Source organism: Patella vulgata, chromosome 5 (assembly GCF_932274485.2).
Source record: "Patella vulgata chromosome 5, xgPatVulg1.2, whole genome shotgun sequence".
In the NCBI taxonomy this organism is placed as follows: domain Eukaryota; kingdom Metazoa; phylum Mollusca; class Gastropoda; family Patellidae; genus Patella; species Patella vulgata.
The window spans coordinates 56,681,010-56,896,084 of record NC_065883.2 but is presented as its reverse complement, the minus strand read 5'-3'; the positions used below and the strand labels follow the sequence as shown (position 1 = coordinate 56,896,084).

At 34.4% G+C, this 215,075-nt stretch overlaps 11 protein-coding genes across 16 annotated transcripts; 8 read left to right on the top strand and 3 right to left on the bottom strand.

Annotated features, from left to right (window-relative positions):
- Positions 1–7,654: 7,654 nt before the first annotated feature.
- Positions 7,655–33,661, top strand: LOC126821799 (bromodomain adjacent to zinc finger domain protein 1A). Its single transcript, XM_050550297.2, has 25 exons — positions 7,655–8,120; positions 10,902–11,177; positions 11,503–11,604; positions 12,036–12,143; positions 13,685–13,772; positions 14,098–14,296; positions 14,546–14,730; positions 15,768–15,863; positions 16,044–16,182; positions 16,378–16,518; positions 16,855–16,947; positions 17,898–18,122; positions 18,759–18,924; positions 19,709–19,798; positions 19,989–20,233; positions 21,661–22,313; positions 22,857–22,945; positions 23,136–23,233; positions 24,075–24,167; positions 27,508–27,752; positions 27,981–28,201; positions 29,938–30,164; positions 30,813–30,968; positions 32,697–32,839; positions 33,259–33,661. Exons 1-25 carry the CDS (start codon positions 8,008–8,010, stop codon positions 33,526–33,528), a joined length of 4,461 nt encoding a protein of 1,486 aa, XP_050406254.1. The 5' UTR covers positions 7,655–8,007; the 3' UTR covers positions 33,529–33,661.
- Positions 33,662–35,709: 2,048 nt separating this feature from the next.
- Positions 35,710–52,064, bottom strand: LOC126821802 (beclin 1-associated autophagy-related key regulator). The gene is made up of 9 exons (XM_050550300.2): positions 51,642–52,064; positions 48,601–48,678; positions 48,184–48,226; positions 47,541–47,622; positions 46,559–46,790; positions 46,126–46,286; positions 45,316–45,472; positions 39,160–39,330; positions 35,710–38,728 (listed from the first exon to the last, which is right to left on the bottom strand). The coding sequence occupies exons 1-9, from the start codon at positions 51,824–51,826 to the stop codon at positions 38,431–38,433; spliced, it is 1,407 nt and encodes a 468-aa protein (XP_050406257.1). The 5' UTR covers positions 51,827–52,064; the 3' UTR covers positions 35,710–38,430.
- A 2,406-nt stretch (positions 52,065–54,470) lies between these two features.
- Positions 54,471–76,743, top strand: LOC126821801 (fibropellin-1). Its single transcript, XM_050550299.2, has 22 exons — positions 54,471–54,952; positions 55,688–55,895; positions 59,309–59,367; positions 60,849–61,037; positions 61,956–62,097; positions 62,717–62,827; positions 63,159–63,269; positions 63,669–63,779; positions 64,468–64,686; positions 65,516–65,950; positions 66,420–66,746; positions 67,152–67,286; positions 67,965–68,131; positions 68,442–68,688; positions 68,942–69,064; positions 69,574–69,690; positions 70,494–70,537; positions 71,306–71,459; positions 71,566–71,700; positions 72,792–72,902; positions 73,184–73,318; positions 73,950–76,743. Exons 1-22 carry the CDS (start codon positions 54,908–54,910, stop codon positions 74,201–74,203), a joined length of 3,579 nt encoding a protein of 1,192 aa, XP_050406256.2. The 5' UTR covers positions 54,471–54,907; the 3' UTR covers positions 74,204–76,743.
- Positions 76,744–76,805: 62 nt separating this feature from the next.
- Positions 76,806–81,892, top strand: LOC126821804 (trans-L-3-hydroxyproline dehydratase). Its single transcript, XM_050550303.2, has 4 exons — positions 76,806–77,962; positions 80,382–80,534; positions 80,694–80,833; positions 81,617–81,892. The coding sequence occupies exons 1-4, from the start codon at positions 77,479–77,481 to the stop codon at positions 81,878–81,880; spliced, it is 1,041 nt and encodes a 346-aa protein (XP_050406260.1). The 5' UTR covers positions 76,806–77,478; the 3' UTR covers positions 81,881–81,892.
- A 1,146-nt stretch (positions 81,893–83,038) lies between these two features.
- On the top strand, positions 83,039–88,122 carry LOC130010457 (trans-L-3-hydroxyproline dehydratase-like). Its single transcript, XM_056100779.1, has 4 exons — positions 83,039–84,192; positions 86,612–86,764; positions 86,924–87,063; positions 87,847–88,122. The coding sequence occupies exons 1-4, from the start codon at positions 83,709–83,711 to the stop codon at positions 88,108–88,110; spliced, it is 1,041 nt and encodes a 346-aa protein (XP_055956754.1). The 5' UTR covers positions 83,039–83,708; the 3' UTR covers positions 88,111–88,122.
- A 1,186-nt stretch (positions 88,123–89,308) lies between these two features.
- On the bottom strand, positions 89,309–93,480 carry LOC130012820 (mitochondrial import inner membrane translocase subunit Tim9-like). Of its 4 annotated transcripts, none has more exons than XM_056100783.1 (4): positions 93,435–93,480; positions 92,694–92,789; positions 90,905–91,000; positions 89,309–89,805 (listed from the first exon to the last, which is right to left on the bottom strand). In XM_056100783.1, the coding sequence occupies exons 2-4, from the start codon at positions 92,745–92,747 to the stop codon at positions 89,683–89,685; spliced, it is 273 nt and encodes a 90-aa protein (XP_055956758.1). In that variant the 5' UTR covers positions 92,748–92,789; positions 93,435–93,480; the 3' UTR covers positions 89,309–89,682. The 4 variants fall into 4 exon arrangements, with proteins under 4 accessions (XP_055956758.1, XP_055956755.1, XP_055956756.1 ...); XM_056100780.1 differs by having other exon boundaries at positions 93,431–93,465; XM_056100781.1 differs by having other exon boundaries at positions 93,324–93,446.
- Positions 93,481–93,543: 63 nt separating this feature from the next.
- Positions 93,544–133,271, top strand: LOC126821808 (TALPID3 protein). The gene is made up of 25 exons (XM_050550309.2): positions 93,544–93,690; positions 95,444–95,863; positions 96,518–96,660; positions 98,126–98,268; positions 98,567–98,750; positions 99,048–99,221; positions 99,520–100,048; positions 100,166–100,262; positions 117,265–117,358; positions 117,781–117,834; positions 118,478–118,677; positions 119,219–119,291; positions 119,475–119,666; positions 120,022–120,157; positions 120,426–120,619; positions 123,272–123,522; positions 124,007–124,206; positions 124,489–124,721; positions 124,880–125,153; positions 125,757–126,066; positions 126,331–126,575; positions 128,827–128,906; positions 129,355–129,661; positions 130,500–130,604; positions 131,793–133,271. The coding sequence occupies exons 2-25, from the start codon at positions 95,467–95,469 to the stop codon at positions 132,044–132,046; spliced, it is 4,869 nt and encodes a 1,622-aa protein (XP_050406266.2). The 5' UTR covers positions 93,544–93,690; positions 95,444–95,466; the 3' UTR covers positions 132,047–133,271.
- Positions 101,373–108,249, top strand: LOC126821809 (probable E3 ubiquitin-protein ligase IRF2BPL). Its single transcript, XM_050550311.2, has one exon. The coding sequence runs from the start codon at positions 101,672–101,674 to the stop codon at positions 103,556–103,558; it is 1,887 nt and encodes a 628-aa protein (XP_050406268.2). The 5' UTR covers positions 101,373–101,671; the 3' UTR covers positions 103,559–108,249.
- A 5,669-nt stretch (positions 133,272–138,940) lies between the features above and the next one.
- LOC126822618 (calmodulin) lies at positions 138,941–146,348 on the top strand. The gene is made up of 5 exons (XM_050551586.2): positions 138,941–139,237; positions 141,242–141,272; positions 141,684–141,827; positions 143,575–143,817; positions 145,030–146,348. The coding sequence occupies exons 1-5, from the start codon at positions 139,235–139,237 to the stop codon at positions 145,056–145,058; spliced, it is 450 nt and encodes a 149-aa protein (XP_050407543.1). The 5' UTR covers positions 138,941–139,234; the 3' UTR covers positions 145,059–146,348.
- Positions 146,349–149,895: 3,547 nt separating this feature from the next.
- Positions 149,896–153,861, bottom strand: LOC126822619 (calmodulin). The gene is made up of 4 exons (XM_056101018.1): positions 153,825–153,861; positions 152,564–152,806; positions 150,188–150,255; positions 149,896–149,910 (listed from the first exon to the last, which is right to left on the bottom strand). The coding sequence occupies exons 1-4, from the start codon at positions 153,859–153,861 to the stop codon at positions 149,896–149,898; spliced, it is 363 nt and encodes a 120-aa protein (XP_055956993.1).
- Positions 153,862–159,417: 5,556 nt separating this feature from the next.
- On the top strand, positions 159,418–180,202 carry LOC126822032 (uncharacterized). Of its 3 annotated transcripts, none has more exons than XM_050550755.2 (10): positions 159,427–159,511; positions 160,036–160,095; positions 162,296–162,424; positions 165,215–165,352; positions 167,267–167,422; positions 171,530–171,720; positions 172,107–172,156; positions 172,330–172,407; positions 173,923–175,615; positions 176,335–180,202. In XM_050550755.2, the coding sequence occupies exons 1-9, from the start codon at positions 159,491–159,493 to the stop codon at positions 175,602–175,604; spliced, it is 2,505 nt and encodes an 834-aa protein (XP_050406712.2). In that variant the 5' UTR covers positions 159,427–159,490; the 3' UTR covers positions 175,605–175,615; positions 176,335–180,202. The 3 variants fall into 3 exon arrangements, with proteins under 3 accessions (XP_050406713.2, XP_050406712.2, XP_055956752.1); XM_056100777.1 differs by having other exon boundaries at positions 172,107–172,158; positions 172,335–172,407; XM_050550756.2 differs by lacking the exon at positions 160,036–160,095 and having other exon boundaries at positions 159,418–159,511.
- Positions 180,203–215,075: the final 34,873 nt, after the last annotated feature.

Here is a 215,075-nt window from a genome sequence, read left to right as displayed (position 1 = left end):
CAGGGTGTAACGGTGATATATTTAAAATCGGATAAAAATTGTGACTTATGGGTCCACAATCAAGGGCTATATAATATTATCCAGGAAGTTGCGATCAGATATGCGCGAATATCGAAAGACCCCAAGATCTTTGGGTTATAAACATACATTTCAAGTTTCAAATAAATCGAATAAAAATTGTGATCTGATACATGCCAATATCTAAAGGAACCAAAACCTTTTGAAGATAAACCTATTATTTCAAGTTTCGTCAAAATCGGATAAGAATTGTGACCATATAGAGTGTCAACCCAGTAGAGTGTCCACAAGCAAATTGTGGGCAGATGGAAAGGGGCGACGGCAATGTGGACGTATAAAAAAATATTTTAAGCTAGAACTAAATGCTGAACCTGTAAAACGAAGGTCAGAAGCAGAAACAGACAAAGACAAAGTGATCTCCAAAATGCTTGAAGAAAGACGGGAAGAACCATAACTAAAAGGATTGGAAGAAACAGAACTGGGCGGACGGGAAGAACCAGAACAGGGAGAACCAGAACAAGGAGAGCAAGAAACAGAACTAGGACAGCAAGAAGCAGAATTAGAAGGACGGGAAGAACCAGACTTAGAATGATGGGAAGAACCAGAATTAGAATTGTGGAAAGAATCAGAACTAGGACAGGAAGGGCTAGAATTAGAAGTATGAGTTAAGAATTTCTGTTCAGTTTGAGTGGGGATTATTAATACACATTGTGTATTATAAAAAAATGAAGGAAATACACAAACGTCAGTAGGTCTATATCTGTAAAATGGATACATGTGTATATTGATTAAAACAAAATGTTTTAAAGCAGGGGCGGATCGCTCCGAAGGGTCCCAGTTTGAGGGTTCTCCCTAACAACATTTTGAAAATAACATCGCCGTAGATGAGATTTAGAGTACTTTGCTGTCGATTTAGATATAAAATGGAACCGATGATTCGTTGCCCAAATCTGCTGAAAAATAAATGATATTGGGTTTAACGTTCTGCTCTTTTGCACCAATTTAATAAGACGGGCATACGTCATACAACGTGCCAAGACGAGTCCTTTTGCCCGGACATCAACGGTTATACTCTTCTTCGAAATCCCGGGGGGGGGGGGGGGATCTGACAAAGAGAAAAGTTATTTCAATTGTAAATGCTGAATTAGAGCATTTAGAGAAATTTTTTCGAAACAACATTCTTAACGGAAATGTTTGAATTTTAATTGTTGTTCACCTGGTAAAAATAAACATTATAGAAAATATTTCCTGTAGCCAGGAGGCCGTCAAAATCTTAGTTCGGATCTGATAGTGGAATGCATTGAATGAATGAAATGGGGTTTATTAGCGTACTGTTCCTCTCCAACTGGGTTAATGAATACAGTATGGGATGGGGGGAAGTCTCTTAGAGAGCGATATTTATATTGGACACTTTCTAACTGGATCTTTTTCTTGGTCTTGGGGTCCCTTTTCTTGTATTTTTTTTATTATTATTTTGTTATTATGCAATTATATAGCGCTACTTCCACAGTACTGTGCTGTAGAGACAAAAGCAAATATGAAAATAGAAAAATAAAAACACAGAAAAAAAATATAAAAGTACGACACAGCATAAAATAGGAAGGTATGTACATTTAAAACACCTAAAAGATCACCGACATAAACAGGTGTGTAAAATAAATAAAATTATTAAAACATGAGTAAGATAAATTATTATAACACAAGACAAAAAGAGAATATTAGATAAATATCTCAGCTATATATAAGTTATATTGTAAAATCGTTTGGTGTATATAAAATAAAATTATTGAAATGCTTCGATAAAAGGGTGCATTTTAGGCGTGTATTAAATGGCTTATGGGTTCTGCCTCAGGGGGTTCATATCAAATTCAGTGTTTTGTTTCAGTTTGATTTTTGGGGATTTTCACATTCTTTTCGGGTCGGAGATTGGCGCCTTCGCTATAATCCGCCACTGTGTTAAAGCCGCTGATCGCCATTTGCCATTTATCACCCGATGGTTTAGAGAGTTGGTTATAGGCTTATCATGTGAATAAATATCTAAATAATAATTTATTTAACATTTGAAGCCAAAATAAAAACGCGCAATAGGAAGATTTAGCTCTTATATAATGTATCTTTAACTACTAATCCAATAAATAATCCGATATCAGACAGAATAACCAATACATATATGTTTTATATAAACACTTTTGCTTGTTACTGCATCCTATTCACTTTTATTTTTCAAAATGATCAATTGTAAATACTAATCGTTTTATTTTAAAAATAAAGTACTTTTTAAATAAATGTAATACTATAGGGTTTATTTTAGTTATAAGAAAGATGTTCTGTTTAATATAAAAATTCTTTACCTACTTGAAGATGTGTGACCAAAACTAGGGTAATCAAGTAGCTTGCATTATTCTATACTACTATCTGAGACTAACTCACCGACAGTTATGTCAGTATCCATTGCTGGAAGTAGGGTACCATAGTCCAGTCATCTCGTGCACGGATTAGTACAATTAACTACAATAGTGTTGACGTAAAACGGTGCCTATACGAAACACCAAAGGTGCCCAAAAATGGTAATTATCCCGCCCTAATAGATGACGCATTGTATTCTATGTATAGGAGAGAGCTTGTTTGATTTACCCTCAGATATCATGATGAGACCGTAGGGAAGATTACCATTTAGAGCTGAGGGGAACATACCCATAGCCTCCTCGGCTTAGAGGCTAGGGTGAACACATCATCCTAGCGCGAACCTTATGTAGAACTAACAAGAAGTATGTGGCTCTTGCCACGTTTAGGCCGGTAGGTCTGAGATAGAAAGGGTATTAAACTCAGACCGTGGATAATTTAATAACTCGAAAAGTACTATCATAACTTTGTAGTTTGCTGTATTTGTTAAATTATATAAACTTAGTAACAACATAAATGGTGTTCCAGAGTTAGTTAATTGATGATTGAAATAATTGATCCCACAACGTGAAGTCGAAAAAAGTCATAGACGATACTGTCACAGCCTATCTCTTATTTGGAGTCCGTGACCGGGAAAGTCACATCTACCCCGTAGTGTCACACAAATACATAGGCTAGAGGCCTATTCATGGATGACAATACCTGGCTAAGAAAATTGATGAGAATCATAACCGTAAGATTTGGGTAAATTTTATTTTTTGGACATGTTTATTTTGTGAACAATACAAGCCTTATATTTGAATTGATTTATTCAGATTATTATTTTTTTTCGTGATAAAAGCTCATAGTCTAGATCAAACCCTTTACGAAGTTACACATCTAAAATCTGTTTCTATTATTACACTTAAATGGTTAAAAATTGGTAAAAACATAAAAAAGGTAACATTTTAAAAAACAGAGAGAGTTTAAAGTCCACTCGACACAAACTAGGTCATTTCGGGACTAACATATGGTTTAATTTTATTTCTATAATTCGCTTGTGCGTAGGGGTCTTTAGCAGTGGGAGGAAACCGGGGGCCCGGAGAAAACCCACGAAGTTGGACAGGCGACCCTACTCCTTGTCACGTACAACCGGGGATTCGAAACCACGCCAGTAGACTCAATGACAGGCCGTATAATACAGCACGCACGTGCTAACCATTCGGCCACCCAACCCCCCTCTTTATGATAATAAAAATAAGTTAATGCATGAGGTCCAGCTGATTGATGTTTGGCGTAATGAGGGCGGATAGAAAAACTCCACGGGGAAAAAGAATCTGCTTGCTATATGTGGAAAAGCCAAGTTCTCGCAGTAAAAACCACATAGCTGGACTCGTAGATTATTTACATATTAAAAACTGTTCGTCCAAAAAGGTTCCATATAGTTAAAAGTTAGTAAAAAGTCCTCTAAAATGGTTCACAACAGCAGCGTTTAAAATTTATAGTTTGCAGTTCATTCGGGTTTTTCTTGCGTATGACCCTTCCCAGATAAAAGTTACCACACTGATCAGCAGTGAATTTTCGCTAGGCCGCTACAATCACTGATAAGGATGACATCGATGCAACTTAATGAGTCCCAAATATTAACTTTTTTCTTCCGTCAAATTAAATTCTAAAACATTTTTTTCATTTATTCGAAAAATAAATAAAGACGTTTGAATTATTTGTAGGTAAAAATCATTTCCTATTTAGTGTAAATGGGTATTAAAATAAGTAAAATTCACCATTTAGCCCGAATCAGTAACGTCTTATGTAAACAATGCACGCTCTATTGAGCCACTGATTGACGCCGCGTGATGTGACGTCACGTGTCGAAACAGTCATCTGTTACAGAGATATTAGAAGATCTATGTGAAATAGATTGAAAAGTTAGCTGAAAAGAAAAAGAAGAGCCAGCAGAAACTCTAAACAGAACAGTTAAAACATTTTATGGAGACGAATATATGGCATTAAATTTTTAAACCCAAATTAAATTATATTGATTAATATGCACTGTCATTGTTAATAATGGTTATGTGGGTCCATATTATTAAATCATACAGTAGACTGAACCGCCATACTGTCCTACAACTTATTGTTCCTTCCTTTGTAACTAGATATGTAGGTCCCTTTCTTAATGTCAGTTTATCCTGATATTATTAAAGCATCCAGCTGGCTTAGCCGCCAATCAGGTCTACACAACCAGTTATCTTTCCGTGACTAGTACTCTTTTTTTCGTAACTAATTTAACAGTTAATTCCCGATTCTGTTATGAATTTTATATGACATATTCCTAGGGGGGGGGGGGGTACATTTTGGGGGTTATATTGAAGAGTGGCATCTTCAATTAAACTTCTTACAGGGAGTCTTTTCTCTTCCAATTTATTGCACGCAATAACGGCATGATACGTTAAAATGTGGCCGCTTTCGCACTTCACTGGTTTATATTTATTGTCGGTAAGTAAATCTATAGTTCTTCTGCGCGATGGGTGATTGACCTCCGTCTTTACAACCAGATCGTTATTTAATTTGAAATATAAAAAGTATTTTGCTCTGGCCAAGTCAGTTTTCCACTCTGATTTAATTTTAGTTTTAACGATGCTATTAAATCCCTGAACGCTGTATTTTAAGTCTTCGGTCTCGCAGAAGCTGAGTCCTTTGCGATCCATTGCCTACTATGCCAATATGGGATGCTATCCATGTAAATTCTACGGTTTTATTTTTGTTTTGGAGGGAATAAACACTTTTCGAATATTCTGAACAATTCCTGGTCTAGGTGTTGTTTTGTCATGTATTATTGCTTTTATGCTGCTAAGGGAGTCTGTCACAATGTCTGCTCTTTGAACGGTGGATGACACAAGCCACTCAAGAGCTGTGGATAGTGCCTTTAATTCTGCTTTAATAGATGGAACATCCGCCAGGTAGCCTTTTTGATGTATTAACATTAAATTCAGGGATGACTACAACTAATGCAATTTGGGTTGTGCTTGGATCGTGAGATCCGTCCGTGTTTATTTTTATTTTTACATGAGATGACCATTTTTCGTTCAATATTATACATAAAATAAACATATATACTAAATGAATTATTAGGCGACAGAATTATAAACTAACTCACCTATAAGAAACATAAGTACTAATTATTTGACGTCGAATTGGGTTTATTAACAAATGAACATAATTGTCCGTATTTCGTCTCTTATATTTATATCCAGACGCTATCGCCAACTTAATATCTTTATAATAATTAAACTAGAAATATTTGAACGTATACATGATAAGAGTGAAACATATAATACAAAATGTGATATAAATTAACATATTTACATTACTGAGACCTAACTCAAATATAGGTACATACTAAATCAATGACTAAGATGCATGTTAAGTAATATTCAATTATTTTAAGATAGATGTTCAGAAAGGGGAAACAGATAAGACAGTGCGATCAGATTAGAACGATCAGGGTTCGGAGTAAAGATTAACTTATCCACTTTAAAGCAATTAGTCAATTTAGATAAGTGAGGGATAAGCCAATGAAACAGCCGCTCGTGTGTAGTGTAGGCCATCGAAAGTATAAAAAAAAATCGAAACGAAATATAGATCTGTATTTTAATTTAACATCTCTTTTGAATTTTTTTCTTGGTGTTTTTGTACACTTAAATGTTGGACAGCTGTCCCCAAGATATTGGATATTGTATCTTAGTCCAGTATCTCAATATTAGTACGTTGCGCCTCAATTCGAAAGACATTTCACCTACTTCTTGCAATTAATAGACGTTCCCTTTTTGTGCTAAATGAAGCTTTCGTTCAATATTTATGAAGTTACATTATATACATTTTGTCTTTGTACACATCAACATATTATCAAAACATGTTCAAAGCGACAAACACCAAAGCATGTTTTTCATGTACGCGTTTTCGTCGTTTACTTGGATAATGATTCCATTACATTTGCATTAGACCGACTATTTCGGTGGGAAAAACTCGCACAGAAATCCTGCGAAATCACGTATCTTGTTGACTGTAAAGGGGTAGGCTAGTGATAATAGATATCATTCTGAACACCCGAGACACGCTACCTGCGGAGAAGTATCTCAGACACAGTCAATAGCTATGATATCCATATCACGTGATCTACGCATCACAGGTCATGACGTTGACATCAATGGGTCATGAGGTCAACAACACGTTACATTGTAAACAATAGGTTTATCTTCAGCATTGTTTCCTTTGCACCCATAAAGACTATATAATTCGTCCAGTCCGAAAATGTTCTCTCTTCTTCCAATGATTTTTCACAAAAATAACATCTACAACTCATAGAATTGACGTCGTCTTCAATGACAGCGTCTGCGAATGGTTGTTCATAGAGGCTGCCATCTCGGCACTATTTTGTGCGTCAGTCGTGTCTATTTCAGATATACACAATCAATTCTGTTGATGTTTTTAGCGTTGGGATTGACTAATAGTTAATTTATTTCAGCTCTAAAACAAATATTTTAAACTTTAACGCAAATTTAGAAAATAGACAAATTCTGGCTGGGATTACTGAGCAAAATGGCCATTCACTGTATACGTGCGGAAAAAAAGCTAGCCACCAATTAATTTTCGTACGTTAGTTACGTACGAATAGATATATCTGGGATGGTTATTTATACATATTCTGGTTTCTGGTGAAGCCAAAGTTACTTGTTAATCACAACTAATCCTATGTATCCATCTCAAGGAGATTATGAAAGAACAATTTAATTTAATTAGATAGGATGATTAGTTATTTTTCTCAGTTGTTAGTTTTAACAATAGTGAGTAATGTTTGATCAAAAATATATTGTTTTTCAATAAATTATTATTGTTTGGTCGTCATCAAATATGATTTACCACACTGCATAGACCCATATCTCGTATAAATACTAAACATTTACAAATGTTTAATTAATTTGCTTGTGGGTCATACATAGTTTACTCGAAATGACTCACATCCAATTTTCAATGTGACGAAACATCTGTTACACACCCTGAGGTCAAAGGTTTTTTTTCCGCGAAAACAAATGACTATTATTCAGTCTGGATGTAAGAGCTACAAGTAAACTTCAACGCTGAAGAGTTTTCCTGTTGTAGGATAAATAAAGCATGATTCCAAAAATAATAAGTTATTTTTAACGGGAAATAAAGAATGTTCATTATTTTTATAAATTAAAATATAACGCTAAATAGAAAACGTAATTCATATACTACCGTTTTATCCAAATTTCATTGTATTCATCTTCTTTCTTTACCACCAAAGAAATTTTTATTTCCATGCTGTCGAAATAGTCTAGCCGAAATTCGTTCATTTCAGAAAAGAGCTGAGGCTAATACATGACCTTTTTGTGTGAACGCCATAGCTGACCGACTGAGAATAGACAAAGAAATATGTTATTCTAATGAAAGATTTCACGGTAAAGAGTTTGCTGAAACAATTTTGTTAAATTTCTGAGAAAGAAAATCGCGTTTTAGGACGCGTAAGTGGTACTTTTGACCAGTCAAAAGACTCTTTGTTTTTCCCTCCAAAATTCAACATTCAACATGCCGCTTCTACGAAGACAGCCTTTCATAAGAGAAAATCCACCACCGGATCTTGAGCCTGATGCCGAAGTATTTTATTGTCGAATTACCAAAGAAGTTTTCACAGATTATGAGTAAGTAAACTGTAAAAAATAATCCGTATAGTCGATGTTACCGCAATACAGGCGCAAATTTATAGTCAGACGCACGCCTGCTTCATATTCATCAATGAAAATTTTCATGTTGTGTAATTTCCGATGTTATGTTGATTTGCTAACCCATTTTCACATTCTATAGTTCAAGTTATGCACAGTATTGTTGATTAATTTTCCCAATTACTCAAGTTTTAGACGAGATAATAATAGTGTGTTAAAAAGTTGGATGATAATATTAATTTTTATTGTTAGATCTAAAAAGCTACCAGTATTATTATGTAGAAGTACTTTTGACTCTGAGGTCTCTGTTTTTGCATAATTTAAATATATAATATAAATGGTAAACGATCTGTTCAGTTTTATTATCTACTTTGCCATTTAACTGAATTGCTTTCATAATTAAAATTAGATAAGAAACCTCATCTCTCGACCCTGCATGTATCGAACTACATGTATTGTTCCATCTGGCAAACTGCAGTGCGGATCACATCGTAATTAAATAAGCAAAACTGTCAATTTTTTCTTCAAAACAACAATTAATTATTACACTTCTGCTACATTCAACTACAACTAAGCGTATAATCTTACCTGATTTGGGTACAAATCACCTTTTAACTTGAAGTTTGAAGCGATAATAGCTGGCTTTTCCCGACATAATAGAACGGAATAGGTTATACGTCTTTACCAAATGAAGGTGTGGCAAAATATGTGAGAAGTAGAGAGAGAGAGAAAAATGTGGTTTAACTCGCACAAACTAGGTCATTTCGGGACTAACACATGGTTCAATTTTATTTCAATAATTTGTTTGCGAGTAGGCCTAGGGGTCTTTAGCAGTGGGAGGACCCGGAGAAAACCCACGAGGTTGGACAGGGGACCCTACTCCTTGTTACGTACAACCGGGGAATCGAAACCCCGCCAGTATGATACAGCGCGCTCGTGCTAACCATTCGGCTGTCCAACCTCCCAAGAAGTAGAGAACCATTACGAGTCACGCATGACTAATGCACCGTAATTATGAATGTCCATATCTATTTTGATAAAAACACAGCTTGATTACCTTTGCTTATAATATTCACTACATTGGGCTGTGTATGTTTAATTAGTCCTAATAGTATAAAATTAACTTATTTTTAAGATGTTACATGCATTAATAAAGAAATAAAGATTGTCAGGTGAAACTAAGGCATCCAATCGTAGCTAAAAACAAACACATCAGTACCGTATTTATCTCAACATTTGTAACTATGTTAAAATCAGATTAGCCATAAGCCTACGGTTACGTGTATAGGCTACTTGGTAACTCACATAAAATGATTAATTTGAAAGATCTAGAAAAACATCTATTGCATGGTAAATTGGTATATAAACTGTGATAAATTAACTCGCCTCTCTTGCTGGGGATTAAAATGTCTGATTCCATAATAGTGATATCACAGACAAGACTAGGACTACTCTAAGAGAAGCTGAAAATTCCTCCTGTATATGATTTTTAGTCTTTAAATTTGCAACCAGTCACTATTGATTTGTTTAGCATTATTATAATCAGTGGTTGGAAGGGCAAAGCTGGGGCAAAGTCCAAGGTTAAGGGGGCAACTTTAGGCACCAGCTTCAACTAGGGGTAGGGAGGTCTCCTCCAGACAATTTTGAAAAACAGGTAGCCGGAAATGCAGCCTGGCAGTATTTCAGGCACTGATCGTTGAGGTAAAGTGTCAAACTAACAGACTTGCGAACTGTGACAAAGCCAAATCACGACCGCCAAATGGGAGACCTTCCTCAGAAAATTTTGAAAAATAGTCTGCGGGAAATGCTGTCTGACAGTATTCAGTCAGGCACCGATCGTCGTGATAAATAGATATGACCAGATACCGTCCGTTGCCTGATCACTAGTTTATCCGACCAGAGAACAAAATGTCAAACGAACGGAATTGGAACCTCAAGGAAGTCCCCTTGTGAGCGCCAAAGTAGCAAGTCCTTGTGGGGGTAGTGGGGACCTCCCCAAGAAAATTTTGAAAAATAGACTGTCGGAAATGCTGTCTGACAGTATTCAGGCACCGATTGTAGAGATAAATAGAGCTGATCATATGCAGTCTGTCGCCTGATCGCTAGTCTATCCGACCCCAGAGAGGAAAGTGTCAAATGAACAGACTTGCGAACCTCAACGAAGCCACTGAAAATTTTGAAAAATTGACTGTCAGAAATGCAGCCTGGCAGTATTTCAGGCATTGATCGTCAAGATAAATAAAGCTTACCAGATACCGCCTGTCGCCAAATCACTAGTTTATCTGACCAGACAGGAAAGTGTCAAACGGACGGAGTGAGTAACTCAAAGTGAATGAATATTTTCGCCACAATATTTTGTGACATAGACTGCCGGAAATGCAACCAGGTGCAAGCATTTCAGACACTGGTCGTCGAGATAAATAGAGCTGACCAGATACTGTTCGTCGCCAAATCACCAGCTAATCCGAATAGAGAGGGTGGTGTCAAACGAACGGAGTGAGTGTATCAAGTGAATAGTTATTCTCGCCGCGTTGACCTGTACCCAAAAACTCTGAAGATCGTAAAAAGCACTTCCCAAGTGATTCACGTGTTATTTTTTATAGTAGTTTACTAGTTTTACAGCAGGAGTTCCCAAGTAGAATTTTGTCTTAAAATTGTCAGTTTCCAGTTATTGGTCAGAGGATGTAACCCCCGACACACTAACATTGACTTGAGAATATGGACAAACTAAAGACAGATTTTTTTATGTCTATTTTTCAGGAATTTTTTTGAAAGAATAATTCTGTGTAACAGTTTGGTATGGTCTTGTTCTATTACTGGACGATCTGGATTAACATACCAGGAAGCGGTTGAGTGTGAAGAGAAGGCCAGAAAAAACTTATCATCGTTTCCTCGTCATCTGCAGAAACCAGTTCTGTTTTTGGCCACTAAAACACATCGCAGTCGACTTAACGATCTAAATGATGACATCTTTATTTTTACTAAAGACAGATATTTTGTTAGTGAAGTGGTTGATGTTGTTATGCAACAAATTAGGTAATCTATCCTTAAAATTAATCTTACTAGTTTTCAGAGTAACTTTCAGATTACTTTAGGACAAAGTGTTATGATTTTCAGTTTTTGAGATTGATACATTTGTCACCATCAGACAATTGTTTATTGCTATTCCTATGAAACACTATCGCAGAGCTTCAGATAGAACAGACATGGGACCAGAATGATAGCTTCAAAGAACCTTCTACACAAAATTAAAAAGTTTTATTCTCTAAAATATAGTTGAGATTCCTCCCTTAATCATTGATTTGATTTAAGTTTCCTTTCAACTGTATATTTATTAACTTATAATTTGTATATATTTCAGACGTACATGTGAAATTATTAAAGTTATTCCACCACCAGTCAATAGTAGAAAGAATGGAGATGTTATTGTCATTGATGGCGAAGATGACGAAAGTAATGACAGGTATGATATTGTCAAAATAAGACAAATAATTTATCGGCTGTTGTTTACACATCTTTAAAATTACAGAAAGAGCAATTAATCTATAATAAAGATCAGATTTAACATCTGACATATTTTCTTTGAAGGGGGGAAGCCACGGTGGCTTAGTCAGTATGTCTTGGGTTCTTTCCTTTGTTGATCAAGTTCCATGGGATTTCCAGCGTGGTTTCCCTTTGTCCGTGGTGCAGGACAGAGGGCCTGGCAGCTAGTGTCTAGTTGTTCTAATGGGATGGAAACCAGAGGTCCTGTGTACAAATTAGCGTGCACATAAAAAGAACCCTCCTCTGTGTTGGTATTGAACTATGTGAATTTAAAATCTTTAGATTACATCATGTTTAACTTAACAATATTTGATTCTGAACACTAAAATATTGATATGTTATTTTGTCTAGTGAGCCAGTCGATAAACCAAATATGGGTCCAAATGCTCAGAGGTTTAAATATGTTGTTAAAGAAAAGACAGGAGGAGCTACTTCAACTGTTAAAGCAGCTCAAGTCAGGTAAGGTTGATCTGAAAAATATCTTTGTTTCACCAAACCCGACCCACAATCATGGAGAACGGTTGGTAGGTCGGTTTTTATTTAAAGATTTTTTTTTCTCTTTAAAATCAAATTCTAAGAGCTAATTTGACAGCTTGATCTTTTTCCGGGTAGAAACATTCTTCTGCTTTACTTGTGGGCACGCCAATCAATAGGTACTGATGACATCAGGAATTTTAGTGAAGCACGACATGAATAGGGGGGTTGGATGGCCGAATGATTAGCGTGTGTGCGCTGTATCATAAGGTCTGTCATTGAGTCAACTTCTCTGGGTCCTCCGGTTTCCTCACTGCTAAAGACCACTATGCGCAAGCGAATTGTTGAAAAACAATTGATTCAAATGTTAGTGCCGAAATGACCTAGTTTGTGTCAAATTTACGTTTAACCCCATTTCTCTCTCTCATTAAAACGATGCTCCACAGGTATTGAGGCAGATCATTTCATGGGAATGGTCATGCTTTCGTCTGCAACCATTTGTTGAGAAGCGACATCTGTGGTGCTTTCGCCTTGATTAACCAGTTTCGATAATGAATCAAACCATAGCCATAGTAAAGGGAAATCACTCTTGTGATATTTCAAGTTGACAAACAAAATAAAATAAAAAGATCACAGAAAAGTGCAATAAAATAATTTAAGTCAGGGGTGGTTTTAGCTGGCCGTTCAGGTTAGGTGAAACAGATATTTTTAAGGCAATCCTAATCCATTTAGACTTCATTATTTTCATTGAACTACAAAAAGGGATGTGGAAAAAAAAAATTGTTCACAGCAATAATTACCCAAATCAGTAAATATGCTTAAAATCTATTATCCACACGATTGATTCTAAATGATTAAATTTGGATTGGGATAGTCATGCTATGCCTTAGCGATAATCGATTATGAAAAGAAAGCTGATTGAAAGTTCTAAGGACAACATCGTTAGCTTGTTCACTGTTTGTTTCAATTCAGCTTCCGTTATATGACTTTCAACCTGGTAAACATAGTAGTCTTGCTAAAACCCAGGCATAGATTTAGTGGACTCTTCTTTTTAAAGATGCATTATGTAGGATTTAGGTAAAGAGCTGACCGTTCTCGCTATAATGGTTTAAAAATGGATGATGAAAGAGGAATATCTTGAAAATTTCAATTAAATTGCTTCATCTGAGTGAAGATTTGACTGAAGAATAGTGAAATCTCAATTTTCATTGCTACCTTTGTTAAAAAATAAAGTCTCTATTACCCATTTTTAAATTGAATTATTAAATTGCTATCATGTTTCAATCACAACCACCCGATGCTTTAGAGAGTTGAATAATGGCTTGTCATGTGAATAAATGTCTATAGTAATAATTTATATAACACTGAGACCAAAGGAAAGATTTCCAATAAGCATAATGCATCTGTAATTCCTTCAAAGGATTACTGCTATTCCACTGAGGTAAATATTGACATATTATTAGCTATGGAATTTAACATTAAATTATGCTAAAATGACATGAAATGGTTTTGTTTTTAATTTTTAGTCGAAAAAGAAGTTTGTATACAAGAGATAAGAACAAGTTGTTTTTAAAACTACACTGTGAACCTGTTGATGGCATGTGGAAAGTCAAGGTAGGTAATAGGGGAGGTAAATCTAGCCTGAAATGTCCTCTTGAGTTATGTATTCACATGATTAACTATAATTATGTTTCATCAAATTCAATGTAGTTTCACATCATTTCTGAATAAGGATTTGAAAATACTGCTCTGTCAAGTAACTTTATTATATATATGGAATTTTTCTTCCATTCGTTATGTTTAAAGAATCCAGTTTCCTTTAAAAGCAAAAGCAGAATTTTAACCTGCCTTTCTAGTTTATATTTACCAGTAGTTTAAATATGCCGTGCAGAGTCAGGCAGTGTATATAATAATATAATAATTGATTGTATTTTAACAGGAGGAAGCTATACAGAAATTTAAATTACAAAGCTATAGTTTTGGGGATTTCTTTGCTGGACCTTTGCCATGCTTTGCTTCAACTGTCCTCAAAAAGAAGGCTGCATTGAAAAGATCTGAATCTAGTAAAAATGAGGGACCAGCACCCAAGAGGTCCAAATCTAAATCAAAAGATATTTCAAAAGATCTTGCACCTAAACGTAAGTTCTAATTTTATCCTGTAAAAGTAAAATAGTTGATTTAGGCCTTCATTTGATTTTTTGGATGCCTATGTTAAAAATGATTTCTAAATTGTCCTTCTCTTTTTAAATTCTATGTAGCTAGTTTATGTTTGCTTCGAGTTAAGAATTTATATTATAAATTTAACTGTATAGTTACATTTGAGATAGAGGTAACTCTTGTACTTGGACAGGCTTCGAGGAAATTAAAACCTTTTTCTTACTATTTAGCAAATCCATTCCTGGCTGAATTTGGAGTAGATCAAGCAACATTTATGAACTTAACCCCAGAAGAGAGAGTTGAGTTAAAAGAAAAGGTTAAAGAAGAGAAGTTGGCTGAGAAGATGGCCAAGAAGGAAGAAATGAGAAAGAAAATGGAAGAAATAAGAAATAAAAGAAAGGAAGAAAAGGCCAAGGTAAACGAATATTAAAATAAAACTGAAAATACAAGTATTCTCCCTTTTCTGGTCAGTTGGCACCTTTTATTTGTCCAGTATTTTTTTAAATAATGGTGAGGTATTTCAGTAGTTTGAGTAGCATAATTGTGTTAATAAAAGTCACACAATGGGAGGTTTAAAGATGCTCTACATGTATGTAACAGCTAAATTTGCCTATTGCAGTTATTGTTTGGGGGGCTTCAAATGTTATATAAATTATTAAGTATGCATTTATTCACATGACAAGCTCATAATCACACAGCTACACCATTGGATGGCAGTGATATTGAATGGATTCAAACACATAATTTAATGTATATTATCGTAGCAAAGGTACTTTTGTCAAAACTTCAAAGAGTCATAACTTCGTTCAGAATAAAGTAATTTGACTGAAATTTTCAGTATATTCATTTCTCATTATCTAAATTTGAACTGTTATAGCAAAAATGTCCACCTCCTTTATCTTAATGTTACACGATGCATCTTTAATGTGCCCCAGGGTTCTTAATCCATTTTGAAATGAACCGGCCACGGTTAGGCCTAGCGAATAGTCGTCTTTTCAACAACAAACATGTTAGTTTATGCATACTCTATTCACATCAGTAATTGCATAATTCACTAATTGCATAATGTATTTGGGATATTAATAGCCGAAACTCTGTATAAACAAGACCTTAGTAATTGCATACTTGCATTCATACATCGCTATAATATCGACATTTATAGTCATATTATTTCAGCAACTTGCATTGCATATTCCTACAAAATGCTATTGAGTAGACTTCTTGCAGTAAGCCTGTGTACATATGATAATGTGCCAGTATTGAATTTTATGTGTTGGGCTCTGTCTATTTAGTATATTACAACAGACACTGCTATTTATCTTAGGATTTTCAGTAACTATCCTACATGTAAGTAACCCGTTAGAGAGATGGACTGATTAGAACTTGTCAAAAGTGAAGCAGCTCCTTAATATTTGGTCTGGTATTAATTAGATTAAAACATTTTGTATGTAGGAAAGAGAAGAACAAAGGAAGGAGAAATTACAGCAATTAGAAATTATGAGAGAATATAACCGAGTTAGAGAAGATCTGGAATGTGATGATCTAAAGGTAAGTTAATTATTTATTAATATATAAAGGCCATGCAGTTTTTATGGACTGCTCAAATGACCGTTTCTGTGAGGGTATATCCAGTCTCCTTTTTTAGTTGCATTGGTATAATTATAGAGTATAGATCTGGATCAATATTATAGTAGTTAGTTCTTGATGTATTTTATTTTATTTTTCTAGCTGATGCCAGAGTTTACACCAATATCAACTAGATTATCAAGTGAACTATTTGGTGAAGCCATACATGTTTTGGAATTTACTCATTGTTTTAAAAGCATGTTTGACTTCAAACAATTCTTTCCTAAAGGTTTTACATATGGTAGGTATACCTCTCTTATTGTATAGTGTTACTTAATTGAAAAATTTTGTGAGCGTGTAACACATATCTGTGTAGAATATGTGTATAATGTATGTAATCAAAATAGCTTCCATGTATACATCACTGTTGTGTGGTTGTTTTATGTGCTCTTTAACCACTATCAGTTACAAGAATATTTTGTTGCTGTTTTTTCAGTAATGTTAGAATCAGCACTGTTAGATAATGATACTGATGGACCGCTATGTGATTTACTACAGATGTTATTAGTAGCTATATTTACTCTACAAGAAGAAGAAGCCGAAGAAGTTTCTGAACTCGAGAATCAACTTAGTTCTAGTAAGAATTCAATATTTATACATAAATTCGAAAATACATATCAGCATGGTAAATAATAGCAAATTTCAACAGCACATCTCTATCAAAAATGACCAATCATATAGCATAAATATTTACTGGCTAATAACTGTCTAAAATATTAATGAATAGAGATATCAAAAGAATTACATCTTGTCTAATATAACAGCCTGCACAAATAAAAATAAAATAAAATTGAAAGCTGTAAGCTCAAAATTTTTTAACAATGTAGTTTTTTGACGTAACACTTTAGTATGTGTAGAAGCTTTGCCAGTGATTATTTCATATAGGTATAATTTTATTGTTTTTGTTTTATAGATGCTAGAGAAGAAGATAGAATAGCTGAATCATTATCTAATCAACTAATAGACCAAGCTACAGTTATAGCTAAAATACCTCAACAAACACATGGTATGTATCTTTAAAATACAACATTTTGTATTATTATAATATAATGACTATTGATCTAAATTATATATTGTTATCCATCTTCTGTAAAGTTTATATAATTATAAGAAACATCAGAATCTATTATTTACAAGTTTCCTTTACAATTTACAAGTAACACCCAAAACCCAGACTAACTGTTTTACCCAACGTTACATTGGTAGAGTTAATTTCCATTTTTGTAACATCCTTAATAATTCAATAATCATTAATAAGCAAATACAAAAGAAATAGTGTCATTAAAATTTGTAAGTTGAACTGTTTGGTTTCCTATAGTAAACATTCTATTTTTATATAGATAGATTGTAATCTGAGTAGGGATGCTCGAATGTCAGTCTTGAACTTTCCAAGTAGACAGAATGACAATCAAGGGAAATGAAATTAGGTTCTGTCACATTTCTGTCTATCCCATCAATTGAGATGATGTTATTAAATTCAATGGATATTTTTTCCGATGTCAGTTAACCCATGCATTGAAATTATCATCCATTTCAAGGGAAGTTACTACACTTCACAAAATTAATCACTACATTACACCATATTCAATAACACATTTTCTGGAGCTCATCATCTTACAGTGTTGATGAAATAGCTTCTCAAGACGTAAATAAAAAGGTATACCTTCAACAAAAACACAACAATTCCATTCTCCACAACACAGAGTACTAAGCAAAATGCCACATGATTATTTATTCTGCCAGATTTTAAATTATTATTTTGAAAAAAATATTCTGGTTATTCTTTTGACTGAAGCTAAAATTGATTATAAACTTTGTTCCTGAAAAAAATTTTTTATTTAAAATCCATCTTTGTATTCTTCAAATTAGGACATGCATGTAAAATGTGTTTAAATAAATCTTTGTTGAGTAGTTTGAATATTAGATATTATTTAATTTCATCAAAATGTTTTCTAGGTATGCCTCTAAAGAAAATGGTGCTGGATCAATTCACTCTATCTGAGATATTACGACTACACTTGATGTCTGCAGGATCAAAAACAACCGTTAAAAATGCTAGATTCCGTTATCAACAACGGGGTGGTTACACATCGCAAGATGATCCTGGGTTAGATCTGAAGATATCAGATTTAGATTTATTAAAATCATTGTCTGTAGAAAATGTCTATGATCTTCTTCCAGGTAGTTGTTTTTTTAATTTGGAAGGATGGATTGATTATATATTACTCTTCTGCCAAAGAATTTTGGTTATATGGAAAAAAAATATGGTGGGATTTAGTACAGTGGTTGTAGCCAGAGAGTTATACTTTCTTGTTATTATTATAATATTATCTGTGACCGTATGGAAGGATAACGTTGCCAATATTAATTCAATGTTCACGGTGCAAACTGCATATATGTCAACAGTTAAAAATATGTAATTTAGTTTTACAATTTTCAATTCCCTTTGCTCCACAATACCAATGTCACAGTGTTGAAATACAGAATACACTTTTCAATAATACAAAATACAGAATAATGTATTCTGTATTTAAACACTGTGACATCGATATTGTGGGGCAATGGAAATTGCAAATTTTAAAACTAAAATACTTTTTTTGAACTGCTGAGATAGTATGCAGTTTGCACCGTGAACATTGAAATAATATTATGACAGTAAATGCATCTGTGACAGCCCACATACTTGTTTAGTATTATTATTTAAAGATATCCTTTGTTTATTGTGGAAACCAGCAGCTAGAGCTGTCAATTAATTTTAAACTTATTGAACTAATTTTTATTATAATAAGTTATTTAAATCTTTCCTATTGTTTTCAGTCCAGAAATTAAAACTGATAAACACATTGCTGCAACAGATATTATCATACGCTGCTATTCGTGATTTAATTGATGAAAGTCAGGAAAAGTTAAGAACAATGAGATATGATTTAAAACAACTACAGTGGGCTGAACAACGAAGAGAGCGAGAAGAAGCTGGTGCCAGGTAAGTTAATATTATACTTTATTTATAACCACCATATTCAACTAATAATTATCCCAAAATTACGAAAATGAATTCCCACCTCCAAAGTTGCATACCTTCTTTTCTTTTTACATCAGACATCATAATAATTTTTTTATACTTCACATTCGTAATGTGGACGTATTATCACTGTAACCCAGGTATCATTTAATCTTGTGTATCTAGCACTAATTTCTTTCACATTTGTTTAATATCCAATCTTTGTTTAAATATTTGTAAAAACTGTTTAAAATCAATATAAATCGTTTAATTTGTACTTCTGTCCAGTTTAAAGCTGACCATTCAATTTTGATGATAATGAGTGTCCAATTTACAAATTTTTATTCCTTATACCGTAAAGACCGCAACTCTTTATTTTGGTGCATGCCCCAACCCATGGGGCAGTGTCACACCCATTTTTTTGTTAATATTTAGTCAGCAAATTTGGCAAAACACCTAGCTTTCTTTGCCTCTTGTCATATTACAGTCGTTGCAGCCTTTTCATATTTCATTCTTTTCATTTTAAAAAATATATCAATCAAAGCAGGAATGTGGACAAATATTTCAGCAGTAGCAATGCTCTTGTTTACTATAAGGTTGATGTTTGTGTACACTGAGAGAAATTTATAGAGAGTCCTTCTTTATATGAAAACAAAGACAAATGATTTTATATACATCATTCCAATGTATTTGCTAAATGTGTTAATATGAGTAGTTTATGATGGGCATATGATACTCAGAGAATTTTTAATAATTTTTCTCCCAGATATAGACAGAAACAAGAAGAAAGAATGAAGGAAAGAGAAAAAAGAATGAAGATGCTTTTGGAGAAAGAACAAAATTTAAAAGCTAAAGGGTAAGAAGAGGAATTTTGACAGTGATAACATATTTTTCTCCATCAGTCATAAAAGAACTTTATTGGTTTTTGTTAATAAATTCCATATTGATGTCCCTTTGTTATGAAGCTTTGTCTGTCGTTCACATTTCAGATCTAACTTCTAGTTCTAATATCTTAATGTTTTAGTTCTACTTTGGTATTTCTCTAGGACCAGTGAAGAAGGAAATATTACCGACCAAAATGAAAACAAAATGGAAGATGAAGTGACTGAGGAAGAAAAAGAGGCTCAAAGAATAAAGGAACAAGAAAAAGAAGCTAAAAAGAAGGCAGAATTTTATAAGAAGGAAGCTGATTTTATGAGTAATTTATTAGAAGTACAACAGATGAATGCTATATATCCATTAGGTAGAGATAGAATGTACAGGCGATATTGGATATTTAGAAGTATGCAAGGTGTGTTCATTTAATGTACTTACATGATGATTTTATACACCCACATTGAAAAGTGGTTGTATATTGATGTCTCCTCCGTCAAACTGGTGTCCACAATTATTCGTGGATGCTCTAGAGGATAATGGTAACATCTGATTGACTTTAAATTTATACACAGTGTTTAAGGTCAGGTGACAAAGAAGCCTATTGATATTCAGCGATTTCTGATAATTACTACCACAGTTTTGACCCTTTAACACTTTGAAAACTCTTGTGGACGCTCTAGAGGCTAAATTTAATATCCGGTTGATTTTAAATTTATACACAGTGTTTATGGTCATAAGACAAAGAAGCCTATTGATTTTCAACTATTTTAGATAATTACCGCTGGAGTTATAGCCCTTGACCTCTTTGAAAAATCTTGTTGGAGCTCTTGAGGCTAAAGTTAATATCTGATTTACTTTAAATTTATACCACTTATAATTACTACCGGAGTTCTGGCCTTTGAACACTTTGAAACATCTTGTGGATTCTCTAGAGGCTAAAGTAGATATCCGATTGACTTTAAATTTATACACAGTGTTTAAAGTTATGAGACAAAGAATCCTATTCATTTTCAACTATTTCTAATAATTACTGTCAGAGTTAAGGCCTTTGATCACTTTGTAAAATCTTGTGGACGCTCTAGAGGCTAAAATTAATATAAATTGTTTAAGGTCATGAGACAAACAAAAGAAACAAATATGCGACAACATTTGTTGACTGCCCGAGCGACTTAGCTGCTATGGGTGTATGTTTCGTAACCTGGCAACCTATATTTTCCGTTAGAGTTGATTGATTTTTACATTCCCACATGGAAATATGGTCGTATATTGATGTTGTTCAATCGTCCACAATTTCTTTTGAACACTTGACAGACTAAATTTATCATCCAATTATCATTTCTGTTAATTACTTCTAGTCTTATCACCCTTGTTTCACTTTGTAGAACCTTGTGAACGATCTAACAACAAAGTAATCATTTGATCTGTATGAAATTCATGTGCATTTTTTATATTAGTAAAATGGAGAAGCCTATTGAATTTTAACGATTTACACTAATTACATCTATAGTTATGTCCTTTGTTTCACTCTGTAGAACCTTTGAAAAGCTTAAACAACAAAGATTGTCATCTTATCTGTATGAAACTGATATCAGTGTCTTGTAAATGCTTCCATTGCCTACAACAGATTAAATATGTGACGATTTCGCTGCTGTGGCAACAAGTCTTTTCACTTTGCCTGCTTAAGTCGTAAAAATTGCGAGATTTGCCTCACTCCCAATAAAATTTAGATAAATTGTTTGTTAATTCTGCAAATTCCAAGACAGTCACCCTCTAATTATGTTATCATATGCAACTGAAACAAATATTTGTTTGCAAATCTAAACAAATCATTTAAATTTTCAGGGATATTTGTAGAAGATAGTGAATTATATCTAGGGGATGCAGAGATCATTCCAGGATATCAGAATCCAAATGGGTTTGACCCAAATATCAGTGACGACAAAATTCCATGTCTGGAACTTGAGGGCGATAAAAATAACACTAGTAGTGATAAAGAAAATGACTTGTGTCCCGAAAACGCAGCCAATGGCAAGGGAGAAAACTGTATTGTTATCAGTGATGATGAAAGTAAATCTAGTGATGCCGTTATTTTAGATGCACCTCCCGTCATAGATAGTGTGGCAGCTAAACAAATCATGGAACGGCCAAAATGTCCCTGGGCATTTGTGGCTCCAGGTAAATTGGACCAACTATTAGACTGCTTAAATTCACGGGGGGTTCGAGAAAGTGGTCTTAAACAAAATATCATGGAATTGAAACCAGTTATAAGTAAATCATTAGACAGTTGTCCCACCGATGAGTTGTGTTTATCCAGTGAAAATGTAGAAGAGGCCAGATTAAAAGCGTTATCATTAACACGTGGTATCGCCAGTAAAAAGGCAGCTCAAGACACAGTCAAAAGAGAAACGGCAGAAATGGAAATTGAACTAAATCTTCGAGATGCCATATTGGACCTAGAAGAGAGAATGTTTTGTGGTAGTTTAGGTTTTGTGAAGGTTTGTATATTGTTGTGAAACTTAGTTGAAGATGGGTTTTTAGCTTTTATTGTACCTACCCAGAGCTAAAAACTGAAATTTGTGAATGATTGCATACTGACAACCCAAGTCACAGTCAGAATGTGATACTATAAAGCGAGCATACAGATTTAATACAAATAACCAATTTCATTTAGAATTTGTTTTGATAATTTGGATCATTTATAACTAAAGTTTGAAATAGTTAATTAATTTTGAATAAAAACAAGAAATATGTATGACTCAGAAGGCCTGTATCTTAGAAATGGATTGTCAGATTTGTCTTAATTTTGCATACCATCAAATTTCTGGTTTATCTGTGTAGTCAATTAATATCAAATTAAAAATTATCAATTTACAGAATATCAAAGATCTCCATGAGATCAAAGATGTAGATCATGTTTAAGATGACAACAAAGGCTTAGATGGGATGGGAAACTGATATTTTAAAATATTGTATTTTAGCACAAATTGATATCAAATAATAACCAACTAACAATACCCACATGTTATTTAAATTATCAGGTTGCTGATAGATTTGCATGGAGAAGTCAGATACAGTCTACTGAATTTAAACACGGGTTAATTAATGGTGATAATACTAATAATGAAGAGTAAGTACATATTGATATAATATTGTATGCTCTGTATCTAAAGAACTATTTCGTCTGGCATCAGTCCAATGAAATATCAATAGATCAAACGGCGTTTTTTTTCTCGTTCAAACCATATATATTTTGAATAAGAATAAATTGGACATAAGTGTAATGACTACACGTATGCTAATAAAATGTATATTTTCAGTTCTGAAACTGTGGAAGGTTGTAAAGTAAAAGAATTACGTAAAGCTTTGTATGATATATCAGAAGGTGTTGATCATAGATATCTATCACAACCTCTTAGTGAGTATAATATTTTACTTAATTGTCCCCCGCCTTTCTATGACCAGTTGTTAGGTAAATTTAAATCTTCATTGAATATAATCCCCTGATCGAACACCGAATACACAGAGAGAGAAAAACAGTGGATGTTTTCCCAACAGAATCTCGAATGCCAAATTCCAATGACACGTGACATATTGGTTGGAATTAGGTCAATAAACCAGTTCTAAATAGCGTTTACGGTTATGATTTTCTAATTTATACACATGCGGACAGAGACTTAATTTTAAAAATATTATTGATGGCTATATCATAGTCGTACACAATTTTATTTTATAGCAACATTAGTTATGGTTGTCACGTGATCATTATGCCGTTTGTCTATCATTGACGAATGAATAAAAACTTTTGCAAGTTACGTGACAAGTTACGTGATCATTGACGAATGAATAAAAACTTTTGCAAGTTACGTGACAAGTTACGTGATGGAAAAAAGACTACTTATTGTGCTATGAAGAAATGCCATGGTGCTGTATCAGCTGATTTTGACTACAGCATTTTCTGGATATTACTTTTAGCACAATTTAAGTGTTTACCAAAAACTCCATCTGATTGTTTTATTTTTATCATTGTTGTTGTATTTTGGTGTTTTAGATTAACACAATAAACAGTAATAAACACAATTTTGTTTTTTTAGACAGTATTATTAATTAAGATTCAGAGGATTCGTGCAGATTCCATATATGAGAATCCTCTTAGATTCTCGCAAAAAATGACTAATTTCTAGTCCTGATATCTGGCTCCATGCTTTAACTATTACTGTACCCCAAAAGTTTATTTTAGTATTGATATTTATTTGCAGAAGAAGGTGACCCTAAAAAGAAAGGATCGGCTAAAGATAGAAAGAAGAAAAAGGTAAAAGAAGAAGAAAAGAATGATGGAGAAGACAGTGATGGTAGGAAATGTATTATTTTGATCTTCCCATATATCATGAGGTAAAGCTAGGCAAGGATTTGTGTAACGTAGTCACTGTTGTAATCCTTATTGAGCACCTATTACCTGTTGAGCACAATAAAAAAAACACAACACAATTGATACTCGTTTGTACACATATAGCACGACTTTTATTTGGACAGGTGTCCTCTTATCGTTATCAAGCACAAATGTTGTAACTGCCTCATCTTCATATTTATGATGTATATTATCATTTGTGTTTAATAATGCTTATATGAACCAGGTTTAATGATGTATAATATGAATAGGTTTCAGAGCTGTTAAGAGCGTGTCCACGAGAAAACCATGCAGAAGGTGCTAAGGCTTCAATCACAGATTTTGACCAAGTTTGGTTTATAAGTTTGGATAATCCCAAAACACATAAATATGCAATATCAGATAAATCTTTCAATTCCTGACTGAGAAAATTGAAAAAAACATTTTTCATGTGGTGAAATTGCCCAAATCCGTCTTTTCTCTAATACCAACTTTGACAAGTCCTCACACCTTTACTATACGTAGCAAAAAGACCAAACTCACACAGTTTGTAGATGACCTAGTGCTGTTAATCCAAAGTTAATTGCAGATAATTCTGGCGAATGAGATCTGTATACAGACTGGATATCAAAGCCTATCTAAATTCCCCATTTTTCGTCAAGCAAAGTTTGCCACCTTATAGCTACTTCTTTCATGGGGTGGGTTTCAAAAATTTATGCTCACGTAAACAAGCAACCTCCCAAGCAACATTTGATACAAAAAATAAAACTGACCGGAATCGACGTGACTAAAACTAGGTAAAACAAACAATAACCCCTTAAATTGACCGTAGTAGATAAAAAAAAAACCTAACAATTTTTTTTTTTTTTCATTCATATGGTGTCCACTACCAGCCCTAATATATATTAGTATCTGTTTTATAAATATACTTTAAAAGGCCTGTAATCGTTCATGATCCATCTGGCGCCAACGGGAATTGGCTTCCGCAGTTGTCCACGAGCTTCCATTGGAGTATCGACGTGCTCAATGAAAAGATCTTAACAAAACATATCCATTACTCTCAAATAGACATTATTTTAAATAAAATAATCCAAACAAAAATGAAAAATTCGAACCACCAACTGCATGATTGCCCTCGACCAACCCCCTCACCGAGTTGCTTATCCCAGGTCCCCAAGGTCTATGGCGCGGGCGCTGTTCAAGGGGATTGCCTAGGGCCTCTCATTCCTTATTCTTAATCCCGCCCTGAAGGTGTAGCTGACGGCGCTCGAGAGCCGTTGCTACCATGCTACACTGTTCAACGTCGCCCACTTCAACACAAGGCTGCGTTGACGTTAAAATTTAAGCTTCCACATTTCTGTATTGTAGAAATCAGTGGATGTGTCCAAAAATGAATAGTGGAAACATGCGCTGAAATAGAACATTTTGTAGCCATTTTCGGTGACCTGTTGGAAAATGAAACCTTAAAGAGACAATAGAACAAATATGTTAAAGTAGGGACAAAACGATAATACAAAATATACAATAAATACAAATATACACTTATATACAGTACCACATGGTACAAATGATGGCTATGGATGTGATGGAAACGTATACAAGTCAAAAATTTTATTCCTCTAATGAAATTTGCAAAAAAATGTATCACAACAGCTTATTTTTAGCACTTTTCAATAAGCTCTATATTTTAAGTATGTTGCATTCCGGTCATTTTTTGTACACCTATTGATACTATGTGCTTAGCACTTCAAAACCATCCAATGAAATTCTGCTTGCGACCCTGAAAGAAAAAGTTACAGTGTATCCTTTTCTGTACTACACGGACAATGTGAACATGGTACCCTGAAAGAAGTCCCAAAACAATTAGTAGGGACTGATTTTTTTTTTTTTTTTCAAATTAGTGCTGGGTTGGAAGTCGACTACCCACTTTATCAGACAGGGTCAAAACTAGAAGGTTGCTATTGCACTATAGAATGCAATCTGTGCTTAAAAATGGCGATAAATACACATGTGAAAACCCAAATTTTACCCAGAAAATGACTATTTCCAGTACAGTCCTTTATAGGGACATCAGGTTGTAACCACTTCAGCATTTCACTTCTTGCCCCTAGGGGGTGTCATACCATAAGTTTAATCAAAAACTTGTGCCCCCCCATCTTAGCACCTTTTGCGATTTTTGCCTGGTCTTCTCGCGGATGGGGATCACGTGGCTAAGTGGGTAAGTCGCTGGCTCGCTAGCCTGGAGGTCGGGTGTTCGATCCCTGCATTGGCCGAGAAAGTTCATCCCGATTTTCTGGTGTGGTTTCCCCTTATTAGTGATGCAGGACGGAGGGCCTGACAAGGACGAAAAACCGAGGTCCCGTGTACACATTGTCATTGGCGTGCACGTAAAAGATCCCTTGGCAGTTGGAATTCGATATAAGAATAGGCCGTAGCGCCGCTGCCCGGGCAAAATTTCCCTCATAGCACACTGTATGGCGTATGCCCGTCTTCATTAGCCCAGGTTAGGAGCAGAACAGTAGGAAGTTAAACCCCATTTCATTTCATTTCATTTACTTCTCGCGGATACACTCTTAATAGATTAGTTACATTGCTGTGTCAATTGAGTGAACACAATATATATACGCTGTCCATATACTAAAAGTTTATATACATGCAGTCTTATAGTACAAACAGTCTGGTTAATTGTGATTTTAAAAGGACCGGAGCAAATATTTGATACCATTCGGCCATAAGGACAAGAAAATCTATGAAATTAGACCGTGTCACAGGCACTTTTTATGTTAAATGAACCCAGGCGATAACTTGTTGTGGCGAACATACAATGATTTTCTGGATGACATGTAACAAGAAAACAAGTCTTTGGCAGTTGGAAATCAGAGAAGAGTAGGTAAAAAGTGCTGATTACACAGTGTAGTCCATGTATAGTGAAAAATAAATTAACTTTATGTAGTCTTCAAATGATCTTACAACAGTTCTGTTGACATAGATTAGAAACCTTTTACAAAATAACCACAAGAATTTTAAAAATTTTTAAGACGATTAACAATATAGACTAAAAAAATTCAGGTTGATGTTTATTGCTGTCATCCCTGTCTTGGCGCTAGAAGTCGAGAGTTTTTGAAATTTTTCTTTTAAAATTGCTTGAAAGTGAAAGTTGTGTATTGATTGTCACCAAAACCCTGTATATACATCACAATATTTGCTGTGATTGGTTAATCTTTTGGAGGGATCCTATCAAAATTCATACTCACCCATAAATTTTATGTGTAGTTACACATTTATGAATAATTCTGTATTTACAGATAGTAAAGAAGAAGATAAGAAGAAAGGTTTATTTGATAAATGGCAGGAATCACTGTTAAATGTAACTAGTTTATCTCAGATCTGTCTACATTTATCTACATTTGAGAAGAGTGTTATGTGGGGTAAATCAGCTCTACATGCTCGATGTCGTATATGTCGACGTAAAGGTAATGAAGAAAGAATGTTATTATGTGATGGATGTGATCGAGGTCATCATATGGATTGCTTAAAACCACCAGTAAAGGTATGTCAAATGTTTTATAACATAAAGGATTATTTGTTACTAAAAGCAATTTTGACATCTAAATGAAGGTTTTGGACTTCAGAACAATTTTTAGTCTTGAGGCTCGATTTGAAAAAAAAAATTTGATAAAAATAAATTGGCTCAAATTTCAAACTGGTTTTGCTAACCCTTTAATTATCATATTTACGGAAATGTTATAAATAATACTAAATATATTGAATGTTACAGAAAGTACCTGTTGGTGATTGGTACTGTCCTAACTGTCGACCTAAAGAAGTTATACGCAGTCCTCGTAAAGGTAGAAGACAGACATTTACAGAAGAGGAAGATGATAAGGAAGAGGAGGAAGAAGAAGAAGAAGAGGAGGAGGAGGAGGAAGACGAAGAAGCAGAGGATGGTGATGAAGAAGAAGAAGAAGAAGAAGAAAGTAGTGACGTTGATGAAGAAAGGTTTGTATTTCATGTGTTACAGATAATTTGGGAAATTAACCACCATTAATCACCAGTGAAGTGGTTTAAATATCTCTGTCATGAGGTGGAACAATCAAGTTACACCATGCATTATTGAGTATGGTAAGATCCAATGCCTATTAAAGTGGAAAAACCTGTCATTTTGCACTCTTTATAAAACCGGAAGTTATACTTCAAAACCAAACTTTTGTTATTAATTGCTAGGAGACATGAGGGTCATCAAATATACAAAGGTCGAGGGTTAGGTCACCAGATAGAAAGTTAAAAGTTAAACAAAATTCAAAGGGCCGAATGGTTAGCACGCACACTGTATCATACGGTCTGTCATTGAGTCAGCTGGCGGGGTTTCGATTCCCCGGTTGTACGTGACAAGGAGTAGGGTCGCCTGTCCAACCTTGTGGGTTTTCTCCAGGTCCTCCGGTTTCCTCCCACTGCTAAAGACCCCTACGCGCAAGCGAATTATTGAAATAAAAAAATAAAAAATAAACCATATGTTAGTCCCGAAATGACCTAGTTTGTGTCGAGTGGATGTTAAACCCCATTTCTCTCTCTCCCTCTTGAAAATCAGAATCAAAATGGCGGCTGAATATTGATTTAAAGGTTTTTAGTAAAATCCAATATGATGGCCAAACAATGTTGTCGAACAAGGTATCGATCGGAAAATGAAAAATAATATCTGGGGCTAACACTACCATGTCATTTTTGGTCAATTTTTAAATGAAGAGAACTATTCATGTTTGGGAAAAATCAGAAGGCCTCGGTAATTTCCAGAAGTTTCCGGAAGCTGTCACAAAAATTTTGAATATGCCATTTTGAAGGCATCGATGTGTTCCTTATTCCTACCAAGTTTCAACTTTGATACCTCAAATTGTGACGGAGATATGCCATCTTGAAAGTCGAATAAATGATGAAGAAAACTTTCGGAAATCTTTGATGCTAAAACTAATGGAGCTAACTTCCAAATTTCGAAAAACTGTCACAACCCCTATGGGATTCATCTAAAGAATCCTCGAATGAAAACCCGACGAAGATCCGTTGATAAATAACCAAGATATAGGGAATCTGAGATTATTTTTTGTACCATCTGTAAAACACTTCCTGTTTGTCAAAAAGGACCCAATTTATATTCAATATTTAGTTCCACAGAGGCCAACAGTATCTACGTTGGCAGAATGTTTGCACCATGCACAAGGGGAGTTGGATGGCCGAATGGTTAGCACGTGCGCACTGTATCATACGGTCTGTCATTAAGTCAGCTAGAGTGGTTTCGATTCCCCGGTTGTACATGACAAGGTGTAGGGTCACCTGTTCAACCTCGTGGGTTTTCTCCGGGTCTTCCGGTTTCCTCCCACTGCTAAAGACCCCAACGCGCAAACGAATTATTGAAATAAAATTGAACCATGTTGGTCCCGAAATGACCTAGTTTGTGTCAAGTGGATGTTAAACCCCATTTCTCTCTTCTCCCTCTCACACCATGCAAAGTTTTGGCTGCAACTTCTAACTAAAATCGGCAAAAAAAAAAATAATAAAAACTGTTACTAAAACAATACATGTTTCGACCAAAGCGTCCAAAACACATAATGAATCTACCATATTATGTTAGTCGGGGACATTAAACTATTAAACCCCATTTCACTTTGATTAATATAATAATAATAAATCTTTTTATATAGCACTAAACTCATGGAAATGTTATTTGTTCATTATTTATACAGTGAAGAAGAAAATGAAGAGGACATGTCAATAGAAGAAGGAGATGATAATGATAATGTTTGTTCTGTCTGTAATAAGCAAGGCATGTTGATATGTTGTGATTGTTGTCCTAAATCTTATCATCTTACATGTGCTCAACCTCCATTAAAGAAAATTCCACGTGGAAAATGGATGTGCCAGAATTGTCTTGGTTTAAATAAAGTTGGAAAAGTTAAAATCGGCAAGAAAGGTTTGTTGAGAATTTTAGAAAATTTAAATATTTTGTGGTTATTTTTGCTAGACCTATTAAAGATACATTATGGGAGATTAGATAAAGAACTGACAGTTCTCACTATAATAGTTAAAAACAAGATAATGTAAAGGTAATTTGCTGAAAATTTCAATCAAATTGATCCGCTATGAACAAAGAATTAAGCGATTGAAATTTCAGCCTAGCCTCGATCATCATTACTAAAGTCAGTACGATTAAAAAAAAATAGTCTTGATTATCCATTACATGATTAAATCATGAATGAAAGTTGAGCAGCAAATCGGATCATAATCCTCTAAATATCGCAGGTTAGCGTTGACATCGAGAATTGATTATGGTCTGGATAAGTTAATTAATGTCTAATTAATAATTTAGATCACAATTCAGGCCTAAAGAAAGACCTGCAATAGGCAGATTTAGCTCTTGCAAAAATGAATGTTTAAGGAAGCTGTGTTTTCATTTTAAATTTACCTGGGAAAAAGAATTTACACGTTTTCACTTTAAGTACAAGACTGTACTTAATCTGAAGAACATGTGACTATGTCAGGAGATATCCTCCAACTTTATTAAATATATTTCCAGATTCCTGAAATGTTGTATTTATATATATTTTTAATATTTTTATAGTCAACTCCAAATCTAGTCTATCTGTACTTTCGAGGGATAGTCCAAGACACAGTCCAGCTTCTACACCAAGATCCTCAACTAAAGGTGATTCAGATGATGAGACACCATCTAGATCCACTAAATCAAAACGTACTACACCTAGATCCCAAACAGAAGGTAATTATAACACCATCTAGATTTATTAAAACAAACCATGCTACACCATCCAGAATAATTAAATTAAAACATGCTGTGTTCTATGCCATCCACATCTACTAAAACAAAACATGCTGGACAAAACAGACTACAAAAAGTAGATCTACTAAAACAAAACCTGCTACACAATATTGATCAACTTATACAAAACACACTACACAAGCTAGATGTACTAAAACAAAATATGCTACACTATATATTCTATTCAAAAAAAGTAGGGGATATTTGATTTTGGGGGCATAATACTAAAATATGCAAATGACTACGAAAAAAGTCACTATAGAACCTAACAGAAGAAACATTTCCAGTTACATGTGACGCCCAAACGCACCAATAGCTACAGCATGGAATGCAGGTGATGCTTGGGATCATCATGGGGGTCCAACCCAAGATTTGCACGACTCTGACTTTGAATGTTACAGTCATTGTGGCATTGAATTCCAGGGTGGAAACATCAGTTTAATTGTTTTAGTGACCAGAAAACAAATTTTGATATGCGTCGGCTTACCCAAAATGAAAGGTTACGTGCCCTTGGCATGCTACAGATCGGCACAACACAGGCGGTTGTTTGCGCGGACGATGAATGTTTCTCAGTCTGTCATAAGCAGGCTATGGTCCAGATACCGTGATACACAATCTGTACAGGACAGACCACGCTCAGGTCGACCAAGGGCGACAACTCAAGCCCAGGATCGATTTATCCGTACCTTGGCCTTGAGAAATCGTGTCATCACAGCAAATCAGATCAGCGCTCGTCTTCAAACAGACACTGGTGTGAGAGTGAGTGGCCAGACGATTCGGAATCGACTGCATAGGGGTCACCTTCGCGCCCGACGTCCTCGCGTGATCCCTTGTTTGAGAGATCATCACATTCAGGCAAGACGTCGTTGGTGTAGGGATCGTCAACACTGGGATAATCGACGCTGGAGCAATGTGATGTTTTCAGATGAGTCAAGGTTCACTGTTGATTTTTTGGACAGACGTAGGAGGGTGTGGCGTCGTCGAAACGAGCGCTTCCAAGACGTTAACGTCATCAGACATGATCGATTTGGGGGTGGTTCTGTTATGGTGTGGGGAGGCATCACTGTTGCTGGAAGAACGGCTTTACATGTTGTTGCAGGGCGTGTTACAGGCCAGTACTACCGGGACAACATCTTGGCAGTCCATGTTGTGCCATTCGCACGACGTCATGGCCGCCGTTACTTAGTCTAACGATCATTTGGAATAAATCGATGAATGTGAACTTCATTTCATTTTGTCATTTGTTTCTTCGTCAGTTTCATTAGGTGACTTTAATAACACTTAAAAATCAAATATCCCCTACTTTTTTTTGAATAGTATATATTGACAAACTAAAAAAACATACTATACAGGCTAGATCTACCAAAACAAAAAAAGACTGTACTACACAATATTGATCAACTTGCGCTATAATGATTAACTTATACAAAACGTGCTACATTAGCTAGATATACATACTACACCAGTTAGATAACTAAAACAAAACAAACTACTACACCAGCTAGATCTACTAAAACAAAACAGTCTACAGTAGATTGATCAAGTTATGCCAAACGTGCTATAACATGCTGTGCTATAACATGCCAAGTGCTACAAGTTTAAAATACCTGAAAATCTTGTTCTGTAGTATAGGTATTAAGAATATAATTTGATATGATTATATTACAGATAGTGGTAAAAAAAGTAAAAGTAGTACCATTAGTCGTGGTAACACTAAAATACAACATATAAAGACAGTAGAAGAACTGGTATCTGATTTAATTAAACATGATGATGCCTGGCCATTCTTAAAACCTGTCAGTAAAAGAGAGGTAATATATAATTTTTTTATTTCAAATATTATAAAGATTGATCAGAATGTTTCATGGATGCCAGTGTCCACAATTGCTTGTACACGTTCTTGACACTAAAGTTAATATACAGTGTTTAAGGTCATGAAACGAAGAAGCCTATAGATGCTCTAGATTCTAAAGTATCACTGTTACACCTTAATGACATTTGAGTTTGAATTTTGTGAAAATAAGACTGAAACTGCTGAACAAAATGGCCGCCCTTCATACGCAAATAGTGTAAAAATATGGTATTTCAAGGTTGTGGATCTGATTTTAATGGTCCCTGATTATACCAAAAATTGCATTTTTATTTAGCTTGTTCTCAGTCCATCTCTTGCAAAATGCGGGTGTTTCTTGCTTGGCAACTGCTGGTTTAAAATTTATTATATGTGTTGCAGGTACCTGATTATTATAAAGTTATAAAGGAACCTATGGATTTCCAGACAATCAGAAACAAAATCCACAAGTTTGAATATACAGAACCTAATCAGATCCTAGATGATATACGACTTATCTTCTTCAACTGTGTGGAATATAATAATCGTAATACTCCCCAGTATAAATCAGGTTCAATACTAAATAAATATTTCCAAAAACGGGTCAAAGAGCTCGTTATTGATGCAGATGATTATACCTCACCGACGGGTAAAAAATCTAAAAGTCATTAATAAAATGTTATTGTAAAGTATATACAATGTGTAAAGATTTTAATTTAAATAGTTTTGAGTTATTTCATTGTTTATTTGCTACATTTAGGCATGTTAATATAACATTAAGAATAAAATGTGTATGTAGAAAAGATTTGGTGTGGTATATATTGCTGATCAGTTTAATACACAAAATTGTTTACCCCTCATGGGGGTTCACGTGGCTAAGTCAGGTGTTCGATCCCTGCATTGGCCGAGAAAGTTCATCCAGATTTTCCGGCGTGGTTCCCCCTTGTCAGTGATGCAGGACGGAGGGCCTGACAAGGACAGCTGTCTAGTCCTTCGGATGATCCGGAAAACCGAGGTCCTGTGTAGATATTGGAATGCACGTAAAGGATCCCCTGGCAGTTGGAATTCAATATAAGAGTAGGCGATAGTGCTGCTGTCCGGGCAAAATTTCCCTCATAGCACACTGTATGGCGTATGCCCGTCTTCATTAGCCCAGGTTAGGAGCAGAACAGTAGGACGTTAAACCCCATTTCATTTCATTTCATTTCATTTACCCCTCATATACTGACATGAGGTCATTTGTGACTAGCCCTGGTTAAATCAGACAGATGTCATTGATATGAGGTCATTTGTGAATAGCTCTGGTTAAAGGAAACACATTACAGGTCAGGCCCCAAGTTCACAAAGCATTTACTCAACTTTCAATCACTATTTATGAGAAATATCTTTGATCCAGAAACACCAAATTTTGCACATAGTTTCTTACCGATGTATTTGATACATTAAAACAACAAAAGTATTATAAAGGACTATATTTTAGTAAAAATAAGGCGAACAATTTTTAGTAAATTCTATACTTAAGTCTGAGAATGCTTTGTGAACTTGGGTCCTGGTCGTTTTATAGAAATGTAAAAAGTTATCAGACAGGGGGATCATGTATGGCATTAGCCTAATATGGGGGGGGGGGGGGGAGGGGTTACAACATTTATGTTCAGGGCAAAGGACTGTGAAACTTTTTTCTCAATTCATCTTCTCCAAAATTATGCTTAATCAGAGTAATATTTATACGCCCACATTGAAATGTGGTGTATATTTTCGTCGCCCCATACGAGTGTTCGATCCCTGCATTGGCCGAGAAAGTTCATCAGGATTTTCCAACTTTTCCAACGTGCTTTCCCAATGTCAGTGGTACAGGATGAAGGGCCTGACAAGGACAGCTGTCTAGTCATTTGGATGGGACGAAAAACCAAGGTCCCTTGTATACATTGGTGTGCATGTAAAAGATACCTTGGCAGTTGGAAATTCGATATGAGAGTAGGCCATATTGTCACTGTCCAGGCAAAATTTCTCTCATAGCACACTGTATGGCGTATGCATGTCTTCATTAGCACAGTTGGAGCAGAACAGTAGGACGTTGAACCCCATTTTATTTCTAAAGTTAATATCCGATTGACTTTAAATATATACATAGTGTTTAAAGGTCATAAGATGAAGAATCCTATTGATTTTCAACAATTTCCGATAATTGCTGCCAGAGTTATGGCCCTTGATCACTTTGAAAAATCTTGCGGATGCTTTAGAGGCTAAAGTTAATATCTGATTGACACAGTGTTTTAGGTCATGAGACGAAGAGTCCTATTGATTTTCAACAATTTCCGATAATTACTGCCATAGTTTTGGCCCTTGATCACTTTGAAAAATCTTGTGGATACTTTAGAGGCTAAAGTTTATATCTGATTGACTTTATATTTATACAGTGTGTAAGGTCATGAGCCAAAGAATATGGCAACTGATATTAAATGTTTTGTATGCTAAATTTTAGAATAGGGCAGAACTAGAAGCCTAATGGGTTATTACTCGTAATCAGATTTTAGTGTGTTGTAAATGTTTTCATTTCTGACAAAAAAAAAAAAAAGGCAACAACCCATGTTGACTTCCTGGACGACTTAGCTGCTTTGGGCGTATGTTTCGTTGTCTGGCAACCTATCTTTAGAGTTTCACTACTGCTTCAACAACACTGGTAACATCAAAATGATTTGAAATGTTTTAACATATTTAAGGATAGGGGTGGGAGATGATGGAACCTGATATCAAATTGAGCTCAAAAAATGTTTTGCTACTCCATTAAAAGGACCTTCACATGCTGCAACTAACTAGAATTGTTTCGGAGTTCTAACAGAAAACAAACAAAATTATTTTTAAAAATTTAACCATGCAATTTATTCATTTTATTGGAATAAAATGAATACATTAATAACATTACAACAACTTTAGACACAATTAAAGATAACTTTGGATTCTTTCATATAAAATTGGTTAGTACACATGGATATCAATAACACAGATGGTTAGAACATAAAATACAGTAAAATTAATTGTTATGGGTTTCGAACACAAACTAGAAGCTACAAAAAAGACATATCAAGTTGTAGTTTCTATATGCCCATGGTTAATGAGAGTGTATATTAGGTGTCCATCCTACAAATTACAGTTCTTGTCAATAGTAGTTTCTAATTTGTAGATAATGTCCATTTGAAGGAAGAACCCTATTGACTATTGAAATTCCAAATCTTTTTAGCTCAAATGTTGTGAGTATTTTCTCCATTTACATTCTCACTTATGAAATCTTAGCAGGGCTGTAACTAGCTCAGAGCAACAATGGGGGTGGGAAGTGTTCTCAGGGTTGCCGTAAAATTGACGGACAATGGATGTCTATTGTTTTTATGGTCGACAATTTTTTCACAGGGGGGTGCAAAACTTTTTGCAGGGGGGCTTTGCTAAATACACAAGATTAATTAATATCCAGGTTACAGTGCAACATTCCTTACATGATGATTGGAGACATTAAAGCATGTGAATGCGATACAGGACAAACTTGGTGAAACTAAAAGGATCCATATCTCAGTTAGAGATGTTTTAATAGCAAATTGTGTAACTATTGCCTACATAATTACATACAAGTTTATAAACATGATACAGAAAAAAGTTTAGAATGGCATTATTAAAAACCTTTTTGGATTGTTCTTGGGGTCATAAATAAGGAGAAACCCTAATGAAATTCAGAATAACTCATGGTATATTTCAGAATAGTCCCCCTTGCTTACAAGACAAAGTTTTCAAAGGAATTTTTTAAAACTTAGTAATAGTGTACAATGGGCCATATTACGAGTTGAACATTTAGGAGAGGAGGCGGGGGGGGGGGGGGGGCAAATAATCTATAAAACCCTACGTGCAAGCAAATTATTGAAATAAAATTGAACCTTGTTATTACCGAAATTACATAGTTTGTGTTGTGTGGGTGTTAAACCCAATTTCTCTCTCTTTCTTTCAAAACGGACAGATCATCAGATCAGAACATACAGGACTTTCCTCAAACATCATAGCAGCAGTATATTAAAGATACATTATGGAAGATAAGATAAAGAGTTGGCAGTTCTCACTATAATAGTTAAAAACTAGATAATGTAAAGGCAATTTGCTGAAAATTTCAGTCAACCAAGAATTAAGCGATTGAAATTTCGTCTTAGCCTCGATCATCATTACTAAAGTCTACAATAAAAAAATATGAATGGAAGTCGAGCAGCAAATGGGATCATAATCCAGTAAATATTGCAGGCTAGTGATGCCATAGAGAGTCGATTATCGTCTGGATAAGTTAATTAATGTCTAATTAATAATTTAGATAACATTTCAAGCCTAAAGAAAGACCTGCAATTGGCAGATTTAGCTCTTGCATTATGTAGGTTTAATGGTGTGAAACATATCTTGCGCATGTATTCTCATAATTTTACGCACAGATATTCAGTAATAAAATGGTTTTGTGTGAATGATAAGCTGCTTTTGTAAATCATCTGTGAAAGCTATTGTTGTCAAGTAGTGTAACATCAAACTGGCAAGATCTAAAGGACTGTCTTATTAACACTAGTTGTAACCAGAAAAAACAATGCAATATCATATGATAGTCAACAATATAATCACAGATATGTACTCTTATAAATATCACAAACAATAAATTTAGTTAATTATCTACATATTAATACACAAAGTCACATTAATTTACAGGTTAATTTATAACAGCTGAATAACAATTTTTTTTTAATAAGATTTCTAAAAAAAAATTCATATTGATTCATCTGAAATTTTTAGTATTTAATCAAATATTTTATGAGCATAAAGAAATTAATTATAATTATGAGTCAATAAATGTTTTATAAAATGAATTGCATAAAATATTAAAATTCACAACTATCTTTGTGAATTATCAAGGATATTAAAAGGTAAGTATATCAATTTTTTGATCTGATAAGGGCCGCGTATGAAGGCTTGTCCTGCCTTGTCATGCCATACATTATTTAATATGGTAACAATCTATAAACATAACATTGTCAGACAATAAAAATACACCCACCAGCAGCTTGGTGAAGGGAGGTAGCAAGGACATCAAAGGACGTTGTTCTGTCAAAGAAGTAATAACGTCATTCCAAAAACATGTGCTATAAAATGAGCAAACAGCTCTGATGATAACTTTGGTTGTTAATTTCAATACATTTCTTCATCTCACTATAAACAACATATATAAATCTTAAAAAGATTGGATGATAATGTAGACTGCTCGACCCTGAATTTTTTTTAGGGTTGTTTCTGACTATCCAAACCATTCCAGCAAATTTGAAAAATAAATCTCAAAACTTCGACCTGTAGCAAGTTCAAAATTTTGTGGGCAATAACTCCACATAAAACCAATGAGTGATTGAAAATAGGGTTCATCCTTTTAATTACTAGTAGTCAAAAATCCTCAAAAACTGCATCGAGCATTTAAAGGAATTGTGACGTGTATAGACGTAAATGGGTGGCAACAATATACTACGACATAAAATGTGGTTGTATAAAAAGTTAATGACAGAATCTACTATGTCATCTCCTTTCAAGTGTACTTCTAGCTGCCTGCCATAATGAAGCTATAGATGTTGTAGCAGAAGCAAGTAAACCACCCCCCTCATTAACACCAGCCTGAGTATAACAGTTAGTGGTATATGTTGAGGTACTAGAAGATCCTCTGGTGGTTACATCAGGAAAGTCACTGGGTAATTCCCAATCCAATCCTATATCTACATCATCTGTTAATGTATCTGGTTCATCTTCACTATCATCTGATACACTACCATCAGTTACAGATTGTATCATCTCTTCACATACTTCAAATGGTATACATCTACAAACATTTATAGGATAATGTCAAATACTTCTGTTTTAAATATGTCTACTAATTTTCTTACATTAATTATAGCGAAGGCTTCTTTTTTTAAATTAAATTTCATAAAAGCAAAAAGTTAATATAGAAATTAAGTTTTTCTTCTTTATTCTGACCAATAGTGATTTGTCTAAAAGTATTAGACAAAAGATTGTGAGCTATCAATGCCCCTAATATAGAACGCAAAAACATGGTATTTGTATGCTTTTCATCCTTATTCTGATCAAGGCCTATTCTCAACAGTGGTTTGGCCAAAAGCATGAGATTCAGTTTCTGGTCAATCAAGGTGACAATTATCTAGGTCATATTCATTTCAAATGCATATTCATTTCAAATGTGGCTGGCGGAATCTATCCATTTGTAAAAATCAACTATGATCTATTTTGACTTACCTTCCTATATTAGAGTTATGTAAGAGAATATACAGATTATGGAGTGTATCTTTAGGTGAGACATCTTCTATACTAATTCCTTGTGAAAAACATACATATAGTATATTATGATTTAACTTGTTAACGGCACTGTTTAACTGTTTCTCTGTTAACTCATCAGAACAAAATTCACTGAAATATCAAAACATGCCAACAGTGAGGCTGATGTCCCCCGCCGAAATCTCGAAATAAATAGATGACACATATTAATTAATTGCACACTGATCTTTTTCAAAAGAAATGCCATCAACTGATTATCAACTATAAACTAAGTTTCATCACTCTCTATCAGATAGAATCAAAGTCAAAGAAATTGCTTAGCTTTGCTTAGCTTTAGCGGAAAATGTTAATCATTGAACTCAGTCAAGACATTCACCTAATGAACATCAACATCAAGTTTAAACATTCTACCTCAATTAAAAGCAGAGTTGTTATGTTCCAAAGTCTTGACCAATCAAATTTCTTATCGTTCTTTAGCCTAAGCAGAAAATTCTCATCATCGAACTTAGTCAAGGTAATGATATAATGAATCTATGCTTGGAGTTTCATCGCTCTTACTTATCATGCCCAAAAGCTTCAACCAATCAAATTGGTTATCTCTGCTTACCGTAACCAGACAATGTTCATTATCGAACTCCATCAATGCATTCACCTAATGAATGCCTACACCAAGGTTGAACATTTTACCTCAATTGGAAGGAGAGTTATTGTGTTCCAAAGCATGGACCAATCAAATTGCTTATCGCTCTGCTTACCCCGAGCAGAAAATGTTCATTATCAAACTTAGTCAAGGTATTGATGTGATGAAACTATACACCAAGTTTCATCACTCTCACTTATTTAGAACTAAATTGATCATGTCCCAAAGCATCAACTAATCCAATTGCTTATCTCTGCTTACCATAGCATAAAATTCTCATCTTCGAACTCCATCAAGGCATTGACCTAATAAACTCCTACACCAAGTTTGAACATAACCCTTTATAAAGCCTTATTAAATAACACCGGAAGATCTGATTAGAATTATTAGAAAATATTAGAATTTGTTTCAATTGTTTGTCTCATGACCTTAAACAATTTATATTAACTTTATCCTCTAGATCCACAAAGTGAACAAGGGCCTTAACTCTAGCAGTAATTATCGGAAATCGTTGAGAATGAATAGGATTCTTTGTCTCTTGACCTTAATCACTGTATATAAGTTTAAAGTCAATCAGATATTAACTTTAGCCTAAAGAACTTCTATAAGATTTTTCAAAAAGATCAAGGGCTATAACTCCAGCAGTAATTGAAGATAATAGTTGAAAATCAATAGGATTCTTCGTCTCATGACCTTAAACAGTGCATAAAAATTTAAAGTCCATTGGATATTAACTGTAGCCTCCAGATCAGCAATTCTCAACCGTGGTGCCGTGAAATTTTGAACAGCACACTAACAAAATGCTTCACTAAAAAAGCCAGATATTTGACTGATGAAATTTTGTAACACTGCAATTGAGTAAGTTCATAGCTGTGTTTTTCTTTATTTAGTTTGAGTCATTCTATATGTGTATGACTAGTCTGTGTCTTCGGTTGTAGGCCGTCTATGACTTGCCATGTTTTTATTTTGCAAAATGCAAATATTTTTCATATATATTTAGCCAGGTGTGGCGCTATTTTTTGTCCCCCGCCTTTCGAAGAAAGCAGGGGACTATTAAAATGGGTTCGTCCGTCTGTCTGTCTGTCCGTCCGTCCGTCTGTCCTTCACACTTTTTGGGACACAATAACTCTCTTCCTAATTGAGCTAGAATGTTCAAACTTGGTGTATGTGTTTATTAGGTCAATGCCTTGATGGAGTTCGAAGATGAGCATTTTCCGCTTAGGGTAAGCAGAGATAAGCAATTTGATTGGTTGATGCTTTGGGACACGATAACTCTCTTCCTAATTGGGCTAGAATGTTCAAACTTGGTGTATGTGTTGATTAGGTCAATGCCTTGATGGAGTTCGAAGATGGGCATTTTCCGCTTAGGGTAAGCAGAGATAAGCAATTTGATTGGTTGATGCTTTGGGACACGATAACTTTTAATTGAGCTAGAATGTTCAAAATTGGTGTATGTGTTTATTAGGTCAATGCCTTGTTAGTAACAACAGTTGGCACTGGAAAGACACGCCGCGTGCGCAATAGTGCATCGATATGAAGGCATACAAATTGTTTACGGCTTTTTATATTACGATATTCAATTATTTCTGATTAAATTATTTTTTATATTTGCGCGAGTACTTAATCACTCACGTAAATTTGGTTTTACGCGAGCGTAGCATGCGCGCGAGTAATTACTCGCGTCTCGTGGCAAGCCCTGAGCTAGAATGTTCAAACTTGGTGTAGGTGTTTATTAGGTCAATGCCTTGATGGAGTGTGAAGATAAGCATTTTCTGCTTAGGGTAAGCAAAGATAAGCAGTTTGATTGGTTGATGCTTTGGGACACGATAACTTTAGTTCTAAAAAAGTGAGAGAGATGAAACTTGGTGTATAGTTTCATTACATCAATACCTTGACTAAGTTCGATAATGAGCATTTTCTGCTCAGGGTAAGCAGAGCGATAAGCAATTTGATTGGCTGAGACTTTGGAACACAATAACCCTCCTTCTAATTGAGCTAGAATGTTCAAACTTGGTGTAGGTGTTGATTAGGTCAATGCCTTGATGGAGTGTGAAGATGAGCATTTTCTGCTTAGGATAAGCAAAGATAAGCAATTTGATTGGTTGATGCTTTGGGACACGATAACTTTAGTTCCAATTAAGTGAGAGTGATGAAACTTGGTGTATAGTTTTATCACATCAATAACTTGACTAAGTTCGATAATGAGCATTTTCTGTTTAAGCTAAGGAGTGATAAGCATTTTGATTGGTCAAACTCTTCTTCTAATTGAGGTGGAATGTTTAAACTTGATGTAGATGTTCGTCTTGACTGAGTTCAACAACTCTTCTTCTAATTGAGGTAGAATGTTTAAACTTGATGTAGATGTTTGTCTTGACTGAGTTCAATGATTAACATATTGAGCTAAAGCTAAGCAGAGATAAGCAATTTCCTGCTTTGGGACAAGATAACTTTGATTCTATCTGATAGAGAGTGATGAAACTTAGTGTATAGTTGATAATCAGTTTGATTGCTCGATACTTTGGAAAAAAATAGATGTGCGATTAATTAATATGTGTCATCTATTTATTTGGGGATTTCGGCGGGGGACATCAGCCTCACTGTTGGCTTGTTTTTTTTGTGTTCCAAGGTGTGCTGTTGGCAAAAAAGGTTGAGAACATCTGCTCTAGAGTGATCAAGGGCCACAACTCTGGCAGTAATTATCGGAAATCGTTGAAAATGACCTAAAACACTGTATACATTTAAAGTCAATTGGATATTAACTTTAGCCTATTTCAAGGAGATTAAGGGCCATAACTCTGGTAGTAACTATCGGAAATCGCTGAAAATCAATTGGCTTCTTCGTCTCATGACCTTAAACAGTGCGTATAAATTTAAAGTCAATTGGGTATTAACTTTAGCCTCTACAGTGTCCACAAGATATTTCAAAGTGATCAAGGGCGGATCGACGTACACTCTGGGGTGACGAAAACATACAACCACATTTCAATGTGAGCGTATGTAAACACAACAGTGTCAATCTTGAATTGTAATCAATTTGATATAACACACATTTGCTTTATGCAACAAATGGTGTCACAGTTATGCAAATCCAATAATAAATTGACTCTTTTACGGGCAAAATTGAGTATTTCTCGGCAACTGCTCATGGATTAATGCTACAAGATTATGAAAGTTACGAAAGAATATTTCAAAATATGAAGAGTCTGAATGGGTTGTAAATAGCTCATTTTAAATCGAAATGGCGCAAATACAAAATCAAAACTAAAAAGATAGGTTGCCAGGCAATGAAACATACGTCCACAACAGCTAAATCGTCTGAGTGGTCGACAAGTGTTGTCACAAATTCATTCTTTTGTAGGTAATTGGGGATAGTTAGACAATTTGATACAGATCAGATTATAATTTTTGTCATTTGAGGGTTCACAAGGCTCTACAAACTGAAACAAGGGCCTTAACTCTGGAAGTAATTTACAGAAATTGTGGAAATTTGACAGGCTTTTTCGTTTTACTAATTAAAAAAATGCATATAAATTTCATACAGATCAGAAAACTTTTGTCATTCAAACGTTCACAAAGTAAAACAAGGGCCATAACTCTAGAAGTAATAACGGAAATAATTGAAATTAAATAGGCTTCTTCATCTCACTAATGTAAACGACATATATCAATTTTAAAAGAATCAGATGATAACTTTCATTTTAGAGCGTTCACAGAAAACTGTGGACGGACAGACGGGTGGGGGCAACGTCCACATTTCAACAATGATTCTCTAGTCGTTATCAAGCGCAATACTGATGGAGAAACAAAATGCAACCCTTTAATAATTATTATAATTATAATACTGAAACAATATGCAGTAATATAAATGTCTAATTGTAAAGTATACATTGATAAAAACCACTTAATTAATTGGGGAGTGTTAAACCCTGGATATTACCCCATTGTACTCACTCTAGAGTCAAGTTGTTGACCAATTTTCACAGGCCCCCTATTATCAAACCTTTTGTACGTTGAGACAAATAACAAGAAAAAATTATGAAATAAAGTGTATTGTTGCAGTGTGGACAACTGAAAATATGATCATTGTTACAACAAATACATTTTTCCACTGTAATTTATATATATTCTCTAAAACTGATGAACATGTAATTAGTATCTCAGATTTCGAAAGAATATTTTTTTGTTTATGTTTAAAGGGAACTGATGTTTCCATAAAGGTAATATTTCCTAAGAGAAAATAAATCTGTCCCAGGGTTCAACTAATGGAATTGTGAAATGTGAATCCTTCATTTACATGAAATATTCATTAATGTTTTTGTTTTTTTAAAATTTCCTTAGATAATTAGGGTTTCACACTATGCAACACTATTGTTTTTGTTCGGATTATTATTATTCTTCTTATTATTTTTCTACTTGAGCATATATCAGAAACTACTTGTTGGATCAATTCGATGTCTTCAGTTGTACTGGAAAAGTGGGTATGATGACTTAAGAGATTAAAGCTATTTCGAACGTACTGCAACAATGCGAATTGTCCGAAATCACCAAAGTTGTTGTTTTCTGAAATATTGCCATAATATTAACAACAAGCCAACAGTGAGGGTGATGTCCTCCTCCGAAATTGCAAAAAAAATAGATGACACATATTAATTAATCGCACATTTATTTTTTACACTAAGTTTCATCACACTCTATCAGATAGAATCAAGATTATCTTCTCACAAACCATCGACAAATGAAATTGCTTAGCTCTGCTTAGCTTTAGCTCGAACTGTTAATCATTGAAATCAGTCAAGCCATTCACCTAATGAACATCTACGTCAAGTTTAAACATTCACCTACGCCAAGTTTGAACATTCTACCTCAATTAGAAGGAGAGCTATTGTGTTCCAAAGTCTCGACCAATCAAATTGCTTATCACTCTGCTTACCCTCAGCAAAAAATGTTCATTATCGAACTTAATCGAACTTAATCAAGGTATTGATATAATAAAGCTATACACCAAGTGTCCTCACTCTCACTTAATTAGAACTAATCGTGTCCCAAAGCATCAAACAATCAAACTGCTTATCTCTGCTTACCCTAAGCAAAAAATTCTCATCTTCAACCTCCATCAAGGCATTCACCTAATGGACACCTATGCCAAGTGTGAACATTCTAACTCAATTAGAATGAGAGTTATTGTGTTCCAAAGTCTCGACCAATCAAATTGCTTATCACTCTGCTTACCCTGAGCAGAAAATTACCGATAAAGATTTCTGTCAGCACCAGAAATGACGTAATTTTGACAAAAACTACTTCCCAAGCAAATATTAATTAACATACATGTAAACACAACAGTTATATGGATAACAATTACTGTATTGTCTTGGGACAATAATACTGGAAGCACTTTTCTTAGGAATCAACTTTAGTCCATACTAACTTATCCTAAAAAAATTGCTAAAAAACAACAATTGGCTAAGAACTTAACTTACCTATAACAAAGTTTTCTAGGGGAATTAATATCAAGAATATGTAATAAAATAGATAATAATTGTGTTGCATAACATAATGCTGCCCTAAAAGTATGACCTGGATTACTGGTACCACATTCAGAATCAGGTGCTGCACCATTTTCTCGTGTTACTGAAACTATAAATATTAACATACTACAATAAGAATACTGACGACAATAAAAAAAAATCCAAAAGGCAGGCTTTGGAGATGGCAGTGGAGGGATATTATAATTATCAGTATTTTGAAATAAGGCAAATATTTTGATTCACATTATATTTGGAAGCAATTTGAATGTATCAGCTGCATTAGGGTCAAGCCTGGTTACACTGCGAATCATCTGCATCTCACATAGTGGTTGGTATGATCCAGTGATTGTTCATGGCATTAGAACTTCATAAATCTTGGCCAGTTGGTAAAAAATAATTTTCGATTTGCTGTGATTTATCTACACAGTTAAATCAGGGATGTTTAAATAAGATTGCATATAAAATTTGGGACAGATCTGTAAGTCCGTCTTTAAAAGATTCTATGTGAGTCTCATGAATTACAGTTTACAGTAGTTTTCAAAACTGCAATTGACCATCATGAACCATGACAAGATCCAGTTATTGGATTTTTAGTACCGGTAATTGGTTTTTTTTTAAAAATATAATATCATTCCATGAAATTAATAACACTTATTTTCTGGTTTTAGAGTTTAAAAGCCCCTGATGAAATGACCTGTGTGGTGAGTGTGTTATATCCTAATTCCATTTTTTTAAAATACATATAAAAATAAGAAAACCTACCCCACAAGTTGTAGGCAGAAAAATTACCATTGCTGGGTAATGTAGGTTCCAGTATTTTATATAGTGTATCACTTCTTAAATCTGTATATTGCCATTTACCTCGTACATATGCTGTTTGACACGCTTCTTTAATTGTATTTATCATCGATGTTTCTACATGGCTACAAAATGGTCAATGAAGATAATATGTATTGTTTGATATGGTGCTTAACGTCAACTACAATAGTGTCAACTACAAGGAATATCAGTCCAAAAATGGTTCAAATCCATTCAGTATTTTCAAAGATATGATGAATTTAAATATCAGTTTTTAGCATTCTCTGCAGACAGTGTCAACTATGGGCCTGTTTTTAGTCCGATTAAATACAAGCTTGTAGATCATCTGCTGCCGATGTTTTGGTGGGTTGTTTATAAAACACGAAAATTTACCAACCTGGGACGTGTTTCAGTTATAGGAAAGATATAGTTAGTCAGTGCCTGTACGTGTGACTGTCTTCCATTCTGTAGAATATCCATGGTTTTGTCAGTTTCATCTCTTTTATTTTCACTTATTAAACCTCCACTAATGATATATTTTTTAATCTTTTGAACTTTATCGTCATGGAGTCGACCTTTAGACCTTCTCTGTGATGTCCGTTCTCTGGACTTGATTAATCGGTTTTCAGCTGTCAAATTGAGACAAAACTGTTTTTATAATATAGCTTATTTATATATTAGTTTACCATATTACATGAGAAATATTTTTACCTTTTTTCCCCCTTGAAACCAGCTTGGTATTACTTTTTCAAGTTACATAGCACTTTGGAGATTTTCGATTTGTTGTTATTTGGCTATACAGTGATTAAACGTGTAATTTATTTGCATGCCAAATTTGAGAATAATTTGAAAAGCTATCGCCACAATATCCACATTCTAACTTTAAATTTACAAGTTACACAAGTTTAGTAGTTTTCATGGAGTAGAATAAATGTTGGACCGTCGGTGATAAATATCTAAGTAGGTCAGTTCTTGTTTTTTCGATAATTAGATAAGTCCTATGTTTATTTTGAAATTGATATTGTTTAAAATTAATTACATTTGTTTTCTTGTTCAGGGTGATTGCGTCTCTTTAAATTCTTTATTTCTTAAATCCAAAGTAATAATAGTTGTCATTTCATAAGAAAATATTATTACAAACATATACAGAACTTAAAAATAAATTTTTTTTTCTAAAAAATACTAAGCATACATGTTATCAGAATGCGGTATGTGACATTCATTAAATACTGTATACAAAAAATGGATTTACAACTTATTGCATTTCAATTTTTGGAGGGTGCACTCCTACCCAAGGTAAATGTCACCAGCAATGATACAGAACATTCATCATACAGAAAATCTGTTATTGTTTCTGGTGTTTTAAAGATAAAAATTACCTTTATCTGTTTCTTTATTTACAGTTTTGATGGCATTTTTCAGTAATAATATTCTTCTTTTACATTCTTCTATTTCATTCAACTATAATTATAATAAAATAGTAATAATATTGTCGAACACAAAAATTTAACATATATAAAAGGTAGATATATAGATAAAGGCTGTGTTGAAATATAACGGATCTTGTGTTCCACTATCGACATCTAGAGAGAGAGAGAGAATAAGGGGTTTAACGTCCACTCGACACAAACTAGGTCATTTCGAGACTAACAAATGGTTCAATATCATTTCAATAATTCTCTTGCACATTGGGGTCTTTTAGCAGTAGGTTTGAGGAATTGGAGGACCCGGAGAAAACCCACAAGGTTGGACAGGTGATCCTACTCCTTGTCACGTACAACCGGGGAATTGGAACCACGCAAGTTGACTCAATGACAGATTTTATGATATCCCATTTCAAAATATTTGATTGACCAGAATTCTACAATCATAAGATTTAGATACTTAGCATATTGAAACTAGCCAGCGAAATATACAAAGTATTAGAACTGATTAATTCTTTGTTAGGTAAGGTAATAACTTTGTGTAAAAACACATGTACATGTACACAGTTTTGAATTTATGGAGTTTTAATTTACGTACCTTTTCATATTTCTTTTCTTTAGCTACAATGGCTGTCTCAACTCTGAAAGACACAAACATATTACTACGATCTAGTATCCAATAATAATTGTACAAATCATCTGTATTCATTCTTGCTAGTATCTCTAGTCGTAGGAAGAAATCAATTAAATAAAGTACAATGTTAATTAAACCTAATTCATGTTTTTTCATTAATTAAATAAGTAATAGAGTTTCATCACACTACTGATATTGGAGTCCACAATTATATAGAGTGAGACCTCTATTACACATTTATAAGAACTTTATTATAATGCTGTGCTGAGCTGATTCCCACCTAAAGGATTCAACATACATGTAGGCAAAATGGAAGAAACCAGGGTTATTATCTGCTTATGGTATGTACATCTTTCTTGATAATAATTTATATTTTCTTACTTATTCAATAATTTGATCCTTTTTTCTTTTTCTTTTTTCCATTTTTGTTGTTTTTGGTGATAAGCATCTTTTGTGAGCCTGGAAATAAAGAAATCAAACAAAAGTTTAAAAAAACAAAAAAATTATTCGAAGAATTTTTTTCAAACTCTGAACGAATGTGCCAATTTAATTCTTGTAATCATTTTCTACGCCCACATGGAAATGTGGTCGTATATTATCATCACAGCTGATTTTACATTAGTGAGATAAAGAAGCCTATTTAATTTCAATAATTTCTGTTAATTTCTTCTGGAGTTATGGCCCTTGTTTCATTTTATTTTACCTTGCAAACGACAAAAATTATTATCCGATCTGTAAGAAATTTATGTGCATCCTTTAAATTAATGAAACGAAGAAGCCTATTGAATTTCAGCAATTTCTGTTAATTACTTCTGGATTTATGGCCCTTGTTTCACTTTGTCGAACCCTGTGAACGCTCTAACAACAAAAGTTATAATCCGATCTGTATCATATTTATATGCATTATTCAGATTAGTGAAGCAAAGCCTATTGAATTTCAGCAATATCCATTAATTGGGTCTAAAGTTATTTCTCTTGTTTCACTTTCACTTTGTTGAACCCTGTGAATGCTCTAATGACAAAAAGTATCATCTGTATGAAATTTGTGTATTATTTGAATTAGTGAAACGAATCCTACTGAATTTCAGTTAATGTCTAGAGTTATGTCCCTTGTTTCACTTTGTAGAACCCTGTGGAAGTTTTAAAAGTTATCATCCGATCTGTATGAATTTTATAAGCATTATTTAAATTTGTGAAACAAAGAAACCTATTGCATTTCAGCAATTACCATTAATTATATCTAGAGTTATAGCCCTTGTTTCACATTGTAGAAATACGTGAAACAAAGAATCCTATTGAATTTCAGCAATTTCCTTTAATTTCTTCTGGAGTTATGACCCTATGATCTGTATGAAATTTATATGAATTATTTAAATTAGTGAAACCAAGATGCCTATTGAATTTCAGCAATTTCAATTAATTATGTCTAGAGTTATGGCCCTTGTTTCACTTTATTGAACTTTGTGAATGCTCAAATGACGAAAGTTATCATCTGATCTGTATGAAATTTTTATGCATTATATAAATTAGTGAAACAAAGAATCCTATTGAATTTCGGCAATTTCCATAATTTTTTCTGGAGTTATGACCTTTGCATCACAGTTGCACTTTGTGAACGCTCGGACGACAACAGTTATCATCTGATCTGTATGAATGAAATTCATACTCATCATGTAAATTAGTAAAACAAAGAAGCCTATTGAATTTCAGCAATTTCCAATAATTACTTTTAGATTTATCCCCCTTGTTTAACGTTGCAGAACCTTGTGAACGCTGGAATGATGAAAGATATCGTCTGATCTGTATGAAATTTATATTCTATGCATCATTTAAATTAGTGAAACAAAGAAGACTGACTTTCAGCAATTTCCAATAATTACTTCTCGGGTTATGAACCTTGTTTTACTTTGTTGAACAATGTGAATGCTCGAATGACAATTCATCATCTGATCTCTATGAAATTTATATTCATTATTTAAATTAGTAAAACGAAAAATGCTGTCGGATTGCAACAGTTTTTGTAAATTACTTCCAGAGTTAAGGCCCTTGTTTCAGTTTGTAGCACTTTGTGAACCCTTAAAGGACGAAAATTATAATCTGATCTGTATGAAATTGTCTTGTAAATGCCCCCCATTATCTACAAAAGATTAAATATGCAACAACCCTTGTTGACCGCTCAGACATTTTAGCTGCTGTGGACGTATGTTTCATTGCCTGGCAACCTATCTTTAATAGTCAGGGTGAGGAGGTTTCGGATGATATACATGTTGGTTTACATATCTGTATTTGTTGAAGTTGAAGCAATTTGAAATCTGTCTACCAAAATTTCCTAATAGCTAAGCCGTACCCTAACCTTGTGCAGAGGAGTGAAATACTGCGGTAGCATTGTCATTCTCAAGTCATTGTCATTAAAAGATAAAGATTTGCATACCATTTTTTTATAATATTATCATGAAACGAAATTGGCATGAAACCACCGTGCAGTGTGCTATGACGAAAATTTTGACAAACAGCTGCATTTCTGACAACCTGTACAGTGTCCACAGAACCTTTTTATTCATCCACATGGAAATGTGTTCATATTATGGCCTTTACCTCCGTTCGTCAACCACACTTTCTTGTGAACACTCTACAGACTACATTTATTATCTGATCTTTTTGAAATTTATATATGTTGTTTATATTAGTGAGACGAAGAAGTTTATTTAATTTCAACAATTTTCATTGACTGGTTCTAGAGTTAGGGTCCTTGTTTCACTTCGTAGAACCTGGTGAATGCAAGTCTGTATTAAATTTATCATTATTCAAATTAGTAAAACGATAAATCCTATTGAATTTCAACAATTTCTGTTTTAACTTTTAGAATTTTGACCTTGTGATCACAAAAGTTATTATTCATATGATCTATTAAATTCATATGCATTATTGTGATTAGTACAATGAAGAAGCCTATAGAATTTCAACAATTTCTGTATAACTTCTAAAGCTATGTAAAGCTATGACCCTTGTTTCACTTTATTGAACCTTGTGAATGCTCTGAAAACAAAAGTTATCATCTGATCTGTATGAAATTGATATCAGTGTCTTGTAATCCCAAGAACTGTCTGGGCCAACATTGATTCTAGAAACTCTTGAATTTCCAGCGCCTTAAACACTGAGCTACCCTTGTTCCCACATTTGAGATGCGCTTGCAGTCAAGTTTACAAATAAAGTTGTCAAAATACATACAATGCACATCATGATACTGTACAATACACATAAAAAAATACCAATGTTTTAGAAACACAATACCCGTAGGACTCTTCTTTTTACATATTAGAGACAGTAGGTCTACTAATAATTATTGATATTATTAGGCGAGGCTAAATTCCATGCCTAAAAATAAACAAATGACGATTGAATGAATGAGTTAAAATATTGACCTTTTATCGTTAATAGAATGCTGAAAACAACCATCAGTAACACAAATGTGACAATAATACGGACGCACTGAACATTTACACAAAGGACATCGTTCAACAGCAACGGTTACACCAGGAGATTCTTCGCCAGAGTACTGTGTGTAAAAATTAACTGGAGCTCCGTTACTTTCTATATTAAAAGCCATGAGCGGTGACGATGTTTATTCGTGCGAGTGTAGGAATTGTTACCCCGAATTAGCGCATCACGATTTCTCCTAATCGTATAAGCCCATAAGACGTTTCAAGCATACTGAATAGCTTCTGTATCATGCCCACTCATTTAGAAATGACACTGTGTATCCAAGTGTTTGCCAATGTCCAGGAAACTGAAAAGGTGCGACTCATAAGATTTCGGTGTCCTATTGTAATAGACCAGCTACAGAAATATCCACATAGACTAAATTATCCAGTGCATTGATAAATCGTTATTAAACTATGGAGTCATGTGCATGGGATGGCCAATAAAACGCGACTCATAATATAAATAGAATTGAAGTATTAAAATGCACAATTTGGGATTTCCCTTTTGCATCTTTTGTCCTTTTATTTTACATCCGTTAAATTTCTTTTATACTTGAATACAGCGAAATTGCACTGATCTGGTTATGGATTTAAACATTTTTCGGACATCGATCATTATTTGTTTCATCAATCTTTCGGAAATTGATCATAATTTAAAAATAATCAGTAGTCACTCTGCTTTATATGCGCGACATTTTTTCTACTTTCATCATTTTTTCGGTTGTCCGGTGAACCTTGATGTAACAGTTTGATTAATTGGAATTCAGTGGTGGGGGTGGGGGATTGTTAGTTGCAAAACCACATAAATAAGGCTATTTTATTGACATTCCAAGCCCATTTATAATCAACTCTCTAGGACATCGGATGCTGTGATATTGATCGGATTTGAACATACGCGCCATTTAATCGATTAACGCTAAAATGCAAAATCGTGACTTCGATTAATACTGTAGCAAGGACAATGAAGACAATGCTATTCTTGTCAAAACTTCAAACATTCATAACTTCGCTCAGAATAAAGTAACTTGACTAAAATTTTCAATATTCATTTGTAATTATCTATTTTAAACTATTATAGCCATGTAGCTCATCAGCTAAATTTTCATCTAATTTTTTTCCGTTCCCCACGCCCTCCCTGAAATTCGAGTGGGCATATAATGGGATTTCGGTTGCAAAACCACATAAATAAGTCTTATAGGACCGCTTTCTAGTTGTTGTACCCCGTGTCGGAATGGCAGGATCCGCAGTGAATTGTACTCAATCGTCACGATAACTGGAAGACATGCCAATATTGATTAATTCGGGAACGGTATGTATATGGATAGTCGTCGGCATTAAATTCCTTTTTTTTGGGGGGGGGGGGGGGGGGGTGGATGGCCGAATGGTTAGCACGTGCGCGCTGCGCGCTGTATCATAAGGCCTGTCATTGAGTTAACTGGCGTGATTTCGAATCCCCGGTTGTACGTGACAAGGAGTAGGGTCGCCTGTCCAACCTCGTGGGTTTTCTCCGGGTCCTCCGGTTTCCCCCCACTGCTAAAGACCCCCACGTGCAAGCGAATTATTGAAATAAAATTAAACCATATGTTAGTCCCGAAATGACCTAGTTTGTGTTGAGTGGACGTTAAACCCCATTTCTCTCTCTCTCTCTATTCCAGTTTTTGATGATAGGAGTCAGTATAACAGAGTGTCAGAAGTTAATAATCAATGACAATATGGAGACGTTTGTTTAACTCCTTGTTCAAATTTGAAAACTGAAACAGAAATAACTGGATATTTTGTGTCGAAATTTTGGAAAAAGTGTTGATCACGTTCACGCTTCGAATAAAAATAAAACAAAAGAAATACATGTCGAAAACTTTGCGGAAACTAGGATAACGAGGACGTTGCTTGACGTTAAGGTTCCTACCTCTAAATTATTTTGTTAACTTACTTAAAGATGAATTATGTAAGATTTAGATAAAAAATCTGGCGTTCCTGCTCTAATAATTCAAAAGTAGATAATGAAAACTTAATATATTGAAGATTTCATTCAAATTACTTTATTCTGGGCGATGTTATGACTTTTTGAAGATGTTGCGCATATTGTTTATTGTCGTATACCAACGGTACTTGACAAGTCTCGATTATCCATTTTATCTCAAAATCTCGCGAGTGTTCATATCCATTTAGATTTCGGCCATCCGACCACAATAATGTAGTTGCGAGTGATTTCCATTCCTTAAAATGGCACATAGGGACATTAATAAATTTTGCGGCCTAAAAAAGGGTGCAGTTTCCTTAGGTTTCTTGTAACTTCAAAACATGCAAATTTTCAAAAGAGATTTATTTTCGCATAAAAAATACCGAAATCGTTTCAATACAAGAAGATGGGATCCCCTTGCTTACCCTAGAAATGAAATGAAGGTTAATAACTCTATTTAATCTAGAATATTGTACACTGTGGTTGTAAAATAAATATGTGATTTTCATCTGAAATCTAATCTTCATATTATATGTTTATACGAATATTTTTTTTTAAAAATGATGGTACAAAGTATAGTTGTAGTACAACTCTGTGAAGAAATTATGGATATTGTCTTATAATGTATTTGTCATGATGAATGTGCTGCAATGCAAGCTTGTTAGATAAAATGTTTAGTTTTGTATAATCTGTTATTACCGATTTAATTCCCACTAACCGTTTATAGACATTAAGGTGATAAACGTTTTCCAAAATACAAACTCGTTACTGTTTACTCGTCAACGGTGAGGAAAACGTTTTTCAAGGTGCGGTGACATGTTTCTTAAAACTTCATTAGTCACGAACTTCGATGCGCTGGCTATTAACGTTTAGAAACTACCAATATACTATTGAAGAAACTTCTACCAATCGTAATAGGACAGACTAGTTCTATGTGCGAAGGAGATCGACTAAAGTATTGAGGTGTCTATGGTTTGGAGTTTGCCCAGATTCGCCATCGTCAGTGTTGACATTTTGGGCGGCTAGAGAGAGACCCAATCCTTAAGCAAGCACACGTTAAATACCTACTAAAATTAACTCAAACTTTCACGACACTTTCAGCAAGAAGTTCAGAGAATTTATCTCGACCAACAATTTGAGACATGGTGTTTTACAAGTAAAATATTCATCTTTTAGGATCTCGTTATAGTGTTTTGTGCAATTTGGATTTTTGTTTTTCGATTTCAGCGTTCAAGAACATTTCAATATGTCTCAATTCGTTTCTTGTTTAATTATTTTTGTTTTCTATCAGGTATGTTGACATTTTCACGTTTTTGATTTTTCTCCTAAATAATGATTTTCGTTTAAAGCCTATTTTCAATTAAAGGGTTTAATTTTCAATTAAAAACATTAAAGTCTTATGATTCACCAAACTAGACATTTTAACAAATTGTGGTCCCAATGGATTTTTTTTTTCAATTTTCTTTTCTTTTTCACCCTCTTTAATATTTTTTATATGATAAACATATATGTTTTCCAAGTGTAGAGGAGAGAGAGAGAGGGGGGAATGGGGTTTAACGTCCACTCGACACAAACTAGGTCATTTCAACAATTCGCTTGCGTTTAGGGGTCTTTAGCAGTGGGAGGAAACCGGAGACTCGGAGAAAACCCTACCCCTTATCAGAAAATAATTGTACACTCTATAATAATATATTATTGAAAAACATTTTAAATTATAGAATTGCGATAAGCTCACGAAGCATATAAAGTATACTAATTTAATGGTTTAAATTAAATAGTTTTTATCAATGAGTTAAGCGTTTGTTTTAGGGATAGGGGCTGGGTGTTTTTGGATTGTGAGCTCATGCTGTATTAGCAATGCGGATTTATTAAGCTTCAAAAATTGACAATAATTTAATATTTGAGAAACAATGTACCCCCGAAAAAGTCAAAATTTCCGACCGGTATATTGGTTTTGAATACATTTTATTACTGTAATTTATTACCAAAATACTGTAAAATATTCCCTCTTTTATTGTTCTAACAGCAATGTATGGTGGGTTTAGCAGATTTTATAGTGTCTATAGACACAACGAATTTCAGACGATCCCGTTTAAATCTGAATCAAACTGTAGCTTGTGAATCTGGCAGATGTTCGGGACTTCTGTATATATGTGTTGATGCTAAAGAAACAGACGATGCACCAAAGACAAAGGAAGTGTGTTCATATGGATCTAAATATTTGTCAACAGAAGGTATGGTTTTAATATTGTGTTCTATGAAGGATTAAAAGGGTTTTGTGTTCTTCTTTGTAAGCATGTCCGTCCGGTTATATATTATTGCTATATGTAGCAATATTTATGTTACAAATATTGCTGTATATATCTCAATATATGAAAATATGATGTGCATTTTGTAGTCTAAAATATATTCAAAAGTGAACAAAATATATATGAAGTAACATCTGGCCTTTGTTTTATCTAATCCCACAAGAAAGTGAATGGGTTATTAATGTGTTGGTTTTAGAAGACTGTCGATTGAATTCGTTGTTTTCTTTAATGTCGAATTCCCATTAAAATAGCAGCGATTGTTTGTTTCAAGGAAGTAACTGAACAGTTATACAGAAATGTTGTACATTCACTGCTGTAATAATGTTTGAAGTCTCCAGAGATCGTTTTTCAAACAACTAACTTAATTGAAAACTGTAGTTTAGCCTAGTTGAAAGACCTTACACAACCATCCTTGTGAATAACAAGGAGGTCACCATACAATCTAACGAAATGTACAGATTAGAATACTTAACGAACCTCGCCTTCAGTTCTCAAATAGTTACATACACATCCGTGTCAAACAGATTAAATAGTAACCCCACCACCCTACCACCGTTAACATGCCTGATTCTAAAAGCGCAATGTTACGTTTGATAGGGAGAAACCTTGCCCTATCTCCATGAATTTTTACATCATAGACAATTATATATATTAACAAACATTAATACTTCATGTTATTTTAGGGGTTTTTTTTGTTTTGTTTTTTTGGGGGGGGGGGGGGTTACTAATATAAAATACTTATGGAAGTTTGAAGGGGCCGAGTCCATAGCTTAAAACGAATCATATCTGCATTCAAACTTGACATAATCTGCCTTAAATCCAGACATTTTGGCACTATTTGTAACTGTAACGGTCTTTTTCATGATTCACTTTGACTCTGCGGATAGTATGTACCATGTTTTGCTGAGTATTGTGCTGCTATTACATGGATTATTTTCCACATTCCATGCAAAATCTAAAGGCATATTTCTCAAATTTCGAAACGTATATATTTTGGCATTGTAGAATAGCGGGTAATTCTAACCAATATTTACTGACTTTACAACAGGAAGAGGTTGTAACTCTAATGCTGAATTTAGGAAAGGGGATGGCAATTTGACCCTTGGCTTATACTGTAGTACTTCATGACTAATTTGGGTCATTTATTACAGGTTTCAAAATTTAGAAAATTAAGGTATATCATAAAAACATTGATTATTTCGACCAACATTAACATGTGTTAGATACAAGAGAGTTAGAATTGAGTAAAATTGAAGATGAGTTTAGGAATGGGGGTGAAATGTTGACTGTAGGCTCAAGGTACGTCTTCAAACATGGTTATAAAACGTGACTTTCAGTCTTAAAAGTCAGTAGATCGAGGGCGTGATGTGGTGGTATTTTGTAACTGGCAGGTGTTAAAATGTGTTAGTTAATTTACACCAATGTTTACCTGTACAATAGTACCATATATACATGTAGACTAGATTACACCAATACTATACTACTAAAATTTACCGGATATAACCATCTTTTCTATAGCATATTTTAAAACGTATAGAAATATCACATTTCCCCGATAATATGACCATTTATGAAAGTCCATCGAATTAAGCGTTAGCTTTTGTTGCTATGGTCCTTCGTAATATGACATAACATAAACTCATATTTTTCAAGACCACTTTCTAAGTGAATTACTAATATGTAATCTGTATGCTAGTATTAAAGATAATCGATATTTGAACGAAAATGCATATCAACAAATTATCATGAACATTATATTATAGCTGTTTGTATGAATGGAACTGGGTTTAATCCCCTACCTTTCTGAACCTACCGGGCTAATGGAGACGGTTACCTGTTTGTGATTTAGTTGACGTAATGTGGTTTTAGATCAATAGGAGTAAACCGTAAAACTAGGGTATCAAGTATTTCAATCTCTTTATTGATTTACAAATACAAACATTTTAATGTTTTAAAAAGGTTAAACCACAGCTATGTCTATAAACATTTAACAGTCTGGCCAAATAACAAACACATTTGACACAAAAAACAGGCTATTTTTATAAATCCATAAAAAAGGGGACAGTGATTCGACTGATTTCTCTTTTCAACATTGTTTTGGCGTTGAAACCGTAAAATCATCAATCTAATTTTTTTTTAAAGCAAAGTCTTTAAAATTCTATAGTAAAGGAGAAATGATTTCAGCTTGCATAACTCAGTGTACACCATAACAATGATGACTCTAAAATCACGTATAATTTGAATTCTAGTACACGTGTATTATGCCATAATCAGAGATTATACCTAAATTAGGAATATTTTTTATATAGATATAAAGAAGTGTTATAGGATAAATCAGTGTTCCAATTTAAGTCTTTAACAATGTGTACTTGTGGTAAACTATCGTACCAACGACACGCGGTGTCTGGTAGCCCAGTGTTAATTACTTCTAGTGTAATTAACCCCAGCAGTAAAGCTTGTTTGTCTTTACGAACTACTGACATTGAGACAGTTACTAAACACCAGATTATCACATAATTCCTTGTCCGACTTATACGTTTTTTCATCAAGAACAAAACGTGATATTAAGACAAGGACCTGTATTTTAAAGCCACTAAATACAATATACAACTACTGTGATTCTTAAAGAGACGATTTTTCAAAAATCTCAGACTTGACGTCATAGTCTACGGTCAGGGACATCAAACTAAAATAAATACAATACGATACATGGTATTATCACAAATGCCAAAAACAAAAACGAAAGAAAAACCCAAGTATATTTAATTTTTTATATCTCTACCATTCACCGAACTATCATCAAAACCCATTTGTCAAAAAACATACAGATTTCTCATTATAATAATCCCAACCAAATTACTCATCATCACAACAACCTTATCTTCAATAATAGTTCAGCCTTCCTATCCATAACTATACCAACCTAATTTTCTTTGCCGTAACTTCAATACTGATACTTTTTATTATTGGCCCAATTTTAACCATAAGACCATGCAAAGTGATACAATCACAACAATACATCATTGTCATTGTCGTCAGCGTCATCATCATCACCATCATTACGATCAGCTGCCAAGTCTCTTAATCATTACCTCCTCATCCAAATTCTCATAAACAATCTTTGTCTCATTTTCATCATCCCTTCCCTCCTCAAGACAAATCGCTATTGCCATCTCGATCCTTGTCGTCTTGACCCCCACCACAATCGTCATTAATATAATGCATTGTTGCCATCTTAATAATGCAAACTGTCTGCATTGAGATATTCCACAGAGACTTTCTTTCACTAAAAAGCATGTCCGCCTAAGATTTATATTTTTGTAATTATAATATTTCAGGAAGGTTACAAGATACACCTACTGGCGGGGGTATTATTGCTATACGTGGTAGATTTAGAGTAAGTATGTATAAACTTAATGCATGTTTAGTTTTAATCAACATAAAATGAGGTTCGGATGTAATGTATGAATCCCATGATGGAATGAACAAAACGCCTGCGCATAAATTCTGACACTTTATTACAAGTTTGACTTTTAGCACAAATATGTTCAAGTTTTAAGTGATATCGCCATGTGCAGGTTTCACTGCTGATTGTTACGGTTGTAGTCCTAGAGACAACATATTACGAAATGCTGATTCCAGTCAATAAATATAATCAATATATTAAGGAGGCCTTTCAATTCTCATACCTGCCAGAGATCATACTTGATTTTGGCTGTTAGGATAATGTATTTCATTTTTTTTCTTAGGTATTCTGTCTTATTTTAAAGAATTTTTAGGTTGGTTCGACAACAAAACAGCTTAATGTTAGTAATTAGACAGTTTTATGACTCTAATGAACTTTCTTTTGTTTTTGAATAGTAGAAACTCATTTCAACATTTGTATACCAAAATGAACATCTGTATCTTAAAATCAACATTATTTTGTATCTTAAAATCAACATTATTTTGTATCTTAAAATCAATATTTGTTTTACAAATCTGACATTTATTATACAAATCTGAAATTTGTTATACAAGTCAGACATTTGTCATACAAATCAGACATTAAGTTATATCAAATTTGTAAATTGTATTTTTGTTTAACTTAATTGTATCTTAATATAATGATAAAATTTATTTTAGAAAATCAAAAAATTACATTTACCTTTCATCAGAAACATATAACTAAAAACTAATTTCAAACAATAGATTTCCAAATACAAATCTCCAAATACCAATTTTGCAAAACATTGTCAAAAACATTTCTACAAATTCATCTAACCTGAATATTATGACGACAGAGGATGCTAGTGGCGGGCTGTATAAAGGGTCAACCAAAGGATAAATCAGTAGCTGTACGATACGGTTCTTTGATAATATAACTCTTCCTTGTAATTTAAAGCTGTATATAATAATTATTAAACTCTTTATATAATTATACTTTTAAACAATGTACTGATAATTTTGTAGATGAAGAAATAAGAATTTAATTAGATGAACAAATGAAGAAATAATGATTGAGAACGCTGAATAAAGAGCTGTTTGGTCTACCATATGATCATAGATAATTTGACGCATTACTGATATATATCACTGAGGCCAAGGCAGAATCTTGTACAAAAACCCAAGTCAACAATGTCCCCTAAATTGGACATAAAAGAACAAAGAATTGGGAGTAAATTATTTCAGTTTTCAGATAACTATAAGTGAAGTTGTGCAGGCAGTTGTGAAACGAGGATGCTTCGGATCAGGACATGTTTGTTATGGCATATGTAAGAAATTTTCTCAAAATAAAAGTTCGCATCTTCGAGATAACATCAAAAGACCAGAAAAAGGCGCCTTTTAGCATTGATAATTTCAGCCACTGACGAGAACATAATATATTTTGCATTTTAGCCCATATCTATCAAAATAGAAGTATTACACCAAGATACCAGCGAAGATCCAATACAGTTGTTAAGTTATATTATAGAATTTGATGAAGAAATGAGTAACTATCAGCACTGGTATCCAGTTAATATTCACGATACTAAAATACAGTCTGAAGTTTCTTTTGAAAGCAGCCTAGCCCCCGTTTATATGAAGGTAAGCTGGAAGAATATAGTAGACAAGGGTTTCCAATATCCCACCTTCATCTCATTTGATACATCAAATATGTACTGTCGATGATGACCAGTTTAATTCAACTATTCGACAAGAATAATATGAATTCTAGACTCTGCCACAAAAGACGTGGTTATTGTGAAACACAGACATATTTTGTATTAATGTATTGATTATCTCCATTACCTGGCGTCCTGTTTTCATTTTGAGTTGAGAGTTTGCCAGAAAAATGAAGAGTTTTTCTGAAGGTAATGGGTCAGTCTAGAAAAGTATGTTATGTCCTAACGCAATAATCATTAATTTCGCGATTAAATAGTGACCAAGTGCCATTAAATTCCTTGTAATAGGTATTATGACGTTATTTTTTTTTAAAATTGTATAAGTACAACCGTTTGTTTCTTTAAGCGAACTCTAGGGGCATGGTGACCCATGATTTTGCATGAGGAACAAAATCCCGCCCGAGCCCCCCAGTGCCGCCGAGTAATATTGGGCTGTGTGGAACATGCTAGAGTCTATTAGTAGCATATCTGACCCACGGTATATGTTTGATACTGGTTTTAACTTAAAAGCATTATGATTATGATTATACTGTTGAAACCGCATTGAAACCGCGTGATTTTTGCCATGTGCGAGGGGGTGCAAAAACTCAAGGAGGGCGCAAAAACTCAAAACCATGACGCACTGCGTTCTCTCACTTAGCCCCTGGCGAACTCACGTACCCACAAACAAACATTATTTTATGTAAGGAAGATACTAATAATCTTAAGGGGTGATATCGAAACGCATTCAAGGTTTGGTAAGCTTATCTAAATGCTACAAAAGCCCATGGTGGCAAGGAAAACGTAATCAGATACATTTAATGCTATTGTTTAATTTGTTATTGTTTTATTTGTAATATAGATTGATTGCAGTGGACGTTATTATGGCCCTGATTGTTCCAAATATTGTTCTACTTTTGGTGACAGAAGAAAACACATCCATTGTGATAAAAATGGAAAGATTGCCTGTAATTCCGGATGGACTGGAAGATATTGTGATATAGGTAGTCATTATTATTATGACTTTCCACTTGACAGTCAATAATTCTTTTTTTTTTTTTTTTGCGTTCGTCACTTCCGATTGTTGAAACCTTTATTACGCATCTATCGTAGCAATGATCTCTGTGTAAAAATTATATTTGGAACGTGTTCTATCACATATGTGATAATGACTGACACCAATATTGTCCTTTAAACATCAACTGAAATCACAAATGGAGGGTTGTATTCAGTCAGTCTAATAAAATAGTAGCTTTGTTTGTTTTCATGGGTATGACTTTCTACATTATAAATGACGTCAATTAATTGCACTTAGTGGTGTCTATGTGAGATTGTAAGAACTGCGTCCCCATTGGCTGTTTTCGACACACAAATAAGAACACGACACATTGATCAAAAATGTTATTATGTTATGTTAAACAGAGTATTGTAACATATAAAATGCGGAATATAAAATGAAAGTAAGCGTGTTTACAAGTATACGATTTTAATCAGATAGGTATTCAGTAAATGTTTGAAGGTATGGGACTACACAGTTCAAATGATACTTTAAGCAGCTAATACTACTCGAAATGAAGAGATTGTGAATTCCTAGTTAAGCCATTTTGAAATATTTGTTTTCAGCCATCCCATTTATGTATAATGAAGTTGACAATGGCAATAGTTCAAGTGTATTTGGAGGTTGGAGAGAAGAAGAAGAAGCACATCACAGACGAAAACGTGCAGAATCTGACAGTAATTATTTTCCTTTCCCCTTTTGTATTTAAGAAACATAATATATTGAATGGGGGGGGGGGGGGTTATTTGGTAAAGTTTTGTCAGATCGTTCAGATACATCAAATATGTACTGTTTAATTGTATAGATAGTTGTAATGTAAGTACGCACACCCGATCAGAAAAGAAAATGAATGAAGAATTAACTGGCGTCAACGAAAAAGACAGTAGATTTACTATTTCTCTGTACAGAAAAAGATGTCGGTGTGAAAGCCAATATAAAATTTAAATCTCCACAACTTACAGTCATGTAAAGTAAAAATAAGTGGTTTTGAAAATGTTTATTTTTCAGATCCTTGCAGAGATGCTCCGTGTAAAAATGGTGCCACGTGTACGTGGATAAAGGATAGTGAATTTACCTGTGATTGTAATCCTTATTATACAGGTGAAACCTGTGACAGAGGTAAATAATATACTACTTTGTAACTCTCTCGCATTTAAAGACTCGACGTCTGAATCTCCGTTGATACTGGTCTTTGCTTTAGTTAATTATGTACATCCAGTATAGACTGACAGACAATTTGGAAGAAGACGTCCCAGGTATATTATATTATCTTAATGAATCAAATGAGTTTATTTTGTGTGGTCGAAATTTTTAACACTTTCCGCAAAAATACGAACTTTCAGGTTGGCGACAGGTCCCCAAATTCCTTCAATATTTTGTGCTGAAATTCTGACTATTCTTCACATTTTGTCGTTTACCTTATATATTTAAGGCCACCGTTATTAACGCGTACCGTATGAAATATTATCAATCTGTAACGACAATAATAATAATGATTTATGCTAATACTATTTTCAGGTATTGATGATTGCGCCAGTTTTCCCTGTCAGAATGGAATTTGTATTGATGATATTGGTTCTTTTACATGTGCCTGTAATTTAGGTTTCACAGGACCATTGTGCGATGTCGGTAAGTGTTTAAAGTATCTACAGTCCGGGAGGGGGGGGGGGGGGTCTAACGTTTGCGCTTGAGACTGTCATTAAATCATGTGGCGTGGATTTTATCCCAAGCTTGAACGTGACAGGAATAGGGTCGCAAGCGAACTATTCAAATAAAGTTGTTCCATGTGTTGGGATAAAATGACCTAGGTTGTATCGAGTGAACATTAAACCCCCTTCTTTCTCTTTCTGAAATCTTTGCATTAGTAATACTTTGTTCCATTTTAATGTTGTTTAGTTTTAATTACTCGGTTAACCACACGGCCGTAATAATCTTAGGATATCGCGCAGTGGTGGGAGTTGCCGTCTAGATTTGGTCGAAATTATGATGTTAATTTGAATTATCTATTACCAACAGAAGGTATCCAGTCGGTGACGCATGGTAGATTTTAATCATAATAGAAAATTCCAAAGAAGATCTTATTTCTGCCTCTTGGTCCAGTTTTTGGAAAAGCGCACACTTGTACATACCATGGGTTTAGCTTCCATTGACTGGAGGTGACATAACGATTTTGATAATGTTGGCCATCGAAATCGTCAATGAATATTGATTTTTGTAGCTTATTTAGATAGAATACACGATTATTCTAACACATTTGCCTTCAAATTATTTAAAACACAATCATCGGAATGGCATTTCTACTCCGTTTGTTTAACAGATATTGAAGAATGTGCCAGTTCGCCGTGTCAGAATAATGCTACCTGTAATGAGAAACGAGCTGGATCTTATAAATGTGATTGTGCAGTGGGTTTTACTGGCAGAAGATGTGAAGTAAATATTGATGAATGTACGTTGTTGAGTCCATGTTGGAATGGTGGAATATGTGCGCAAGGTCCACCAGGAAATTATACCTGTACATGTCCTAAAGGTTTTACAGGTCAGTCTACTTTTCAATCTGGTTAAAACACAAATCCTATTTCGTTTCGTTTTTATAGTTCAAAATTCGCTTTACTTGTCTTTACTACACTTGGATCTGGAAGAGTTGTTATTTAACTCGTTTTCTGAATGGTGTCAGGGATAAGCCAATGAAACGGTCTGTTACGGCGAGCTTTAGGTGTGTTTTTCACGGAACTGTGGGTAATCCACTAGTAACATCAATGTTGATTGGTTAATCAAATGTCTGACGTCATAGGGCCATAAGTCGGTCTTTTGACTCCTGACGTGACCTATCGCTATATCTTGTCAGATCTTCATGTAGTGTAGGCCATCGAAAGTATAAAAAAAACGAAACGAAATATAGATCTGTATTTTAATCAGATTGTCTACTTTTAAAGTATAGTTCTAATCAGTACTGATTACAATATGAATGCACATCGAAGAAGCGACACAAGGGAACAAATACTTTGATTAGACTTTCTTAAACAAGAACTGACGTCGACTTTATGTGTTTTAGTAATGCCACACCTGGTAGGTTTGAATGGGTTTGGTATTTTTAGGTAAAAAAGAAATTGTTTAATTGGGTTAATCTGATGTGCTGTTTTGATTGGGGATGGAACAAAATCTAAACAATTACATTTTCGTTTTGAAATAATAAACGGAAGTCAGATTGTTTACTAATTAAAGTTTCGTTTTTGGTTTAAACGGCGAAAGTGGAACACAAAATCAGCTATATTTCAACATTAGCTCTATGTTAAATCGACACGTATATAGTTTTAGACAGATCAAAGAGGTCTATTTCGTTTACATTAGTATACTTTCCGTTTCAGGAACGGACTGTAGAGAAGATATTAACGAGTGTGATCCAAATCCGTGTTCAAACGGTGGTACGTGTCTGGAGGGAGTACCGGGGGAGTTTATTTGTCGATGCCCCGTGGGATTACAAGGATCGGTTTGTGAATTAGACATTGATGAATGTTTTCCCAACCCTTGCGAAAACGGTGGAGTCTGTTCTGAGAGTGGTAGAGGATTGTATAAATGTGACTGTCCAGAGGGATATGAAGGACTTACTTGTAATAACCAAGTAAACGAATGCAAGTCAGCTCCCTGTATGAACGGCGGTACCTGTAAAAACACGGCACCAGGAAGGTTTGAGTGTAATTGTGCTCGTGGTTTTAGAGGTCAGCGATGTGATGAAGATATTGATGAATGTGCTGAAAATCAACCATGTCGGAATGGCGCCACTTGTAAGGAAGGCCAACCAGGTACATTATTACGTTTTCAAATATTCGCTATGATAAAACTAATCCTATATTTTCAGTATAGTATTCAAACAAATTCACAGAACATTTATATGAACGATAAAGTAGTATCAACAAATTGTTTAAAGAAGAATGTTACCTTCTACAAGAAACCTATCATATTATTCAAAATAACCCTAAATCCCAACTTGTGCCTACTTCAGAGAAATTCATTTTGTATCAGCGTCCGCCGAACTCCTTAAAAGGCTCTAGACCGATATACTGTAATTTGTACGACTCAAATATTAAATCATACGTCTATATCTCAGTAATGAACTGGCAAATGTGCGTTTCAGATTTCGCATTTGAAAATTATCTTTTTTTCTGGCCCGAATATCTCTTATACCCTGATACCCCATTAAATACACCTGGTGGCTTTTGTAAGGAATAGATGTTTGTTTTGCTGACGTGTTTTTTTTCTTATAATGTTTAGGTGAATTTACGTGTAGTTGTGCAGTAGGATTTACTGGTACTACCTGTGATGCTGATATTGACGAATGTGCTACTAACCCATGTAGTAATGGCGGCTCATGTACTGAAGGTAACAGGCCTGGTGAGTTTGTCTGCAGGTGTGTGGCAGGCTTTGATGGAGCAACTTGTGATGGTGAAACTGATTTTTGTGGTAGACGACCTTGTAGGAATGGTGGCCAATGCATACAAAATCAACCAGGAACCTATAACTGTATCTGTCCACAAGGTTTTACAGGAAAAAACTGTGAGGATGATGTCGATGAATGTATGTCATTACCATGCAGAAACGGTAAAAATTTAAACATTCAAATAATTAATCACATATTCGTGTAGGTTACATATTGATCATCTTTCGGGAAACAATTTATGTTTGGTTAAAACCGTGGTTACTCTGTAGCCGAAAGCTGGTGAACTCAATCAGGCGCGGATCCTGGAGGGTACGTCCCCGTCCCCCCACCCCCGATTCTGGCATGGTCTCAATTAATTTAGGGGTTGCAGGTCCCGAACTAGCTGGAAATGCCATCTACAGCTTTCCATTTTTCCAACATCGGCGTTCGCAAATTGTCAGTATAACACTTTTATGTGGTGTCAGTGCTGGTCACATTTTACGGAGAGTTGTTGTCTCTGTTAATGCTGGGTGTATTTTGGTTGTCTTGTAACTCGACGTTAATTATTTGTATTAATATATTTGCAGGTGGAACATGTAAACAACCACGACCAGGTATATTTCAGTGTGAGTGTGCTGTGGGATATAATGGTACTCAATGTGATGAAGACATAAATGAATGTGCTAGTCAACCATGTCAACAAGGTTCAACATGTTCACAAGGTAAAAATGCTTTTACGTGAAAATACGGTAAACGTGTTCAATTTGAGAAATCATCATATTTTTCTCCATGATTAAATTCTCAAGTTGAATCCTTATGCGAAATGAGTGTAAAAATAGAAGCTTATAATTTCAATATTTAAATAGAATTAGATGTTATATTTTTTTCCGTTTATTCTTGTGATCACTCCATTATCTGGGGTGTTGAGTAGCCGAATGGTTAATGTGTGCGCGTTTGATCATAAGGTCTGTCATTCCCCGCTTGTACGTGACAAGGAATAGGGTCGCCTTATCCAACCTCGTTGAAATAAAATTATTGAAATAAAATTGTACCGTATGTTAGTTTGTGTCGAGTGGACAGTAAAACCCATTTCTCCGTCTCTGTCTCCATTAACATCTAAAGACACGGAAATCATGCAATAGTACCACTTTCTTTGATCATTCAGCCATTTCAAAAGATATCTCTGAATTTTACCTATCAAAGGGTTTGATCGGTAGATCTGGAGTCAACCAAACACTAATTAGCGTGAGATGTAGTGAAATGAAAAAAAACCAGTCGAAAATTAAAATGAATAGATGAATAGAATGTGGGTATAATTCGACATTTTGTAGAGATAGATATAAATGGTGGTATTATAAAGGGTGTTTTCCAATCACATGATATTGGTGTTTATTATACAGATATACCAGGATCGTTTAAATGTACATGTAGACCAGGTTATACTGGTGTAGTATGTGAAGCTGATATTGTAGAATGTATGTCACAACCATGTCAAAATGGAGGTACCTGTAGAGAACCACGACCTGGGATGTTCCAATGTCAATGTCCTACAAACTTTAGAGGGCGGGTAAGTTTTAATTACGGCAGATACAATATTCTATTATACGACAGACTTTAAAAACTCCAGTTCATTGATAGAGTATCCACAAAAATTCAATACTCGATACTTGGTGAATACCTTAATACCAGTAATTAAGGCCAGCAAGAAATTAATGCTTAAATGAAATGAAATGGGGTTTAACGTCCTACTGTTCTGCTCGGAACTGGGCTAATGAAGACGGGCATGAAATGTTTCAATAGAATCGCCTTGTCCGTACGTCTATGTGACGCAATAAAGTACAAGAAACACAGATCTCCTGGATTTGTATTTATTTTAGGTTTGTGAGTCCGAGATCGATGCTTGTTCATCTCAACCATGTCGTAATGGTGGTACATGTGACTCATTAGCAGGCGGTAATTACATGTGTACCTGTCCTAGAGGTACAACAGGATCAAGATGTGAAGAAAATATAAATGAATGTAACTCCTCACCGTGTGAAAATGGTGGAACTTGTTCTCAACCAGGACTGGGTGAATTCCTCTGTAGTTGTGCTGATGGTTTCACTGGTGAACGATGTGAGACAGGTTAGTAATCATTATAATTACCTTGTTGATCAATATAAAGTATTGAAGCTAAGTTTTAATTAGGAGATTTAGATGGGTGTTATCGGGCAATAGACATGCCCTGGGTTCATTAGGGCCCAAGACGCGGTATAAATTTATATTATAGTTAAAGACGAATGTGAAGTATTTAAACCATGTTATAATAAATGTTATATTATAAATATAGATGAATGTGAAGTATTTAAACCATGTTATAATAAATGTTATATTATAGATATAGATGAGTGTGAAGTATTTAAACCATGTTATAATAATGGTACATGTAATGAGGGCAATGAACCTAATACCTATATATGTACATGTACAGGTGGTTTTACTGGTCCTATTTGTGCTACAGGTGAGTTCAATTCTGCTGCTAATTAAGTCCCCTTTGGGACACTTTCAATCTACAGTGCCGTTTAACCACGTTGTCGCAGCCTGATGTGCTACCCGGTTTGGCTCGGTTCATTGTGCATGGAACTTGAGTTAAAGGCATTAATTCCGTGCCTATTCTGTTTCCTATATTTGAAGCCGCCAAGAAGTCATTGATCATTTTATTTCACTTTTCTTTTATGTTCGTCATCATACACTCTTCTTGGGATATTTTCAACAAATCAACAATACGTCTTGGATTTGGTGCTTCCGACATGGCTGTATTGAGTACTGTTTTGTTACTTCCAAAAAGGTCATGGCTGACGTCGCGTTTTTCGACGAATAAAAGTATTGCACCGAATATCCTGAACACCGAATCAAACCAAGACACCGAATCAAACAAAGACACTGGGATTCTCGTTATTTTAAAAAGGGATTTAAAATATTTCTTCCAGTTTAAATTCTGCCTTAATTCTGTCTTCATTATTTTTGTAGATGTAAATGAATGTGTACCAAATCCTTGTTTAAACCAAGGTAAATGTAAAGAAGGGGTTCCTGGTGTGTTTAACTGCACATGCGCTGATGGTTACCTTGGTGATAGATGTCAAGAAGGTGGGTATATCATTATTATATCCGTTACGTTGGCTAGAGGGGTGGGGTGAGGTGGTGAGAGGACTAGAAATGAAATTGTACGGTCACCCGCATTTTTCATATGTTTAATCGGACAGTCAGAGCATAAAAGTCACTGGATGACGCAGCAGGGGGGTTGGCGTGGCCAAGTGGTTTAGAATGTCGCTCCTCGAGCTCTAGCTAGTTGGTCAACTCTGGTTTGCGGTCGTGGTTTCGATCCCTGGTATGAGCGTATGTGACTTTGAGATATGGGAGCCTCCTTAACCCCGTGGGTTTACTCTTGGTACACCAGTTTACTCCCACAGAAAAGACAACTACATAATAAAATAATAGGTGGAAGCGGATGTTAAACACTAATAGAAGAAGAACAGCAGCCCCTTTGTCGGCGATGTCATTTCGGTGGAAGCTATACTATTTAAACGGCATTTAATAATTGAGCACATTAAATTAAACAAAAGAGTTCTATGGAAAACAATGACTGTATTTTTAATCGGAGCTAAATTTCTATAATACTTCTCTAGTTGTTTGCAAGTACAATACCGATATAGTAAGAAAGAACGAAATATATACTGTGTATTCAAGCTAAGTCTTACACACTATAACCCAATCTATTTTCAAAACAAATTTAACTGGAGCCCGCCCCCATTAAAATACGTAGCGTTTGTGCCCAGTCCCCATTTCGGACATTTTTGTAGTCTATTTCTACATTGATGTATAATTAGATACACAGCAGTATAACATGCCATGAACCACGGGAAAACAATATCTTATTTTGTATATTTCAGAGAAGCTTTGTCACAATAAATGTCAAAATGGAGGAACATGCGAGGTAAGAATCAAAATAATGTTATCTTTAAAACTGCTTATTGTATCACCTTGCAAGGCTGGCGCAAATGTGGGTGGTGACTATAGTCAGTAAAGATTTTTTCAAAAGTCTGAAAATATTTGATCTATACAAACTCTCCAAAATTGAAAATTTTCAACATGTCGGAATATTACATTTTCGGATGGACAATTTCAATGCAAAAATATTTTGTATTCTTTGGAAATGAAAATTCAAATGTTAGAAGCCTTATAGTTGTTGTTTGTTGGATTCGGTTCACCGGTGTCATGTGCGGCATCGTTGAAAAATTAAATAAAATGGGATTTAACGTCTTACTGTTCTGAATCTGCACCGACTGGGCTAATGAAGACGGGCGCTAAAGGGTTAAAACACACAGGTATAAATAGTGTTATTTTTATACGAATTAAAAGACAGAGATTATTCAGCTTATTATATTTACATGAATTAAGAGAATGATCATATTATATATGTTATAGGAGTTGACAGGGAATGATTATACATCATATCATATTTTATATGAGTTAACGGGGAATGATTATACAGCATGTTATATTTCATATGTGTTAACAGGGAATAATAACATATATATTTTTATATGTGTTAACAGGGAATACTAATATATATATATTTTTATATGTGTTAACAGGGAATGATTATACATCATATATTTTATGTGTTAACAGGGAATGATAACACATGTATATTTTATAGGAGTTAACAGTGAATGATTAAACATCATATTATATTTTATAGGAGTTAACAGAAAGTGATTATATATGTTATTGTGTTCCTGGTTTTACTGGAAGAAATTGTCAGGTTAATATAAATGAGTGTGCAGTGAATCCATGTCAACAAGACGGCATCTGTGTAGATGGTATCAATAACTACGCATGTGCATGCATGAAAGGTCTGTACATATTTTAAGAATCAGGTTATTCCTTTTAGCGGACTTGAATATTTTTGTCAAATATCAATAGTGAAAATGTTTTAAATCGTGTTATTTTTATTTCCAGGTACTGCTGGAGATTTTTGTCAAACGAATTTAGATGAATGTAATCCTAACTTGTGTCAAAATGGAGCAGCGTGTACTGATTGGACAGATGACTTTTACTGCACTTGTCCTAATAACTGGGCTGGTAAAACATGTGGTAAGTTACATCTTGCATAGATTATAGAAACGTCTGTTTCAAAAATAGATTTTTAAACATTGGTATGTTTAAAAGGTAGATTAAGAAATGTATACATGCAGTATATCGATGCTTTAGCATCAGAACAGATTTTAATTGTAGCATATGGCATGTTTTTTTTAATTTTTATTTTTGGTTTCCTCCCACAGCACCCCTGTGCACAATTACGTTATTGAAATGAAGCGAAATGGGGTTTAACGTCCCACGTTTCCTAACCAACCGTCTGGTTGTATGGATGGAACGTAAATGAGGTCCCGTACATGCTGTCTTCATTAACCCGGTTGTTGCTGAAACGCATGTCATGGTTCGTGCATTTCGTCCATTCTGCCTGATCATGTATAATATCAACCTTCCATCCATAACTAATTTCAGAAGATTATCTTGAGTATTAAGCCAAGGTATTTAGTAGTTAGTTTTTGTATACTGAGACGCAGTGAACACGTACTGCTGATTAGACTTGAAGGGATGGTGTGACATGTTGCAGCTGAAATATGATTTTTGACATGACTGTAGACTGGACATTACTGATACCAGGAAAGCAACAACTACCCAAGGGGGGCATAAAAACTATACTCTTTAGTAAAATTTTCCCAAAAGGGGGAAAATTAAAAGTCCACAAAGTCCAAATTCGTCCAAATATAAGGATGTCTGGCACTCAACCCAACCCCTCGCAGTAGAAATGGTAAGATCCGGCATCATGTCATCCTGCAGATGTTGGCAGATAATGTACCGGTCGATGCGTTAACACTCATTGCCTCCAGGGCTTGGCCGATCTCTAATGGACCATGTCTGCTGGAAACAATCGGTCATGGGGTTTTAGGATGGTAGTGTGATGGCACCAAAACTTTAATTGGTCAACAGCTTTGGTACTCTTGAATTAACGCAATGGCGCGTTTCTCGGTGTTCTGGTGTTATCCGTTTCATAGTATTGCGTCTTGTACTGACCATAGATTTTTAAACGCCACATTGTATACCCCAATTTCTGCACATCTTTTTTTTCAACATTTATATTCTGTCGACTTTTTTTCATCCAATACTGTGCTTTGTTTCAGATATATCAGCTCCAGGGACTATTTACATACCATGTAGTAGAAATCAATGCCTAAATGCTGGAATGTGTTGGCAGAATCGCGATGGTACATTCAAATGCGATTGCCCTAAAGGTATGCCTAAATTTACTTTAAATTTAAAGCGACTGTCCGAGAATTCACGGTAGAACAAAGAATAGGTATTATTTTGGTATACAGATCAAACATCAATGTAAATCAATGGCCTTATTACTATGTCTGTTACGTGCTTGATAAAGATGAGGGTACCATCGCTGAAACGTTGTTTATAAAACAGAAACTGTTATTTCATATAATATAGTTTTTTGGTGTACTATTTATGGATTTTATTGTAAATATGATATAATAAAGAATGAACTATATTTTGTTTTTAACAGGTTTTTCTGGGGCTAGATGTGAGATCAATTTAAATGATTGTGCTTCTAGACCATGTAAATCGGGTGCATCATGTACTGACTGGATAGATGACTTTTACTGTCATTGTCCAGCATGGACGTACGGCAAATATTGTGGTAAGCACCAATCCATTTGTTGTAGTTTCCGAGCTTAACGCCCGCTTTCAGAGACTGATGTATTCTAAAAAAAATACTTGCACTCAACCAATCTTATTATATGCTTGCTGTTAAAATTTCCATAATTCACCACAAAACGAAGGAATTTATACCTATACAGAAACTGGTCAGTTAGTTTACGTGACCAGAACAACGATTTCGAGTATGCCAGAAGTTAATGGTGTAAATCTGTTTTTAATCTAATTGGGCTAAACCTTGAGTTATGTGTCAATTTCGTAAAACCTTGAGTTATGTGTCAATTTCGCATTAGTTTATTGTACAGACCCAAACGGTCCTTTATTATCTGTATTAAAGGGCTTGTGTGATCATGAGTTCGAATGAAGTCATAAGTAAAGCTTGATTCCCACATTTTCTTCACGCGTCATTATGTTTATTAAGATATATAGGGCTTGGGGTAAAGAAACTTTATAAACAAAAATGGTATAAGAAGGACACAGAATAATAATCCTTTGGGGCATATTTTGTAACCCTCAAACTAAAATATGTATTACTATAAGGACTATAAAGGGGACGAAACGAACGCCTGGGCAGCGACTCTCTTTTGATTTTATTAAATCATTCTGTATTTCAGATAATATCACAACTATACCAGTAACCAGTGCAGCACCTGTCTATGCGTCTGCCAGATATGGAATTAATCCTTTAACATTGGCCATTTTACTTGGAATTATATTTGGAATCGTTTTCATCTTATTTTTGGCAGGAATTGTCTGGTTCTGTATGGGTCAGCGTGGACCTAAAGATTTCTGTTTTGCCCTACCTTCATCTATGTATAAACAACTATATGATTGGCATGAAAGTACATTTAGTTCTGAAAGATATTAATAGTTATACAATATTATTTTGTTTAATTTTCAAATTTGATCTAATGTCATAATACAACATCAGAAGAATTAATTATTTTTCTAAATGTTAAATAAAGTTAAGTCTAATTGGAATCCATATTTAATGTTCTAAACACCATATTGCTATATATTTGACATTAACATCGTTTACATCATGGTCTATTTTATTTGTTTTACATTTTCGACATCATCATATAAATATTATGGTGTCAATGCCTTACTCACTGAGCTACCGTGGCTCCTTAGGGTGTTGGTTATAGCATCACGTCGTGTAGACTAAAGTCTGTATACAATAATACATCGCTTCAATTCCAAAACTGATAAATGGAATTTTAAGCGCAGAGTTTACGATTAGGCGCATACTACTGCGTCGCAAAAATTGACATTTATCACAAATAGAGTTGCTTGTCCCAATAGTTTATTTAAGCTGCGTCCTCATTATAAGAAATCCAATATAGATATCCAATACATGTATATATAGTTGTTGCACATTTTTTCTCCTGTAAAACTGTGCTGCAGTTGAGTAACTGGCAAAATGCCCGTTTAAAGTAAAAGTCCCGGATTTCTAAGGTGGCCTTTTAGAGCCATACGTTGATTTATACCATTTACTTGTAATGTACCTCGTATGAGAAATCGCAGTGGAAACTATTATAAATAAAAAAAAACATGAAAAATCTTTTCTCTGCAGTGTAAAACTTTTCTCCGCGGTGTATACAGTTTCTCCGAGGTATAAAGTTTTCTCTGCGGTGTAAACCTTTTCCCCGCTGTATAATCTTTTCTCCACGGTGTAAACCTTTTCTCCGTGGTATAAAGTTTTCTCCGCGGTATAAAGTTTTTCTCCGCGGTGGAAACCATTTCTCCGCGGTGGAAACCATTTCTCCGCGGTGTATACCTTTCCTCTACGGTGTAAACCTTTTCTCCACGGTATAAAGTTTTCTCCGTGGCATAAACCTTTTCTCCGCGGTGTAAATCTTTTCTCCGAGGTGTAAACCTTTCCACCGCGGAGAAAAGGTTTACACCTCCGAGAAAAGGTTTATTACGCGAAGAAAACGTTACATCGCGGAAAAAAGGTTTACACCGCGAAGAAAATTTACACCGCGCGGAAAAAGGGTTTACACCGCGGAGAAAACGTTTACACCGCGGTGAAAACTTAAACCGCGGAGAAAACTTTATACCACGGAGAAAAGGTTTACACCGCGGAGAAAACTTTATACTGCGATTTCTGGTATGAGGTAAATTACATGAAAGAGGTATAAATCAGGATTAAATATGTAAATCAGAAGCCAAAATTGTAAAATATATTGCGTATTTGTATTGTCTCAGATCCAGGTCAAACTGCGCGACTTTAAAGACACAAACATGGCATGGTGTTGAGGAAACTTATCACCAACTGGTATTTAGAACCTCAGCCAGTTGCATAAAACTATGATAATAGTTTCTATAAGCCCCCCCACCCCCACCCCCACCCCAACACACACAAATAAAATAAACGTATTATTCTCTAAAGTATATCTGGGACAGCTACTTTCATGTTCATCGAAAAAAAACCTTTCAGGTTGAGTTTGACATATTGAAGACGACGAACAATTTAAACTAAACAAATAAAGTCGTTTTGTAATCCCCAGTGAGTCACGTCACGAAATACGACGAAATAAACAAAGTTAAATGTTTGCCTGAGTTTTCATTTTAACTCTCCCAATAACTGTCTAAATTTGTACATATTGTAAATAAATATAGCTGTTATGTAAATTATTATAATCTATTTTTTTCTTATATTTATACACTATAAACATTTATCTGGTATCTATAGAAAATACAAAAAGAAGAACTTTTCATAGGCATTTTAGAGGGATTCAAATAAACTTCTTACATGATCTTGGCTGGTACCCTAGACAAGATTATGTAAGAAATTTTAATTCCGTTAAGTGTCCGTGGAATGTTTCTAATGAACGATAACAAAACTAATGTTCGACCTCACGTGATTCACACCATGTATATAATGATCGTGGGTACGATTGTCAATATCGTCAAATCTTTCAAAATTAAACTAGATGTTCCTAGTTAAATCCTCGCCACAACAGAGATTTAGAACCTCATAAACATAGAAAAGTTGTTGTATATCTCTTAGAGAATACGGTGTATATCTTGAATTATATATAAAATATCCAATTGTCGCCGTATTTGTTTATTAATATCAGACAAATGCCATATTTAATCAATGCTGTAATCAAATTGTTGAACCTGCATTTTAAATACATGCATGTTAGCCTTGACTTAGGGTATCTTACCGAATACGTACAATATAAAGCAATAATGGCGTAAAGGCTATACTTAATAGCAGTGTGCTAGTCTAGCACTAGTAGTGATCAATTGTTGTATATTTACTTGATGAGAATGAAGAAGTTGGAAGTAAAGAATATCAGTGTTTATAGTTTTAATATTTTAATGCTATATTATTATGTAATGTAATGTAATGTAATGTAATTATCGAATTTTGAAATAAACCTCACATACACGATACTATACATATTATGGTGTTGAACATTACTAGTATATTTTAGTATGGACAGGACGAGGGTGCGCTTTTGATCAACAGGTCTGTCATTCAGTCCAGTACATAGTGTGGTTTCGATGCCAATCATGTGCGTGACTGACAGACTATGATTTGTCTCTGGGTTTTCTCTGGGACTGCAGGTTCCTCTCACCGCAAGCGAATTATTGAAAAATGATTACCACCTGTTGGTCCCGAAATGAACAAGTTAAAGTTTGTATTGTTCTCTCATTCACTCGCTCCTTTAGGCTAGTGTTGTCACCGATAACCACTTTCAAAAGAGGTCATTCAACCAGAATCCCATAGGCTGTGTTTATAATAAGTGTGGACGTTTGTTGTGTATTAGTTGATATAACGAGGAAATAAATCAATGTGTTCAAGGGAACATAACTGAAAATAAGGATATAAAAGAGAATCAAGGCGACAAAGCAGAATGGTTAACTAATCAACTTGATATTCTGTATGTATATGTAACTTAAAACGGTCAAACGACTCGTTTATTTTCTACATACTTTTCGCATTCTTTCAATTATCATTGTGTTTCCGTTAACAAAGGCTAGAGCCAGTTTAACCCCAATCAGCACATTGGATAAACATTAAGGCATAGTAAAGGACTTACTGGACAGTACCAAGCCGCATACTCTCGGCATTAATACGGCCCTGTGCATAACATTTATTGTAACTCTCTATTTCAAATATATACGATGTCTGCTGAAAAGAATACACCCTTTAATGAACAAGTTTGCGTAAAGACTGTCGAAATGCACACAGCTGGAGAACCGCTAAGAATAATAGTTTCTGGATTTCCTAAAATAGAAGGCCGAACCATTCTTGATCAACGACGATATGTTAAAGAACATTTAGACCATTACAGAAAACTTACAGTCAATGAACCGAGGGGACATTTTGATATGTACTGTGCTCTCCTTGTCGAGCCATCCGTACCAGAAGCAGATATTGCCGTTCTGTTTATGCACAATGAAGGTTACAGTACTATGTGTGGCCATGCTGTAATTTCTTTAGGCCGGTATGCCGTGGATGCAGGTTTGATAAAGGAACCAACAATACCAGAAACTAAAGTCAATATCCAATGTCCATGTGGTTTGGTTACTGCCTATGTTCAATATGATGGTAAGAAAACTGGATCTGTAAGATTTCATAGTGTTCCTGCTTTTGTCTACAAAACCGGTAAGTGCTGAAGAGGTTTAAATCTGGTTTTTTAACTATAAAGTAAAATGATTGGACGAAATACAAAAACATCATTTCATTGATAAGTACATGGAATTATTCAAGATAACAAAAGGTATTTTTAAAACACTTTTACTGTTGATTTCAATAATAATTTGATAAACATTGTCAAATCGTTTTGTATCTTTATAGACCGGGAGCCCAGGGGGTCAACCTAGCTGAAAAGTGTACCAATTTTCTCCTATATGGTATCAATGTATGTATATCTGGTATCATCAGAATGTAAGTCTGTCGGGTTTCTGGTGGTGGGTGTGGTATTCCACGCCCTAAATGCCATGACCCCCAAATAGGCTAGATTAGCTCAAAAGTGTACCAAATGAAAATCGTACCGCAGTGTACCGTACATCTTCAGGTATTACAAAATCACTCTGACAGACATTTCTAGTGGTGGGGTACCCCTGACAGAGCTATGTAATTGCCAGACATTTGTAGTGGTGGAGTATCCATGACAAGAGTTATCTAATATTTAGACCAAAGCTAGGCTAGATTATCTCAAATCTGTACCACGTAAAACAGCTTTGGAGTTGTTCAGTACCACCACAGGAGTCATGAATGACCACTGCCAGACAGTTTGTGCGGTGGGTTACCCCTAACAGACACGCCCCAAAATGCCACGCCCCCAACTAGGCTAACTTCGCAAGCACTTTTCCCGTGTTTTAAAAAATTCAATTTTTAGCCAGGATACGTAGAATACTAATACCTAGCACGTATGGAAGACGCGATAAACTGCGGTTGCCAGAAATTGATTTTTGGGAAAAAAACGTTTTATAGGGCTAAAAATGCGTTTTTGAAAAAAAAAATATTCCTGCAACCGCAGTTTATCGCCTCTTCAATACGTGCTAGGTATTAGTAATCTACGCATCCTGGCACAATTTTTTTAATTTTTGGACCACGGGAACAGTGCCGGCTAATCTATCCTAGTTGGAGGGCGTGGCATTTTGGGCGTGTCTATTAGGGGTAACCCACCGCACAAACTGTCTGGCAGTGGTCATTAATGATTCCTCTCGTGGTACTGAACAACTCCAAAGCTGTTTTAGATAGTACAGATTTGAGCTAATCTAGCCTAGCTTTGGTCTGGAAATTAGATAGCTCTTGTCAGGGATACTCCATCACTACAAATGTCTGGCAATTACATAGCTCTTTCAGGGGTACCCCATCACTAGAAATGTCTGTCAGAGTGTTTTTGTAATAACTGAAGATGTACGGTACCTTGCTGTGCGATTTTCATGTGGTACACTTTTGAGCTAATCTAGCCTAGTTGGGGGGCATGGCATTTTGGGCGTGGAATACCACACCCACCACCAAAAACCCGGCAGACTTACATTCTGATGATACCAGATATACATACATTGATTGATACCATAAAGGAGAAAATTGGTACACTTTTCAGCTAGGTTAACCCCCTGGGCTCCCGCTCTATTAAAATATCATGTATGTTTTGAATGGATTATTTTGAGAATAGCTTAAGTTGTCATTACACCATAATAATGTATTATTAATAACATAATTTGTCGTGTTGTACTTTTTTACTTCACAAAAATGTTTACTGCCTAACACAAGATAATACCCATTATTTTCTCAGTGTGTATGTTACTATTCTTATTATTATTTCTATACTTCTTTATATTTTATTTCTATACTTCTTTATTTATTTCTTGATTGATTAACCAATTATGCAAATAAAGTGATATTTGATCGAATTGAGTTTCTCTGGAACCAGGTGGTACGCGGCGACTGTACGGGACCTCCAAGTGGTACTCTATCACAAAAAGGTTGGGAACCACTGGATTAAGGAGAGGAGTGATGCCAAAACGGAGCCCTGGGGTATCCTCGATTTTCAAGATGTTTCATTGCCATTTAGTCTAACACCTGTAATGGCCCGGATTTTAAAGTTGTTTCATTTGATCTAACACCTGTATATATGGCCCGACTTTAAAGATGTTTTATTTGATCTAATACCTCTGGTGGTTTTACCGTCTGTTTCCCATCACTGATATACCTGAATAACCACTCAAGACACTGATCTTCAATGTCGAAGCCATTTAAATTATGAATCCGGCGTGAATAGTGTGGATTCGAGGGGTTCACAAACAGTGCTTAGGAGATAGATGGATCTGTAGTTTGCTCGAACCCATGGGTCACCCTTTTTTGAAGATTAGAATGACATTTGCTATCATCGACTGAGCGGGGTATATTACCTCCGTTTTATTTAATCTAACGCCTCTGATGGTTATCGCCCGTTTGCTATGGAGCTGACAAATTTGGATAATCTCTTGTTACGAATCAATCCTGGGAATATACCCATGGAAATTATTTGAAACCGTGTCCATTAATTGTAGTTATTTTATTTTTCCTTTAGATGTTGAAGTAACTGTAGAACCTTTTGGAAAGATAATCGTAGACATAAGTTATGGTGGAACTTTTTATGCTTTCGTTGCGGCTCATAAACTCTGCTTGAACCTTGATACATCAATGGTCAAAGATCTGAATAAAGCTGCAGACGATATATCAGGTAGGTAATTTTAATGTGATGAAATATCGAAATGGCTCAGAATTAATTAATTAAATGCCATTCACGTTCAATGTGAATTTGTTTTCCAAAGTATCATTGTTAGTGTGAAAAGGATTCTATATTTAATCGTTACATTTCAATGTTCTGTTTATTTCCCAGCGGCTGTTAAAAGGGAAATAAAGATTGAATCTCCAGAGAATAAAGATTTGGGATTTTTGTATGGCACTATTATAACTGATGATAATGACAGCTATAGTCATATACCAACATCTAATATCTGTGTTTTTGCCGATAGACAGGTAAATAGTCTAACTGCTATAAAATTAAATATACCAATATCAGAAGCTTAGCTACCCATATTTACAGCGATAGGTTGTCCAGACAAAATCACTGGACTGTCAAGTGTTCTTTTACGTGCTCGCCAACATGTAAACGGTATCTGGGTTTGTCGTCACATCCTAACAAGATGCTGGTGCTGTAAAATCCTAAAGAACTTTCTTGGCCAACACCCGGATCGAACCCGAAATGTCCTGAAACAGGGTTTGCAGTAATACTTAATTGGAGAAATGAAATGGGGTTTAATGTCCTACTTTTCTGCACCGACTGGACCAGTGATTCTCAACCAGTGTGCCGAGGGACACAGGTGTGCCGCGAGATCTTCCTAAGTGTGCCACGAAATTTTGAACGGCACACTAAGAAAATGCGAAAAACCACGTGATCCCAATTGAGAATTCACTGGCGTCTGCTGGTAAGTTCATGTCTGCGTTTTTCTTTATTTAGTTTCATCATTCTGTGTCTATGACTAGTTTGTGTCAACGGTTGTATGCCGTCTATGACTTGTCATGTTCTTATTGTGCAAAATTCAAATGTTTTTCATACATGTATATATTTAGCCCGGTGTGCCGCTATTTGTTCATGTGTTCCAGGGTGTGCCGTTGGCAGAAAAAGCTTGAGAACCACTGAACTGGACTAATGAAGAGAGGCTGTTTGGGAAGCCAGCCAAGCAACATTCTCAAAGTTTGAAACATTCTGTCTATTGAAAATGGCAGTGTATTATCATTAGCCTTTACCTTTTATTTCAGGTTGACAGATCACCATGTGGATCAGGAGTAACAGCACGTATAGCTTTACAATACCATAAAGGTTTAATAGGTCTGAATCAAACTAGACAGTTTCAAAGTTCTACTACTAAAGCTATATTTACAGGAAAGGCTGTTAGAGAAGTTTGTGTTGGACAATATAAAGGTGTAGAAGTGGAGGTTTCTGGTAAGGGTTTCTATAGTGGAAAGTCAGAGTTTACACTTGAAGAAGATGATTTCATTGGTCACGGATTTATCATTAAATAAAACAAAAATACACACTATATAGTTTTTTGTAGTGGTGGTTCATACTTTCTATAGCTATACATGGATATCAACGTTCTGCTTATTGTAACTTGCCTTTAATTGTATGATTGATGTGGTCCTAAACCTGCTTAGGGTAACAGTCTCAAACATATTCTACTGCTTATGCCCCCCCTGTCAGACCGGGGTGGCGTCCTTACTGCGCTGCTGAGACCGTACGGCGACCAGAATATGCACACGGTCGCCGGCAAATGCAGCGCAAGAAAATGTCCCAAAAAAATTACAAACTTAAAAAAAGCTGCGTTCTCACAGCTTTCCAGATCAGATCGCAGAGAGAGAGAAATGGGGTTTAACGTCCACTCGACACAAACTAGGTCATTTCGGGACTAACATATGGTTTTAATTTTATTTCAATAATTCGCTTGCGCATAGGGGTCTTTAGCAGTGGGAGGAAACCGGAGGACCGGGAGAAAACCCACGAGGTTGGACAGGCGACCCTACTCCTTGCCACGTACAACCGGGGATTCGAAACCACGCCAGTTGACTCAATGACAGACTTTATGGTACAGCGTGCGCACGCTAACCATTCAGCCATCCAACCCCCCCTCAGATAGCAGAAACTTGGCATTTGTTTTGAACTTGCTAAAAACAAACGCTGTGACTCGGCGATCATTTGCGACGACATGGTGCAACAGCACAATATCTGGCGTTTCCACCATGCTTATGGTCCTATTTACGCACTCTGTGACCATTTTCCGTCGCCATAGCGACAAATGCCATATTTAATCAATGCTGTAATCAAATTGTTGAACCTGCATTTTAAATACATGCATGTTAGCCTTGACTTAGGGTATCTTACCGAATACGTACAATATAAAGCAATAATGGCGTAAAGGCTATACTTAATAGCAGTGTGCTAGTCTAGCACTAGTAGTGATCAATTGTTGTATATTTACTTGATGAGAATGAAGAAGTTGGAAGTAAAGAATATCAGTGTTTATAGTTTTAATATTTTAATGCTATATTATTATGTAATGTAATGTAATGTAATGTAATGTAATTATCGAATTTTGAAATAAACCTCACATACACGATACTATACATATTATGGTGTTGAACATTACTAGTATATTTTAGTATGGACAGGACGAGGGTGCGCTTTTGATCAACAGGTCTGTCATTCAGTCCAGTACATAGTGTGGTTTCGATGCCAATCATGTGCGTGACTGACAGACTATGATTTGTCTCTGGGTTTTCTCTGGGACTGCAGGTTCCTCTCACCGCAAGCGAATTATTGAAAAATGATTACCACCTGTTGGTCCCGAAATGAACAAGTTAAAGTTTGTATTGTTCTCTCATTCACTCGCTCCTTTAGGCTAGTGTTGTCACCGATAACCACTTTCAAAAGAGGTCATTCAACCAGAATCCCATAGGCTGTGTTTATAATAAGTGTGGACGTTTGTTGTGTATTAGTTGATATAACGAGGAAATAAATCAATGTGTTCAAGGGAACATAACTGAAAATAAGGATATAAAAGAGAATCAAGGCGACAAAGCAGAATGGTTAACTAATCAACTTGATATTCTGTATGTATATGTAACTTAAAACGGTCAAACGACTCGTTTATTTTCTACATACTTTTCGCATTCTTTCAATTATCATTGTGTTTCCGTTAACAAAGGCTAGAGCCAGTTTAACCCCAATCAGCCCATTGGATAAACATTAAGGCATAGTAAAGGACTTACTGGACAGTACCAAGCCGCATACTCTCGGCATTAATACGGCCCTGTGCATAACATTTATTGTAACTCTCTATTTCAAATATATACGATGTCTGCTGAAAAGAATACACCCTTTAATGAACAAGTTTGCGTAAAGACTGTCGAAATGCACACAGCTGGAGAACCGCTAAGAATAATAGTTTCTGGATTTCCTAAAATAGAAGGCCGAACCATTCTTGATCAACGACGATATGTTAAAGAACATTTAGACCATTACAGAAAACTTACAGTCAATGAACCGAGGGGACATTTTGATATGTACTGTGCTCTCCTTGTCGAGCCATCCGTACCAGAAGCAGATATTGCCGTTCTGTTTATGCACAATGAAGGTTACAGTACTATGTGTGGCCATGCTGTAATTTCTTTAGGCCGGTATGCCGTGGATGCAGGTTTGATAAAGGAACCAACAATACCAGAAACTAAAGTCAATATCCAATGTCCATGTGGTTTGGTTACTGCCTATGTTCAATATGATGGTAAGAAAACTGGATCTGTAAGATTTCATAGTGTTCCTGCTTTTGTCTACAAAACCGGTAAGTGCTGAAGAGGTTTAAATCTGGTTTTTTAACTATAAAGTAAAATGATTGGACGAAATACAAAAACATCATTTCATTGATAAGTACATGGAATTATTCAAGATAACAAAAGGTATTTTTAAAACACTTTTACTGTTGATTTCAATAATAATTTGATAAACATTGTCAAATCGTTTTGTATCTTTATAGACCGGGAGCCCAGGGGGTCAACCTAGCTGAAAAGTGTACCAATTTTCTCCTATATGGTATCAATGTATGTATATCTGGTATCATCAGAATGTAAGTCTGTCGGGTTTCTGGTGGTGGGTGTGGTATTCCACGCCCTAAATGCCATGACCCCCAAATAGGCTAGATTAGCTCAAAAGTGTACCAAATGAAAATCGTACCGCAGTGTACCGTACATCTTCAGGTATTACAAAATCACTCTGACAGACATTTCTAGTGGTGGGGTACCCCTGACAGAGCTATGTAATTGCCAGACATTTGTAGTGGTGGAGTATCCATGACAAGAGTTATCTAATATTTAGACCAAAGCTAGGCTAGATTATCTCAAATCTGTACCACGTAAAACAGCTTTGGAGTTGTTCAGTACCACCACAGGAGTCATGAATGACCACTGCCAGACAGTTTGTGCGGTGGGTTACCCCTAACAGACACGCCCCAAAATGCCACGCCCCCAACTAGGCTAACTTCGCAAGCACTTTTCCCGTGTTTTAAAAAATTCAATTTTTAGCCAGGATACGTAGAATACTAATACCTAGCACGTATGGAAGACGCGATAAACTGCGGTTGCCAGAAATTGATTTTTGGGAAAAAAACGTTTTATAGGGCTAAAAATGCGTTTTTGAAAAAAAAAATATTCCTGCAACCGCAGTTTATCGCCTCTTCAATACGTGCTAGGTATTAGTAATCTACGCATCCTGGCACAATTTTTTTAATTTTTGGACCACGGGAACAGTGCCGGCTAATCTATCCTAGTTGGAGGGCGTGGCATTTTGGGCGTGTCTATTAGGGGTAACCCACCGCACAAACTGTCTGGCAGTGGTCATTAATGATTCCTCTCGTGGTACTGAACAACTCCAAAGCTGTTTTAGATAGTACAGATTTGAGCTAATCTAGCCTAGCTTTGGTCTGGAAATTAGATAGCTCTTGTCAGGGATACTCCATCACTACAAATGTCTGGCAATTACATAGCTCTTTCAGGGGTACCCCATCACTAGAAATGTCTGTCAGAGTGTTTTTGTAATAACTGAAGATGTACGGTACCTTGCTGTGCGATTTTCATGTGGTACACTTTTGAGCTAATCTAGCCTAGTTGGGGGGCATGGCATTTTGGGCGTGGAATACCACACCCACCACCAAAAACCCGGCAGACTTACATTCTGATGATACCAGATATACATACATTGATTGATACCATAAAGGAGAAAATTGGTACACTTTTCAGCTAGGTTAACCCCCTGGGCTCCCGCTCTATTAAAATATCATGTATGTTTTGAATGGATTATTTTGAGAATAGCTTAAGTTGTCATTACACCATAATAATGTATTATTAATAACATAATTTGTCGTGTTGTACTTTTTTACTTCACAAAAATGTTTACTGCCTAACACAAGATAATACCCATTATTTTCTCAGTGTGTATGTTACTATTCTTATTATTATTTCTATACTTCTTTATATTTTATTTCTATACTTCTTTATTTATTTCTTGATTGATTAACCAATTATGCAAATAAAGTGATATTTGATCGAATTGAGTTTCTCTGGAACCAGGTGGTACGCGGCGACTGTACGGGACCTCCAAGTGGTACTCTATCACAAAAAGGTTGGGAACCACTGGATTAAGGAGAGGAGTGATGCCAAAACGGAGCCCTGGGGTATCCTCGATTTTCAAGATGTTTCATTGCCATTTAGTCTAACACCTGTAATGGCCCGGATTTTAAAGTTGTTTCATTTGATCTAACACCTGTATATATGGCCCGACTTTAAAGATGTTTTATTTGATCTAATACCTCTGGTGGTTTTACCGTCTGTTTCCCATCACTGATATACCTGAATAACCACTCAAGACACTGATCTTCAATGTCGAAGCCATTTAAATTATGAATCCGGCGTGAATAGTGTGGATTCGAGGGGTTCACAAACAGTGCTTAGGAGATAGATGGATCTGTAGTTTGCTCGAACCCATGGGTCACCCTTTTTTGAAGATTAGAATGACATTTGCTATCATCGACTGAGCGGGGTATATTACCTCCGTTTTATTTAATCTAACGCCTCTGATGGTTATCGCCCGTTTGCTATGGAGCTGACAAATTTGGATAATCTCTTGTTACGAATCAATCCTGGGAATATACCCATGGAAATTATTTGAAACCGTGTCCATTAATTGTAGTTATTTTATTTTTCCTTTAGATGTTGAAGTAACTGTAGAACCTTTTGGAAAGATAATCGTAGACATAAGTTATGGTGGAACTTTTTATGCTTTCGTTGCGGCTCATAAACTCTGCTTGAACCTTGATACATCAATGGTCAAAGATCTGAATAAAGCTGCAGACGATATATCAGGTAGGTAATTTTAATGTGATGAAATATCGAAATGGCTCAGAATTAATTAATTAAATGCCATTCACGTTCAATGTGAATTTGTTTTCCAAAGTATCATTGTTAGTGTGAAAAGGATTCTATATTTAATCGTTACATTTCAATGTTCTGTTTATTTCCCAGCGGCTGTTAAAAGGGAAATAAAGATTGAATCTCCAGAGAATAAAGATTTGGGATTTTTGTATGGCACTATTATAACTGATGATAATGACAGCTATAGTCATATACCAACATCTAATATCTGTGTTTTTGCCGATAGACAGGTAAATAGTCTAACTGCTATAAAATTAAATATACCAATATCAGAAGCTTAGCTACCCATATTTACAGCGATAGGTTGTCCAGACAAAATCACTGGACTGTCAAGTGTTCTTTTACGTGCTCGCCAACATGTAAACGGTATCTGGGTTTGTCGTCACATCCTAACAAGATGCTGGTGCTGTAAAATCCTAAAGAACTTTCTTGGCCAACACCCGGATCGAACCCGAAATGTCCTGAAACAGGGTTTGCAGTAATACTTAATTGGAGAAATGAAATGGGGTTTAATGTCCTACTTTTCTGCACCGACTGGACCAGTGATTCTCAACCAGTGTGCCGAGGGACACAGGTGTGCCGCGAGATCTTCCTAAGTGTGCCACGAAATTTTGAACGGCACACTAAGAAAATGCGAAAAACCACGTGATCCCAATTGAGAATTCACTGGCGTCTGCTGGTAAGTTCATGTCTGCGTTTTTCTTTATTTAGTTTCATCATTCTGTGTCTATGACTAGTTTGTGTCAACGGTTGTATGCCGTCTATGACTTGTCATGTTCTTATTGTGCAAAATTCAAATGTTTTTCATACATGTATATATTTAGCCCGGTGTGCCGCTATTTGTTCATGTGTTCCAGGGTGTGCCGTTGGCAGAAAAAGCTTGAGAACCACTGAACTGGACTAATGAAGAGAGGCTGTTTGGGAAGCCAGCCAAGCAACATTCTCAAAGTTTGAAACATTCTGTCTATTGAAAATGGCAGTGTATTATCATTAGCCTTTACCTTTTATTTCAGGTTGACAGATCACCATGTGGATCAGGAGTAACAGCACGTATAGCTTTACAATACCATAAAGGTTTAATAGGTCTGAATCAAACTAGACAGTTTCAAAGTTCTACTACTAAAGCTATATTTACAGGAAAGGCTGTTAGAGAAGTTTGTGTTGGACAATATAAAGGTGTAGAAGTGGAGGTTTCTGGTAAGGGTTTCTATAGTGGAAAGTCAGAGTTTACACTTGAAGAAGATGATTTCATTGGTCACGGATTTATCATTAAATAAAACAAAAATACACACTATATAGTTTTTTGTAGTGGTGGTTCATACTTTCTATAGCTATACATGGATATCAACGTTCTGCTTATTGTAACTTGCCTTTAATTGTATGATTGATGTGGTCCTAAACCTGCTTAGGGTAACAGTCTCAAACATATTCTACTGCTTATGCCCCCCCTGTCAGACCGGGGTGGCGTCCTTACTGCGCTGCTGAGACCGTACGGCGACCAGAATATGCACACGGTCGCCGGCAAATGCAGCGCAAGAAAATGTCCCAAAAAAATTACAAACTTAAAAAAAGCTGCGTTCTCACAGCTTTCCAGATCAGATCGCAGAGAGAGAGAAATGGGGTTTAACGTCCACTCGACACAAACTAGGTCATTTCGGGACTAACATATGGTTTTAATTTTATTTCAATAATTCGCTTGCGCATAGGGGTCTTTAGCAGTGGGAGGAAACCGGAGGACCGGGAGAAAACCCACGAGGTTGGACAGGCGACCCTACTCCTTGCCACGTACAACCGGGGATTCGAAACCACGCCAGTTGACTCAATGACAGACTTTATGGTACAGCGTGCGCACGCTAACCATTCAGCCATCCAACCCCCCCTCAGATAGCAGAAACTTGGCATTTGTTTTGAACTTGCTAAAAACAAACGCTGTGACTCGGCGATCATTTGCGACGACATGGTGCAACAGCACAATATCTGGCGTTTCCACCATGCTTATGGTCCTATTTACGCACTCTGTGACCATTTTCCGTCGCCATAGCAGCACCCTAAGGGTTGGACAGGCGACCCTACTCCTTGCCACGTACAACCGGGGATTCGAAACCACGCCAGTTGACTCAATGACAGACTTTATGGTACAGCGCGCGCACGCTAACCATTCAGCCATCCAACCCCCCCTCAGATCGCAGAAACTTGGCATTTGTTTTGAACTTGCTAAAAACAAACGCTGTGACTCGGCGATCATTTGCGACGACATGGTGCAACAGCACAATATCTGGCGTTTCCACCATGCTTATGGTCCTATTTACGCACTCTGTGACCATTTTCCGTCGCCGTAGCAGCACCCTAAGGGCGCCACCCTGGTGTGACGGTGGTATTACACAACAGGAAGCTTCACAATTGTTAATACATATTACTGTACATGAAATAATATAAACAGAAACCAGAAAATATAAATAAAATATATACTCAATGTTATGTGTTTGTGGCAGTTTATTTATTCTTTTCACTAAAATACACACACATTACCCCTTGCATCGCTGTCAATCAAAACCTGTGATGGTAATGGAAACCATATAAACAATGTTCTATTCCTTGCAATCTAGAAGGTGCACATATGTAAATATCTAACAAAACACCATCATGTATCTCAAACAATAGTCTATATGTAGATCATTATTCTATTCTGCTTGGCCTTTTAGTACTGAATAAATCAATGTCCATCTGCTATCATAACTATTATTTTATTAAATGTCAACTGTCTCCACATGCTTGCTTTAATATTATCAGTCATGACTATATAATAGTATATTTACAATATGAAATAGAACACAAAAATATACATGGTATTATTTAGTCATGCCCTGTATATTAATACCACCACTCTGCTGTAATTGGTGTTCTTGGAAGCGCAGTGATATTCTTTGTGTCATCTTAAGAAATTTTTCTAAACAATTTAAGGCACAGGATTCCTGAAATCACAAAATGACAGGTTTGCACTGTGATAAGTTGTCAAAACGTTCTTTAAAACTGAACATTCATTCATTTAAATATCAAGTCAGTCTGAAATATCTAACTTCTTTGCTATGGATGTATAATAACTCCCTGATAACAACGACTAACTTTGAACATACACGATTTAAAGGCAAGTCAAAAATGATCAATTTATAGATAAGGATGCTAATTTGCCTTTAGCCATTAAACTTTAATGGATACTAATTTTAATAAATAGAGTGGATTAAAAATGCTGTTTATGAACAGACAAAAGTGAAAAAGTGAAATGAAATGAAATGAAATGGAGTTTAAGTCCTACTGTTCTGCTCCTAACCTGGGCTAATGAAGAAGGGCATAGGCCATACAGTGTGCTATGAGGGAAATTTTGCCCGGACAGCGGCACAACGGCCTACTCTTATATCGAATTCCAACTGCCAAGGGATCTTTTACGTGCACGCCAATGTGTACACGGGACCTCGGTTTTTCGTCCCATCCGAACGACTAGACAGCTTTTCTTGTCAGGCCCTCCGTCCTGCATCACTGACAAGTGAAAAAGTTATGAACACTCAAGTGCCATAGTCATAGAACAATGTGTGTTGGTTATAGTACTAAGAACAAGTATCATCTGTATAATAAATAAGCTTTCATATTGTGGTTTAGACTAAAGTATTTTAATAGTCACTTCAGTGCATTTACTTAACTAAAGTATGTTACCAACCACCAGATTTCTCAAAAACAACTTTGAAAACTATAATTCTTAAATTAGTAGGCCACGAAAATAAAATAACTTTTTAGTAGCAAAGTGATAAAGAAATGGCATTATTCAAGAATATTGCAAGTAAGGGGGCTTTTACTGTTGAAATTTCTAAATTAATATACATATTCAACAATTGATTAAAGGCTGATTAATTATAATGGCTTGCATAGACTTATAGCCACTGTTCTAATATTAGACGATGTGATTAACTGTTATATCGGTCAAAGACAAACATCACCTATTACAGCAAGAAGTTGATGTTTCAAAGAAAAATTAAAATTTGTGGGCAATTTGGTGGATTATGTGCAATAATATCTCACCTCTGAATCTAAAACTTTTCTTGTTGTAAAATCTGTAACACAATCACCAAAACAATATTCTGATAATTTGTTATATTGTTGTAGAAACTCTTTAAACTGTAAATAATAATAAAAAAAAACATTTATCACCACAAAAAAGGCACATTGTAATTGTATTTAAAATCACCATGGGCATCTTGAATTTTGTGGGGTGGAAAATTAACGGTATTAAGCAAGGACACTGTGTGTGCATTCAAGGTTTTTGAAAATGTGTTGATTTTTAGCTTCAACTGCACATGTCTTAAGACCAAATGAAACAATGGGATATATTGCTACTGATGATTTAGCTACACAGCTTGTATCTCATTCTGAACTAACAGTCTGTTCATCTGCTGTACATGGGGGTAAAGTTGTCACAAATAACCCATGTCTTTGCTTTTTGTTTTTTTCTTCTTGTATTGTTTTAATAAAGTTAGTACTGTGAAACAGAGCTACTTTGAACAATTTTTTTTCAATTATTAATGATTGCTAAGCTATTATACTTTTTTAATTAATTTTTTTAGCTATAATTCATGGGGGAGAAAATGGTTTTCTATCAAAAAGTCAGGTTTATTTTGGTGTAGGAAAATGTGGGTGTTCATTCTTGCCTCACCAGTGGGGTAACTTTGAACGATAAATGAAATTCCATTAAAAATAATTTAAATTCATCAAAATACTTATAGAATTAACATTTCAACCAAATAAGAATATGTTTTGGCTGAAGAATAATATTTTTTAAAATTTTTAAGATAAAAAAAATGTGTATTCAATCTTGCCTTGCAAGTGGGGTTACTTTGAATGGTTCATAAAATTGCATTTGATAAATTAATGGAAATTAAATAAATCTATCAAAATGCAACATTAAATTCATTTGTTATAAATAATTAAATGCAAGAAACATTGTAGATATTCCAATTTGCCCCATATTACTTTAAAAATAATGTAATATTAGTACTTTTGTACTTAAATTTTTATTTTCAGTCAAAACCATAAAATACCTGTTGGAAATTTAACAAATATGTTTTATCTACATATATAAATTAAGTGTTTATGTTAAATGATATATACAGACCTTAATAGACATGCCACAGTTGCATCATGGGAGCAACATTTCATCAAATGCGAATTGTTTTTTTATATCATCTAAGATGTATATTTATTTAAAGTAAGCAATAATATGAACAAATAAATAGAAAATGTAAAATGTTCAAACAATATATTGAAAAATGTTAAAAGTTGCCCCACTGCTCAAAGTAGCTCCAGTTGACGGTACTGTTGTTATTAATTTTTCAGCTCAAGGTTCAATTGAAGGTGTCCATTTTACCTTACTACTTTAGAACATGTCATCTCATTAGATCATTATCAGAGCCCAAGCTAAAATGTTGGTAAATTAACAGACTTAGAATGCCTACTTTATGCAAAACCACAGCAAGGATGATTCATGTTAAAATCTAAAGCTACGATCCATCCATATCTACAGAGAAATGTGTCCAGGTGCATCAATTTAATATCATTTTTGTAAATAATAAATAGGGAGTCACAGTCAAAAAACAGCAAGCCCAGGGTACGATACCTGTGTTGGCTAAGAAATAAAGTATCCCACAAATTTCTAGCAGGGTTTCATTCCCTTGTCTGTAGTGTTAGACGGAGAACCTGAAAAGTAACTACCCTCATAGCAGACTCCATGGCGTATGCCTTCATTGGCTCAATTGGTACAGAACAGTAGAGCGTTACACGTACCCACATTTCATTTCTGTAACTATTGACTTACCTGTCGAACAGTACTCTCAGTGTCTACAGCAGCATTTTGGTTTAGGTTCTCCATTTTAGTAAGTGGACCCTAAGGTAGATTGTAAACTTATCAGGACTGGAAAAAATCAAATTCCATCATATGTATGATAAATTATGTACAAGAATTGTTAGATCCATATGTGTATCGCTCTATAGTCTCAGATGGGATGGTCAGAGAAATGGTGCTGGTTCGTGTGGGTAAAATTACATACTGACCCACATCCAATTTCAGGTGGTACAAGAAATATCTAATCCATCAGAAACACACAAACAGTAATTAGACAATTTCTGGTTAATTAATCACATTCATTGCATTGCACTAGCAGCAAAGAAGCATTTAGGGATCAGGTTTAATTTGTAAAAAAAGGTGGTCATATTGAAAGGTGAACATTAGGGATGTATTAATTATTATGCCTTGCATGGCACAGCAACAATAAATGGCGGTTGTCAGTTTCTGAGAATTGTGCTATGAATTAAAAAAAAAAGACTCTGGATAACTAAGACTAGCCTAGTGAATAAATTGTGTATGAAGAGTAACATTTCTTCTTATAGCACGTGTAGTACTTATTATCCAAAATTATGAAAGTCGATTAATTGTTACACAATTTACCGTAATATACCCATATATATCCAACAAAAACAACAAAGTAAAAATTATTCTTAAAATTGAAGAAATTATATCTATATTATTCTCATCGAGAAGACTTAAAAACACACCTACTAGCAAAAGGTGTACTCCGAATGCAGAATTTACACAAGGGAAATAACTACAAAGGTTAACTTATTGGACCTGTTAATCGAGATTTGTTATTATTTGAGGGAAACTTGTACAAACTTGACAATTTCAAAATGATGAAAATTAAAACATCATCAATAATAGTCTTGAAATTCGTGTAAAGTTTTATTTAACCTTTGTGTGATTAGCCCCGTTTCAGAGAACATAATCCATATCATTATGGCGTCTTTTACCAGTCAGTGTAAGTGGAAATACAGTCATTACAGAATTTAAAGTCTGTTCTGTAACACAGGAACAGTAGTCAGTAGGTAGGCTACATGCATGGAGAGTGACAACCGAATGACGAATGACGAATGACAAGAAATTTCTAAACAATGACTTCTCCCCTTAGGACAACACAATTAAATGAGCTAAATCGCTATTATTTGCGACCAAGAGATTGACATAAATGGGTCGCAACGCATATTATAATGTAATATGAATGTCAATGTACAATTGTACAGTATATGATGAATCATGACCTGATTTTACATTCCATCTTTACTCTAATTTCAAATCAGTTATGTTTGGCAAAATACGCGAGAAATCTCAATCGAATGGCAATCTCTAGCGTCTGGTTATTCCAGTGTACACCAATAGTATTTATTGCGCATATGCTCTCCAGATAAGAATATGGTGTTACCGTTTGACATGACTTGTGGAATATGTCTAGCCTCGTTTTTCGAGTCCCTTGTAACAAATGAGTTGGAGGCTTAGGTACACAGGTTTAATAAATATGGTGTTATCAGTGGCGACCTAGAGGCCCCCCCCCCCCCCCCCCCAATGAAATTTTTATTATTTATGACCAGTCTATCGAGAAGTAGAAACTGAAATGATAAACCGACTTTGTTATTTTCCTGTTTAAATATTAAGTCAAGTATGATAACATAACTTTGTTTAATTATAAGGAACAAATTGTGGATTGGTTAAATTGACAAAGGTTCAGTTGAAGAATGACAAAGACAATGACACAGGATCACCCAATATATGGCAGGTTCACCAGGCTAATGACCAAAAGAATGACATGTTCACCAGACGAATGGCAAAGAGAATGCCACAGGTTCACCATATGAATGACAAATAGAATGATAGAGCCCCAGAAAAGGAATGACAAAGACAATGCCACAGGCTAAATAGATGAATAATAAACATGACAGCAGTTCACATGATAAACCATATATGCCATTATTGGTGTCATTTCTTTTATGAGTCTGTCATTCATCTAATTAACCTTATCATTCTCTTTATTATTCACCTAATGAACCTCTGTCATTCTCTTTATTATTCACCCAATGAACCTGTCATTCTCTTTATTATTCACCTGATTAACCTTGTCATTCTCTTTATTATTCACCTAATGAACCTGTCATTCTCTTTGTTATTCACCTGATTAACCTTGTCATTTTCTTTATTATTCACCTAAGGAACCTTTGTCATTCTCTTTATTATTCACCTGGTGTGATTTTTAGGCCGTTGTCACAGCAGCCTCTCTGAATATGTCAGATCTATATGCAGTGTAAAAAATTAGAATCATTAAAACCAGTAGATTGCAACAGTAGTAACAGTTGTTAATATCAGACCAAAAAGGCTAAAACATGTAAAAGAAAATATCTTGTGCAAAATAATAATTATAAACAAAATTCTTTGAAATTATGTAATCAGTATCTTTCTCTCAAAAAAATTATATGATCATTGCCTCACTGATCACTAACTATAAAAAATGTTTAACAGCAGAGAGAGTCAATTAAAGCATTTACATGCTTTGATTATTATACCATATCTGAAGCACCATAATATAACCTTTTAAAATCATAATTCTATTGTATTTAGATGATGTACTGGGAGTTATGTTTTAGCCAATAAAGCTGTCGTAGTGAATGAATGACTGTATAAAGATTGAATACAGGAGACCTTTGACTTTATTTGTACTTTTTATTTTATTTTTATTTGTTTAGGTTAATCTGCTGACCATAAAAATATGGAGAAACCAAAGAGTGCATTACTGGATATGCTGTCCGTGACAAATACAGCCGTTAACTCTATTGGTAGATCTCCAACTTACAAAGAGTCTGATGTAACAAGCCAATCATCTAGTGTAAGCCAGGACTCTTGCAAGGAATCTGTAGGAAGTACGACAGCTAGCGAGGTTTTAATTTCTTCAACTTACATGCGTAAAACAGAAACTACAAAGAATCATACAACTAAATCAGATCCCCAAGTATCCCATGGATCTAAGCCAGCTAATATGGATGAGAAATTTGAAAGACTTAAAGGAGAAAAGAACAGATTATTAAAGATGTTGAGTTGTAGTGATTATGATATTGAAGAAGAAACCGATGAAGCAGAAAAAAATCGAGGCAGCCAACATGTTGAAAGTAAATAATTACTGCATATTGTTATTTTGTTAAAGGCACATATAATGCCAAAACTCAGTTATGTCATTATTTATAAATTATAACCCTTCCAAAGTCGCATCATCCTAATCATGGGGGGTGGGTGGGGGAAATAGATGTGTGTCCTCTAGCAGATACAAACATCAACAGTGAAAAAGAGGGGAACCTCAGACCTGAACAAATCTTACTTAAACCTAGTTCTAGTAATTTCAAAGGCCATGGCTCAAAACTTGGGCTAAGTATCGTTTAAACCTTGGTTCTCCCAGAAGCTTAATTGCTACTTACTATCAAATTATCTTGCATAACGGGGGGTTCCCTTTTTATAAAAATACAAAATGGATTTATTCCATTTAAATTTTAAAGTTCAGTAGAAATCATGTGTGATACAATTTTAGAGAAATAAACAAAGAAATCAACACTATGTTATGTCTAACAATAATACTCCTGCTACCAATAAAATTTAAAATTAGCTTTCTATTTTATTGGTAGCAGGAGTATTACTGTTAAACATTACATTGATTGCCATCCCTTCAGGACATAATAATATGTTTTTATTATTTGGTAATTTTTACAAAAATATTATGTATAATAGACCTGGACAGTCACAGACACAGATTTTTTATATTTTTATTTCAGATGCCAATGACAGCATCATCACAGTACCAGGTAGAATAACAAATACTAATACTAGAATAACAGATTCACCACAACAATCAGATAATGATCAATATTTTACAACTAATGTACAAAGAACAAAAAATATCAAGAATTCCAAACAGGTTAGACAAATACAAAACTCAACGATTTTATGGTATGACGTGCCACAGAGTTTCGTTCTCGGTCCTTTATTATTTACTACATACACAACATCTTTAGGAAATGTCATTTGTAAACACGGTCTTAACTACCATCTGTATGCAGACGACACTCAAATTTATATAGCTTTCGAGCCCTCTTCCGAACCATCTAAGATATGCAAACTTGAGGCCTGTTTATCAGATATTTGTAAATAGATGAACGCAAATTTATTAAAACTCAGCGATGACAAAACAGAAATAATGAAAGTCGGCAGCAGGCAGCAACTGATAAAATCTAAAACACAAAATTATCAAATTGGCAATATCTCTATTACTCCAACAGATTCTGTAAAAAATCTTGGTGTTTATTTTGACTCTAATCTGGACATGAATAAACAAATTTCGGCCATGTGTAAAAGTATTAATTTTCAGATTTATAAAATTGGAAAAATTAGATCGTTCATTGATTGTGACACGACTATGGTTACATCAAAACTCGACTACTGTAATTCACTTTTGTACAATCTACCTGGAAATAAAATTAAATGACTTCAAAATAAAGTAGATCGTATAATAACCAAGACTAAATCAAATAAACATAATATGACACCAATTCTGAAAGATCTCAACTGGCTTACAGCCCATCAACGTATCAATTTTAAAATACTGTCTATTATGTATTCTGCTCTAATTGACGATTCTTCACCTCAATACCTTAGACACCTTCTCAACACCAATAAAACTTGCAGAACCCTTTGATCACAATCAGACGACCTCTTAATTAAGCCTTTTTCAAAAACCAACTCCAGTGATAGATCTTTCACCGTCGGTGCTCCGAAGTTATGGAAACCAAAAGCGCAAATTCTATTAAAGGTTTTAAAAAGTATCTCAAAACCGAACTTTTTAATCAAATATACAACTGATTGAATACGGTTCTAGCTATGTTTTTGTCAGACTTTTACCATGTCTACTAAATAGTGTTCTCTATTTTTTATTTATGTCTTTTTTATGGATTAATGTGTTGTAATTTTATATTAGTTGTACTTATTTAAAACGCGCGAGAGCAGCTGACTGAGTTGCATTGTCGGCGCTATATAAATTAATTATTATTATTATTAAATATTTCTGGTCTTCAACTTGAAGAGATTCACAGTGGTCATTTGGTTTGAATCACAGTCTGTGACACTGAGAATGGCTGGCTGGGAAAAGTTTAGACAATTGCAATTCATGGAAGTGTAGTCAGTAACTCTGCTGCCCTGGCAGACATATACAGATTGATATATGTAGTGTTGAAAGATGCCTGAGCAGTTGAATTTTGTTAGGAAATCCTAGAGGTAATGCTGCTGCTTTGTGAATTTTGTATAGATCTACATTGACAGTGCATGAATCCAGGTTTTTGAAATTTGTAATCGCATCTAATTTTTAAAATTTGTTTTTCTCTTTTCAGTTATTAGATTTCCATTCAGAATTAGCTTCGGGTGCTTCATCAGAAAGATCAGAAAAATCTTCAAGTGTTCAAGATGATGTGTATATTCAAAAATTTCACCTTTCGGATAAAGAAAAGTCTTTAAAACAGGCTCTTGGAAAGAGGTGTGTATTTTCCTACAGATTAACGACATGTTGATTCATAGTTTCCTAATTTAATTAACTATTGCAAACCAGTAAAATACTTTATAATTTAGCATTAAGTAGATAAGTGAGTAATAACAATAACTGGTGTTAAGTTTTCATTTTGACAGATTATAAATTTCAAAGTGTAGTCTAGGGGAGATTACTCCATCACTGTAGCGACCACATTGTTGGAAAAATTTAAACCATGTACCTGCCCTGTAACAAAAAAATATTTTCATGTTGAGTGTTAAATAATTGAAATATTTGTTATCTAAAGATCAAGTCAGTCTGTACCAGTAAAGAGAGTTATACAACCTAAATATATAGAGAAAACCATTAAAGAAACTGTAACAATACGTAAAGATGAGGTGGATACCAGAAATAATGGTATTACTGATGGTAATCTGGCAGCTACTGTTGCGGCATCAGCTGCTGCTGCTGTGGCTCATCCATTTTTTCAGGTATTTTTACAAAGATGTGCTTTTAATAGAATATATCTACTTCTTTAACAGTAATTAGGTATAAATTATCTGCAGACCAAAATTTTCAACAAAAAAAGTGTCTAGCAACATAAATAGATTCTTCTAGTTAATTAATAAATTGGTTAAGATCACAAAAAAGCTAAACCAGTTTCATCTTCAGAATTCATGGAGATGCTGTGAAAGAATTCCTTCTTGGAATGAATGCTACGTGTATCACAACATTAGAGGGAAAAAAACATTTTTATTTTCTAGACGTTTAATGCGACAAATTTTCAGTTTCAGAAAGAGTTTGAAGAAAAGCTAAGTAAAGCTTATGGGAAGGTAAAAGATATTTCCTCATCTCCTTCAAGTAATGACAGAATTTCTGAATTGGAGAAAAAAGTCAGTGCGCTAAATGAACAAAGACTGGATCATATAGAAAAACTACAAGAATATCAAATGGGAATACAGGTAATTAAAATCTACAACATATGGCCGAATTTCTGGATTATTGCTAACTTATTATAGTTATGGTATGGAATTAATGTCTGTAAGCATAAGTCAGAGTTAAAATCTATGAATTTATTGGTTACTCTCAAAACCAAACTAAAAATATTGTCTATTTCAGGTTTAATGTTCCATAATCTATAATAAGTTTTCTATTTTTAGTAATAGAAGGAAGGCTCATTGCACTTCTACAATTTTATTCATCAATTTAATTACATAACTAACTCTGTAATATTAATTGAAGTCTTTTATTTTTACAAAGGCGCAATTACTGTGCTTACCATGTAAACAAAGACCTTGTGAAAATACCCAGTCGACACAACAAGAACCCTATGAAAACCTCAGGTCAGATTCAACTCAGAATAGACCTTACGAGTTGGCACAAAAAAGACCTTATGGAAAAATGAGTTCACAATTGGAACAAGAAAAATCTGATGAAAATATTATATCTCGATCCACACAAGAAAGACCCTATGGAAATAATTTGGTCGAGTCGAAACCTGTAATCCCAGTTGTAGAACGGAAAAGTTCCCCAGGTAGATGTTCACCAGTCCGAAAATCTCCTCCTAAAGTTAGTGCACCTAAAGTAAATCCTCGAAAAAGGTCCCCACCAAGACAAGAAGTTAAGTATTTTCCAGTAAAAAGAAAAGATCCAAAGAGGAAGCCACAAACTGTTAGATATGAAGAGAAAGATGACACTTTGTTATCCACACCTGCTCATAGAACAAGAATACCCACACCTACCGCTTATATAGATGATCCTAAACATAAACTGGACCCTAGACTCAGAAGTGAGTTATATTTTTCTATAATCTGTGCTAATTTTCATAAATATTAAAACATAATGCTTTTATATTATTTGGTAGAAATATCTGTATTTAAATTTATGCATATTTTTAATTTTAAAGATGGTGGTTTATTGGAAGAAATATTAGATAGAAACATAACTCCTCAAAGAGACTCAACATTTTCTGTACCAGATTATCCCAGAATGGCATATAACAGGTAATATTCATACACAAGTAGAAATTATTTATACATCCATGCACATACTTTAACGAAATGAAATAGGAATTAATGGCCTACTTTTCGGCACCAAACAGGCTTATGAAGGACATACGCCATGCAGTGTGGCATAAGGGAAATTTTGTCGGGACAGTGGTATTTCTGCTTACTCTTGATCGATTTCCAATTTCAAAGGTTCTTTTACATGTACGCAAACAAGTACAGATAGAGATAACAGCCAAAATATATCTTTATCAGAAATAAATCTCAAAAAATATATTTGTTCAGTTTTTGTAATGTTCTGCTCCAATAATATGGGGGCCAATATATTTGATGGCAGGGGTTGCAGAAATACAACACTGACCAAGAAAGTCTATAATATGATATCTTAATTCCAAATAATGCATTAATAGGACGCCTGAAATTCAAAATGATTTTTGATGCTCAGTACACAGACACAGTTACATAAATTAGACAATGTACACTGCCATTTAAATATAAATGTTGGGTACCAAAGATGTGAATTCATGTGTCAGAATCTCGTGTTTGTGTAACCCTTTTAAAAGTAAGATCCTAAGGTTTTCTTTTTAAATTTGTGGTTAAATTTCATTTTTTGGAGTTATTCATAAACCAAATTAAATTAACATATAGACTGAAAATGCCAAGAATTATAGTTGCAAAAAACTTGCAATAGTCGGAATAGCGTACCCATAAAATATCTTGGACATTATGTTACATGTAATTGCCATGCAAAAGTCTTTGCATGTCTTGAAATAAATAATGAAAAATAATTATGATCATCAACTCAATGTTTCATAATTGTTTAAAATGACTGCATATGTAATTTTTCGATGGGATAATTCATCTTCAGAAGAACAATTATTTATTTCAATATACAAAGAATCAATATAATCCATGCATATTAAATACGGAAAAATCAACGGTTAAGATTTTACAGATTTTTTATTTGCTTCTAGAAATTAACATTTTCTTTCAAATTATTTGATTTCCAAATAGCTTCTAGAAATTCACATTTTCTTTCAAATTATTTGATTTCCAAATAGCCTGACTAATAATTGATTTGGGTATTGCGTGATCGCACGGCACATTATAATTTCCTAACGGTACACGAGGGAGAAAAATATGACTCGGTAGACCGATTGCATATTATTGCGCATGCGTATCATCAATAACTAACGCCGGATATTCATGTCAAATTATCATCAGTGCAAGAAATTGTACTTAATGTCATGTCCTGGAATGAATGTGGTCGTACAAAAAAAGAGCACCTTATTTGAAGGTTAATAGCGAAATCACGCATGTATCAACATTAGATGAAACAACAGGACGCGTACCGTTTGTTGCACTGAATTACACTGGACTGGCCACACTGACAGAGTAGTAATAGTATGGCCATGCCTCACCGTTCACAGCGACAACATTGTTACCTGTGCGATCTGCCACGAACTCCATGGGCAATGCTACATGATTTTTCCGAGGCTGTCTGTCGAGGTTGTGTCAACTACGAGGGACCGGACAGAATTGAAATGGTGATTGATGCTGCACGCCAAATGAAACGGTCTCACGGAGTTCAGGAAATGTATCCCAAATATTTGGGTTCAGTGAGTGCAGTGTATGGAACTAGAGTAGGGACAAGTGCTAGTGGCAGTAGTACGAGTGGTACACCAGGCCCTGGAGGACCAATTAATTCTTCTGAGAATAATTATAACATGGATCCTCCTTCACTTAGAATACATCAAGGACATGTACCAACATCACCCGAGAGATATTCAGTACATGATTTAAGACAAGTTAGAAATATGACAGAAATTCCTGGCAGTGCAGTTCGTCTGGCAAATGGCTCCATGAGCCACAACATACATGATCATCATATGTCTGAAATACATCGTGTCAACACAGTGGTGCCCCGTAATACAGGAATGGCCATTCATTCAATAAGAACTGGACAAGTACCATCCCTCCCAGTAAGAGGTATTATGGCATCGCATGCTCTAATGTCAAAAAGAGTTGAATCTGAAGAAGATGAAAGTTCTGGACATTCAAACACAGAAGACGGTGGAGTAGGTAGTTCCAAAAACAGCAGTGGGGAAGATCAGAGCATGGCAAGACCGGTAATAGTGAAAGAAACAATAGGGGTATTAATGTCTTGTGCTCCCTTTAAAGTTCGATTTAAGAAAGAACATACCTTAACCGGAAGAGTTTTTGCATTTGATGCGTGTGCCAAACCTGGCTTTAATCATGAAATGAAAATTTTTATTGAATACCCCCTTGGTTCTAGCAGTATTTACAGCAGTGCATATGGTGTGGTAAAACAGATGTATCAAGACAGTATGAAAGATTTCGGAAAAACTTTGTCATCAGGATTGAAATATTTAGAATATGAGATGAAGCCTGGAGGAGGTGACTGGAGGTTATTGGCCGAATTGTTTACAGAAGGTCTGCGCAACTTTAAAGAAATGCCTAAGAGAGAAATGCTACCGGCACCGTATCACGACAACAGTCTACCACCATTGCCAAGTCTATCAGCTTTGGCTAGAATATCTGTTCCAATGATACAAAGCAGTAAATCTGATGGATTGTCTCGTAAAAGGAAAGCTTCTCCAGGGATGGATGGGGATGGAAGTTCAAAGTTAAAGGATGATCATAAACGCCACATGTGGTTGGCAACATCAAGTGAGGATCAAAAGTATAATGCAACAACTGTTGCATATAGTTCTGGCATTTCGAGTTCCACATCAGTATCACCGAATGGTCACATGCCCACTTCTCCAGATACTGGCATACCTCCTAATGGTTCATCTCCAATGGCAGCCTTAATGACTGTTACAAGGAATTTAACTAAGAGCAATTCTTCTGGTAGTAACAGCGATGGACATAATTCATTACAGTCAGCTCAAAACAGTGGACAATCACATGTGCACTCATTGCCCACAATGGGGCCTGTATCGGATGCAGGCATTGGCAGTACCATGCCTGAGTCTACAGTGTCAAACCTTGATGCATTGCGCTGTACATTATGTGAAGAAAGACTAGAAGATACACATTTTGTTCAGTGTCCATCAGTCATTGAGCACAAATTCTGTTTCCCATGCTCTAAAGACAGTATAAAACGTCAAGGTGCTGGGGCAGAGGTTTATTGTCCTAGCAATAAAAAATGTCCATTGGCAGGCTCCAATGTCCCCTGGGCCTTTATGCCTGGTGAAATTGTTACAATTCTAGGTGAAAATTATGGGGAGGTAAAAGTTAAAAAAGAACATGATGCCATTGATGGTTGAAAATATTCTTTAGAACATGGATGTTAATACAATATGAACAAGTTCATGGTTACCAACCCATAACCAGATACAGTGCATTGTGATATCGGTAAAATACATGTTTAACGTTAGATGGTGATGTACAACACAAGTTATAGTAAACTCTATATGTAAATGTACATGAATACACAGCTAAAATGGTAAAGAATGAAAGGAAATGTATTTTACTTGCTATAAGTTTACATACATATGTATTTCTGTAAATATTTTTTTCAGTTGAATGTTCAATCAACATTCAATGATTTATTATTATAATTTCATACATTGTACTACTATTGTAGAATAACTAAATATTATAAGATTAAGCTTTAAAAGGTCATACACGACATATACTTTTCATAGCAAACTGTAATCCTCCTTTATCCACTCTAAGGTACATGTGTAAACTTTAATCTGCATGTTTACAAGTTACTAATATTCTTTTATTTTAATTTTGATAGAATTTTAGAATTCAATCGTCCTGGGTTTTGGAGGTTTTTTTTCCTTTTCATAACTTGTTTCTAAAATCTAAAAATATTGTGGTGAATGCTACATGATTCAACTTTTAGAAAATTGCTAGGTACAGTACATGTATGTTGAAGCATTACCAAAAAATGTAAGAATGAATGCTTATGGAGTGAATCAATCAAAATTTATTCCATTTGTCATTGTTCATAACTGTAAATTGTGTGCATATAGTTACTCTTTCTGTTCTTGACAGTAGCCCGTCTTCATTAGCCCAGTCAGTGCATAACAAACAGTAGGGTCTTATTCTCCATTTCATTTCTTGACAATGGAGTCCTGAACACATTTGAATTTTTTCTAAAAGTTGATTCAAGTAGCTGTCATGTTTATCATATATTGACCATCTTCTTTACAGCAAAGATGTAGCAGTACACTTTAGTTTGCATCCCATTATGTGTGCCAAATATGCACCCCAACACACACTTGTTGTTTATTTAGGCCTACAATGTTTCTATTAAGCCATTTGAAGGTTTATAACAGAGATTAATCACGCCAGGGCAGATTCTAATAACATCACTACATTGTAGGTCAGCATATATGTAGATTAGACTAGTTAAACATTGGTCAGAAAACATATTTAGCTTGACGGAGTGCAGGTTATGAGAAATCGATCTGTGACAAATAATCCTTGGTGTGTGTTGCCCCTAATGAATTTAAATTTAAAAGAATTTTTCCAAAATCAAATCCAAAATGTGGCACTATACATATTCAATCAATCTCTGGGGTCTTCAGGTGGCCGTCAAATGTCTGCCAATAAGATATGATAAATACAAATGATATTGAATTGTATGAATAAGCTTATAGTTTGTTTGTACATAAATAAATGAGTAATTTTATTTGGTTGTATTTTGCACTATTTTGTAGGCTAGGATGTTACATGTACATGTATAGTACAGTATTATTAGTGCATGTATACATGTATGTACAGGTTAAGTTTAACAAGGTTTCTATTTATTAATTACATTGTTACATTGTACTTTTTAAGAATCTTTATATTTTTTCATGTCAAAGCCTATCTTTGCTTTAAACAATATCTTTAAAGTTTAATAGAAATACCAAATATTTTTTTTTTTAATTTGTATTATGGGTAAATAGAGGTGCATATATATACTGGTAATTTATAAACCAAAGATCAGAAACCTTATAAGATTATTTATTAGGAAACTAAAAATATAACACTCGTTTAAACAGGGGGTCCAATATTAAATTGCAAAAGTGCATATCTTAGTATATTTTCGTTTTAAATTGATAACTAAAGTGTATGTTATATATTGTTAACAATCTTTGTCTTTGAAAGGTAAATATTATTTATCTACTCTGTTAAACTTTGGTGCATGTATTTGATTGACTAAAAAAAGGAAGGTTTAAGTATGCAGAACAAATGCCAAAATGTGATGAAATTTTCAATTCATCAAATCTTTGTAATTATTGAATGGAATTGAGAAATTTTTAGACTGATATTTCTCACTATTTCTAATAACGTTCAGAGACTTTAACGGATAATGTAACTCATAATTTGAGGAATTTCATTGTTATTTGTAGGATATAGTATTTCTTCACAAAAGTAACACAGCTTCAGTCTTCAGATGATTTCACAGGACTAGATTAATGCTTTCTCAGAACGTGACACTGCTCCTTTTATAAATTTTAATGTATTTCTTTGATTTCTTATAGTTTAAGTATGACTAGGAGGCAGAAGGCATACTTTTTTGTTGAGTTTGATTTATATTTGTTTTGTTTTTTTAGCTTGCGCACAATTTACTGTCTGTTCCAGGAGATACATGTACTTGCCATTTCTTCAATTTTTAATTAAAATGTCTAAAACTTAGTTACATAAGTGGAATTATCATCTCTTTGCTTTCTGAATGGGAACTAATTTCAGATCAAGCTATGTAACCTTTCTCCAATGAAAAATCATTGTTTGTTTACATTGTGGTACTGAAGATCAGCCATGTTTGACCTAGTTCTTCCTTATCAGTTATGTGAAACTGTAAGTTAAGATATTATGCAAAATTTACACTTTATCCCAAATGTTACCCTGTCAATAAGTGTTATGTGGGGAACATTTTGGTAGCAATGCATTACTATGAATATCTATGATCCAATGAACTGCGAGGAATATTAAAATGCAGGTAACCCCAAAAGATATTGCTGTTGTAAGAATGCATGTATTTAATGCATGTTAAAAATAGACGCGAAATGACCATTTATCAAGACATATTGACGTGGTACAATGAGCAGTTTCTGCGAAATAAGCAAAGTGGAAACAGAACAAAAAATAATAATATTAATCTGAACAAAAACAATAGTGTTTCACACAAGCTTCACAGTGTGAAACCCTAATAAGTATTTCTGCTGTAAAACAATTGGGTGAATTTTCCTTCATTACATAGTTACAGTGTATAACCGAATGCACCAGATTTATAGATCCCTGCCTACCCTTTATGCGATATGCAAGTGTCCCATTTTACGCAGACGCAGTCGTAATGTTTATGTTCTGAGAATGGGACAATGTTGAAACATGTAAAATTTATAGGAGAATAATGGATTTTGTTGAACTTCTACGTGGTAAGGCTCAACGAAGAAAGCAAGGGGTTGGCAATTCCAGGTGTGTCACTAAGTTTTTGCCATTTAAATTAAAAATTGAAGAAATGACAAGCAATTTTTGAGTCATAGTATCACCTGGAATAGAAAGTAATTATGTTACTGCTGACCTACATTTTCATTATGTGGACGAACTGGATTCGTCTGAATAAGCACAACCCTGTTCCTTAATTTCAGTGAAATTTTCCATTTAAAGGATCCAAGTATCACCCACAATCTTCAACATTGGAAACACAACTTATTGGTCAATTTAAATCATAATTGATGTTGTCTTATCGGAAAAGATGGGCTTTCGAGTGCCATTAGTTATGAAGCGACTCTATGAACGAGGCTAAACTTACCCCACAGGGGAATACTACTAATGTAGACTGGAACAACCAGACGTCCAAAAATGTCATTTAATTTGGACTTTTCGCTTATTTCACTGAACTTAACTGATTAGAAATTACAGTAAAAAACAGAAACGATTAAATGTAAATCAGTTTATATACATTTATAATGCATTATTATATGCGTTTCAAACCATTTGTGTCCATTTCTAGGTGCCAAAGAATTGCGATTTAACTCCTTTAAACATACATTATGCAAGAGCTAAATCTGTCTATTGCAGGTCTTTCTTTAGGCCTGAAATGTTATCTAAATTATTAATTAGACATTAATTAACCTATCCAGACCATAATCAATTCTAGATGGCATTGCTAGCCAGCGATCTTTAGTGGATTGTAAGCCGATTTACTGCATAACCTTCCTTCACGATTTAACAATTAAATGGATAATCGAGACTATGCTGTGATCGTACTGACTTTAGTAATGATCGAGCCTCGGCGGAAATTTCAATCGCTTAGTTCTTGGTTCATAGTGGATCAATTTGAATGAAATTTTCAGAAAATTGCCTTTACATTATCTAGTTTTTAGCTATTATATGAGAACTGCCAACTCGTTATCGAATCTCCCATAATGTATCTTTAAGTAAGATTAAATCTTAGTATTACTATTCTCTGCTTACTGTTTAAAGTACAGTGGCTAAACGACTTCGACTTATTGAATCGGATAGATGGAATGAATTATTTTGATAAGTAATGTGACTCACAAGAATACATATTCCAAAAGCAATGGTAACAAGCAATATCAGCTCATTAATTATTCAAGGTTTATTAGAATAATCCTAATGGCTGATACTGTTTATTGTACCTCAAAGTTGATTTAGAAACCAGGCCATACACAGGAGAAGATAATTGATAATAAACAAACACCATATTACCATTAAAAGTGTAGTAGTGATTAAATGAGCTGATAATGCTTGTAACCATTGCTTCAGAAATATGATAACAACAGCTAATAACCTCTGGTCTATTATTGTTTCAAGTTACCAATTTTCACCATTCAAACAATGGATTGACACAGATAATTTTGTTGAATACAATATATCAATCATTGAGTGTTGTTCATATTTATTATTATATGTAATTGACATTTAAAATTATAGACAACAGTTTGTATGATTAGATCTTGGCAAATAAATTGTTTTGTTGTTATGAATATTGCACTGATCTTTAAGGTTATATGTGAATTCTCAATATGCAAGATGTTGTTATACGCCCACATTTTCATGTAGACGTATTATGCCGTCGCCCCTGTCAGTCCGGACGTCCATAGTTTGTTTGTGGACACTCTACAGGTCACAATTTTTATCTGATTTTTATCTGATATTTGCATGTATCGGACCATAAGGAGGCAGACCACCATTAATTTCCCCATTGACTTCAATGTTAAGTCTGGTCTCTTTGCCCACCTCCAACTTTTCCACAAATTTTCGTTGGGCTGAATGTTTTTCACTACAGACAGAGGAACAAATGGTCATATATCATGTCTTTGCACTAAAATTTTTATGAGGTTGACCACCAAAATTTAGAGATACACAGACTTGAAGAAGCATACTAAAAACATGTAACTAGTTGCTGTACATATCACAGTAGCCAACCTGATAACCCTGTTATCCTTCCGCCTTAAAATCATGAATATTTACCAAAACCTGGCAGAAAATGTTAATTCAAACCCTCTTCGTCCATTCTAGACCAAAAAATCAACAAAAATGGGCATGCAAAAGGGGAGAAAGGAGAGAGAGAGAATTGCTATAAATAGACGAACTACAATTCGTGGGTACCAAGATGGTGAAATTTAATGGTGGTCTGCCTCCTATATGGTTTTATAAGTTTATATATCATCAAAATTCTTTTCTTTATAGCTTCACATTTATTTATTGCAACATTATTATAATACAGAATCAAAAAAAAAATTACTGCAGAAATGGTGACCCTTTAAAGTTATGTACTGTTTTGTATACCGGATTGCAGCTCAGGTCCATGGGCCTTTTGTTTTAGAATTGAGGATTCTTTCTTAATTTTGTCGAAATGTGAGTTCTGCGAAAAGATTTATAGAGTTTCATACAAGTCACATCAAAAATATTCAAAATATTGGAATATTTTTCAAAAATTGACTTTTACCTTTTTCTACAAAATGGTCCATTTTTGACACTTTGTATGCCTCAAAATGCTCAATATTTCCCTATTTCTGGGAAAGTCTGAGATGAAAGGCATTTATTTCTAGAAAACTTGGCCGTATACAGGAAGACAAGCTGCAAATTTGTTACATTGAAGGTAACTGTAAGGAACTATAGTGAAACCTGTAAGCCCAACCCCTAAAAATGGTGGTGTGGTAACAAATCCCACTTGTGTCCAATATGTTGATGGAATATGGCTAAAAGCCATGTTCTTCTATCCCTGGCTTATATACATACATATAAACACAGTTAGTTATAAGAAGTATGAATTATTTATTAAAATATGGATTGATAAATGTAAAATAAATGCTGTATTTAGGTGACAACCAGCCACTCTAATAAAAGTAAAAGGGTCGCAAAGCACTATTTTTTTTTTTAAAATGGGAATATTTCAGTTTTTAAAATACTTTAACAATCAGAGGTATCCTTGAAATTACATAGTGTAAATATTATGTGGAAGCAAGTTGTTTTAATCTTTACATCAATGTCCTGACAAAATGGGATGGAAAAAGGGAGTTCTGACATAATTCATAGCATAAAAGGGGTATGAAAAGGCTATTAATTAATATTTTATTGCCCTGTAAGTGCCACATTTTAAAAGATCACGACAAATAATAGATTTACATCCAAAATGTAAAACATTAAGCTGCAAAAAACACATCTACTACATATCCATTTTGGGGTGTGGACTCATTTGGAAGAAATGTCATAGGATCACATGTTTTGCCATAAACAAAAAGTCTTAGAAATCCTTGAAATCTTGTATGTAACTATTTGTTTGTGTCAAATAAAATGCTTGGTTACAATTCAAGCACATAATCCAATTACTGCTAATTTGGCGTCAACAAATGATCAATTGAATATCCAAATATCATGTTCAAGAAAAGGGGTGGGGTGGGGAGGGTGAGCCAGTCTAAATGAAATGAAGACAGAAATTTTCCTGCAAACACATAGATTTTACTTTCTCGAGAAGGGAAATGCAACAATTTCAGGTTTTGAAAGATTAAAATTGTGTTAAGCCAGAGGAAAACAGCAGCAAAATGCAGTTCACTCATGTTTTGAAAATTCTAACACACCTAAGCAAAACATAATTAGACTAAATTTCTTAATTTTTAAATTTTTGACAAACACATGAATACTTTTTCAATATCTGATAAACACATGGATCCTTTCCAAGTTATTTAACAATGAAAATAAAGACATGCAAGACATTTTGGTTCATTTTACAACAGATGAATAATTAAAATTTTGACAGCAATATTGGGGGTAATCTGAAGAATTTCAGACAATTTATCATGATTTTTAGGCAAAATTGAGTGAAATTATAATACTTTTTTCCCCGTCTAACCTTTATGATGCAGAAAAAGTAAAAATCATACATTAAATTATTTTCCACTAATTTTGAAAAGTAAATAAACACTGAAAATCACAAAATTTTGACTAAAATCAAAATTTCACCTCCCAAATTTGTCAAATATTTTTAAGTTTTACCATTTCACTTTTTTTACTATCAAAATGCCATATATCACATTTTCTGACAATTTGGAGATCATATCAAATTTAGGCCTTTCATCCACTGTCAGGTTGTTTCCATACAGGAGGCAGACCACCATTGATTTCCCCATTGACTTCAATGTTAATTCTGGCCTCTTTGCCCACCTCCAACTTTTCCCCAATATTTCGTTGGGCTGAATGCTTTTCACTACAGACAGAGGAACAAATGGTCATGTCTTTGCACTAAAATTTGTATGAGGTTGACCACCAAAATTTTGAGATACCTCAAAATCATGAATATTTACCAAAACCTGGCAGAAAATATTAATTCAAACCCTCTTCGTCCATTCTAGACCAAAAAATCAATAAAAATTGGCATGCAAAAGGGGAGAAAAGAGAGAGAGAAAGAATTGCTATAAATAGACGAACCCCACAATTCGTGGGTGAGATGGTGAAATTTAATGGTGGTCTGCCTCCATAACTTCATGGATTATGGCCCCAGATTGTACGAAAAAATCATGTTTTTAGTTTGTGGACTCTACAGAGGTCACAATTTCCATCCTATTTTGAGGAAACTTGATATGGATGTTTATAAGCCAAAGATCTTGGTTCCTTTCGGATCGTAACTTCCTGAATTATGCCCCCTGATTGTACGAAAAATCACATTTTCAGCTTGTGGTCCCTCTAGAGGTCAAAATTGTTATCCGATTAAAAAAAAATAACGTTTGAATATCACGGTTATCCGGTTTTAAAAACCATTTTAATATATCACCATTCCACCATAATGAATGTTATGTTCGGGAAAATCGAAATGAAACTGCCCGACAAAATTGCCGCTCTTTGTGCGCAAATTGTGTAAAAGTATGTAATATGTAGGTTGTTGTCCCGCTAGAGGTCACAATTATTATCTGATTTAAAAAAACGTTCGAATATATTGTGCATATCAGACCATAACTTCCTGGATTATGGCCCCTGATTATACGAAAAATCGTGTTTTTTAGCGTGTGGATTCTCTAAAGGTCACAATTTTTATTTGATTTTTAAAAGCTTACAATTTTTATCCGATTTTGATGAAATAAGATACATCTTTATATCCCAGAGATCTCAGTCCCTTTCAATATTTGCGCATTTCAGACCATAACTTTATGGATTATGACCACTTTTGATTTTAGCTTGTTCGCTGTCCATCTCTTGTAAAATTTGGGCATATCTTGCCTGCCAACCGCTGGTTTTTATACACCCACATTTTTATGTTTTAGATATAAGACAAATGCTTATCAGTCTGCCATTCTACAAATGAAAGTTTTTTAGAATTTTGGGTAAAACAGATAATAATGCTAACAAAATAATTTATCATTTTCACTCAAGAAATTGAGTAGCTTTACTCCCACAAGCCACAGTAATTCTTTTTGCCTCTTTGGATTAAGATGAGTGACAGTGGCCCTCTGTCAAATCATATTTTCTTTATCTGAACTACTCTGCCATGATCATTTGACTGTCATTGAATTATTCGTAAGTTTTAAAATTTTATCTTTCTCTCAATAGTGGTTTCCCCTTGTCAGTGCTGCAGGATGGAGGGCCTGAAGAGGACAGCTGTCTAGTCCTTCAGATGGGACGAAAAACCGAGGTCCCGTGTACAAATTGGAGTGCACGTAAAAGATCCCTTGGCAGTTGGAATTTGATATAAGAGTAGGCCGTAGCGCCGCTGCCCGGGCAAAATTTCCTTCATAGCACACTGTATGGCGTATGTCCGTCTTCATTAGCCCAGTTTAGGAGCAAAACAGTAGGACGTTAAACCCCATTTCTTTTCATTTCATTTTCTCTCAATATTGATATAAGGAACAAAGAAATGATTATGTTTTCATAGGTCCACATTCATAAGGTGGAATGCCGTCGCCCCTGTCTGTGTGTGTGTGTCCGTCTGTATTTATGTATGCGAGTCGTCTACAGGCTGCAATTCTTAACTAATTGTCTTGAAACTTTACATACCTATTTCTTATACCTTAAGGATGATCCCTATTGTTTTGGGTGAATGCCTGACCCCCAGGAGTAGAGCCATGTCCATTTTTTGTATTTGTTTGTTTGTCGTCCACAGGCCACATTTCTTAGCAGATTCACTTCACACTTTGCATACTTATTCCTTATACCCTAACGTTTATCACTCGTGTTTTTGGTGCATGCCCAACCCCCAGAGGCAGAGCCACGCTCATTTTCGTTTTGTGTGTCTGTGTGTTGCATGCAGGCGCAATTCTTAATCGTCTGAAAAACTTTTCATACTTATTCCTTATACCTTAGGGATGACCTCACATATTTTTGGTGCATGCCACACCCAATTTTTCTGTGTGTCGCCTACAGGACGCAGTTCTTAACAGATCCTTTTGAAACTTTACCTACTTTTTCCTTATACCCTAAGGATGATCCCTATTGTTTATGGTGAAGTTAAGTATGTTCTGATTGTCATGTCTATATGTTTATAGACTGTGTTCGAGTGAATGGAGTGTACAGCCATTTGCTCTCGACATAGTTCTATGTGATAATGTTCATGTACCGCTGATGTTGAAGTAAGTAGGGTTGTGCTTGTTTTAGACATTTGGTGGTGCAGGATAACAATGTAATTGTTTCGGTTTAAAAAAAGAAAAAAAAAAAAATTGTAAATGATTAGGTCAAAGGGTTAGTTTACTGATGGTTTAAGACATTTGGTGGTGCAGGATAACAATGTAATTGTTTTGGTTTAAAAAAAAAAGGGTTAGATTACTGATGGTGAAAATTAATGTTAAAATAATAATTTAATTGTTTTGGCAGAATTATAAATTTACTCAACTTTCAATCTCTGTTTATGAGAAGTATCTTTGATTCAGAAATACAAAACTTTGCACATAGTTTCTTATTGATGTATTTGATGCATTAAAACATAGATGATCAAAGCAACAAAAGTTCTATAAAGGGCTATATTTTAGTTAAAATAAGGCGAACAATTTTAAATCAATTCTTAACTTCAGTCTGAGAATGCTTTGTGAACTTGGGACCTGGTGATTAACTTGAGAATCCTTACTAATAAGAAAAAGTAAGTTTTCATTATTGAGACTACGGTAGCTGAAACAGACCAATGGAAATCCAAGATGATGAACAGCAGAATTTAAAAGTGAAAACTGAACTTTATAAATTAAAAGTGCTGTGTTATAGTGTTTTGAAATTAGGACACTTGAATCAATGAACATTTAGATTTTAGTTGTGTTTGGCAGTGTCAATCGTTATAGGACTGAACTTTTATCATTATAATTAATTATAATTAAGTATTGTAATGTAATCTATGCTTGTAACGAACTGATGCATTGTTATCCCTGGTAGATAAACGTCTTAGCGGCAGAGATTAATAAGAAAATACACAACGTGAACAGAAGTCCCAAGAAGAGATAAAAAAACAAAAATAACCAGAGACAATACTAGAGGATCGCAAGTCTATTAAAATAGGAAGCAGAGGAGAGAGTATGCGTCACACGTCGGATGTGGGGAGTTTTTCCGTCTCTCCACATCTAACCAGCAACCCATAGCGATGCATATCACCACACATCCCAAAAAGAGTGAAATATAAACTAATTTGAAAGCAAGTATTGATTAACAATTTTTTACTTTAAAAACAAATATGAAGAAAAGGAGAAAATTGACCCGTTATCAAAAGATGTGACCATTTGTTACTTACTACCGTTTGTCAGATTTTTGGTCCCTACCATGTCAAATCAGTTCAGCATTATAAGAATCTTATAATAATTTCTTTCAATGGTTGGAAACTTAAGTTAATGATGCATATTATATATACTACAATAGGGCTTCACTATCTTGCTTGCTTTTGTGGGGAGTCATGCATACAGCCAGTGCTGTAATTTGAAACCTGTATTATGAGAACTTCACTATATGGTGAAGCACATGAGTATTAAATAAATGTATTCTCAAAAGTAAGTTGGCTTTGTATAGATATACATATATACCAGAAAATATTTCTTCCTCTTCTTAAAATAAACATGCAGATGAAGGGATTACTTCTTCACAGTTTGTGTAGGTTTAGGTAACATTGATTTACTTTTAATTACAATTCTTTACTAGTTCATGACCATGCATGAAGTCTCGTAAATAAGGCTAGATAAATATGGTAGTTGGAGAAGCATACACTCTGAATAATAATGGTGTTGTAAATTAAGATTCTGTCTGTGCTACAACATGAGCTTGTACGTGAGATGAAATTTGATAAGTTGGTTGTCTAGGTGTAATAAGATTGAAGTATGTATAAAGGGTACATGTATTGATAAGAACCTAGTTATATATCAACTCATTGATCGGTTGATATTGATTAAGCCTTAAAGTTATTCTGGTCACACTCAAAAGTATATCACATTTAATATGTAAATATACACATGAGCTATTTGTACTATTGGTGTCAATAGCAAGAACACCGGGTCCATATCCCCTTCACTTTATGATAGGGCAAACAATATGACCTTCATGACTTAATGCATTTCTTAACATTTTGAATGTTAAAGTTTGTAAACACAATAAAAGAAATATTTCTCACTTTGTGGGATTGTAAATAGGAGCACAATAAAATGTTAATGGTAGATTTTAGAGTAATCATTTTAGAGTTAATGCATTTCTTAACATTTTGAATGTTAAAGTTTGTTAACACAATAAAAGAAATATTTCTCACTTTGTGGGATTGTAAATAGGAGCACAATAAAATGTTAATGGTAGATTTTAGAGTTATCACTCTATTTGCCTTCAAATTCATGATACCTTTTGAACATCATGCAGGATAAACTTGATGGTGTGGGATTGTTCGTTGCTGTTCACTATGTAATGTGGTCAGATATTGTTGTCATCCTATTTATTCATCACTTTGTTGTCCGAAGTTATCATCTGATCGACTTGAAATTTATACACAGTGTATATGTTCATGACGCAAGGCAGTCAATTATTAGCTGAGAAAGTTCATTGGGATTTTCTGGTATGGTTCCCCCTTGTCAGTGGTGCAGGACGGAGTTCCTGGCAATGTCTAGTCGCAGGGATGGTGTGATAATCTGAAGTCCCGTGTATACATTGGTGTGCACATAAAAGAACCCTTGAAAGTTGGAATTCAAAATAAGAGTAAGTCATTGTGCCACTGTCTGGGCAAAATGTCCCTTAAACTAATAGCACACTGTATGGCATATCCCTGTCTTCATTAGCCCTGTCGGTGCAGAACAGTAGGACGTTAAAGCAATTTCATTTCAAATGGTCCAATTACCTACAAAAGAATAAATTATGACAACTTTTGTGGACTACTTGGATGATTTAGGTTCTTATAAACACTTATTTATTGACGAAAGTAATCAATTGAATGATGCATATTCACCCAAATCCAGTGTGACCTGAAAGATATTTAAAAATGGAAATTGATTCAGAGATATGGAAGGTTTTTTTTTTGCTCTCTCAAGCTTGACTGCATCATTATTGCTGAGCTTAAACCAAGACAATAAAATGTATTTCGAAATCTTGTTTGTTCATGTGAGGTTGAAATTTTGTTTTGTTTGGCATAATGCAATACCATTGTCAAATGTAACATAATCCAATTACATGTATACTCATCCATTGCCAACGCAATGAACTATAGTTCCTTTTAATGCCAGTTTGATTGTTTGTTATTACATCCATAGGCAAATGTATTTGAAGATCTGCCTTAAATTTATTCTTGCTACCAAACTAGAACAACGTACCATTTGTTATAGACATTTATTGTAATTTAGAATATAATTAAACATTCTGAATGCATTTGTTCATGCCAGAAAAATGTATGTATAAATAATACACAAATATTTTCCGGGCTCAAATACTTGGTATGCAATAGTAGAAAGCTTTAAAGAGGCTTCATCTTTCTCATAATTGTCTTAGCTATAAAATTTTGACAGATGTGACGCAAATACGGGGGGCAAGTAGTTCTTGGTGTGGACATATGTATCAGTTTTGAACTGATAGCCTCTCAGTGTCGCATCTTATAACAACTTGTATTTGGCTGAGTATCTGTCACCACTTACTATTACAATAAATAACAATGTTTCACAAAAACCTTTACTGGTATTTTAAAATTACATATTCTATCGCATGTAAAACTAAGGGGGCTGGGTGACTGAATAATTGAACATGTGTGCTTTAGATCAGAAGGTCTAGCATTGAGTCAAGTGGCTTGGTTTTAATTCTTCGCTTGTACGTAACAAGGAATAGGGTTGCTGTCCAACTATGTACAAGTGAATTATTGAAATAAAAAAATTGAACCATGTGTTAGTCCTGAAAAGACCTAGCTTGTGTGGAGTGGACGTTAAACCCCATTTCTCACACTCTCATATATAATTGGTAGATGGCAACTTCAGCAAGTGTTGTATTAATTATGTATTTTTGTACTAATTAGGTTTTTAGGTATCTTGATATATTTTTAAGGTATAATTATATGTAATGTAAGCCTATATTTTATTTTTTAAAGGTATGATTATGATGAAGAAAAACCAGTGGATCAAGCTTCTAGATTATTAGATAAAATGATAGATTTAAAACATCAAGTTGGTCGAGTTGTTGATGTAAGTTATCAAAATACTCTCATTTATTTGAATGAGTTATCAATATGTAGTTAATGCAAATTTATCTACCCTACTGGTATTTTAGCCATAAATCCAATGTCAACATTACATAGTGTCCTGGTGGCAGTATTACATTCATATGTCAAATACCTTGACTATGTTAGCCTACTTTGTTGCCAGAATAAATCAGTTTAATGCCATGCTATTGTAGACAGATCATCTTTTTAAAATTCTAATAAAAGTCTTTTAGTAACTTTTTATCACAATGTAGGAATTTGTGAAGTTCAGATATGAGAGTCTGTTTGATTGCTTGTAATCTACATTGTGCTTAAGATTGGATGAATTAACAGTGTGCATGAATTAACTGATATTGGGTGACACTGAAAATGTTTGCTTTAATGTGATCTGTTTTTCTGTTTCAGACAACACATGATCCACAGTATAAGAATGGACCATACCCTCTAGATCCTTACCTGGTAATATTACATATAAAACCTTACATATTATTAGTGAAATATTAGCATTATTTATTATAGACATACAAAATAAATCCTTGATCTGTAACATTGAAAATAGGTCATCTTTAAAAATCAAAAGTATTACACATAGTCCCAAATTTGAAAGGACATAGTAATTTAAAGTAGGTAAGAATATGTGAGTCAAACACAAAACTATGACAAAATAGTTTAAAATTATAATTATCATCTGAAAAATTCAAATCAAAATAATAACTAGTTTTGTATTAGTAACTTGATAATCATTTAACATTATAAGTATATGTCTATATAATATAGATATGGTTATTGTCAGTGATATCACTTTGGTGGAAGCAGACGTTAAATAAAGCTGTTTCACACACACATGTAGGCATGTACCCAAAGTGGAATTTTAGGACTTGTGGTCAGTCTCAAATTGCCCACAAAGCATTTCAGATAGTTGCACAAGACTATTATGAAGGTTTGCTAGAATTAACCAGTTTTATTGACTAAACAAATCTCAGACTTCTCCTTTTAAAGATAATTTTGACAAATGATAAAGTTAAAGATAGAGGCAGAAAGATATCCTATCTGTTTCTGATAGTGTTTATTTTCATAAAAAATATTTGTTTTTTTTTTTCAGAAAACACCTGTATTAGATATACTAGAACAGCAGACACTGCATGTTAATGCACCAGTGTTTAATAATTATGGTGATGTGAAGAAAGTATTAAATACAGTTAATAAAAAAATTTCACTGTTAGAATCCAACTTAAAACATGTTACAAGAACTAGACAAGAAGATGAAATAACCTGCTTAGCTAAAGTTTTATCACAGGAAGGGTAATTATCATTGTGTTGTCTTTGAACAATGTGAACCATGGTAATAGAGCGGTTAAAATGCTGGAATCTAAACTCGGATCCTGCTCTGGGCCTCGTTCCCACTAGTGCCTGCAGGGTGTACAAGACAAGTTTGCCCGATCTTTCGTAGTGATGGGATGTAAATGTTTATATAAATGAACCCACAACAGTAGGTTTTAGAAAAATGGTAGGTGGAAACTTACCTGTCCAGGCACAATTCTCTACCTAGCTTTGCACATCATAAATAAAAAATAAAAAAAACCAACATATATATTAATTTCGAAATGAAGAAATATTTGTTATTCATTTCCTTTCTCTGATTAAGTTTATCTTTTTATAATGTCTGTGATCTTTAATTCAAAAGGATAAGGCACAAGTGTTAATGGTATATTAGCAGTCTTCTTGCAATATCCAAGATATATTTGTTATTAAATGATATTATTTCCAACACAAATATGGCAACCATGTATGATTTAGCAGATGAATGGGTCACAGCTAAGAGACATTTATTTTTGTTTTAAAGTGATGACATACAAAGATCAAAGATTACATCAATGGTGGATAAATATATTCGATCTCAGAAGAAAGTGATTGAGGTAAATATGATTCACTAATTAAATAATTTATGAAATTTTAAAATATTTATTAAATTGTATTCTTTATAACTTTATTATATGTTTGGATGGAATCGAGTTGGAAATTTTTACAGAACTCGCCTAAAGAACTATATGGTATGGACTCTTTAATACATAAAATGTCTTAAATTTACAATATTGTAGGGAAAAGTACAGGCAGAATTATTGAATGCTGAGCTTCAGAAACAGAAAGCAAATGTAGAAAAAAATAATAAGGATGTTGGGAAAAAACCAACAGTTCGAAGAGTGCCACCAACTGTTTCTAGAAAAAGAGAAAGAACTACTGCAGTTAATGGAAAAGAAAACCAGCTAGCTTCATACAAACCCTGGGAAAAGGTGTATTTTTCAATTCTTTATTCAAGCCTATAGTTTGTTTATCACCATGAGAATTGCACTTAGATTTAAAAACTAAAACACAAAAAATAAGCATTTGAGATACAATATAGATGTTATCAGAAAAGATACTGTGACTTCACATCCGAAAATCTGAGCACTACCAAGGCACAATTTATTATAAGTTTTTTTCAGTGCACAGTCCAATAGAGCAATCTTAGTGTAAGCAAGAGATCCCTGAACAATGTAAATATCAATGTATTGACCTTTATGTACCTTTGAGATCCCCAGATGTTGAGTGCATTGACATCATGGCCATATATTCTGAAATTCGCTTTATTATTTATTTTATTTGCAGAATGTGCTGCCAGGTAGTAAAGTAAGAGTACCACCACAGCCAGGAACTAGAACTACAACACAAACATCTAATATTCAGACACGTATACATAAACAATACTCGACCCATGCTAGACGATCAAGTCCTCCAAGAAGTGGTAATTCAATATTTTTTCTACGTAGCAGCTAAATATATTCCAAAATTTATGTTTAGAAAATTGTTATTATTTTTCTGATGATATTATAATGTAGACAATATAATTGCATAGTAATATTTGTACTTGTTTTAAGAAGTGATATCTACATGTAATTGCTATTTTATCTTGAAATAATATTTTTATTAATGATAAAAGCAATATTCTGTAATATTAGAATTCTGTTTTTGGAGTATATTTCATCTGCCGTATATTTTTTATGTTTTGATAGCTTCTCCTTCAAGTCATGTTATTCCAATGGCAGTTCCACTTTGTAATCCAAGATTTCTACAAGGACGAACCCAGACTGGAGTTTTATCATGTGAACCTCTCGCCAGTAGTTCACCGTCTACTAGAACCATGATGTCACCTGTGGCAAATAGGTCCATTGTTGCCGAAAATACCATGTCAGAGTTCAATCAAAAGGTAAATCTATATAAATAGAACCAAAGATGCCTGTGTGTATGTATGTATGTACGTTTGACATCATGCTTCGTCACCTCCACATATGTGGTAGCAAATTAACCAGCATGACCCTGTGAATGTTTTAGACCAAGAAATTTGGGCCCGGAGCGACAAAGGCTTTGTCGCCGCGCTCCACCCCCACATGTGGTATCAAATCAACCAACATTAGCCGTGAATGTTTTAGGCTATTGAATTTAGGCCCCTGTTAAATTTGGGTCCTGGATGAAGCAGGGTAACCTGCTAGTATGAAATATTCTTTAATGATTCAATTACAATAAACTTATATTAAACTTGGTACTAAATAGGCCCATGGTTTAAACTTATGATTGGGTAACATCTCTGTGCTGTAATGAACAACTACCTAGTCTTAGCTTATTAGTACCCTTAAAGTAGACATATGGTTGTCCAGTCTATTTGCCTGTAATTGATTGGAAGCTTGCAGGATGAGCTAGAGTTGATTAATGTACCAACACTGTACCAGTATGTTTTGTGTCCCAAGACCAGGGTAATACATAGAAAATAGTTATCCATGCCAAAATGTTTGCATAACATATCAGCCTATAAGCTGGGTGTTACCATTTACTCACAAGAAAATCTGGATCCAACATGTTATAATAATAATAATATCTTTATTTAAGAAGGGTAAAGGATTAGGCTGTGGGAGCCTTTCTACCATCCTGCCCTTCATGAAAAATATAATACAATAGATGATTGCATAACAAATAAAGGAGATGGATGAATAGGAGTATAAAATAATCAGAATGAAATTATAATACAAAAGATGACAGCACCAAAGAAGACAGATATAATAACACATACCCCCCCCCCCCCAAAAAAAAAACCCAAAACAAAACAAAACAAAAAAAAACAAAAAAAAACACATATCACTAACAATAGCAAAAGGCATAAAAATACATTATTTTATATATGGGCATACATGTACAGGGTACCAGTATTATTCTTTAACAGTAAAATATTTAAAAAGTTGTTTCTTGAAAGAATTTAGGTTAGTGGTCAGTTTTAAGTATGATGGTAATGAATTCCATAGGTTTGAGCCTTTAAAACGGATGCTGTTTTTTACAATATTAAGCTTTGTTAAAACTTTACTTACGACAATTTATTTATTTCAAACAATTAATGAACTAGGCTGTACAAAACAGTATTTGACATTTGTAGTAATCTGTTGCAGTAGTATGAGATCATCCAAATAAAGCATAGCATATTTACGTTGCCCAGTAATGAATTCATCCATTTAAAACAGACAAGTTATTTATTATATTCCTGACAACCAAAATATGTCCTTAATTCAATCATTATGACAACATGTGAATTATGATTTGAACAAAGTTCATGTTAGCTATTAGTATATTATACTGATAAAATCTCTCTTAGTGATACCTTCTGAAAATCATGACTTGTGTGTGGGGGGTGGGGAGGGGGATCAATCATCATCAATGCCTTTTATTTGCCCAAATTCACTGTGAATGTATATTGTTGTCACCCCTGTCGGATGGTTCATCTGCAATTGCTTGTGAATGGCTTGAAGTCTACATTTTTTTATACAATTTTAATTAAAATTGGTATGTGACTTTATTTCCACAAATTGAAATTTAACAGAGGTTTATCAATTATTTTGGGGGATCACGTGGCTAAGTGGGTAAGACGCTAGCTCGCTAGCCTGGAGGTCGGGTGTTCGATCCCTGCATTGGCCGAGAAAGTTCATCCAGATTTTCCGGCGTGGTTCTCCCTTGTCAGTGATGCAGGACGGAGGGGCTGACAAGGAAAGCTGTCTAGTCGTTCGGATGGGACGAAAAACCGAGGTCCCGTGTACACATTGGCGTGCACTTAAAAGATCCCTTGGCAGTTGGAATTCGATATAAGAGTAGGCCGTAGTGCCGCTGTCCTGGCAAAATTTCCCTCATAGCACACTGTATGGTGTATGCCCGTCTTCATTAGCCCAGGTTAGGAGCAGAACAGTAGGACGTTAAACTCCATTTCATTTCATTTTTATCAATTATTTGCAGAGTTATCATCCATAACATAACAAAATTAGGTCAAAAATTAGCCTACCAAAGTATTGGCATATTATATCTATATTTTTCAATTATTTTAGATAAAACTTGGTAATGTATCTTCCTATCTCGAACAAGATTTGTCAATTAATCACATAATTATATCCATTGAATTAGCAAAATTTGATTAGTAGTTTCATATCCAGATATCTCAGAATAATCTGATTTTGAATGAGATTTGCAAGTTATTCGTGAAGAAATTGATGTTGATTTTAATGAAACCTGCTATGTGGCATCCATGAGATCTTGAATGCTTTGTCTGACATCCTTGTTTCACTGCTGCCATTTGTGAAACCTTCAAATGGTGGCTGACTATAAGATTTGCACATAGGACCTTGATTACCTTCTAAAAAGAAAAAACGTAATTCACTCTTTTTCAACTGAAAAAAACACAATATTTCAAAGATTTTTATTTCAGTTCTATTATGGAAAATACTATACACTGAGGAAATAAGTTTTTTTTTTGAGTGAGACATAATGTTCTGTATAACAATATATTTATATAGAAATATAATAACATATTTTGATTGTTATTTTAAAGGTGTTATCACCAGCTATGAGCCAGGTATCAGCTGATGACTACGATAGCTTCCAGCAAGATGATGATCAGTTTGGTACAGGTATAGCCTTACCAGGTTACCAGAGAGAACCAATACAGAGACCAAAATCACCACCATCGAAAATTGCTTCCAAACCACCAATTTTAGAATCTTACAGTCAAAATCCATCATCAGATGTCATAGCAACAGATATGCACAGACAAAATATTTTAGAAAATAAAGCTTTTGAATGGTAAATATTTCTCATTTAGCTATGTGGACCTATTTGCCTGTGGCTGTAACACATGTGTCGTTCGGTACCAATATGAAGTGTAAGTGTGTGTGCGTGTGTGTGTATGTGGGTAGTGGGGGGGGGGGGTAAAACAAATGCACTTTAGACCATTAGGTCTGTCAATGGGTTAAAGTAGCATGCTTTTGACCCCAAGCCTGTACTGACAGAGTAGAGTCGTTCTTGGGTGTTCTCCAGGTCCTCCGGTTTCCTCCCACTGCTAAAGATCCCTATGCACAAGCAAGTTATTGAAATAAAATTGTATCATGTGTTAGTCCCCTAGAGAACCTAGTTTGGGTTGAGTGGATGTTTTACTCTCTCTCTCTCTCTCACTGCTAAAGACCCCTACGCACAATTGAAATAGAATTGAACCATGTGTTAGTCGCAAAATTACCTAGTTTGTGTTGAGTGGGTGTTAAACCCCATTTCTCTCTCTCTCTCATTATAGGTTACAGAATGAATTGATGGGTATTGTTATGTCTAAAGTATCAACTGATCAAAGTATGAGAAGGGAGGCGTCTTTATGTGAAGATCATCAGTATAAATATACTGATCTAAATATAGAACAGGAAGATGAAGTTCAGGATGAGACTGACGAAGATTCTCAATTGTCAGACAAAAGTAACGCCAGTTCAAGATCACATCAAGGTACGAATAAGTTGTCTTACAAAGGTTTGGAACTCTGATCTTAAAATTTCAGATATTATTGGAAAAAAGCCTTTTGGCTAAATAGATTAGCTGCATAGATGGACAAAAGAAACACAAAGAAATTTATCTTTTGTTCTGGACTAGCCGCACATTTCACGACTGGCTTTTCCAGCAAATTTCCTAGGAGACATTTGTCTGCAATATCACCTATGTGGAAGTGGATGTAAAGTTTGGATAAACTGAACAGTTCTCTTTTTGGAATTTTATCTTGTTTTATTTTAGATGAACATAATGATGAATTAAGGAAAGTTTTTATAGATGCTGGTCAACCTATAAATCAACAATTGATATCAACTTTAGTAAGAGAAGCATTACGAGAGAGAGTTACATCTTTCTTAGGACAGGCACATGATAATAGACCTATTGTAGATCAGATTGATAGAAAAACAGGAATAGAAGACACTGAAGTAAATAAAGATGAATATGATGATGATTTTGAAAGTGATTCACCAGAGGTAGAATAAAGTTATTATTAAATCACCTGACCACCATTCCATAAAAGCACCTGGACTATATTAATTGAACATAATTGCTTTGTAGAATCTTTTAAAAATCATTCGATCAATGGGGTTTGAAATTAATCATCATTTATATTTTTACATATTTTGAACAGTTATCAGTTAAGCAGATACCTACACCAGATCTAACACCAATGTCTAGTCTCAGTGATTCTCCCATCCGTAGACGATCTCCATCACCTGAAGTTGTGAAACAATCAGAAATAAAGAAAGATCTCATGGTAACTAAAGTTTCTGAAGCAGCAAATGATTCAGCTTTATATAATTCCTTCCTACCAGTTGAACCTGTACGACAACCATATCCTGAATCATCAGAGAGTGAACAGTCTGAATCATATGATATATCACAAGAATTACGAAGATTTGCCTGTAAGTTCAAAGCTGAAAAGTGCGATCACAAACATCGTATGTATTGTCTAGTATTTATCGTATATATTGAAATAAAAACTGGTTCAAGTGAACCAAAAACAAAACTTGGATAATTATAAACCAATTATTTTACATTGATTAATATTATGGATCATTTTTTGATGTACATCAGCACAGTACTTGTATTATTAGACTAGAATAAAATTCATGTACGGTGGAGTTGAAAAACAGCTTTGAATGATATATCGATGGAGGTCAGAAAAACAGTAAAATATGACAATTTAACTTATACTCCATGTCGACTTATACCCATTAAAATACAGCATATTTTTGATGGCAATGCATTTGTTCAGTTTCAATAGTAGTAGAGCCGACTGTTCTTTATGATAAAGTGGAGTTAGCCCCCTTGATGCTTTATGTCTGATGACTAACTAATATTTATTATTTTAGTTTTTCCTGAAAATTATAGTAATAACTAATGCCACTTTCTAGCAAATCATATTTTATTACCGTAATGGATAACATTTACAAATTATCTTGTATCATTCTCAGTTGCTAAGATGTTAAATTCCAGACATTTTATTTCTTTGTATATAATTCCAGTTAAACCAGGCGATGAAAGAGATGGATTATTAGCATCATTACATGATATAGAAACTCCTTCTATTACCCCTCCGATATACTCCCCATCCCCAGCAGCATTATATACTTTACCCAACTTTACCTCTTCACCTCCTCCCTTTGATACTCTACCAGAACGTTCACCAGCAGCCACCATGACAGATAGAGATGATTTAGATAGAACACAGCCTAGTCTTGGTGCTACAGGAACATCATTACAGTTTAACAAGACACAGAATTCTATAGATGATTATAGTAATAAAGATATCAAGACTCGCACAACAACTATCATGTAAGTCATTGCATGGGGTCCATAATAAATTCAAATCAGCACTATTTATTGTGCCATGAGTTTGTTATTATGCAACGATTTTAACAGTGATTAACAAGAGATCTTATTTTATTGGCCACAGCCTATGGATAAGAATAAAATCTGGATGGCCGATATACAATAAGCAGCTTATGTTCTGTAGGAAAATATCATTTGTTATTTACTATAAAGGTGTTTTGAAAGTTTTGAGTTATCATTTTTATTTTGCTTTATATATTTTGGTAGAGTACAATCTCGTCCAATTGATGAGAGTTTAGAAGAGACAAAGAAATTTCCGGAACATCCACCTCAACCAGTAAGAAGTATAAAATCGCCAACAAGAACCATGGAGTCGAGTTTAAGTCCTGTTGCTAGTCCAGAACCTAAAACATCGTCAAGTCTAACCGATACTATCAACGAATGTATATCTGAGGGACAATGGTTACTTAATAGAAGTGAAGGTCAGATAGCTGATATACCACTAGATCCTGGTTAGTATTAATACACTGTTAATTGATGATTCTCCAGTTAATAAGAGAAGATGTGCTAATTATACTATTAATGAGAAGTGACAGCCTATTATCATTGTGACATGTTGTGTACTATTATATTATTTCATGATGATGTCATATATTTCATTATTTCATGTATATTCAGCATGCTATTCTAGTATTGCAAGAGTTACGACTCTTCAAAGTGAAGGCAAAAGCAGTTATATCACATGACCAAACAATAGTATTTTTCCAGCAATCATTATTATTCTAGCGATTGCATGGATAGTAAAATCCAATGTAGATTTTGTAATCTATTGATATTTTTCGATTTTTGTTTTTACTTTTAGCTAGTGTGGACTTTCGCTCCATACTTTTAAGTTTTCACTCGTCTTTTACTGATTGAATGCAGTTAAATTCTTACAAATTGCTACCGATATGGATAATGTCCGATCTATTCGCAACCCAGAAGCTGATTCTGAGTTGTTTAGTTTTTTACCACCTACTGAGGTATCAAAGAATATACCTTCTAAATTGTCTTATAGTGTGATTAATACACATAAATCTATGTTGATTCAAACACTCAAATTATTCAATAACTCTTGATGTGCAAACCCCAGGTTTATAGCTAGATTAATGAAGGTTTTTTTTAAATAAATGTTCACCTAAGCAAAATACGATTCTGGTAATTTTACATGGGATGTTTCCGTAGTATTGAAATATTTGTCGGCTTTAATGCTTCTTGAAAGTTTGGGATTAAAATTATTAACTTATAAACTTGTGGCTTTACTAGCTTTATCGAATGCTCCAAGATCACAAACTCTTGTTGCATTGAAACTTTCTAACGTGAATATTCTAAAAGGTAAAGTTGAATTTATGTTTACCAATTTGTTGAAAACTAGTCGAGATATTAAATTTAAGTTGGTTCTGTCTCATTTTGAAGATGAGAGTGTGTGTTATGCACACTTTATTGTTTTATGTAAATAAAACTGAGAATAATCATCTGTCAGATCAGCTTTTGATTTCACACTGTACATATAAGACTGTTACAAATAGCACTGTTGCTAGGTGGTTGAAAGATGTCTTAGCTGTATCTGGTATTGATGATAAATTTAAGGCCCATTCATTTAGATCTGCATCAGTGTCTGCTGCTTTTATGCATGGATGTACTTTGCAGGAAATTCTGAGAACTGCTGATTGGTCATCTGCGAAAAACTTTAAGAAATTTTATTTGAGGGATGATGAACAGAACACATCAGATTACTCCAGAGCTGTGTTTGGCGACAAATAGGTCAACTGTACGATCATAAAATGTTTAGTGGTAGTGGTGTTGTTTTTCTTTAAAGGTGTTGAATATTCATGAAAAGATAAAGGCTTTACGGGAAATAATGACCCCTCATCCAAGCATTATGTGAAGGATGAGGGGCATAATTGAAGTTAAGCTGGAATCTTAGCATGTTTATTCCCACCCACAGTCGATGATCCCTCCCTTTTTTTTAGAAAAAGACAACAAATGGGGTATCTTTAAGTAATGATTGCTTACCGGTCATGTTATATGACTGTTTTTACCTTCACTTTGAAGAACGATAGCTCTTGCAATACTGGAACATACAATAAAACAATCATAAATTTCTGACAGGGTTGTCATGAGAAATATCAAATTTAATTGGAGACTTTTGCAACGCATACTTCAAAGGAACTAAACCTCTTTGATTTCGGTCAAATTAAAGTAATGAGATAAGTTCTATGCAATTACATCATTATACATCCACATTGAAATGTGGTTATATATTGTCTATGCACTGTGCTTATGTTCCTGAGATGAAACATCGTATTGATTTTCAACAGTTTCCTATAATTATATGTACTATAATTATTATGACATTACGTCTCTTTCAATAATTTTTAATGGCAGGAGTTTGAGTGTTCACATGTAAACAATATAGTGCTGGGTTTACAGGGACTAACTTTATATATAGACCCTGACCTATAGGTAGATTGTTATCACACAAAACAAATCAACACACAAAATACAATGAAGTGGACAATTTAGCTTTGACCCAAATCAAAAAAATCTAGTTATTTTAACTTTTTCAATTGATTTTGAGCCAATTATGTAAGGAACTTTGGTCAATAATTTAATTCTTCCTGGTCATTAGAAATATCTTACTTGTGGGTTGAATAGATGACCTAATAAAATCTGGAGGGAATATACCTTTAATCTAAATATGTTTTTTTATTCTATTACCAGGTTTATTACCAAATAGTAATTTTAATCAGATTGATATTAGTACTGCCAGTACACTTAAAGATACTGATGAATTAGATCTTGTAAGTATTTTTATTATAACACCAACAGAGAGTTAATTTTAAAAGGAAAGCAGTTTGTTGCTGATGCTTACCCGGTAATTAAAGGGCTGAGTCTTACTGTACTTTAATTTCAAGTGTATTGATATGCATAATGAACACTTTAAAACTTAATAAGTCGTCTCTGATACACCAGTGCTCACTCAAGTATTCACATTTAAATAGTTTCTCAGATCTGTTGCATCAGATTGTTTTTTGTATCTGATGTCAATGGAATTTGATTCAGTTATTTTCTTCTTAGTCCAATGAGATCAAATATTACAAAATAAGAGAAATTTGATTAAAGCTTGAGATCTGAAAAACTCATCATAAACGATCCCTCAATTGATCATTTGAATTGAATCAAATATGACTCAAAATATTAATATTTGTAAAATCTACCTACTATAGATAATAATATGTTTAATTTCAGGATGATAATGAATTATTAAAAAGTGAAGGTGAATTTTTACATTATTCATCGGTACCAGTAGAGAGAGATATGGCAAGAATTCTAGATATACAAGAACAGTCATATAGACAGAATGTGATGAACTTACCCAATACACACATTATAAATACATATCCTAACCACGATGAGGAAAGACATACAGATTTGAGTATAGGTCAAGTTTCTAATTCTAGAATTATTCAGGTTGGTCAGGATGCACCCAGACCCAGTATTGGTATTACTAAACCAAGCAAAGAATCACCAAGAAAGGTCCAGAATTATCCTCAAGGTAATCAAATTTTGTTTTGATTCTTCTGTAGTCTCTTATAAGGGTTTCTTATCTAATGTCAAAACATAGACATGAGTTTTGCCAGACCCCTAAATGCACCCACCAGCAGCTACTTCTAAAAATCATTGTCAATAAATTCTGCAATGCACTTTCTCAAGCTTAAAAATCTAACATGCTTGGAGAAATAACTTTGCAAATATTTTAATACATTTCATTGAGAATTATGGTGTGTATTGAAATTAGATATATATTGTTTTTCGATATAGTTATACACTTATGACTGTCCCACAAAGTTTTGTAAAGATCTTTAGCCTGTATCAAAATATTGTGATAATTAAAAACTCAGAATTTTGATGATATAAATACTTTCTTTTGACCAAATGAACAATCCCTGCATATTTAAAAAAATCTGTCAAGAACTTGGACTCGTAGACCAAATGAACAATCCCTGCATATTTAAAAAAATCTGTCAAGAACTTGGACTCGTAGAGTGTTCACAAAAAATTGTGGATCAGCAGATATTAAAAATCAAAGATTTATTTGTAATTTGGTCCTGTAATCAAATATTGATGTTATTAATGGACATTGTTATAGTGTAATATCATCTGTATAAAAATATATATCCGTAGATGATTTGCTGGATTACAAAGTGAGTATAAAACATAGTAAAAATGATGCTATTTATTTATTGAGATTAAATGACCAATTGTTCGGGGTATTAATTTAAACTAGATATGTCCCTTTAACTTTTCTAATATTTATAGGGACTGATCATCTTGCTAAACATCTACTCTTACCTTCACTAACATTTACTGCTTTTTCCCCTATAATTCTTTAGAATTTGATGACACTCCTGATTCTACTATGAATTTAGAAGAGCTTGACTTTAGTAAGAGAAATCAGCAATGGAAAGCTCCAATAAAAGTGAAGCCAAGAAGTTCTAGTAAGTATATACCTGGTACCCACATTGAAACATCACATCAAGAGGCTATAGTTATCCAATTGGACTTTATACACAACCATTATGTTCCTGAGACGATGAAGCGTATTAATTTTCAATGATTTAATATAATTACTGTCAGAGTTGTGGTCCTTGATTAATTTGACAAATATTGTGGATTTTCCAAAGTTAAAGTTTTCATCTGATTTACTTGAAATTGATACTAAGAGACGGAGAAGCCAATAGTAACTTTCAGACCTTTTGCCCTTGATCAGTTTTTGCCACTAAGTAGAAGGATAAATAGTTTACATTTCTTAGCATTTAAGTTAAGACATTATCTAGATAACACTTTTCAGTTCTTATGTGTTTTTGAGACTGAATAGTGTCCATTATTCAAATAAGTGAAATGATGAAGCCTATTGAATTTCAACTATGATATATCATACTGTCTAAAGATTTTGCCTTGCAGACTGCACAGGCGAATTAGTTGTTGTAGGTATATATTTTGTTGCCTAGCAACCTATCTTTATACAATGTCATACCATTGTGAAGATAATTTGAAACTGTGATACGTTTTACATTTCCTTCATTCGTTTTATTTGATTATTTGGTCAGTAGGAGGACATTAAACCCCATATGATTCGTTTTGATGATCCAGACAATTGATTTTTTGTCTTATCATTATAATAGACTTTAGGAATTACTGTTCTTTAAAGTGACCATTCCGATTTTAACAGTCTCAGAAATAAAAGTGTGGTACGTATGAAATTTAAGCGCCAAAATATAGAGGAATGGTGTATTGACCTTATCTCAAAATACTGAGTCGTTTAGACGTGAACATCCAAACAGCTTATCTGGACACATAACCTTTTTAAGATTTCGGGTCAATTTTTTGATTGGGTGACCTGATAATCTATTGCTGTTCCTTACGGAATCTATACAGTTCTTGACCCACATGCTGTACTTGATAACGAAAGGTAAATTTCACCTACACGTTATTTTTATAAAATAAAAGACTGGTTTTATCCAGACACTGGTCTCCATTTCCAGATGAATACTGATGGGTTTAACACAAAATTAAGCAATTTTATTCTCCAAAATATAATCGAGATTGACCCTTTAATGTAAATAACAAGAACTTTTATTGGTATTTTGTCATGTTGCATCTTTAGTATCTCTGTCTATTTTCAGCATTTTCTGTGTCTGATGCATCACTAAGAAACAGCCATTTGGAACAATCTACTTCTGATGTTGAATATAATCAGTACAGAGTGCGATTATCAGCTGATTCAGACGGCTCTGTATATTCTTATGAAGATGATAAAGATTTAAATACAGCAGAAAATAGTATTCCATATCGAATGTCAGTGACAGTGCCAACAGTTGATCCTATTACAGAAGATGATGACAGTGATGACATATCAGAACTCCACCCAACAAATTAAGAAAAGCAGTCAAGCTAAATATATAATATGCATATATTTATTTTATTTAATAATATGTGTATATATTGTTAATATTTATGGTTCATTGAAAAAAAAAAAATTGCATTTTTGAATACTTTTTATACCCCCACATTGAAATGTGTTTTTTTTTAATGTCGTCGCTCGCGTCTGTCTGTCTGTCAGTTCGGTGTCCACGAGGCTAAAGTTAATATCCGATTGACTTTAGATTTATACAAAGTGTTTAAGGTCATGAGGTCTGCATCATAAGGTCTGTCATTAAGTCAACTGGGGCAGTTTCAATTCTGTCCAACCTCTTGGGTTTTCTCAAGGTCCTCCGGTTTCCTCCTACTGCTAAAGACCCCTACACGCAAGCAAATTATTCAAATAAAATTGAACCATTTGTTAGTCCCGAAATGACCTAGTTTGTGTCAAGTGGATATTAAACCCCCCTCTCTCTCTCTCTCTCTCTCTCTCTCTCGTTTATAAAAATAAAGAAATGTTCAGTAGCTAATATAATGAAAATAGATTTGTTAGGTGATTTCATCGCTGAATGATTTCTATTTGCAATCACGTCTGTGCTTCTGCTCAGCTGCATAATCTGGTTGTTCTGGATAAGGTCAAGACACCATGACCTATCTTATAGCTATAAACTTATTCTGGCCACCACAAAAGTCATTACAATCAACCATCCAACACATGGACTCTGGACCACTTTAAATAACATTAGGTTTAAAAGATAACTGCTATATTATTTTTTTTAAAGGAAGTTATATGGACCCATGGTCAACTCTGCTCTATAACCAGTTCACCTTATGTGACCCTAATGCCAATTATGCCACATTTATTGGGGGGGGGGGGGTAACAGTTCAAGCTTTATGCTTTAGATCGTAAGGTCAGTCATTGAGTCAAGTGAAGCAATCTTAATCCCCTGCTTGTACATGATAAGGAAAACATCACCTTCCCAACCTTATGGGTAATCCCTGGGTCCCCCAGTTTCATCCCACTGTCATGAAATTGTACCGTGTTAGTCCACAAATTGCTAGTTTGTGTCAAGTGGACATTAAACCCCTTCTATCTCTCTCATTTACATTTTGAAAAGATGTGAGTGTATACATTGTCAAAGGGTATAAATTAATTTTAATACAAGATGGGACAAAACATGCAGTTTCCTTTTGTGTTATCTATAAAAACAATTTCTACAATCATTGCCTATTAAATACTTAATCTAATGCCAGTTAAGGGTTATGTGTGTTAGCTTATATATTTTAAGGCAACTAATTTAAAGACCTCTACAAATATTCATTTGTGGGGTATTATAAGAGTACATTGGGATTTGATCAGCATCTTCATTGGATGTTAAATCCAGAAGCTCCATGAGCATTCAGTTGCTTGCACTAATCAGAAATGACCATCAGACAAATGAACACAAAAACCTAAGGAAACTGAATATGGTTGTTTAATTCACCCACTTGTGCTATATATCCAGTCTCCATACATATTCATGTAGTGTTACCATTCGAGCCAATTTAGAAACCCAGCGCTTCTACCACGTCATCATCACCCTGTTTTTGTTAGTTAATTATCTTTTCGTTTTCTTAATTGTTTTTATTTTAATTTGTTTTAAATGCAATTGGACGGCTTGTGTGGCAATCATTCCGGATAAAGTAGACGTTTAATTATCATAACAATAGCTGTTGATTAGGTTTCGTGCTATACCAGGATGTGGATGTCGTTCCAAAATAAAATCCATTCACATAAATATGGTAAAAATGGACTATTATAGCGTCGTTAAATTCGCATTAGAAAAGAATACATAATATGGTGTAGAGAAATCTATATAGTCTAGAAGATCGTTGACGGCGCGTGAACCTAGACAAGTCCTGTAGATTACAGAGAATATATCTTGGTTAACGGGAAGCTTGGCAGGTCAACTTGGTCGAAGAGATCGTGTTAGATATAGTATTTATTGATTATCACCACGTATCTAAAGTGACAACCTCTCTGAATCTGTTGAATGGTCAATCTGAGATACGCCTTATTTCAAAAATAGGACACGAGCTTTCCCGGCATCTCCAATGCCCGAGAGTCATTAATTGGTTAATGCGAACAAAAATCCATTGTTCTGGCATCCCTGGAGTCAACAACTGACTGTGATCTGTGTCAAAATCAATATTATAAGACGATCCTACACAAACATACAGATATATGTCAGTTGATAAAATGAAATGGGGATTTACCTCCTACTGTTCTGCACCGAATAGCCTAATGAAGAAATGTTCCAGAAAAACAATGAATGAATGAATGAAATGGGGTATAACGTCCTACTCTTCGGCTCCGAACTGGGCTAATGAAGACGGCATACGCCAAACAGTGTGCTATGGGGGAAATTCTGCCCGGAGATCGGCACTACGGCCTACACTTATATTGAATTCCAACTGTCAAGGGATCTTTTATGTGCACGTCAATGTGAACACGAGACCTTGGGTTTTCGTCCCACCCGAACCACTAGACAGCTGTCCTTGTCAGGCTCTCCGGCCTGTATCACTGACAAGGGGGAACCACGCTGGAAATTCTGGATAAACTTTCTCGGCCAATGCAGGGATCGAATACCCGACCTCCAGGCTAGCGAGCCAGCGTCTTACCCACTTAGACACCATGATCCACCGCAGGAAGAAGACGATGGACTTTCTTGGCCAACACTGGGACCCCCAGGTTAGCCAACGTCTTTAAAACTTTTAACGATAAAATGGATAATCCAGACATACTCTCGATTGTCAAATACCGTTGCTACTATACCGAACGATTTACACTAGATCTTGTCAAACATTCAGAACTTCGTTCAGAATAAAGTAATTTTCAATGTATTCACTTTTTATTATCTATTTTTGAATTATTGGATCTATAGCAAAAAACGACCAGCCCTTTATCTGAATCTTACATAATGCATCTTTAAAACCGCTGATTGTTACTTCCATTTTGGGGCAATATCTAATTTTCATACCAAGGGTTGATAATATCCTGGATTCAGTCGGATTAAAGGGACCCATCAAAAGAATTTACCCGCGACGTCCAGGCTAGCGAGTCATAATCCCCGAATTTACTATTCGATACATGCCAATATCGAACAGAACCGAGATTTACAATGTGAATTGGTATCTGAAGCATATCCAAAGAATATATGCGATCCGTTGGTCAGTAACCAAGAAGATATTTATCCCGCTCATAATTAATAATTGGCCTTATTTGCTTTTCAGGGCTGCTTTTATTGAAATTCAATGCACTTAGTTCAAATCCAGCCTTTCTTAATCACTATAGCGGCCTGTGTAAATACAACTCACTAATTCAAATAGTCGGCCTTCAGGGGACCATTGATGATTTGTGCAGTCATTGTTCTAAGGATTTTTCGTATTTAGGTGGAATCACTTACAACAACATGCATATATCAACATTTTTCGTTGATAATACCAATCAAATTTCATCTTTTTAGGGTAGAATTTACATGGATACCATCCCATGTTGACATAGTAGGCAAATATTCCGAAGACTTAACATATAGCGTTCAGGAATTTAATAGCATTGTAATGGAAAACTGAGTTGGCCAGAGCAAATACTTTTAGATTCAAATTATATAACGATCTGGTTTTAAAGACGGGAGTCAGTCAATTTGTGGATTAATCGCATGACTGAAAACTAAGGATGTAATTACCGACCAGAAATATAAACCAGTGAAGTGCGAATGCGGCCACATTTTGACCGTTGATCATAGAAGAGAAAAGGCTCCGTGTAAGAAGTTAAATGGAAGATGCCAAACTTCAATATACCCTCCAAAATGTACCCTTTCCCCCTCGGAATATGTCATATAAAATTTATGAAGCGATTTCAAAATTCATAGCAGAATCGGGAATTATTTGTTAAGTTAGTTGCGAAGAAAGAGCACTAATCATGGAAAGATAACTACTGCTGGTTGTGTTTGTGTAGACCAGGTTGGCGGCTAAGCCATCTGGTTGTTTTAATTTTTAATAATATCATAATCAATAGTCATTAAGATAGAGAACTAGATCTAGTTACAAAGAATGGCCCTTCAGTCTACTGTTATAATAATATTAGGGAATAATAATGACAAAAGGAACAGGAACCTACACAACCATCATTAATAATGGTAGTGCATATCAATCAATTTGATTTAATTTGTGTTGTTTTTCTTTTTAAAAAATAGTAATGCCATGTGTTATTTTTATAAATGTTTTAATTGTGTTGTGCTGTGTTGCTGCTGGCTCTTCTTTTAATTTTCAGGTAACTTTTATCTGGGGAGAGTCATACGCAACCCTAATGGAATGTCTATAACTCTCAAACGCTGAATTTGTGAACCACATTAAAGAACTTTTAACTAACTTTTAACTATGTGGAACTTATTGGACTATGATAATCCAGCTATGTGGTTTTTTACTGCGAGCATTTCGCTTTTCTACATAAAGCCAGCGGATTCTTTTTCCTCGCGAGTTGTTTTTTTTTCTATCCGCACTGATGACGCCAAACATCAGTCAACTCTCCTGTTTTAACTTGTTTTGATTCTAACAAAGTGAGAAGATGACCTGCCCTCTCTTCTCATGACAGCAAATTTATAAGTGTGTTTTAAGCGGACTTTTTTATTTACAAGGACTTTTTTTTATTATCCCTGCATTGGCCGAGAACGTTCATCCAGATTTTTCCGTCGTGGTTCCCCCTTGTCCCGTGTACACATTGATAGTTGGAATTCGATATTAAGAGTAGGCCGTAGTGCCGCTGTCCGTGCAAAATTTCCCTCATACCACACTGCTGGCGAATGCCCGTCTTCCTTAGCCCAGGTCGTAGTAGAACAGTAGGACGTTAAACTCCATTTCATTCATTTCATTTCACTATCCAGTGAACTGCTAGGGAAGACAACTCAGTTTGGGAGATTGTTACAGGAATCCCGTTCGTCGTTTTATAAAAATTACAGACGTTTCATGTGGTACCCCCAATGTTTGATTCAACCCATTTTGGAGACTCTTTGGGTCACACACTACAGCGGGTTCCAGGCAGATATCCTTATCTGAATATTAGGTTACACATTAAATGTTTCTGTACTCAGATATTTGTACCTCGTTCGTTTGGCCAAACTGTTCTGGACTGGTAGGTCTCTCACTGTCCTTTCTGGTAATCATCTGACCAGGGGCGTCGTGCAAAAATTTTTTTTAGGAGGGCCCAACTTTCTGCAAGTGTGTTCATGGTAAATTAAATTTACTGGCTGCGGAGAGTGTTGGCGGTAACGCCGCCCACATCGAATGCAGTAGGCATGAGCATGCAAGGGGGTTACGGGGGGGGGGGCTACCCCGGAAACTTTTTAAAATTAGAAGCCGGGAAACGCCATTTCGATGGATTAGAGACAATAAAGTTATGATTGAAAAATGGTCGTTTTTTTTAGTGATAATTGTAATTTATCACTCGAAAACTGAATTATATTTTATTAATCTCAACTTCGATTTAATTATTGAATGGACATTTCGAACAACTTCATGCATGGTCAAATACGTATTTAGATGTATTTGTATTTTAATAAAAAATACTTTCAGTCTTTATTTTTGACACCCGTATATGGATATTTTATCAAATACAACATATAATCATAAATAGGGATTTACACAACAAGCACAAAATCAACTCTGTACGTAAACCCCCGGATGGCTTGGATTCGGCTTGGATTTAAACAGGATTTCATTGATTGATTAAATTTTTAAATGGCGACGTGAGCGGAGATTAACCGTTACGTTGACGTCATACTCCAGAAAATTTTAGATCGAGGGTAAATGATAGAGTGTACGAAGCGATTTATATAGAAATATAGCTCTATGGCGAGGCCTTAACAAATGATATCTAAACTAAAGTGCAATAAACTAAACACGGATAATGACAAATTATACAATTCCTGGAGACCATGTGATGACTAAAATAGACGGACAGGTCTTAATATCAATAAAAATATTTTTATTTCACTGAGAATTTGGGGGGGGGGGGGGCAGGCACGACGCCACTGCATCTGACATTATATTCAAACCTTCTGGTCAAATTTTAATGAGGTCGGTTACAGAAGGGGTGGTGTGCATTACGGAATATTTCATAGGGAATTATTAGAGAAGGGGTCGTATGAGATACATTATGGATATGGCTAATGTGACACGTGTAACACGTTCATAATTCATAATGTGCTATTGGTGACAAAAAGCAACCAGCCCAAATAGGTGGGTGGCCTAAACGTGTAGTTAAATTTCACTTCGAGAAAGAAAATCAAAATTGGTGTCATATATTTCTGCAAGTGGTTAAGAGGCACAACAATCTTAAATTATTCTAGTTTTAATTCAATTTATTGTTATATATATGGTCGGGTTTTACGCAGCCAGTTTTAATATTTTTTTAGGCCAAGTTTCGCTTGTCTGAAACATTCTCATGCGCCACACAATGACAACCATCCCACATGTGCGTACTAGAGTAAAAATTTGTTGACACAAGACGAAATAGGATAGGTTGACGTGTACAGGTTAACCCAGCTAGATTTAGCGTGCTCAACCTACTGTATTATCTCTCCCGCAGTCCAACGCCTTGCTCGTAGTTTAATAATACCTACAGATAGAAGTTTAATGCCCAACACAAATCCGGTCTTAGACTAATGTTATCCTGCTCACTGATTGAAATTACTCGATGTGCTCTTATTGTCGACTTCGTCGCGTTCTCTAATGCAAATTGTAATAAACAAATCAATCGATAAAACTTGGTACTGCTTCCATGAACGCGCCAGTCACTACTGTGACCACCATTAGTCTTGCCGCATTGCTAGCTGTCGCATTGCAGGTGCCCGTCAGCCAATCAGAATATTCGTTTCAAAATTTCCTGTTAAAATAATTGGCGCCCGGCTCTTGTATAGTAAGTCAAGCTGATCTGAGGGATTCCGAGCTTGATAGTAGGCTATATAGATTGTTCATGGTGGTACAATAACGTGGAGAATTTTTGGTGTTTATTCTTTATTTGAAAAATTAAACCAAGTCAACACTAGTTTTGAAACCCGTTACCAGTCATCCCATATTACTTTAGAAAATCGTGCCTTTAGAAGCGCGATTGGTTGGTGAAAAGGAATTTTGTTAAAAGAGTTAATTTAATTGAATAGAGCAATCTAAAATGGTGAGTGAAATGATATTCAAATCTATCTTTTATTTTCTGATTTTAGTTTGTATGGATGCTGGGGGTGATTTTATGTTGAACACGTGAAGTAATTTTGTGTTCGGGGGTTATAGACCAAACCTGATAAAAATGTTACCGTCGGCTATCCATATTGTGTAATTAGGGGTAAATTATGCTGGGGATTCAAACTTTTCATACCGGTTATAATATATAATTATATTCATTTTGGGTTATTCAGCTATAATAGAATATTATCTATGACGAATCCAAAGTAGCCGTCGTACTTTTTAGACAATTAGTATTACAACGTCGACCTTTTCCGTATATTTCCGTAAAGCGATTTGCTCCTTCCAATAAATTACATGAATGGGCTAGAGGATAGAGTATGCATGTGATGATGATGGAGTCAATGTTATCAAAGAACTGATAACTTGTTACGTATACGAATGGTTGAATTATTAGACTAATAACATTTTTTTAAAGCACGCGATGCCGTTAAGTTCCATTGCTGATGAACATTATTGAGAACATATTTTGGCTAATTAAAAAAAGTAACATTTAAGAAATGTCAAAATGGTTCGTATTAACCGATTTATAACCTGCCATTACATGTAGTCGCCAGGCAAGAATTCAAATATTTCAAGTGGCCATTAATACACATTGTTGCTAACTGATTTGTTATTCATAAATACAGTAGTTAGGTAACCATATATTACATAGCAAATATTGAATGCGTGCTAGTACAATATGAATATTCTTTTATTACAATTATGCTGTATTTTATGGTTGACTTGGTATAATTATAGACATACATTGTATTATCTGGTAGAGACTGTTATGTAGGCCTACATTGTATGAAATACATATTTTATTTTCAATAAACTGTAAGTTATTGCATTCATACCTAACATTCCATATTAATGAATGTTAGGCATATATTACACAACTTAAATACAGCTATTTGATATTTTCAGTTTATTTTGTGAGTCATATAAAACTTGTCTGTTTCTAATCAGATATGAAAAGTACAAGGGTGTATAAAAGTTTATGGGCCTACCCAACTGATAACAAAAGTCTACAACTTCTGGGGTCATTTAATTTGTCAAGTAAAGTTACAAACTATTTTATCTTCGTTTATTAATCGTCAGTGCACTTGAAAATCTGCTGAACTTTAAGGTTATACATATCCATTTTATTTCTTTTTGAAAATTATTTTTTAGATTTTAGCAATTTTATAAACAATTACTTGATCTAATATATCACAACTTGTAAATAATGAATATCCACATATTTTAAATTGTCAAAAAGTAGTAATTGCAGGAAAACCCCACACCCACAACAATAACACTAAACAGATACAAAGACCAAACTTTACCAGTAGGGCTCTCAGCATATTTTAGAGTCAACTACAAATATTTGCACACATGTAAATAAAAAAAGGATGACAAATATACAGTGTGTTTAAAAAGTGCTGGTTTAAATGTAGATGTTGCTGCCAGTTTTAAATCCACCATGTTTTGGACTGGGTTATTTTGCCTACAAAGTTACTTCTCCGCATTTCCCGCCAGCAATTTTAACGTAGTCATCTAAATGATATAAGCTAATTATGGTCCTGTACATACCAGTAGTGAAATACTGGGGTCGCACACATGAATTTTGATCATTTTAAACATTTCATCTATAATATAAAAGTTTTTTTTAAGTGTTTCATCATCAAATTTTCAGAAGAACATGATAACAGGTTAGGTCGAAGATGTTAAATCTAGTTTTCATAATTTATCATATAAAATCAGCTTATAATAAACAAGTTTTCATCTCTAATCAATAAAGTTAACATTCCATTTATTATAAACGAAAACATAGCCTGTGTAATAGAACAGCTGCTGGGTTTAATTAGCCTACTAGACTCTATGTATACCACTCTTATTATTATACTGCTCTACTTCTACCTATACAACCTATATATATGTATCTGTACACTCAATGTATCTATTTATCTTTCAGGCTGATCAACTTACAGAAGAACAGATCGCAGGTATTTATTTCGAAATGTTCATGAATTTTCTTTGGAGTAGGAGACTGTTATAACTTTGAATTAGTTAGGCCCAAATTTTCCTTTCTTTAAATTATTAATTGTTCGCTTTGGGAAATAAGAGTTTCACCTTTTTTAATATCTAAAAAGTTTAATTAATGTCAATCATTGAGTTAAATTGACTGTAGAATACAGTCTACTGCTTACAGTTGTAGAAACTGTGATTTCTTATGACGAAGTCTATGTGCGTCATGTATTGACATGATTCAAATAAACAGATCCGATTTCTTTTATTTTAGAACTCCAGGTTTAAACATGTTCATGTTTGACCAGGTATATCATATTTCTTATTGTAATTAATGACTCAAATAAATCTGGGTCTTGTCTGTGATGTCTATGACTATCTTTTTTCAGAATTTAAAGAGGCTTTCAGTCTTTTTGATAAAGATGGTGATGGAACTATTACAACTAAAGAATTAGGTACAGTCATGAGATCTTTAGGGCAAAATCCAACTGAAGCAGAATTACAAGATATGATTAATGAAGTTGATGCTGATGGTATGTAGTTACCTTTCCAATCCACAAATATATTTTATAGTTTTTGAAAAATTGGTGTACATGTAGAGATCAACCATTTTTATACGCCCACATGGAAATGTGGACGTATATAGCCTTCGCCCCCGTCTGTCGTCCACAATTTCTTGTGAAGACTCGAAAGTCAAAAGTTATCATCCAATTGTTTTCAAATTGCTATTATGTTGTCTACATTATTACTTCTAGAGTAATTGCCCTTGTTTCACTTTATTGAACCTTGTGAACGCTCTAACGCCAAAAGTTATCATCCGATCTTTCTGAAATTTATGTGTGACAGTCAATGTCTACAATCAGGCAATGTGTACAATGCCTGAAATATACCAGTCAATGTGTACATTGCCGGGTTAGGTTTAGGGTTATTTTGGGGTGGGGGTTAGGGTTACAAAGGCATTGTACACATTGCCTGATTGTAGACATTGACTGTAACATAATGCATATATTTAAATTAGTGAAACGAAGAAGCCTACTGAATTTCAGCTATGTCCCTTAATTACTTCTAGAGTTATGGCCCTTGTTTTACTTTGTTGCACCTTGTGAATGCTCTAACATCTAAATTTATCTGCCGATCTGTATGAAATTTATATGCATCATTTAAATTAGTAAAAAGAAGAATCTTATTTAATTTCAGCAATTTCCATTTATTACGTCAAGAGTTATGGCCCTTGTTTCACTTTGATCTGTATGAAATTTATATGCATCATTTACATGTAGATTAGTAAAACAAAGAAGCATATTGAATTTCAGCAATTTACAATAATTACTTCTAGAGTTATGGCCCTTGTTTCACTTGGTTCAACCTTGTTAATGTTCGATTGATGAAAGTTATCATCCTATATGTATGAAATTTATATGCATCATTTAAATTTGTGAAACGGAGGTCTATTGAATTTCAGCAATTTCCGTCAATTATTTCTAGAGTTATGGTCCTTGTTTTACTTTGTGAACCTTGTGAACGTTTGAATGACAAAAGTTATCATCCGATCTGTATGAAATTTATATGCATTATTTAAATTAGTAAGTTTGTAGAACCTTGTGAACCATGAAATGACAAAAATTATAATCTGATCTGTTCCCAATTACTACAAAAGAATAAATATGCGACAACCCTTGTCAACCGCCTGGAGGATTTAGCTACTGTTGGCGTATGTTTCAATGCCTGGCAACCTATCTTTTAAATTGGCCGGACACATTGCTCTATATCAAAATTAGCTGACACAATTTATTACATTGTAGTAATATTGAAATTGGAGGCATATGCATTATTGCATGGCTGTATAGTTCTGATTTTTTATTTAACAGTTATTTGTAATGTATAGCAGATGTTTCCCATATGCAAACTACTAAAAATGTTATTGCATAATACCGTAATGGTCTAAGAAACTCTATAAACCAGCCATTATTAGATGCAAACAAAATATTATAGTGAACTGTTTTATATATCACAGACAAAATTGTGTTTTTTCCCTTTTCTACTGGTATTCTATGGCATTGATTTCATTTACACCCATTTTCACTTTATGAAAGAGTAATTGATTCTTTTGTGTCAATGACTTATTGGTTTAATAAGTGTCTAACTGTGTTAATTAATAAAAACTCGTATATCAATCCAATAATCAATAGATATGTCTAATATTGTATAGTCTAGCTCTCGGCATGGTAATTGTGATTGTGAACCCGATATTGACACCTATATTATAACTGTCTGTTCCAGGAAATGGTACCATTGATTTTCCTGAATTTTTAACAATGATGGCTAGAAAAATGAAAGATACAGACAGTGAGGAGGAAATTCGAGAAGCATTCAGGGTTTTTGATAAAGATGGTAATGGTTTTATCAGTGCAGCTGAATTAAGGCATGTGATGACAAATTTAGGTGAAAAATTGACTGATGAAGAAGTTGATGAAATGATCCGAGAGGCTGATATAGATGGTGATGGACAAGTTAATTATGAAGGTATATTCAATATTTGATTTTAACAATGTTTTCACGAACAATTAGAAAAATGTTGGGTCAAAAACTGATTTCTGCATGTACAAAAAGCAGTCGTAACGAGCATTATCAGTTCGCTAACTTTCACACTTAATAGCAGTTGGTCTACTAAGTTCACTGGCCAACTAATCAAGATATTCGATACAACTTATCCAAAACCTAATAATGGTTGGTCTAGCAATGGTTGATGAGCTGAAAATGCTTGTAACCTTTGCTTCAGGAATTCCCACTCGGTTTGAAATAAGTTATTTTGAATATGTTGACATTTGCAATATATGTGCAAGGGCAGAATGTAGGTTTCATATTGCAGTTGGCTGAACCAAACTGGTATCATACAGAAGGGGTCATAAAAAGCCCATACATCTTAGTACTAATAAGTACATGTAGAACAAGGTCTTTTTTCCTAACTTGACAAAGAATGTTAGTCTGCATACAATAGAACTCCTTGTAGACTTTGTGTGACCTAGTAGCAAAGTCTTGATTTTAAACTTAACCCAATTCAAGTCAATCCTTACAATTGGTGCTGAAATGTCAAAATATTTGATGGACTTGAATGAGAATCTGTTCGAGTTTAGTGACTGTGATCTGAGAAAAACCCAATATCCATATTTGGATTCTGTGAGGGATCAGTGAGTAGGTCATTGATAATTTATATATGTAAAAGAAGTCCACGAAATACTTGAGATCAAATAACTTGTATCAACTAACTATATCTATTACGTCATGAATATTGTATAGTGTGACTGTTAAGTTGATGGAATTTATTCTACAAATCCCTTTCATCATGTCACAGCAGATGAACATTTCAATCAGCAACATTGATTAAGCATAGAATAAATCCACTATCTGTCTTGCCTGAGTAATCCTTTACAGTCCACACCTCAAACTGAATGTATATGCAATCACACTAAAACCCTAGATATTGTTTCTCATAAATTCTAATTACCCTATTTAATATATAAACCTCCTGGGAAGATAAAAATATTGTTGAAAAAGGGGTCACTTATTAAGATGAAAAAGAAAAATCCAGAAAAATCTAGCAGGGGTTTATCTAAGGCAGATGTACAGCTTTTGTTAGGTTTATCTTACTCAGAGATCAGACATTATTACCGTATTTGTTTCTGCCCACATAACTTTGATTTCAAACATGCTTCATAATTTTATTTTATTTTCCAGAATTCGTGACAATGATGACCTCAAAGTAGCTGTCTTATGTTAACATCTGTCGTACAGTATGTTTTTTCATCCTTTGTAAATTAACTTTGCCAATGAAGTTGTATGTCTGTCTATGTACATAATTCTTGTTATTTTAACATTGTCTTTTCAACTTGGCATTCTAAAAAGACTGTCATGATTTGTTTATGAAACATCTTATACCCATCATTTATCTTGAATGTTTCTAACTAAATGAAAATCACTTTTTCCCCCCTCCACTCCTCTTGATACTTTCTTACTTCACTATTCCTATCGTGATGTTTCTAAATTCTGTTGTTCATGTATCTGTGGTCAGATTCGATAAAATTAGTTTTATCTATCTTAGTAGATTCTAAATATGAAGTCAAAAATAAATTTAAACATCCATTGTTGACACATATCAGATACTCGCAACAAGGATGTCTTTCAAAGGTATAATGATAATGTGTTTATTTTTTTTCATTTGTAATGTTTTGTTAAAACTTCTACCAGAAAATCCATTTTAAACAATTTTATATGTTTGTCCATCTAAATATGTCTTTATCAAGTGTATATAAATACCATGGCATATGCATTAAATGAAGTTCTACATTTCTTAAATCATTTATTATTTAATCAACATTAACTTCCCAATGTGGATATATCTATGCTTAGTATGCAAATTTGTGGAGAATAATACAGATTTTATTCTATTTTCATCACAATCTATTTGGTATTGTTCAAGTCAAAGAAAATTTTTAGACACATCTTGTTTCATTAAAGGATATAGAATCCAGCAGTTTAGATAATTATGTTACGCTACTTAAATAAATCTACGCAGTTTCATTATTCTTGTCAATCTAACATAATTGAATGAGGAGCCCTTTGCATAATGTGTTATACAAGGCATTTTTGAAGCATAATAACTTGAATCAACTGAAGAAAATTACATTGTATTATTTAACTGAAGAAAATAACATGGAATTACATTTCTATGGGCAAAAACACAAACTTACTACTTAAAAACCAAATATCGTCTTTTTTTTCTAAATTGATAATGGGGTTATAAGATTATGTTTACCGATTCCAAAGTGTAGATTTTCCAAAGATGAACAATTGTATGAAAAGTGGTAATGTTACTGTGGGATACGGTGATATTGTGTGGCAAGCCATGAGAGAAACTTGTATTGATGTTGAGAAGAGTTGATGTGGGTTTCTATATCTTATTGATGTAATATTCTATATTATTCTACATGTATACTTGCTTACATCCATAATCACTTCTCTTCAGATGAAATAAAATCTTAATGTGATATCTCGAATTTGTATTATTATTTTTTTTTAATAATCCCATCTTGATAATTACATGCCAAATTTATAATGTTTAAGTTGGGGTTCTTTTAACATACATGTAGTCATGTTTGAGAAAAATGATACAGATTTCTTGTTAGTCCTGCAAGATCGGCACAATCCAAACCAGGATTGTCAACTTTGGGACCTGGCATAATCTGCAATGCTAAACATTAGGGGAATCTTTTTCAGTTCTTCTGGCTTGTCTATTGTTTTAGTTGTCCCCTGCCTTTGGTGTAGATGTTCCTTGTGTGAATATCTTTCCTTGATAATGAGCATTTTTCTCTGAGGCCAGGCATAGACGAGCAATTTGATTTGCCCAGATTCTAATTGAGTAAAGAGTGATGAAACTTGGTGTATAGTTTCATTGCAGCAATTAATACTGTGACTAAGTTTCAATACTGAGCATCTTTCATAAGCACATTGATTGGTTGATGTTTTACAAAAAAGATAAATGTGCAAATAATGGGTGTCCTCAATTTTGGGATTGATACTGGGATCAAAAGCCTCAAATGAAAAAAAATTGGACCATTCTGAATAAATGCTTGGCCAGGCCACACAATCCCTTGATCCATGTCAATTGGTGAAAGTACAACATTGATCGAATGCCAGCAATATGCAGTACATCGCATAATAAATCCTGAATGGGCTGTAGTTTTTTTTCAGTATGAGGGTGTGAAGAAAATTCATTATCAGCTGCTTGCATTTGTTGAGTTTTTGTTTGAATGACAATCTGACCTTTCATCAAATGACAATACCCACTGCCCTGACAAAATATATAACACCACACTCCACCCTCACATGTGCTTTGAAATGAACCAGCATAGCCACGTGAAATTTTCAGGCCATCGAATTTGGGCCCTGGGCAAAGCCTGGTATTCGGCTAGTCATGAATAACTTGAGTTACAAACATAAATTCATCTGGTTTACTTGGAATGTAAGTTCAGTGATTGAAGATTTACCTCCCTTGAAAAATAAACTACCTATCTTTGCATGCTGTTCAGCAAATGTTAAACTACATTTCTCTTCGCAATCTGAACAATTTCAATATAATGGAGTTTAAAATTCTATAAACACTTTCCTAGAATTATGTTAAGATCACCATATATTTCTGTTACTAGGGTTATTTACAGATTAAAGGTGGGTATACTAGTCATATACAGGTAGCTAGGCAAGGAAACAGCTTAGTCATCAGATCCATTCATAAAGCTTCTTGTATTTGACATCTTTAGGTAAACAAAAGGAAAATTAACAATATTATTAAGGGCAACAACATATATGTGTATCAGCATTTTTATTTTCTTCTAAAAATTATATTTTAATCAGATAGTTGATAAATGCGTTTTCTTCACTGTCATCTGGAAAGAATTAAGTTCAACCTGGACTGCAAATAGCCCATTCATTATGTGTGTGTATTGAATATTTCAGTCATTATTTAATATGTTTTACTATTGTGGGACTTTTCGGCTTAACATGAAAAGGATTCCTAAGATCAACATGATTTTCAGTGTTAAAGCGTTCACATGTTTCTACAAAGTGAGCATGGGCCGTAACTCTAGAAGTGATTCACAGGACCTTGGTTTTTCGTCCCACCCGAATGACTATACAGCACCACTGACAATGTGGAACCAAGCCGGGAAATCCCTCCGAATTTTCTCTTTCAACACCAGGATGGAACAAGGGACTTCCAGGTTAGTGAGCCAATTCTTTTTCAATGAGCTACCATGGCTCCCTAACTTTGATAGGATTTGTTTTTCATACTTAATGTCAAGCAGATTAAATGACGTTTGTCATTAACAAGATTCTACAAAGTTATCAAGGGTAATAACTTGGAATGTTATTGCTGAAATTCAACAGGATTCTTTGTCTCACTAATGTAAATAAGATGTATGAATTTCAAAAACATCAGATGATAAATGTAGTTTGTAGACGGCAATTTATGATCAAATAATATAAAAGGAGCAGTTTAAACTTTTGAGATTGCTCCAGTATGAATGGAAGAAATGTCTGTAAAACAAGTGGCTATAGTGAAGAGCCAATAGTATATATTATGAAAGAAAATAGACAGCTGGTATTCCTTGGTCGAGTAGTTTGTAACATTACTCATATTACATAATCATGGCAATCCATTATATAACCCACACTATTCTAGAAAGTAAATAACCAAAGACGAAAATGAAAATATTTATATTTTTAATACCATACTTCATTATATGTCAATAACCAATTTCTATCCCCAAACTAACAATTCTGATTTATATCTGCCCAATGTACAATGTACAATAACAAAAGCTACCTAGTTTCTAAGTGTGTAGGTGAATTATCATCAAATGAGAACAAAATAATGGAAATATTCCATGCACAAACAATTTAAGAATGGATTTTAATTTATCTTTGGAATGTGACACAAATGAAATACAAGACATTTATGAAATGAATTTTGAGATAACTGATCGTTGTTAAGATTAAGTTCATTTTATTCAAATTGCTAAAATATTGAATTAATATCATTCAAATATTGATAGTCACAGATTGTCAAGAAGTAATGGCAATAACAAACAAAACTCTGTCCTCTAACTTTCAATTAACAATCACAATAGAAAGCTACCAAATTTCTAGAGGCTACCTCAGCTGTTTATCCCTGAGATGGTGTTTAATCATACCACTTGTTCGTCTAATGGAAATGTACAGCAACAGTTTAAGACAATTAATAGGTGATGCACCAAATAGGAATCAGGTGTAATCTACTTCTCAAAGAATTGAATTAATTTTCTAAATTTTAATGACATATATTATGTGATATTAGTCTAGTTTTTTTATAAGTATTAGTGGGGTGCTGTGCAAAAGTCAGGGTATGCCTCCTAATCTGCTGATCAATATTCTTATTTATAATTCCGTTTTAAGCATTCCCATCAATAATTTTCTGTGACCATATAATACAACAACATGAATTAAGGCTATATTTAGACATGGTTCTAATTTTATGAACAGCATATTGGGTGATTATGTACGAATATTTGGTGCTTGGTGAAAACCAGTTTATTATAGAGAAATCTGAGAACATAATATATTTAGTACAAATAATGTTCAAAAAAGTGATTAGGTATATTACACAGCCATTTGTTAAAAAGACAATATTACAAAATATAGAGGCAGGAATGAGTGGATGACAAACATCTATATATAAAGATTTCAATACCATTTACATCTGTCTTTGACCATGGAACATTGACTTAAAAACCACCAAGAAGTACTTTAACAAACTCTGAAACAAAAATTGCAATAATATAATATTCTATTCAACTTTATTGGCTTTATTCTGCTTCTATTCGTGGTTCTAACTTTGTCACCTTAAATAATTCAAACAAAAATACCACCCTTAAGCAGCTTATGTCTTATTTGTATTTAAGGGTGTTGCCATGTCTGTCATTCACAGTAACTTTGTGTCATATAATATTTTATTTAATTTTGATGTATGCATGAAAAAAACATTAAATCTAAAATAAATACTTCAAATATTCAATAGTTATTTTCCTAGAAATATTTAAAATTTGAATTTTTGTCATACAGTTATATGGAGAAACTGGGTGAGGGAAACCTAACCTAGTATTGGCTGCAGGGCTCGGGTCATTACTTTATAAATGTAATCATTACAATTACTTTCTCATTTTTAGTAATGTAATTAATTCATTACCATTACAATGAAAGTAATCAATTACCATTACCCATTACTTTATGACTATATAAATCAAATCATTTTATTTATAGACATTAAAAAGACAACCTCATTTTTCTGTCGTGTAGCACATACAAAATCGCATTCAAAATAATCTTTCTTTGATTCGCTATGACAAGAGTTTTCTGTGTGAATTGTTATTTCTATAAAATATCACATGAAAAAAAATAGTTCTAACTGTATGACTTTGAGAAATGAATTCAAAGTATAGTTATAACTGCAAATGATTTCAAGTAATATATACAATTCTTAATCAATCCATATAGTTGTCTATAAACATTGTATAACTGGGAGGACTGTAAAACAAAATATATATTTTTTTTATGTAACCATAAAATGATGAGATACTTGAAGGCCATTGTTTGGTTTGCCACTTGTCGCCTGGAGATTAAGATTAATGTGTAACAGGATTGTCTAATTTTCTTTTAATCTAACTGATTTATTGAATGATTAAATGCTAAATTTGCACTCATATTTGATTACAAGCTACATCTATTTGGAAAGCCTCTTTGTTTAAGTTTGTATGTTCATAAAGGGTCACTAAATAAAAAGTAATAAAATAAAATTGTAATGTTCTCTTGTCATGTGTTTCTAAAATAGATTTAAATCTTCTTTTTTTTAAATTCCAATAAAATGTATTTGTGTTAAAGATAGTTAACTTACTTCTTTGATGCTTAAATTTGAGATATATATTTATATCTAGCTAAACAAAGCCTCTCTTTTCATTTAAAAATAAATCAAAAGAAATCTGATGTCCCCCACCGAAATCCCAAAATAAATATATGACACATATTAATTAATTGCACATTTATCTTTTTCAAAAGTATCCAGCAATCAAACTGATTATTTATACTTAATCTAAGCATCAAACTCAGTCAAGGTTTGGAAGTACCTGGTAGTGAAATTCTACATTAAGTTTCATCACTCTCCATAAGTTAGAATAAAAGTTATCTTGTCCCAAAGCATCGACCAATGAAAATGCTTAGCTTTAGCGGGAAATGTTAATCAAGACATTCACCTAATGAACATCTACATCAAGTTTAAACATTCTACCTCGATTAAAAGCAGAGTTGTTATGTTCCAAAGTATTGACTCTTGACCAATCAAATTGCTTATTCTACTTAGCCCATGCAAAAAATTCTCATCATTGAACTTACTCAAGGTATTGATATAATGAATCTATACTCAGAGTTTCATCGCTCTCACCCAATTAGAACCAAAGTCTCAACCAATCAAATTGCTTATCTCTGTTTAGCCTTAGCGAAAAATGCGCATGATAGACCTCTGTCAAGGCATTCACCTAATAAGACACCTACACCAAGTTTGAACATTCTACCTCAATTAGAAGGAGAGTCATTGTGTACCAAAGTCTCGATCAATCAGATTGAGGTCTCTACTTTGCCACATTGGTATTGATGTAATGATGGTATTATATTCACCACTACAATTCAATTAGAATCAAATTTGTCGAGCTCCAAAGTCTTGACCAATCAAATTGCTTATCACTCTGCTTACCCTGAGCCAAAATGCTCATTATCAAACTAAGTCAAGGTATTGATAAGATGAAACTATACATCAAGTTTCATCACTCTCACTTAATTAGAACAAAAGTTACTTGTCCAAAAGTACCAACCAATCAAATTGCTTATTTCTGCTTTTCCTAAGTAGAAAATGCTCATCTTCGAACTCCTTCAATGTATTCACCTAAAGTTTGAACATCCTAGCTCAATTAGAAGGAGTGTTATTGTGTTTCAAAGTCTCGACCAATCAAACTGCTTATCGCTCTGCTTGCCCTGAGCAGAAAATGCTCATTATCGAACTTAGTCAAGGTATTGATGTAATGAAACTATACACCAAGTTTCATCACTCTCACTTAATTAGAACTAAAGTTATCATGTCCCAAAGTATCAACCAATCAAATTGCTTATCTCTGCTTACCCTAAGCAGAAAATGCTCATCTTCAAACTCTATCAAGGTGTTTGCCTAATAAACACCTACAACGAGTTTAGCTCAATTAGAAGTAGAATTATCCTGTCCCAAAAAGTGTGATGGACAGACAGGACAGACAGACCCATTTTAAGGAAGGGACAATAATAACCATAGCAACACCTTTAAGCAAATAATTGGTCATACATTATTGTTAAAATTAAGGAGTAGTCTAAATTTCGCAAACTAACATATACAAATTTCATTCCAATAATTCTTTTGCAGGTAGGGGTCTTTAGAAGTGGAAGGAAGTGAAAATTGTGAAATGGAAGCCCTGTAGGAAACACAAGAGGTTGGGCAGGTGACCCTACTCCTCGTCACGTTCAAGCTTGGGATCAAACCATGCCACTTGAATCAATGACAGACCTTATGATCAAAAGCACACACACTTGACCACTCTACCACCCAGCCCCACACAAATTCTGATAAAGGGTATTGGAATTATAAACTAAAATATAAACATACCATCATAATTAACTTGTCCATCACCTGTTAAATCTGCCTCGCGTATCATTTCATCTACTTCTTCATCGGTTAATTTTTCACCCAAATTACATAAAACATGTCGCAGTTCCGCTGCATTAATAAAACCATTACCGTCTTTATCAAATATTCGGAAGGCATCTTTTAAACTTTCGGATGTTTCACTAGGGAAGGTGTGTTTTTCAACAATACTTTCTACTTGTTTAAATTCTAAACTTCTCATACCTAAAAATAATTTTTAAATTTTATCAAAACATACTGTAAAACAAGACGTTATAATGCTAGTAATTAAGTTAAGGCTGCCAAAGATCTTTCCAATTTCATCCCTTGAGATCAAATTCTGTTCTGTATGGCAGAAATCGTAGTCTTATTGTATTAACAGATTTGGGAGTTTAATAGTAACACAGCCAAACATAGCTAATAATAGATGTCTGCATTCTGTGTTGTTCATGTGGCAAATATTAGAATGAATAATCATAAATGTTGAGTTCACATGAACGTTGTCCTTGGAGCGAAATAGCATTGTCCATGTTGTCATTTATTAATGATACAATTTATTAATTATTTCATGGCCCTGGGCACAGACATAATATGTACATACAGATTAACAAAACCAAAAATTTATTCATTTCTACTTGTTTGGATGAAACTAAAGGTGATGTCACGTGTGTAATGTGACTTTTGTCATAGCCATAGCATCAGCAAAGTACAGATGAAATTTCTCATATAGAGTAAACAGAATTGATCAGTTATTGCAACCAAAACCATAATCATAAAAACACAGATTCATTACCGGTAATTCAAAATGAATCAAACCACCTTCATCAACATATCTAACTTACTAACCTCGACCCTCCAAATCTTTCATAATTTGGTTTAATTCTGTCTGTGTTGGACTACATCCAATAGATCTAATAACCATACCCAATTGATTTAAAGCTACTTTATTATCTGCCTGACAATGCATTGTGAAAGCTTCTTGTAGCTCTGTAAAAGATTATCGAAAAATATTAAAAGCTAAAGGACAATATTGGTGTCAGTCATTATCACATATGTGATAGAACTGGTTTAACACGTTCCAAATATAATTTTAACACAGAGATCATTGCTACGATAGGTGCGTAATGAAGGTTTCTACAAAAGGAAGTGACGAACACAAAAGGAAAACACGAGTCATCCTTCTATATAACAGACTGAAGTGACGAGTGATAACAGTTACACGGGCGAATATCTGCTCACTAACAAGGTTTAGAATTTTTACACTTCTGCCTAGCAACCATCATTATGAAGTATTTGGTGTCACCACTGGTGCTCATTTGGTGAGGGGGGTTGGATGGTTAGCACATGTGCGCTGTATTATAAGGTCTGTCACTGAGTCAACTGTCGTGGTTTCGATTCCCCGGTTGTACATGACAAGGAGTAGGGTCGCCTGTCCAACCTTGTCGGTTTTCTCCGGGTCCTCCAGTTTCCTCCCACTGCTAAAGACCCCTACGCGCAAGCAAATTATTGAAATAGAATTGAACCATGTGTTAGTCTTGAAATGACCTAGTTTGTGTCGAGTGGACGTTAAACCCCAGAGAAAACCCACGAGGTTGGACAGGCGACCCTACTCCTTGTCACGAACAATCGCCAAAATGATGCTGAAATTGAAAATAACATTAAACGTGACATGGTTGGCAAATACTATTTCAAATATAAGCTAAACAACATAATTTGTTAATTTTTCTTTTTTTGAAGACAAGTGAAGAATATGGAGAATATTTTTTTATTTTTTTTTTACAATTAAGTCAATATTAATATCTATATACTGTTAATCTGTTTTCTATTATTGCTTTAACAAAAATATCACTTTATAATGATAAACTTTTTCTTGAAAGGGTTCAAAGATATAAATTTAGAAACCTCATATTGACCGGATGTAACAGCCTTTAAAGGAGACTGGGATAATCTGTTCATGTGGATAGCGATAAAGTTTTTTTTTTCTGATGCCTTCATTAAACCGACCTGACTAACTTTATGGTAGTTTTTGTTCCATCAAAATGTTATTCAAGTTGTATAAAGTGATACAGAATTTCATAGATAGCGGTATTCTTGACAAAAATAAACCAAAATGAAATGGGGGTTTATCGTCCTACTTTTCTACACCAACTTGGCTAATGAAGACAGATTTACACCATATAGTGTGCCATGGGGGAAATTTATCCTGGACAGCTGTTCTATGGTCTACTTTTATTAGAATTACAGTTGCCAAGGGTTTTCATCCGATCCGGACGACTATAGACACTGCCCCTGCCTACAATAACGGCAGCCTCTGCAAATCATTGGGGGGGGGGGGGCGTAACTAATAATATCAGAAATATTATAAAGCATAGTTTTGGCGATATTATATAACCCATAGATATATATATCTATGATATAACTGATATCTTCCGGTGTGGTTCTGCCTCCCTTGATTGATACAAGACGGGGTGTCTGGCACGGGCAGTGGCTAGTGTAAAAAGACATTTTTCAGAACAGTAATTGAATATTGACCAACCGTATATACATGTAAATATTAACTGGTCAACTGTAAAAAAAAAAAAGTCAAATAAAATTCTCCAAATCCTGCACTTCTATTCAAAATAACTGAACAAATGCTGTTTAGCTTATATTTGAAATAGTATTTGCAAAGCATAAAACGTTTGATGTTGTTTTCAATTTTAACACTCCGCCAAACCATTCAACCACACAAAATAATGGTCCCGATCTGGTGCTCAATCACCAAACTGAACACATGGTGGCGACACCAAACATGCTTTCTAGGTAGAAGTATCAAAATTCTTAATTTGTTTGACGATCATGCTTAACATGCAAAGCAACGATGAAGTAGACATTTTTCGTCTTAATAATAGAAATAAGATGAAACAGAATTAAAATTTAGGCTGAACAAATCAAGAAGTTGAATTATACATTGTCTTAATTTAGAAATAACATGAATAGAGGTTAGAAATGACATGAATAAAAGTTAGAAATTCGACAAAAGCATCTTAGAATTTTGAATATAATATACCGTCATAGTGAATAGTGATGTAGATGAGCACTGGTACTAGAAAGAGGTGGGAGATATGTGTACTTTTCATATTATGATAGTGATTTTGAGAACAAGGCTGCGAAAATCAAAACTTACCTTCTCTTTTGTCTTTATTCAAACCCGACTGAAAAATATAAATAATAACAATAAATGTAAATGGCTCAATCAAATTCAGACAATATTGATGAGAGCAGGTCTGTTTAACATTTAAATAATATATCAAATACAATAAAGTATGATTTTCATCTTTCTATAAAGAATGATTAATATCTAATGATTAGGGTGACCACCTTTGCTTGATCAGAAAAAATATATGTTGCTCAAAATCCCTCTTATTTTCTGCGGCTCTGCTCGCCCCGAATGCCGTAAGCGAGAGACTGCGATTGGGGGGCAGGTCTCCCCCCTCAAATTTTTTGAAATCTTGAAGCAATCAGAGACAAGAAATATGGTACTGAAATACTCTGACTGATAACTTGTGATTTTCTCCTGAATGCACATTGACTCAAGATAGTTTAATGAATTTACTTTTTGTTTGACTTCACGGCTTCTAATAATCTGCAATTTCTTAATATATACTTGTGAAACTCCTGACACGAATATTTAACGTTTAATTACGTGTTTCGAACCTTCAGTCAAAACATGTATTGTTTCTGTAAGTGTTTTTATTATTTATTTTTTTTTGGGGGGGGGGGAATTTAGTCAGTTTGTGCAGCCAAAACTGTAAATGGTGCAAACATTCTGCCAACGTAGATGTGGTTGACCTCCCTGAATCTATTTATTAAATATAAATTGGGTCATTTTTGACAAACAGGAAGTGTTTTACAGATGGGACAAAAAATAAACTCAGATTGCCCATATCCCGGTATATCAACAGATCTTCGTCAGGTTTTTATTTTTGAATTTTTATTTTTGAGACCCATATTTTTGTCCATTTCTAGTTGCCAAATAATACAGATTTAGCTCCATTAAATGAGCTAAATCGCTAATATTTGGGACCTAGAAATTGACACAAATGGTTTGCAACACATATAATAATGTAATATGATTGTATATAAACTGATTTACATTCAATCATTTCCGTTTTTACTCTAATTTCAAATCAGTTGTGTTCGGCAAAATATGTCAGAGGTCTCAATTTGATGGCAATCGCTAGCTTCTGGTTATTCCAGTTTACACCGATAGTATTTATTGAGCATGCTCTCCAGATAAGAATATGCCATCACCATGGCGCTAAATGGCGCTAAAACATATTATGAGACAAGAATTTTGTCTTAAATATCGGATATCAGAAGATAATCTTTCCTGGTAAGATCACAACATCAATGTTAATTTATAATTGACAAATAAATTGTGTTTTCAATGTCGAAGACTTTGGATAATATTGAGTTAGAGACTTAGCTACTTTAAATCTATGATAAAGTTGCATTTCAACCTATCCAAAGCGCATTAGATGTAGGCTTCGAACTTTTCTTTTCCTTTAACGATATCAATAGACTATGATTCATTTTATTTATTTTGGAGTGTTACTTCGTTGCATATGTAATTATGATTCTAGTCTATATATATATAACTAAAATTATTATCTGAAGGCAGACCACACCCTAAAGAAGCACAACAATATGATCGTGGTGATTTCGCCATCGTAATCAGTATATAATTCGCCATCATAAACTACTACTGCAAACCCAAACTCAATAGTATTTATGTTGGTAATTCTATACTACACCTATGCCGTTTTGAAACGGACTAGAAAAATACATATAATATTATACGTACCATTTTGTAGATATATGGATCTTGTCTTCGTCTATTTGAAGTTCGTCTATCTGAAGTTCGTCCCACTTGTGTTGACAAGAGTTACCTGTCGCAGTCTAACCGACAATTTTATATCGGCTTTCTCCGTATACCTGTTTCGTTTACTCGGGTTGAGTCAGTTGACAATCAATGAAAAATACTTTGTACGGAAGGCCAGTCTCTCTTTATTTTCACTTTGCAATGCATATTAGTAGTTACGCTGACAGCCATATAAATCACAAATTAAAGATAATAATGTACCTGAATGTTTTAAAAATGAAAATAAAAGCGGACAGAATCGCAACCGCGGCGTATACTGTTTCAATTATAATCCAGTATTTAAGTTTCTCCTCGCCTGACTGAAATTTATTTATGCTGCCTAGTGAATGGCACGTGCCGGGTGAAGGATGAGACGTTGAAAATTGATAAATGATCATAATTTAGTTTCAATGGCTGTTAATTGAACACGTATGGTAATAAAGTTACATTTCTGAGACACATATCGTCTAACAGAAAGCACCATTATATTCGCAAGTTTAGTTAAGATAATGCATTTATTTTTATTCATACATTATCCATTATATTTTTATAATTTAGATCAATCTGATCTATTTGTGTCGACAAGCACAAAAAATTTCAGGAATAATATTACAAAATCGTGCGAAGAAGTAATAAATTAATAAATAATACTGTAGATCTATTTCTTTTAATGTAGTATGTCAAAGATTGAACCTGCGAAAACGGTTATTTCCACGAGCGTATTCAATCTGTGCCACATGAAACCAAACTGAATTGGACCATGACTGATTCGGACCATGGCTGACAGAATTGATTCACCGTTAGAATAATATGATGGAGACGCTGCTCCGTATATTTTATAATTCAAATCAATTTGCGATTTCTTTAGAGGCACATGAACGTTTGTTCGTCGGATAAATAAGATATATAATCAAACACATCTTCGTGCAAAAAACACGAAGACCTACTACACTTATTTCATTCGGACGAAAGAAAAAATAAAATATGTTCAAATTTTATTTTTTGATTAAATTTTCCTTCTTTCTTTTCCGTTACTTTGCTCTTCGAGTTTTTTTTGTTGTTGTTTACTTGTGCAAGCTTTCGTAAACCTCCGGCTCGACTCCACACCACATAATCCCGTACGTGTAGCTCTTTTGATAAAACAAACTTACATGAGCGTTATGTAAGATTTAGATAAAGAACTGGCCGTTCTCGCTATAATCTTTCAAAAATAGAGAGTTCAAAATGAATATATTGAAGATTTATTCAACTTGCTTTATTTTGAGCGAAGTTATCAATGGTTGTAGTTTTGACAAGGTGTGTGCATTGATCATAGCCACGAACAAAAGTTGACACAATTTAGTGATGAATTTATCTGACAATTGCCTTGATTTGATACAATTTTGATTGACAGTTTGATTCGAAATGGCAACGCCCGTGTAACCTTGTATATTTATACTTTACGACTGCCAAAGAAAGAATGCGTGAATACCAAGCATTTATATTTCTGTTTTAAGTATAGTAGAGACAAAAAATGTCCATGGCGGCACCCAACTTCCGATCGCTTTTATGGTGCCATTTTCTTTCAAATTGAGCATACGTTTTTTTTTTTATGTAAATATGGTGAGTAATCGTAACCTATCTGTGTAAATCATCTCTTTGTAACAAAAGCTATAGGCCTATATAGATTCCAGGATAAAAGTAAACTTCGGTGTTCAAATTGTTTAACTTAAAACAATAATTGAGGAATATCTTTTAGGTTTATAAAGTCGTAGATAATAATTATTCAGTGTTTGTCTTGGTTCAGTTCAGTGCCTATGATCAAAACTGAAGAATGTATGACATCACCCTGGGGCTATAGCTAAACCCTTTAAGAAGCTAAATACAAAGAAACTGTTTAGATATCCCTATTTTGCTTCCGTATTTTACGAAGCCGTGATGGGCAGTATGCCAATCCACTCGCCATTCGCCGAGATGCTCTCGGGGCTCGATTAAAATCCACACGCGTGTTCCGAGTGATCCTGAATATGGCGAAGGAGCAGTCGCAGGTGAGTTGTGAAATTCTTGGGATTCTTTATGTTTTATGTTTTGACGTATCTTTCTTTTGGTGATTTTAAGTTGTAGTTGCTTTACGTTATTATATAATTTGGCCATGCACTAAGCAAGTTAGCCACAAAACGTCTATATAGACTGAATTTCAAGCTGACAACTTCGGCACAATTATACTAACTTTGTTATACTTCACACACAGAAGCACTGGTCTCTGATTAAGGGTGTCTGGTGCTATATGCTATCGATATGTCTGCAAGGAGCTTTGAACTTTAATACTTCGTTGTTTCGATATTGTGATATTGTATTAATGTAATGCATGCTTTATAAATGCTATCCAATATATACTGAGAATTAAATGTTGAATATCATTTAGAACACCCCATTGTATTAAGTATACCCCACTGATTTCTGCTATTATGATGTATATATAGCTATATATTGTTGTTGGGATGATGACACATGTGTGTATTAACCCTACTTCTGCATCTGCAAATACATATCATATTTATTTTATCTGTAGTTGGGCAGTCAGATCGGGGCAACTGGGGCAGAAATGTTGGAGCCATCAATTGAGACTTTGGTAGAAATCTTTTTTTTATTTTGTTTCGTTTTGTTTATTTATATAAATATGTATATTATTTATTAGCTATGGGCAATGTGTGTATTAGTGTTCACTCTTTTGGCTTTTTAATGGTGTTGGTATCTACTGTTAATTTGAATATTCAGTTTGTGTTGAAATATCTTACATATTTGTACTATTTAATATATATACATGGACATAAATTGACAACTTGAAAGGTTACAAACCTATTTCTTACAGTGATTTGAAGAAAAAACAAAACCAACATTGATGCAAATTCATAAACTCTCTTGCTAATTTATTGCTCGCAAATTACCCCCCCCCCCCCACCTTGAAAGAGTGTTGACATTGTGTGTCTTTTAACTGTAGTCCAAAGTGCCAGACTCTTTCCCTTGTCATTTTGATAGTTATTAATTTGTGATAAATGACAGCAAGTCAGAAAGATAAGGTCCTGTCTTTTGTTATTTTTTACCAGGCTTTCAATTTTCAGTGGTAAAATTAAATGTCTTGATTAGAATGTAATGTACAGTGCAGAATTGTTGTGAAAGATGGCAAAACAGCCTTACATTTCTGACTCTAACATAGCTGCCATCCATCACAATGGCCATCATAAAGGCTAGGGAAAGAGACTACTTCCACCTACAGTAATTTTCGAAGTACTGGTATAGTGTTTCCGCCACCTGAACAAAATCAAAATATATGCTTCCATGATGAAACCTGTGATTGAAGCCTTGCATTTGTGTCTTATTAAGCAATAAAATCGTAACTCTGTGTCTCCCAATTAGTGCTACACTAACTAACCACTGTAGCAAAACAAACATGCTGGTTTTCAGTGAGCTAGAGCAAAAATTTAGAGTGAGTCCATGAGTTAAAAATGAGAATTAGCACTATATATACATTAAGATCCCAGAATAATACTGCCCATTACCAGAACATGTACATTGTTTATGTATAGTTTCAAACTTAACAGTAGCTCCCGATCATTTTCTTAAATGATGCAAGTTAAATTCCTTTGTCTCAAATTTTGTTGTAAAATGCTACGTTCACATGACAAGCATATTACCTTACATAACTAAAATGTAATAATCACGAAACAAAATGATCAATTACCTGGATTTATTCAGTTTTTACTATGTGATATTAGATTTAATGTTTTAGTTTAATGAAACAGTTTATGGCACTTGCCTAATTGCTCAAGCTGCTGTAACAATATACTGAAATATCAATGTATAGCAATATTAATTGATATATCACAATACAATTTTTGTGTATCAGATATTCAGTATGACCATTTACTTAATGGAATCCCTATTACAAATATTTTCAAAAACAAATTATTTTTATAAACAGTATACCTTTTCCCTAATTTGAGAAATATATTTAGAAAATTTGAGAAAAACACTCCATTCTGTATATATTTCCTTTTAAACATAATTAATCTTTGATTAATAATTAATATATTCTTTATGATTACTGTCTTATATGACTCACAGATATGTTTAGGATAATACTACTATTATTTCTTGTACGGAATGTTGAAACCACTGAAATGGTGAATACTGTATATACCACTGTCCTGGTGCTCTGGCATAGAACCACCTCTACCATAAAACACATAGAAATAATAAAAAAGAAATAGTTGTGATAAAAAACAAAACACAATCTAGATTATTATAGCATGGTGTTGGAGAAATCTTATATACCACTATGATAAACAAATTATTAGCTTCTTTGTCAGAAAAATAATAGAAATTTCTTAATGTTATAATGAAGATCTAACATGCATTCTTGTTTGATTTGATAAACACATTTGAAATGTGTTCATAACATCAATTTATTGTGCCATCATTGCAGTAATGTTTTTATCTCCCTTTACCTTTATCACACTTATATTACCCTTCATCAATGTGTGATATTCTATTGATATTCAATAATTTGTAAACAAAGATGAAATGTTATTTTCATTTTTCATGTCAATGAGTCATTTACTGCAACAAAGAGAACTTGCCATATTAAAGTTATACTGAGCTACATGTAAAGGTTACAGTGACCAAATTTCTATTAATACAGCTTTACCTAAATAGAACATGGATGGAATTCTAATAATAATATGCATGTGTTTGAATATATTCATAATTGCATGGCTATAGTCTTCTTATAATTTATCAAAAACTTTTATCTTCTTACTGTTCTATATTAGGTACAACATGTCGACCTCAACTCAGAGTTATTCTTGGATATTCTTACAAAGGAGGAGAAGGAAGCCCTCCTTACAAAGAAAATGGAAGAAATAAGGAAGAAAAACGATGCCATCAGAAAACGCCATGAGGTGGAGTAAAATTTAACTAACTTATTGTATAGATTAGAGATGCAATACATTTTCCTTATTGTCCCCCGCCTTACGAAGAAAGCAGGGGACTATTAAAATGGATTCGTCCATCTGTCTGTCTGCCAGTCCGTCTGTCTGTCTGTCCGTCACACTTTTTGGAACACAGTAACTCTCTTTCTAATTGAGCTAGAATGTTCAAACTTGTTGTAGGTGTTTATTAGGTCAATGCCTTGATGGAGTTCGAAGATGAGCATTTTCTGCTTAGGGTAAGCAGAGATAAGCAATTTGATTGGTTAATGCTTTGGGACACGTTAACTTAAGGTTATAATTAAGTGAGAGTGATGAAACTAGGGGTATAGTTTCATTACATTGTCTGTCTGTCTGTCCCCCGCCTTTCGAAGAAAGCAGGGGACTATTAAAATGGATTCGTCCATCTGTCTGTCCGTCAGTCCTTCTGTCTGTCTGTCCATCACACCTTTTGGAACACAATAACTCTCTTTCTAATTGAGCTAGAATGTTCAAACTTGTTGTAGGTGTTTATTAGGTCAATGCCTTGATGTAGTTCGAAGATGAGTATTTTCTGCATAGGGTAAGCAGAGATAAGCAATTTGATTGGTTGATGCTTTGGGACACGATAACTTTAGTTCTAATTAAGTGAGAGTGATGAAACTTGGTGTATAGTTTTATTACATTGTCTGTCTGTCTGTCCATCCGTCTGTCTGTCTGTCCGTCACACTTTTTGGGACACAATAACTCTCTTTCTAATTGAGCTAGAATGTTCAAACTTGGTGTAGGTGTTTATTAGGTCAATGCCTTGATGGAGTTCAAAGATGGTCATTTTCTCCTAGAGGTTTATTAGGTCAATGCCCTGATGGAATTCGAAGATGAGCATTTTCTGCTTTGGGTAAGCAATTTGATTGGTTGATGCTTTGGGACACGATAACTTTAGTTTTAATTAAGTGAGAGTGATGAAACTTGGTGTATAGTTTCATTACATCAATACCTTGACTAAGTTCGATAATGAGCCTTTTCTGCTCAGGGTAAGCAGAGTGATAAGCAATTTGATTGGCCGAGACTTTAGAATACAATATCCCTCCTTCTAATTTAGCTAGAATGTTCAAACTTGACTGAGTTCAATGATTAACATTTTGAGCTAAAGCTAAGCAGAGCTAAGCAATTTTATTTGTCGATGCTTAGAGATAAGATAATCTGTTTGATTGCTTGATTCTTTTGGAAAAAAATAAATGTGTGATTAATGAATATGTGTCATCTATTTATTTTGGGATTTCGGCAGGGGACATCAGCCTCACTGTTAGCTTGTTTAAAATTTAAGGTATGAAATGTGTTCTACAGGTAGTAATCTAGAACCTAGATGTTTATGGATAGAAAAAGTTAGCATTCATACATCGATTGACAATGACGAGTAATTCAAGGTGTAGAAAATGATGTTTAATTTAAATGGCCCAAACTTACATCTGATTTATTTTAATAATATGTGAAAAATGAAATAGGATTTAAAGTCTTACTACTGTTCTGCCCCAACTGGGCTAATGAAGATGGGATTACACCACACAGTGTGCTATGAGGAAAATAAATTTTGAAGAAGATCTGCACATGTAGGACTATGTAAAATATTGTCTTCGGACATAGAAAATATGTTTGACGGTTAATTGACAGTTATTATTATCGCCTTTGCCAATTGACAGCGCATGGTCGTTGTATCATAAGGTCTGTCATTGAGTCAAATGGTGTGGTTTCAATTCCCCGGTTGTACGTGACAACCTTGTGGGTTTTCTCTGAATCACAAGCCTCTGAATCAATTTTTTTACTATTCTTTTTTCTTATGTTTTGTCGCTTCAGTAGCTGACCTGTCACACTTAATTAAACACACTTAAATTGTTTTGGTCCTTATTTTGATCCATATGAATATCGTGATATAAAACAGTTTTTTTTCTTTGACTTCAGCAGGACTAAAAATTCGCGCCATAAAAATATCAATTATTAATTTATCCTGTTGTCTTGGTAAAAATTGACCTGGTTATGAATCGTGATACAAATCGTATTGTAGTACCCGAATCGCAATACATATTGTATCGTAACTACATTCGCAATACCCAGCACTACTAGTGTACCTATTTTCTATTGCTGCTGTGTTGATAAACAGTGCTAAGTACTCTCTCTATATAAAGATTACATGTTTTTTTTCCCCTAAAAATCACTGGAAAATTTTGACAATTTTCTTTTAACATGAATTCTTTCGTAAAACAAGGGCAGACAAAATAGTATTAATTTGTTGCTGAACTGACAAATTTACAGGATTTATATCAGAGATTTGTGGCAACGAATTTTTGTTCATATAGCAAATTTCGGTGACTATGCCAATTTTTGATGCAATTACGGTATAGGTATTTGCCTTTGATGGGTCGATTCATAAGATTATATGATATCAGCACAACTCGAAATAATCTTCAATCAATAGGAAAATGAAAACCTGAACCAAACAAATTTTCTCTTTAGGTCTGATGGGCCTTTATAAATAAGTGGAATTAAATTTTTAAATTCTGAATTTAAATTAATGATGAAAGGTTATCATGCAATACAATGAATTTTTATGTGTTGAATATTTCATGATGAGAATATTTCATTCTAAAAAGCACAATCTAAATACAAATATGTACATTTTAATATGTGAAGAGATGAATACTTTGGTATAAATTAATGAATATTTGTTGTTTTGTATTGAAATTGATAATTTATATTATTGTCTGACACAGTTTTAATTCATTTCAGGAAATAGAAGCTGATAAGAAAACTGCTGTAAAAAATGGATGCTATAAATTTCCTGCTCCTAAAAAAGACAGATCACACCAATCGTCATCATCACATCATGCAGATAGTAATCCTGTTAAAACACGTCGTGGAGGACAGGTAACATTAATGCTATCCCCTATTGTTTGAGGTTAAGGAGAGAATTCCAACTATTTCAAGGTTTTTATTTTACATGCATGCCAATGTGGACAAGGAACCTTGGTTTTTCATCCCATCCAAACAACTAGATGCTAATGAAGACAGGTATTTGCCATGCTGTGTGCTATGAGGGGAAACTATGTGACGCTACCCCATACTCTTTAAATTGACCCTTTTTATGCGCACACACTCTACAGGTCATAATTTCTATACGCCTACATTGAAATGTGAAGTTAATATCCGATTGACTTTAAATTTACACCCAGTTTTTAAGGTCATGAGACAAAAAATCCTATTGATTTTCAACAATATCCGATAATTACTACCAGAGATATGGCCCTTGATCACTTTGAAATATCTTGTGGACGCTCTAGAGGCTAAAGTTAATATCCGATTGACTTTAAATTTATGCACTGTGTTTATGCGCATGAGACAAAGAAGCCCAGTGATTTTCAATGATTCCGATAGTTACTACCAGAGTTATGGCCCTTGATCACTTTGAAAAATCTTGTGGATGCTCTAGAGGCTAAAATTAATATCTGATTGACTTTAAATTTATATACAGTGTTTAAGGTAATCAGACGAAGAAGCCTTTTCATTTTCAACGATTCTGATTATTTCTGCCAGAGTTATAGCCCTTGATCATTTTGTAAAACCTTGAGGATGCTTTATAACCATAGTTATCATCTGATTGATTTTATATTTATACACCATGTTTACGCCTATATATATTCGTTTCGATTGACTTTGGATTGATACACATGTTTTTGATACTTTGAACAGCTAAATCCATGGTATTAAATGTTCTGTATACTAAACATTAGAATGGGCCAAATAAATTCTAATGATTTTCTGATAATTACTAAATGAGAGTCGTTACTCTAAAATCAGATTTTAGTATATTATAAATGTTTCATTACCGACAAAAGTAAAAATGTGCAACAACTCTTGTTGACTGCCCGGACGATTTAGCTGCTGTGGGTGTATGTTTCGTTGCCTGGCAACCTATCTTTATCCTATTTTGAGGAAATTTAAAATGTACGGTTATAACCCAAAAATATCCGCTCCATTCGATATTCGCGTATATTGGACTGTAACTACCTGATTGTATGAAAAATTGCTTTCTTATTTAGGTTGTTCTCTGTCCCTCTCTTTCAAAATATGGGCGTATCGTGCAGGGCAACCACTTGTTCTAATGGCCCTTAAACACAACATTTTGTAAAAAAATTAGGCAAAGATACAGGATATATTATATTTTATCAGTTTATGATAGACCATTAAAAAGTAGGCTATTTCATATTGTCGATGCTCTTGGTGATTGGATAAATGATGAATTGAAGAAAAAAGATCTAATTGGAGATGTAACATCTTCTGTCTGTTCAGAAATGAAATGAAATGAAATGGGGTTTAAAGTCCTACTGTTCTGCTCCTATGCTGGGCTAATGAAGACGGGCATACGCCATACAGTGTGCTATGAGGGAAATTTTGCCCAGGCAGCGGCACTATCGCCTACTCTTATATCGAATTCCAACTGCCAAGGGATCTTTTCCGTGCATTCCAATGTATACACGGGACCTCGGTTTTCCGTGTCATCCGAAGGACTAGAAAGCTGTCCTTGTCAGGCCCTCTGTCCTGCATCACTGACAAGGGGGAACCAAGCCGGAAAATCTGGATGAACTTTTTCAGCCAATGCAGGGATCGAACACCTGACATCCAGGCTAGCGAGCCAGCGCCTTACCCACTTAGCCGCGTGATCCCCCTGTCTGTTCAGAACACATGAAGATAACAGAGGTTTGGTGTCGACATTAAAATCATATTCCATTCCATTTATTAGCTTTAATTCTAAACTTCATTATGTGTATTTGTTTTCCACAGAATTTTCCAGGAGAGCCATCATATAATTTTTTATCGGATCAAAGGAGAGAGGGACCACTTTCTCCGCACGATGAATCAAGACGTCACCATAAAAACTATGGAGGTGATGATTTTGGTAATATTAAAACGCATATGGCACAAAAAAGAGAAAAACATGTAAGTTTTTTTTATTAAAGAGCTTATCTATGAAAACCTACATATTAATATAATATTAGTTAATATAAACTGAGTTAAGGTAAAGTGACACCATCTTGTTGCATAGTAGTCTCAACACCAACAAGGCTGAAGATATTATATCCCAACACAGAATATTGGCCCTTGGATACAAACGTCCAAAATAAACACTATTACTCACAATACACTATTTCACTGTCAATACCCCTTTAATTCGTACATTCGTGTGTTATCACGTAAACGAATATTTCAGTTTCATCACTTTCTTGCCCAATCGCGGCTACACCTACAGACAAAACGATAAAACTTGGGGATAGCTATTAACTCTTTATTTATACTCTGATCTATGTAGTACAGTAGTTGAGTCTTAGATTTTCGAGTTGCTTTCCTATTTCCTTGTAGTGTGAGATTTCCATTTTCTTTTTCACTCTTGAAAATGACCCTTCTTATCTTCAGCTGAGTGATGCGAATAATCGTTAAACTGACATCTGTTATGTCCTTGACCTTATGCTAATACCAATGAGCAAAGTGTTAATTTTAAATACAAATTTTTAATTTTTTAATTTAAACCATTGCGGAATACGATTAATTCATATCAAAATGCAAATGAGGTGTCATTTACGGGATTTGATAATTTAAAAAAAATAAGTCATGCATGAACTCATTGATGCGAGCAACACTTCCTTTGAGCTGTAATTCAACACAGGAAGGTAAATAAAAATGCAGTAACTACTTTTTGACTTATACTATCACAATTATCCTTACATCAGGTGGTAAATCGTAATATTATAGACTATTGAGCTTCATTTGCAAGAACTGTCACATCTTTTAATATCAACATTATTCATATGGACCGTTCTGTAAATTGATGAAAACAGAACTGTGAAAAACTAAGCTATCATGGCTGCCATTGTCAAGTGTTGGTAAATGTTAGCAAAAAGGCTTGTTTCTAAATTTTGGATAGATTATTATTCATTTATGTTAGAATAATAATCATTTTGCGGGTCTGATATAAAATTTGTTACCTAGATATAATTTTTGTAGGGCAAATTCATTTCTATGGAGCACCATTTGAAACACATCATATTTTCCAATCAATCATTCAGCTGGACCTTTCCACATTCAATAGTTGACTATTTGTGTACATTCTAAGATTAAACAATGTGTTGAGTGTGAATAAATATTGAATAAAATTTATAACAAATTATTTTACTGTAAAACTTAGTAAAAATGTTCAATCAGTGCATCTTTATGCTTTCTGGCACAACGTTTCAAGGGGTAAATTAAGAAGTAGTACAAATGATAACAATGTGTATTCATTATAAAAAATTGCTGAAAACCAAAAGCAGTTTCAAAGAAATTGTGATACAGTAATTACAATATTTCATACAGACCCGAAACATTTAATCCAAATGATGTTTATGATGGTACTCAATACAAAAAGTCCGAAAGTAGTTTCTTGAAAAAAATGGAGGATATTTGAAAAATAAAAGATTCATTTTATGGACGTGGTGTGCTAAAACAAAGATAGTTTTCAAAATTTGAAGTCTTGATGGTTGTAGTGTATATATTCAGGTATCTCTGGGAGACTTTGTGATTTCCCATGTTGAGTTGTTTACCCTGTAGCTGCACAGTGCTGAATGGTATATTTGCTTCATATTTTCCAAAGTTACAAATTCCAAAGTCATTATTTTTTTATTTTCATCCATTTTTATAGTCCACATAGAAATGTGGTCGTATATTGCTGTCGCCTCTGTCCGTCCATCGTCCACAATTTCTTGTGAACACTCTACAGACTACATTTATCATCTGATTGTTTTGAAATTGATATATGTTGTTTGCATTAGTGAAATGAAGAAGCCTATTTAATTTCAATAACTTCCGTTAATTTCTTCTGGAGTTATGGCCCTTGTTTCACTTTGTTGCACCTTGTGAATGCTCTAATGCCATAATTTATTATCCTATCTTTCTGAAATTTATATGCATTATCAACCGATCTTTCTGAAATTTATATGCATCATTTAAATTAGTAAAACAAAGAAGCCTATTTAATTGAATTTCAGCAATTTCCGTTAATTACATCTAGAGTTATGGCCCTTGTTTCACTTTGTTGCACCTTGTGAACGCTCTAACGACAAAAGTTATCAACAGATCTATATGCATCATTTAAATTAGTAAAACAAAGAAGCCTATTCAATTTCAGCAATTTCTGTTAATTACATCTAGAGTTATGGCCCTTGTTTCACTTTGTTGAATCTTGTGAACGCTCTTATGACAACAGTTATCATCCGATCTGTTTGAAATTGATATGAATCATTTAAATTAGTAAAAAGAAGAAGCCTATTGATTTTCAGCAATTTCCGTTAATTAAGCCGGGAGTTATGGCCCTTGTTTCACTTTGTTGTACTCTGTGAATGCTCTAGCAACAAAAGCTATTAGCCGATGTGTATGAAATTTATATGCATCATTTAAATTAGTAAAACAAAGAAGCCTATTGAATTTCAGCCATTTCCATTAATTACATCTAGAGTTATGGCCCTTGTTTCGCTTTGTTGAACACTCTATACAACTGTTATCATCCGATCTGTTTGAAATTGATATGCATCATTTAAATTAGTGCAACGAAGAAGCCTATTGAATTTTAGCAATTTCCATTAATTACACCATGAGTTATGGCCCTTGTTTCACTTTGTTGTACCTTGTGAATGCTCTAACGACAAAAGTTATTATCCTATCTGTATGAAATTTATATGTATCGTTTAAATTAGAGAAACAAACAAGCCTATTGAGTTTCAGCAAATTTTCGTTGATTACATCTAGAGTTATGGCCCTTGTTTAGCTTTGTTGAATCTTCTGAACACTTGAACGACAAAAGTTATCACTTAATCTGTATGGAATTCATATGCATCATTTAAATTAGTGAAATGAAGAAGCCTATTGAATGTCAGCAATTTCCGTCAATTACGTCTAGAGTTATGGCCCTTGTTTCACTTTGTTGAACCTTGTGAATGCTCTAATGCCATAATTTATCATCCTATCTTTTTGAAATTTATATGCATTATTTAAATTAGTGAAACGAAGAAGCCTATTGAATTTCAGCAATTTCCGTTTATTACGTCTAGAGTTATGGCCCTTGTTTCACTTTATTGAACCTTGTGAACGCTCTAACATCAAAAGTTATCACCCAATCTTTGTGAAATTGATATGCATGATTTAAATTAGTGAAACGAAGAGGCCTATTTAATTTCAATAATTTCTGTTCATTACATGAATATGATTTATTGGTAAAACATGAATGATTTATTGTTTCACTAACTTTAACAGGAAACAAAAATTTCAAGCAGATCGGACAATAACATTTGACGCTAGAGTGTTCACAAGATTTTACTAAGTGATCATGAGCAATAATTAAAATTTAATTTGTGACTTAATCTCACTGATGTAAACAACATGTGCAAATCTTATTAAGATCGAACTATAAATGCTGTCTAGTGTTCAAAAGAAATCGTGGAGGACAGACAAACAGATCGGATTGACACATGAATATATCCACATTCCACAGCAGCTAAATCGTCTGAGCGGTCGACAAGGGTTGTCGCATATTTATTCCTTTGTAGGTAATTGGGGACCTTTACAAGACAGTTCCATACAGATCAGATTATAATTTTTGCCCCTTGAGAGTTCACAAGGTTCTACAAACTGAAACAAGGGTCTCAACTCGGGAAGTAATCTACAGAAATTGTTGAAATTTGACAGGCTTTTTTGTTTTACTAATTTAAATAATGCATATAAATTTCATACAGATTAGATGACCACTTTTGTCACAAGGTTCACAACCGTCATAACTCTAGAAATTATTGACGGAAATTGCTGAAATTCAATAGACCTCTGTTTCACAAATTTAAATGACTTCTAGACTTACTGCCTTGTTTACAGTCTTGCAGAAAAGTTTATAATCCAATCTGCTTAGAATTAAGCAAAAGATGTTTACATGTCAAGGAATCCTAAGTTTTGCTAAGAAATTCCACTTGTAACACAGTTATATTATTTTAGTGTGTTTATTGTGTTGTTGATTTTGTCTTGGTATAGGATGGTGATAGACAACCTCCAATGGCAAAATCCAAAGTAGAAATGACAGCAACTATGACTGGTAAAGAGAGACGACAGTATCAAGAATGGAAAAGTGAAAGAGATAGAGTTGATAAAGCTCGAATAAATAGACAAAAGACTGCTTCTGGAGATTGGAGAAGATCTTGGGATTGTGAAAAAATGCAACAAGAGTAGGACTATAATATTATAATGATATTTAAATATAGTGCAATAATTTGTTTATACAATTTATATTGTCAGTTTTTCTCTTGAATGAAAATACATTTCATGGAGATTTCAGACAGGATAGCCAGACTATGATAAAAGTTGCATTTATATCTATAGAGAAAGTCAGCTCTTAGGGTTTTTTTTTCATTCTCATGCACATCAGTTTTCAGACTGTATTAATCTCTGCCTTGGATATTCATTACTACTAATTGATTGGAAATTTATTGTCAGTGTTCACTCAGTTGGGCTATTCAGTAAGTTAGTAAAATTTTACTGTAGGTAGTAGCTAATTAACCACACTAAACCAAGACTTCCAACTTGAACTTTAATATTGAAGTTTCTTTTTTAGAATTGATGGGCCAAATGCACCTAGAAAAATGGAACCAGCAAAACGTCCAGGTAATATTTTATGATAAATATGATTTTTTTTATAAAATGAAAATTATTATTTATAATCAAGATCTGTAAAACTAAATTTTGAAGTATGGTTCCTTTCACATCTTGATTTATATTTTAATATGAATAAACTTACAAAAAACAGAATTTTGTTTGAGCTATTTATTTACTTTAAGCTGGTCGAATTGGCAGTGGACGATTTGATAGACATGAAGATAGACCGAAAATTGATACCCCACCCCCCCATCCACGTGGTAAGTACACTGAAAATAATTATAAGGCCTAAAATTATGATTAAATTGATAAAGATCTTTAAAACAAGTATTTAAAAGCAAAGCAACTTTATGTGCCTCGAAATATGAAAAATGAATGTTTGTGTTATTTAAATGAAGCAATTTATATCGTGTTACCAGGCCTGACCTGTGGTAACTTGCAATTAATTTGAAATGTGGACGTATTTTGCCGTCGCCCCCATACATCGGCCACAATTTCTTGTGAACGCTCCAACGCCAAAAGTTATCATCCTATCTTTCTGAAATTTATATGCATTATTTAAATTAGTGAAACGAAGAAGCCTATTGAATTTCGGCAATTTCTGTGTATTTCTGTGTGTTATTGCCCTTGTTTCACTTTGTTCAACCTTGTTAATGCTCGATTGATGAAAGTTATCATCCAATATGCTTGAACGACAAAAGTTATCACTTAATCTGTATGAAATTTATATGCATCATTTAAATGAAAAAGCCTGTCAGATTTCAACAATTTCTGTATATAACTTCCAGAGTTGAGACCCTTGTTTCAATTTGTAGAGCCTTGTGAACCCTCAAGCAGCAAAAATTATAATCTGATCTGTTTGGAACTGTCTTGTAAAGGCCACCCAATTACCTACAAAGAAATAAATATGCGACAACCCTTGTAGACCGTTTGGACGATTTAGCTGCTGTGGGCGTATGTTTTGTTGCCTGGCAACCTATCTTTCAAACTCTGTTCCACATAAATTTGGTATGATCTTTAAATAAGACATCTGAAGCTTCGATTTAAGCCAAAGTTTGGGCACTTATCTCTTGTGGTTTTGAAGGACAATATTAGGGTCAGCCATTATCACATATGTGATAAAACTGGTTAAACACATTGCAACAATAGATGTGTAACGAAGATTTGAAGAAACGCAAGTGACATAAAATATGTAAAACAAGAGTTACATGTATCTTTCTACATAACTGACTGAAGTAACGAGCGATAACAAGATACACGGCCAAATTTCTGCTCACTGAAAATTCCTTCAAAGACCAAAAGTTGTTATATGAGACTGTGAAAGGTTGTCTGACAATTCATAAAAAGAATTGACTGTACTAGATAAGAGAAAATGAAAAAAGAATGAATAAAACACTAATATTGTCTTATAAAGATATCTACTTTTATAATCAGCTTAAAAATGGTCAATTTTCGTAATAAATCAACAAAATTAACAATCTTGCCTGATCCAAATTAAATGATTTTTGGTATGCAAATAGCAAAGCTAGTCCTCTATTATATGACGTGGTTGTTTTTTCATGGTACTAATAAAAATTCCCAAATTCCTGAAAATCAAAAAGTTTCACAGGTCGTTATGTAAACCTATAAAAATATAGCAATGTTAGTTCTGAAATGACCAAGTAATTGTTGAGTAGGGTGTAAAACCACATTTCTCTCTGGGTGCTGTATTACAATTAAATGACTTAAAAGTGAATAAAACACAGCACTTACAACATATTTATAATATGTTTCAGGAGTACAAATAGATCATGATGGTCCTCCACCTCCACGAGGTAGGGGGAGAGGGAGAGGAAGAGGTCGGGGACGAGGAAAAGGACACAGTCCAGAAAAATCCAAATCTAAAGCCTTTTCACCAGATAGTGAAGGTCGACATGTTGAATGCCAACGGGATAGTTTAACTGTGAAGATAGATAATAGTAAACCTAGTGAACACCTGGTAGAGGTAGAATATCAAGATGACGATCAAAATCCAATACAGCGCCCTAAAATAAATTCTGCTTCCAATAGCACTTGCTCAGCAAAGTCTCCATCAGAGTTATCATGGGAGGATGAACTTGGTGGTTTCGAACCTTCAAAGGATCCAGTCGACATCTATCTTATGGACCCTGATGATAAAAAAGACATAGTTAGTGGTTCATCTGATTACCTTTCTAATGGCTTAAAATCAGGTCAACAAAACCGCCAGTTATTTTCTGATGAGGATGAAAAAGACCCCTTAAAATTAAACTGTAAATTAAATCCTGATGCTCCAGCATTTTTACCAACCTCTCCTGAGATTATGAAAACTCCACCTGGTCATGTCAAAGTTGTAGACTGGGTGGCTGATGTCACTGCCAATTTAAGTCCATTATCACCTACTTCAAGTAATACTCCACAATCATCTGAAAAGAAAAACCCCTCAAGTAATGTCAGCAAAACTGAACACTCTTCCACTGGAAATGTTAAGAAAGAATTGACTTTTTCACCAGATAACAAACAAAAACTTGTTGATTTGCCAGTTGGTAATACTTCTTGTGAAACTGAAGCAAAACATGTGATTAATACCAAATCAGAGCCACAAACTGTACCTGTGGAAAGCCAAACTGAGAATTTTATCAAAGCAGGATCCCCTTTAGTTGAGGCCGTCCTCAATACAACAGACCTCAATGAGAATCTGTCCAAAAAGGAACCAGTGCCAATAGAATCTTTGAACAAAGATGATGAGCCATTATCTTCACAAAATGCGGCTGTCGCCAAGAAATCTGAAGTCACAGCAACTTCTGACAACTCAGAACTATTGTCTTTAGAGATTAAAGCAGTGTCCAAGAATTCTGAATCTGTTTTTTCAGAATTGGATGCCGCAGTCAAGAAGCCAGAAATTGAAGCTGCATCCAAGAATTCTGTGCCGGTGTCTTCAGGGCACAAGGTAGAAACAAATAATTCTGAATCATTATTTTCAGAATTGAAGGCGGCATCAAAAAAAACAGAATCATTGTCAGCAGAACTTGAAGCAACATCCAAGAATTCTGAGCCGGTGTCTTCAGGACACAAGACGGAACCTAATAATACAGAATCATTATTTGCAGAATTGGAAACAGCATCCAAAAAGACAGAATCATTGTCAGCAGAATTAGAAGCAGCATCCAAGAATGCTCTACCAGTGTCTGAAGAAATCTGTGCAGAATCGAAAAATTCTGAACCATTGAAAGCAGAACCCGAAGCAGCATCCAACAATTCTGTAATATTGTCTGATGAACTCAAGGCAGAATCCAAAACATCGAAAACCTTGGCTTCAGAACTGAAAGCAGCACCTAAAAACCAGCCTGTATCATTATCAGCTGAACTTGAAACAACATCTAAGAATTCTGTATCATTATCTGAAGAACAGGAATCGGCCATAAACACAGGACCAACAACATTGGCTGTTGATAGTTGAATGTGATTTGGGTAATCTTTATATCTTATTAACATATCTTATTAACATAAAAATTATATTTCCAAGCATGGAAAACACACCACTGATTTGAATGGAAGTGCTTGCGAAACATAATGCAGCTGAAATGTGATTTGGGGCATGACTTTTGGTTGGACGTTTACCAACAACAAAATTGGCCCACAGAGCCCCCCACCCCCCAAAAAAAATGTACCGTACAGTGAAATCTAGGCTCGAGGGGTAAAAATAAAAAAGATCAAAAGTCAGTAACTTGTGTGTCTACCTCTTGCCACCACACAAACCATGCAACATCGCTGCATGGATAAACCTGTATAGCTGCCTTGGGACCCTTCTCTTTTCTTGCTGCTTCCAGTAGCTCTTGCACTCACACCCTCTTGTAGTAAGGTAAAGATCTTTGCTTGGTGTTCAGAGTCAGTCATGACATATAGTTGTGTCTTCCACAATACTTTAGGTGCTATATATATATATATATACAAACCCTAGATTTTTAAACACCATCTTTGATACTCCCATGTCTAGCAGCCACACATGAAATAAATTTAGTGTTTGAGATTATGAGGTCATGCAGGTGAACTTTGACTGAATGATACAGATTATTTGGGTTTTTTTGTTTTGTTCTCAAACACTCAATAACTCACAGAAGTCTTTGCATACTTTCTCTAAAACACAACTAATCAGACAATTCAAGCATATGTATTGTTTTATTATACAGGCTGTGGTAGAGAAGATAGGTGTAATATTTTAGAGTGGATGGTGGTATGTCAGTCGTCTACACAAAACTTGTGTACAATATACTGCAAGTTTAATAATAATTTGGATTGTTGTGGCTTATTTATATATAGATATTGTAATACATTCTGTACGTGTATATATCATTCAGTCCATGGTTCCTAATTTCAGGTGTTGTAAACATTACTAGCAATTCACTGTGTTCATTGCTTAGGTTGTAATGTAATATAATTGCAATTCTTGCCTTTTGTTTGAAATTGCCTTGTAAAAAATTGTGAAAAGTGAAACTGTGCTTACCTTATAGTGTTAAACTAGTCTTCGACGTTAGATATTGTGGAGGATAAATTTTCGAAAATTCCACAATATCTTTCAGCTTAAAATGCTTCTCCAATCTCCACAATTATTCAATTTTATTCAAAATTGGTATACTTTGTTTTTCGATGCATCTTTTCTAATTGGATTAAAGATGACAGGTTATATAATATGGCCATGGTTAGAGACATTCAGGTCACTTTTGTACAAAGTATAATACTACACTGTAGTATTCTCAGCCCAACTGCTTGTGGAGTTATGGCCCTAGATCTGAAATAAATATCTTGTTAATATGGTATTAATCAGCATTCAACAATTTCGAACAAACCCCTATAGTTGATATGTTGCTATACTACAGGTGGTGTAATGCTCCGATTTTCTTCCGGATTATCAATTATTCAAGGATCACACAATTTTCATTTTCTTATGTTAAGGATAAAATCCAAGAATAATATGACAGATCTACAGTCAAACCTTTTTTTCCCTGAATATCCAGAAGCTTAATGTCACTGTATTTCAGGGAAAATTAAAGTATGGATAATAAGGATTGATGTACTCTAAATCTGTTTTAATTCAAACATGTTAAATAGAGACTGTGTGACCATTATTATATATTCAATCAATGTATCTTTTGAGATTCCTTTTTGTAGATATTTTTTATAATGGTCGTCTAAGTCCAATGTTATTCTTCTGTTATATTTATATGAAAAATAAAAAGCAAAAAAAGAATCTATACCCATAAGTATTAGCCAACACTATATAAATGACATTTGGTATTATTTATATATAATTGTATATATATACTTTATTATTTATTTTATACACAATGTATCATAGTAATATTTGTTATATGTTTAGATTTGGATTTTGTATCTATATTGTACATTAATCGCTCGGTAAAAATACTATAACCCTAGAATAATGATACTTGAGCATAATACTGATATAAAATAAATTGTTCTTTGGTATCTCTAATGCTGCACATATACTGGTACTATGGAGGTGCATGGAGGGCAATCTTGTGAATACTCTAGTTGTCGTACTACCAAACTTGGTGGTGATGGTGGTGCAATCGATTTTTCAGGTACAATCATATCCAAATATCTTAAGTCAATCTTTACAACACTGACAAACTTAGTATAGTTATTTTGGGGATATATTACAGTAAGTGCAGTTTGATGTGAGTAGATTTATATGTAATTTGGTGGGATGGTAGGCCCCTATTTACTATCATTTGTTTTGATATTCACAAAAATAATTTATATTGAAAAAGGTATATAACTGTATATATAATAATGTCATATATTTTGAATGAAATTTTAGAGATTGTGATTTAACTATTATATCAAAGTAACCAAGGTCAGAATTCAAGGGACAACCTTAAGGTTAGGGAAGTACCTTACTTGAAGGGGAACAATCTCCTAAACTTTCACCATATTAAGGTTGTTATTTGAATTCAGGTCCAGCTATCACACTTCACTAGATGCTGTAATGCAATATTTTAAAACATAAGACAAACAGTACTTAATTATAAAATGGTTATTGAGTACTGTCATAGACTAAGGACAAATATATATTGTGCAATTTTTTGTAATTTTATAATGTGATGTCTCCAGTATAAATGAGAACTGTTTCAAAGGAAACATTCTGTATTTCTTTCCGTAAAATTCAATACTATCTTGATGAAAAATACAAGAAACCAGTTTATCATATAAAGTGTAAAATTTTCTTGATTGTGAAAGTTTTAGAAACCATATTATCATATACGGCATAAAAATTAGATGAATAACAGTTTTATTGGATTGTTCCTTGAACAACATAATAGTATTGTTGAATTTTTAAAATTTTATTTTGGACTGTACAAAAGCTACATTGTGCCTTAATATTTGTAAGTGCTTTATCACTTTATGGCTGTGTTCATTCACAGAAGTCCATGTTTTGTGAAAAAATGAATTGCCTTTTTCATGTTTATAATGGAATCTCACTCAGCTTATTGCATGAACATGAAAGCATGACTGACAGTAGCAGTAGAATTGTGCAACACTGTTTGACTCTATTACTAGTGTTCACTGACTGTTCACATATTCTGAGTAACTTCCTTCATCTGCACACCATTTTATTATTTCAGTCTTATCAGTACTTTGGTCTTTTATTCCAAGTACAACTTAAGACCAGAATAGGTGATTTGATGCATAGGAGAAAGAAGTTTTGGGCAATTGTATTTTTGTAATGAATAAAGACTTAAAAAGTCGTATAAAATGATCTTAAAAAGGAGAAGAAATATGTAATTATTAGGCTTTGTAAATCTGTGGGTTTTTTTTAATATAATTTTTTAGGTATTATTTACCTACATGGCTCATTTGTGTTGAGTTTTCTCTCATTGTTTGACCTATATGCATAGATATACAATACAAATAACTGCTGGTAAGCTGGCACCAACTTCCCTTTGTGCCAGGAGTATAAATGAAGGGATTAGAATCTTTCACTACAATTTGAAGTCGTTTCCCCCCCTCTGCTTTTCGATCTCCATATGGTTTAAGTTTAATCCAATTCATTGTTAAAGACATAGTTGGTATTTAGAAACACACTGGTTGTGAAGGATAAAAGTTGATTTTACTTTTGGCAAAACTGGAGGAGCCGAATTGCTACATGAGCGAATTTAGGTAGCCAATCACCATGGGGCATGATCTTCATTAAATTGCTGTTATATACAAGTAATGTAATTTTTATGAGAGAGATAAGCCGTTTAGAAACCACAAAAAGCAGATTAAAATTTAAAATGTTTTTCAAAGGAGAACGAAATACATGTAATTTGAAGGATTACAAAGGAGCTTATATGGTAGATATTGGCCTTATTTACCTCCTTGGTTATAGTAGAATAAGATTAAATTATATTGGCCTTATTTATCAACACTTTAAAGTAGCATTCTATCCAGTTGTAAACCTGATTTTTTTTCTGTATAATTTTAAGAATAACTAAATGTTTTTGGTAATTTTCACTACAGTCTTTAAACATCAGATCAGATACTCGAGATTTTAATTATATTAGAACAGTTTGCCATTTAATTTAAAAATGGGGTAGCGAAACTAAGTCTCGTATATACCAGTGCCCTGGTTACCCAATGCACACATTTTGTCAAAACTACAACCAGTGACAATTTGAATGAAATTTTTATTTTACATTATCTTTTTTTGAGCTATTATAGCAACAATGGTCAACTTTTTATCTAAATCTTACATAATGTATCTTTAAGTGAGGTATAAAATAATTATACTCTGTTTATATGTAAATATCAATCTCGATTAAATCCAATGTTGTTTTTTTCATCATTTAGCATGTGGTATTTTATATTTTACAATTTTTTTTATATCATTATATGTTTTATTTTAACATTTTTACAATAACAGAATTCAAGTCATGCTGTGCTTTCAACAAAAATTTAAGAAGAAAAAGAAAAAAAACAAATCGAAAAAAATATTGTAAAGATTTAAAAATTGCTTATAAACTGAAAGAAAATAAAGTATGTGAATTAATATTTGAGCTGATAATTTATTTGAAAGACAGTTTAAAGGGAGACAAGCCAAATCAATGTGCTTCAAGTTCATTGTTTTTTTACACTATTCACAGAGGCATAAATGGCCACTCACCACAAACTAGATGATGTATCATTCAAACTGATGCATGTACCGAAACTGATGCCACTTTCAAATCTGATTTTAGTGGAAATATTTTGATTTTCGCAAAGCATTTGAATACACTTAACTGTGTGCAGATCAAAATTTTTTATTCACCCAGATTTTCATGTGGACGTATTATGCCGTTGCATCTGTACGTCTGTCGACAATTTGTTTGTGGACACTCTACAGCCACAGGTCACAATTCTTATCTGATTTTGACGAAACTTGAAATAGAGGTTTATCTCCAAAGTTCCTAGTTCCCTTTGATAATGGTATGTATGGGATCGAAACTTTATGGATTATGGCCCCTGATTGTACGAAAAACCACGTTTTTAGCTTGTGGACACTCTAGAAGTAACAATTTTCATCCGATTTTGATGGAACTTGAAATGCATGTTTATAACCCAAAGATCTTGGTTCCTTTCGATATTTGCGCATATCGGACTGAAACTTCCTGACAAAATGGACGCTCCTTGTACGCAAATAGTGTAAAAAGTATGTACTAGTAAATACTAAGGTAGTGGACCCTCTAGAAGTCACAATTTTTATCCGATTTTGATGAAACTTAAAATATATCATTATATCCCAAATACCTCGGTCCACGTTTAGCTTGTTCTCTATCCATCTCTTGTAAAATGTGGGCGTTTCTTGCCTGGCAACCGTTGGTAATTATTTGTCATAGAAAATGACTGCAGTTGTGCCAAAGTTATATAAAGCATCATTGAAACCTGTGGATTAATCTCCCTTTTCATTTTGATAAGTTGTCAAAAGCCTAATAGAGAAAAAAGGGAGAGACATCAAAATTTTGCACACCCATACAAAATTTCCTGGGGTTTGACTTGAGCAAAACTATAACAATAACTGGTTGGTCAGTACCCTGTTTATCACTGTCTTTAAGTACAACTGTCAGAACAAGATTATCTACAGACCGGATGTAAATTAAGGTAATATGACCAAAGTGTTGACATTAGTTTAATGTTTCACAATTATTCATGGACACTGTGTGGTATAAAGGAATAATCTTTTGGTGCAAACTGTACAGACATTAAATATAATAACTTGGGAGACTTAAAACAACTGAGTTGCTAATGAGCATATTTCGGTAAGTTGGTTTATAAAGAAATGCAATTACATATGATTTTTAAAAACAATGTTTATTACATGCACACTGACTGATACATTGTTAATCATATACAGAACAGTATGAGTCATATATCTTTCAAAATACATTTCTGAATCTTGTATGTTTAAGTTTTCAAAACGGCAATTAATTTTGTTGCAGCCTAAACCAGAACCTCTTTGATTTACTTCAATATTAAACATTTGATGTGTATTGATATACACGCCATATGTTACTTTGAAGAGCTGTGGGTAAACCTAATACAATAGGATTTTCATTACCACCTTACAAAAATTTAATTAAATTACTTCAACATGCTTTTTTTTCATACAAATCGATAGGATTATGTCATGATAACTGAATACGTATGACCAGGAAATTACCTTTAGTTACATTCTAAACAATTTCTGGAAAGAAGTCTGTGAGTAAGATTATGGTGTTTGTAAATACATTATAAACATGAGACTTAGCCTAACACTAGATTGTCAGAACTTTTAACACATGCGCTGAAAATTCATAGAGAAACTAATAGGGATTGGTCAATAATTAGGGACTTTCATTAATTAATTAGTATGGAAAATACTGAATGTCACTGGAATATAATTTCTTTCATCCCAAATCCGGTAAAAAAAACTAGGTGGTTTTCATACTCTCACTCTAAAAAAAAAAAGAAGATAGGTTGCCAGGCAACAAAACATACAAGGGATGTTGCATATTTATTCTATTGTAGGTAATAGCAGGGGGGGGGGGGAATTTAAAACACAATTTCATACAGATCAACTTATAATTTTCGTCCTTTGAGGGTTCACAAGGTGCTACAAACTGAAACAAGTGCCATAACTCTGGAAGTAATTTACAAAAATTGTTGTAATTCAACACCATTTTTCGTTTTACTAATTCAAATAATGCATATAAATTTCATACAGATCAGATGATGACTTCTCAAGAAGTAATTATTAGAGATTGCTGAAATTCAATAGGCTTCTTTGTTTCACTAATTTACATGATGCATATAAATTTCATACAGATCAGATGATAACTTTTGTCAATTGAGCGTTCACAATGTTCAATAAAGTGAAACAAGGGCCATAACTCTAGACGTAATAAATGGAAATTGCTGAAATTCAATAGGCTTCTTAGTTTCACTAAGTTAAATAATTAATATAAATTTCATACAGATCGGATGATCACTTTTGTTGTTAGAGTGTTCACAAGTTTCCACAAAGTGAAACAAGGGTAATAACTCTAGACATAATTAACGGAAATTGCTGAAATGCAATGGGCTTCTTCGTTTCACTAATTTAAATACACATGATAACTTTTGTCGTTAAAATCGTTCACAGGGTTCAACAAAGTGAAAAGTGGGCGAATAAATTTGATTCAAATTTTATTAATACATGTTCAAGGAATTATTATTTTTACATATGCAGTACAAAGCTGTACATGCAAAACCAAATCAAGATTTTGAATTCATTGATTTCTATTATAAAAGTCACCTTGACGATTAAACAAACTTTCAGAAACGCATCCAAATATATGTAAACTTTATATGGGTTTAGATTGTGCAATGATGGAATTCTGGACCACAGATCAATGATATAACAGTTATAAATTACAAAGACATGAACTCCCATATACTAGGTTACTCTGCAGTCATGCATAAATAACATGTGTAGAATTATTTTTTGGTATAATAATTTACTGGGTCATTTTCTCTCAAGTATCAAACAATGTAATAACAACTAGAATGAAATGATTTGTACTATACTATATAGAACACTAAGGCTATCATAATCAATATCATAAATATAACAATTTAACAATACATATCAGTACATGTATAGATAATGTATAATGAGGCTTAAAACAATAGGGGACTAGGAGAACACAAATCTAATTATAATAAATAATATAAATAGATTAAAATATTAATAAATAAATAATATAATATAGATAAATTAAAATATTAATATTATGCATACATGTAATTGATTTGATAATGCTGTATAATATCTTCTCTAATTTAAAACATTACTCATTTTTTCCAAATACAATTTAATTAAGAGTTAAAACTGAACACATCTTGAGAATGAGGACATTTTCCATGGATAAAAAGAAAAAATGAATAACATATAATAATATTAGAAAATGCTCATTATCACCCTGTGCATCACCAAGAGATAAACTGGTATATATACAACCAATATGTAACAATGTACCCTACATTCTCTAATGATACAACTTTTGACCTACTTGTGAAATGTCAGAATCTATCAATTATCTAGCTCTGTAGTGACTAATGGAATCCAAATAATTATCATTTGGTTCATTTTGGCAATTAGTTTCGAGGTATGGGATAGAAGCTATTCCAGTAGAAATAAACATAGAATAAAATAAAATGGTCCTGCCGATATGGTATATCTATTCTAAAAGACACTCATTTATACTTTGGTTTGATACTTTTATTGTACATCTTTCCTAGTTACATTAAACAAAGTATCAAAAGCTATAATCTTGAGTAATCTAAAAACTAAATCGACAAATTAGTCTTTGTAAACAATCAAATATGGTGCAGTAAAGAAATTAACTATGTCTAGAAATATATATTTTCTAATTGTGAAAATTTTTAATTAAAAACACTTGTTTTATAAAATATTCTTCTCCATACTACTATTGAGATTCTTGAAATCATATATAACATAAATAATAAAAATACATGCACAGGACATTATTACATAAATCAAATATATTCATAATTTGTGCAAATTCATATTACAAACGAATGTCATAGGTGATAAGTTTATAACTTAGAAGAATTCTGTAGGCTTCAAACATTTTCAAAATAGCAAAATAAGAATCAAACAACAGAATCAGAAAGGAGGCATCCTTTAAAACAGACACTTGGATTCACGTCTGATTAGTCATTTTGGAAGTTGGTAAATAAAGAAATTGACCATTATAAGAAAGAGAAGTCTTTAATTTACTGTACTTTTCATTTGTACGATCTAAAAGACAAACTTCAAAATATACATGGAACAAGAGACTAGAAATTCTGACTAGAAATAAATGTCTAAAAACATTAAAAACATGGGACATGGAGACTTAAATAAAAATGGGAATATTACATCAGATCATTCTTCGTTATTTAAACTACTTTCATTGTTAGATAAGAATTTCACAATAAAATATATTCAAGTATTTTGATCTTTTTAAAAATGCTTAAATTCATAGGTAGGATATAAATATTGAACTGACTATGAACAATATTCTTTCATAATATCAAATAAGAACATTTTGTAAATGGATAATTTAAAGATACATTATGGGAGATTCGATAAGGAGTTGGCAGTTCTCACTATAATAATTAAAAACTAGATAAGGTAAAGGCCATTTGCTGAAAATTTCATTCAAATTGATCCACTATGAACCGAGAACTAAGCAAATGAAATTTCTGCCTAGCATCGGTTCTCATTACTAAAGTCAGTACAATTTATAAACAGCATAGTCTCGATTATCCATTTAATCATTTTAATCGAGAAGGAAAGTTATGCAGTAAATCAGCTCACAATCCACTTAAGATCGCAGGCTAGCGATGCCATCTAGAGTTGATTATGGTCTTGATAAGTTAATTAATGTCTAATTAATAATTTAGATAACATTTCAGGACTAAAGAAAGGCCTGCAATAGACAGATTTAGCTCTTGCATAATGTATGTTTAACATTTCTAAGAACATATGGAGTTCTATATTTGATCAACCATGTTAGTAGGGATTTAAATTTCATAAACATTTCGTTATTTCATCAAAGAACTAGCATGGCTAGATAAAATTGTATTATTACTGTTCTGTAACAGACAAAAATAAACAGTTCCTTTGAGAAATGTTAAATATTTAAGGCCCCATTCAACTTCATGAAAACATGATATTATTATACCACAATATCATAAATTATGAGATCAATTGTCTATTTAGTTCCCCTCGTTATTCAAAACAATCAACAGTTGATTATTTTTGAAAGATTAAGTAAATTAGATATCAAACAGTTGACAAACAGTTGGATATAAACATTTTCTAAGAGTTGCTGACAGTAGAAAAGTTGATTGGGGGCTTTAATTATAAGTGTCTGAGCCTGACTCTAAACAGAATTATTTCTATGCCAAATACATTTTAGTACACAAACATTTTATGTACTTAAATATAGTCCTTTTAAGAAAAGATTTTATATGTGTTTGTCACAAAACCATTGATAAAGGTTACTCCTCCTTTTTTTTTTAAACAAACAATCTGATGATAATATTGTGAAGAAGAAAGTTTAGATGAGTACTATGTAGTACCAATAAGAACATTTACTTGATCAAGATATTGTAGATCTCATCATCTTCTATAGGATAGTATTTAGTTTTAACGAATACACCTGAAAAGAAATTACAGTTTTATTTCAGTTCAGTAATTATATTACTTCATAAACTATAGGTCAATACAGTATATAATAGCATATTAGGTTACCAGGTGTTGATATTATGCCGAATACTTTGTAAAACAATCAATAGCCTATTTCTAACGGTAAACAATATAGTTAATCGCTCTCCTCATTGTCACAGCCTTTCATGTACAGTATATCTATCCATGAACATTTAAGTAAACAATATAGTTAATCGCTATCCTCGTTGTCACAGTCTTACATGTACAGTATATCTATCCATAAACATTTTAGTAGACATGTGTATCATATACGCCCTGTAGGCTAGCGGTTTAAGACCATATTTTTTCCGATACCCCTACCTATGGTAGAACAAAGGTTATTTGGTATAGTTGTGAAGGTAATTTTATCGACATTATGAAATCGGTTCTTGGGCGATTTTCAAAACGGGCTATAATAGTTATTTCTCCTGGTTTCCATAGCAACGGTAAAGAATTATAGATATCCAACTATTTAATGACTAAGAAGCTTCAGATAAGCTATATTTTGTGTTTTTCTCCAGTACACTCTGTGATTTAAATAAAAAAATCCCAAATAGCACACACAATATCATGTTCTTGTTGGTGGCGCAATTCGAAAAAAGCCTACAACTTCGTCTATTCATGTATGAATGACATACAATTAGGCATGATGATTCCTTGGACAATTGCGCCTCAATTGACGGATTTCGAGTTTAGAAATTGACTGTCATGAGATAAGAGAAAGCGATAAAAATTGAAAATGTTTTTATTAATTCTCTACTTATCGTGTTAATGTTATTGTTTCCTGGGGTAGTTTAGTTCCTGTTTAATTTATATATTGTGTTATCACTACTTATAGTGTTACAGTATCTGTTATTGAATATGACAAAGTGCTCAATATTAAGACCATAATTTATATATGTAAAATATTTATTTAGATACATTGAACCAATTTGAACTCCACATCTGCGAACCCTTTGAACCTCACGTTATTGATCTACAATATAAACTGTGCTGTCCACTACATATATATACGTACATATTTGTACGTATTTAATTACGGACTGAATAATTTCCAGATGTAGTGATAATGCTTTTGATTAAATAGAATGTAATACGAAGGTATATATAAGACCCTGAGACTAGCAGAGAAAAGCAGAGGAGAACGAAGATCGGCCTTGGCCGAAGGGTGGAATGGTTGTCTTAATGTACCATGTTAATGTTATTGCTATATTCCTGATGTAGTTTAGTTCCTGTTTTATTTATGTTCCTGTTTTATTTATGTTCCTGTTTTATTTTCTTGTTCCTGGTGTAAATAAATTTTATATTTACAAAACTGATATTCCGTCATCACTAATAGTGTTACATTAACACTATTTATCACCCAATAATACATTCTACAGTAGTTATCGCTTGTGTGATATATTTCATAATCTACTGCGATATCTCCTAGATATCGCTTTACATGAATTTGATTGGTCAGTTGAAAAGGAACAACTTTTTTTTATTTTCAAAGAACAGTTCATTTCTTATTAAAAGTAACTTTTTTTTAATTAAAAATGAAATATTGTTATTCAATTGACCTTGATGGAAACACTGGGTCAATATAAAGGACTTTGCAATGGTTAAATTGCTGTCAAAAAATGATGAATCACTATGCCGTAATGTTCAGTAAAAGTGAAATCTACAGCAAAGAATTATATTTATCTATTTGTGCATGTAAGGAGGGATTGGGTGATAAAATCTCCTACTCGTCTTTTTTGATATCAAAAAAGACTGGTAGGAAATTCTTTATGTAAAGATTTCGGTCCACTTGGTCTTGGAAACTTTTATGCTTGTTAACCAACATAATATCCAACAATAAGGTGTTAAGTCGTACTGAAATTTTGGATACATGTACCAGCTACATGTAATATGTTCCAGTCGCATACTATCTCCAAATGCACCAGGACTTTGCATGTTTTTGGACAGACGAAAAGGTCAAACACTTTCTATCGCCACTATTATGTGAACAATTAAATATAGAAGACCTGTTACTTCTGAAGGAGCTGCTAGTGCTATGTGAGATTTGGCCACTGACACTTTGATCAAATCTATTATCGGTAAAGAAACCCCGACCATTGGTAAAAGTACAAAAAAATATATTGGGCCATATTGAAAATTTGCCCAAGAACCAGTTTTGAGTTCTGGGGATGTGACTTGATCAAAAAATATCCAAAGTATTTTGTTCTACCTCGGGTAGGGGTATCTCGCCATTTACGCCCCTTTTTGGGCCTTAGCCGCTAGCCTAGTGGTACTTGGAGGTATCTTACTGATGATAATCTATAGTGTAAGCTATGAGTGATCATTTAGGGTATTGCAGGAAATTAGCCTTGCTTGAGACCAATAACTTATTTGACATAATCCCTAAAAAGCCTCAGTTGGATGTTTTTCTTTTAAAAAAATTTTTATTGAACAAAAAGGTCAGATCTATACTGTTTTTCTATTTAATAAAGATGTATTCATCACTAGCTAAATAAACTGTTCTAAAAACAAAAATAGGCCTAGCCTTTTTCAAACTTTTTAGATTTGATTATTGATGACCATATGCTGCAAACTATTTGACTAATGAAAATATTACTTAATTAGTCTGCCGCACAAGCAGTCAAATCAAAGTTTATTTCAAACCATGTTATTGGTGTATTACAATGCCATACTAGAAGCTGTTCCTTGCCAAAAGGCACTACTGCCAAAGGACAATCAGACTGAAAAAATCTCAATGGATGTCTTCGGTCAACAAAGAGACCGGTTGGTTCCTTAAATTGGTAAAAAGACCAGACGTAACCGAAGAAAACAAAAACAACATACAGAGTAAGCCGTGATCATGAATATTCAGAACACTAAACCAGGGTCTTGTCACGAAAGAGCCTGCGCCATATAACTTAGGCCTACATGTAAATTAACTGGCCCGGACACTAGTAGATAAAATTATTATTATCGACCTGTTAGTGTCAATGAGTAAGTCAGTAAGTTTGCTAAACATTACATATTTTTGGAAAATGATGTATCATTTCCATTATTACCGGTACATATCTCTCTATATATATATATATATATATATATATATATATATATATGCAAACAAAATATTAGACCCATCTTTCAAAATCTTTTTAATTACCTGCTGTAGGATGTAGTCTATACAAGGAAATTGTTCAGGATTTTGGATTTACTCCAGTTGGTGTTGTTGACGTCATGTTTTGTAGTCCAAAATTCGATGTTGATATTTCCCCATCAGGCTGCTGATTTGGTAATTTTAGTTGTGGCTGCCAGATCAGGCTGTAATACGTCGCCAGGACGATAGCAGCCAGTGAAACTGCTAACACGTAGGCTAGAACTGTTGCTAATCGTATCCATTTCTTGTTGGTTTTAGTAGCCATCTTACTTTTGTTTTTGTCGGTCGTGAACGTAGCCGTAGGCCCTTTGACCGCATTTCCTGTTGCATTTCCGTGGTATGGTGCGTTCGTATCGTCCTTTTCCATGTTATTCTCAGTAGGCCTAGCTGTCTTTATAAGGAAATAACCGCAAACGGTTATACTGTTACACCCTTTACTTTGATGCGATTTATTATAATTACTTTATTGATCGCAATGAAACAAATTGCACAGCTCCCTCTGGCGATAAATAGATCTAACGGAAATAGAAATATAAAATACGGAGGTCCAGAGATGCCAAGCCCTCCATTGCAGCATAGATAATCTATGATTGCAGATACGGCCACGATGGAGCTTTGGGGGTTATGCAAATGGCCACACGAGAACGAGAACAAAGAACATATTTAGGAGGTTAATTAGCTTTGCCTACTATGTTATATCAAAATTAGAAAAAACAATGGGCATAGGGTCAGCTCGTCAAGGGACACAACCTCTTATTCAAACAGGTCTTTGTATAGTGTCCTATGAGACTTCGTAACAAAATGTAGAATAATCCACGAAACATGTTAAAATTTTAAACTCTTCTGAGATCCCAAGGGCATGAGCAATTATAAATTCGGAAATTTTCCGATTTATTCTTTTTGATATAAGAAATTCATATTTGTAGAAAACTAGGCCTGGCCTATGTAATATTAGTATACAAAGCGGACGTACAATTCAGATAATTTCTGAATTGGCATCCCGTCAAAATGGCTCATCTCCTTTAAGAGAATAGTGTTAATGCATATATACAATACATAATAATATATACCATGTTATGGACCCTCAGGTAGATACAATTAAATGTATCGTTAAACTGTGTTTAACGCTGCAATTGATACAGCCTAAGACTCCTTACGCAAGTTCAAATAGGTTCAAACGCACAATTGTCAACATTACAGTTTGTATTGAAATAAGTAATTCTATCACAAATAGTGAAGACTGGACCACAAAAATAGTTACATCCTAAACTTAGACTGCCTGTCTACAGCTAGCTCCGCCTGAAAACAGGCCCTAACCTGATTGACCGACATTTAAATTCCTACATCGACGATTTTAGTCGAAAACACTGAGTATGCTTTTAGAAATTTTTAGAAGTATTTATTTCTCTTCTATTTTCATATTGAATGAAATTAAATATGATTATTTAGCCGTTGTGTGTATGAAAGATGTCAAACTGATCAGAGCTGAGTCACAAAATAGTCCAGTAATTATTCAATATGACGGCGCCCATGAAAGATAATTTCACAGAAGCGGTTTTGTTTGCGAAGACAAATTTAGGAGTATCTAACCTTTTGAAAGATAATCAGATTGAAACTGTAAAGACTGTTTTGCAATATTACCCGCTAGCACATCGCTTTTACCGGAGTGGCAGAAGTCGACATTTTGCAAACTTGACATTTGTTTACATAAACCACGTGCTTCGAGTGTACAAAACAGTAGGCCAGTCGATAAGTCCTGCCCCAAAATGATCACGTGAGCGTTTTAAATGACGGCATTTAGGGCAGTGATATATTCTCGAAGTATGACGTAGATGGATCGCTGCGTGCAGCTGGAAATGGTTACCGAACAGTTTTTCTTTGTGGTAATGCGTTTTACATTTTCAAAGCGATGTTTCTTATAATGTGAAAGCCACCATGACACCGGCCAGTTGAAATCTTGCCAAATATCGCGACGCGTTAACCCCGCCCATCGCGTGCTACAACGCTCGACTACTATGAGAAAATATCGGAACTTACTGAGATGTCAATGACATCCGATTTTTGAACAACATACAGTGGCGGACCCAGGATTTATTCCAGGGGGGTGACGAAAAGAGGCCAGGGGCGGAGCGCGGTCGACGAAAGGCGGGAGCACTAGAAGGGGGGGGGGGCATAGGGTGTCCAAAGTGGTTAAAACTATTTTGTGCTATCTGAGGTATCTTCTGGACAATAGTTCTCAAAGAAATAAAGTGACAAGTTTTTTTCAAAATAAGTGAATATTTATTTTCCCTGCAGACCAAAAAAGGCGTTAGGCACATGAATGGTAAGTGAAACAGGTAGCCTAGGCCTAACTAATACTACGAATATCTTTTTTTATTATCACTTTATTTTGCACATCATTCACTCACAAGCAACAATCAGACAAAAGTGATGATCCTTTCATTGGGCGAGGAAATGCGGCGTTTGAAACTGGTATCGTGAACCCGTGCATGGCAATAACGGCACAGTCTGATAGTTTCTCGGTTTTCATGGAATTCCTGAGCCAATTATGAATACGGCGTACACAAGAAAATGACCTAGTTACCCTAGTCACCCCCCCTGGATCCGCCACTGACATAGTCAAAAATGAACTTTTGTTCACGTTTGAGCGAAAAATTAATACACATCCTCCGCAACACGCGGTCTGTTATTGTTTTTTCATCAGTAGTGGAACTATTGGTAACCCTCAGGGTGAGTTTGGTGTTATGCTCCTTTTCAGAAAACCTCGTGAACACGATAATGGCTATATATTTTTTTTTTGTTTTAACAGATTCATTTGAAATTTGGTTTGAAGCATTGAGGTCGTGAAAGGCGAACCCTATCGATAATCAGCGTTTCACGACCTTTCCTTTTAAAGTTATGCCCCTTAGCCCAAAACTTTGTGAATACGAAAGATGCCACAGTTATTAACAGAATTCTTTTTCAAATTCGGTGTCAAGCATTGGGTTCCTGAGGGGACGAACAATACTGATACTCAGCGTCCGCAACATTCCGTTATTACCCCCGTCGCCGTTAATCTTTTGTATGTGATAGAGACTAGAGTTTTTAGAGTTAGAGCAAAGACATGCATGGTCAGTTTTGGGAAAAGTTGGAGCCGGCCAAAGAGACCAGAAATAACATTTAAGTCAATGGGGAGATTACTGTGGTTTTCATCCGGAGGTAGACCACCATTAAATTTCACCATATCGGAATACCCACAAATTGTAGTTCGTCTATTTAAAGCAATTATTTTCTCCCCTTTTGCACGCCCACTTTTGTTGATTTTATGGCCTAGAATGAACGAAGACGGTTTGAATCAACATTTTCTGCCAATGTTGGCTGGAGGATAACAGAGTTATCAGGATGGTTACGGTGATATGGACGGCAACTAGTTACATGTTTTTAGTATGCTTCTTCAAGTTTGTGTATCTCAAAATTTTGGTGGTCAACCTCATACACATTTTAGTGCAAAGACCTGACCATTTGTCTGTAGTGAAAAGCAATCAGCCCAACGAAAATTTGGGGAAAAGTTGGAGGTGGGCAAAGAGGTCAGAATTAACATTGAAGTCAATGGGTAAATTATTGGTGGTCTGCCTCCACCCGTCTTGTAGCCTGAGTATTAAGGTTATCTCCCTTTAAATAGTGTTTATCAACCGTTCATTCAACGTTTTCAAGACCGATCTCTGCCAAGCTATTTTACAGAGGTATTGCAAAAGCGTGGCTTCTTAGGCTATACACTACCTCTGTATAAGATGACTGACCTTTATAAGTTCAAACGCATTCTACACGTGACACAGAGAATTACGATTCCTCTAATATCTCTGTAAAAGATGACTGCCTTTGTTCCCCCGTCAGACTGGGGTGGCGTCATTACTGCGACGCTACGGCGACGGAAAATGGTCGCAGAGCGCGCCAAGATCGCCATAAACGCGGTAGACGCGTGGTGGAAACGCCAGATATCGTGCTGTGGTCTCCATGGTCGTGAATGATCGCCTAGTCACCGCGTTTGTTTTAAGCATGTTCAAAACAAACGCCAAGGCTTTGCGATCTTACCTGGAAAGTTGTAATGCCCCACTCAGACCGGGATGGCGTCCTTACAGCGCTGCACCGACCGTACGGCGACCAGAAAATGCACGAGGTCGCCGGCAAACGTGAACACAACGTACAAAAATGTCCCAAAATATTACAAACTTGACAAAAAATTTGCGTTTTCACATCTTTCCAGGGCAGATCGCAGAACCTAGCGGTGTTTGTTTTGAACATGCTCAAAACAAACGCCGTGACTCGGCGATCATTTGCGACCATCGAGACCACAGCGCGATATGTCTTTTCCACCACGCTTTTACCACCTTTATGGCGATCTTGACGCGCTCTGGGGCCATTTTCCGTCGCCGTAGCAGCGCAGTAAAGGCGTCACCTCGGTCTGAAGGGGTAAAGAACGAGACTTTTTTCAAGTTTGTAAATTTTTTGGGACAATTACTCGCGAGGATTTACGTTTACCGGCGACCTTGTGCATTTTCTAGTCGCTGTACGGTCGCAGCAGCGCAGTAAGGACGCTACTCGGTCTGACGGGGGCATTAATAACACGTGCCATCCCAGCACGCGGCGTCAATTATTGGCTGAATGGCATTGTTTACATAAGACGTTACTGCTTCGGGCAGAATGCTGCCTTTTAGTCATTTTAATACCCATTTACACTATTTAAATAGGAAATAATTTTTACCTACAAATACGTCAAGCGTCTTTATTTATTTTTCTAATACATCAAAAAAATGTTTTAGAATTTAATTTGTCGGTGGAAAAAGTTAATATTTGAGTCTCATTAAGTCGCATTGATGTCATCCTTATCAGTGATTGTAGCGGCCTAGTAGCGAATATTCACTGCTGATCAGTGTGACGTGACTATAGCTGGTGTACACAGTAGCGGATTATCAGTGAGGCTGCAGCCTCAGGCCCAAAGATTTTGTAAAAAAAATTTTTTTAGACTTGTCTGATACGATTAAAAATGCATAGACAATGAATGTTAGGGGGGGTTGGGTTTAGGCCCAACGGGAATCAACATAGGCCCTGACCCGAAATTAATTAGGCCCACGCCATTTTAAATAGGCCCTATTTAAAAACTAAATAGGCCCTCCAGCAACTGCCGCTTCAGGCCTTGGTGGAGCTTAATCCGCCACTGGGTGTACATATTGACTAGAGTGTATGGTGGTCACGTGATCGCGTGCTGACGATGGAGCTTCGACGCCATTTTTCAACCGGGAAGATTTTGCCTACTGCCTACGTCGTTATTTACCAACATGCCGGAGAGTTTTGGGTGTTTCAATGTCAGGCATAAGAATGGATTATCATTCCATAAGTAAGTAAGATATGTTATAAGCGAAACAGTGATCTAATAAATATAGATCTAGTATAATCATGATAATAGTGTAAAATAATTTAATATAATTAAACACGGCGAGAAGACGTCGAGCACTCGAAGCTTGAGACAGTAAACCGATCGGATCCATTCGTTTGATTTGTTAGTACCGATTCTTTTTTTATATAAAAATTGCAATTTTCGTGTGTTTAGCGAACTTCCAAATTAATGTATACTTAATTATTATGGAAATTGCGTATATAATCTGCATACATATTTCGCATTGTACGAAAAATATCGCGGGGAGTAAGTCTGCTTATTGGAGTGGCCTTTTTTAAGCTATAAGCATGCACTAAATGGTTAATGTAGCTTTGTTATCGGTTAGTTTTACTCCCTCGGAGTTACTTAGGGAAAACTTCAGTCCCAGTCAACATCACGTTGTGTGTAGTGATCATTTTGTTAAGGGCGATTATATTAGAGGTAATGTGTTGTCAAATTAGTTATTGTTTTTAGAAATATATTAAACTCCTGCTTTGTGAGTGTGTGTTTTAGGGGGGGGGGGGTATCATGCATTTCTCCAGATATCTTTGAAAAATGATCCATTAAATGTAAGTAAATCAAATAACATGATCTGCTCCACGCTTTTTGTTGTCCATAATTTATCAATTTTATGTTTTTTCTATATTTACAGGGATTCACCCATCGGAAGACCCGACATCCAGGCACGATCTTTTGCATCAAGCTGTTCCCTCAGTTTTTCCGGCACACCCAATTTATAAACAGGATATTTCACAGAATAGGCGCGCCCCACCCAAATTAAGAATAAGTGAAAAAGACGAAAACCTAATACCAGTTAAGAAATCATGCCCTGGTATACCAGACCATGCTTACGTAAACGTACCAACGCCATCAACACCAGAAGTTCTCCGAGACCAACTTAAAAAGACGCAAGAAAAACTAGATAATAAAAGAAAAGAACTAAAAGCTGTGAAACAAAAAGTTAAACGCCAAGAAATTAAAATCAGCAAATTGTTGAATGAAGTTAAAGAACAGAATTTAATAACGAAAAATGAAATTGACTTACTTTAAATGAATTTTGATGAAAAGACTTTTCAGTTGATTGAGAATGAAGTGAAGCAAAAAGATGTGGATAAATATGGTCAAAGATATTCTGAGGAATTGAAACAGTTTCCAGTCACCCTCCATTTCTATAGGCTTATAAGTTTCTACGTCAGTATTTACATCTACCTCACCCTGGAACCATTCGTCAGTGGAGTGCCAGTCTCAACTGCCAACCTGGATTTTTATCAGAAGTTATTGACCACATGATTTTGGACAGGCCAGAGTTCAGACATTGCTGTCTTATGTTTGATGCGATGGCACAAAAGAAGAAAGAAGTAGTTTATGACTCTAAATTTGGCAACTATGCGGGCTTTGTTGATTGTGGCAAATTCCAACCATCTTCTGGATACACTTTAGCTACTGAAGCACTTGTCTTTATGCTTGTTGTTTAACCGGTAATTGGAAGTTTCCAGTAGCATATTTTTCTTTGTGACCATTTGTCCGGCAAGCTCAACATGAAATACTGAAAATGCTGATTACTATATACATTGACAGAAGCTGGATTACATATTCATGGTGTAGTGTGTGATGGGTCGTATGCTAATCAAGCCACTGCCAGTAAATTAGGGTGCTCGACTGATCCCGATAATATTGAACATAAGTTTAAAAATCCTGCAAATCCAGAGCAAACCATTTCATTTATTTTTGATGCGTGCCACCTTATAAAGTTGGCGAGGAACTGTTTTTCTAAACTTCGAACTGTGTATCACGAAGATCACCAAATATCCTGGAAATTTATTGAAAAACTAAATGAAATTCAACAAAACGACAACTTAAACCCTGTAAATAAATTGAAAGCTAAGCACATTCAGTGGAAACAGCATAAGATGAATGTTAAGTTAGCCGTCCAGGCTATGAGTTCTACGGTTGCTGATGCTATCGACTTTTTACGGGAAGATCTTGGAATACCAGATTTTGCTGGGAGTGAAAAGACCACAGAATTTATCAGGAAAATGGACAAGTTTTTTGATTTCATGAATTCTAAAACTCCACGTGGCAAAGGTTATAAAAAACCCAATGAATTTATTCAATATTGATATTCGTAGAGAGCAGTTACTAGAAATTAAGAAGTATATATCTGAATTTTCTGATGCTACAGGCCAACCATTATGTAAGGGAAGAAGAAAAACTGCCTTTGTTGGATTTATGATAAGTATAGATTCTGTTCTAGAAATTTCACAGTTCTTGTTGACGATGCCACAACCAGTTCGATATGTGCTTACTTTCAAAATTTCTCAAGACCACCTAGAAATGTTTTTTAGCCGTATTCGTAGAAGAGGAGGATGGAATAATAACCCCAACTGTCTTCAATTTAAATGGTCTCTACGAGCAACTCTTCTAAAAAATTATATTTTGCCTTCAAAAAATGCGAACATAATTGTCGAAGAACCACTGGAAACTGTTTTTCAAGAAACAACACCAGCAGTTGTAAACCATACAAACAAGAACTTGACCAAATTTGCCAAGTTACTTTCTGAGCCTAGTGAATATCATGACTATGATTTACATTATATGGCCGGTTATGTAACCAGGCATATTTTGAAAGACTGTACATGTGTCCATTGCAAAAATGATAATTCCAGCACCACTACATCTTCAGCTGATTTCTTGTTAGATGAAGTATCTGCCCTAACCGTAAGGAAAGACATAGGAGGCCTTGTAAAACCATGTAGTGATGTTTTTAAAGTCGTTAAAACAACTGACATAGTTTTTAGGTAAGCTTAAGCATCCAAATGACTTTAACCATCTCAAACCTCCATAGTATAGTATATTATTAAATTAATGTAATTTTAAAGTGAGAGAGAGAGAGAAATGGGGTTTAACGTCCACACGACACAAACAAGGTCATTTCGGGACTAACATATGGTTTTAATTTTATTTACATAATTCGCTTGCGCGTAGGGGTCTTTAGCAGTGGGAGGAAACCGGAGGCCCCGGAGAAAACCCGCGAGGTTGGACAGGCGTCACGTACAAAATGGGGATTCGAAACCACGCCAGTCGACTCAATGACAGACTTTATGATACAGCGCGCGCACGCGAACCATTCAGCCAAGTCTCTAACTCAATACCATCCAAAGTCTTCGACATTGTAAACACGATTTATTTGTCAATTTTAATCAACATTGATGTTGTAATCTTACCAGGAAAAGATGAGCTTCAGATATCCAATATTTAAGACAATATAAACATTTTACCATTGGTACACGAATCGTGTAGCCTACCATAATGCGTTTCAGCGCCATTTGTAACAAGGGACTTGAAGAACAAGGCTAGACATATTCCACAAATCATGTCAAACTGTGGCGTTATATTCTTATCTGGAGAACATGCACAATAAATAATATCGGTGTAGACTGGAATAATCAGACGCTAAAGATTGCTATTCGATTGAGACTTCTGGCGTATTTCGCCGAACTTAACTGATTTGAAATTAGAGTAAAAACGGAAACGATTGAATATAAATCAGTTTATATACATTCATATTACCGGTACATTATTATATGCTTTGCTACCCATTTCTGTCAATTTCTAGGTCCCAAATATTGGCGATTTAGCTCTTTTAAGCACTTTTGTTTTTAAAGAAATAGTCCAAATGAGGCCTGATAATTTTTTTAATCGATGCATTTGGCTATTGGACAAATGGCTATTGGACAAATGTTATTACGATTATCTATTTTTTTGTAAAATTAACTATACCGCCATATTTTTAAATCCGAGAAAAATGTAAATTTAGAAACCATAAATAATTAACATATCATGGAAATTGAAAACCATATAGGCCTAAGGCCTTGCTAGGCATGTTTATATTTTCCTTTATTTTTTTAAATCTTTCCAATAAATTATATATTCTCCTGGTCGATGATAGAGGCCGATTTTGTCTTTATTTTCTAAATTTATTTTATTTCTTTATTTTTATTGTTATCATCAGGATAATACCCTTTAAATATTTTTTCCGCTCTAGATATGAATCGTTACATAGCCCATAAGTAACTTTTTCTAAACCGGATAATGACAATAATGGTGATGACGCCTTCAATATAACAAGTTATTACCAGTAGCCTATTTTTAAAAATGCTAAAATTAGAAAACCACCCGTTATCATAAATTTCCTTCCTAACACATAGCCTAAATGGTAGGAAACCAGTTACTACTCAGGAATCTGACATTGACACTAAAATTACAAGTTTAACGTATTTAACCTAAATTCTGACCTGTCTATAAATAAAGATGTCATATTGTAAAGCATATTTATTATGACCCGAGGGCGATTTTGTGGTGCATGGTAAAACAGTAGTCGTGACACAGATTTGTAATTAATAAGATAGTTGATTAAGTTCCGCTACTATGTCAAATGCTTAGTCAAAAGACTTTTATAGGCCTGCAGCCAAAATTTCTAGCTTGCTAAGAAACACAATTCCACTACAAGGTCCTCGAGGCTACACGAAATTCCACTACAAGGACCTCGAGGCTACACGAACTATACATTTTCGGAAAGCTTATAACTTCAAGAAAACAAACCCGAGAGTTCTAACTAAGCAAAATGTTTCATAACACTCGATTCAGGGCCTGATGAAAATCGTTAAGTAAAGACAAGGGCCTATATAAGTTCTGCCCAAAAGTTATATCTTACGAGGGCCCATTTGTGCCAGCCAAAAACAAAACGAATTAATTATCTCGTTTGAACGGATTACTATTAGGCCTCAAGCCAAAATTTCTAGCTTACTTCGAAACAAAATTCCGCTACAAAGTCCTCCCTACTAAACAAACTATAAATTTTTGGAAAGCTTATAACACCAGGAACACAAATCCAAAGAGTTCCAAGCAAAATGTTTGCAATAACTCGATATAGCCTAATTTTGGCCTAGATGAAAAAATTGTGATAATTGTCAAGTAAATGCTATATTTTACTAACAATTGTGAAGTTGACATAAAATTAAATATTGGCGAAAATACTCAATGCGTTCATCCTCGGCAAAGAATATGATATTGGTTAAATTTTGATTTAAAGCAAAATGCGGAAAACATAATGGACAAGAAGGGAACATACAAAATTTGGGAAATCCATTAATGGTAATGGAGAGTTATCTCCCTTTCTGTCAAATGTCTGCCGTTGATAACAGTATTTCAGGCGCGTGTTGACTGCTGGTGTTGTATGACACACAAGACCATATGTGAGCAAACATGTTTGACATTGGTTGAGCAATAATGGTTATGACATAATGGAGACCAGAATCTGTAAATTTGTAAATCGCATTGAAACCACGTGATTTTTTTCACTAAAATATAAACCCACACCCGCATACCCTTTCAATTAGACCCTACAATATTTTTACTACAGGTAATTGTAAACCTCAAGTTCATATATTTAAGGCCAAATTACAAACATTTCAACTGAAACCGTATCTATAATTGAGTTTTGCTAACAAATATAGATATAAGACAACAACTAATTATTTATTTAAGTAAAACAATCATTGAAAATCAAAATCACGCAGTTAATCTTCACTTTAAATGTCATCAAAGTTAGTCGTTATCATCGCTGTCACTGCATGTATAAACATCAAATTCAGTTTCTATAACAGTTTTTTTGTTTTATTCTCACATTTAGGCCCACTACACGCACGTGTACAAGACAACCTCGGGTGCGGGTTCCCCCTGTGAGTGGTACGGGATGGAAGGGGCTGGAAGGACAATGCCCAGTCGTTCGGATGGGAGGTAAAACAATAGTTTAAACTGAATCGGATTGAACAACAGGAAAGGGGCTACGTGGGCGTATGAGGCCAATCTTAGTTGGGAGGGGCTAGGCCTATTTTCCCGAAAATGTTCTTTGTCACCCGAATTTTTTGAATGAATCAATCTGGGAGGGTGGGGGTGGGGGGGGGGGGGGGCATATAGGTTCTCCTAAACAGTATTTCTACTAATATATCTATAGCTCAGATAAGATTTGAGGCTAAATTCCTAACAAATATTTGAGTTGAAACATAGCATATATAAATAGGTAATTTTCTCACTAAAATAGATATATGGCAAAACCTAAATAATACTGTTGCAATGAAGAGAAAAAAAAATCAAATGGAGTTTAATGCGTAACTGTTCCGTATCAACCAGGATAATGAAGATGTGCATACGCCATATATTATGGTGTAGGGGGAATTTGGTCCAAACATCGACGTTACGATCTGCTCTTTATTTCGAATTTCGAGTCATTTTATGTGCACGCCAACGTGTGCACGAGACTTCAGTTTTATATTCCATAACTAGAGGATGCCCATCCCCCACCCGTTCCTGCACCAACAACGCTGGAAAGTTTAGGGAACTGTCTAGGTCAACACGGGAATCAAATCCCGGATCTCCTGATTAGTGAGCCACGGACAAGGGGAAACCACGCCGGTCCAGGATCAAACCCTGGACCGCCTGGTTATACTAGATAAGAAACCTCATCTCTCAACCCTCCGTGTTTCGAGATAAGAGATGGTGGGTGCTATACAGTTCTACCTGGCCAATTCCGACGTGAAATACACCTGGCTTCATTAAGCGCAATTGACAACATTTTTCACCAAAACAACGATTGATTATTGTTACTCATAATATTTCTGCCACATTCATCTACAATTAAGCATATAATCTAATTGACACAGGCACACATCATGTCTTTTTAAATCAAAGCGGTAATAGCCTGGCTCTCCGGCATTTTAAATTTCACATTTTTGACGTCATGAAGGTGGGGCGTCATGTACAACAGCCAATCAAAGTACTAACCTGATATGAGTTGCGCAGGAATAATACACCATAATTATGAATGTTCGTATCAATTTTTGATAAAAACAACACTTGATTTAATTTATTAATAATATTTGCAGTTAACCCAAACTTGTTTCATTAGAATGGGGTGCGTATGTTTAATAAGTTCTAATAGTATAAAATTAACTTATTTTCAAGATGTTACATACATCAATAATGAAATTAAGTGTGCCAGGTGAAACTAAAGGCACCCAATCGTAGCTAAAAACAAGCACATTATTATATCTCAACGTTTTTAGCTAAGTTCTCGTAGCTATGATGACACTGGCATAGAAAGCAGGAATACTAGCGGTACACGTGCCCCCCCCCCCCCCCCGAACTATAATGTATGGCATATGCCCATCCTCATTATACGGGTTAGTGCAGAACAGTAAGACATTAAACGCCATTTGATTTCTTTTGTCTTCATTACAATGTCGTCACTCCCATTACAGTATTATTTAGTTTTGGCCATATCTATTTTAGTGAGAAAATTACCTACCCTATGTTTCATTTTCAATTCAAATATTTGTTAGGACTTTAGCCTCAAATCCTATCTGAAAAAGGGTTGAACTTATATATCCCCTTGCCTGTGGTTAAATGCTATTCAGTTTAGCGAATAAATTCTTTAAACAAAATACTGTTATCGATGATAATTTATATTTGTCCATAAAGGGAGATAACTCCTTTAACCGTAAATGGATTTCCAAAATTCCGTATGTTCCCTTGTCCATTATTTGTTCTTCCTTTTGCTTAAAATCAAAATTTAACCGATAGCATATTCTTTGCATAGGATGAAGACATCGGGTGTTTTCGCCAATATTTAATTTTATGTCAACTTCACAATTATTAACATAAATATAACATTTACTTCTCAATTATCACAATTTTCATCTCTCCTTAAATGAATTATAGCAAACATTTTGCTTGGAACTCTCTGGATTTGTGTTCCTGGTGCTATATAAGGTTTCCAAAATTGTATGGTTTGTTTTGAATGGATTAGTATCTAGTTTGAACAAGTTACTATTTTATTTAAACGAATTATTTATTCGTTGGAACGAATAAATTATTCGTTTGAAAGCTTTAGGAACTCGTTTGAACGAATTAGTATTTAGATTGTACAGAAGCGCGGCAGAAATTGTGATCCTAGGTGTTTCAAGTAAAGATAATGTGACTTTCTACCGTTAGCGCCAGTAGTAGGATCTACATTTATGAAAAGCGGAATTAGTATAAAATGCATTGAAAGTTATCCATGTTTAAAGGCCCCTTTATATTTTTAATGTTGGCCCGAATAAGCCACAACATTGTAGCGTAGTCATTGTTTTATGTACATGTATATGCTTAATATTTGAAGGACGGGGATTTGTAATGCACCCAATTAAGAAATAAAGTGGTAGACTATTAGCTGAATTTTTGCTTAAGGATTAATGTAATTGTTGCCAGATGAACCTATAGTAATGGATTATCCTAGAGTAGATTTATTTCCAGTGTTGATTGCGTTGTAATACTACGGATAGAAGAGGATTTGGCTGAGTGTCTAAGAGAGGAATCAAATAAACAACTAATTTCCAGTGTAATTGCGTTGTATTGCTACGGTTGGAAGAGGATTTGGTTGAGTTTCTAAAGTATTGAAGAACAGAAGAAACAAATAATTTCCGCGGGTTTTGTTAGAAAAGTCTGTTGTCCTCGGATGACACGTAAAACCATGGATGACACGAATAAGAGTGGGATGCAGTAGCAGTATGCGCCCCCTAAAAATATATTTATCTGAAAATTTAATAGTATTTCTAATGACTAGGGGAACTAAAATTATAGACTGTAAATAAAGCTGTCAATGAATTAAAGTAGATGCATTTTTCGGATAATATAAAACTTCTCACAGCTTAATCCACACTAAATGTACAAAGATCGATTATTATCCCGCGCCGAACGAAGTTAGGGAGGGATATTGAAATGGGGTTCGTCCGTCCGTCCGTCCGATTTCTTTTCCGGACCATATCTCATAAACCGTTTAAGATATCTTTCTGAAACTTTGCACACATATCAACCTATTACAGTAGTTGTGCCTTTTGCTATTTAGGAATTTCTGGGATTTATATTTTTCTGTGTTTCCATGGAAACAAATTTGACTTAGTTTTTGGTGTACAATTTTGTTTCTGGAGCATATCTCATAAACCGTTCAAGATATCTTTCTCAAACTTTGCACACACATCAACCCATTACAGTAGTTGTGCCTTTTGCTATTTAGGAATTTCTGGGATTTATATTTTGTGTGTTTCCCTGGAAACAAATTTGACTTAGTTTTTGGTGTACAAATTTGTTTGCGGAGCATATCTCATAAACCATTCAAGATATCTTTTTGAAACTTTGTACAGACATTTATCCATTACAGTAGTTGTGCTATTTAGGAATTTCTGGGATTGATATTTTGTGTGTTTCCATGGAAACAAATTTGACTTAGTTTTTGGTGTACAATTTTGTTTCCGGAGCATATCTCATAAATCGTTCAAGATATCTTCATGGCAATTATTTTGAATTTCTCAGATTTGATAATTTTATGTGTTTCCATGGAAACACATTTGACTGTTCAAGATACCTTTAAAATAATTTTACCCATTATTTTATTTTCTGAAATCCAGCCCGGTTGTACGTGGCAAGGAGTAGGGTCGCCTGTTCAACCACGTGGGTTTTCTCCGGGTCCTCCGGTTTCCTCCCACTGCTAAAGACCCCTACGCGCAAGCGAATTATGTAAATAAAATTAAACCAAATGTTAGTCCCGAAATGACCTAGTTTGTGTCGAGTGGACGTTAAACCCCATTTCTCTCTCTCTCTCTGAAATCCAGCCTTCCGTCCTGATTTTGTTTCTGGAGCATGTTTTATTATCTGTTCAAGAAGTCTTTTTGAAACTTTGTACAAACATTAACCTATTATTGTATTTAATTTTCTGATGTATAAGTTTATTGTTTAACATGCAGTAGCTAATTGAGGTAGGCAAAGGTTGTTGTGCAAACCTTTCAGGGAGTAGCGACCCTGCTTTGCCGAACTACTGTGATCAGAGTATGAAATTCTGTGAATTGATATTCCATGTGTCGGAATATGAGATTTGTCTAAAGCTCCAGTTCCCTCCACTTGCAAATTATCTCTATTTTCTATGTGTCATGTCATAATGTCATAAATTATCTCAAATCTTCTCGTAAATAGCAATCAGTCATTTGTTTTCAGAAATAGAGAGCAATATCTACTAAACAGGGCCACAATATTAGGACCAGTGACACTGTTTGCGAAATCTGATACATTTTTATATTGATTACCAATAGCATAAACAAGTTATTTTTCCTTATTTCTTCCAAACAAGTGCAAGGGCGCGGGATGTTGACGACTAGTCATCTTGTTTAACATTCATCTGAATACAAACCACGGCGCAATTATCGCTTTCATTTCCATGATAGTTATATTGGATATTGCCACCTTTGTGACTTATGACATCATTTGAGATCATATTGTGATAATAGCCCCCGTGCGTAATTCAATAGAGCAGATCTAAGATATGTTTTCCAACCAAATTTATATTTGTTTATATTGTCTGTTTCGTTCTAATTTGCTGCCGTAAAATTTGTCCCGGGTCGTATGCAGTACAATCGATTTCATTTTATAAAAGTATAATACATGTAATATCTGATAACAGTTCAAACTTCTTGAACAAATTGTGTTGGACTTTCGTATTTCCAACCATTCCACTATGATGTTATCAAATTTACTTACAATGCACTAAATGAAGCCAAACTCTTAAAAATCTTCCCAGATTAGCATTCAGATTGAGCTCCCAGAGGGTCTCCCTAAATTTGCACTAACATAAAATATTTGCACTTAGAAAATGACCAGTCTCGACACTCCTTGAATTACATACACCAAAATGATTGTCAAAAGATCTGATTTAGGGAACAGCATTGACCTGTCGTCACTATTCACATTCATTTCAAAGGAATGGGAAAACTGAAAGGTCAGTTATAGTAAAATGTAGGATAGGTTAAACTGATAATATATATGGACTAATAAAAAGGCTTTCAAATAATAAATACGATCTCTATCCAATATTACTTTAATGGACATATTATTGTTATAATTAATGGAAGATCAAATAATACTTAATAATGACGTCTTTAACCGAAATATAGCTAGACAATCTAATATTTCCTGTCGCCAATTCAGTATTTTACTATCAAAATTTATTAAAGATTAAAAGTATCCTGGATATGCACAAAAGAAAATCTATCAGAAAATCTAATGAGATAAAAATATAAATGCGTTTTCAATTTCCCCCAAATAATGTTGATATATTAAGCCAGTGCTTCTTGTGACGAGATCGACTTTTATCCGCATAAGAAACGAATAACTTTAAAGGGCCCTGCGTGGATAGTTTACAGGTCCATTTTGTTTTCATAATCTGTGTTATATGGCAGCGTTTAAGGGTCAATGGTGCGATAGATACCGCGACCTTAATAAGGTATTATGTCAACATATTGTCAGGAATATGACATATTGTGGTCGTTGCGATGATTTTAGCCCTGATAAGTCAATATTTGCTAAGTTAATTGAAGCAACGGGTTATGCTGTATATCGTTTTAAATGTGCCGTTTGACGTATGATATTGCTATTCCATTTCGCTGTACTATATTTCGACATAGGTTCATTTTGAGAAAATGTTGACATACAGTGAAATAGAATATATTGACAAAGCTTCAATAGCAATGTTTTTGTGAACAATTCCAGAAGGAGAATTTTGCCAGGAATGCGGCGTTTTCGTCTAATCCTTTTCCAATTACAACTGCCAATATATCTTTTACGTGCACTGCCAATCTGTACATTGGATCTCAGTTTTTAGTTAATTCTGAATAACTCGTCACACTTTCCTTGATAGCTAGTCAGACACCACCCCTTTCTGAAAAGGATAGATCAATTGGGTTAAAACAAACGTTTGTCACCAACAAGTACAGTCATTGAATGAATCATAGACATAAGAACTGCAATGTAGTGTTATTATTGTCTTCGTGTGAACCCCTACCCATTGAAATCACCTGAAATGGACAAAACTGACTATAGCGCAGTCATCAAGCACCTGAAACTGAAAGGACTAACTCCAACACAGATACATGCGGACATGGTCTCCACTTTAGGGGATGGTGCCCCTTCCTTTTCCACAGTAAAGAAGTGGACTGCAGAGAGCAATGACGATTACCCGCGTCCTGGAAGGCCGTCAACAGCAACCATTCAAGAAAACATTATTCGGGTGCATGACATGGTGATGGTTGATCGACGATTGACCGCTCGACATATTTCCAGGGCCGTGGGCATCTCTCATTTTATGTAAAATAGGCGCCATGCAAGATAAGAAACGTGTCAGATTGCTGACGTCCCGTGAGAATCTGCGCCATTTTTAAGCAGGTTTTGTAATCATGGATGAGACCCGGATTCATCACTTTCAACCAGAATACAAATTTAGTCTAAACAATTGAAGCATCTATAGAGTCGATTCCTTCTGCAGGAAACGTGATGGCTTCAGTCTTTTGGGGTTCCAAGGGTATTCTGCTGATTAACTATCTTGAAAAAAAATCTACTGAGACAGTTGCCTAAAGCCCGTCGTACACGAGCAAATTTTCTTTGACAAATGGATTGTCAAAGAAATTTGCACATGTACGAGAGGAAATTTGCCACATTTTCATTTGACATATGAGATTTGACAAAAGCTGGCATGCATAGCTTTTCGTCAAATAAATGTGTCAAAGATTTGGAACTTATGCTCGTATACGATAGGCCGTCAAATAAATTGCTGGCTTCGTACACGGTCAAAGAAAATTTGAAGAGACCGTCAAAGAAATTTGTCAAATTTTCTTTGCTCGTGTACGACGGGCTTAGCTATCAAAGCTAAGTGACGGGGAATGCTCACTAATGGCATCCTGTTCCACTAATACAGTGCTGCTGTTCATAAATCGGTGATTGCCATGTCAGCGGTCCATGGTTGTGGTTTCTAACTCATTGAGCATCCATCCATCTTAGTCACCCGATTTAGCCTCGTCAGACTTACATATGTTTCCAAAAATGAACTAGAGCATCGCTAACGCTGGAATATACGTCCACATTCCTGCTTTAATTGATATGGTACTTTTTTTAAAATGAAGAGAATGAAATATGAAATAGCTGCAATGACTGTAATATGACACGAGGCACAGAAGACTAGGCGTTGGGTTATTTTTGCCAAATTTTGATACTAAATATTAACAAAAAAAGTGGTTGTGGCACCGTCCCTGCAAGTCGGGGTATGCACCAAAATAAATAGTTGCTGTCTTTACCTTTGAGGAATAAATATGCAAAGTTCAAAGATGATATATTCAGAATTGCAGCCTGTAGATGATGAATACAAAAATTGGCGCTTGGCTCTGCCCCTGGGGGTGGATTTGGAACAATATAAATTGGTACCACCCTGTTATTGAAATGATTGATATGCTGAATGTGAACAACATCCGTTAATTATAGCAACCTGTAGAGTATTTACAGACAAAAAAGTGGGTGTGGTACCACACCCCTGGGGTTCAGGGCATGTACCAAAATAAATAGTTGCTATCCTTACAGGAATCAATATGCCAAGTTCCAAGATGATTCATTCTCAATTCAGGCCTGTAGACAAAAAAACCACATAAATTGGGCGTGGCTCTGCCCCTGGGGGTTGGACATGGACCAATATAAATAGATATAACCCTATGATAGATCATTCCGAATTGGATCCAAGTCTGTTAATAATAGCAGCCTATATATCATTTACAGACAAAATATTAACAAAAAGTTGGCGTGGCACCGCCCAAAGGTCGGGGGGGGGGGGGGGGGGATCATGCACCAAAATCAATAGTTCTGAACTCACGCCTGTAGACAAAAAACACAAAAGTTGGGCGTGAGTCTGCCTATTTATCATTTACAGACAAAATATTAACAAAAAGTGGGTGAGCGCTATATACATAAATTGGGCGAGGCTCTGCCCCTGGGGGTCGGGACATGCACCAAAATCAATAGTTACCACCCTTAGGCTATAAGGAATACATAAGCCAAGTTCCAAGTTGATCCATTCAGAATTGCGGTCTTTAAACGATAAACACACAAATTGGGCATGAGGGTCGAGATATGCACCAAAATCAATTGTTGCCGTCCTCAGACTATAAGGAATATATATGCCAAGTTCCAAGACGATCCATTAAGAATTGTGGCCTGTAGGCAATACACAGACACACAAAGAAAACTTGGGTGTGGCTCTGTCTCTGGGGGTCAGGCATTCACCAAAAAATAGGGATCATCCTTAGGGTATAAGGAATAGGTTTTCAAAGTTTCAAAAGGATCTGTTAAGAATTGCGGCTTGGCTCTCTTCCAGGGGGTCGGGCATGCACCAAAAAGAATAAAGGTCATCCTTAGGGCATACGGAATATGTATGAAAAGTTTTCAAGACAATCGATTAAGAATTGCGGCATGTAGGCGACACACAAAAATAAATTGGACATGGCTCTGTCCTTGGGGTTGGGCCTGCACCACAAACAATAGGGATGATTCTTAGAGCATAAGGAATAAGTATGTAAAGTTTCAAGATACATTAAGAAATTCGGCCTGAACAAGTACAGGAAATGGGCGTGATCCTGCCCTTGGGGGTCGGGCATGCACCAAATTAGGGATCATTCTTAGGGTATAAGGAATAAGTATGTAAAGTTTCAAGATGATCAGTTAAGAATTGTGGTTTGTAGGCAAACCACACACACACACACACACACACACCCACCCACCCACACCCACACACACACACACACACACACAGGGGCGACGGCAATATACATCCACATTATGAATGTGGACGTATAAAAAGCAACTAGCCGGTCGTCATTTTCCCAGTGGCTGAAGAAAATTTCTTCGTGAGCGATATCCACGCCTTGCAACATCGTTGGCAATAGTATGTAGAAAAATAAATGGAAACCATCGACTTTGTACAAGTCTTTTACAATATAGGCTTAGAATTTTTCAGCCAACCTTCGTATGAAATTTACTCTTTATTAAAACTAACACGAAAATCAAAAGAACATGATTAATTTCATGTTATTTATCTAAAATATATCATTCATTGAATCTGTGGATATTTGGCGTATAGCCAGAAACATATAATTGCACTCAATCATATACCTATAATGTTATTTATTGCTTTTTAATGATAGAGTTATATAGAAAACACATAGCGTTAACCTCGTTTGGAACTGTGAGTCCGGGTAGACTTAGTCTATGTCTTTATACTATACAGCTAACACTCTCCAGATGCAAGGAGATATTATTTGTGATTATAGTCAGTCTGAAAAGGTAATCCGTACAAAACCCAACACAAATTAATAACACAGAAATATTGTCTAACACTACTATACTGGAGTCTAAAAATCGAAAACAAAATTACTATTTTAGTAAGTTAATCCCATACTTTTGAAAATGGAATAAGTTGAACATAATATCAGTTAAATTACTTCATTTTGAACGGAGTTACGTCCGTTTGAAGAACAGTGTAGTCTCGAATGTCATTGCTACCGTTGTTACGATAATAAACAAAATCTCAATTATTCTTAACTGGCAATCATGTTTAAAGATGACATCAAGTGCATATATTAACCACTGGCTATAAGTACAGAAAATTTTGTCTGGTCACTTGATGAACTCTTTAAATACGTTGAAAATCAAAACCTTCTGATGGTTTAGACAGTTGATTATGGGCCCGGCATGTGAATAAATATCCAATAATGATTTATATAACACGTGAGGCCAAACGAAAGAACTGCATTAGGCAGAATTAGCTCTTACATAATCCATCTTTAATTCAGTTATATTTTTTTTCCATTCCCAACATTTCAAATGGCAAACCGTGACAATTTAATTAATGAGATAACGTCATCTGCAATACAACTCTGGAATAAGGAGTACAGTAAACATCACGAAACCGCAATCCACCAACACTAATATGTCTGCATATTTTGATCGTTGAGAGGATTTTGTCTCTAGAAAGACAAACTTTGCTGTGTTAATTGAATTAACGCACCATGTTTGTGTCGTCATTTCGGTTTAAAAGCGCATGATTACGTTAATAATGCTATTCTAAAGTATTGTCAACATATTCCATTTCGCCGTAGTATATGTCGACATAGCGCATGGTCATAAATGGAAATATCTTAACGCAAACGTGCGAATTTAAAATGAAGACATGCAGACATATTATCTTATTAATATCGCGATATCTTTCGCGCTATTGACCCCTATATACGCCCCCATACCTGGCCCACCGTTTTCTACTACGGGGTTGTCGTTATTATTGAGATCTGAAAGGAGCTGGAATCTGTTGGGCGTGCAATGGGCCCTTTCCTGTTCTCTTCAGTTGTTACCATTGCGACATCACCTCTCTGCATATGGATCATACGATAACGAAAGATTGTATTTTTGTCATTTTTGAGCTGGATAAATAAACGCATTAAAGAAAATATAAACACACGTGTGTACAGTGTGAATAGAGACTGGCGCCTAAGGTTCGAAAATGCTAATTCCTAGAATCTGGTAGCTATTTTTGACAGGACTGGTGTAGGTAGGTGGCAGTCAGAACGATAAAGTTCCATTTTCAGGATCCCTCAAAGGATAGATTATTTCTAGCAAACTGTGCGTATTATCCTTTCTTCCGATTTTCCAAACCAACCGTGTAATACCTATTAACAGATAAGGCATGCTGACATGCACGTTTACTAAACAGTATAAGTGTCCGAATAATTATGACTAAATATCATGTTATGTATTCTTACACCATTTATAATTTGAAAATCAGGGTAACAATGATTAATATTTACTCAATGCGGTGTAATATCAACAATATAAATGAATACAAAACCACAGGGAAATATTGTGTATCACTCGCATCTATACATCATGGCTCGAATCTTTTATTAAAGCAAATCCAAATCCAGATTCGATTCATATTTAAATAATATAACAATAGTATTCATTTGAAAATGCCGTTAAACTCCAGGATGACAAAAAAACCCAATAATTCAAATCGCCAATCCTTGATCTAGGCTGACATAACCTAAATACAAAATTCAAAACTAGAAAAAAAAGAAAGGATTAGCATAAGTTGCCAGAACAGGAAACATGTATCGACCACCGACTATATAAATTTCGCTTCTCGTAATCAATGTTAATGACTTTAGCAAAATTCAATTTTCATCGTTTTTAGATTCAGATTTTAAAACAAATCTCCGAAGCAGAAGCTCCTCGGTCCATAACTTAAGAAAATACAAAATCATTGATCTATTGAAAGAAGTTGCTATGCCAAAAGATCTTATGCTGCCGATATTCATCTTGTTAAATCACAGTTATTGTTTTGTATATACACTGAAATGATTATATACACAAAAATAGCCCAAGCAAATATCTTCTCTTATAGTTATGCCTTGCGACATTATTAATTACGATTGTTACAGAATGCAAGTGGTTTTGACCAATCACACACTTCATTGGAATTATCAACTGAAATTGGTCTCGTTTGAAGTTTAATTTAATACCAAAAGTGACCAAATACCTAACAAAAATAAAACATGTGTCTTATTGAAACGCGTAATAACTGAATATATTAATCAATATACGAGTTATGAATTATTGACGAACTTACGTCATGACGTGTTCATTTTTTATCTGCCGAGGCCACATGTGTTTCTTGTATAGATTCAGCTAGCGAATTTCTTAATAACCACATATTGAAAATGTCAATAATAAAGGTTGAGCCAGATGGTGCTACACTATAGAGCTGACGATATTATCTGAACGCTGAGGTTAAGTTTTATTTACTTTCATACATATGCAAATTAAATTTAATGTGATGTATAATTCTTTTTTGTATCATTTTGGTAATAACAGATTGCAATGCTGCATTTTATGACTAATTATTATCATATAATGCACTGTGTATATATACAGCCCGGTCAGGGAAATGTTGGTTATACGAGTCACCTGTTATTTTAGGTCCCAGAACCGAAACAACCATGATATCTTAAAAAAAACAATCCAGCTCCAGTAAAATACCCCACTATTTTAATTCATACAGCCGTCTGTGTTTTTTGTAAAATGCGTTTTCAGTATTATATTATGCGCACCATTCACCAAATAACAACGGGGTCATTCTGGATACTTTTATAAAATGCTATTGATGGTTTTATTCTTCAATCTGTCAATGTTACTCAGTAATAATTGACCTACATTGAATGATCAGAAAAATACACGCCAGTCACTAATTGATTCATTCATTCATTGACGTCCTCATTCATAAAGTTTTGATCAGATATTATATTACTTTTTTATTACAGTGACGTGTTTATTGGTAAAGGTGGTCTGCATTATTAACATAACTTATATACTTAAAGTATACAAACAACATTCTTTAAACTTTATTGATATATATGTTAAAGGTGAATATTAAATGACTATACTATCATAGCTTTTTAAAGAGGGTATATGGGACAGAACAAAAGTAAAATGTGAAGAATTATGATTTGAAAAAGAACGACGTGTCTTATTTGGCGTTGTTATGTCTACTTGCAATCTGTTTTACAGAGGATTACGAAAGTCTTCTAATATCTCTGTTAAAGATGACTGTCATCAATACGTGACGTCACAGAACGTGGCGCCAATCATTGGCTCGATTGCGCGTGCATTGTTTACATAAGACGTTACTGATCCGGGCAGAATGGTTCTGTATACTTATTTTACACTAAATAGAAAATAACTTCAAACGTCTTTATTTTTCTGATACATATAAAAATGTTTTAGATTTTAATTTGTCGGAGAGAAATAGTTAATATTTAAGACTCATTAAATCGCCTCGATGTCATCCTTATCAGTGATTGTAGCGACCTAGCGAATATTCACTGCTGATCAGTGTGGTCTACTTGTTATCCTTCGGTTTATTTTGTTTAATTTTGCTAACTCATAATGTCACACAAATGCCGCTTATTTCGATTTTCAACTAAAAGAAAATCTAGAACGCCGTTTCCTACCAGCCAGAACTGGTTCAATACACTTATATTAGTACAATTTTCTTCTTGCTCTTGTGGTGACGCTATAATTTGGACTTCCTGGATTATTGCCCCTGATTGGACGAAAATCGTGGTATCACTTTGTATCTAATGATAATACATTTATATGCCCTAACACGAACCGTTTCGAAGACATAGAGGCCAGAAAGTTCAATTGGGGGCCATCTTGGATTTATGATAATTATGAAAAACGCTACAGGGTTTCAGCGGACAATTCCATTGAAAGAAATTCTTTTGCAATTTGTTTTCGGTAGTTTTTTTATATTTCTCCGTCTATACTGACAAATACCGCTTATTTCGATTTTCAGCTATAAGAAAATCTAGAACGCCGTTTCTTACAAGCTAGAACTGGTTCAATACACTTAGAACAATTTTCTTCTTGCTCTTGTGGTAACGCTATATATCGGACTTCCTGGATTATTGCCCCGGATTGGACGAAAATCGTGCACATAGCTTATTGACCCTCCAGGGGTTGCTATTTTTATTCTATTTTGAAATTACATGTACATGTATGCAAGATATAAAATGAATATATTGAAATTCTCTGATAAATTACTTTATTCGGAGTTAAGTTATGAGTGTTTGAAGTTTTGCCAAGCGAGTCTCAGTCGTCAAGTACCATGATCATGGACCTTATAATACATAATGTATTATAAGGTCCATGCTATGATAATAAACAAAGTCTCGATTATCCATTTTAACGTTAAATAATTAAAGGGCGTAGGAGTTGTAACCCATTCAATATCCCGGCAATCCGATTGTCTAGGGAGTTGCTTATGGTCTTGTCATGTGTAATGTGTATAAATGCCTAATTAATAATTTATATAAAATTTGAAGCAAAAAAAAAAAAAAAAAAAAAAAACTACAACAAACTTAGCTCTCACGAAATGCACCTTTAAAGTTGCATTATGTAAGATTTACAGTGCTCGCTGTAATAGTTTTAAAATAGATAATGAAAAATAAATATATTGAAAACTTCAGTCAAATTACTTCATTCTGAGAGGAGTTTTGAATGTTTGAAGAATAGCGTCGTCTCGATTTATTTCTTTGTTACGATGATAAACAAAGACTTGATTAGCTGTTATTAAATTAAGTTATTAAATGGCGGTCATGTTTCAATCCGTTCCAAATCACAATCATCCGATGGTCTAGAGACATGATTATGGATTTGTCATATGAATAAATGTCCAATTAATAATTTATAACAATTTGATGTCAAAAAATGATCTGCAAAAGGCAGATTTAGTTCTTACATAATGTATCTTTAACGTACAATCATTCAAGTAAATCTTTATTACGGATTGGTTCTATTTTCTAGGAAATCTGATCACTTCCAGTTAAAATGCCCCTCCCCCCCCCCCCCTTTATTCAAATAATGAATGCCATGCACACACCAAGGTTGAGAACCCCTCTAGAGGTTGCGATGTGAAATATTATGTGAAATATGTACGAAGATTGTTGCCCCCCTCCCCCTTACCCGTTCCCCCGAGGTCCCTATTTTAGGGGTTGCGCCTCCACGTGGATCCGTCAATAATACCCACTCATATAATTGTGTATCCCTTGGTTGTAACGCTCAGATGTCTCTTATAGAATAGCGGGACTTTGTT

Coding starts and splice junctions, on each gene's coding strand:
- LOC130012820 (XM_056100783.1), bottom strand. CDS start 92,747: ATGGAGAACCTAAACCAAAATGCTGCTGTAGACACTGAGAGTACTGTT. Junction 91,001..92,693: donor CTGAGAGTACTGTTCGACAG/GTAAGTCAATAG, acceptor TATTATTTACAG/TTTAAAGAGTTTCTACAACA. Junction 89,806..90,904: donor GAAAAGTTTTAGATTCAGAG/GTGAGATATTAT, acceptor TTGTGATTTCAG/GAATCCTGTGCCTTAAATTG.
- LOC126822619 (XM_056101018.1), bottom strand. CDS start 153,861: ATGGTTGCTAGGCAGAAGTGTAAAAATTCTAAACCTT. Junction 152,807..153,824: donor GTGTAAAAATTCTAAACCTT/GTTAGTGAGCAG, acceptor AATTATTTTTAG/GTATGAGAAGTTTAGAATTT. Junction 150,256..152,563: donor TGGACAAGTTAATTATGATG/GTATGTTTATAT, acceptor GATATTTTATAG/AAATAACAATTCACACAGAA.
- LOC126822618 (XM_050551586.2), top strand. Junction 141,273..141,683: donor TACAGAAGAACAGATCGCAG/GTATTTATTTCG, acceptor ATCTTTTTTCAG/AATTTAAAGAGGCTTTCAGT. Junction 141,828..143,574: donor TAATGAAGTTGATGCTGATG/GTATGTAGTTAC, acceptor TGTCTGTTCCAG/GAAATGGTACCATTGATTTT.
- LOC126821801 (XM_050550299.2), top strand. CDS start 54,908: ATGTCTCAATTCGTTTCTTGTTTAATTATTTTTGTTTTCTATCAG. Junction 66,747..67,151: donor GTCATTACCATGCAGAAACG/GTAAAAATTTAA, acceptor ATATATTTGCAG/GTGGAACATGTAAACAACCA. Junction 71,701..72,791: donor CTGGGCTGGTAAAACATGTG/GTAAGTTACATC, acceptor GCTTTGTTTCAG/ATATATCAGCTCCAGGGACT.
- LOC126821808 (XM_050550309.2), top strand. CDS start 95,467: ATGGAGAAACCAAAGAGTGCATTACTGGATATGCTGTCCGTGACAAAT. Junction 98,751..99,047: donor TGGCTCATCCATTTTTTCAG/GTATTTTTACAA, acceptor ACAAATTTTCAG/TTTCAGAAAGAGTTTGAAGA. Junction 130,605..131,792: donor AGTGAAGCCAAGAAGTTCTA/GTAAGTATATAC, acceptor GTCTATTTTCAG/CATTTTCTGTGTCTGATGCA.
- LOC130010457 (XM_056100779.1), top strand. CDS start 83,709: ATGTCTGCTGAAAAGAATACACCCTTTAATGAACAAGTTTGCGTAAAG. Junction 84,193..86,611: donor TGCTTTTGTCTACAAAACCG/GTAAGTGCTGAA, acceptor TTTTTCCTTTAG/ATGTTGAAGTAACTGTAGAA. Junction 87,064..87,846: donor GTGTTTTTGCCGATAGACAG/GTAAATAGTCTA, acceptor CTTTTATTTCAG/GTTGACAGATCACCATGTGG.
- LOC126821809 (XM_050550311.2), top strand. CDS start 101,672: ATGGCCATGCCTCACCGTTCACAGCGACAACATTGTTACCTGTGCGAT.
- LOC126821802 (XM_050550300.2), bottom strand. CDS start 51,826: ATGGCTTTTAATATAGAAAGTAACGGAGCTCCAGTTAATTTTTACACA. Junction 45,473..46,125: donor TTCTGCCTACAACTTGTGGG/GTAGGTTTTCTT, acceptor TAATATTTATAG/TTTCAGTAACACGAGAAAAT. Junction 38,729..39,159: donor CATAACTCTAATATAGGAAG/GTAAGTCAAAAT, acceptor AAATGTTTGTAG/ATGTATACCATTTGAAGTAT.
- LOC126821799 (XM_050550297.2), top strand. CDS start 8,008: ATGCCGCTTCTACGAAGACAGCCTTTCATAAGAGAAAATCCACCACCG. Junction 14,297..14,545: donor AAAAGATCTTGCACCTAAAC/GTAAGTTCTAAT, acceptor CTTACTATTTAG/CAAATCCATTCCTGGCTGAA. Junction 27,753..27,980: donor GCTTAAAACCACCAGTAAAG/GTATGTCAAATG, acceptor TGAATGTTACAG/AAAGTACCTGTTGGTGATTG.
- LOC126821804 (XM_050550303.2), top strand. CDS start 77,479: ATGTCTGCTGAAAAGAATACACCCTTTAATGAACAAGTTTGCGTAAAG. Junction 80,535..80,693: donor AGCTGCAGACGATATATCAG/GTAGGTAATTTT, acceptor TTTATTTCCCAG/CGGCTGTTAAAAGGGAAATA. Junction 80,834..81,616: donor GTGTTTTTGCCGATAGACAG/GTAAATAGTCTA, acceptor CTTTTATTTCAG/GTTGACAGATCACCATGTGG.
- LOC126822032 (XM_050550755.2), top strand. CDS start 159,491: ATGGCGAAGGAGCAGTCGCAG. Junction 159,512..160,035: donor TGGCGAAGGAGCAGTCGCAG/GTGAGTTGTGAA, acceptor TTTTATCTGTAG/TTGGGCAGTCAGATCGGGGC. Junction 172,408..173,922: donor CCCACCCCCCCATCCACGTG/GTAAGTACACTG, acceptor AATATGTTTCAG/GAGTACAAATAGATCATGAT.